The 280,616-nt window shown below is 50.7% G+C and overlaps 8 protein-coding genes, 1 long non-coding RNA gene and 1 pseudogene across 27 annotated transcripts in view; 4 read left to right on the forward strand and 6 right to left on the reverse strand.

Annotated features, from left to right (window-relative positions):
• Positions 1-51,081: 51,081 nt before the first annotated feature.
• On the forward strand, positions 51,082-64,320 carry C7H1orf174 (chromosome 7 C1orf174 homolog). Its single transcript, XM_020158368.2, has 4 exons — positions 51,082-51,216; positions 61,819-61,929; positions 62,803-63,294; positions 63,733-64,320. Exons 1-4 carry the CDS (start codon positions 51,202-51,204, stop codon positions 63,838-63,840), a joined length of 726 nt encoding a protein of 241 aa, XP_020013957.2. The 5' UTR covers positions 51,082-51,201; the 3' UTR covers positions 63,841-64,320.
• On the reverse strand, positions 63,288-82,063 carry Dffb (DNA fragmentation factor subunit beta). Of its 7 annotated transcripts, none has more exons than XM_074081526.1 (9): positions 81,184-81,438; positions 80,978-81,104; positions 78,826-79,014; positions 77,284-77,363; positions 76,078-76,248; positions 75,431-75,531; positions 68,543-68,773; positions 66,854-66,993; positions 63,288-63,760 (listed from the first exon to the last, which is right to left on the reverse strand). In XM_074081526.1, the coding sequence occupies exons 1-8, from the start codon at positions 81,430-81,432 to the stop codon at positions 66,861-66,863; spliced, it is 1,281 nt and encodes a 426-aa protein (XP_073937627.1). In that variant the 5' UTR covers positions 81,433-81,438; the 3' UTR covers positions 63,288-63,760; positions 66,854-66,860. The 7 variants fall into 7 exon arrangements, with proteins under 7 accessions (XP_073937627.1, XP_020013955.2, XP_073937628.1 ...); XM_020158366.2 differs by lacking the exons at positions 63,288-63,760; positions 81,184-81,438 and adding exons at positions 64,297-64,876; positions 81,703-82,063; XM_074081527.1 differs by lacking the exons at positions 63,288-63,760; positions 81,184-81,438 and adding exons at positions 64,297-64,876; positions 81,616-82,063.
• Positions 82,064-82,126: 63 nt separating this feature from the next.
• Positions 82,127-117,866, forward strand: Cep104 (centrosomal protein 104). 7 transcript variants are annotated; one of them, XM_020158373.2, is made up of 22 exons: positions 82,128-82,296; positions 85,837-85,963; positions 92,243-92,416; positions 93,310-93,448; positions 94,980-95,042; positions 95,326-95,402; positions 98,874-99,042; positions 99,502-99,660; positions 100,569-100,769; positions 102,683-102,877; positions 103,530-103,697; positions 104,378-104,551; positions 105,453-105,629; positions 108,044-108,250; positions 108,883-108,990; positions 109,764-109,800; positions 109,923-109,989; positions 110,572-110,680; positions 111,994-112,132; positions 112,308-112,375; positions 114,545-114,635; positions 115,585-117,866. In XM_020158373.2, the coding sequence occupies exons 2-22, from the start codon at positions 85,851-85,853 to the stop codon at positions 115,698-115,700; spliced, it is 2,751 nt and encodes a 916-aa protein (XP_020013962.1). In that variant the 5' UTR covers positions 82,128-82,296; positions 85,837-85,850; the 3' UTR covers positions 115,701-117,866. The 7 variants fall into 7 exon arrangements, with proteins under 7 accessions (XP_073937625.1, XP_020013963.1, XP_020013962.1 ...); XM_020158369.2 differs by having other exon boundaries at positions 82,130-82,296; positions 100,539-100,769; XM_020158371.2 differs by lacking the exon at positions 82,128-82,296 and adding an exon at positions 82,312-82,442 and having other exon boundaries at positions 100,539-100,769.
• LOC109682853 (uncharacterized) lies at positions 117,867-130,656 on the reverse strand. The gene is made up of 3 exons (XR_002212032.2): positions 130,272-130,656; positions 122,001-122,296; positions 117,867-121,852 (listed from the first exon to the last, which is right to left on the reverse strand). It is a non-coding gene; the product is annotated as an uncharacterized lncRNA (long non-coding RNA).
• Positions 130,657-130,794: 138 nt separating this feature from the next.
• Positions 130,795-141,367, forward strand: Lrrc47 (leucine rich repeat containing 47). Its single transcript, XM_020158375.2, has 7 exons — positions 130,795-131,435; positions 135,960-136,418; positions 137,475-137,591; positions 138,239-138,354; positions 138,844-138,946; positions 139,218-139,307; positions 139,426-141,367. Exons 1-7 carry the CDS (start codon positions 130,806-130,808, stop codon positions 139,672-139,674), a joined length of 1,764 nt encoding a protein of 587 aa, XP_020013964.2. The 5' UTR covers positions 130,795-130,805; the 3' UTR covers positions 139,675-141,367.
• Positions 141,368-143,787: 2,420 nt separating this feature from the next.
• Positions 143,788-146,896, reverse strand: Smim1 (small integral membrane protein 1 (Vel blood group)). 4 transcript variants are annotated; one of them, XM_020158357.2, is made up of 4 exons: positions 146,790-146,892; positions 146,416-146,536; positions 144,243-144,371; positions 143,788-143,931 (listed from the first exon to the last, which is right to left on the reverse strand). In XM_020158357.2, exons 3-4 carry the CDS (start codon positions 144,347-144,349, stop codon positions 143,805-143,807), a joined length of 234 nt encoding a protein of 77 aa, XP_020013946.1. In that variant the 5' UTR covers positions 144,350-144,371; positions 146,416-146,536; positions 146,790-146,892; the 3' UTR covers positions 143,788-143,804. The 4 variants fall into 4 exon arrangements, with proteins under 4 accessions (XP_020013946.1, XP_020013949.1, XP_020013948.1 ...); XM_020158360.2 differs by lacking the exon at positions 146,416-146,536 and having other exon boundaries at positions 146,790-146,896; XM_020158359.2 differs by lacking the exons at positions 146,416-146,536; positions 146,790-146,892 and adding an exon at positions 145,577-145,807.
• A 927-nt stretch (positions 146,897-147,823) lies between these two features.
• Positions 147,824-165,953, reverse strand: Ccdc27 (coiled-coil domain containing 27). Its single transcript, XM_074079676.1, has 13 exons — positions 165,712-165,953; positions 160,485-160,659; positions 159,714-159,825; positions 158,745-158,855; positions 157,487-157,653; positions 154,085-154,264; positions 153,023-153,115; positions 152,251-152,680; positions 151,907-152,037; positions 151,377-151,454; positions 150,903-151,115; positions 149,040-149,144; positions 147,824-147,946 (listed from the first exon to the last, which is right to left on the reverse strand). Exons 1-13 carry the CDS (start codon positions 165,951-165,953, stop codon positions 147,824-147,826), a joined length of 2,160 nt encoding a protein of 719 aa, XP_073935777.1.
• A 5,590-nt stretch (positions 165,954-171,543) lies between these two features.
• On the reverse strand, positions 171,544-171,624 carry LOC141425258 (U6 spliceosomal RNA; annotated as a pseudogene).
• Positions 171,625-193,941: 22,317 nt separating this feature from the next.
• On the reverse strand, positions 193,942-271,132 carry Tp73 (tumor protein p73). 2 transcript variants are annotated; one of them, XM_074081532.1, is made up of 14 exons: positions 271,045-271,132; positions 243,154-243,244; positions 242,628-242,748; positions 218,899-219,141; positions 204,874-205,060; positions 204,319-204,434; positions 202,403-202,512; positions 201,880-202,022; positions 201,403-201,491; positions 200,479-200,603; positions 199,778-199,926; positions 198,888-199,026; positions 198,370-198,463; positions 193,942-197,102 (listed from the first exon to the last, which is right to left on the reverse strand). In XM_074081532.1, the coding sequence occupies exons 2-14, from the start codon at positions 243,210-243,212 to the stop codon at positions 196,767-196,769; spliced, it is 1,911 nt and encodes a 636-aa protein (XP_073937633.1). In that variant the 5' UTR covers positions 243,213-243,244; positions 271,045-271,132; the 3' UTR covers positions 193,942-196,766. The 2 variants fall into 2 exon arrangements, with proteins under 2 accessions (XP_073937633.1, XP_073937634.1); XM_074081533.1 differs by lacking the exon at positions 198,370-198,463 and having other exon boundaries at positions 196,956-197,102.
• Positions 271,133-272,798: 1,666 nt separating this feature from the next.
• The window catches only part of Wrap73 (WD repeat containing, antisense to TP73), a 13,974-nt gene continuing 6,156 nt past the window's right edge, over positions 272,799-280,616 (forward strand). For all 3 annotated transcript variants that reach the window (XM_020158376.2, XM_020158379.2, XM_020158381.2), the window contains exons 1-4: positions 272,799-272,929; positions 275,758-275,910; positions 276,479-276,595; positions 280,429-280,501. In XM_020158376.2, the coding sequence (XP_020013965.2) occupies positions 272,861-272,929; positions 275,758-275,910; positions 276,479-276,595; positions 280,429-280,501 (412 nt within the window). In that variant the 5' untranslated portion in view covers positions 272,799-272,860. The remainder of the gene's footprint in view (positions 272,930-275,757; positions 275,911-276,478; positions 276,596-280,428; positions 280,502-280,616) is intronic.

Consider the following 280,616-nt stretch of genomic DNA (forward strand, 5'->3'; position numbering starts at 1 on the left):
GAGTTCAGGTGGAGCTGGGCAGCACAGAGGAGTGCATTATCTGAGTTCCTGGGTCTGACTGACCCAAGTCAGGGTGCCCTTGGCCCTCCATCTCTGCAGATGGCAGCCGTCCTTGCCAGGCCTGCATCACTCAGGGTTCTCAAGAATCTGCTAAGTGGTGGAACCAGACCCTGACCCTCGATGACTGGTGAGGATCCTCGTCCATGTCAGGGGACATCTGTTAACCCTGGCCTGGTGTCCAGCAAGGGCCGTGCAGTGGTTTGATTCTGTCCCCTAAAGATCAGGCCTTGGAAATTCAGTCCCCAAAGTCACATGTTTAGTGGTACTTGCAGGTGGGGCCTTCAGGAGGTGGTCAGGGTTAGATGAGGTCATGAGGTTGGGTGGGGCACAAATGGCTTTATAATAAGAAGGGATCGAGCTGGCACACATGTGCTCTCTCTTGCCATGTGATATATCTGAAGGTTATTCTGCAGCAGGAAGGGACTCACCAGGTGCTGGCACTGTGATCTCGGATGCCCAGCCTCCAGGACTGTAGACAAATAACCCTCCATCCTTTATAAATTACCTCTTCTGTTGTACTTAGTCACAGCAACAGAAACCATGACAGTTTATTTTGCCAGGACCCCCTACCCCAGTGTTTGTGCTTAGTTGTTTGGCTCTGGGGGCCTGTGCTGTGTTCAGAGTTGAGCCTATTCTGTGCTGATGTCTCTTTCCCCTATTGCAGCAGTCCTGAGCAAAGTCTGGTTTCACCTCTCTCACTTCTGTCTGGCTCTTGGTCTCCCTCACAGCCTCAACTCTCTCCCTCTACCCGGCAAAAGCACCAAGAGGGATGGTGCCACTGGACTGGGGTTGGGCTGTCTTGCTGAGGGAATTTGGCAGTTTTTAAATTGTGTTAAAATACACATAACACAAGCCTTACCACTGAAGGAGTTCAGGATGCACCCCCCAAAATCAGCTGCCAAGGCACATGGATTGTCTGTAGCTGAAGGCCATGGAGACCTAGCAGATGTGAGGGCTCTCTAGCCTCCTGCCCCCTACAAGCAAGTTGAGAAATTTCCCAAGAGAGAGGGTGCAGGCCCTTTCTGCAGGAGGAGAAAGACATTGATCGAAGCCCAGGGACGTACAGGCGCTGGGCAAGTTCTACCAGGCAGCCTCCTGAGGACCATCTCCGCCAGGAGCACGGATTTACCGCACTGGCTCAAATCTGTCATTACTCTACAAATGCCTTTCTCTAAAAGGTCACTACTGTCAGCTCTGAGCACTTCTTTGGGTCTTCCTTTTCCTGGAAAGATTCTTATGTGCATGTAAAATTCTAATACAAACTTGTGAGCATTTTCTGTTGATCTTCAATTTAATTCTCAGGTGCAGCCAGAGACCCTAAGAGGGAAGAGAAATTCCACCCACTCCCTACACCATCTTAACCACCTTTAAGTTGGCAGTTACATGGCAGTTATGTGATCATTGCCACCATCCATCTCCAGAACCTTTTCATGTTCCCAACTGCTACTCTGTCCTTCTGACACACTAAAACTCCTTCCCCATCCCCCAGCTCCTAATGAGCACCATTCTTCTTTCCGTCTCTGTGAATCTGACTCCTCACTTAAGTGGAGTCAGACAGGATTTGCCCTTTTGTGTCTGGCTTATTTACTTACCATCATGCCCCCCAAGGTTCATCCATGGTGTACCACAAGTTGGAATTCCCTTACTTTTTAAGGCTGCATAATATTCTGTTGCATGGATATATGATATTTTGCTTATCCACTCACCCATCAATGGACACTTGAGTTGCTTCTACCTTTTGGCTATTGTGATAATGCTGCTATGACAATGAATGTACAAGTATCTCTTTCTGTCAATTCTTTTAAGCGTAACCCACAGGAAGATGGACTGGATCATACGATGAGTCTATCTTTAAAGTGTCTCATATGGGTTTCATTTGCATACGATCAGTGACTTTGAGCATCCTTCCATGAGTTCATTGGTTATCCCCATTTGTTCTTGGGAGAAATGTCACTTGCTCATTTTTTTAACCAGGTGTGGCCGAGTTGTAGGAGTTCTTTAACTACTCTGGATACAACTCCTTTATCAGATACATGATTTGAAAATAGCTTCTCCCAGCCCATGTTTTGCCTACTCAGGGCCTCTACCACCTGAGCCCTGAAAGTTCCTAATTTTGATGTGATGCAGGGAAGTTGACTTTGAATTTTAGATGGTAGTTATGTCAACAAGGCTGTGTGCTAGAACCAGGGCACAAGAACGACAAGTGCTGCCTGGCATCTGCAGGGTGCACAGACTCACAAATAGACAACAGTACACAGTCAATCTGTTATAGCACCTGACACAAAGCTCTCTGGAAACACGTGTACATGCACACACATACATGTACAGGCACGTGTGTGCACACATAGACACAGAAACACCTAACAGAAACTGCACAGGGGATTGGGACAACTTTACCCCTAGAGGAAGAACAAGGGGTTCACAGGCAGATCAGGAAGGGGCACAGAAAAGACCTCCTAACCCTAAGACCAGAAGCTCTTCCCCTCCACCCTCCTTTCCACAGAGCACAGGAAGTCCAGGACAGCCTGGCTTTCCCAGCCAGGGACACAGAGTCAAAGCCAAGGCCCCACAGGGCTGAAGAGGCAAGAAGAGGAGGTAAATGGCTAAGAGACCCCATTTCTATCCTCAGGGCTATGACCCTCACAAGAGCCCAGTCTGTCTCAAGGCCCCTGGACCTGCCGGCAAGACCACAGTGGGGTAGAATCCAAGACTTGCTCACCTCCCACCTTCCCCATTTGCAGAAGGGATAATGATCCATTTGTTTTCATAAGACTATCATTCAGAAGATTAATTAAAAGGAAAGTATTTTTAACCATCCATACTAATTTAGGGGAAGAATTCAGAAATATAATTGTATTATCTGTAACCGAGGAATCCACAGATCCCTCGTGGAATCTAGGCATTAGTGTTTCTCCAAGAGATTGCACAACATGAACAAGTTGTTACTGCTGCTCCTCCTAAATTACATGAGGATAATTTAAAATGTTTGGCTTGTGGGGAAAATGACAGTCACACACCAGCAAAAAGAATGGCTTTCATCCCTAAGCCTGGGGAAAACATGGCTCCAACAGGCGGCCCCACCCAGGACGGGCTGCTGTTGCTGGGCTTCCAGCCAGAGGGGCCAGATGGGTGGATGGATGGATGCTCTGGCCATAAAGAACAGTGGGGAAATTAGGTCAGCTATGGTGTGGCAAGGAGGGATCAGAGGTGTGCAGCCCAGGGCCAGCATCCACCTGCTTCCACTTGAATGGCTGTCAGGAATTTCCAGCCCTCAATGCAACCAAACCAGTCTCTTGTTGAAAGACAAAATAAAAACAAATTTCAAGGAGGTGAAGGGGTCCTTTAGGCTGGGGTCTAGGCAGAGGAGGTCCTCAAAGACTGCAGGCATCCATGGCTTGGGGCTAGCAGGTAGCCAGCCTGTGGACACTGGCCACATCTCCTAGGAGGCAGGGGCTGGACACCAGGCCAGAACTCCACAGCAGTCCCAGCCACCAGAGGGTGAGGGGAGATGATTTTACACAAGCCAGCACCCAGGGCATTGCGAAAAGGGCCTCATGCTTAAGGAGAACGTCTTTCTCCCAAGCTCCTGCTCATAGAGGCCCTCAGGACTCAGGGGCATTCTTGGATTTCCTGACCTATGTTGGTGTGCATGCAGCCAGGTCAGTCGCTCAATGATTGGAGGATAGTGTGCTTAAGTGTGCATCCCCATACACACAGACATGCACACATACTCATGCATGTGCACACACTCAACCACAAGCTCACAGCAACTAAAGAGAGAGGGCTCAGCTCCTCCTGCTGGTACTGATTGGCCATGTGACTCTGGGCCAGTTAAAACCTTCTGGGCCTCTGACTCCTGGGCTGCACAATGTAGAAACCTACCTGCCCGGCACAGGGATGACGGGGTCTGGGCTCTCATGGATCACCCACTTTGAGCACAGACAGCATAGCTGGCAGGAAGGACACTGACCTGGGGCCCCTTCCTCTCTCCCTGTATCCCACTCCCCTGCACCCTCCTAGTACAGGGGTAAATGTCATTCCCTGCCACACCAAGGGCAACCACAGGTGTCCCCTGAAACAGAAGAGAGGTTAATGTCTGAGCATCCACTCCTTTCCCTAAAGGACCGGACTGAGGGAGGAGCTCTGGTGCAATAAAAGGCAGCCTGGACAGTGTCACCATCACCGGTGCCTGGGCAAGTCACCCAGGTGCAGCACATGAGTTGAGCGTCCTCCAAGATGCTCACACCCCCAGGTCACCTCACATCAGGAGAAATGAGAGAGAAGCCATACCTGCAACCTTCTGTAAGATCACTCAACCCAGGGTGAGGGAGGACCCGAATGTGCACGTTCTCCTGGCTCAGGCACCGAGAAATGGCCCTCCCAGACACTCCCTTTTAACAACAGCCCCACAGCATCTCCTCCTCATAGATTAAGCACCATCCTGCCTGGGTTTACCCCACATCTCTCTCTTGTAGCTCACAGAGTGAACAGATCAAGGAGAAATAACACACATGATGAACACTTACTGAATACACAGCCTTGTCCTGGGCTAATGGGGGGAAGCCTAGCTCCCAACCCAGCCTTGGCTTCCAGTAGGGACAGGTCAAGGAAAGAAAGGACATGAAAGGTTGAATATATATACCATGTTGCAAGCCAGAGTGTGGATGCCTCAGCTGTCAGAGATGGAACCAAGAAATTCCAGGCAGAGGAAGCAAGGATTCCAGGGTGATGCTGGACTACAAGGTTCCTAGATCCATTTGGAAGAAAATAAAGTGAGAAAGAGAATTTAGAACCTTGTAGAAACAGGCTAGCACAAAGAGTGTAGTGACCAAGGCCTCAGTTCCCAGACACGCAGAACCTAGCAGAAGTCAGGACAGTCACCCCTTTTTAATATAAAGCCATCCATTCCCAGGTGGGCAGGATGAGCAGGGAGGGAGAGACTCAAGGTTGTGAAGGTCATGTCTGTAAGTCCGCTCTCCCCCTTGTAAATTCTTCCTATTGTATGTGGGGAAGGGGATTCCCAGTTCACCACCCAGGTTGATCTTGCACTGGGAAGCCGTCCTCTGCCCACTAAGACCCTCTCTGGGATCTCAACAGGAGCCGTATGCAAGGCTCTTTGCCTGGTTCTGGAGATGCTTGCAGACCTCATGGCCTCAGCACTCCTCCCACTGCAATGGCCCTCCCCCACTGCAATCACACCCCCCCACTGCAATCACACCCCCCCACTGCAATGGCCCTCATCCACTCCAATCATGCCTTCCCCACTGCAATCACCCTCCTCCCTTACAGTGATCCTCTAGAGTTTGCCTCTCCCTGCTAAGTCCAGATTTGCTTCTCTGGTGGTGGCTGCAGTCCTGGGAGAAAGGGCCTGTGGGGAAAAACTGGCTGTGCAGAGATCTGAGAGAAGACTCCCAGGCAGATGGAGGGAGCGCTGGGTGTGAACAGAAGCAGGAGGAAGCCAATGGGATCGCAGGGATATGACAGGAGGTGGGAAGAGGCAGGTGTGAGGAAGCCAGGAGCCCTTGAGTACTAAGGTAGGGAGCATGGAGGACTTTAGCAAGTCAAGCATCTCCCCCCACCCCAGGCAGTGGGGTTGTTAAAACAGCTGTTAAAGAGCACGGGGACCAGGGAGTAACAGTCCTGTAATTCCTGAAGAAAACTTCAGGAATTACTTTAGAGATGGGAGGGGGAGGGAGAGAAGGATGAACAAACAACCATGTCTGAGATGACAAACTGAAAATGGAAAGACTAGCAGAGGAAGAGGTCACCCGATGTCTGCCACAGCCAGCATGTGTGAAGCTGTGTTGCTGTAACTAAATCAGAACAGAAGCCAAAATTCTGCTGCTTAATGTATGCCATCATTGCTCCAGAGACACTGTGCAGCAAAACCCTGCAGCTGGCTTAGGACAGTGAGCACAAAGTCTCCATCCCAGCCTCATCTGCGTGTTGTCTAGGTCTCCCGGTGGATTCCCGCACTCTCTTTGTAATGGCAGCCATCTGGGGATTGCGTGCCTTTGTCATGGCAGATCATAGGATAGCAGCTGCAGGCCAAAACTCAAGGCATATTTGAGGCCTCTGCTTTGCAAAGTCTGGTAAAGCAAGTCCCATGGCCGAGCCCAGAGTCAGTGGGATAGGAATGTATCCTGTGTGCATATATATGCAATATACGGAGGTGGCTGACAGAGGGACAGACTGGAACTGAGATGCTGAGCAGAGGAAACAGCACTGGGAAGGAGCAGTAGAGAGAAGAAAGCCATCAGGACAGGGGGTTCTGAGTACCCAGGGAAGGAAGGAGGGTAATGTGTGTGAAAAACTGTGGGCCAAGAGGACAAAGGGCTGACCCCCTGACATTGGGGACAAATGAACTTGATAAGAGCCAACATCATCAATGATGAGAAAGGAAGCCAGGCTGCTGTGAGCAAGGAGAGGCAGGATGTAGTGAGCTCCTCTGAGCCAGGAGATAGGTCAGAGGAGTGACGTCAGCAAGGGCGCAGATCAAGTGAGACTTTGCAAGGGTGGATATCTCAGGTATAGGATGGCCAACAAAAGCAGCCAGGGAGAGGTCAGTTGTCTGCACAAGCAAAGGCCTTCAGTGGGCAGCATCCAGGGCAGAGCCACGGGGTGCACTAAAAAGTTGGGTGGGCCCTGCCTTGAGCAGGAGGCCATTGGAACCAACTGTCCACTCCCACCACCCCCTCCCCACTTTACCACCCATATAGCCAGGAGCCCTTCCTGAATCAAGGCATGGAATGGCCCCCAGGAGTCAATGTCACCCAGGAAAACAAGCCACTTCCTGCCACCTTAAACCTCTGTGTGTAATAGAACCTCAAGAGGTCCAGGCTCTGCTTGGGGAGAGAACAGAAAGGACAGACACAGACTGGGTTGTCCAGTTGCCAGTCACCATCCGCCCAGACCTCCTTCCCTGGGTGACTCCAGGCTGTATCCTACTGAGAGGTGCCCCCGATACCCAGTACAGAGAGGGCTGCTGAGGACTTGGGGTGGGGGGACACTTCTCCTGGGAATCTCACTCCGTGCTGCTTGCTCAAGACCACCTGCTGGCTTCCCAGAATCTCCGCACTGCTGGGTTTCCTGAGATGGACCTTGATAGCCACTAGTGCCCTGATTTAAATAAATATCTATCACCGCCTCTGTCTCCGCCTCTGTTTCTCATTCCTCAACCTGCTTTCCTGCCCAAACCTGCACTGATAGGAGCCATGCTGGAGGAAGAAGAAAGGGGCAGTCAGGGACTGTCTGGAGAGAAACTGAGGTGCTGTGTCCTGTGGGGAGAACAGGGTCTGGGGTATGCAGAGGGAACAGGAGGAAGAACAGCAGACTCAGTGTCATTGGCCAAATGTCTGTGTTCCCCCCAAATCCTTGTGCTGTAATCCTAGAACCCAGGGTGATGGCCCCTCATGATGGAATTAACAGCCTTCTAAGAAAAGACCTGAGAGAACTTGCTCCGGTGTCTCCCCCTCACCCCATGTGAGAATACGAGGAGAAAGCAGCCATCTGTGAGCCAGGAAGACAGCCCTCGCCAGACACCAAATCTGTCAGCACCTTGACCTTGAGCATCCAGCCTCCAGAACACTGAAAAATAAATGTCTATGGTTTTATAAACCATACGGCCTTTTGCTATAGCGCTGGAAGCTGCTGAGGGAGTGAGTTCTCATCCCTGCAGTCCTAGCTCCTTTAGTGGGTCACCTGGCCAAGAAGCTGAAGACCTTCTGTTCAGCATTCCTTGCAACTTTTTGCAGTCATGTGACTGGATTCCAGACAACAGTATGAGCATGAGTGACACGAGCCACAGCCAGACATGCCCTCAAAGGAAAGATGCCAGCTCTCCTCGCCTTCCTTCCCCTTGCCATTGACTGGGGTGGAGCAACGATGGCAGGAGTTACAGTCACCATATTGAAGTCCAAGATGGAAGCCCTCTGCCGAGCATGGCAGAGCAGGGAGATAAAAGGAGAATGATCACTTGATCTTGGAGAGTTGCCATACAAGACCAGGGTTCCTTGTGCTTGGACGTGAGAGGAAACAACCCATGAGTTGTTTTAGTCACTGGGTTATTCCTCCTTTGCATGGTAGCGGGAGCTTGCATTTTTAACTCGGGTGGAGACTGCTGAGAAGTTCTTTCAGAGGCAGAAATGCCAGCCGCTCTGGCTCTGGGGATTTTTGGCACACCTTTACCCGTTTGTACTTCAGGAGGAAGAACAGCACACATCACCTCCACAGAATGAGGGTGTCTACTAGCATATTAATGAAGGAATGCCAACTGTTCAAATCGAACAAACCCAGAAATACATCATGCCTCCATCAAAGTCCAAATGGGTGCTCCTGATCCATCCGTGGAGAGGCTCTGCCAACTATGACTCCATGGTGCCATTTCCTGGAGTCTTCACTATGTCCCCTCTCTCCATTCACCGGATGTGCCTCAACTTACAATGGGCAAGGATCCCCATGCACCCAATGCCCCATCGTTATCTGAACGCTTCTAGTACAAGTTATATCGTAGGCTGGTCTCATCCACCCTGCACTTGCTCATGCCTGCCCTGGTCTTTGCCTCCTGTACAGGGAACACCCTGACCCACTCACGGAGGACCTCCCTCACTCTGCCATCTCTGTATTTTTACTGAAGAGACTGGCATAGCCTCTCAGGTGCTTTTTAAACAGAGCTTATTTTTAGAGCAGTTTTGGGTTTGCAGCAAAACTAAGCCAAAGATGCACAAAGTTCCCATCCAAGTGCTCTCCCCCTCCCATGCACAGCCCCCACTGTCAATGTCCCACTGGAGATGAGGACTGATACCCCAGATGAGCTGCACTGCACACCACTGTCTTGCAGTGACCAATGGCAGGGCTCTTCCCGACACTGCACATTCCATGTTGGAGGAACACGTATCCAGCACTACAGTGTCATACGGGAGAACTGCACTGCCCAGAAGTCCTCTCTGCCCCACCTTCATCCTGCCCCCTCCCCACCCCTGGCAAGCACTAACCTTTCTACCTTCTCCATTGTTTTGCCTTTTCCCCGCTGTCATAGAGCTGGAATCGCGCAGTTTGTGCTTTGCAGTCTGGCTTCTTTCACCTGGTGGCTTGAAGCTAGGGTTCCCCTATGTCCTTTGGGGCTTTGATAATCTCTCAGTAGCTCTGAGCAATTGCAGTGTCTGAATAGTCAACCCTCTCCTGCTGAAGGAAACCTTGGCTGTGTGTAAGCCACAGCGACAATGAACAGAGCAGCTGTCATACCCAGCTTCAGTCTACTTGGTGCTAAGCGTCCTTCTAATTCAGCTTCACGCAAAATCCAAAGACTGATGTGACAAAGACAAGACCCTAGAGTCTCCCTCAAGGGGACCCACCAAGACAAGCAAAGGCAGAATGGACAGGTAGACAAGGAGAAGGCTGGGAAGCCACACGTGTCAACACAACTTACCTGACACCCAGGCAGACATGCAGCTCATGGAAACGGGACTGTTCCAGGAACAGAGTCAAGATCCATCCACCAGGGGCCTGTGGGAAGGCACCGGCAGCCCCAGGTCGGAAGAGCCCCTGCATTGCTCTACACTGTGCAAACAGGCTCGCACTGTAGCCAGGGGCAGCTCTAGGCAGGGTGAACTCAGGGGAACAACAAGACAGAGACAAAGGAGCCCCAGTCTAGTGAGGGAGACAGACAGATAACCAACAGTCAGACAGATAGGCTCTGGCCATGATTGGCATAACAAAGGAGGAAAAATCAGGGTAGGGAGAGACCGGGCAGTGGCTGTGCCAAGGAAAACCTCACTTCAACCATGCCAGGAAACCTCTCGTACATCAGAGGCAAGGACCATGCAGGAGCAGGAAGGAGCCTGGGGGAGGAGCTGCGAGGCCAGGCAGGTCCCTGTGTCCTATGGTACCCAGAAATGCTGCGCTCAGGATGCACTGGGAAGTGTGGTCGCCTCTTCTCTTTTTGGAAGAATGTGTGAAGATGTGGTGTTAGTTCTTCTAATGCTTGTAGAATTCAGGAAAAGCCATCCGGGCATAAGCCTGGGAAGGTATGTGACATATTCCAAGCACAATAAGGAGGTCTGTGTCACTGAGGTCAGAGGAGGGTGGAGGCAGCTGCTTCGTGAAGGGGCCTGCAGCCGAGAGAATGTGAATGGAGGACATGATGCAAAGGCAGGAGCAGGATCCCCTGAGTGGTGGAGGAGCTGCTGTGTGCTGTGGACAAGAGCCAGTGTGAAGCCCTGGGTTCAGTCTCCAGTACCTCAAAAAAAAAAAGGAAGGAGGGATGGAGGGAGGGAAGGAAGGAAGACCTCAAAAAAATCAGGTGGTGTGGGTTTGTACTAGATAGTACCCGTGAGCTCGTCAGGGCAGGCTCAATGACCGAATCCTCTTGGTGGAGTCCAGGGTGAAGGCCTGAAATCAGCTTGAGGTCCCCTTGGATCAAGGCCATTTGTCCAGTGCCTCCTGTTCCTCCAGCTCCCGTGCCCACCTGCCTTCCAGGTGTGCTCAGCCCCTCCACGGCTTCAGCGGGGGTGTACGCTTCCTGCCGTATGGAAATCAAGCAAGCACACTCGCTGCAAACCACGACAGCCCCTTCAAGCCATCAGAGCCACTGCACATGGAGTGAAAGGGGGAGAAGACAATTTACAATTGCAAATTGGAACTCTTCTCTCCAAGCCGGCACTAATCCAGCTCAGGAGACAGATGGCGAGGACGTGTTCCAGGGATGTGTTAGGACACATCACCGAGCAGCAAAGAGGTGCAGCTCCAGCAAGGCGCTGCCTGTCCTTCCAACCTTGAGGAGCAACTGGAGGTGCTGGGATGCAGGGCTCCCTGATCACCTCCGGCCTCAACTCTCACTGCTGTGCAGGGATCAGACCTCAGATCCCCAGGGTCCAAAACCTGGAGTCACAGACTCCTAAACACCCAGTCCACACAACTGTTAGCAGTCTGGATGGGGACAGGCCAGACTCCCCCTCTCCACAATTTTTTAAATGAAGGACAAGCCAGAACTCACTCTAGTTTGAGTCATGGGAAAGAGTCCCCCCTCAGGGTAGAGGACATAGAGGGGAGGGGCACAGGGGGACACTCAGAGGGAGGAGGGAGGGAGGAGGAGGAGGTGTGCGGAAAGCTTGCTGTGTCTGTTATGCACTGTACAACCCTGGGATTGCCAAGGCTGTCAGCAAGGCCTCCCTGGCTCTCATGTGCTGCTCTTTCAGGAGAGCAAAAAAGGCACCACTCTGCAGATGGGTGAGGGCTGAGTGAACGGTATCGTTTCACATAACCATGTTGTCATTCCCAAAGCTCTTTCATTTCTGTGGCTATTTAAGGGCCTGCCACATGCAAAGACCAGTGGTCACAATGGAGTGATGGGCCCTCAGAGGTCACAGGTTGGGAACCAGGACCCCAGAAATGGGAAAGGTCAGAGCCTGACACCAGCACAACACAGCACTCCAGATCTGGGTCGGGGGCCAGGGTGGCCTGGTGAATAGAGAACAAGGACACAGCCCAGCAGGACCCCACAGCCTGGGTCACACTGGCCTCAAGGGAATGGGGATATGAAGGGAAAGTGTGATCCCAGCTAGTGGAGCTACCTGGGCAGGGCCACATAGGGGACAGCTCTGGGTACATAAAGGTTGTGACAGGACTGCAGGAGGCTCTGTGGCTAAGTCCTCGATACCTTCAGCATAAATCCAGTAAATTGCACAGAGTTTTGAGGGACCTTTTTTTAAATGCACCAGCTGTTTCTCCCTAAAGGGAATAAAGTGATTAACTGTTAAAAAATGGGATCTTAAAAATCCCCAAAGGAAGACTGGGAGTGTGGGTCAAGTGGGAAAATGCTTGCCTAGTAAATGTGAGGCCCTGGGTTCAAGCTCCAGTACCACAAAAAAGAGGAAGGGAGGAAGGAGGGAGGGAGGGAATGAGGGAAGACAGAAAGGAAGGAAGGAAGGAAGGAAGGGAGAGAGAGGGAGGAGAGAGAGAAAGAGAAAGAAAGAGAGAGCAAGAGACCTCAAAGAGACTATTCAAAGGCCGTGTGAAGAGCCAGCTGGGTTACACTTGAACATGAGTCAGGCCAGAGGCTGCTCTCCATGGGGAAGGCCTTGGAAAGGAAGAGTGAGACTCAGGACGCTTGACTGGCTACAGCCCCTGGGCAGTGTCCCCTGACCCTCGGTTTCCAGCAGAAAGTGCCCTTGAGCCCCGGGCTATGTAGGCAAGCAGCTGACCCTGGAGTCTGGAGCATGGGAGGCTCTAGCTCCATGGGCAGAGTGGTCCACACTGGCTTCTCCTCAGAGCCAGTTCCCTACATCAGGGCCCTTGAAGAGGCCACAAGGCAACAGGGACATGGCCCAGCATGGTCATCAAACATGCAGGACCAGTGCTGGGAGCAATACTGTGTTTGAGATGTCATCCTGAGCAAGTGAGACTCACCTCTCATTCATGCATTTATTCATTTGTGAATCGTGAAATTAATCTGGCAAATATTTACAGAGAGCTTTACAAAGCTCTTCCAAGGGAAAGAATGAAGACACAGGCGGAGTTCCTGTCTAAGCCTCCCTCTCCCTGCACCCTGGCTTTGTGGGAGATCTTGGGCCATTTGCGAAGCTAGCTCCTTACTCCTGTGCCAAACGCAGTCCACTGGATGCTCGTCCAGGGCAGCAAATCCCACTCTTCCATTGTAGAAGCTTGGCAAGCTGCTGCATTTCTGTGCTAGCTTCCTGGGAATGACGTTACAGGGCCGCAGACCGTGGCTTAAACAGAAACTTACTGTCTCACAGCCCTGGAGGTGGGTAGTCCAAGATCAAGGTGTCCATAGGGCTGGTTCCTCTCAAGGCCTCTCTCCTTGACTTATAGATAGACAACTGTCTTCTCCCATCTTCCTCCTGTGTGGTCTGTGTCCTAATTGCCTCTTTTCTTCCTTTTATTTGTTTATTTTCTTTCTTTGAGACAGGATCTTGAGGCTAGCCTCAAACTCATGATTCTCCTGCCTCAATCTCCCAAATGCTGGGATTACAGTCATGCACAATTCTTTTTCTTGTAAGGATACCAGTCACATGGAATTAGGGCCCACCCGGTGACCTTGTTTTAACTTGATGACCTTACTTATAAATAAGATCACATATACAGCTCCTGGGGTGAAGATTTCAGTGTATCAAGGGAGGTGCAGGGACACAATTCAGCCAGTAACATTCTCTAGCCTTTGATTTCCTCACGAAAAACCCCACATGGTAACACCTGCCTTACCATCTCATAGACTACCAGGGACTGGGAGGCACCATGACACTGAGCTGTAAAGGACTCAACTGACAGGGCACCCTCTGCCGTCCAGGCACAGAAAGCCAGAGGTGGGGCCTTGCTTGGCCCAGTGACCTCTGAACACTTTCTTGTCTCTGGACAAGAAAGGACATTAGCTCATCTACCAGCAGAGAAAATCCTTGCAGAAAAGTCAGGTTTCCTTAAAGGGATATGAGCATAAGGTCAGTGCTATCTTGCCAGACAACCCACCTCTCCCTTCTAGTCATGTGGCCTGCCTGATGGCGTTAGCTGCTAAGACCAGCTCTTCAGCAATTAAAAAAAAAAGAAAAGAAATAAGGCAGCCCTCGGTGGGAGGGCTTTGGCATTTCATCTGAATTCCATAATGAATAATTTATATAAAAGCTTTACTGGAGCCTGGCGTTCCACAATAAATGTTCCATGAGAACATACGCAAATATTTCAACATCAATATCTCTCTGGTGGATTCGGCTGATGGCCCAAACCAGATTTGAGTTGCTACATTGCTTATTTACAAAAAATATCATAATCTTGCTTTTATTTGCATTTTTCCAGGCATTGGTGCTTGATGGATTTGAGAGTCCAGGCGGCAAACACAGATGCTGCTGCTGCTGACTCTAGGCAGGAGCGAGCGTCTGGGTTTGGACCTGGGACAAAGATGACCCATCTGCACCTTTTACCTGCAAAACAGCAGGTAGGAGAGGTCCAGAGGGAGGGAACCTCTTGATTTCCGGGTATGGAAGCACTGTTTAGCCACATGTCCTGAGACAGGTTGAGAGAGCTGGGGAGGGGGCAGGGTCTCAGACTCTGCATGAGAGGCTTGCGACCCTGGTCACTCAGCTTTTGAGTGTGGGCATAGGAGCAGGAGACCCTGGTTCAAATCCTCCTCCTTGCTAGTTACCTCCTGTCTCTGGACTTTCACTGTCTTCATTTGTAAAATGTAAAAAAGAGAGCCTCCTTTGCTGGGGATCTTCCTGAGCAATTAACCAGCAAGGGCAGACAGCGAGGCTGTTGTGACATCGTTCACACCAACAGACACTCGTTGACACCCACATCCCAGAGCTGGGACAGGACATTTACCATCTCCGTGGTGCCAAGGAGCAGCACCCACCCTGAAGTTCTCGAGCCCTCAACTTTAATGTCTTCTTAATATTTCAACATTCTCCTACAGGAAGTCATCTCTCTTCACAATGAAGTCCTGAGTCCTTTGTTCTTGGGCATCTGAGGTTTGAGAACGCCAGGCCATATTCCATGTTTCCTGCCAGCTGAAGACACTCGTTCCGGGTGGGAGGGAAGAAGGAAGCTTGGGGCAGGAGCTCAGCAATGGTGCTGGGCAGAGGAAAGGCAGGAGGTGCCCTGGAGTCACAGAGGATGCCCCACCTTGAAAAGACCCTGGTGGTCACTAGAGACCAATGGCCTATCTGAGAATGTGGGCACAGCCCAGCCCCATTGCTGTTTGACTTTGGGCAAGTTTCTTAACTTCTCTGAACCTCTGTTTGCTCATCTCTAATGGAGTGATCACAGTCCCTCCCACAGGAAAATCTGGAGGCTCCCATGTGGGACATGCTGTGTAGCCTTGGCACAGAGTTGAGGTCACTCTACCACGCATTGAGAAAAGTTCCTTATCGCCTGCTCATTGTGCAGAGGAAGAAAGAGAGTCCAGGGGTGTGGAACTTTCCAATGTCCTGCAAGAGAGTCTCTCAGGAGGCCTGCATGCTCCTCCCACAGCCCTGTCCACTCCCTCCTTGTGCTCTGCTTGGCTCCTCCACCCCCCAGCGTGCCTCTCCCACCTCCTCCTTCCCAATGGTATCCAGCTTGGAGCTGCTGTCCATCCTTCCCTGCACTGCCCCTGGACTTTCGAAGTTGATCCATCTCATTCTGGATGAATCCCAACTGGCCAATCACAGTCATCTTCCTTTGTCAGTGATTATTTCAGCCAATCAACACATAGAATTCTCTGGTGATTATAATAGGTCCAGGAGTGGGCACATGGTCTAGGTTGGCAATCAGATAGTTGAGAAGGTCTTTGGCTCCCTCTATCCTTCTCCCATGGGATGTGAATGTGCCTGCAAGTTTAGCTCATTGTCCCTTTGTGGCAGGCAGTTTGCCATCATGCAGCCATGAAGGAGGCTTCCTGAGGACAAGGAGAGGCAGAGTCAGCTGGAGCTCTGACTGTGCAGGTGCCTGAAGCCCACCTTGCCTCAGACTCTATGCTTCCATGAGATGACAGATCTCTTTATGGCCAAGGCCCTCATTGGCAAAGTCTGAAATGCATTCATTCATTCATTCATTAAGCCCATCTTCACTGAGAGCTCATCATGATGGAGCACTCTCCTTAGGGAAAGAAATAAGGATCTAAATAACAAAAATGACTGGGCCCCATGTGCTCACAGTCCAGGGAGGGGGACAGGCAAATTGGCAGTCTCCACCACCCTGGTGAGCACAGAATGAGAGAGGTTCTGGTGGGCTCCTGACAAAGCCCAGCTGGAGAGGTTTGAGCTCAGTGAAAAAGATTCCAGGAGGTTCCAAGAGGAGGCAGATCTGGCTGTGGCTGGATCAGACACCTGGAGCATTGCACAGGGCAATGAGAAGGGTCTTGCCTCAGCCATTGGAATAATAATCCCTGGACCAAACACGATCTGATCTCACCAAAAAAATCTTAAAAGTAAAATCTGAAAACATCAGTGTTTCCAAGTAACTTAGTTGCATCCCAGAATGGAGCTCAAGAATAATTCAGAAACACACACACACACACACACACACACACACACACACACACACAAAATCCAGCAATCAAAAATATGAAACTCCAACATCTGACATCCGATCAAAAATTCCTACACACACAAAGAAGCATGAAATAGAACCCATAAGAAGAAGAAAAAATAACCAAAACTGGTTCAGAGAGTGGAGTATGACTCAAGTAGCAGAGCACTTGCCCAGCAAGTGAGAGACCATGAGTTTAATCAATGCCCAGCACCAAAAAATAACACCTGATTTCAGAACTGACATGGATGTCACAACCAAGAACATTCAAAAAGATATTACAACTGTTTTCTATGTGCTCAAAAAGAGACATGAAAAATATAAAAAGGCTAAAATCTAATTTCTAGGCTTAAAAACTACAATATCGGGTTGAAAACTACACTGACGGAACTGATAGCTTAGAAGCTGCAGAAGAAAAGACCAATTAACTTGAAGAGGTAGCAATGAGAGTGTTCAAAGCAAAATGGGAAGAGAAAAATATCTGTTTTAAGTCAGCATAGAATTATTAAGAATTATTATTGAGAATTATTTGAAAATAACTTCAAGCAACCTGATACATGTGTAATTAGAATCTCAAACTGTGGGTTCCCCTAACAGGAACCCACAAGAGCAGAACCTCTGGGGGAGGAGAACAGAAAATCCAATTTGAAGAAACAGAGGCTAAAAATATCCCAAATTTGATGAAAACCACAAATTCAATAAGCTCAGTGAACCAATCTCAAGCACAAGAAACATAAAGACACATTTTAATTAGCCAGTGATAAAAGTAGCCAGTTCGGGGAAAGTGTACAGAGAAACAAAGATTAAAGGTTTCTCCTTGGAAACAATGCAAGTGGATTGACCTTTAAAAGTACTTGAAGGAAAAACACACTCTCAGCCTACAATTGGTGTAGCAAAACTGGCTTTAAAAAAAAGAAAGGCAAGGATTCCATCTTCAGATAAAATGACCTGACTGTGACACTGAACGTAAGCCTGCGCTGGTTATTAGGGACCCTGAAAATTAACTTGCAACAGGCAGATTAAGAAAGGAAGTCAGATTTCAGAGCTGCGGCTAATCAGCAGTGAGTTACACTTTGTTGCTGTGTCACCTACCCTGACAGCTCAAAACCCAAAAGTGGGCATTGGCACAAAGAAAACTGGGGCAAGCCCTCTAATTCTGGATCAAGGAACAGAAAAGTGGTCTCCTAAGGCTGAGAGAAATGTTGAAAATCCCACATCTTTGCTCTTCTCTCTCACACCACAGCACCTAGGTAATCCTGTGGCATTTTTGACAGGGACCCCTAATAGGAACCCACAAGAGCTGAAGATCTGAGGCAGGGTAAATTCCTCTCCGATCCCAAGAGGACGGGGCAAACCCCACCGCTATGATCCTCTTTCTGCTCTCTGCCTTTTGTCACCAGTTGAGGGCACAGTCACAGAAGAACATGTCAGGGCAGGACAACTGCAACTTCTATATTTGGGGCCAAAGGATCAAAAAGTACTGGGAAGGTTGCAGAAGTGGAAAAGTCTCAGAAAGCAATCCCACTGTACTGAACCTGTCCCAGTTCAAAGGCCCACAGTGAGGCGGTCACACATGGGACTGAGGTGAAGGGCCCTGCAGGGGCTTTGAGAACTGAACCAACACTGGAACGACCCACAGAAGGTGGATTTGAACCCAACTAGGTTTTTTGCTTGTTAAAAGATCAACATTTTTTTCAAGATTAAACAAAGCAGGGAGCCTCATGACAGAATATTCAAAGTGTTGGGGACACAAGCCAAAATTATATGGCAGACAAAGAACTCAAAAAATCTCAATTTATATGGAAAAACACAATTAGTGTCAATGAAAAGATGACAAAGATGACGGGGGGCTCTGGCAAAGAATTTAAAGCAATGTACTCGTCCATTTTTCTTTATTATAGTGAAATTCCTGAGGTGGGTTGTTTTATAAAGAAAAGAGGTTTATTTGGCTCACAATTTTGGAGATTCAAACCCCCACATCTAGTGATGGCCTTCTTGCTAGCACAGTCCTGAGGAGACCCAGGGCAAGACATGGGGAGTATATATAAATGCCTTTTCTTTCCTCTCTCTTCCCGTAAAACCCCGATGACCTTATTTCATCCTTATCACCTTCCAAACTCCCACCTCTAAATCCAAGGTCAAATTAAGTTCCCACCCTTTCCGATCTCTCACAATAGGGATTAAATTCAACACATGAAGCCTTGGGGAGCCCACTGGAACTACAGCCAAACGATGGCAGGCAACTATTATAAAAATGCCCCCAACAAGCAATCATGAACACTCTTGAAACAAAAGGAAAAGAGAGTCTTGGAAAGGTAGAAAATACAAAAAAAAAAAAAAAAAAGGAATTGCAGAACTGAAAAACACAGTAACATTTTTTTTAACTTATTAGTGGACTCAGAACAGATCAGTAACAACAAAAGTTCATTGAACTGGAAGCCAGATCAATAGAAATTGTTAAATCGTAACAGAGAAAATAATTATTGAAAAATGGATTCAGGAACCTCTGAGAAACTTAAGAGAAAGTTAAAAGGCCTAATGTTCATGCCATTTGAGTTCCAGAAGTGACACTAGGTGTCAGAATCATGTCGCATGGGAACAGTAGAAATGAGACCAAGTCACAGCTTATGAGCAAGACAGGCAAGGCTCCTTCACTGGGAGCTAAGTTCAAGCCAGTCGGCTCCAGCAGAGGGGAGCTTAGCACTGGCCAGAAGTGACCAGGCTGCAAACTTAACAAAGGGAGCAGCATATGTTTATTGATTTATTGGGGTGGACAAACCTGGTAAGTTTCCACTAGTCACGAGTCTGGTTTCAAAAGGTATTCTCCTTCTTGTGCACAGATTCCTGGCTTTGTACCTGGTAGGGTAATGGATGGTCAACTCAGTTCAGAATGGCTAAGTTACAACTGACATCCATCATCATCTTACATGAACATCCTGACCTTAGGAGAGAACTAGATGAGCTCCAGTGCTTGAGTTGCTTGGGAGGCACAGGACAGGGTTGAAGAAACACCATCAACTCCAACAGGCGACAGGCCAAATTAGCCCTGTGTTACAGTCTTGGACAAAACCTCTCTCATCGGATCAAACATCTACATGTAGAGTTAAGTAGCGTCGGACTCAAAGGTTAAGGCCACAAAGGAGCCAGACATGATATGATAGGAAGAGGGGGATGCCAAACTTTTTATCCCATTTTAGTCACTCGCCAGATCTCTGTAGGCTCCAGTGAAGAGAAAGCACCCTAAAGTAATCTAGGCAACTGTTATAACCCACAGGGCAGAGGAGTTATCACAGCAAAAAGACAGACCGACAGACAGACACATACACACACACACACACACACACACACACACACTGGAGTAGATTCTTAGCACCCACTCCATAGCCTCAACTCACACAGGGAAATGCAGCCAGAGAAAGCTGCTACCTGTATGTGCAGAGCGATGCACTGCAGAGAGTAACTCCAAAATGAGGGGACCTGGAGCGTACACAGGGTGCCTGGCACACTTTCCCCTGTCCATCCCTTCCTGGTATACATTCTTTTTGCCTGAATATAAACAATCCTTGCTAGGCCTGGGAGAGGAAAGCATCTGGGTTGATCCATCTAGAATGTCACTCTGCCCCAGGAAGAGAGGAAGGTCTGCCTTCGCCAACTGCCAGTGCCCCGGCTCAGAGGCCCACCATGACTTGAGGAACTGGATGGGCTCAGAGGAATTATTTCCCCATAACTGGCTAATCCTCGGCAAAGTGGAAGGTGCATGGGTAGTGTCTTGCTCCTGTAGAAACTGAGGAAGGGGAGCTGTCCAGCAACTCCACGGGCAGACGGAGACTGCTGGGCCCCTCAGGCAAAATGGACCCAAGAGTAGACAGGACTTTGACCACCCCGGCCACTATCATCTTTCCTGTAATGAACTGCAGCCTGCATGGAGGTCCCCAGGTAGCCTCCCCTGGGGGCACAGGTGAGCAGTTTCCGTCCTCAAGGTTGCACTCAGTGCCATCCACACTGAACCGCTGTCTGAGTGAGTTGGGCCGCAGAGCCTGGAACCATCTGGGGCACTTGGTTGACCAATTACTTCTGTCCTGGGGACATTCTCCACTCCTGCCTTCAAAAGTGTGACCCCAGAACGGGGGCATGGCTCAAGCAGTGGAGCACTTGCCTGGCAAGCACAAGACTCTGAATTCAAGCCCCAGTACCACTAAAAAAAAAAGTGTGACCCCATTGGGGGACACTCTGGACTTAAATCCCAGCTGTGCCACCTGCCAGTGTGGGACCTCGGGCATGTTCTCAGGTGGGGAATGGCAGCACCTCCATTGCCAGGGTATCTGTACCAAGTTAGCACAGCCACTCAGACAGGCTCAGTACTGCTGGAACACTCAGCTCTTTGACCCCACGGGTGCTGCTTGAGCCCTAACAGCCCCACCCCCACCCCAGCACCACAACAGCCTCCCTGCCCCCTCCTCCTTCCAGAAGGAACAGAATTGGCTGTGTTAGTCAGCTCAGGCTTCCATGATAGCACCATGGACTGGGTGATTTAGCCATCTGAAACTTACATTCTCACAGTCCTAGGTCAGAAGTCCTAGGCTGGGCCCTTCTAGGGTGTGAAGAAGACTCTGCCCCAGGCCTCCTCCAGCTCCTCATGGTTGGTGCCTTCCTCCTGGGCTTGTAGTACATCACCCCAGCTTTGGCCTCGGTCTCCCCATGATGTTTTGTGTATATGTGTGTCTGTCTGTCTGTCTTCAAATTCCCCCCTTGTTATAAGGACCCCATCATAATGGACATGGGCCCACCTTAACGACCTCAACTTAACTAATCACATCTATAAGAATTTTATTTCCAAGTAAGGTCACATTCTGCAGTACTAGGGGACCTATGAATTTGGAAGACAGATGCACCCCGTAACCCAGCCCTTTGGGTTAATAGGTTTGAGTGCCTTTTTCTTCCTGGGAGCCTGTATTGAGGGCTTATGTCACAAAGCAGCAGAGACGGTGGAGTATTAGGTACAAAGCAGCCTCGTTTGGCCACAATTGGGCTGCTGAGGTCTTATGCCCTCTCGGTATTTGTGTGTATCTATTTTTGTCCCCTGTTGCAGAGAGACCTGTCCTTTGAAGCTTTTTTAGGACAGAGATTGTTTTTCATGGTTTCAGCTTTTGGGGGAGGAGGTGAAGCAGGGGCTAGGGAGATGGGGAGCCAGTGATGGGTGTTCAACAGTCCAGCACACCACCACGGCCAGCAGATTCAGACAGCACAAAGAGGGCTCAGGTGGTCCTCCACACTGACAGCTCCCCACCTGACAGCCATGGTGCCACCAGCTTCCACAATCTGCCAAGGGGGAGCAATGCAGAAATGAGCTCCTAAACTGTCATGGCTCTAATTTCCCTTGCCAAGAAAACCCAACCACAGGCAGCAGCTCCCCTGCTCTCTGCTCTCTGTAACTCTCTGTTCCCCACCCACTGTTCTGGTCACTGCACCAGAAGTGACTCAAGACTGGGCCCAAAGAACCTGAGGACCCAGCAGAAGCATCAGTGAGGCCAGGATGGGTCCCCCGAATCCCAGCTGAGACACATGGAGGCATTCAGAGAGGCCCTTGGCCAAACCACCAGACCTACTGTTGGTGGGAACTTAATAAACCACTGCGTGAAATATTTACCCACTTACACAAGCTTAAGTAATTTAAGTTTGCTGGAAATCAACATCATGTTTTCATTTTTAATGAGCCTCTGTGAGGCAGCCACTTCTGTCACAGGCAGGTGTTGGGGGCAGGAGCTTCCTCAGCCAGATGTAATTTTAATCTCCCCTGCAAAAGCACTGAATAATACCCCACATCATCAAAAGCCTTGCCCAGGGCTGCAGGGCTGGTGGGGCCATTTAGCCCCAACAAGCCCCACATTTGTTACTCCCAGCTCCCCTATTCCCTCTGAATATTGAAAGACAGTGGGCACTTCTTAAACAGCTCATGGGACTGTGGCCAGCCAAATGATGGTCTCCAAAGATGTCCACGTCCCAGTCACTGGAACCTGTGAATGTGTTAGCTGATATGGAAAAAGGAACTTTGCAGCTGTGACAAGGACCTTGCAATGGATGGTGAATTTTATGTGTCAATGCAGCTGTGACAAGGACCTTGCAATGGATGGTGAATTTTATGTGTCAACTTGACTGGGCCAAGGAATGCCCAGATAGCTGGTAAAACATTTCTGGACGTGTCTGTGAGGGTCTTTCCAGAAGAGATGAGCGTTTGAAATCAATTAACTGAGTAAAGACTCTCACCGTTCTGGATCCATCCAGAATGGACCATCCACATTGGACCATCCAACAGGGTCAGGACATCCTCCAACCAGTTGAGATCCCAGAACAAGAAGGGTAAATTTGGTCTCTCTGCTTTAAATGGGATATCCATCTTCTCCTGACCTTGGACATCAGAGCTCCTGGTTCTTGGGCCTTTGGACTCTGGGCTTCTACAGAGGCCTCTGTGGTTCTCAGCACTTCAGCCTTGGGCTGAATTATTCCCACCAGCCTTCCTAGGTCTCTAGCTTGCAGACAGAGATCATGGGATTTTGTGCCTCCATAATCATGGAAGCCAATTCCCATAAAAAATTCTCTTCTAGATAGATTGATTGACAGATAGATAGATGTGTGAGAGAGAGAAATATAGGTATTCAGTCAACACTTCGTATCCATGGGTTCCACATCCATGAATTCAACAAACCTCAGATAAAAAACATTCAGAAAAAAAAAAAGCTTGCATCTGCTTAAACTGTTGATTTCGTGGAAGTTGGGAGTAGAATAGCGGAAGAGAAGGGGGAGGAGAAGGAGAAGGAGGTCGGTGGGTACCATGTTGCTGTTTGACAGGAAGAATGAGTTCTGGTGTTGTACAGCACTGCAGGGTGAATGTAATTAATGAGAATGTGTTGGAAGAGATGAATTTGAATGTACTCCCCATAAAGAAATGATAAATGTTTAGGTGATATATATGCTAATTACCCAAGCGGATCACTACCCAGTGTAGACATGAGTCAAAACACCACATTGTACTCACAAATATGGACAAACATTCTGCATCAATCAAAAAATTTAGAAAAAGAAAAATCAAATATGTACTGATCATATACAGAATTTTTCTGTCATTATTCCCTAAACGATACAGTGTAACAACTACTTACACAGCACTACATTGGATTGAGTATTACAAGGAATGTAGCGATGGTTTAAAGTCTGTGGAGTCCTGGGGGTGTAGCTCGCTGGTACAGTGCTTGCCTAGCATGTCTGAGGCCCTGGGATCGCACCACACACACACAAACCTAAAGTCTGTGGGAGGGTGTTTTATGCAAATATTTCATCATTTCATATAAGGAATTTAAGCATCTGAGGATTTTGGTGTCCTCGGGGATCCTGAAACCAACCTCCATGGATAACAAGGGATGGCTACAGGTAGATAAACACATACATACACTCATATCCCGTAGGCTCTGTTTCTCTGGAAACCCTGACACAGGCAGATTATCCTGGATTATCTGAGGGAACCCGTGTGATCACAAAGTGTCCTTATAAGAGGGATGCAAGGGGCGGGGTCCACACAAAGAAGCCACACTGCTGACTTTGAAGATGGAGTGAGGGGCCACCAGCCAAGGTACATGGGCAGCCTCGGAAGCTGAGAAAAGCAAGAAATGGAGTTTCCCCTGGGGGGTATGGGAAAGAAAAAGAACCATCCTTGAGCACCATTTTAGACTTCTGAGCTCAGGCCATAAGACAGCAACTTTGTGGTGCCCTTACAAGGCTAGTGGCCACATGTCACAGCAGCAACAGGGAGCTAGGAAGATCTCTCTCTCAGCCTCTGCCAGACAGCTGGTCCACCCACCCAGCCATATAGGTTCCCTAAAAAGCCTGGCCTCAAAACCGTTCTCCCCACTTCCCAGCCCTGTGCCCTGGGTGCCTGAGTCTCCTCTGTAAATAAGAACACTCTCAGGTCCTGGGTACACTGGGTACTGTCTGATTTGTGCCACGGAGTTGCCCTGCCACCTTTCAGGGCTGTGTGAGGAGGATGCAGGTCACACGTCATACACAGAGGATGCTGACCCAGTGCCAGCAATTGAGAGGCTCACATTAGTTTCACCCTGTGTCTAAGGAAAGATGAAATAAAGAGGCAAAAGTAGCCCCAGCGGCCCAGCTGGGACCAGCTAAGTCTGAAAGTAAGGGTTGTGGCTCCGAGTCAAGGAAGATCTGTGCTGGCAAAGTCACATCAGTCTCGTGACTCGACAATGTCTATGCAGGGACAAGAACAAGGTGGGGCGGTCTCTCGTTCCTTCCCCACCCCAGCCCCCTCCTCAGCAAGAGAGAACTAAGCTCCCAGAATATTCTGATTCATACCTCTAGCGTTCAGTGTCTCAGCATAGCCTGGGTCCTGGCTGAGTACCAGAGAACATGAGGAATGAGCATCGCCTGGCCTGGGAAGGCCAAGGTCTGGATGGAGAAAAAGACCCCAGGAAAAGATCACAACAGGATCACTTGGGGACCCAACCGTCCTGGAGGCAGCCCAGACAGGATGGAGGATGCTCTGTGTACATTAAGCACCTGCTAGGTACACACACCTGTCACAAACTGTTGGGGCTTAGGAAAGTGATCCAGATGGTCCCAGCTGAGAAAGACAACTGTCACCTGGCTATTGAAGGTACATGTGCTAATCTCCAGGAGATTAGCAGACACTAAGGACCACCCTGGGCAGGGAGACTGGCGGAGGAGGGGACAGAGCCAGGGCTCTTAAACTGCCTGAGGGACCAGGAGGGAAAGGAAGTTGTGGTGGCTTTGCTGGCTGTGACCTGGGCAGCTGGGAGGACAGAGCACCATCAGTCAGTGGAGGGATTCAGTCAGATTGAAGGCCGGGGAATGAAGTCATGAACTTGGCTTGGGGCTGTGAACTTGGATGTCCAGTCTGAACCGCTGGGTGGCGGCAAGGCAGTGTGGGACCTGCTTGGGAGACAGCTAAAGCAACAACAAGCTAGCGTAGGTGCTGAGGCCCCTCTCTGAGTCCATGACCTCATTCCTCCCTCTGGCTCTGGGTTCTACCTGCCTATCCATTGTCCCTTATTCTTCTCCCAGGTGCTGTCAGCCTCCTTGCCCATACTGGCAAGGCAGCATCAGACATGGGGCACTGCTGAAGAAAGCAGTCACAGAATTTGTGGGGGTACCTCCCTGGCCGGGGTGGATAAGGCAAGTTAAGGCCATTAGTGGACTGGGAGGGCAGGGTCCCCAAGAAGGGTGAAAGGAGGCTGTCTGGTGAGTTCTGTGCGTGGCCTTCCTCTAGCCTGCCTCTGCACAGCTGCCCCGAGGTTGGTCTCTCCAGCAGAGCACTCAGGAGGACCCACTTCAAAGGGCCTCATCAGGAAGCCCTTCCATGGCTCAGCCCGCAGCTGTCAGAGTGTCTGTAATGACTTCAAACTTCCTTAATCCCTCTGATTCTGCAAGTGTCTTACATAAGCCAACCGTCCATCACCAGGAAAGCTTGGTATACAGAGAGCAGGACTGTCCCCAAGTGACCCCAAACCACATGCCAGCTGGGACAGGGGCTCCTCTTCTCCCAGTGAATAGGCTGCTCCCATCCCCTGCTTCCCAGAGACTCCACCCAGGCCAGGGGCCACATGTCAGAAAAATGGCACTTCTGGATGCTTCTGGTGCTGAAAAAACAGCCAAGATAGCGGGCGAGGTAGCTCATGTCTGTCATCCCAGTTACTTGGGAGACAGAGATTGGGAGGATTATTTTATAAGGCCAGCCTGGGCAGAAAGTTCATGAGACCCCATCTCAATCAATAAAAAAAGCTGAGTGTGGTGGTTCATGTCTGTCATCCAAGCTACTAGGGAAGTATAAATAGGAAGATCAAGATCCAGGCCAGTCAGGACATAAATGCCAAGTGCTATCTGAAAAGTACCTAAAACATAAAGGGATGGGGACATGGCTCAAGTAGTAGATTACCTGCCTAGCAAGTGAAAGGTCCTGAGTTCAAAACCCAGTGTAACAAAAAAAGAAGACCAAAATGGTTTTTCCCAAGGCCTCAGGAGTGGGCAACACCACCCTGATTTTATTGACAAGGGAACTGAGTCATGGCTCTTCCCAGCTCCCAGCTGGGAAGAGGCAGAAATGGGACTTAAAATGAAATACCTGGCTGCAGGTTACTCTGCACCGCCTCTCAGGACAGCAGTGGTGATTCCACAGGTCTAGGGTTAAATGGTAACCAGGGCTTGGCACTGGGGCTCTGCAGGGCAAGTTCCTGATGAAAGAGCTACTGCTGTGGGCAGAACAGAGGATGATGGGAGACATCTCTGGATATAATTATCCCATTTGATGTCTGGATAGAATTCTTGGGTAAGCCGGTGCCAGTGGCTCACACCTGTAATCCTAGCTACTCAGAAAGCAGAGATCAGGAGGATCACGGTTCAAAGCCAAGGCTTTAGTTCACGAGACCCTATCTCAAAAATATCTAATGCACAATAAAAAAGAATTCTTGGGTAGATAAAAATGAGGTGGTTGAATGAGGATGTCACCATCTGACAAAACCCAGTGAATGAATGGGTCTGGGCTGCCATAGTGGTTCTTGCTGCAACAAAGCCCCACAGACAGGTGGCTGAAAACATCTAAAACTTGGGCTAGAGGCATGGCTCAAGTGGCAGAGCGCCGGTCTAGAAAGAGCAAAGCCCTGAGTTCAATCGCCAGTACTGAAAAACAAACAAACAAACAAAACCTTATTTCCTCAGTGTTCTGGGGGCCAGAAGTGCAAATCCAAGTGTCAACAAGGTTGGTTCCTTCCAAAGGCTCGGAGGGGGTCTTCCCCAGGCCTCTCCCAGCTTCTGGTGGTTGCCAGAGATGCCTTGGCTTTGTCCATGCATCAGTCTCATTTCATCCTCCTTGTCCTTGAGATACTCCTCCTGGGTGTGTATGTCTTCACCTTCACAAGTTGTCCCTTCTGTGAGTGTCCAAATTTCCCTCTCTTGTAAGGACACACGGAATTGGGTCAGGGCCCACCTTATTCAAGTGTGTCTCCCTCTTAACTTGATTACACTCACAAACTCAAAATCCCTATTCCAAAATGCTATCATAGTCGCAAGGAGTTTGGTCTTCAACATACCTTTTGGGGGGACACACTTCTGTCTGTAAGAGCTGCTAGCCTCTGCAAAGAGTGGGACCAAAGGTTACATGTGCCTCCAGATGGAAGACCCAGCACCTCCCCTTGGCTTGTCAATGACTAAACTGGGATCTGATTGAGCCTTTGGCTTCAGCTACCCCTTGCCAGGAAGTACCAGGGACAGGGGAACGCCGTAAATGGCCCCTCCACAGTCAAATGAGCTGGGTCATTCACATAAACTGAAAGGAAGTGAAAGGGACAGATGGGCAATCTACCCATTAAAAGAGAAGTAAAAGCTGCATTAGGCTTGAGATAATGAGTAACACTACACAAAGTTTCATTTCTTTTCTTCTTAACTATTTTATCTGTTCATTTTCTTTTTTGCTGCTGAAATTTCTTTTTTATTAATGCCTATTAATTTTACAAAGCGATTTTAATATAGTATTTCACACATGCATATACTGCACACTGATCAGATTAATCTTCTCTATTGCCATCCCCCCACCCCCATTTTTCAACAGTTTGTTTCCTTATCCCATCTTCGTACATAGACCCAGTGTGTTATTATTCACCCCCATTATTCTTTCCCTCTCCTCTCTCTCTCATCCCTGCCAGCAGTCCCACGAGTGCAATCATCATGTATAGTGTGTGTGTATATAAATACACACATATGCATATAACATTTCAGGTCTAGATTCTGCATATGAGAGAGAACATGACACCTTTGACCTTCTGGTTTATTTCACTTAACATGATATTCTCCAGTTCCATCCATTTTCCTGCAAATGACACAATTTCATTCTTCCTTATTGCTGAGTAATACTGTATTTTTTACATATAGATCACATTTTCTTTCTCCATTCATCAGTTGAAGGGCACCTAGCTGATTCCATAGCTTGGCTACTGTGAACAGCGCTGCAATAAACATGGGTGTGCAGGTGTCTCAATTGCATTCTGACTTACATGCCTTTGGATATATGCCAGGAGTGGTATCATCAGACCATACGTTAGATCTATTTTGAGTTTTTTGAGAACCCTCCATACTGATTTCCATAGTGTCTGTACTAACTTACATTCCTACCAACAGTGTATAAGGATTCCTTTTTCCCTGCATCCTCACCAACAAAGTTCCACTTCTTAATGGTTATTTCAGGGGTGCCTATATTATTATGTTAGAATTAAACAGCCGTTTGGTATGGTTTTCAATATGTGTAATTTTTGTTACAATAAAGTTTTTTAAGTTAACAATTACTATTAAAATTATCATCCTGACTATGGCTTGAATGAGTCTCCAGAACTCGTGTGTTGGAAACTGAGTCCCCAAATTCAAATGGTGAAGTCCCCAAATTCAGAGGTGGAGCCTTTTCGAGGTTATTAGTGTGATCAGGTCATGAGGGCAGATGGAGCCCCTTGAAGACACAGTGGCTTTTTGAGAAGAGAAGATGTAGAGCTGGTACACTTTCTCTCTCCAGCCACATGATCCCCTCCACCATGTTAAGAGGCAGCAAAATGACCCTTGCCATGTAAGCCCCTCAGCCCTAGACTTCCCGGCCTCCAGGAAATACACTTATTTTCTTTATAAATTACCGGTCTATGGGATTGTGTTATAGCAGCACAAGTAAGACAATCATCTTCATCTTCCTCTGTCACCCCAGAAACATTTATAAAGGGTCCCGTGCATCCGGTACTGTGCTGTGTGTGGAGACTTCAATGATGAGAAAAACAGAATTGATCCCTGCCCTTGTGAAACTCACCTGGGACAGGTAAGCACTAGACAGGTAACAATCTGCCCACACGATAATCACATAAATGACTACACTATTCCAGCGTGTTAGGGCAAAAGAGGACTCTGAGGCTAGGGTGGCCCACGGAACCTTTTCAGATGATGGAGATTGAACCAACAGGATTCTCTAGTTCTGCCGGGGAGAGAATGGGTTTTGCCTCCATGGGAAGGATTTGGGTTAAACACTAGGAATATTAAAATGCAGTGACAACCCTGACTGTGAGCCTCTGCTGATCAATATCAGGTCGTGGGCCCTCTCCTAAGAGCTTAGATGGACATCTCATTAAATCTCAATGACAATCCCCACTTTACACATGAAAAAAAGAAAATGCCAGGAAGATTTGCTGTTGTCAAACTTTTTTAATTGATGTATAATTCATATACCAAAAAGTGCACACTTCTGAAGCACTCATTTCAGTGACTCTTGGCAGTTGTGTGCACCCACATAATCTTCACCCAAAAGAAGAGGCACAGCAGTGGTCCCGGTGAGTGATCCTGAAGACCCTGGTCAAGAAGATCTCAGGTCCTTGGTGTCCCAAACAAAGAACTGGGTGGAGACACACAGACTGCAAAACAGCAGCAGTTGTCTTGAAAATGAAAGCAGAAAGTACACTCTCGGGATGGGGGGCACCTACCACTCAAGAGCCCTGATGCCTTGGTTCAGATGAGAATATATATGCTATAAGGGGTGGGCAGGGAGGTGGGGTTTTGGTGATTGATTGACAGGGGTTCTGAACATGTGAACTTACTCTGTCTTCATTAGGCTATGAGAGGGGTCTGGGACAACAGGTAACTTTGGGGCCGGATTTTTCCTTGTGTGCGTGCCCATTTGGGTGAGTCCCCTGTAACCAATCATCCCGCTCACTCAGGATGCTGTGGTTATTGGTTACTGCAGCTTTTACCACAAAACAAGTGTTTGGGGGCAGTTGTGGGTGGGGCTAGACCACCTGTTTCCCATGACCTGGTTTGGGTATTTACCCTGAATCTCCTGCCTCAGCAGAATTTTTCCATCCCCAGAAAATTCCCCAGGGTTCCATTCCAGACCACTGCCTTTCAGCCACAAGCCATGGCTTCTCTGTTAAGGAATTTGACCAAGGCAGTTGTGAGAAAACTTTCCATCACAATTTGGCTGCAGCTTTCCATAAAGGAGGGGTAGGGCTTGAGTACCATCTCCAAAGTCCTTGTGGCATCCCTCAGTGCCAGACCCACACAACTGGGCAGGAGAAAATGCCATCCAGTGAGCACTTGAAGGGTAGGACACAGGTGGGCATGCCACAAAAATAGCTCTACCCTCAGATACGCAGAGTTCACCCAGACCAGGTACGTTTGGGGCAGGGCCCAGAAACCAAGGCAAACTTGGGCGCCAGCTGGGAAGATACCTACGGCACCATGCTGGAAAGGGAGGGGTGAGGGAGCTGTTTCCAAGGAATTAAAAGTGCCAGTGGACTGGTCAATGTCAAGTCTTTAACTCTTTCCCCAGGGCTCCACAGGGTTGGTGATAGACCATTTATAGTGCATGGAAGTCGGCTTACGTTGGGACCACTCCCTCTGCTGCTTCTGTCTGTTGGTCACTTTCTGTCCCTGGATCATGAGCAGGCACCCAGTCCACAGTGGTCCCTTACCTTCTGCTCCCTGGTGTCCAAGCCAGTCACCTTGCCAGCATTTGCCTCGGCCACCAGGTAAAGAACCCAAAGAGAACGTGGGAATCTCAAGATAAGCCCAGCCCCAGGCTCCCCACTCACAAAGCATGGTCTCCTCCTGGAGCGGGAAGAGCGTCACCACCGACTGCCACAGCTCCTGAGAAAGGGGAGTGGAGACGCAGATGCCTTTGAGCCCCTATTAGGAAAAGGAGAAAGACTGTCCCTGTAAAAGCACCTGGTGCTATGGGCCAGCACTAAATGGCAAGAAGAGCTGGCCTCCGCTGCTGTCCTCCCTGGCACACAAAGGCTCCCTCTTAACTGAGTAGGAGACCCACGTGAGCCTCAAAGCCACAAATAGCACTGAAGAGGGCGAGCCCTTTGTAGCTGGTGAATCACTGCATAGGGGTAGAAAGGAAGCAATCAGGGGCACCTTGCTGGGAGGGTAAGGAGCCCTCAGGCACTCTGCTCAGAACAACCCACTGCCTCCTCTTTGCTGAGCCCTGGGTGGCCTCTATTAGCAGCCTCTAGGGATGACTGTGCCTCTCATCTGTCTGGCAGGGGTTTGAGGATGGGAATTTGACCTGGAATTGGCTCCTGGGTTTCCTAGGAAATCTACAACAGACATCAGCAAGTGTCCAGAATGGGACATTGTTTTCATCCTCTATGAGTAGAAATGTGTGTGCTTGTCCTGGAAAAGGAGGCAAGAGGTTAGTGCAGACCCCCACCCCTGGCAAAGGCTGCTGTGATGAAATACACATTTATCCCTCTGTGCCCTTCACATGTGAAAAGGCTGCCCTGGAGGCAAATCAACCCAGCCTCTCTCTGCGAGACAGGCGGCTCCATCCCACTTGCCAGGAGGCCCCCTTCCAAATGCCATATACCCCTGCTCACCTTTGCAGCCTCCCACCTGCCTTGGTTAATCTCCAAAAGTGGCTGACCCTTGTTTTGTTTTGCTTTGTTTTATTATTGGTGTTGTGCTGGATGGGGGTACTTTAGAGTATTTGCAAAAGTTCTTACAATGGATCAAATACATCATATTTGAATTCACCAGTGCTCTCTTTCATTCTCCCTCCCCAATTACCAGAACAGTCTCAACAGGTATCATCTTTGCATTTATTTACATGTGTATACATTATTTGGGCCACCTCCCCCTCCCCCACCACCCCCCCACACACCCCGGGCAGAGCCTGTTCCTCCCTCTTGTTCTCCAATTTTGTAAGAGAAAAAAACATAAAAGATAATAAGAAAAACATGGCATTTTTGCTAGTTTGAGATAAAGACAGCTATACAGGGAGATTCCTTGTGTTGTTTCCATGCACGTGTGTATTACAACCCAAACTGGTTCATCTCAACCAGACCTCTTCACTCCTTCCTAGTCCCCTTCGCATAGTGGCCTCAGTCAGTTTAAGATTACTGTATTTGTTCCTATACAGTGATTACATCAATGACCTTCAAGTTTTTGGTTTCCTTCCCTTGCCCTATCCCTTCTGTGCAGTGTCCCCTTAGCATGACCCATGTCCAATAATATTGATGCATTTGTTTCAGGTCTATAATCTGCATGAGGGAGAACATGTGATTTTTGGCCTTCTGAGCCTGACTAACTTCCCTTAAGATAATGTTCTCCAGTTCCATCCATTTACTTGTAAATGACAAAATTTCATTCTTCTTCATGGCTGAATAAAATTCCATTGTGTATAGATACCACATTTTCTTGATCCATTCGTCAGTGGTGGGGCATCTTGGCTGTTTCCATAACTTGGCTATTGTGAATAGTGCCGCAATAAACATGGGTGTGCAGGTGCCTCTGGAGTAACCTGAGTTGCAGTCCTTTGGGTATATCCACAGGAGTGGAATTGCTGGGTCACATGGAAGATCTATGATTAATTTTTTAAGGAGCCTCCATATTGTCTTCTGTAGTGGTTGTACTAGCTTACATTCCCATCAGCAGGGTATGAGGGCTCTTTTCCCCTGTATCCTCACCAACATCGGTTGTTGCTGGTGTTCGTGATGATAGTTATTCCAACAGGAGTGAGGTGGAATCTTAGTGTGGTTTGGATTTGCATTTCCTTTATGGTCAGGGATGGTGGGCATTTTTTTCATGTGTTTTTTGACCATTTGGACTTCTTCCTTAGAAAAAACTCTGTTTGGTTCAGTTGCCCACTTCTTTATTGGTTCATTGGTTTTGGGGGAGTTTAATTTTTTGAGCTCCCTGTATATTCTGGTTATCAGTCCCTTGTCTGATGTATAGCCAACAAATATTTTCTCCCACTCTGTGGGTGGTCTCTTCAGTTTAGAGACCATTTCTTTTGCTGTGCAGAAGCTTTTTAATTTCATGTAGTCCCATTTGTCCATCCTTTCTCTTGGTTGCTGGGCTCCTGGAGTTCTACTGAGGAAGTCTTTGCCTATACCTATTGCTTCCAGAGTATTCCTTGCTCTTTCCTGTACTAACTTCGAAGTTTCAGGTCTCATATTAAGGTCCTTAATCCACTTTGAGTTGATACTAGTACAGGGTGACAGGCAGGGATCTAGTTTCAGTTTTCTGCAGGTAGATATCCAGTTTTCCCAGCAACATTTGTTGAAGAGGCTGCCTTTTCTCCATCATATAGTTTTTCACACCACTGTTGAAAATTAGGTGAACATAGGTGCATGGATTCATATCCTGGTCCTCTATTCTGCTCCTCTGGTCTTCAATTTTATTGATATGGTTCTTTAATACAGTTTGACATCGGGTATCGTGATACCTCCAGCATTGCTCTTTTTCTCAGAATTGCCTGGCTCTTTGCGGTCTTTTGTGTGTCCAAATGAACTTTAGGGTAGGTTTTTCAATTTCTGTGATGAATGTCATTGGGATTTTGATGGGAATTGCGATGAACACGTAAATTGCTTTTGGTAGTATAGCCACTTTTACTATGTTGATTCTGCCAATCCATGAGCATGGGAGATCTTTCTACCTTCTACAGTCTTCTTCAATCTCTTTCTCCAGTGGTTTGTAGTTCTTCTTGTAGAGGTCATTTACATCCTTTAAATTTATTCCTGTATATTTGATTTTTTTAGGCTATTGTAAATGAAATTGTTTTCATATATTCTTTCTCAATTTGTTCATTGTTGCTGTATAGAAAGGCCACTGATTTTTTTAAGTGGATTTTGTATCCTGCTACATTGCTGAAGCTATTTATGATGTCTAGGAGGTGTTAGGTAGAGTTTTTTGGGTCTTTAAGGTGTAAGATCATGTCATCTGCAACTAGGGGTAGTTTGACTACTTCTTTACCTATTTGTATTCCTTTTATTTCTTCTTCTTGCCTTATCACTCTGGCTAGGAATTCTAGAACTGTGTTGAATAGGAGTGGGGAGAGTGGGCACTCTTGTCTTGTTCCTGATTTTAGGGGAAATTGTTTCAGTTTTTCTCCCTTAAGTATGATGTTGGCTATAGGTTTGTCATATTTAGCCTTTATAATGTTGAGGAACATTCTTTATATTCCTAGTTTTCTTAGAGCCTTTATCATGAAGCGATGTTGAATCTTATCAAAGGCTTTTCTGCATCTGTTGAGATATCAAGTGGTTTTTGTCTTTGCTTCTATTAATGTGCTATATTACATTTATTGATTTGTATATATTGAACCATCCCTGCAACCCTGGGATGAAGCTGACTTGGTCGTGGTGAATGATCTTTTTGATGTATTGTTGAATTCAGTTTGCCATTATTTTGTTGAGGATTTTTGCATCAATGTTCATTAAGGAGATTGGCCTATAGTTCTCCTTTTTGGAAGTGTCCTTGTCCAGTTTGGGGATGAGTGTAATACTGGCTTCACAGAATGAGATTGGCAGTGTTCCTTCCCTTTCTATTTCATGGAACAGTTTAAGGGGTGTTGGTATCAGTTCTTCTCTAAAGGTCTGGTAGAATTCAGCAGAGAATCCATCAGGTTCTGGACTTTTCTTTTTTGGGAGATTATTGCTGCTTCAATTTCATTATGTTTTATAGATCTGTTTAGGTGGTTAATATCCTCTTGGTTCAGTTTTAGATGGTCATAAGAATCTAGAAATTTGTCTATTTCTTCAAGATTTTTGAATTTATTGGAATATAGGTTCTCAAAGTAGTCTCTGATGATTCCCTGGATTTCCTTGGTGTTTGTTATCTCCCCTTTTTCATTTCTGATTTTACTAATTGGGTTTTTTCTCTCCTGACTTTAGTTAGATTTGCCAGGGGCTTGTCAATCTTGTTTATTTTTTCAAAGAACCAGCTTTTTGTTTTTTCAATTCTTTGGAGGTTTTTTGTTGTTGTTGTTCTCTATTTCATTAATTTTAGCCCTTATTTTTACTATTTCTCTCCTTCTGCTTGTTTTGGGTTTAGCCTATTTTTGTTCTTCTACAGTTTGAGATGTAGCATTAGGTCATTTATTTGAGATCTTTCTGTGTTTTTGATATTTGCACTCATGACTATAAACTTTCCTCTTACGACTATCCCATAGGTTCTGATAAGTTGTGTTTTCATTTTCATTAAATTCCAAAAACTTTATTTCCTCCCTTATTTTTTCGAGACCCACTGATCATTGAGCAACCTCCAATTGTTTGAATATTTTCTGCTACTGCTTTTGTTATTGAGTTCTAGTTTTATTGCATTGTTATCTGATAGAATGCAGGGATTTATTTCTATTTTCTTGTATTTGCTGAGACTTGCTTTGTGCCCTAAGATATGATCTATTTTGGAGAAAGTTCCATGGGCTTCTAAGAATATATATTGTACTGTTTCAGGGTGAAATATTCTGTAGACATCAGTTATGTCCACTTATCTATGGTGTCATTTAATTCTAGGATTTGTCTGAATGACCTATCTATTGGTGACAGAGGGGTATTAAAGTCTTCCACTACCACTGTGTTGGGTCTACACGTGATTTTAAGTCCTTTAGTGTATGTTTAATGAAGTTGGATGCACTGACATTGGGTGCATATAGGTTGATAATTATTATTTCCTTTTGATATATTGTTCCTTTTATTAGTATGAAGTGACCTTCATTGTCTCATTTGACTAATGTAAGTTTGAAGTGTACTTTGTCTGATGTAAGTATTACTACTGTTTTCAGGGGCTATCAGCTTGGTAAATCTTCTTTGGTGGCTGACCCTTACTGGGAGAAAAGGAGGATCCAGTCTAAGCCCCTACTATAAGCTGAGCACAGCACACATCTTGTTTCCACATGGAAGCAAGAGCAGTGGGCTGTGATGCTTGGGCACCCCTGGGAACACCCACCTCCCCACTGGCAGTGGATATCACTAGGATAGAGCTGACTCTATCCCCAGCTCCCAGTCAGATCTGACCAATCAGCTCTAATGGTCCCCTTGTGCTGATGATTGGCTCATAGCAGGGCCCAGGACCCAATCAGAATGCATGGATCTCAGCTACTCTAAGGTGAATGGAATCCAGGATGTGGGTCCTGAGCTCCTACTGCATTCTGCCCCAACTGGAAGTCAAAACCAAAGCCCACTTCATGGCAGGAGGACTAGAGGCTGATGGGAGGCGCTGGGGTTTGCAGCAGCTGCAGCTACAGCCCTTTCTTTGACTTGAGCTAATCCAGGTTGTTTTCTCCTTTTCACCTTCAATCCAAAGAGCTGTGTGTCACACATTATTCCCAGTCACATAAGGAACCAGGCACTCAAAGGGATTAAGGAATGTGATCGAGTTCACACAGCTGTTTCAAGTTGCAGAGCTGAGCTTAAAATTTTAACTCAGATGTGTCTGAATCTGTCTGGAAAAAATTACGTATTTCATCCAATCTATTTGATGAAAATACTCTTATGTGGTGGGTCTCTAAGAAAGAATTTAAAATGCTGTCAATTAAACCATGACAGGATGCTTCCTTGTCACCTGCAATTCTATTTTAGAATGTTTGGGGGAAATTCTTAGATGTATTTGGAGTTTTTGTTTTGTATTTCCCTCCTATACATTCAGAAAAAAGGAAAACATGCAGGAAACAAATTAGTCCGTGCTCTCTATAAACTTCCTTGCCTTGAGAGCCCCGCTCTCCTGAGCCACCTTCTGACTCAGCGTGAATGTCTACCATTTCCCACACAGTGTCATCATTGGGTCATTGCCAGGAGTGACAAGAACAGGCATTTCTTCAAAGGGCCTGCTGTTGTCTGAGTCTTTTCCTCCAATGTTGCCCCTTCTGTATTTGGGTGCTGGTACTTTCTAAGAGTTAAAGGAAGGTTTTTTTGTCGAAAAAGGACTCCTGATCTTTGGTGGGTAGTTCAGTGGTTTATGGACTGGAATACAAGACTGCTGGTGTCCATGGGCACTTGCTGTCAGGAGCATGCAACTCAGAGGTGCTGGAGTGGGAGAGACATTCTTTGGTTGGATGGTAGGGATTAGCATGTACACAGGGCTCTGGAGTTTGCAGAGCACTTGTTCATCATTAAGTATCTCCTTGGGCTCTGAGAATGGCAATGAAAAGTATGTTTGTCCACATTTTACTACAGATTTGGAAGTTACCTTCCACAAAGCAGGCAGTGCCCAGATTCAAACTCGAGTTCAGTACTTCAAGAGCCAATGTTCTGTTTAAAACAAGGGAAATGCTGAGGTGGAGGAAACAACTCTGACCCTTTAAAATGCTGTTTTCAAAGCTTCTTTCTGACAAGATCTTTGAGGAGATCCAAATACTGTCACCCTTCTTCCCACCCAGGTCCTGCACCTAATAAAAAATAAGACAAGTGGGTGGAGAACCAAAAATCTCACTGCTTTATGGGGGAACTAAACAGGCTTCTAGCTCTATAGCAAACCTGGTGTGAAGCCCTCCTGTGGGGAGGTCCAGGTGATGAGAAGACACATGGGTTACCTGCTTTGCCCCAAAGGGAAGAAGAGAGAACCCAATCCCTTCAGCACACGTATTGTCATATTTTGTCTACATCCAATCAGTGAAGAGGACCAAAGGCTGTCACTCACCCACCAGGAGGTCCACTCCCCATGGCTGCTGCCATGGTGAGGGATGAGGGCCCAGAGTGAGAGGCCAGAGCGGTATGAAGGGCCATCTTTCACCTAAAAGGAAACGTCAGGAGAGGGCAGGAACACCCTCAACACCTTCCCTTGTCCTTTTCCTCCATGGGCGTCACAAAGTTTTGTCTGAGGAGAACTGCCCTTCTGTGTTGTGGCCCTAGGGAGCATTATGACAGCACAGGCAAGCAGTGAAGGCCCTGGGAGAGGTGACACAAAGGAGCTAAACTGCTCTTTGCAGACAGTGCAGTCTTCTTGGTAAGCAGCTGCGCCTGTGGACTGCTTAGCCCATACGTCAGAAAACAGTCTTTCCACAATTTCAGGAAAGGAGGTTCCATACAGGAATTGTGCTTTTTACAAATCTGGGGACAGTGGGCAGGAGTCACTAAGCCTACATCCTGACATTTAGGAGCAGGTGGGAAACCAGAGCTTTGTAGGAGTCCTAGGAGCCAAAGCCACATGTGTCCAGCCCCCCCGACCCCCGAATGGTACCACACTTGACAAGGGTACTAGAGAAGGCTGGATGAAGTCACGGAGTCTGGTACCATCACAGGCCTGCCAGGACCTCATGGTGTCTGCCTGCTGTCTGATGTAATAACAGCTGGCCACCAGACCTCCCAGGAGTCACAGTTCTGCCTCACTTCCACCCTGAACATCTTATATACATCAGTCTCACTGACAAACCCTAGCCTCCCACCCCCAGGGAGGTGCTCTGGGAAGTGTGGTCCCTAGCTAGGCTGGATGCTGTCAGCCAGTTGGCCAGAAACTCCCCAGGCCTCTGGATGCAATGAGAAAGGAAGGTCTAGATACTGGGGAGTAAAGGACCATCCAGCTATAGGAGTTGAGGACGGGGGGAGGTAAGCAGTGCTCATAATTATCACCGACTCTTGGGGCGACTGTGGGAGCCTGGTAAGCTACTCTAGTGGCCATTCAGGGCATGCTCTGGTCAGGATGGAAGAGAGCTCTGCTTTGGCCTGAGGAGATGAGGCTGCAGACAAGTGGCCTGGCTGAGGGGACCTCACATACCATCTGGGGCAATGGGCCTGTTAGTTAACCTAGACCCAGGCCTGGCTCAGGTACATCTGGAATCTGGGCTGTGCCTGTTCAGAGCCATGCCTGGCAACTTGAGGTAGCAGCCACTCTCTGGGCACAGGGAAACCATGCCCATGTCTGTGTTTACATTGGCAGCTGTGCCCCCAGCAGGCTACCCTGGCCCTGTGGCCCTCCGATGGCCCTGGGGAGAACAGGGCCAGAGATACTCTGCTCTGCTGTGGTTCTGCAGCAACCAGATTTACTACTCTCCTGCAACCCTCAGGGTGAAGCCTTCCCCTGGGGTCCCCATGTCATGGGCAGCAGCTCAGAACCACACTACACACACAAAGGTTCAGGTCTTGGGGGAAACTGGCTCTACTCCCACAGAAAGGTGCTAGTGGTGCCCCAGTACACCTGTGCTACGGGGAGGACCCAGCAGTCACTCTGCATATCTAATTCCATCTGTTCCTTTGTCCTGGTTAACGGAAGACTAAGGATGAAGGTGTCTCTCCACATCCCAGAGTGTTGGCTAGACACTCCACGCCAGTGTCACACAAGGATCTGCCCCTCACAAAAGCTCTGAGAGACATTTCCTAGGAAGCCCTGGGACCCACGAGCTCATCCTCAGCACCTCCAAACACATCATCATCTCAGTGGGGTCCAGGCTGGTGGAACTGGCAACTCCTGGTAGCCTGGAAACCTGGGTTCATACCCTGGCAGGAGCAACAGCGGCAAAGCAGAGAGGAAGAACATCAGAGACGGGAAAGGGAGAAGTGAAGAATAAGTAGTATTTGGAGTGGCAAACAGGCAGAGCACTGATGCCAGAGAACAGAGCAGCCTTCCCCACAAGGGAGACATTACACACACACACACACACACACACAACAGCAGCCTGGCAGCAGGCTCTAAGACTTGGACTTGGATCATCCTGGGCCTGTTTCCACATCTGGACCAGCAGACCCTTGAACTCCCTCCCATGATTAACTGGAGACATCAGGAGAGACTGGGTATTTTTCTAGAAAAAATCCACTGGATGGGGTCAGAAGGGGAAATTGACAGAAACTACTGAATCCTGAGTACTTGTTGGCTTCCTGGGAGTCAGTAGTAGAGGACCCCTGGAGCTGAGGACCTTGTGTGGTCAAAGGGAGGGCCACCTAAAGAACTCAGTGTAGGGCTGGGTTCCCAGAACAGCACAGGAGGGTCCTGCTGGGTAACAGAAAAGACCAGAGAGAAAGTAGAAGAGCTAGAGAGCCAAGGATGCTCCACTTAGGAGGAGAGCGAGCCAGGTACAGAGATGCTCCAACAGCAGCACCAGAATGCCTTGTAATCTCACCACATGCCCCAGTACAGCACCTGCGATGAACATGGTTCATCCCAGATGGCAGTGGACAGGCCCAGGCATCCCACCAACAGGCCCATCCTCACACCCTGAGCTCTGGGAGAAGCTTCCACTTGTCACTAACACATGTTTAACGCACTGCTTTCACTCTCTGGTGCTCTGCCAAGATGGTGGGAACCTGAGGAGGCAAAACTAATTTTCTACAGAAAATGTCTTTTCTCACTCCAATCCTGGCCTGCAGAGAAAATTCTGAAGGCCATTCAAAAAAAGAGCCACCCTCTCTGGCCCTCACCTGTCACCCATGCCCACCAGTCCTTCACTAGAGCATTCTGAGTTCCTGGATCCCAGATGGCCCCTGTCCTGGGCAAAGGCCCCCTGATATGCTGTCTGCCAGCACCAGCTGCCTGTTCTCCTGTCTCATGCTGCCCTCTGGTGTCAGGCACAGAGACATCCAGGTTCCATTGGGTCAAGACACCTGGGATAGCTTTTCTGTGTTGGCTCAGTGCCTGGCCTCTCCAGAAACCCTATTACCAGCTGTGCTTGTCAGAAGTGGGGTGGCTGAGCCTGCAAGGCTAGGATGCCATGCCACCTCCAAAGCCAGCATGTTCTTCTTTCCCTGTCATCTTCAGGAGACCCTGGGATCTAGCAGCTGGTCTCTGCTCAGCAGCTCCAGTCCCAGCCACAGGTGTGATGCTTTACTCAGATCCCGATCTGAAGTGGTCCTCGTTGTCAAGGTCGGGGCTGGGGCTTGGGAGGCAACCGGAAATTTCAGGTCCGGACCTCAGGGGCTCAGCAGTAGCCCTGCTATTTCAGGGCATCAGATGTCCCTGATGCTGAAGTCTTAGCTGCAAAGTTTTTTTTTTTAAGTCACTGCTAGAAAAATCCACCCAGGAAATGAAACGCAAATGGAAGATGTTACCCTTCAGCCGTGGTGTCCTGCCTGTGTGTACCAACGGCACATGGGCTGCTGTGTACAGAATACAACACTGGACCAAATGCAAAATTCCTGCCAATGATGATGTCAGTAACAACCCAGTGCGGTTAGGATAACGCACTTGCCATTAACCAGGGAAGATTGGCCTCAGGTTCAGAAGAGTGGCGCGAGTCACGCTGGAGCCAGGCAGAGAGAAGAGCCTGGTTTGGGATGCCACTGGCCACAGGGAGGGAGAAGGCTGGTCCTGGAGTCCTGGGGATTCCTTTTCATCTTCACCAGAAAAGCAGAGTCATTCAGCGAATCCCAACAGTGTGGCGCCCCCCTGGAGGTTGTGGGCTTGGCTCAGGAGGTGCGCAAATATTAAAATGATGGTATCTGTGTTCCTCTCTGTGGGAGGGTGCCTTGGCAATAGACCCCCTGGCAATAGAGTCAAAGGATTTTTAGTAAATTAAAAAATTATTCCGAAGAACATTTCTCTCTGACTGAGAAAAAGGCAGGGTGCCTCTGTTTTCCTTAGAGGAAAATGTTCTAGGAAACCTCTTTGTCACCAGGTACAGGCAATAGGCCTTCGTTCCCGGAAATTTCAACCGAAATCATGAAAAAAGAGAGAAGAAAGTGCTAAGCAGCCCACAAAAGTGGGGGACAAAAGACCCTCCAGGGCAGCATCTTATGTCATGTTCTCCCCATGTGCATATGTATGAGTGCCTGTGTGCACCCATGTGCACAAGAGTGCATAGTGATTGATTTAATCTTGCCCAAATGAAGGCCTAATGTTTGTTCTCATCTGCCAGGTGGGGGTGACCTGCCTGACTGGACTGCCACTGTTTGCCTGAGGACTTGCTCACCATGGATAGTCCAACAATGTGATTTAAGATAGGAACAACCATGCCTGATGGCCTAGAGTGTAGTTTGCCAGGGAAGGGTCTTGTGTCCATCAATATCAGTCAACCAAGAAACTGTTACTGATCACGCAGGTGATCAATCCGGCTTGCCTAAGGGACAGATGACTAACAAGAATGTGGATTAGGGAGGCTCAGAAGTGCTCCTGGTCAGGGAGACTTCATGCATGTTGTGACACCTCAGTGAGGGACAGCAGTCCCTAAAGAGGGCACAGAAGAACTCTGCTTAGGTGCTTTTCCTGGACCCAGCCACACATGTCCCTTCCTTTGGCTGGACTTACCCTGGGTTCTTTCTCCATAAGAAACCATCACTGTGAGGGTAATGGTTGTCAGAAAGCTCTGAGAGTCCCCCTAGGAATTACCAAACCTCAGGGTGGTTCTGGGCCTTGGGGTTGATTGGTTTCAGAAGTGCTATCATGTGTAGGCTGAGTCTTTTCACTTGGTGATGGCCAGAACGCACACATTCTCTCTCTCTCTTTCTCTCTCTCTCTCTCTCTCTCTCTCTCTCTCTCTGGGTGTGTGTGTGTGAGAGAGAGAGAGAGAGAGAAAGAGAGAGAGAGACAGACAGAATCTCCTTGTCCACCTTCTAAATCTGGCACAACTCCACCTTTTGGAATGGTAACAGTGTATGTCCTGGAACTGACACATTCAATGGAAAAAATTATCCCCACCTTTTCCCCTCTAAACTCAGAACAACTGAATTAGCCTGAGAATGTCCAAGAATTCCAGATGGTTGTCATAAAATCCTCAACAAGGCACAAAGCTTGTTAGCTGCAATTTGTGTGTGAGCCGAAACCCCACAAACCCAGAGATGCTTGTGTAAGACCAATAAGAAGGCAGGCCTTGCCTTCGCTCTGTGCCGGACTGTGAAAAGGAGGAAGCAAGATGGCAGGGAAGCTTACGCTCAAACAAGACAAGGTGAAACCATTTCATTACATGGCCGGGAGAGAACCAGGGAGTGAGCAGCCTTGGCAAAGCCAGACCCGAGAGGCAAGGTTATGTCTGTGACATTAGTTCACACCTGTTAGCTGCTGTGAACAGGTGCAGGTAGCCCTGGCTAGGCATACAGTGTCATTCATCCAGCACTTCGCTGCCTCCAAATGCACTGAACCTGGATCTGCTCTGGGTTCTTAGGGAACAGCAGGACAGGACCTCCCCACCTCACCCCACTCCCTGCCACAGGAACCTTAACAAAGGCCCTTCAAGGAATTGGGGATTCCTCCATGCAGACAAGCCAGGGTGGACAGAGACAGACTGACTGCCATTCTGCTCCTGGATCATCAAGGAAGGCAGACCCCCTACACTGACCAGCCTCCAGCAGGACTCAGATCTGCCTTTCTTTTTTTTTTTTTTAAACTTTCTCCAAAAATAATCTATTTTATTACTTCACATTTTGTCATAACTGAACATTTATACAGAAAACTCAAGTCCATATCAATGGCATTTGACCCTGTAAAACCAGTATGACCAAAATGTTTTATAAAATTCTGAGTTGGTATTACTTTCAACCATTTGATCTGGAAATTGCCCTCTGAATCCACCTGTGACGAGCTTCACAAATAAGCATTTCTTTTTCAGTCTTTGGACAGGGTCTTGCTATGTATCCTATACGTCACTCTATGGCCTGGTCAGCCTCCCTAGTGCTGAAATGGGAGGCTTGTAACACCATGCCCTGCTATTTTCTGTCTCCTTTATTCAACTTAATGTTTTTTTGGTTAACTAGTTAATAATGTTTGTTTCTTTCCTCTCAGTTGTTTGTGTATTCTTGTAGTGAAGATTATACTTTACACAGACTGGGATACTGCAGAATATTTTATCCAACTGAAGAGTACTCATCCTTCTTAAGATGACATGCAATACTCACCAACAAAGATCCAAGACTGTTCCTACCTAAAATACACACAATGACAGGAGCAGTCTGCCTTCCTTTTGACCTGTGCATTGGCTATGCTTTTGTGAATGAACCATCTTCCCCCTGGACACATTTGTCCTCTCTGAGGTCAGCCACATGGTATGGGGAAATGGACAGATTCCTCCCAATATCACCTTGTTCCTGAGGCCAACAATGCTGGTGCCAAACCTCTTTGGTCCCCTATCTCTGAAAGCAATACAATGTGTACTGATGGCTCATCCTGAGGGTGAAAGAAAGGCCTTCATGCTCTATCCACCCTCTGGGGCAGACACTTGCCTTCCTGTGCATCTGCTAGCTGCCTTTGTTGCCCCCTCAGAGGGCCTTCATCCCCTCTGGACAGCCGAAAAAGGGTGCTGGCACTTTATAATGATCTGTGGCCCAGAAGACACCCATCGATTTGAAATTTAGTTCTGAGAGGCCACATGTGAGAATGAAGCTTGAAGCTGAGTTAAGGTTAGGCATCCTCAGTCCTAACTGGACCCAATCCTGCCAAAATGTATCAGCCAACACAAGCAAAGGCCAGCTGTGTGCCTTCCCTGGGTACCTGTCTCTATGTCAGAGTTGGCAGGAGTGTGCAATGTCTGGATCTTCATGTGGGTGAAGCCTTGGACACAGATAGCTTCCTCAGAACTGATTCTTCCTGTGAACAGCCACGTGGCAGTACGCCCGACAGAAAGAGGACGGCCACAAGTTAATGATCACCACGTTCAGGGGGAAATTTGCTTCTTCAGCAGATGTCCCCAATGTGTCACTGACATTAAGCCCAATGAGCCAAAAGGGTGAGGGGTGCGGAAGCATCTGTGTGGGAGGCAGGCACAAGTCTACAGCAAGAGGCTAATTCACAAGTCCGGCTCTGCAGCCTGAGCCTTGCTTCATGCTTAATGTGATCACAGGCTGCTTTCCAGTGCCACCCGTGCCCCCCACTGCAAGGCAAGGGAGCTCTCAAAACAGAGCTTTTCATCTTTGTGTGTTTCTTCTTACCAGGTCCAAAGCTTCTCAGAAAATGGTATCTTTATTATGGAGCTGAAAATTTAGCCTTCTCTAGGCTCTGCAAATCCCAGGCTTTTTATTCAAAGGACCTTGCAACTGTGATCCTGCTGCAGAGCTGGTAGAGAGCTGATAATGAATGTGGCTTAGCTTTTGTGCCCGGGTGATGTCTGAGTTCACAATGTGTACATTCAGTTCAGATCTGCAGTTTCACTGATACCCAAGTGGAGAGGGTTCTTGGCATTGTCGGGGCAAGTAGAAACTGTCGCATTTCCCAATCACCCCTCACTGCCCTGGGGTGATCCTCTGCTGGCCTTCCGTGTGCATCTTGACTCTCTGAGTAGATCACAACTTGCCAGGAGCCCTACCTGCCCACCCACCAGCTCTCACCAGTGCCCTGTGGTGTTGTCTGCAGTATTTCTCGTCACCCTGAAACTCACATCTAGCACCAGATGAAAGTTTGGTGAACCTGACAAACAGATTCCAATAGAAGTTCCAGGATGTGGGAAGATAAGACTACTCCTGGTTGAGGCTGGTATACTTCCACACATCTGATGCTAGTGGAAAACAAGGATTTTCTTTGTATATCTGTCCATTCAGATGACTGATTCAAAATGATTTTGAGTTGCTCTCAATTACAGAAGCACAATTAGATTTTCTGAACACACAATTAATTGAAGATAAAAGATAGAAGCTAAGAATAAAAAGATAAGTGAACAAGAAAGAAAGCAGTGTAGAGAAACCTAAGGGAGCATTGCTCTGCATTTCCTGCCACCCAGAAAAACAGAAGAAGGGGAGGGGCTGTGAGCCTGGGGAGAGTATCATAATCCACAACTCAAGCCACTGATAACACCCTTCCTCAATCCCAAAGTCACTGCAACAAGAGGGGGTATAATCAACCCACAGCTGTATCCTGATCCCAGCAGGTTGTAGAATATCTGAAGCAGAAAATAGTTTATTGTGCTCAAACATTTTAATGTCACAGGCTATTGATTAGTCTACAAAGCATGCTGCAAAAATTCCATGAATGTTTAGCCCCTAGTGACAGACCCAAGAGGGCTTCCACCCAATGTCCATACCACAACCTCTCTCCCTGCCCCTCCTCTATCTCTGTGCACTGACATTTTCTACACACATAAAACCCAATTCCAGTGCCACTGACTCCTGAAAGCTTTTCCTCACCAACCTGACTCTACAGACTGTTTCCTGCTGGACACCCATGGCTGCTGCATGACTGCCAGGCTCCAGGCTCTAATCCCACTCATCCTTGGTCCACATCCTCTCACCTCTTAGGATCTTGGCAAACATGTGTGGGATCAACTCATGTGAGAAATGAAGGTATTTTCTAACAGCAGGTGGAAATCCTGCTGAAGGTCAATATTACCCAGCAAAGCTAGGAGTAAGGGGAGCTACCAAGAAAACTTTCATAGGGTCAAGTAAGAATATTTTAAAAGTAGGCTGCAGGCTATCGTGGCTGCTTGTTGCCTTCCCTCTCTATTACATCATTCTTTTAACTGTGAAAGGTCAGAGGATGGGAGGAATCCCTCATCAAAGAGGCCGAGTCTCTGGCAGAAATAAGACGTGCTCTGGCTGGGTTGCACAGTGAAGGAGGCTATTGACCACTAATCAGTCAAAAATGCTCTTCGACCTCTCATCAGCTGCTTGGTATTTGTCAAAGGCAAATACTGCACTGTGGACATAACCGGTGATTAAGCAGTGAATTTGTGGTATGGGCAACCATACAAATTCCTCGGAATCCGCAATCCTTGGTCTCGCTGAATGTTTTGTCAGCACCACCATCCATTCCACAAATGTTATTCAGACAGCACTCAGGAGCTAAGGCAGCAGGATGGCAAGTTCGAGGCCAGCATGGACCACTGAGCAAGATCCAATCTCAAATTTTTAAAAGGGAGAAAGGAGATAGGGGGGTGGCTCAGTGGTAGAGCACTTGCCTATGGGAATATGAGATCCTGAGTTCAATCCCAATACCAAAGGAAAAAAAAATGTTATTCATGGCACGACCAGCAAGTCCAGCCACTGTGCTGGACCCATGTCCTCCAGGCTTACAGTCTGTGTGGGAGACAACTGCACACAGCCACGTGTGGACCTCTCTCATGTTGGTGGTAAGATTACTGTGCTCTTCATCCTGGAAGAGCAGGGGGCACAGGTGATTGGAAATAAAGAAACAAAGTGGACATGAGGAACCCAGAGAGCCTTGCCAGGGAAGGCAGCTGCAGTTCTGTTTGGAACTCTTACAACCCAGCAACAAGGGAGGAGAGGAGAAGGAGGGAGGGTGAATTCCAGAAAGGCCTCTCCCCATCTTCAGTACCTTCCTGCCTCCTCAGAGGGTGACCTGTCCAGCCCAGAGGGCTTCTGGACCTCAGTTACTTCTGAAGAGTCCCTGCATGTTTTCTCCTGGTGGGCCCAGAAGGGTGGAGGAAGGAAAAGATGATCCCCAGTTACCAAGGGGCCTCCTCTGACCTCCCTGAATAGATCTGATGTCCTCCACTCCATGTAGCTTTTCCCATGTGACTCACTGAAAAGGTAAAGTTCTTTATGTGACTGTTGCAATAATATCCATACTCCCCCTGGTCCAAATCAATCCTCTAAAAAGGCAAACAGGGAGACTCAGGCCATCACTGTAACCCCAACTCCTGGCCCTGTCCTGGGTCCACAATGGGAGCTCAGTGAAGTTCACTGAATGAATGAATGAATGAATGAGCCTTGCTCTAAAATGGAAACAAGACAAAAGTGCTCAACCTACTACCATGTCCAGATAGAAAAGGAAGAAAAGCTAAAAAGCTGTAACATTAAATCTGGCAGAAGGGCATCTGGTCACACCTTCCTGAGAACACAACCGGCAAGTCCAAAGGGCCTCACACATAGTCAGTCAGCATACATTCAGCCAGTGCCTACTATGTATGGGTGCCAGGCTAAGTCTCATAGATCCCATTCAGACTGTCGGCCTTAATCCCTGAGCAGTGGGAAGCACAGAAGAGGTTTAGCAGGCTCCTCTACCATTGATTGGTGATTATCTCAGCTGCCAGGCACAGAGCAGAGCAGAGGAGGGGAAGGACCAGTCTAGAATTAACAGGAATTAATTGGGTGTGGACAAAGAGAGAGAAAGAGAGACAGAGAGAGAGATGGAGGGAGGAGAGAAGAAGAGAGGGAGGGAAAGGAATGTCAAGGGGCCCTGGGGTGGGGCCTGAGCTGCCTGCTCCAAAAACCATTCCCATCCCTGGCTGGGAATGAGTGAGCAATAGAGCACTCCTGCGAGGAAAACCTAGCATCTTTTAGGATGCTGACTTTGTTTACCAGAAAGTCAGCACACCTATCTACCTCAATCCTTGCATCTGGCGAGAGGAAGATTACAGGAAAACACAGTATAGTGAAAATGAGAGCAAAATTTACTAGGAGAGGAGTACATCTTCAATACACAGAAAGTGGGTTATCTCTAGAGTGAGAACACAGTATCAGTGTTTGAGGCTGGAATGTATATTGAGGAATTCTCAGCCCAGGTCCATCTGACCCCTAGGATGCAGCCTATGGACCTGAGTCTTTGTCTTGCTAAATTAAAGAGATTACATATGTGAAATTCCCAGCCCCAGGACCACCTGATGCCTAGGAAGGCTCCTGAGTTTATGCCTTTTTCTTGCTAAATTAAAGAGATAACCAGGAGGGGGATAAAGGAGAATGATGGACGGGGTGAATTCAACTATGATATATTATAAAAACTGTGTAAATGTCACAGTGTACCCCCCCCAGCACAATAATGAAAACAGATAGATTAAAAATTAAAGAGATTACCTGTGTGAAATTTCCAGCCCCAGGTTCATCTGATGCCTAGGGTGTGGTTTACTCCTGAGTAAAGAAAGGATTAAGCTCTTAGGTGAGTGGTGGACTTGAAGTGTAGGCCCCAAAAGTGACCACGCGGAGAGGAGTGATCTGGCCAAGAGATTCTTGGGAGAGGAAGAGAGCCAAGAGGGGGGGTGGGGGGGCAGGGGCTTAAATACCCCTCAGTGAGACTTGGCATGATCTGATTGGTTAGGATTTATGGTTCATGCTGATTGGAGATTGGGGCAGGAGAATTCAAGTTCAACTTGAGGCAGGACCGTGACCCTGGGAAACAGAAGCTTAAGGATGCAGTAAGAACCGAAACCTATTGGTGCCATTATTGCCAACATGAAGCATCCTGTGATAGCCCATGGCCTTGGTGGGCCACTTAGATCCTGAAAGGGACTGTGAACGTTAGAAAGTTTAATGGTAGTGTGTTTCTCTCGGAGACCTTGAAGAATTCTTCAAGTTCTTTTTCATCTCCCCATCACTGATGGCTAATTGCTACCTGACAACCTCCACCCTTCTGGGCCCACCAGGAGAAAACATGCAGGGACTCTTCAGAAGTAACTGAGGTCCAGAAGCCCTCTGGGCTGGACAGGTCACCCTCTGAGGAGGCAGGAAGGTACTGAAGATGGGGAGAGGCCTTTCTGGAATTCACCCTCCCTCCTTCTCCTCTCCTCCCTTGTTGCTGGGTTGTAAGAGTTCCAAACAGAACTGCAGCTGCCTTCCCTGGCAAGGCTCTCTGGGTTCCTCATGTCCACTTTGTTTCTTTATTTCCAATCACCTGTGCCCCTGCTCTTCCAGGATGAAGAGCACAGTAATCTTACCACCAACATGAGAGAGGTCCACACGTGGCTGTGTGCAGTTGTCTCCCACACAGACTGTAAGCCTGGAGGACATGGGTCCAGCACAGTGGCTGGACTTGCTGGTCGCGCCATGAATAACATTTTTTTTTCCTTTGGTATTGGGATTGAACTCAGGATCTCATATTCCCATAGGCAAGTGCTCTACCACTGAGCCACCCCCCTATCTCCTTTCTCCCTTTTAAAAATTTGAGATTGGATCTTGCTCAGTGGCCCATGCTGGCCTCGAACTTGCCATCCTGCTGCCTTAGCTCCTGAGTGCTGTCTGAATAACATTTGTGGAATGGATGGTGGTGCTGACAAAACATTCAGCGAGACCAAGGATTGCGGATTCCGAGGAATTTGTATGGTTGCCCATACCACAAATTCACTGCTTAATCACCCGTTATGTCCACAGTGCAGTATTTGCCTTTGACAAATACCAAGCAGCTGATGAGAGGTCGAAGAGCATTTTCGACTGATTAGCGGTCAGAACACCATCTGACACTAAGCGCAGACACAGGGAGAAGCAGAAAGTGGCTTCTGCAGTCGAGCCCTAGCTTACGGAAACTCTGAAGGACTCAGCGAACCACTGAGCCAAGCGTGTTACGAAACGGACCTCAGCGAGATGAGGTGTGGAATCCAGTACCTCGCTGGTTCTCAACAGCTGGCAGCGATTACGTTAATTTCCTTTCAAACAGATTTCCTGCCAGTCCCTCATCTGTCGGTTCCCTTCCACATACATCACGGGTACAACCCGGACAAGGGAGGGCACCGAGCGCGCACGAGAACTGCAAGTGTCTTAGCTGCCTGCAAAAGCCAGATTCTCCCTAGCAATTTCAGCGGCTCCATCTGGTTAACCTGATGGCGCGTTGGTAAAGAAGAGCTTAGGATCCTTGCCCCGCGCACTCTTTATGCAGTAAGAGGCAAAGGGCCGCGGGTCTCGGCGGGGAACGTTAGTGCTTTAGAGGACGGGCGACTGACACCTCTGCTAGCCAAGGCTGCGGGGGGCGGGGCAGAGGGCCCTGCAGCAATTCACTTTGCAACCTTGATGGCTGCACTGGAAACCCTAATACTTCTGACCAAACTGCCGGACTTGAACGCTCCCACCTGTAAAATGACAAAAAAGGGAAAATGTCTCATCCATTTCGGGCGCGCAGCTCGGGATGCTGAGTGCGGCGCCCGGAGCAGCGGCAGCTCGGAGACGAGGGGTGCGGTTGGAGATGGAGGCCAAGGCTGAGCTTCGTTTTAATTCAAAACGGCAGGAGGCCTCTGGCTCGGGAGGACCGGGAGGCGTGGCCGCCTGCGGGACCTGGACAAGGGTCGGGGTGCAGAGCAAACCTACTGAAGCTGCGCCCTCTTGGGGACCGACAAGAGCGGCCGCGTTCTCCGCCCACTCCGAGGTCGGCGCCCTCCTGGGGACGTCGTCCCATCCTCGTGCGAGGGCGGAAGAGACCCCTTCCCGGGCTTCGCAGACACTGCCGGGGCGAGTTAGCAGCTCCAGGACACGTCCATAAACGCGCACAGAAAACTGCCCCTCTCAAACATGGCGTCAATGGTGACGCCCTTTACGAACTTGACCCGCAGGCCGCCGGACTTCCGGTTCTGACGTCCTCTTCCCCCCGCCCCCCCACGCACTAAGTCCTCCCGGCTGCTCCCCGCCTACGTACGGAAAGAACTAATTTGTTGGGTCACGTGTCTCAGGACGCCGGGCGGTGATTGGCCACCCTGTAGTGACGTCAGGGGTCGTGGAGGCGCGCGCTGAGGGCCGCGGGGTTGGGGCGCTGCTGAGAAGCGTTAGGCCGGGGCGCGGGGCGGCGGCTCCGCTCACACTCATGAGGAGCAGGAAGGTGAGGGGCCAAGGCCGAGCGGAAGGGCGCCGGGCCTCCCGCTGTCCGGGGGAGCAGGGGGACCCGAATGCCTGCGCCGAGCGGCGGCCTATGCCTAGCCTCGCCCCCGGGAGTGGGGATTCCCGGCCGCGCCCCCCGGGAACGGGGGTTCCCAGGCCACGCCCAGGGAAAGGGCTCCACCCACACCCCCTGGCTGGTACTCGTGCTCTGCTCCCCGGGGAGGGGAGGCCGCTCGCAGATCTGTCCCTCAATTGCTGCCCCCCCATGGACGAGCTTCAGCACGTGACCTCAGCCAGGCCCACCATTGTGTCACCTGCCAAGTGCAGTGGGAAGGGAGCCACCCCAGGGCGTGGCGGCGGGCGTATGGCCAGCCAGCTGCGTAGGGGTTGCTCTTGGGGAGGGGGAAGTGGGGACCAAAGCACCAGCCCCCAAGGGGCCTTTGACCAGAATTGAAACACCTTTTGCTAGTGGCTTTTTTTTTTTTTTTTGAGATAAGCTCTGGCTGTGTAGCACAGGCTGGCCTCAAGCCTGCAGTCCTCTTGCCTTCTCCTCTGACTGCCCCGTCACCCAGCCTTACTTGTGACTTTTAGTCTACAATGTATCTTCTGCAGCCCCTGCACAGCTGGATCTCTTTACAATGCAGGCAGTCGTGGTTGAATCGTTTAAGCCGTTCACGTGTAGTGATGTTAACAGTTACACTGGCCATTTTTCAGCTCTCTTGGTATCCCGTTTTGTCGTCCTCCCCCCCCCCCCCCGTTGTTCCTTTGCATAAATCTTTTCTAATTAGCATTTTAGTTTAATATTTTCACAGTATTTTAACTGCATCAACTTCAGAGTTGTACTCTCCTAATTTCGGTGAGATGCAGAAGTGTTACTCATACAGCTCTTTTTTTCTTGACCTATTTTTTGTGATTTTTTTTTTTTTTTTTTTTTGGTGGGATCAGGGTCTTAACTCAGGGCTTCACACTTGCTAGGCAGGCACTCTACCACTTGAGCCAGTCATTTCGTTATACGTTATCTACTAATGCTACCAGCACTGCAATTACGACCTTACATCTGCAGTCACTTCCTTAGTCCCTTAGGGCTTTGCTCCTGCTCCCTTCCTTGTTCTGTGATTTGTAAGTGTCATGCGCTTCTGTTTGTATTATATGCACATTGTTGTGCATATAACAATGTGAGAGAAGAAGGGAAACACACTTGTGAAGTATCTGGCATAAGGACGTTATTACCGTGACCTGGACTCTTTCTTTGTGTGGGTTTAAATTAGTGTATGTGGTCACTGGCTTCACCCTGAAGAACTTCCTTAAGTATTTCTTGGAAAGTGAATCTGCAGGCAACAAACTCGGTCAGCCTTTGTTTATCTGGAAATTTATTTTGTCTGCATTTCTGAGGGATAGCTTTGCAGGATATTGGATTTTTGGTTAGAGGTTTTTCCTTTTCAGTGTTTGAACGATGAAGATGTCACTGTCGGCTTTTACTGTTTCTGCTGAAAAGTCAGTGGCTCATCTCTTGAGGTTCCCTCCCTGCGGAGTAAGGAGTTGGTTGCGTTTTACTGCTTCTGAGATTTTGTCAGCCTCTTCATTTTTCTTTACTATTTATTCTCTGTTCTTTGGTTCACATGTCCTCTCTATCTTCAACTTGGCTTATTCTTTCTTCTGTGATTCCTATCTATGGCTGATCCCTTCCTTGCACTTTTAAACTTCAGAATTTCCACATGACATATATTTTCTCTCTTACTGATAGTCTCTGTGTGATGTGACATTGCCCCTTGAACCTGTTTGTAATGGCTGCTTTGACGTCTCTTTATGGTAAATCCAATTCTTGGTCACTCTCCCAGCAGCTTCTGATGTCTGCTTTTACTCCTGCCTGACCTTTTTTTTTTTTTTTTTTTTTTTTTTTGCATGCTTCATAATTTTTGTGGGAAAGTGGGCATTTTATTTTATTTTTTTTATTCATATGTACATACAATGTTTGGGTCATTTCTCCCCCCTTTTCCCCCCGCACCCTCCCTTACCCCCCCCAACCCCTTGTTACCAGGCAGAAACTATTTTGCCCTTATCTCTAATTTTGTTGAAGAGAAAGTATAAGCAGTAATAGGAAGGAACAAGGGTTTTTGCTGGTTGAGATAAGGATAGCTATACAAGGAGTTGACTCACATTGTTTTCTTGTGCATGTGTGTTACCTTCTAAGTTAATTCTTCTCGAACTAACCTTTTCTCTAGTTCCTGGTCCCCTTCTCCTATTGGCCTCTGTCGCTTTAAAGTATCTGCATTAGTTTCTCTGCATTGAGGACAACAAATGCTATCTAGTTTTTTGGGTGTCTTACCTATCCTCACCCCTCCCTTGTGTGCTCTCGTTTTATCATGTGGTCAAAGTCCAATCCCCTTGTTACATTTGCCCTTGATCTAATGTCCACATATGAGGGAGAACATATGATTTTTGGTCTTTTGGGCCAGGCTAACCTCACTCAGAATAATGTTCTCCAGTTCCATCCATTTACCAGCTAATGATACCATTTCGTTCTTCTTCATGGCTGCATAAAATTCTTTTGTGTATAGATACCACATTTTCTTAATCCATTCGTCAGTAGTGGGGCATCTTGACTGTTTCCATAACTTGGCTATTGTGAATAGTGCTGCAGTAAACATGGGTGTGCAGGTGCATCTGGAATAACCTGTGTCACAGTCTTTTGGGTATATCCCCAAGAGTGGTATTGCTGGATCATATAATAGATCTATGTTTAGATTTTTAAAGAGCCTCCAAATTTTCTTCCAGAGTGGTTGTACTAGTTTACATTCCCACCAGCAGTGTAACAGGGTTCCTTTTTCCCCCGCATCCTCGCCAACACCTGTTGTTGGTGGTGTTGCTGATGATGGCTATTCTAACAGGGGTGAGGTGGAATCTTAGCGTGGTTTTAATTTGCGTTTCCTTTATTGCTAGGGATGGTGAGCATTTTTTCATGTGTTTTTTGGCCATTTGAATTTCTTCTTTTGAGAAAGTTCTGTTTAGTTCACTTGCCCATTTCTTTATTGGTTCATTAATTTTGGGAGAATTTAGTTTTTTGAGTTCCCTATATATTCTGGTTACAGTCCTTTGATGTGTAGCTGGCAAATATTTTCTCCCACCCTGTGGGTGATCTCTTCAGTTTAGAGACCATTTCTTTTGTTGAGCAGAATCTTTTTAGTTTTATGAAGTCCCATTTATCTATGCTATCTCTTAGTTGCTGAGCTGCTGGGGTTCCATTGAGAAAGTTCTTACCTATACCTACTAACTCCAGAGTATTTCCTACTCTTTCCTGTATCAACTTTGGAGTTTGGGGTCTGATATTAAGATCCTTGATCCATTTTGAGTAGATACTAGTACAGGGTGATAAACATAGATCTAATTTCAGTTTTTTGCAGACTGCTAACCAGTTTTCCCAACTATTTTTGTTGAAGAGGCTGTCTTTTCTCCATCGTATATTTTTAGCGCCTTTGTCAAAGACAAGTTGGTTATAGTTGTATGGCTTCATATCCGGGTCCTCTATTCTGTTTCACTGGTCTTCATGTCTGTTTTTGTGCCAGTACCATGCTGTTTTTATTGTTATTGCTTTGTAATATAGTTTGAAGTCAGGTATCGTGATATCTCCTGCATTGTTCTTTTGACTGAGTATTGCCTTGGCTATTCGTGGCCTCTTGTGTTTCCATATAAATTTAACAGTAGATTTTTCAATCTCTTTGATAAATGGCATTGGGATTTTGATGGGAATTGCATTAAACATGTAGAATACTTTTGGGAGTACAGACATTTTTTACTATGTTGATTCTACCAATCCATGAGCATGGGAGATCTCTCCACTTTCTATAGTCTTCCTCAGTCTCTTTCTTCAGAAGTTTATAGTTTTCCTTGTAGAGGTCATTCACATCTTTTGTTAAGTTTACACCTAGGTATTTGGGTTTTTTTGAGGCTATTGTAAATGGAATTGTTTTCATATATTCTTAATCAGTTCATTATTAGTGTATAGAAATGCTATTGATTTTTCTATGTTGATTTTATATCCTGCTACCTTGCTATAGCCATTGATGATGTCTAGAAGCTTCTGAGTAGAGTTTTTTGGGTCTTGAAGGTATAGGATCATATCATCTGCAAATAGGGATATTTTGACAGTTTCTTTACCTATTTGTATTCCTTTTATTCCTTCTTCTTGCCTAATTGCTCTGGCTAGGAATCCCAGTACTATGTTGAATAGGAGTGGAGATAGTGGGCATCCTTGTCTGGTTCCTGATTTTAGAGGGAATGGTTTCAGTTTTTCACCATTAAGTATAATGCTGGCTGTAGGTTTGTCATATATAGCTTTTATAATGTTGAGGTACTTTCCTTCTATTCCTGTTTTTTTAGAGCTTTTATCATAAAATGGTGTTGGATCTTATCAAAGGCTTTTTCTGCATCTATTGAGATGATTAAGTGGTTTTTGTCTTTGCTTCTGTTAATGTGGTTTATTACATTTAATGATTTTCGTATGTTGAACCACCCCTGCATTCCTGGGATTAAGCCTACTTGGTCGTGGTGAATGATATTTTTGATGTGTTGTTGAATTCGGTTTGCCATTATTTTATTGAGGATTTTTGCATCAATGTTCGTTAAGGAGATTGGCCTATAGTTATCCTTTTTGGAGGTGTCTTTGCCTGGTTTTGGGATAAGTGTAATACTGGCTTCATAAAATGTGTTAGGCAGTTTTCTTTCCCTTTCTATTTCATGGAACAGTTTAAGGAGGGTTGATATTAGTTCTTCTTTAAAGGTCTGATAGAATTCAGCAGAGAATCCATCAGGTCCTGGACTTTTCTTTTTGGGGAGAGTCTTGATTGCTGCTTCAATTTCATTTTGTGTTATAGATCTATTCAGGTGATTAATGTCCTCTTGGTTCAGTTTTGGATGATCATAAGTATCTAGAAATCTGTCCATTTCTTCAAGATTTTCAAATTTCTTTGAATGTAGGTTCTCAAAGTAGTCTCTGATGATTTCCTGGACTTCCATGGTGTTTATTATTGTCTCTCCTTTTACATTCCTGATTTTACTAATTTGGGTTTTTTCTCTCCTCATTTTGGTCAGGTTTGCCAGGGGTCTGTCCGTCTTGTTTATTTTTTCAAAGAACCAACTTTTTGTTTCATTAATTCTTTGTATTTTTTTTTTTTTTTTGGTTTCTATTTCATTGATTTCAGCTCTTATTTATTTCTCTCCTTCTGTTTGTTTTGGGATTTGCTTGTTCTTGTTTTTCTAGGAGTTTCAGATGTATCATTAGGTCATTGATTTGAGATCTTTCATTCTTTTTACTATATGCATTCATGGCTATAAACTTTCCTCTCAGGACTGCCTTTGCTGTGTCCCATAGGTTCCAGTAGGTTGTGTTTTCATTTTCATTGACTTCCAGGAACTTTTTAATTTTCTCTTTTATTGCATCAATGACCCATTGTTCATTAAGAAATGAGTTATTCAGTTTCCAGCTGTTTGCATGTTTTTTGTCATTATTTTTGTTGTTGAGTTCTAGTTTTATTGCATTGTGATCAGATAGAATGCATAGTATAATTTCCATTTTCTTATATTTGTTGAGGCTTGCTTTGTGCCCTAGGATATGATCTATTTTGGAGAAGGTTCTGTGGGCTGCTGAGAAGACTGTATATTGTGTAGAAGTTGGATGAAATGTTCTGTAGACATCAACTAGGTCCATTTGGTCTGTGGTATTTTTTAGATCTAGGATCTCTTTATTGATTTTTTGTTTGGATGACCTATCTATTGATGAAAATGGGATGTTAATATATGCTTTTAGGTCATTCAGGGTATGTTTGATGAAACTGGGTGCGTTGACATTGGGTGCATACAGGTTGATAATTATTATTTTCTTTTGGTCTATTTCCCCTTTTATTAGTATGGAATGTCCTTCTTTATCTCGTTTGATCAATGTAGGTTTGAAGTCTACTTTGTCAGAGATAAGTATTGCTACTCCTGCCTGTTTTCGGGGGCCATTGGCTTCTTCTTCCAGCCTTTCGTCCTAAGCCTATGCTTATTTCTGTCGGTGAGATGGGTCTCCTGTAAGCAACAAATTGTTGGATCTTCCTTTTTAATCCATTTCATCAAGCGGTGCCTTTTGATGGGTGAATTAAGTCCGATAACATTAAGCGTTAGTACTGATAGGTATGTGGTGATTCCTGTCATATATTTGTCTTAGTTGTTTGAAGGTTTGATTGTGTGTACCTAAGTTGAGGTTACTCTCTACTGTCTTGCTTTTTCTTTTCCTGTGGTTTGTTGCTGCCTGTCTTTTCATGGTTAAGTTGGGTTTCATTTTCCGTGTGCAGAATCCCTTGAAGAATCTTTTGTAGTGGTGGCTTTGTGGTCACATATTGTTTTAGTTTCTGCTTATCATGGAAGACTTTTATTGCTCCATCTATTTTGAATGATAGTTTTGCTGGGTAGAGTATCCTAGGGTTGAAGTTATTTTCATTCAGTGCACGGAAGATCTCTCCTCAAGCTCTTCTTGCTTTTAATGTTTCTGTTGAGAAGTCAGCTGTGATTTTGATGGGTTTACCTTTGTATGTTATTTGTTTTTTCTCTCTTACAGAGACTCAAGAAAGAATATTGAAGGCTGTACTTGTTGTTTTAATGATGATATGTCGTGGGGTAGTTCTATTTTGGTCAGGTCTGTTTGGTGTTCTGGAGGCGTCTTGTACCTGTATGGGCATTGATTTCTCTAGATTTGGGAAATTTTCCGTTAATATTTTGTTGAATATGTTACGCATTCCCTTCGCTTGCACCTCTTCTTCTTCGATGCCCATGAGTCTCAGGTTTGGTCTTTTGATGGAGTCAGTGAGTTCTTGCATTTTCTTTTCACAGGTCTTGAGTTGTTTAACTAATAGTTCTTCAATTTTTCCTTTAATTACCATTTCATCTTCGAGTTCTGAGATTCTGTCTTTTGTTTGTTCTGTTCTGCTGGATTGGCCTTCTGTTTTGTTTTGCAGTTCTGTTTTGTTCTTTTTTCTGAGGTTTTTCATATCCTGGGTGGTTTCCTCTTTAATGTTGTCTATTTTTGTTCTGAGTTCATTTGTCTGCTTATTAATTGTGTTCTCTGTTTCACTTTGGTGTTTATACAGTGCTTCTATAGCTTGTTTTATTTGTTCTTGTGCTTGCTTATATTCTCTATTTTTGTTGTCTAGGAATTTCTTGAATGTCTCCTGTACATTTTGGTTGACCCTATCCAGTATCATCTCTATAAAATTCTCATTGATTACTTGCAGGATTTCTTCTTTCAGGATGTTCTTGTGGGCTTCATTGGGTTCTTTGGCATAGTTTATCTTCGTTTTGTTGGAGTCAGGATCTGAGTATCTGTTTTCTTCATTCCCCTCTGGTTCCTGTACTAATTTTTTGCTGTGGGGAAACTGGTTTCCCTATTTTTCCATCTTCCGACCATTGCCCTTGCTATTGTTACTGTCCCTGTACTGTGTGCAATTAAGTATTTTCTAGCTTGTAATAATAACAATGGTGAGATCTAGAATGGAAGGGTGAGAGGAGAGGGAAAGCAAAGAAGGTAAAGAAAAATGGAAAAACAAACAATTTAAAAAAACAAACAACAGAAAACACCAGTGCCAAAGAAACAGGGAGAGATAGTGCACTAATCAACAGTAAGCTAAACAGGCATTAGAGAGACAGAGAGAGGATTAAAAAAAAATCCCTAAGTTCAAATGCGATAAAGTTTCAGTGTTAATAATTTTGGTGTTCATCCCTCAGCCTCCAATCCTGGAGATGGTGTCTCAAAAGTAGTTCTGTCGTTCTCATCAAAGAGGAAACAAAACAAAGAACAAAACAAAATATCCCAAGTTCAAATGCAATACAGTTTCAGTTAGTCCTTCAGCATGCAGTTGTAGTTCAGTTGTTGTCTCATCAAAGGAAGAGAAAAAAAAAAAAGAGTCTGGAGACAGTTCTGAGAATGGTATCTGAGGCTGTGGCTCACCTGCCCGCTGCTGTCAGCCTGCTGTTGCTGGAGGCTTTGTTTATGGAGATCTCAGGGGTGCGCTTAGCCCTCACCTGGCCCCCGAAGGCTTTGTTTACTCAGAGTTCTCCTGTGCAAGCCACTGTTACAAGCTTTCCCCTTTCCAAGCACACTGGGGGAGGTGACGCTACACCCGCCTTCTCCGGCCAGCGTGTTTATTTACAGGTCACCTGGGAAGTGTCCCTTCCCCCCTCTCCAGTGGAGCTTTCCTCACACACCCACTTTTACAAGCTTTCCCGCTCCTGGTTGCTGGGCGTGTGCCACTGCTCCTGCCTTCTCCAGCCGGCTTGTTTGTTTACAGTTCCGTGAGCCCCTCCCCCCTTCAGCACTCAGGGCGCCCCACCCTCTTTGCTACATGTCTTTTGTTGTTGTTGTTTATTATTCAGTTTGGTTTTTTCCTCTTTTTTCCCTGGGTAGGGGTCAGTCTGTCCAGGGGGCTATGCTGATCTGGCCCAGGGTTATTTGTGGGAGTACTGCATGCCGCTTAGCTCACCTGGTGGTCTGCTTCTCTCAAGCCAGTAGGAGCTGGTGTCTGGCAGCATGGGGGCCCTCCTGGTTTCTCCATTTAATGTGGAGTGGGGATGCTATGCGCAGGCTGGAGGTGTGGAGGAGTCAGAGTTTTGCCTCTTCTTGGTGGTTTTTCCTGCAAAGTGTTTCTCCAGCATCTCTCCAAGATTTTACTTTAGGAAGCACGCTTTCTGCTTCCTCCCTCTAGTCGCCATCTTGGAATCTCCCTCGGGCATTTTAGATAATAGAAATTGAGCATCCCTAACCTAAATATTTGAAATACAGACAACTACAAAATATGAAACTTTCTGAGACCCAACGTGATGATTAAAGTTTTGTATTCTGGGCCATTTCAGATTTTCAAATTAGAGCTGCTCAACTGGAAATCTCTGCACATATTCAAAAAATCTGCTTTCTGTCTGAATTTTTGAAACAGTGGTTCTGAAATTTTGGAGTGCAGTGAGCCCATTGGATAGGCTTGCTAAATCCAGCCTTTCAGACCCCTTCAGTAGAGGTGAACTTGGGTCTGAGCTGTCTTCCATTCAGGAAACATTTAGAAGGGGATGCAGAGCAGGAAGGAGAGGAAGGTTGGTGACTTTACTGGTATGAAGTGTTCTTTCCCTGCTGTGCAGGGATGGTACTGTAGGGGAGTCATTGACAAGACTGTGTGGTAGAGTTCTTCCTTTTGGGAAAAATGTTAAAGGCAGCTCAGCAAGTTATGTAACTTTGCAGGCTCGGTGCCCTTTGTGTAACTGTAACCATAAGGTCCACAGGCCCCTCCAGCAAAGCCCAGCCCCAGTGCACTCTCAGCAGCTCCTTAGTCTGGCCCACAGTGCGTTGTTTATCTTGCAGGTAGTGAGTGTGTCCTGTACCTCATTTCCTTTTTTTTTTTTTTTCTTTTTAAAATACAGTCCCCAGCTGTGGGAAGCCTGAAGCTGCCATCTCTGGGCCTTTGACAGCTCACTGGGCCACAGTGCCAAGGAGAATGGATGAGGCAGCCCAGCAGTTGCAAAACCTGCTTTCCTTTCCTCTACATCTACTATGGGAAGGAGTCCTCTTTTTCACTTGTCACTGCCAGGATTTCTAGTCCTACTTACACTTTCTCCCTTAGTCTCACTTCTGTTTATTGCTTCTCTTTATTACTCACTTTCATTTTCAAATTTTAATGTGAGCTTTAAGATGTATTATTTTCCAAGTGCAGTATGGTATCCTGGACTGGCTTCTGGAACAAAAAAAAATTTTCAAATCTGTAGTTTGGGAACATCATTGTACCAATCTAATCCCTTAGTGTTGCTCTGCACTATCTTTTCTATATTTCTGAAAACTTAAAATTGTTCTTAATAAGCTTATTTTAAATTGTATTATCAGAACTAGAAGACTCCTCTGCATTAAGGATAAGATAGAGGTGGACAGTTTTTTGATATTAAGATTGTGAAACAGGGAGGGCCATGGTTCCAGGTCAGCCCAGGCAAAAAGTTCACAAGACCATCCCCATCTCAGTAGAAAAAAGCTAGGCATAGTGGTGCAAGTTCAAACCCCAGTACCACTACTATCATCCCCCCAAAAAATTGTGGATGGGAGCTGGGCTGTAGCTCAGTGCAGTGCTTGCCTACCATGAGCAAGGCCCTGGGTTCTATCTCCAGCATGCACACACACACCAAAAAAAAAAAAAAAGTTGCTGGACAGAAGCTACCTGCTTTCAACTGTAGGACTGGGCTATAATTCAGGGAAAGGAAGTACAGAGGAAGTGGCTGGCTTCAGTTATTTATGTTATCTTTTGTCAGGGACTTTGACACCATATAAAACTGAGAGCTTCTAAGGAAAGGTGCATATGTACTGCTTGTTGTAGACACTTTGAGTTCATGTTCATTAAACTCACAAGTACTGGTTCCTGGAAGCATACCCCCTGTATCTAACCCCAGACAGAGTTAGGTCTGAATGTGCACATTCAGCCGCCTTTTCTGAAGGTGGTGTCAGTGTGGGGTGGGGGCAGTCTTCCGATTTTCTCAAGTTGGGAAACTGCAGGTGCCTGCATGTGGACTTTCACAGGAGCACTCTCTGAGCCTTGGTCTGGTCTAGCTCACAGGTGGAGTGCGATCTTCTGCGCGCCTGAGAGCCCGAAATTGCTCTGCAGCCAGCTTGGCCACTGCCCAGGACGCCACTAGTTCCACATCTGCCAAGACATGTCTGGTAAGCCATTACCAAGGGGAGTGCCAAGATCTTGACTTGTGGGTCCATTTTCACACATAGTTGTTACTATGAGAGTGCTATATAAAATACAAGACATCTGTGTTGCTTACATACCGGAGGGGATGTTTCAGAGGTAGTGTGACTATTGTCTCTGCCTTCACAAAGGATATGCTCTGCCGTCCAGGGGTTGGTTTCCTGGCATTTGCCCACTGGATATATGTGAGGGTCAGAGACTAGGTCTTTAAGACACACCTTGGCTACCTGTGCTATTTTGAAGGTGGCTGTCCAGCGATGTGGGTCCATTACCACAGCACTTCCCTCTAAAGGCTTTGAGAGGGAGGTCAGGGATGAGGAAGGGCCTCTTAGAGTCTGCTGTGCTGTGTAGTGCAGGTTTTGAGTCCAAGAGTTTCGTCCCTACACTCAGGGTAAACTGTATCTGCTTCCCTGAGCCACGGCCAAGGCTTGGTACAAAGCTGGCATAGCACTTCACTCGAGTCAAGCTGCTCGTTGATGTTTTGTCAAAGTCAGTTTAACAAATCCTTGCCTAGCACCGACAATGTGCCAGGCAGTGTTGGGTGTGACATCTTAGCAGGGAAGAATGGAAAGGACTCATTTGCTGTGACTTTAAAATAAGTAAGCACATGCTTCAGGAAGTAACACTACTGGGAAATCAGTGCCGAAGTGGTGCTGATGTGTGGCTGGTGCCATTCTCAGCCATTCCTGGCTGCTGGTTTGGACTCTGTCCTTGGTAGCAGAACGGAGAGGTGTAGCTTCAGCATGAACATGTCCCAGGTGTGAGAACAGGAGCCTCTGGGGTCAAGACCTTTGTTTTGCTAGGTGTCTGGTTTTCCCTTACATTTGCTCTCTTGACAGATCTCCTCATCACACAAGGCCCCAGACAGACGAACTTGCAAGAAGTTCAAGTGTGACAAAGGTCACCTTGTGAAGGCAGAGTTGCGGAAACTAGCCCCTAAAAATGATGGTGCTTTGCCCAAAGGGGCACCTGAGGCCCCTTGTGAAAATGAGTTTACAGAAGGTGACGTATTGCTCCCGGGCAGCAAGACTGGTGTCCCTACCCAACAGGAGACTGCAGCTCTTTCCCACAGCCACAGCCACAGCCACGTTGTGAGTGATGCTCGCTCAGCAAAGACTGAAGACGGCCCATCTGTGCCGGAGCCCAGCCCCAGTGCCAGTGCAGAGGCAGAGGAGTCCAATGGTAGTTCTGCTGGGCAGGCCGGGTTGGTGCCCGAAGCAGAGGAATCGCGGGCACCGCTGCTTCAGATGGACAACAGCATCTTTCTTGATGACGACAGCAATCAACCCATGCCAGTGAGCCGATTCTTCGGAAACGTTGAGCTCATGCAGGTAAGAGCACTGCCTCCTTCCCATGATGCCTGGGCAGCAGACCTTGCCTCAAGCTGTGCCCCTGGCTCATGGCACATGAGTAGCGCTTCCACATGAAGTTAAGTATAAATTCATTTCCTTTGACACAAAGGAGAAAATAAGATGCTTTTCTTAACTGGGACACTCCCCCAGCTCCTGGCCTCCCCCATCTGCAGCACTCAGGGTGTCTGGACACCACAGCAGGGTTAAGAAATCACCTGTGGTTTGGGGACATCCACCCACGTTCTGTCACTGTGTTTTACTCTAAGCCCAGTGTCTCTTGCCATGGGAGAAGTGCTTCAGTCTTCATGTCTAGAAGGCAGGAACTCTGCAAGACCCAGAGCAGGCCATGGTGGACGGCAGATTTGGGTGCTAGTCACACAGCATGTGTCTGAAGTCTGTGTTTTCTTCCCCTCCAAGGACCTGCCACCAGCCTCTTCATCTTGTCCTTCAATGAGCAGACGAGAATTCAGAAAAATGCATTTCAGAGCCAAAGATGATGAGGACGACGATGATGCAGAAATGTAGAACTCCTCTGCTTATTTAGTACAGTTAACAATTTGACGGTTTAGCAGTTTATATAAAAAACTTATCTGCAGGAGAATGTGTTCTTAATCGAACTTCAAAACTAACCCATAAAGTCAACAGCACAACCCACCAGGCAGCTGTGGAAGGCTTCCTCATGTGCTCGTGAGCTGCTGCTGTGCCTGCACTGATACCTTTTCTGACATTCATGCATAGGTGATGCTGGTGGGGTCAGCAAGGGGCTGGACAGTCTGTGAGAACAGTCTCTGCAGGGAAAGCTTTTCATTTAAGCCCATTAGCTTGACAGTATGCAAGTTTATTTTCCATTATCAAAGTCTGATCATTCTTAAGATTAACTCAAAGCCAGTTCTGAAAGGACTCTCCTCTACTTCTGAATGTGAAGTTAACATTTACCTTGAAATGTTTGCAAAATATATATATAGGAAGGAAATAAAATAATATTTTGAAAAATTTTTAAAGATATCTTACATTCCTCAAACTCAATTCTTTTCCGAAATGTTTGAGAGCCAAGGGAGGAAATGAATCCCATACTAGGCTGGGACCACCTTTTTGGGCCCATTAACCAGCAGGAGAGGTGAGGCCCTTGGGAGAGGCTCTGACCAGGTGATGTGGCCCTTCCCTTCTCTAGTGTGGTGGAGGATAGCTGTCCACCTGCAGGTGTTCACAGGCTGCCCCACGCAGGCCCCCACCTTGCATTAGACACTCCTTACATTGAAGAGGCCTTGTGACATGTTCTCAACAGGGAGGGGACAGTGGAGAGCAGCCACACTGGAGGGAGGGGTTGGCTTTTCTCCAGGCCTCTTACTGCCACCAGCTAGCTGTGTGCAGAGGCCCAGCAGAGCAATCACGAAGAGGGAGCCTGGATCTCCAAGTGGGTGAGTGAGCACCAAAAAGGAAAGCGGTCTGGCTGCCTGCGAGGGAGTCTTTGAGTGTTCTGTGGTGGCACCTCTCAGCTGTCCTGGGAGGTACAGGAAGTGGTTCACATCTAGATATACCAGGAGCAGGATGCAGAGGTGCCCTGTAAGAAGGTTTCCAGCTCTTACTGTTGAAAGCCTGCCCCCCCTACAGATAACTTCCCTGCAGTCATCCTCTGTTCCCGCTGTGATCATCTTCCCATTAGTGTGACCTTCACCTACTCTGAATAGATCTGTGACTCGTTGATTAACGAACTATAATTTGAAGTTGTTGCTTGTGAAAGCCCTTTTCTGATAGCCAGGGAAAACTGTTTACAACCTTAGTGTGCTGAGTGGATGAGGATTAATAACAGCACCCGTGAGAGGTGGCATCTCAGATTGGAGAACTTGTCCTTATAAACAGACTTGAGTGAGCAGCACTGTCCTAAATACAGTGTGTGCAGAAGAGATGTGCTCTTGCAGTCCAGCAAAAGGGGAGGTTGAACTGGGTCCTTTTGGGGCCACCAGTTCCACTGCAGTCCAGCCTGTGGGCACTGCTGGGTGGAAGCACTACCCGGGCATCCTGGACCTGCAACGGCAGCCCTGGGGAAATCCTAGTGGGCACCACTTTTCCTTTCCTAACTGGCCATGTGACAACATGGAGCTGGGCTCTCCTAAGGCAGTCAGCCTTAGGAAGTGAAGGTGTCATTTTGTATGGAAATTACAAAGAAATCTTGTGTTGAGATAGCAGACCTAAGCCTCTGCTTTCTATCCAATGAGGGTGAAGAACTCCTCTAAAAACACAGGTGTCCAGCATAAACAGCACAGGTAGGGTGAGGCAGGCCAGTGCAAAGGGACATGGGTGGCCACTGTGTCCTCACAGTTTCTAGTGTCTGCAGCACCTGCACAGCCTAAAGCATCAGTAGCTCCATACTGTAAATACTGCTCTTTCCTAGGCTGGAGTCAAGCAAAACTGACACAAACTAAACCATACTTCCTGTCTCTTGAGTCTGGGATGCCAGTGAGGGCCTTGCTGTTCACATTCCAACCTTACAGTGTGGACCCTGGGCCTTGGGGACGAAACCAACAGGGCAGGGAACCTGAGGGCTTGGGCTTCCCATGAACCAGACGTCCTGAAGACAGGCCCTTTCAGACTATCAGTGTTAAGTCAGGCCCCTCCCTAGATCCTTCAATGGCTCCCCCTCATCTGAGGAATTAAAACCCACCCTTTACTGCAGCATGGTCTGGCTTCTTAACCCTTTGTTCACTGCCTGACAGCCACATGACATTTTACCAAAATGCAACACATCTGGTCCCTACCTTGTGTGGCTGCCTCCAGTGTCAGCTCCTCCAAGAGCCCTCCTCTGGCCTCTGCCACCCTTTCAAGGGGCAGCTGCAGGAAGGCCAGGATCCAGAGGTTGGGCTCACTCACAGAGCCTGGCACAGGGCCACCCACTGGCTCATCCCTCTGAGCACATCACTGACACTGGGACCGGCCACAGCAGTGTCCCTCACCCCATCTTAGGTTCACACTCTCTGCTCCTTCCTCATAAGAATGACCATTCTGTAACTCAACTCAAGACAGCTCGTGTATAGGGGGCTACACACACACACACACACACACCTATGCTCCTCCCTTGCTTGCAGTCAAGAACAGCCACAGAATGTACTAGAAATTCAGCATCCTTTGGAAGGAGGAACTGACCAGAAGAGTTTAGGTGCTGTCAATTCTCTGAAAGCTGGATGGCCTTCAAAGCCTGGCCCAGTGAGTTCTATACCCCTGTAGAGAGCCTCTCGGGGTCCCTCAGCTTTGATGCAAGGGGACATGTGCAGTTGAGACTCCAACTGCCTCCAGGCAGCTTTCTCAAGCCATGGGGACCAGCATGAAGGGATCCTGGGCTGCTGTGGCCCCTTACTCCTCTGTAAGAAACCACTTCATGCAGTGTGTATGTGTGTGTGTGCTCGAGCACTGGCTCACAGGACTCAGGCTCAGGCAGGCTGTTAACAGCACAGTGAACGTGCAGCACACGTGGTTTGCTGGGGCTTGCTCCCTTATGTTATCCAGCCTAGACACATCCAATCTAGGGGTTTGGGTGACTCACCTTCTGACTAGTGACACGCATCCTGCCCAGCTGAGGGCATGGAAGCGAAAAGTGAAGTTCTAGCAGGACAGCCTGGCAGCTCTTGCCCAAGATGGCTCTGTGCACAGCTCCCTGGAGCCTGGACCTCTGTGTCACCCCTCCTGCAGAAATGAGCCTCAGGTCAGGAGGGGTAAGGGGATCCACACGAGGCATGGACAAAGGCAGCAAAGTCCTAACAGATGTAGAACCTCAGAGCCCAGTCCTGGACAACAAGCCATGGAGTGGAGGGGTAGTGGCCCTGTGTGTCCAGGGGTATTTGAGAGGGAAGGACAGCCTTAACGAAAGAAAGGTGGACGGTAGACTGTGCAAGTCCCTGACTGAATACTGGAGCTGCTGGGACTCCTAAGGCTCTGCCCAGCTGCTGCTTGGAGACCTCGCTGAGTTTCTGTGGAGGAGATGGACTTATTCAGGGCAGCTGCTGCACCACTGGCCTTCCCTTCGCCTTTATTTTCACCATTCTCAGTGAGTGTGAACTCATGTCTATTTTGCAAACTCTTTATTGATTTTTCTGATTACATCATGAATGTAAAAACCCAAATATTACAAAATGTATGACTTTAAAAACATTGTAAAATGTTATAAAATGCTCATTTCTCCAAAAAAACTCAAGTGTTATAAAACACATGATGTAGGAGAGCAGCAGTGTGGAATCCAATCCCACCCCGCTGGGGCCCCAGGATTCCTGACGCTCAGGTGGGTGTGCTCCTTCCAGACCAGCTCTGTGCACATGCTGACAGCTACAAAGCCAACAGGTCACACTGCATAGCAAGGTCCCTGGGGCATCACACAGTATCTCACTTAGCTCACCAGTGCTCAAAACTGCTACAGTTTTGCATGACAAAACTCATGCCAATGACAGGTTGGATCGTGAAATTAATCAACCATTTTTACCCATAAAAACAGCAATTTCACGTGACAACGTAATTTCACGATCAGCTATTCCCAACTGGGTGCCAGTGCTCACGCCTATAATCCTAACTACTCAGGAGGCAGAGATCAGGAAGATTGCGGTGCGAGGCCAGCCCAGGCAAACAGTTCTCGAGACCCTATCTCAAAAATATCCAACACAAAAAAAAGGGCTGGCAGAGTGGCTCAAGTGGTAGAGTGCCTGTCTAGCAGGCACGAGGCCCTGAGTTCAAACCCTGGTAGCAGAAAAAAAAAAATTAGCTATTTCCACAGATCAACATTTGGAATGTTTCCCACTTTTTTTGCCATCTTAAGCATACAAACATTTACCCCAGAAACATCACACCCCTCTCCGGGGTTTCTAGAAGAGTCTGAAGTCAGAGCTGCCATTTGCTGTGGGACGGGAGGGTGGCAGAGATTCAGTGCATAAACAGACACCGACCCTGACGCCAGAGCAGTAGGTTCAGCCCTGGTGCCGTGACAGCGCCAGCAGGAAGACCCCGGGCTCAAGCTGACTGCTCTACCCCCAGGAACCCACAAATGTCAGTAAGCACCACAAAGCTGTTGTCTGGGAACTGGGCTGTCAGAGGCATGGGAAACAGGTTCAGAACTGTACTGAAATCAGACTCACAGGAAAGATTTTTAAGGTTTTTTCCAGGAACTATCAAGGTGACCCCCTCCAAAAAAACAGCACCTGTTCCCATTACACAGGCTTTGTGCATGGCAGAGGGCATGCCGTGTCACCTGCGTCTCCGAGCAGGCCACCGCCTCTGGGGCCCCGACCTGGCTCTGTAGATCCTGCTGCGGTCACACTGGAGCTTGTGTGTTGTTTTCTTGTGGCAGGCGATGTGCACCAATTTTAGGTTCTCTGAGGTGAAGAGCAGGCTGTAGAAGTACTCCCAGTCCACCTCCCTTCCATCCTGCTCCTGGATTGCTTCGGCCAGGGCAGGCACGATGGTGCGTTTCTTCTCTATTCTGCAAAGTTAGGTTGGAGTCAGTCCCTCTGAGGTGGCTGTGCCACAGACCACCAGGTGCTGTGCACATTTCTTATCAGCTCAAAGACTCGTGGTATGGCTTCTGCTACAGACTACGTGTCACTGCTTAAGGGAGGCCCAGCGGGGAAGTTTTAAGATTTCCAAAGGAACCACAGCTGGAAATATCCCAGAAGGGACAGGTGGCAGTGAAATGGACTTGTTGAGCCCAGTGCACCATTCACTGACATGTGGTCAGCCTGCAGGCCAGGACTGTCCAGTAAAGCCACATCCAAGCAATGTTGCTTACCTTAGTTTTTAAAATGTGAGGGCCAAGATCGGTGGTGGACACCTGTAAGTCCCAGCTACCCAGCTACTTGGGAGTCAGAGATTAGGAAGACTGCAGTTTGAGGCCAGCCCAGGCAAAAAGTTAGCAAGACCCCATCTCAACAAATAAGTGTGACAGTTCCATGCCTGAAATCCCAGAGGCATAAGCAGGAGGATCAAGGCCCAAAACAACTGAAGCAAAAAGGATGGGGGTGTGGTTCAAGTGGTGGAGCGCCCGCCTAGCAAGTGCAACACACAGAGTTCAAATCCCAGTACCACCAAAAAATTAATTATATAAATGACTAGACAGATAAATAGAAAATGTATGAGCATTATTGAGAAGAATACAGAAAAAAAGTATAGATTCCAGTCTGCCACAACACTCCCATCACATTTGCCCCCCACCCACAATTGGGCTTCCCCACATCCATCCCATTTCATCTGTGCAAAAACTTTCCAAAACCTTACACACTGCAGGGCAGTTTTAGGAGCAAAACCTGACGAGCAAAGCTAAAAGCTAAAAGCCTGTTTCTCCCCACCGTAATCTCATCTCCCTCACCTCCCGGGGATCGTGACTAAGGCTCCACATTTATCTTCCCAGTCCCGAGCCTCCACTTTTACACGCACACATGTGAATCCCCTCAAAGAACGCAAGGTACTGCTTTGCTTAGGAGCAAACTGTTCCAAGGAGCATGAAGTAACACGTGTGAGAGCGAGCCACCAAGGAGCCCAGGGCAGGCCCCTCTCCTCCCCTCACCCCAGAAAAGCTGGAATAATGGAAAGCTCCTCTCCCCAGCTTGCAGAAACAAGGAGAACACAGAGGGCAAGCTGCACTCCAGGGCTCCCCAGAGACCAACAGGCACACAAGGTGCAGAGCGCAGACCCTGCTCTGGCTATTGTGGGGCCTGGAGGCCTTGAGCTGTGCCCAGGGTTTTGGATAGAAGGTGGTCAGCCATCGATGCTGTGTAACCAGCCAGCACACCATGTGCTCAGCTGCTGCACTTGTTGAGGCTTGACTGGGGCTGTGCCCTTCTCCCTCAAGGAGGTCGGGTCAAGCTCCCTCACATAGCGCTGACCACCGTCAAAGAGGACACGCTCCTGTGTGTAGCCATTTCTTAGCCCAACTGTGCGCCGTGTGCTGGTATCACACAGCCACATCTGAAGAGGGGCTGGGGCACATGAACGGGTCCTGGGAGTGGCCCGGGTGCCCACTGGAGGTTGAACCCAAGGCTCTACCCCTGAACTACATGCCTGGCCCTTTTCTAAACTTTCTCTTAAGACAGGGTCTTGCTAGGATGCCCAGGCTGACCTGGAACCGCAGTCCTCCTGCCTCAGTCTCTAGGGCTGGGATGACAGGCCTGTGCCACCACGCCAGTTCATGCACCCACTTTCCACAGGCACTCACAGACTCTCAGGCACAGGCACATGGTCCAAATGAATGCTACGTATATAGCACAGGAATGACCAGCAAGAACCCACTCTGTAGAGACACTGGGACATGACAGCCAAGGGACAGAACCAATTCCTGCTGACGATGAACTCCAAACGCCACCATATGGCACCAGGTCAAGCAGGAGGGGAGGCTCATGCTATCACCACATGAGCAATCTGAGCTAGAGTGGCCAGCACCAGAGAGGACCTCTCACATCCAATACCAATGACAGGATTCAGGGGTCCCTAAGACTTATCCTTAAGCTCAATTTTCTAAAAGGACTCCCAGCTGCCTGTGAAAGCTGTCACACTCACAGCCATGGATTTTTACAGCCGAGACTGCAGACAGAAATCAGCCAGGAGGGCACACAGTGCAGAGGACTTCCAGTCATGCAGCCTGCAGTCGGTCCCTTCCTGTGGAGTCACAGACAGCACTGACTCCTCCCAGCAATGACAGTGACACTGCACAGGCAGCACCACCAGGGAAGCCCCTAGAGGCTCAGTAACCACAGTCCTTACCGGGCCTTTCTTTCACACAGATAAGGCAGACCTCCAAAGATCAAGTTGGCACTACCTGACCCAAAGCCCCACCCTAAGTCACGCTGCCATGGTCCAGTGACTCACAGTCCAGGTGAACAAACACACTCTAACAGGCAGGACACTGCAAGGGCTTAGAGGACACCTCCCAGGGTCAAGATACATACCAGACCTCTTTTCCAGCCAGGGTACACTCTTCATACCACAAAGCAGAGAAGCTTAAAACGGGTTATTAATGAAAAAGGGGCAGAAATGATGAAAAGAAAGTCAGATTAGTGTAAGATAGGCTTATTCTTAAAAGAATCCAAAAACACTTCTCAAAAGGAGATATATGCCCTGTGGGGGGAGAGAGAACAGATTGAAGCAAGAGCAAAGCACACAGGCCACATGTGCATTGGGGGAGGGAGACAATCCCAGACATTTGTTTTTTCACAGTGCTGGAGTCTGGAAGTCTAGATCAGGGTGCAGCATGGTCAGACCGGGGCCCACTTCCTGGCTTGTGAACACCCAGTTTCTGGCTGTATCCTCCCCTGGCAATGGGACAGAGCAGGTGAGCTCCCTTCCTCTTGTAAGGACATCAGTCCTGCTGGATTAGCCCCCACCCTGGGACTGCATACCTTAATTATCTCCCAAGGGATCTCTCCAGATGCAGTCACCCTGGGGGACAGCTTCAATGTGAATCTTGGGGGCGCATGACTCCCCCCAGAAAATCACAGCAGCAAATCAGCCAGAACACAACAGCACAGAGTGGGACCGTGACAGCGCAGACAGCACAAGGAGGTGGACGGTCTGGCACACCCACAAGGGCCAGGGAGGCTGCAGGGACAGCAAGGAAGCTCTGCTTGGGGGGTTCTCCCACCCTGAAGAACACTGGTCATAGAGCAGAAAGCAGACATCCAGTCAGAGAGGAAAAGACAGACCTGTCAAAGGGAGAAAAATCTGAACCTACCATTGAAAAGCAGAAAACTAGGCAGCTATCACAAGTCTCAAGAGCAGATGCTGGGAGACAACGGTGTATTCTTCTGGTACTGGAGGAAAATGGAGACCTGTGAACCCAGAGCAGTCGCCTAAGAGCAGTCCCGGGAGCATTCAGCCCTCACACGCCCTCCTAGAAGAAGCCTGAGGGTCACACACCTGCCAGCGGGGAACAAAACCAGCAAGACACAGGAAGCACCAAACACCGAGGGCTGAAAAGGAAACTCAGGCAAATCAATAGAAAGAGCAGAGGAGATGCAACATGCACTGGGAGGTGCAGTGGACAGGACCCTCAGAGCAGAAGTGGAAAAGGAAGTGCAAGCCCATTTACTCACGCAACAAAATATTCCACAAATACCAAGTGAACGGCCACTGCAGCCAGACACCAGGACCGAGACCCACTGAGCTCGTGCTCCAGCGCGACAGCCTCAAGTTAGAGACAAAAGGCAGATATGTGGCCAAGAAGAGATAAGTGCAAACTTAATGGTGAGGAAGGGTGGGGATGCCCCCACACTAACCCAGGGAAAGTGGGCTGCTGACACCTGGGAAAGGGGGAACTCAGGGAGGAGGGCTGCCAGCTGTGCCGTGTGGACCATTTCAAGGAAACCGACCACAAGGAACAACCACCAAGAACAAAGCCAGATGTGAGGCAAGCATGAAACATCTATGGAGCCCAAAAGACTTCTAAATAACTCATGCATCAAAAATAAAACCACAGAGGAAATTATAAAAACCTTTACGATGACTACAAGACTTAGCAATGCAGCAGTACACAGAAGCGTGTAACCCTAAAGGGATATTACAATACAGAAGATGTGAGCTAATGAATGGGCAAGAAACCTAAAAACAGAAAGTAGGCATAAAACATAAAAGCAAAAACTCATGAAATTAAGTAAAAGGGTCAAGAGAGTCACAGATGAGGGTAAGAAAAATGGAGAAGAACGTGCATGCCGTCAACACCAGATGGCCTGCTGGAAGGATGTCTGAGGCCTCGGAAGGGGGTCCCACAGCAGCCCTTCCCAGGCCCACCCAGAAGCCCTAAGCTGCTTCCAGGACCTGCCCAGGCCTCTGTGGTCAGGCCCAATGTGGGGGAGGGTATGCAGGCCCTGGCGTGAGGTGATACAGGGTGGGAAGAGAAGGGGCAGGCTCCCACATTGCCACCCTGGGACCCTGAGACCTGTGAATTCTGTTCATATCTGCACTGGTCTTCCAGGCACAAGTGTGGACTAGTCCAAGGAGGAGGACAGCTCACGTTCTGTTCAGTTTGCTCGTTTTTAAACCCCGTCGGGCAGGACATGGCTATGGCTCAGAACAGACAGTCCAGTGTTTCTCTAGAAGCTTGATGACTAACAGGCATCTCTGCATTTTTAATTAAAACTCAGTATACATATCTGTATTTCAAGAGAGAGAAGACACAGCTAACTAAAGCAGGTACCTCATGAAACAACGCTGGCTCACGCCATGCCTTCTGCAGCTGCCTCTGTTCTAGACTGACCCGCTGCTTTTTTCCCCAGTGCTGGGGACTGAACCCAAGAGTCTCACACGTGAGGTAAGAGCTGCCGGGTGAGCCCCACCCCAACCCCACTTCATTTTTAATGACGTCCCCACTCCCACTGGCTCATGAAGACGTCAAGAGCACACAGCAGCCTGGAGGGCCCAAGAGTCCTCTGGACATGCTCAGTGCAGGTCAGAAGGGGCAAGAAAATCAGCAGAGGAGGGGAAAGTGCTCACGATGACGAACGGATGGATTTCTCAACAGAAAGAGGAAATCGTACATATGGGTATGTCAGCACTTAAACCTTGTCATGAGGTGGCGTGCAGTGGCCCACACCTATAATCTCAGCTGCTTGGTAGGTGGAGATCAGAGGATCACACAAAAAGTTAGTGAGACCCCATTTCAACCAATAAGCTGGGCATGGTGGAGCATGCCTGCTCTCCCAGCTATGTAGGAGGTATAAATAGGAGGATCTTGGATGAGACCCTATTCAAAAATAATTAAAAAGCCCAAAGAGTTGGCAGCGTGGCTCAAGTGCTAGAGTGCCTGCCTACCAAGAACAAGGCTCTGAGTTCAAACCCCAATGACCAACAACAAAAAATTCTAAGGGGGGAGGAGGAAAAAAACCTACAACTAAAGAAAACCAAAAACAATAAAGATGTGCAAAGGAAAGCAACCCGGAGGCATGACTGGCCAAATGGCCAAGAAGCACCCACAGAGATACTCAGCCCCCTGTTAATCGTAACTAAAGCAGGGGATCTGCTTCTCCCTACCTGGCTGGGAAAACACAGCACCACCGAGTGGCGGTTGGATGCGAAGCAACTGGCTCCCAAGAAGGAGCCGGTAATATTCCCAGACTCAGGTCAGGCCGGGCAGTCCTCCCCCTGCGGCACACCAGACCCCAGGCCCGCGTAGTGCCTCGATGAGCTGTGAGTCTGCAGTCCTCCCCAGCTCCGATACCGCAGCTGCCAGCCCGCACACCAGACGCTCAGCATGGAACCAGGGCCAAAGGGTTCGTCCCAGTGTTTTACAGTTTTACAGTGGTGAAAACAGGCCCACCGAACTGCCCAGCACCACAGAAGTCTCTGCAAGCAAGTGCAGTGTCCTGCACTGTCACAGTGAATGTGCGTGTCACCATGAGCAGGGTGTAGGGTGAACAGTACGCTGCAGAATGACAGCATGACACCAAGTGTGTGTGTGTGTGTGTGTGTGAAGCTCGTGCAGACTTGGTAAAGGTAGCAAAGAGGTGTCAGGAGCACAGGTGTCAGGTTTCCCCAGGGGGCAAGGAAGGGGGCTTCAACTGTGTCTCATATACTCCAAAGAAGCCTGATTGCAAGAGTGATGTTGAGGACATTTGAAACTCTTCCTCCTCGTGAAGCAAGGTTACACGCCAGGACAGTTACGACTCCATCCTGGTGCCACATGGGCAGTCACAAGCCAGCATAGCTGTGACACCATTCTGCAAACCCAGATCCCTCTACCACCGTAACCATCAGAGCTCCTGCCTTCTGGGCTCCTCCCATACAACACACAGCCCACAGCCTCTGACAGCCCAGCACTGGGCCACAAAGGGTCAGGCCCTGAGCTCTGGGCAAGGCGGGCTGCCCACCAGCTCCATCCACAGGTGAGGACCAGAGGGCAAGGAGGGACAGCTCAGTGCCAGGCACCTGATAGCAGGCAGCACAGTGTGCGTCTGTCCAGCCACTCCTTCCACACACGCATTGGGGGCCAGAACTGCACAGGCACAGCACACAACACACAAGGCAGCCACCAGCCACCAGTGAGCCACCCAGGCCAATGCCACAGGGACATGACCCCAAGGAGTTTCTCTTGCAGTCTGTGAACCTGAGTCCCAGTGACAGACATTCCAGGGAGTCCCTGCCAGTGTCTACTTACACGTGATCCAAGTTCCACGTGCTGAAGAGGACGCGGCTCTCCCTGCTGCCGTAGGGGTTGATGGAATGCTTAGACATGCAGCTGTCCAGGTCGAAGGGGCCCTGTGGCCAAAAGGACAGGGAAGCCAGGAGTAAGGCTCCTCTACTGCTCTCAGGGATGGGCTTAGTGGGTGGCATGCCCCGTGGGGCTTTTAGTGCCTAAAAAGTTGTTTGAGACAGGCATGGTGGTGCACACCTGTAATCCTAGCACTTGGGAAGCTGATGCAGGAGGACCGGGAGTTCAAGGCCAGCCTAGGCTACACAGTCAGACTCTTTCTCAAAAAAAAAAAATAGATGGGAGAGACCAAAGATTCTATCTTTGGAATTTGGAATTTCACCCCACTGCCCACCTCAGTACACTAACCTTACATTCTGAGCTTTGTTTTTGTCACTTACCAGAGATGGTGTCCTTTACTGGGTGCCTCCATGTTTCCACACTGGGACAGATGCCCTGTGATCACATGCCACCATCCCCACCTCCTCCTGCTTTGAAGGTCACAGCCCACACCTCCTCCTAGACCAACAGCTGAACGTCCTCCCTGCCTGGCCCAGAACGGCTGTACTTGCAGACCACCTAGGTGGCCGCAGGATAAAAAGCACCCAGCTCACCTGGCAAGAGAACCAGCCTTCTGGTGTACAGAGGCGGCCGCTGGCCTTGGCTCCTCGATCAAAGTAGCTGCCGTTGTACTGCATGGACTTGAGCTTCTGACTCATGGAGCTCAGGACCCGTGCGTATTCCTCTTGTGCCTCTGCACCTACCATCGAGGCACAAGCGCTCACCTGGAAGAGCGACCAGGCATCGCTGAGCCTGGGCAGGCCTGCACTGGACTTCCCTCCATGGCTCTCAGAGACCCTGCCCCTCCAACCTTGGGTCCCGACTCTGCCCTATGGTCAGAGGGCCTGACCACTGCTCACCCACCCCACCCTGGAAGACCACACTGAGCTCATGAAATGGAGTGAATGGATGGGTAGTGAATAACACTACCCATCAGGCTGGAAATAATTAAATAAGATCAGGCTGGGTGTGGTGGTGGACACCTGTAATCCCAGCACTCAGAAGGCAGAGACTGGAAGATGGAGAGCTCAAGGCCAGCCTGGCCTACATGGTGAGGCCCTGTCTCAGAAAAAAAGAACTACAGGGGATCACATAGCAAGGCAGCCACCTGCCTGTGGTCAGGCAAGCAGTGGTGACAGGAAGGCCTGCCTATCATGCTTAGAGGGAGAAGTGCCAGCACTAGACAAAGCAGCCACAGTGGGCTAGGCTAGGGAAGGTGTGGACGCAGACAGTCACCAAGACCTTGTGAGATGCAGACACACAGGAGACGGCAGAACACTGGCAATCATGACACCCGTGAGCCAAGGCACAGCAAGCCTGACCAGGTGGCGCAGCCTCAGGCGAGGATATAGCCCCTCGACTGCTAATGCAAGGAGGAAACCCACACACAGCCAGGCAGAGTGAGGGGCAGAGCTTAGCTCCACCTGTGGAGGGAGTAGAAGTGGCAGGTTCACAGACCAGGGATGGGAGACAGCAACTGGGCTCCTCTAAAACAGTAGGGGGAATTCCACACAAAGCAGAAGGGGGAACAAGATGCTTACGCTGGGGCCTTGAATCTCAATCAAAAGATCCTGCACCTGCCAGAGGAAGGAGGTCAGAGGCAAAGGCACTGCCTCTCACCTCACCAGGCACACAGCCGTATGAAGGCGTCTCTTGTCAGCAGCCAGACACATCCCAGCAGAGGCGTGGCAATCCACCAACTGCCAGCCCATCCTGGGCCCAGAGCCCATCTAGCACGCCTGGCCCTAACATGGGCTTACCTCTCTCAGGTACCCCCGGATTCGGCTCTCACAGCTGTATCTCAGGTAGCCAGACTTATTCCTGAATCGGGACTCCAAGCCTGCCAGGAAGAAGAACCCAGAGTCCAGGGCCTCTTGGTCTGTACCCTGCCCAGCCCAAGTGCCAAGCCAAGCATGGCAGAAGGTGGGAATCAGACTAGTTCATCTGAAGAGATGTCTGACAGTGCCATGCAGCCATGTCTGGTTTCTGCTGTTGTTTTTTCTTTCACTTTCCCTCCCTTCATTGGGTTTTCAGGCATCTAACACACCACCCAGGGGCTTCTCCCTGACTGCCCCCTGAGCCCTCCTTTTCTAAGAGGGCTGCCTCCATCTGGCCTCAGAGGCCAATCCAAAAGGTGCAAGCAATCCAAGAGTTCATCGGGGTCAATGGATAAACAAAATGGGCTCCATTCATGCAATGGAGAATCATGCTTAAAGAGGAAGGACATTCTGACACATGGCTGGAACTTGAAGACAGTGTGCGACATGGGACAAGCCACCACAAAAAGCCACCTACTGCATGACTGCACTTACACGAGGCGCCTACAGTTGTCACATACACAGAGTGGCAAGGTGGTGGGGGTGCTGGCTGGGGAGCCAGTGTTTAAGGGGTTCAGAGCCTCAGTTGTGCAAAATGAAAAGATCTGGAGATGCATGCAGAGACAGTGGCAGGAGGGATGCACATGCCGAGTGCCACCGAGCTCTGTACTGTCTGCTCTCTGTACCTGCGGATTCAGCCAACCACAGATCTTACCTATGCAGAATAAAATTACACCTGTACTAATCATATATGGCCTTTTTTCCTAATCATTACTCCCTAAACAAAACAGGATAACAACTATTTATACAGCATTCACACTGTATTAGATATAAATAAGTTCAGATGATTTAAAGTACAAAGGAGGTCAGACATCAATACTACAGCATTCTATAATGGACTTCCACATCCATGGTTTCTAGTGTTCTTGGGGATTCTGGAACCAAGCCCCCACAGACAGCAACCTTAAAAATGGTTAAGATGGTCAGGTGCCAGTAGCTCTCTCACCCCTGTAAGCCTAGCCACACGGGAGGCAGAGATCAGGAGGATTGGCCAGCCCAGAGAAATAGTTCTCGAGACCCTATCTTAAAAATACCCAACACAAAAAAAGGACTAGTGGAGTGGCTGAAGTGAAAGAGTGCCTGTGTAGCAGGCGGAGGGCCCTGAGTTCAAACTCCAGTATCGGGGGGTAAAAAAAAGAGGTTAAGATGGCAAATTTTACATTATGTGCACTTTACCACAATTTTTTAAAGACTAACAAAAATACAAATCCCAGTCTGAGGCACACTGGATGCTGTCCCCACTCATGAGTCCTTGCTAGGCACCTGCCCTATGGCCCCCAGGTCTCAATGAGCACTTTGTTCTGACTTCTCCGAGACGTCAGGTCAGGCCACCACCATGTAGGAGTCACTGAGACCTGAAACAAGACTCTGGTCCTCCTGGGCTCTGCTCCAAGGAGGCCCTCCCCTGCCCACCCAACCACACACCTTCAAACCAGGACGGGTCCTGTGCACGGGTCTCGGCAGCGATGTTCTGGCTGGCATTGTGCAGCAGGTCGGCCAGCAGCTTCTGCCGCAGCGGGGCCTGTTCATCTGACAGTAGCTGCCTTGCTGCCTGGATGACCTCCGCGTGTGGCTCATCAAACACACTGAGGAAGCGACCGATGTCACTCACATCTGCTTCCAGCAGGGGAACAAACAGAAAAGTACTCAGAAAAGGCTCCAATCACTCAGAGCCTGGGGACAGCCAGAGCTCAGCCTCCAGATGTCACCAGCCCTCAGCCCAGCCTGGCACCTCCAGCCAAAAGTGAGGTCACATGACCGTGCAGGAGGAAATCTTGGAAGATTTCTCACCAACCAGGGCTTGGTGAAAGGTTCTTAGACTTAACATAAAACAGGAGAACAGAAGAAATAACCCAATAAATTGGACTTCATTAAAATAAAAACCTTTTGCTTTGTAAAAAAATGCTCTTAAAGAGAATAAAAGGACAAGCTACAGAACAGATAGTTGCAAACCACAAATCTGACAATGAGCTCATATTCAGAATATACTAGAAAAAAAAAAAAAAAAAAAAACCTTCAAAACTCAACAGATCCAGCCCAGGCACCGTGGCTTATGACTGTAATCCTAGCTACTCAGGAGGCAGAGATCAGGAGGATGGCAGTTTGAAGTAAGCCTGGGCAAATAGTTTGCGGGATGCTATTCTAAAAATACCCAACACAAAAAATGGATGGCCTAGCAAGTGTGAGGCCCTAAATTCAAATCCCAATACTGCTAAAAATAAATTAAAAATTCCAATTAGAAAATGTACAAAAGATGAAGAAACTATTCACCAAGGAGATCTGCAGGTGGCAAACAAACTCAGAAAAAGATGTCTAACCCCCAAAGCCACCAGGGAAGTGCAGATTAAGGTCACAGTGAGCGATTACCACACATGCTCTTTATCCCTCAGTGGAGGGGAGTCAAGTGCCAGAGAGAGAAGACACAGAGGCAAAGACTGAGAGACATAGATGGAGAGATGGAGCAGCAGAGAAAAACCAGCCTCTCCAAATGATACCACAACCAAGGAAGGAAAGAAACATCCAGGGATTCTCAGTCCTCTGATGGCTCCTTCTGCCCAGTCCCCACCCCCACAATGAGACATCTCAGGTGCCTTCATGGTGACCATTTCCTGGAGGGAGAGTGGGTGCTTACAACCTCAGAGCACATAGGAGATGATCAGTCTCACGGCTGACAGCTCAGCACCTAACCTTGCCGCCAAAGGACACATCCAAGTGGACACTGAGCTTCAGTTTCTCTTTCTGCCCTTCAGCCAAAGAAGCAGGATTAGATCCAACCCTCAGAGCTTCCTGTCCTCCCTGGGGCACCAAAACCATCTCCTGAAAGCATCATCCCTCTCACAGAGCCTGATGACCCTCCTACAGGACTGGCAAAGAAGCACTCTGTCCTGGACCCTCACACAAGAGGCCCAGAACTCACTGTCTAGCTGGTTCTGGAAGGTAAGACTCTCACCCTGGGGCTTCAATAGACACCCTTGAAGAACCACCTATTACAGCAAGCACCTAGCCGAGCACCGGTGGCTCACTCCTGTAATCCTAGCTACTCAGGAGTCAGAGATCAGGAGGATTGCAGTTTGAAGCCAGCCCAGGCAAATAGTTTGCAAGACCCTATCTTGAAAAAACCCATCATAAAAAGGGCTGGTGGAATGGCTCAAGGTGTAGGCCCTGAGTTCAAGCCCCAGTACCACCAAAAAAAAAAAAAAAAAAAAGTGAGCACCCAATAGGACAGCTCCCAACATGAGCCCTAGCAACAGTGTCTCAGCAAACACCAGTGGAGAACAGCACTGACCACCAGTGACTCTGCCTTGCCCAGCACCGCTTGGCACAGTAACAACTCCTCAGTCTCCCCGAAACCCTCCTCTTTGCCTTTGGCAGTTAAAAAAGGAAATTTATATATAATGTAAAAGGCAACCAATTGAACTGGGCTCCTGAGCAAGGACTGACACCTTCCAGTCAAAGTCACCGAGCTGACCAGCTCTGACAGCAGAGGGCTTCATCTGTCCAGACTGGGCTGCCTTAAGCCCCCAGGGCCTCCAAAACAGTGTGGCTCCCGCCCATCTCCAAAGATCTTTGCACTTACAGCCCTGCCAGCTCTGGTCCGCGGTGAGCAGCAGGAGCTCGGCGTCGTTGGGGATGCCGGGAAAGTAGTCTTCGGTCACCTCCGTGCCGTCCTCATACAGGCACAGCCGGGAGCCAGACACCGGGAGCTGCGGGAGCAGAAAGGGCAGGAAGCTTACGGGCGGGGCCAGACAAGGCTGCTGTCTGCGGGACTCCCAGGACCCCTACCTTGGGCGCTTCCCGGATGCCCGCACACCCGGGACAGCGGCCCCACGAGGGAGCCTGAAATACGTGGAGTAGAGATTGTCTGCTGTGCAGATTCGCTTCTAAAACGAGCTCCTCGAGGGCACGTAACATGCCAGCCTGTTCGGAGCCGGACGCCTGAGTGCGTGGCCGGGCTAGGGACGGCTCTGCACCCCGGCACCCAAGCCCTGCACGGACGCTGGCGGTGTGGGCGCGTTTGTGGCTACTCCCCATCGTGCACACGCACCCCAGCGCGGGTCTAAGCCCATTCAAGGACACAGCATGAAGACAGTGACTGGGGTCCCCCGATGGCAATGGCCAGGCCTTCACTCCGCAGTAGGGGAAACTGAGGCAGGAAGGCGCCGCCTTGACCCAACAGCAGCTACCGGAGCAGGTGCGAGTCCTCGCCGGCCCCACCTTCGCCCCCAGGCCGCGCCTGGACCCCTTCCAGAGCTGCGGCTCCAACAATGGCAGCCTGGCTCTGCCGGGAGCCTTGGGGCGGACCTGGAAGCGGAGGCAACCCTTCCGCAGCAGTTCCTGGCAACTTCGCCCGGCCACACCGAACTTCTGTGCGCTGTGCAGAGCCCGCAGCCTGACGGTCTTGGGGTGGCGGAACACCGCGCACATCGCGGCGTGAGTTCTGCACCCAGCGCTGAGCAGACAAGGGTTCCAACCCCGCCCGGCCAGATCGCTTTCCTGGTGCGCATGCGCGGCGCGGAACGCCCTCCATTCCGAACTCCCCCCGCCCCCTCCCCTGGCCGGGAACGGAGGCTTTTACGTTTGCGCAGGCGCCAACGTGCGTGCGCGCAGGCGCAGAGGCTCCGGCCGGCCTGGTTGTCATGGGAGCGTGGCTGCCGCCCGGGGGGTGGTGGGGGGGGGCGGAGGCAGTCGGAGATGCTACTCCGCTGCCACCGCCGCGGCGGCCTCGGGGTGCCGGCGTTCCGGGGCGGCGGCGGAGGCTCTCCCTGAGCTCCGCATGAGCGAGCGGAAGCCATTGCAGAGGCGGAAGCCGAGGCCCCGACCTGGCGCCGCAGGCCCGCGTGCCGCGTTCCTTCCCGCGGCGCTCGGCGACAAAGCGGGATCGTCGGTGCTGGGCAGGTACTCGCCAGCTGCGGCGGATCGGCAGGCGGCTTGTGTGCGTGGGGCCGCGGTCTGGCTGGGGTCCGACGTCAGCCGCGCCCAGGCCGCGCCTGGGCCTGGTTCCGGTGTTTAGCTCGTGTCGGGTTTTGTCTTCTTCTGCACTGGTAACTGACAGCAAACGATGGAATGTTGCTCTGGCCCTCTATAGGCTAGACTTTGATTTTTTTTTTTTTTTTTTGTGTACTTATTAAGTTTCAAGTTTCTCTGAAGTCCTTTAAGCCCTTAAAATTACTTGCACAAAAAATCGTTATTTAATTGTGTAACATATTTTAGGTTTTCTTCAAAAGAAAGCTGGAAACAATTGTTTCCTAGTTTTGTAACAAAATATTTGGAAGTTGCTAACTTGAGTTTCAATTTAATTTGTAGCTATTTATTTCTGATGCTGGGCTAATTATGGTGAGGGAGCCGGAGAGTAACTGCACTTGGGGAGAAATGTCACCTGGCACTTGCCGGGTATGCAGCTGGGATCCCACCCAGCTCTGGTGACCCCATACTTCCAAAGTATCAGTGGTGATTTTTATAGAGCCTTAGAAGTATCTCATGTGACACTTGAAGGTTTATAAAAAGGGGACCCAAGGGTACAAGGTGGAAGGTCTTTGGAGGGCTGGTCTGAAAAGGAGTGCCTTTCAGATGTCCATACTGTAGTGGCCTCCACCACCCTGCCTGGGTCTTCAAGGCCAGTACTTTGTTTTGGATTTATTGGGACAACATAGTATAGCGGAGACACCTTTGTATTTGTACCTAAAATTCCTTTATGCCACCACAGAGTTTGTTGGTTAAGATCAGAGACATGGCACCAGCAACTCACACTGGCGAGACCCTATCTGGAAAAAACCTATCACAAGAAAAGGGCTAGTGGAGTGGCTCAAGGTGTAGATCAGAGACTTGGACCTAACGCTACTGTCAAGGTGGACAGGGAGTGACAGGCTCTGCTCTTAAAGATGTTCAAAGGGTTGTGGAACTTACAACAGAGGTTTGTACTGTGAGCTTTAGTTAAGTTTGGGTGAACATTAAAATTCAAGACAAGATGAGAAGTTTGAGAAAGCAAAATGGTCAGGACAGAGGTGGCACTTTAATCTGTAGAGGGACACCCACCAAGAAGAGTTCTTGAGTTAAGACATGGATGGAGGTTATTGGAGCCAGGCTTGAGCCATGTTTTCCCATGGGGCAGGAGCACAGAACAAGCAGGAGGGGGTGCTCCAGATGGGGAGCCAGACAGCTGCAGCTGTCTCTAATAAACAGTAAGGAAGGAAGGCTGTATTCAGTATGACACCATCAGGCCGTGAGTGGCCGCGGGAAGTTAGCTCAAGGCTCAGGGCCCCAGTGACCTGTGAGTGGAGTTCCTGCAATCAGGGGAGGAGCCACAGGCTATGCAGATCTGGCACAGAGGGCTTGGAAGGCAGGTGGGGCTTCTAGGCAAACACTGCATTAAATCACTCAGCTATGTCTTATAAACTGCTTTTCATTATTTTCTGGGTTAGTTTAACTTTGTTTCCCTCTGCTGTACTGTGACATCCTGCAGGAAACTTTGTGTAAAATACAACCAGGACCTTTTGGTTTTTCATTCCATTTTTAGTGCTTTTATTCATATAGTTCAAGAAACATTAGCAAGCATCAGCCAGTTATTGATTTATTGGAGTGACCCTCTCAAGTTCTCAGTGGAAGCAAAAGAAAGCTCTAGCTCATGCATGGAGCGTGTTAAAAATGAGCCAGGTTTCACACGGAGTATATCTATGTGATACCTCCTAGAGGTAACCATAGTGCATCTTATCCCAGAGAAATTGCTGATGGATCTTTCTTTATCCTCTTTGAGTGAATTGTTTTGGTTTTTTTCCCCCCACATGATTTAATCCAACTCCAGTGGTTTGCTTAGGAGGACTTTGATTGGCTTGGTAGCTAAAAAGTACCTGGGAGCCCGTGAGCAGTGTAGGCTTTCAATGTAGAACTCATAAGGTGATTGATTCTCCACCTGTCAGTGCTGCTGGCCAGGCTAGCACAGCTCACGTGGAGCTTGCCCCAAGGGCGCCAGGCATCATGGGAAGAAAGCTCCTTCCCCATAGTCCCAGCATACTCCTGGGATTGAGTCTCCTCACTCCACTTAGGGTCACAGACTCATGTTCCCGTCTGAGCCCCTCACTGAGGAAGGACGTGGAATAGTGCACTGACCAAGCCTGGGGAAGTACCTAGCACAGGTAGGGAACTGAGGGTATCAGTGGGCTGGAAGAGCAGCCCACCAAAGCAGGGCCAGAGGGAAGGGCAGAGTCACCCCAGGAAAAATGATCTGCGGTGCTGGTTTTCAGCAAGAAGAGCATGGGTGCCAAGCAGCAGAAATAGACATTGCTGCACCCACCCAGATGGGTGATCAAAAGTCAGTTGTGTGACACTAAAACAGAGTAACATTGGAAAACTTGTTCTATTTTTTGTTTGTTTGTTGGGTGGCACTGGGGTTTGAACTCAGGGACTCAGGATTGGTAGGCAGGCGCTCTACTACTTGAGCCATTTCACCAGTCCCTCTGATATTTTGAAATGCCTTTTGAGTCACTAAGTCAGACTCTGTGTTCACTTTTGCACTTAATGTACTGTAATTCTGCTTTCCTTCTGGTCAAACATCATCACATAGCAATTATTGTTATGCTAGTGATTAAATGGTGTCTTCCCCTTGCTGTTGATAACTAGTTAACACACTGGTTGTTTTACTTTCCTTAACTCATACAGAGAAACTTTGTTCTTGCCTTGACAAAGTATCACAAAGTGGATGGCCGAGACCACAGAAATTTATTCTGGAGCTAGAAGGCTGAAATCAAGGTGCCAACAGGGCTGTGCCCTCTCTGCAGGCTCTAGGAGAGGAGCCTATGGCCTCTTCTAGCTTCTGGTGGTTTATAGCAGTTCCTGGCATTCCTCAAATAGTTCCAGTTTTTGCCTCCAGCTTCCCATGGGGTTCTCTGCATGTGTGTGTCTGTGTCTCTTCTCCCCTTCTTTTATGTGTGTATATTTTGTTTATTGGTTGGGGTTTTGTTTGTTTTGTTTTGTTGCAGTTATTGAGATTAAACTCAGGGTCCCACACATGCTAGGCAAATACTCTCCCATTGAGCTACACTCCCAGCCCCTTCTCTCCTTCTTAAAAGGCCACCTCTCACATTAGATGGGCCTACCCTTAGGACTCATGTTAACTAGATTATATCTGCAAACCTCAGATCATATTTGAAACCCTGTTTTCAAATGAGGTCACATTCACAGGTTTCAAAGGTAGGAATTGAACACTGTGGGGAGATGTAATTCAGTCCTCAACATAGGTCACACTTTCAAACAAATATTTGGAGTGAGTCAAGATAAATGGTACTTTAAGTAGAACTGGAAATTTCTATAAAAAGTGACAAAAACTAGACTCTTTCAAAGCAGTGGAAAATTCTGAATGCTTTATGAATTACCTTGTACATTAGCAATCCATGTTACATTAGTGAATTCCTTTAAAGAAATTTTCCCTACTCTTATAACCAGCCCAAGCTTGCAGAATGCCCCACAAGATTGGATTTGTAGTGGTCAGCTCTTCTGGACACGAAGACGGCTTCAGTGCCCGCGAACTGATGATCCACGCACCAACTGTCAGTGGGTGGAGGTCACCAAGGTAAGGCTGGACTCAGAGGAGAGATGGACTGGGAGACAGTGTCAGGGTCCTGAAGAGCATGTGGGTGGCTTTCATTTGGAGCTCTCATTTGTTAAGTGGACATCATGAACCACAGGATTGTCAAATTGTGCTTCAGTGTCTTACACCTTATTCTGTGATGTTTTCTTTTTTTATTTTTCTTTATGTTTTTAAAGGAAATTTGCTGAACGCTTTTCCCTTATGACATTAGTCCACACTCACAAAAATGTGCAAGAGCAGACATAGTGCTTCACATCTATAATCCAGCACCCCAGGAGGCAGGAGGATTGTGAGTTTGAGGCTAGCCTGAGCTGCATAGCAAGACCCTGTCTCAAAAGACAAAGGCTGGGGATGTAGTCCATTGGTAGAGCACTTGCCTAGCATGTGCAGGGTCCTGGGTTCAAACCTAAGCATAGGAAGGAAGGGAGGGAGGGAAAGAAAGAGACAATGTGTAAATACAGAAGAGAGAACCCCCCCCTCCACCACCATTGTCTATCCTATCCCTTGTCATGTGTGTGTGCATTGATTTTCTGTGCAAAGTGGGTTTTTCTGGTTTGGTTTTGTTTGGTTTTATGGTTGGGCACTTTATATATATATATTTATGTATTTACTTGGTTTTTTTTTGGTGGTCCTGGGGTTTGAACTCAGGGCCTCGAGCTTGCTAGGCAGGCGCTGTACCACTTGAGCCATGCTGCTGTCCTGGTTGGGCACTTGTATAAGAGTTGGCATCTGCTTTTACATGATAACAAGCTTCAGCAAAAAGTCTCTACCAAATTTCTCTTGAACATTTGTTCATGTGTAGAAAAACTTTCATTATTTTGAGAATTCATTTTATTCTCTGCAACATTTGCATGTTTTAAGAGGTCCTCAGCTAGGTGTGGTGGTATACACCTGTAATTCCAACTACTTGAAAGGTGGAAACAAGAGGATTGCAGTTTTGAGGCCAGCCCAGGTACAGTTAGTGAGACCCTATCTAAAAAGCAAGATGGACATGGTAGTGCACATCTGTGGTCTCAGCTACTCAAGAGAAGGAGGTAGGAGACTCTCAGTCCAAGGTCAGCCCTGGCAAAAGGTAGCAGGTGACCCCATCTGAAAAACTGTGGGGGTGTGGCTCAAGTGGCGAGGCCTTGGTTCCAATACCCAGTGGAGTGAGGTATGTGTCTTCAACTAACATAAGATCTGGCTTGTTGCTGAGTAGCCTGAGCAGGCCTCATGCACCTGCTGTTGCTTGCCCCATCCCAACTTCTGCCAAGGATTCTGGCTCCTTGAGACTTCTCCTCATCTGAGTGGACTGTTATTACTTTCTAGCTGTGAACCTGGAATTATGTAGAACATTTTCAATTCAGGCATAAAGTTGTGTCTTACTGGAAACTGTATGTAAATCACACTTAAAATTAGCATATGTTTTCCTTTTGGAGTCTTGGAGGAAATCCCACAAACAGGACTCCCTTTCCCTGCCTGAGCTGTGAGTGGAGAGATGGACATGAGGAAGTATATGAGGTGGAGCGGCCCCTGTTGCTGATGGTGCTAGTACTGCAGATGGTGAGCCTCTTGGCACTGCCCCAGACACCCCTCACCTGCCAGTCCCAAAGTGTTAGCCAGGCAGCCCTTCCCAGGGCACAAGGGGGAGCATCCATGCCCCAGCCATGCCCACTCTCCTTCTGGTTCCCACCCAGTGGGACCAGGCTCCCCTATTCCCCAAGCAGGGAAACATGGTGCTTTCACTCCCACCCTGGGCGCTTCTCTTCAATAGAAGTCAGTAACGTAGCTACATCAATTTGGGGATTATGTGCAGCCTACAAGTTGTTGAATAGAAGACAGGGCCCCCTTTTTGGTAGTGTTTATGAAAATAACACTGCTGTGGCACTGCTGTACATTGACATAGCATTTTTTTTAAGATTTTAATTTCTGAATATCTGTACATGTACATCAGTATTTTCAGGCTGTGAAATTCAAAAATGGCAATCATCTGAATACACTTAACACTAAAGGTTAGGCAGTTCTAACAAGTGTGAAAAACAACATATTTGTAATAGAATTTGGACATTTAAAACAAACTTCTTAAAATTTCTGGAAAGAAATTATTCCAAGCATTCCACATTATAAAATACATACTTGAAATATAGTGAATCTACAAATTTTTAGCCACTACTTTAGATTTTTGTAGTCTTCATAGCCAAAAAATAATCTATAAAAATAAGTGCACAGCCAAAGGGGTATTATAAACAGAAATGCACTAGAAAATAAATACAAACACATATGATCTTGTAAATTCAATAGTGGTTTTTCACACAAGTAATAAAAATGTGAGGAAAAAAGACCCACAGAATTGTACTGTTATAGATGTTCTCTTAATTGCTTTCGAGCTTATTACCTGTCCTTTTCTATTGATTTGACTTTTACTATGATTCAGCTGGACTGCATTTATTCCTCCTAACCTAGTAAGTAATGAAAGGTGGCCATGATTTCTGAAAGAGTAAAGTGAACTGAATGAAGGTCCCATGGGGACCTGTCAGCAGCAGTAAGATGACTTTTCTTGGCTCCCTTATTCAGCAGTTGGGATTTTGGACTAGATGACTGTAAGGTTTCCACTTGGGCCATGCTGCTCCAGCTTCTGCAGTACACTAGTGATTGGCTTTTTGCATTTCTTGTCCATTTGTCCCTTGGGAAAGCTTATGGCAGATGTTTCAGAGATCATTCAGAGAAGGACCAGTACAGCACTTAACTGTTCTAGAGCACTTAACCCTCTTTTCTTACACATCATCATTGGATGGACCAGAGCTGCCTTCAGCGCAGGGCTCAGTCTTACACGTCATCATTGGATGGACCAGAGCTGCCTTCAGCGCAGGGCTCAGTCTTACACGTCATCATTGGATGGACCAGAGCTGCCTTCAGCGCAGGGCTCAGTCTAGGTAGCAAAGGCATAGCTTTTTCAGGAGCTCCTTTGACCATCAGTAACTCTAATACCCTTCTTTGACATAAAGTTATATGGATGTCTCTCTCAGATCCTCAGCTGAAGTAGTAAGAAGAGAATCAAATGGAAGAGTTTCAGAAGAGCATCCCCAGTGTAATCTGTGTTTTCAGAGCCTGTACCACTCTGCAGGAATACCTTTAGAATAAATAACTGCGAATGCAGAAGGGGCTCGTGACTTCTGCAAAAGGGTTCATTGCTTTAGGGTTAAGTTTGTCACTTGGTTAAGGATGAAGTTTTTGTGCAGACTCTGTAGAACTGGTAAACAAGGAAGATTTAGTTTTGTGTGTGCACTCAAGGATGTCCTTCAATCCAAGTTGTCTGTTACTCTGTTTCTCAGCTGCACACTTCCAAGGATTGCTTCCCTTTTACTCCCTGCCTCTCTCGCACGGAGATCTGCACTCCACTGACCCAAGTGGGACATCTGCCCAGCTCTCTGCCAGTGCCACAGGGGGAAGGAGATTCCTCCCAGCTTACACACTCAGCACTGCACCAACACAGTATTTCTTTAAGGGCTTAACCATACTCCTTTTAGTAACATGCTCCCAGAGGATTTACCAAAGGAAAGGATGTGTGGTGACCACACAGACTTACACTGGGTTTGCCTCAGTGGCCTCCTGACTTCCTTGAGGTCAAGCACATAAAGAGAAGACAAAGGAAAATACCCTCAAAGCAAGTGTGGTAAGGATGAGGCAAGGTGCTCTGTCACCATGGGTTACAGAAAGTGTGCTGGGGCAGGATGCAGATAGATCAAGAGGTGGTTCTGAAGGGAGTAAGGAAGTTCCTGCTGTGCTGTCCTTAGGACTTGTATTCAGAGAGCCCAAAGTCTCCAGAGCAAGGTGCTTCTCCCAGAGAGCAGGGGGAAGACCAACAGCTCACACCCTGCACTAGCCTCTTTGTTTCCAATTGGCTTTTATTCAAGAGACCTCTCTCTGTCCATTTGATACATGCTGCTCTTTTTAATATTCAGCCTGCAGGGTGTTTTTGACTCATCTGTGATCTGTTTACCAGATATCCTTGATGATGTGATTTTGCTAAGTTCTAGGCCTTTTGGTTTTTTGATGGATTTTTAGAAGTAGCACTTAATAGTTTTGTTTTTGTTTTTGTTTTGTTTTTAATGTTTGCAGTGCTGGGGATGGAACCCAGGGCCTTGCACATGCTAGTCAGGTATACCACTGAGCTACAGCTCAGCCCCATTTCATCACAAATTTTTTAAAGTATACAGCTTCAAAGTTTTGTCAGTTGTCTTAGCTTTGTTAAGCATTTGGCAGGTTTTTTATGATACAGGTTTCTAAACAAGAGATCACTGTAATAGATCACTGATGGTCCTTGTTCTTAGAATGATCTTGCCTCAAACATCAGAAGTGCCTTTGTTAAAATCAGTGAAGATCTTCCACGTCTCAAGCAGCCCAAGAGTCCACTTCAAAAACCAAGTTGTTTGCTCTTCTGCCCTCAAATGCATCTCCATATAGCCTTGGCATCTTTGAAAATGTGTTCGGAAAAACTAGTGGGTATGGTCCCCAAACCACACAGCACAGAGCCCTTGGTTCTGAGCCGCTATGCTCTCCCAGTCACCGTCTCACATGGCGTCCTTCTAAGTTCAGTTTCTGTGCAGAGACAGAGGTAAAGATTTCCACAGCCCCATTTAGTCTGGTGGTCCCTTCCTCTGTTCTTCCTGCCAACAGGCACAGGCATGGCTGCAGCTAACTGCATCTGAGCAGTGATCATATAGTAACACATGCAGAGCGCAGACCGAGGTGGCTTTACCTGTTGTCTTGTGGGACACTTACGGATGTGATCTGAATCTCTGACTGGCTTGGGCCATGGGGTGGGTGACAAGCTGGGACCAACAGTCCTGTTTTGTCTGTCAGGCTTGGTGCCTTTCAGATATCTTTGGAAATGCCAAGTCCCCCCTAGACTAGAGGCAGCAAGCTGGGGCACTGCCTAGGTGGAGCTGCTTGACAAGCAGGGGTTTTCAAAGCTGTGGGACTAAAAAGAGAAGGGAGCCTGAGGCCCAGTCCTGGGGCACATTCAAGACTAGGCAGAGGGAAGGGGAGTATGAGGGAGGAGGAGGACCAAGGAAGAGAGGCATCATGGACACCTGGGCAAGCAAAGTGTTTGGGCAGTGTGGGCAGTTATGTGGACTGAGCAAGGTCACGACCAAGGAAACACGGTACTGGCATCATTGAAGCCCACGGTAGCCTTCACAAGGGCCACCCATGGGCAGCTGGAACTGGGCTCTGTTGCAGGGTAATGGGGGGGATAAGGAAGATAACAAAGTTGCCATGGTGACATTTGCTGAAGGGGCCACCTGGAGAGGGGTATGGAGTCATCGAATGGGATCCACAGTATGTTCGTGTACAGCGGAGATGCCCACAGAGGCCCTATCCTCACAGTGGCCACAGGTGGGTCCGTGTGCACAGGTAGGGCTCTGTCCAATGGCAAGAGGCATGGCAGCAGGGAGCACTCCAGGCAGAAGAGCCTAGAGGAGTCTCACCTGATCTTGAGTTTTCTGGATGGAGTGTGAGGCAGTCATTCAGGCTTCTGGGAAGAGAGGTGTGGCCAGTAGGTGGCCACATGTACCCAAGAGTCACCGAGCTAGCACAGTGGTGGTGGGAGAGGCCTTTCCTGACTGCCCATCCTGCAGAGCTTCCTCTGCTACATGTGCCCATGATGCTCCATGTTCTACTCCAGGGCCTGTTAGCTAATGCAGGCAGCACTGTCCTTCAAGGATCATGCTGCGCTGCCTTGGTCATGAGTGTCCAGTGCGGCATGAGGCCCTTGCTGACCACTGAGGTGCTCCAAGCAGTTGTTATATTTTAGTGCTTAATGTGGTTTGTTACTTCTGAGCAGAATTAGAAGCTCCACTTGTGCTCTAAGGCAGGCTTCTCCTCTGGAATAGACCTGGCAGGACCCCCAAAAGCAAGTGCTGTCCTTGAGTACAGCACTGCACTGTGGGAAAGCCCAGGACTTTGCCCCACTGTACAGCCCCTTAAGAGTAATTGGTTTGTTTGTGTCCTGGGAAATTTCAGGTTCCACCTCAACCATTAGTCTAGCTGCCAAAAGTAGGGTTTGCTCTGGGGAGCCGACAGATCCAGTCAACCCAAGTCCAGACCCCAGCTCCACCACTGAAAAGCACAAGAAAATGTCACAGCCACCTTCTCAGGAACTCATGGCCACCCTGCATGCACACCCCACACACTGTGTTGTTCACGTGCTCCTGCCTGAAGCATAACATCTGAGAACTCTGTAGGCATTGCTCAGAAAAACAAGGATGTACTTGCTTTCAGGTTCTGCCAGTTTCCACAAGAAATTGTTCTTCAGATGGTGGAGAGATGTCGAATTAGAAAACTCCAATTACTCGCTCACCAATACATGATTTCAAGTAAGATTGAGTTCTACATTAGTGAGAGCTTGCCGGAATATTTTGTACCTTACCAAGCAGAGCGGTTTCGCAGACTTGGGTAAGAATGAAATTAAAATTTGTAGTGTTGACTTTTAGCCTAGCCATTGCTACCTCAAAACTCTTAAGAATTAGTGGGTTACCCCTTTTGGTCCTGTGTGACATTCTTAACACCCACCTCATATTTAATGTGTTTAGTAAGAGTGCTTTGTTTATTAGTTCCAGCATCCAACTCTCCTTCACAGGTAGAGAGCTTTTCTCAAGAATACAAACTAGAGGGCTGGGTGTAGTAATGCAAGCCTATAATCTCAGCTACTAGGGAGACAGACAGGAAGATCAAGGTTCAAGTCCAGCCTGGGAAAAAGGACAAGACCCATCCTGAATAACAAACAAAACAAAGGGTGCTGGAGTTGTAACTCACGTGATAGAGTGCTTACTAGGCAAGCATGAGGTCAAGTTCAAAACCCCAGTACTGGCAAAAAAAAAAGATTAGAATTTGACTTTGGAGCTGGGCACAATGGCCTCCATCTATGTGGGAGGCAGAGATCAGGAGGATTAAAGTTTGAAGAAAGCCCGGGCCAAAAGTTAGCAAGATGCCATCTCAGCCAATAGCTGAGCATGGAGGTGCACACCTGTCATCCCAGCTGCACAAGAAGTGTAAATAGGAGGATCGAGGTCCAGACCAGCCCAGGCATAAATAGGAGGCCCTGTCCCAAATATAACTAAGAGCAAAAAGGGCTGGGGGGCATGGCTGAAATGGTGGAGCACCTGCCTAGCAGACGAGAGTCCCTGAATTCAATCCCCAGTACTGTAGGAAGGAAGGGTGGTGGGTTGGCATTTGACTTCCAAGGTCTGTCACTCTAGGCTTGGCTCTTAAACCTGTTGAGTTCAGTAGGAGTAAGGGGCAGTTTTATCATCAAATCAACATATTTTTCATCATGCTTTTCCTTTCAGCTACGTCTCTCTCTGTGACAACGAAAAGACAGGTTGCAAAGCTCGGGAGCTAAAGTCAGTTTACGTGGATGCAGTTGGGCAATTTCTTAAGCTGATTTTTCATCAAAACCATGTCAACAAATACAACATATATAATCAGGTATGACTGACTCTGTGTCCTGACTCTGCTCCCACCTCACTGGGGTCTGCATGCTCAGTGTTTTCTTACACGCACATTCAAGACTTTCTTGCAAGAAGGCTCTTCTATGTGTGACCGTTGCTCTCTGAAGCCATGTGTTCCCTACAGCAGTGCCAGGGATGCAGCTGTGGCACTCAAGAATTGCTGTGGGCATTAGCAGGACACAGGACTTCAAACACTTAGGAAGAGAAGACTGTGAAATAGTCCATCGAAGTTTTCATGTCAGTTACATGTGATAACATAATATTTTGGTAAAACCAGTTCCACCTGTTTCTTTGTAATTTTTGTAATGTGCCTGCCAGAAAAGAAGACGTCGTGGCTGGCAGTTTGCCATTCTGAACAGCACCATTCTAGCTGAGCTGTTATGAGAGGGTCCCCAGGGGGAAACCAGGACATGTGTAGGTATGAGCAATCCAGCAACTTTCCAGCTCCAGCACTGGTTCTTAATCTCTCTTTACTGCCCACCCATCCTTTCTTCTGATTGGTCGGTTAGAAATCAATTGTCCAAAACAATCTTGTTAGCACAAATTTTTGCACAATTTCTGGCCCCTCCAACAGGAATAGAAGCGTGCCAACAAATGTCATTTTTGTACTGACTGAGCAAATGATGGAAAGACAGCCCTACACCTCAGCTATGTTGCCTGGTCTGTTGCAGTATTGGTTAGCAGAAAGTTGCAGGAATGATTGGTGACCTTTTTTGCTTCCTGCACCCCATCTGTATGTGTCAGCCAGTGACAACTGGTTGAGCACTTCAGCTGTAGTTCTCTGTGGGTGGGGAAGTGACTCCTTCCCTGATGCCTGGAGTAAGCTGAGCTATGCTCACTTGGGTTTGCATCTCATTGTCTAATTTACCAAGACTATGTGGAATGGTCCCTGTACTCAGTATGGCCTTGAACAGATGGTTCTTATGAGACTATGTTAAACCTTTAGGGGCTTTTAGCCATTATTGTTCTAACATTCTTGAAGTGGTTAAAATAGCCACTTGGTTTAGCATTGGAATACTAGCTACTAGCTTACATAATTTATTTTTAAGTTAATAACACATCTAAGCTGGATGTTGGTGGCTCATGCCTGTCATCCCAAGCACGTGGGAGGCTGAGATGGTGAGGATCATGATTGAGGTCAGCCCCAGTGGAAAAAAAAAGTTCTGAAGACCCCATCTCAACAGAAAAAGGCTGGGTGTGGTAGCACCCACCTAGCATCCCAGCTATGACCAGAAGCAAGAGCCTGTCTCCAAAATAACCAGAGTAAAAAGGGCTGGATGCATGGCTCAAGTGATTGAGCACCTACCTAGCAAGTGCGAATTCCTGAGTTCAAACCCCAATACCACCAAAAAAGAAAAAGTAATAGTTCTGTACATTAGTGTAATACTTCACAATTAATGCACTTTGATACCCTGTTGATAACCCTTAGGTCAGTTTGTTGTAAAGGGTTTAAGGCTTCTCAAACGAACATTTTACACTTAACTCGTGTTGACTTAACTCTTTCTTAGGTTGCTTTGGTTGCAATAAATATCATTGGAGACCCTGCAGATTTCGGTGATAAGAGCAATATTGTAAGTTTGGGATATCTAATTCCTAAGGAAGACAGTGTACTTCTATTTGGGGGGAATCATTTATTTTCATCACAAAAAAGTGTCATTTTGAAAATCTTTATAGAACTAACTAGTGAATGTATTTAGCAGCTATAACTTTTCTTTTGATCAGGAACTTTAGCTATCCCTCCAAAAGATTAAGATCACCAAATTTTGCTGCAACTTTCTAGCAAATAATTGTAAATTAAGAGTTTGTTTTGTCTGTTGTTTGCTGAGATTCTAAGCAGATGTTTTGCTCCCACAGACCTCTAGAGAGAAGCTGATTGACCATTATCTTGGGCACAACCCTGAGGACCCAGCCCTGGAAGGAACTTATGTTGGGTAAGAGCCCTCCCCACCCCACAAGAAACTAGCAAAACTACCAAAGTGTCAGCCATATCCAAAGCTTCTAGACTTGGGGCCTCTGAACTCAGTGTACAGCTGGATAACCACTGACTGGATTGTCTTACGTACACATGAAGCTTAAGGCCACCATGGTGTTTCACACACAGCACTGCTGCCCTTCAGAGACCACATCAGTCCTGGCGTTAGGCATTAGCCCAGGTCTCACACAGTCAGATGAAGCCCTTTCAGCCACCCTTTAACATTTCATCAACATAGGCAGATGCATAAGTAAAATTCAAAGGTAGTCATTGGCCCAAATTGTCACTCATTCAAGACACCATTTTATAGCTAATTTTAAAAGTAAATGAATATCATATAAGTTTTTAAAAAGCACAACTTTTACCAATCTCTCTTCCTAATAAATCATGTTAACAATTGAATGTACTTCTTTTGCTGCCTCTTTTTTTATCTTATTTTTTGCAATGTTGAGGACCCTTGGTGGGTCAAGAATTGGAGGAGCTAAAGAGCCCAATAGCACCATCCTCTATCACCTTCTCTGCCCTGGGTGCATCAGGGCAGGAGGGCCTGAGTTCAAACCCAGTACCATAAAGAAAGAGAGAGAGAAGGGACCTGCTGTTCATTACAGCACAGGCCCCATTCCAAAAGTGCCCTGGTCTAAAGACAAGAGGAATTTAGAACAATACTTAGCCCAGTGTAGGGGTATACACCTGTAATCCCAGCCCTCAGAGGCTAAGGCAGGATGACCAAGTTTGAGAGCAGCCTGGGCTACAAAGCATTACAAAGCGTTGTCTCAAACAAACGAAAAAACAATACCTAGTTCCTCCTCTTGACAGCAGCTTTCCAATAAACAAATTAAACTTTAACAGAAGCTTCAAGTTTGCCCACCATATTTGGTGATCAGAGCGTGGACAGGAAGTAATTAGTATTTGAGCCATTTGTAAGAAACATCAGGTAGCATCTCCCTGCGGCTGCTCAGGAGCCATTTGCTGTTTGCCAGCTCTGCCCGTCAGTGGGCATTGAGTCACCTTCTCACAGAGCCTTCCCAATCTTCAAAGGCCTCAGCCTGAGACAGCTGGTGGAGGACGAGGAGAAGGGCAGGACTGTCTGAGGCGCTGTGAGTATGGAACGCTTAGGATGTGCATAGAAACAATGATGAGTACGAGAAGCCCCCATTCTCATACTCTCACTCAGGGTCCTCTAGGCCTCCTGGAGGAGCAAGGGCCCCTCTTACCTCTTGCAATGGCCATCCAAAGCCCTTGGGGACCGAGCAGCTCACTCTCCACTGAGCACTACCACGATGGCCACACTTGGCTCCTGCCTTCCTTGAAGCCTGATCCATAGAAAAGCAGCAGCCAAACCAAGGATGCTGTTAGCTCAAGATTGCCAATAGAACTTCTTTCCTGTCCCATCAGCTGGGTGGGCACAGAATGTAGCTTCCCTGTCCTGCCTTGCTCCACTTCCCACACCCCCAGGTCTAGGAAGACTGATGAGAGGTTTGTGAGAAGCCACCCTTGTGCCTAGTACTGGACTTCACTGGTCATGAGAACCCATCTGCTGCTACTGGGGTTCTTCTGCCTGAGAGCAAGTGGGCAGCACCCTAGCTGCTGTGACTTCCCAGGGGTGCTGACTGCAGAATCATGTCACAGTCAAATGAAGTCTTCCTGTTCATCTCTAGGACTTCATGGCAAAGTAACTCAGACTCAGGAGTTTACTATGTGATCTGCTAAAAATAGTCAGTGTGCTAGATTCACAAGTGTGCATCACCATTCAGTCAGCCCTGACACTAACTGACCCTATCCAAAGCCATTGCAGCCAGCCTACTGGGCTTCTTGGGTTGCTTTGTTGTGAGTGCTAGGATTGCAGGGGTGCACCACCCTGCCTACCTCAGGACATGGGAATTTTGCAGGTACTGTATTCCTGAGTCCCACTTGAGTTTATTATTATACAGGATTACCAACTCAACTTTTCATGACAATATTTTAATTAAAATTTACCTATCTGTAAAGACCCCAGTTCACAGCCAATCACTGGCACACCATGTAGTTGACACAGTGTTGGGAGACTCTGAAATTGGTCCCCTGTTGAGTTTCTGTTGAGTGCTTGGGCATGCACTGTTGCTTCAAGAGGTAGCTTCTGAAGAACGTTGATTGTTGCCCTACTGTACAATTTGCAAAAAGAGGCACTAGTTACTCAGAAAGAGGGTATTCTGGTAAATAAAAAGACCTTCTTTGGTCTTCTGTAGAATTTGTGATTGATATCATTCACTTTGACTCTGAGTGTCACTCTCAGTGGCAGCGATTGTGAACCTTTTGTGTTCATCAGAATTACCATAATATTATCACGACATGGACGCCTGGGCTCCACTGCTGCTCCAAATCACACTCTTTGGAGGTGGGGCCTAGTTGCGGGCTCTGTTCTTTTCTTTCCCCATCAGCATCTGATTCAGGCACTGTGCTGCCCCCTGTGCCTCCACCTCGCCTGGCCCAGATCTGCTCTCAGAGCACTTGCTAAGTGAACAAGTGAGTGAGTGAGTGAGTGAGTGAATGAATGAGTGAGTGAGTGAGTGAGTGAGTGAATGAGTGAGTGAGTGAGTGAGTGAATGAATGAGTGAATGAGTGAGTGAGTAAATGAGTGAGTGAGTGAGTGAATGAGTGAGTGAATGAGTGAGTGAGTGAGTGAGTGAATGAGTGAGTGAGTGAATGAGTGAGTGAGTGAGTGAATGAATGAGTGAATGAGTGAGTGAGTGAGTGAATGAGTGAGTGAGTGAGTGAGTGAATGAGTGAGTGAGTGAATGAGTGAGTGAGTGAGTGAATGAGTGAGTGAATGAATGAGTGAGTGAATGAGTGAATGAACGAGTGAGTGAGTGAGTGAATGAATGAGTGAACAAGTGAGTGAATGAGTGAATGAGTGAGTGAGTGAGTGAATGAGTGAGTGAGTGAATGAGTGAATGAGTGAATGAGTGAACGAGTGAGTGAGTGAATGAGTGAATGAGTGAGTGAGTGAATGAACGAGTGAGTGAATGAGTGAACGAGTGAGTGAACGAGTGAGTGAGTGAATGAGTGAACGAGTGAGTGAGCGAGTGAACGAGTGAGTGAGCGAGTGAACGAGGGAGTGAGCGAGTGAACGAGGGAGTGAGCGAGTGAACGAGTGAACGAGCGAGTGAACGAGGGAGTGAGTGAATGAGTGAGTGAGTGAGTGAGTGAGTGAGTGAATGGGCTCCCACAGCTCGCAGCCTGCTGTGCAGTTCCACTAAGAGTCAGGAAGGAGCCCCGGAGCGGAAAGGCTGCTCTCGCTTGAGCACCCATGACCCTGAAGGCTGCCTGGCTTCTCTGAGCCTCACGCAGCCCTGCAGGAGGCATCCTAAATGCATGTGGCCTTCCCCCAGCTGTCTGTTCGGGGAAGCTCTCAGGGACTTGCCTGCTCTGAAGTGATCCCTTCTCTCCTCAGGAGACCTGACCACATTTCCCCCCTCGATGACTTGGCTTTCGACATGTACCAGGATCCTGACGTCGCCCAGATCATACGCAAGCTGGACGAGAGGAAACGGGAAGCTGTCCAGAAGGAGCGTTATGACCATGCCAAGAAACTGAAGCAGGCGATCGCTGACTTACAAAAGGTGCTACTCTGAGAAGCCTTCCTCCCTGCCTTCCCCGTGGTGATGGGTCTTCTGTTACTGCCACAACTACAGAGGAGCAGGGTCCTGAATGCCCCCAAGTCAGTGTGGGAACAAAAGTCTCAGCCACGCAGAGTTGAGGACATGTTAGCATCTTGAAGGTGTCTGTGGCACAAGCTCTCCACTGCCACCTCAGGAAGCCGGGATCCTTACATGTGCTGCAGGAGACTGTGGGAGAAATGCCATCTCAGAGCCTATGTGGAGTTCCTGGCTTTACCACCTGCAGCAAGCATTCGGACCCTTGGGAGGCACATGGCCCTGCCTACAGAGCTCCGTGCTCCGCCCTACTCCATGCAGGATTCAGGCAGTCACTGCCCTGCCATTGGAGTGCCACTCCAGCCTTCTTTGCACTTGCGAGATTGATCTACATGTTGAACAAAAGACCTCTGTTCTGTGCCACAGGTTGGGGAGCGCCTGGGGAGGTATGAGGTGGAGAAGCGCTGTGCCGTGGAGAAGGAAGACTATGACCTGGCCAAGGAGAAGAAGCAGCAGATGGCACGCTACCGTGCCCAGGTGTATGAACAGCTGGAGCTGCATGGCCTCCTACAGGGCGAGCCAGAGGTCAGGGTGGGCTGTGGGGGGTGGGGGATGATTGTTCAGAATGTTGAGTGCGGCTTCCTGTGCGCAGCAGGCGGGATTCTACAGTGATGTGATCTCTGAGGATTCACAGTAGAGGAGGAAGGGAACAAGCCCCAGGTCAGATAGGACAAGACGTTGCCACTTGTCAGTGAGCTCCTCTTCCCCCTAGCTCTGGTACCTCTATGAGGTATAAGGAGAAAATGCAAAATGCATCTGAACAGCCTCAGGAAGTGGGGGCAGGTTTCAGACCCATCATTCTGCCCATCAGCTCATACAGATGGTAGTCACTCACGTGGCAGGTGAGGAAGCTGAGGCCCTGAGACACCCAGGACAAGTGGAGAGTGCAGGGTGCCAGCCCCCCCATTTCTGGTTGCTGATCTCAGGCTAGTGCTGTTGGGCTGTGGGCCTCCACCTTCCCAGTCAGAGCCCCTGAAGCCCTCAGTGCCACAACAGGTGCGTGACTACCAAGTCAGTTCTGCTCATCGGCATTGTGAGGAATCGTTTGACCTGCTCGTGAAGAGCAGTGCCCAGGTCTGGTCGCAGGTACCTCCTGCCCACCGTCCTGCTTCTCCCCAGACGCATGCTGTGTGTGCTGTGCGCAAACTCCCATGTGTGCCCTGGGGTTTGGGTGTGAGTGGCGGTTCTGCAGCCCACCGTAACACAGAGACAGCTGAGGGGATGTCACATGACAGGATGTGGGAGTAGGACATCTGCTCTCAGGAGCTTTACTCCTTTCGAGACCTCGGCACGCTGTGGATTCTGTCTCAGCACCGCCTTCCTCCAGTCACTCATCTGGGGACAAGACATGTGGCCGGGGTGGTCACGGCCTTTTAAGTGCAATGTCCCTTCCTCTCCTCCAGATGCGAAGGTCTTTCACTTTGCCCCTCCAGCCCCTCATGGATCCCAGCAGTCCTCGCTGCCAGAAGCCAGTGGCCTCGCCACCACGGCCAGGAGAGATGGTAACAGAAAACCCACGTGCAGCCCCTTTCCTCCAGGAGAAGCCCTCGTCACATGCTCTGACTCCTCCTCAGCTCTCTGCCATGGACCTGGATGAGTCACCGCCCACTGCAGGGCCCCTACCACGGAGCAATGTAGGTAAATCCACCCAGCCTGGTACACGGTCTACTCATCAGTGGTTTATGTGAGGCCCACGTTGTGCTGATCCAGCGCATGGGATGCAGGAGGCCCCATGTGGCCAGGCCCACTTCCCCTGCAACCTAGAAGGGAGACAGGAACACTGTGACCAGAGTAGAACAGAAGCAAGAGCCAACTGGCAGGGCTGGCGGTGTGGCTTAAGTGGTAGAAGGCTTGCCTCGCAAGCGTGAGGCTCTCAGTTCCACATATAGGTATGCATGTATATAGTTCTATGTTACCTATATAAGCCAGTTGGCCACAGCCCGTGAGAGGCACTGTCTTCTGTCCATGTCTGCCTCTGTCACCTGTGGTCTCACATGTCCTTCTGCCTTCTGAGTCTCTGCTTTTCTCTGTAGGAATGTACATCTGCTTAAAACATTTTTGCAAGGATAAAAGAGGGTATTTGTAAAGTGCCTACATGTGAACTAATCACCCAGCATAGTCAGCCAGCGGTTACTGTGACTGTCAGAGCTTTGTTGTAACAGAAAACCTGACTCAAACCAGGAGTTTGACTGGTTGTTGTAACTGGGAATGTAAGAGATGGTGTGGGTTTTAGGGTCACCCTGAGGTTGATTGCTGTTACAGCAGCACCTCATGCATCTGAGGGATAGTGTACATCCCAGTCTAAGCAGGAGTCCTCACCCTGTTAGATCAGCCTCAGTCTTACTCCCCAGCTGGATCAGAGGAGGAACACATGGTGATTGGCCCCTGAGGGACTTCTGGGTATTATGTAGGGAAAGAGGAAGGGCCACTTGTGCCTCAAAACATGTCTGCTGCAGCTGCAGAACAGAAGGGGCCTCATGCCCATGTGTCTGACTTACAGAGGTAACATCCCAGGGAGGCACACCTGTCACCTCCTCGGTAGCATAATCTTTGTTATGCCAACATCTACCCTGGTTTGCCTGCTCCATGTTTATAAGTGAGTTCATTCTGGAACAGGAGAAACAGTCTCACACATGCTGTATACTCACCCACTATCCCAGTCAGTATTGAGGATGCAGATGATGGCTGCTACTTCAGTGTCTTTGTGTCACCGCCTCAGGAAGTGAGTCAGGTTGCTCCCACTTTCCGTTCTCACTTATTTACCTGAAATTCTGCTCCATCCTCGCTTTTTTAATTGTACACCTTAGTGTCCCCATGAGACCAAGCCCGTGAGGACGGGAAACCCATTTTCTTCTCTGCTCTGTGCAGTCACCAGGAACAGTACCTGTCTCAAGTTAGGTGTGGTAAGGCTTGCTGGAGTAAGGGGCAAATAGAACGGGCAGCGGCCTGGCCAGGGTGCTGGTCTGAATGCAGAGAAAGCATTGACTTTGGCCAGCAAATAAGGAGCATGCTCATTAAAATCAGGTTTGGTGGTTTATTCTAAGCGACAAACTAAGAAAATATTAACAATCCTGTCAAAAAAAAGAATGGAATGGGCTTCACCTTGATACTTCCTGTGCCAGTTGAGCTGTAGTCACGACCTTTCAGTGGAACTTATTTTAGCATAGTCAGGTTTTCTCTATCAGGGAAGCAGTATCTCTAATACGCATCTATTCTACAGAGGGCAATTAGTGCACACAGTGTACGTGCACACACACGTGCACACACACAGGGAAGGAAGGAAGGATGGTAAATAGTTAAGGCCAAATCTACATGGCTGTTTTATTATTATTATTACATTTAGAAAGGAATAGGAGGCCTTGCCTAATTTTCCTAGTCCGGTCTGAATTGTCGCATAAATTCTTTTAGTGTGATGATACAGAGATCTAGGAAACCACACCTTTCAGACCTCCCCTTCCCCCAGGAAGAGCAGAGCTGCTGTGGGAGCCACCACTCGGGCGAGCACCACCGACCGTGGCTTCACAGCTTCCTCTCCTCTCCCACACAGGTGGAGACTCTGCCCTATGATGAGCGACCTCTTCCAGCCACTCGCAAGCCGCAGGGGGAGTTGGGGGAGGCTGAAATGAGTGAGGCCGAGATCAGCAGTGCCCGGAGGGGCGGCATCACAGGAGAGCCGGAGGCCTTGACGGAGAAGGCCTTGAGAGAAGCCAGCTCTGCCATTGATGTGCTGGGCGAGAACTTGGTAAAAAGGAAAACCGAGCTGCCCACAGTGTATACGCGCATACATGCTCACCTGCACAGGAGGAAAAAGGAGGGAAGCGGCTCCCATCTTTGTTTTGGGGTTTTTTTATTCTTTTTTTGGCGATGCTGAGTTTGAACTCAGGACCTCTTGCTTGCTAGGCAGGTGCTCTACCACTTGAGCCATGCTGCCAGCCTGAGGCTGTCTTATAGAATGCCACTGATTTCCCTTTGGAAAGCCCCGTGTTATTAGTTATAGGAACTGCAGAAACATGGGCTGAAATCTCAAGTTTTGTAAATGAGCATGCATTTAAGATTGGGCACTTCTCTCTGGTACTCACTGAGCTCATGGTGAATGACAGCTCCCACCATGAGCACCAACTAATTCCAGTGAAAGTGTCTCTTTAAAGCAGCAAGCCAGGCTCTCCCCTGGGCCTCAGCTTTAAACACCTCTCTTGGTGGGCTTGCTACATTTTCAGTCAGGAAGTCTCCCTATTAGCGAAACTGTCTCTAATATACATATTCACCCTTCAGAGGGCCTATTGCTAGAAAAGTTTCTTCTTAGTTTTAAAATACAAACCTGCCTCTGGGGGAAGTTTTGTGAGGTAAAGACACACCGCCTCCTGAAGTAATGCCAGACCCCTGTTTGGTGGCAGGTGGCTGGGGCCTATTCCAAGACGTGGTCCTGCAGGGAAGATGCGCTGCTTGCTTTGTATAAGAAGTTGCTGGAGATGCCCATTGGGACCCCAAAGGAAGATTTAAAGAGCACTCTGAGAGCAGCCATCTTTCTCACCAGGAGAGCCATAAAGGACATTGTAACCTCGGTGAGTCCCCTCAGCCCAGAAGCCCCAAGTCATGCTATTCCACGGTAGCCCAGAGCAGCTGAGGGACAGCCTGGCCCCGAAGGAATCCATCTTTACTCCTAGTGCAGCTAGGAAGGAGGGTTCTCTGGCAGGAGACGCATCCCACAGCCAGGGTTAGCTTTCCTCCCTCAGGCGCTCCTCAGCCTCGCAGTGTTTGCTTTTCCACAGTCCTCAAAACATACATGTGCAGAGGCCCAAGTCTCCACACCCAAGAGCTGCCATTCTTTTTGTAGCTCTGCATAGGTCTTAGAATGAACATTTAAAAAAGAAAAGAAAAAGCCCAGATGTTAGGCTGGGGCTGGGGTGCACACTTGCCTAGCAGGTGTGACACCCAGGGTTTGTCCCCAGCAATGCCCAAGAACAATAGCAACAAACAGCAAAGAAGGAGCCTCCTCAGCCTCTCTCTGCCTGTGGGGTGAGGGGCCTGCAGAGGGGGCTGACATTGACTGGCCCTGTCAGGAGATAAGAGCAAGTGCGAGGTTCTGTATTTGGAAAGCAGTTTTCAGTTCACCCCTTTCAACCCTTCAGACAAGATGTCATTTTCAAAGTAGTGTTCACATTTATCACCAGCAGCAGATCTCTTGTGTGCTCTTGAGGAAATCCAACCATTGTAGCTCACTGTTTACTCCCCTTTTCCTTAGGTCTTTCAGGCTTCTTTGAAATTGTTGAAGATGATAATTACACAATATATTCCCAAACATAGGCTGAGTAAACTTGAGACGACTCACTGTGTGGAAAGAACCGTGCCTGTTCTGCTCTCCAGAACTGGGGATTCCTCCTCCCGCCTTCGCATCATGGCTTCAAATTTTATTCAGGTCTGAACTTCGCCACAAACATTCCTGCAGGTGTCTGACTCTACTCCAGGGCTGGATAACCAATCCTTTGACATCCGCCATCATGTTCTCCCTGTGCCGAAAAAGATTGATTGTGTCTTAGATGTAAACTTTGATTAAAATGTGCAGCTTGAGCTGGGTGCGATGGCTCAGACCTGTAATCCTAGCTACTTGGGAGGCAGGTATCAGGAGGACTGCAGTTCAAAGCCAGGCTAGGGAAATAGTTCACGAGACCCTACCTCTAAAAAAACCCATCACAAAAAAGGGCTGGCGGAATGTCTCAGGTGGTAGAGCATCTGCCCTCAGTTCAAACTCCAAGTACCACCAAAAATAAAAAATAAAAGAAATATGTAATGTGGTTTCTACAGCATTTCTCACAGTACCACCAAAGGGGGTTGGGGGAGTATTAGTGGCTACATAGAGAGATCCTGGCTCAAAAAAAAAAAAAAAAAAATGACGCTAATGTTTTTTACCTTAACCCACTAGAGAATCAGACATTGTTATGCTCTTGGTCAACATTAAGTGCAAGAGTAATGGTTCCAGCTGCAAAACTTCTTTTAGAATTTTAGAAACAGAAAACCTTTTTCAGGAGCTGGAGAACACTGAGAACAGAAACCCTCACCTTTTCCAAGGTTTTCTGTAACGCTGTCATCACTGCAAATGATCACGGTTTCATTTCTTATGCCCCAGAGTTTTGGTTTTAATTGTTTTGTTTTAAATGTAAATAGGAGCTTATACATTGACAACTTTACTGCACTTTATTACTTTCCTGTTATCTCCCTATTTTTCCCTTCAGTGTTGAGTTTGAAGGTCATGGTAAGCTGTCCTAAGTTACCGCCGGTGTTTTCCAGTGGGAGTGAACCTCTCCTGTGGCTTTTTGTAGGAGATGGCCTTGTTCAAGGAGGTGCGGCCTCTCCAGATCATTCCATCGTACTTGGTGCAGCCACTGAAAGCAAACACCTCCACTCATCTGGCCATGAGTCAGCTGGACCTCTTGGCCCGGCTGCTGAGAGATCTGGGCACTGGGAGCTCAGGCTTCACTGTGGACAATGTGATGAAGGTAAGCTGGCCTCATATAATGTGCCACTGTGGTGACACATCATTGTGACCCCACCGCAAAAACAGTGCCTGAGCTTGTTTGATGAGTGAATGAATGAACAACTCTAGAAAAATGAGCAGTTTCTCCCAATACTTGAGAGCACATGGAGTCTTCCTGCTGCTTATCATTCCTTTGTTGTATGTGCTGTGTATGGATCGTCATCCTGGGTGGGAAACAAGTCCTAAAAACACTCCTCGTAAGGCATAATAACTGCAGTAGGGATGTCCAGCATAGCTACCGTCACCCCAGGGACCAGAGGCCAGAGACCTCCAGGGGCCCCCCACCCCCATGACACTGTCACCCCAGGGACCAGAGGCCAGAGACCTCCAGGGCCCTCCTACCCCCATGCCAGCCTGCTGGCCCCTCCTAATGCTAAGAGGCAATCCTGCTTTGTTTTGTCTTGTTTTTGAGATAGGGTCTGTCCATGTGGCCCAAGCTGGCCTTGAACTTGAGATACTCCTGCCTCAGCCTCCCAAGTGCTGAGATTAGCTGGTGGAGTGGCTCAAGTACTAGAGCACCTGCCTAGCAAGTGTGAGGCCCTGAGTTCAAAACCCAGAACTGCAAAACAAAAAAACACCAAGTGCTGGGATCACACTTGTATGTCACCATGCCTAGCTTGATGTCAACATATTTCCTGCTTTAAGTTCAGGCTTCATGCCCCTCCAGAGCCAGGAAACCTGCTCCCCATACTCAGACGGCTGTGGCAGTGCCCGCTTCAAAACCAGTCCACCTTGGTTATGTCCTGAGGCAGTGACCAATGCTGAAATCTCATTGGGGTGGGTCCCTCCCACCATGTTCTCATTGTTGGCAGGGATGAGCAGTGTGACAGCTGTGCATGAGGAGGAAAGAATCTGCTTTGAACATGTGGCTGTGATCTAGTCCCTCCATATGTGGGTAGGGATGATCCAGATGGAGGGGAAAAGGAGAAATGGGTAATCAGGAGATGGGGTTGGGAACAGCAGAGCCAAATGGTGAGTGGCCAGGCATTGACTCAGACAGGAGCAGGGCCTTCTCTCAGGAGGTCAGCTGTAGCATAAAGTGCTCACTTCAAAGTCTGCATGGACTGATAGGGACCTGCCCAGTGTGCCCCTGACATGTGTGGTCCAAATCTGAAGTGAAAACAACCAGTGGGATCCTGGTGTCTGTGTCACATTCAGCTCAACCTGGTAGGAAGAAAGGGTCCAGGGGCAAGAGTGTTCATGAGTGCAGCAGTGGCTTCAGTGGCTGTCTATACTGAGGGCAGTAAGGCTCAAGGGATAGACAGGGCTGATGAATGACTAGGGAAGGAGTACAAAACACCTGGCCTGGAAGTCAGAGCATGGGGCCCTCAGCCAGTATGTCTAGAGGTGATGGTGACCAGAAATGACAAAGCCTGAGATAGAACCCAAGAGGTGGGTTCTTCTAACAGGGTGAGCCTGTTAGAAGTGCTGAAGCCCAAGAACCAGGAGGCCAACGCCCAATGGACCGTTTTTTTTCTAAGCATGATGGTGCCAGGCTAGGATGTATAAACACATTGCGATAAGTTTATAGGTCAGAGCACCACAGAGGAGTTGAGATGGAGGAAATAGAAGGGGATGAGTGATGTGTGAGCTCTCAAATGATGATAATGAGTAGGAAAGAGTTTGGGTTGGTAAGTATAGTACATGGTCTGTGATGTACAGACAAAAGTCTGCTGATGCATGTGTGTACATGTGCCCCACACACATGCCGTGTGCTGCACAATCAATGAACCAGCAGTGAGTAGACACCTCCAAAATGAATATGGTAGACCCAGGGAGACTTACAAAGGGGTCACATGATAGCAGGAGTGTTTTGTAATGACAAAGAGGTCCAGGTTCACAAATTGGGAGGACTGTAGTTGAAGACCCCATCTCAACCAACAATCTGCGCATGGTGGCATGTGCCTGTGATACCAGCCATACAGGAGACATGGAGGATTGTGGCCCAGGTTGGCCAAGGCAGAAAGACTTGAGAGTAGAGAGCCTTCCTAGCAAGTGCAAAGCCCTGAGTTCAAACTCCAGGACCACACACAAAAAAAGGTTGAAATCAGGCTCAGTCATGACATTGGTTAAATCTTGCTGGCAGGCCCATCGGCTGTATGTTTTCTCCTCTCCACAGTGTGGAGTGCTTTATGGCACTTGGTGTGATGTCTGTGGAGGGCCAAGCGCTTGGTAAGGCATGAGCTGAGGGGGACATGAGCTCCGTGTGTGCGAGATGAGCTGTGCCGAGCTCTTGATGTGTGGGCCCTGTGTCTGCTGCTGAATTTTATCCGTTATTTTTCACATCTTTGCAATGCTCCTGTACGTCTTTACAAAGCTAACTTCATTTTTCTGAGAATCAGTGGTAGCCAGAACAGCCTGCAGCTTTGTTTTCAGTTTGCAGTGAGCTCCCTGGAGCATAGGGTGTACGAGGTTCGAGAAATGGCGGTCAGAGTCATCCTGGACCTGTACAGGCAGCACCAAGCCCTTGTCCTAGAGCACCTGCCTCCGGACGACAGCAGCACACGCAAGAACCTTCTCTACAAGACGATTTTTGAGGGATTTGCTAAAATAGATGGCAGGCCAACAGATGCTGAAATTAGGGTGAGTCAGCCTTTATGGAAGTGTGACCTAAGCCTGTGTTTAAGAAGTTATGGGGAGCCAGGCATCCAGGGCGCATGCCTGTAATCCTAGCTACTCAGGAGACAGAGATCAGGAGCATCATGGTTCACAGCCAGCCCCTGGCAAATAGTTCGTGAGACCTTATCTTGAAAATACCCATCACAAAACAGGACTGGCAGAATGGCTCAAGGGGTGGAGCACCTAGCTAGCAACCACGAAGCCCTGAGTTCAAACTCTAGTACCACCAAAAAAGAAGAAGAAGAAGAAGAAGTTGTTTCTAGGGACATGAATAAATAGCAGATTATTTAAGAAACCATGTGTACAGGAAGCACAAGCTGTGGCTAAGAACACTGGTTCCCTGAGTTCGGATCCTGGCTCCACTTCCTGCTGTGAGACTACACTCCCCATTTCGGGAAAAGCAGTCCGTGACTGGCAGTTTCAATAAGCCTTTGAGTTAACCTGAAGACTTACTTTTAATCCTGATTGCATTCGTATCAAGTGTGTCCTGTAACATGTGAGAAACAGCTCACATGCCACCTGCCACAATTTGTCGCCCAGTGTCAAAACTGCCCCACAAATCTCTTCTAATGGGAAAAATAATTTTTTTTAATCAGGCACAGAAAAGAGCAGCTACAGAGGAAGCAGAAAAGCACAAGAGAGAAGAAATCAAAGCCCTGCAAGGGCAACTGGCAGCACTGAAGGAGCCTCAGGCTGGAATCCAGGTAGAGGTGCTGCCATTGGGACTCTCTCTCTTACCCAGAAGATACTTGATTGACTTTCACGGGGTTATGCAGGTGATATCTTCATTGTCTTTTAATTAGTTTAGGTGTAAATAAAAGAAGTCCTCCTCTGGGTAGTTGGAATCAGAGGTCAATAAACTAACCTCTTCTGCTATGGGACTTGCAGGGAGCTTCTGTGAGTGGAGAGAGAGGAGCCAGGGTGGGCCAGGGAAAGTGGAAGGGACAAGGGATGGAGTTTCTCTCATCCCTACCCCCATCCTCAAAGGCTAAGAAAGAAAGTCCACCTGAATCCGAAGATCTGACTCCACACCTTCGTGAAGGAAGTCTGATAAATACTCTGGCCTACCCTGCCACTACTGGGCTGCCTGTGCCCCGTGCCTGCCTGTGCTAGGGGGCCAGGTTACCTGGGGTGGACGAGAACCATTGCCATGGAGTTGGGAGGCTAAGAGCCTGAGGGGAGGTGTCCAAGAGAGCAGGAGGAATAGAGATAACTTTCAAAGAGTTTTGTTCAACTGGATGCCCACACCTGTAATCTCAGCACTGAGGAGGCTGAGGCAGGAGGATTGCGAGTTTGAGGCCAGCCTGGGCTACTTAGTGAAACCCTGCCTTTAAAACAAATGGGGTTTTGTTATTTGTTGATAGAAATTCTAAAACAAAATCTAGAAGCATACTTTCAGGATCACCATATCCAGGGTGGACTGTGGCTCATGCTGACTGCAGCATTTGAACCTGACTTGTCTGTTTTCGTGTCTCAGGAAAAGGAGAGTGGTGCTGCAGTGCCCAGGAGTCAGGGTAGGTAAATTCAACCATGGAAACTGCCTCCCTTCACTACTCTGCAACAGTAGGACAGATTGTTACTAAAACTAAACGTTTATACAAGAAGGTCTTAAACTGTTTTCTTTCAATGTTGGCAGACACTCAAGGAAGGAAAGCAACCCCACCTGGTGCCCCAGATATTCCTGAGGACCACTGTTTGGATAAGTGAGTCTTTAGCCTTGGTGTGGTGGCTCCCTGGTTCACCGTTATTACTCAGTTAGTGGGCTCTCTTCTGTGATTTTAAAGTGTGGGAAAACTGCCCTAAGCCAACAAGCACTTAGTCTGAGTCAGACAAGACCACTATCCCTGTCTTCACCCCAACAGAAGTCTCCCCCAATCTGTCAGAAACCCTGTGACAGCAAAATGCTTTTCACCATTCAGAGGCCAAGAGAAACCCACAAAGAGCTTAAGGAAAATGTCTTCTGTTTCCTTGTGACTTAAAGTATTCTGTGTGTTGATTCTGCTGACAAGGTTCAAACTTGGAGGAGTCTTAAGCTAATTTGTCTCAGCCACCTGCTTGACCAGGACTCTTTCTTTGGGCTGTCTGACAGAAACCCCTCAGTCCTACTGCCCTCTCCCTGTGAGGTTCAGCCGGCCCTCAGAGCAAGCCCAAGCAGTTCAGGACAGGAGGAAAGCCTGAGAGTTGCTGTGCCTGGGACATTAGGAATGTCCTCCTGGGCTGGGAGCAGAGTGACCAGTGCTGAACAAGAGCCTGGCCTTCACTGTGACTTCTCTGTTTTGTTGTAGTCTGTGCATTTTTTGTGGGGAGAGGAGCGAGTCCTTCACAGAAGAGGGCCTGGACCTGCACTATTGGAAGCACTGCCTCATGCTGATGCGATGCGGCCACTGCCGGCAGGTCAGGCCCCGGGCCAGCACTGTGGCCAGAGTGCTGGCTTCCACAAAGAAGCCGGAGCACACACACCCGGCTCTTTGCAGTTCCAGAGGAGCTTGAGAAAAATCAGTTGAGGTCACTGCTGTAGCTCAGTGGACTGTCCCCAAATCAGCCCACTATGTCCCCCACCTGACAGTCCCACAAAGTTGCCTCTGCCTGATGTCTGACATCACAGTTGGTGTGTGTTGCGTGAGGAGTTTGAAGTGGAAGGGTGCTGTGTAAGCACCTTGTGTCCTCTCTGCGTATGGCACCCATGGTTTCAGCGTATCCATGCCTGCCACATGGGGTCAGGTTGTCATCAGCTTGGGGCTGCCGCAGACACCAGTGCCACCCACCATCCGAGCTGCATGATTGCCGGGCATGCTGGTGCCTGGCACTGAGTTGCACGCTGATGATCTGGGCACGTGGGGTTGCGTGTGTGGCCATGGGATTGCTGGGCAAGGAGTGCGCAGGGTCCTGTGGCAGCTTGACGCCCACGGCGGTACAAGAGGACACCCACATTCTGGCCATGCTTCCTGCTGACTGTGAACCTTCAGTTTCCATCCTCTGCTGACCACTAGGAGAGCACCCGTCCCTTTGTCCGCTGTCCTCTTTGGTGAAGCGCCTTTTTAGTCAGTGAGATTCTGCGTGCCTGTCGCTCCCATCAGCGCCTCGCCTACCTTGTCTCCTTCTCTTGGGGTGAACAGAGCCTTTCATTTCTGCATTACTCCTCACTGGTCTTTGTTGTGGTTCATGCTTTTTTTGTCCTATTTAAGAACCCAACCGGGCACCCCTGGCTTACACCTGTAATCCTAGCTACTTGGGAGGCTGAGATAGGACCATGATTTGAGGCCAGCCCAAGCAAATGGTTAAGAGACCGCATCTCCAAAATAACCAGAGCAAAAATGGACTGGAGGTGTGGCTCAAGCAGTAGAGTGCCAAGGACGTCAGAGTGACAAGAAAATCCTATTTCTATGCACAGTCTTAGAAATACTGGGGTGTAAGAATTTGAACTCAAAGCTGCCAGTTGCTATTCTCCTAGCAGACATGCCACACTTACATCAACTGCACCCCACCCCCCCTTAGCATGGCCTTTCCATAGCACTAGGGTAATGGGAGGAAAAAGACAGGGTCTTTACAAAATAGGAAGTGCCTGCAGCTCTCTGTGGGATAAGGAGAGAGGGTTCAAGAGATTATAGGCTTGTCTTCACATGCAAATGACCCAAGAAAACTGTCCTGCTCCCGGGCACAGGGCAGGCTCTGTGCTCAGCAGGTGCTCCATCCTGTCTTGGTTACAGGTGGTAGAGATATCCAGCCTGACAGAGCACCTGCTGACAGAATGTGACAAAAGGGACGAGTTTGGAAAGTGCCACCGCTGCAGCGAAGCTGTTCCTATGGAAGAGCTGCCTAGACACATAAAAGCCAGGGAGTGCAACCGTGAGTGCTCTGTGGCCATGGCATCTCCCTGGTGCCAGGCAGCCACTGAGGGGTGGCGGCACGGGTTTTGTGTGAGTTCAGTGTCTGTCAGGCAGGCCATCCGTGTGTCCTGTCTCTCTCCCTCACTCAAGTTTCAGACAAGCAACTAAATCTTTTTTTATTGAAATCATTTCAGCTGCCAAACCAGAGAAGCTGGCAAACCGGTGCCCTCTGTGTCATGAGAATTTCACACCTGGTGAGGAGGTGAGGGGCTGAACCCTGAACGTGAGCAGTGTGGAAGTGATATTAGTGCTGACCACAGCCAGTGTCCAGGGAGCAGCCTGTGCACCCAGCCCTGTCTGGACAGAACAGTTAGGCTGCTTTCCTGCCCTCCCACACTGTTTCCAGCAGAGTCTCCACTCAGCAGGGATCAGCATGGGATGGGTCTTTACCAGTCATTGAACTCATGTACGGATCATGGCCTCCCTGCTGTCTTGGCAGATCATGTAGTCTGCTGGCCCCTTTGGATTCATGCAGCTTGGCCCCATGCAGTGTGACAGTTCTGCTTCCTGCCTGACACCGTACTCTCCTGCCTAACCTGGAGCCAGCTGCACATCAGCAGTGCCCTCCACATGCCTCTGTGAACCTAAACACATTTAGCTTCATTTTTTATTCAAGTTTTGGGTGACTTTTTAAATTAAATCCTGTAGATCTGTGTTCCCCAGTCTGTTAAGTAGGGCATATTCCAAATCAGACAGAGCCAGAGGCTGCTGTTCCTGTGCTCGCCACACAATCCTCTTTGAGGATGAATTCATTTTTAATGTAGGCGAGCCTCAGGTGCACAGAGATGTCCTCTCACTTCTCTGTTGGAGCGAGCTTTTTCTTGCTCCTGGTTATTGCTGAACCTTTCTGGGGCCTAACTGGGCCACGATGGGAGATGCAGAAAGGACACAGGATAGACAGACACAGAAAGTTGGGGCCAGGTGTGTTGGGCGCTCAGGTGGAGACGCACAACCCTCATTGCTTCTTTTCTGTATCTTTATTCTTTAAGGCCTTACTCCTTTACAGTTCTTTAAAACCTTGCTTCACTATTCTTTAAAACCTCTTTCCTTAGACTCGCTCTGTCCCATGTTTTCTCTTAGCTTTTCTTTAGCATAATCTCTCTTAAAGTTTTTGCCCCCAGACTTGCACTGCTTAGCTTTTCTAAAGTCTATGTATAAAGTTCTCGGTGCAGACTTTCTATCAATCCCTCTTTGGCAATTCCCCTTTAGCAATTCCCCTTTAGCAATTCTTTTCCCTTCAGCAATTCTCCCTCAGCCATCCATTTTCCCCCTTTCAGCAATCTTCCCTTCCAAAAGCCTCCCACATCCAAAAAGCCTCCTTTCACCCAAAAAGCCAAAGCCAAAAGCCCAAAAGCCAAAAGCCAAAGACCTCCCAGCCAAAAACCCTCTGACTTGCACTATAGAATCCTCAGTGCAGGAGGCTGGGAGACACACACCAGCCATAAGCAACATCAGCATTCCACTTGCATCCTCCTTCAGGGAGTCTTTTATATGCAGTGGTAAAGGAGGAGGAGGAGCAACAGCTCTGGGGAGAGGGGTGACATTGTAGCAATAGAAATCTGCAATTTACCTCTGTGAAGATAAACAACTTAGGAAAAGCAGCTGTTTTGCATTTTCCTCTTCTGTGGCCGGGGCTGTGCCGAACTCAGCCTGCAGAACATTGGGTACAGCTGTGCTAATATCTCATAGGCTTCTCATAATCCACTCTCCACACTCCATTCACTTTTAGAGTGTAGGAGCTTTGTGTGTTCACTCCAATTGTGCCTTTACTAGTTCCTGTGATACCCATAGTCCCTCTGTTTTGGCTGCTGTTTGCTGGTTTCCCACTGAGCAGTGCTGACATCAGCTGATGGCCTCCTTTCCCCTCCCCTCTCTGCACCCAGCATCTGCCATGAACTGAGCCCTCTTGCTCATCATTAGCCACTGTGAGGCAGTCCACAGGCTGTATTCCCGTCACCTGCTTTCCCCATGGTTTAAAAGCTAAATCTGCTACAGAACAAACACCACACGCTTGGCAGCATTTTATCACATGGTTTCCCTGCATAGCGTCTGGACACACTGGGTTCTCTTGGGGTCTCACCTGGGGAAAGACCCTCTTCCCAGTACACCCAGCAGCTATCAGAAAATGTCCTGTGGCTATAGGACTAAGATCCCAGATTTCCAGATCAGGATGTGAGATGCAGGCTCACCTGGTTATAGGACTCAGGTGCCTGTTGAGGGTGGACCCCTTACAGCCCACAAAGGGGTCCGCCTAGGAGTCATGTCCCCATGCCCCTTCCATGTGTCGCCACCTTCATCTTAAAGTCTCTTAGCATCCCAGGTCTCTCTCAGTTGCCAGACCAACAAACTGCTGCCACCTCTTCCTTTGCAGGCCTGGAAGGCCCACCTGATGGGCCCTGCTGGCTGCACGATGAACTTGCGCAAGACCCACGTTCTGCACAAAGCCCAGGCACCACAGCAGGGTGAGCTTTGAGCACGTGAGAGAATCCTGTACACGGTTTCCACTTAAAACCATCTCCACGTTTCATGTTCTGGTTCCTTAGAGAGCTGCAGACCAATCTCATAATCCAAGCTGTATTGCACATGCACCAGGCTATGGCTGCCTCCCAAAGGCCTCCTGGACACGTGAACCCAGGAGTGACAAGGCAGACCAGCCAGCTGCTTGTGAGAGAGACTGCTGGTCAGCTCTTCCTACATAGCTGACTCTGAAGGACTGACAAACATGAAGTTAAAAAGACCCATGACAAAGCCATTGCCTTAATTATAAGTCACCATTTTCGATGTTTTATTTCAGACTTAGGATACCTTAAAAGGATATGCATCTGTCATTAGAAAACTTCTCCAGGCCAAAAGACCTTGGGCATGCTTTATTTTAGGAGCAACACATGGCTAAAACTTGGACACGTGTTGCTGCTCGGGCTGCACCAGGCCCTGTTCCAAGGGCTCAAGCGGCAGGATGTCATCTTTGTCCAGCCTCTTAGAAATGAGGCAATAGAGGTCCACAGGTCCTTGGCCAGGAATTCCTCATAGCCATACAGCTGTTGTGCTACTGTGTTACAGGAGCTGGGCCTTTGAGCTGATGGTTGTGTAAATGGCTCTGTCTGCCTTCTGTCCCCATGGCAGGTCTCTCCCTCTGAGCCTTTGTCCTTTCTTCTCTTGCCACCATGTGAGCATCTCCATCTGTGGCCAGCTCCTCTCATTGGCTTCCTATGAACTGAGTGACCACTCTCCACCATGCTAACCCCATCTGCCCAAGAGATAGCCATTGTCCTATTCCCCTTTGGCTCTGCTGCTCAAGATTGGCTCCTCCCAGCCATTCACACTGTCCCAATGAGGTCTGTGCTCTGCCTGTCCCCATGAGTCCCCAGTCTAACACAGTGCCTGTGTCTTGTGTGTCTGTTTCTACTGTAGGTAAAAGCCCCACAGTGGCCAAGTCAGGTACCACAGGGCCCAAGGCTGGAAGCAAGATCCCCACCCCCAAGGGAGGCCTGAGTAAGAGTTCTCACAGGACGCACACACAGCGGTGACAGACATTGGTCTTCTTCATCTCCGTCAGGGACTGTGCAAGTTTCCTGAATCTGAACCACGTCTCCTAAAAATTCCTGCAGACGTGGGATCTCTGTGCTTTGTCCCTGCTGTCCCTCAGCTCTTGGCCTCTCACGCGTCACACTCAGTCTGCATTCATGTAAACACAGCGTGTGGATCTGACCAAAGAGCCCTGCCTGGCAGGACCTCCACGCTGCGGCTGATGTCCGGGTTCTGACCTCCGCAGGCCTTTAGAGCAGAGGTTCCGGAGAGAGCCAGACACGGCAGCTAGCAGCATCGCTTTCCTTGCTGCTAGGAAAACTCACACTCAGCCTTGGGCACAGTCTGTCCCACATGGTTGACTGTGGGCTCAGCTGTGGTGGCCCTTGGGGGCAATGGTGGCCTGCATCTGCTGTGCCTTGTCCCATTCAGACCTGTCTGCTAGGCCTCCACCCAGTGCACTTCGTTGCAGGGAAGCAGGGGTCATGTCTGCAGGACTTGTGTTTCCATGGAAACAAGAAATAAAGGCAAAAAGGAAGCTAGAAGACAGCTGTCCTGCCCAGCACACGCCTTGCTCCATACTCATTGAGTGCTGTCCCTGTGACACCAGCCATGTGGCCACCTGGAACCAAGCCCCAGGCCCTAGCAGTCCGTCACACTTTTGCTCAGGGCGTTTGCATTCTCCAGAGTCCTGGAGCGTGGACTGCGGCTGCCTTTCCCTGATGACTCTGTGCTCGCTTGACGCGGGCCTCACACCTGAGCTTTGATTCTGACATGGAGCACCTGCCACCCTACAGACCTACAGACGAGTCCCACCCTCCTCACAGGTCCAGACACTCCACCCAGGCCTCTCGTCCCATCCCTCCACCATGCTGTGACTGGGTCCGCTTTCCCAAGCAGTTCATAGCATGTCAGAAATCCAAGTGCTGTGTGAAGCAGCCCCTCAGCAGCTCTGACAACCCCGTCCCGGGAAGGAGGTCGTTCTCTCCTAGGAACTTCGGTTAGACCGGGTTTCAGCTTCTTACCCACTCAGCTGTGGGAGAGAAGGAACCATGTGAAACACCTGGAAACACCCTAGCACGGCCCTGTGTTCCTGTTACTGCTCCCCCCAGTGCCCAGTCCAGCCAGTACTGAAGGACGGGCCTCCCGTGCCCACCCCAGGGCAGGGGCCAGAGTTCTGCTTGCTTCCTGAGGTTGCAGAAGCAGGCAAAACGCCACTTTGAACTGTTTGAGGGAATTCGTGATGAGGGTGTGAGTGTATAATTAGTGTATAAATATTTGTTAATCCCCAACCATGTGAAACTATAAAACATTTTAAAAAACTAATAGCTGTGTGACCAGTGAACTCCCCGAATTTGCATTGATTGACCTGTTTCTGGCAAACACGTACCTCCTGGTGTGGCTGACTCAGTACTGAGTGAGAGCAGGAGCTACCAAGAGGGCAAGCTTTGGAAAGCTTCGGGGTAGGGGAAAACACAACACTTGAGCAGACAAGCCAGGCACAGATGCCTCAGTGTTTACACATGGCCCTATATGCTTCCGAGCTGCTGGCCACTATTTTCTAATCCAGTTTTAGTAAAATACTTTAAATAAAATACAATGAAAAAAGCTAACCAAGGAATTATTCTTTTCTGTGATCAAAACTTAAGAGGGAAATATGTAATGTTTTCTATCTGTTGTAACTTAAAGATATTTAAAAATGAAAAATACTTCATTTTTACTTCCTGTCTGACTGTTACAAAAGAATCGTGTCGAACAGATGTCAGTGAAAGCGCTCCTCGCTCATGCACGGTCAGGGCCATGAACAAAGGACTGAAGATCTAAAAGGAACTAAGATCCTTTGGCCATTCACAAGTAAATATCTGAATTTAGAACACTGATTGATAATTGAATCTTCACTTATGAATATGTGTGGATATTTAATATTTATTGCTGTTGTTTTCATATTTTAAGATATTAAATAATTTAAAAGAACTGTAGCTACAAACTTGACATTAGAATACAAATGTAAATACTTTTAATGAAAATTTGCAAGTTTTTAATGTTTTAACATAGTTCTCTATTTGTCTTTATTTCAGGTACCAGAATTATAAAATAAGTAATATATTTTTCTTGTTTTAAGACTTGTGTTAACTCACCTTGAGAATGTTAATAAAAAGGTCATTAAATGTTTTGTCACTTTTATTTCAAGATTATAATGAAACAGAGACTTGTAAATTTTTTGACATTAGTAGACACACAAGTGTAGCCTGGGATGGAGGTGGCTGTGGAGAGGCTGTCAGTATCAAGCTGCTGTGAGAGAGTTGGGTCCCTGAAATAAATTGCCAAAGTGAGTTTGCTGCTGAAGACACTAAAAGACTTTAAGGTGTGCCAGGTGCTGGTAGCTCACACCTGTAATCCTAGCTCCTCAGTAGGCAGAGATCAGGCGGATCGCGGTTTGAAGCCAACCCCAGGCAAATAGTTCCTCAGACTCTATCTCGAAAAAACCCATCACGAAAAGGGCCGGTGGAGTGGCTTAAGTAGTAGAGCACCTGAGCATGAGGCCCTGAGTTCACACCCCAGTAACACCAAGAAAAAGAAGAGAATTTGAGCGTTAAGCATCCTTTTAATGTTTACCTTTCCTTTCTTTTAAATAAATCGTTAGGGGCCAGGCCAGTTAGACTCTGACTGTGGTCACACCCTCCCCGTGTATCCAGCTGCTTTGGGCAGAGAGCTGTATCATGGCAGCCCGGCTGCTCTGACCACTCCACAAATGCCTGGAGGAAACCACACTCGCGCTGCAGGGACTACAACTGAAGCCACGTCTATTCAGGAAGGCCTGCTCCAGCCATGGCTGCTTCAGGGGACCTGCACTGGCCCAGCCATCACAAGCTACAGTGCACTCTGGATGACCTTGCCCACCCTGAGAGACTCTAGCTCAGCAAAGAGCGTCTGACGTGCAGTGGAGGCTTGTGACTAATTCTTGGTCAGAAGGCTGTGAAGGGTAAGGATGAGAGAATGTGGGCCCTGGGTGCTGGAAGGGTTCCAGGAAGCTGCCAAGGCCTAAGGACCAAGGATGCCCATACCCAACACCCAAGAGTCAACACAAGCCACTGTGAGAACCAAGGGCTCCCACACCCGAGGCTGCTGAGAGCTGAGGATTACACTAGCTGCTGAGGACCTGGGCCACGGGCGGATGAAAGCCCCAGAGCAATAAGCCTCCAACCTGAGCAGCAGACTACCTGGAGCCTAGAGATAAGCCTCTGGCCTCTACAGGCTGGCCATGGCCTCTAATCCTCAGAACTTGGAGCTGTGAGCCCGTCAGCCCAGCTGACTCAAGGTACTCGAGGGCCCAAGACTGCCAACGTTGGAAGAATTCCTCCTCCCCTACTTCTGACTGCTACCTCAGCACAGCAAAAATGACCCCAGCCAGCTAATGGATGGAGGGGAAGAAGGGAGGGAGGGAGGCAACTATGAAAGATGGATAATTTGATTCTTTTAAAGTTAAGAACTTCTGAGCATCAAGAGACCTTAAAGAAATGGAAAACTGGGAGACATGTTTACCACATATAAACAACAAAGAATTAGTATCTAAAAGATAAAGAACTCCTCCTACACATGAATAAAGGAATAAGCATTTCCTTAACCAATTCCCAAAAGTATGACTAAAAGTAGGAAAATAATTTTATCATTTGGCACAGCCGTTTCCAAACGCTGCTGTGACCGATCACTGGAAGGCAGGTGGCTTAAAGCAACACCAATTCATTAGCTTACAGTGCGGCCAAGCTGACGTCTAGCATGGGCTCGCTGGTCTCGGAGCGCGGGTCTTTTCTTTCTTAGGAAGAACCAATTCCCTTGCTTCTTCCAGTGTCGAGATGTCTGCTACCCTTGGCTTGTGGCCTCTTCGTCTACCTTCAAGTCTTCACTTTGTCACCTGTCCAGTTCCTTCTTTCCTGCCTCTTCCACTTCTAAGGACCCTGGGAAGTACACTGGACCTCCACACCTGTATGGATTCAGCTTGACGCGAGCACAGCCATCCTGAATCATATCAGCCGTGACTGCCTGAGTGATCCTGGCTGGTTTTGCCTGTAGTTTCCCAGAAAGCTACACAGACACAGCTCCTGGATGCCGGGATGCACCTGACTGGCAGCAGCTGAAGACACACCAGGTGCATTCCAGCAGGACAAAGTCACTCTCGTTCTAACCCAAATTACGCATTCACCTGGTCTTGCTGCCACCCGCCCACATTTCTGTTAGACCCCCAATAAGTGCCCTCTGTATGGTTCTGAACCTGTCTGGTCTCACACACTGGGGCCAGGTTGTTCCACAGCACCAATAATTCAGACCATCTCCCACTTCAATACCTGTGGCTTGAACCACCACACCTGGCTTATGTGTTTTTAAGTATGAGCTCAAAAAATCAGTGTACTAACAGGTCATTTCTAAGTCACTGCAAAAATTGCACTAGCTGCCAAAAATGCTTTTTAAACTAGTAGTGGTGATGATTCAGAGATGTGTTGGCAATGTTTGGGATTTGAGGATGGATTCCCAATGCTCCAACCCATGACGTGTGGTTTCTGGGTCAAAGGAAGCATTCCCAGGGATCCATTCTTCGCCTATCTTTGCCCTTGGAGATTCCATTTCAGTTAGCGCACCACATTCAAACCATGATGTTAGTTTTCTTTTGGTCAAAAAGACACTGACCTAGGGCTGCAGGGCAGCTCAGTGGTGAGCACTTGCCCAGCAAGCATGAGGCTCTGGGTTCCAACCCTAGCCCTGGGGGAAGAAATATCCTAGAATTAGGGTGGTTCTTGCAACAGACACCGCTTTATTGGCACATTGTTTGTTCCCTTGAGCTTTAGGCAGTTACACAAGAATATTTTCTTCTTTTTTTTTTTCTGATAGCACTGAGATTTGAACCTAGGGCCTCACCCTTGCTAGGCAGGCACTCTACCACTTGAGCTGCTCCACCAGCCCTTTTGTGAAGGGTTTTTTTGAGATAGGGTCTGGTGAGCTATTTGCCTGGGCTGGCTTTGAACCACAATCCTCCTGATCTCTGCCTCCGAGGAGCTAGGATTACAAACACACAAGAACATTTTCTGAACAAGTGCATGTCATCTTAGTATCACAACCCATTTTCAGAATTTTAAAAGGGATTGGGGTGTGGCTCAAGTGGTAGAGCGCCTGCCTAAGCAAGTACAAAACCCTGAGATCAAACCCCAGTACTACCAGAAAAAAAAAAAGCCATATTCTAAATTTATTTTTTTGGGGGGGGTGACACTGGGGTTTGAACTTTTTAACTCAAGACCCTTGTGCTTGCAAAGCAGGTGCTCTACCACTTGAGCCACACTTCCAGTCCATTTTGCTGTGGTTATTTTGGAGATAGGGTCTCAAAAGCTATTTGCAGCTCCCAAGTAGCTAGGATTACAGGCATAAGCCACAGGTGCCTCGCTCATTTTCAGAACCTTTAAAATACCACAATAATATAAACCCACTGGAAATGATTAAAGATCCTTCCATATACTTTCTGCTTTCTCTCACTGTTGGGGATGTCATGGTCACAAAAAGGGTACCGTAGCACCAATTCTTACATTCTAGTGTGTTTAACCAAAATAACAGCATGTAGAATATAAAAGACCTTCTCAGGAAGGAAGATTTCCTAGGAGCCCCAGCAGACAGATGGCCCCTTAACTGACTGACTAGGCCAGAGTCACAGACTATCCTTACAGCAGTCCTTGGGTAGTACAGGCCTGAGCCCCTCAGGCAAATGATATTTAAAGCCTCTGGGAGCGAGAAGGAAGCAATGGCTGTGGTTTCGGCAGCCAACACCGTCTGGTCGGGCTGCCATGTGGCAGAGGGCACAGATGGCACCTAGGTAACGGGTTTGAGCTTATGCCACTGGCCTGCTCACAGAGGTGGTATGGGAGGCGGTGACTGCTGATGGCAGAGCCGAATGCAATGAAGCAGAGAGCCCGCTGCCCGGGGCTTGTTTGGCCAGTACCCAGGAGCAGACGTGCGATCCACCAGCAAGCCTTGCCGTTCAGAAATAGTGCACCACATTTGGTTGTCCCAGGATTCGAGTCTGACATCCTTGCGCTCACTTCAATGTGGCAATGCACTGTAATTTATCCGTTCTCCCACTGGCAGTGTCACGGCCCATCGGAGGGCTCTTGCCCTGGAGTCATAGACAAGAAGGAAGCTTTATTGATAGGAAGACTGAGCGGGGAGACGCACAGCGGGATCGGGAAACAGGGTGACCCCTGGGCTCTGGAGTATTGCATTATTTATAGATAGGGCTTCCGCCTTAACACAAAAAACAGTACCTGGTGGGATCCTATAGTCCGTTCTTGGCAACTGTGGGCTTCTCCTACTTCCTGGTTCCTGACTGAGCTGCTTCCTCCCGCATTCATGAGGTCACTACAAATTCCCCCTATGGATTGGAGCCCCTAACTACTGTTAGGGAGATAGGACAAGGGGATCAAGTTATTAGGTACTTCCTGCTGAGAAGGGTCGAAGAGGGGCCCTGTGGGAGTCAGGGGTCCAGGCCGAGGGGTGTCCAGGGGCCCACAGTAGTACTGGTGAGGTTGTAGGACCATCTGGAGCTGGAGCTTGACAGATTCTAAACAAGAGGAGACAAAATGAACCAAGCAGTTAAGTGTGCACGGGCCAAAGCACAGGGCTAGGCCCAGAAGTATGAGGTCCCAGGAAAGGGAGTATCCACAGCCAGACAGAGTGGCCTAGTGAGGAAAACAAAGCGCCTAACCAAGATGATTGAGTACTTTGTGTTTTGAGGGTATCTATTATTTTGATGTTTTCTTTTAAAATTTTTTAGATTTTCCTCTACCTTACCCAAGGTGTTAACGTAGAGGCAGCCTGTCTCATTAAGAATGACACAGGTGCCACCTTGCACGGCCATTAAAAGGCCAAATGCCCTATGGTTTTGAAGGACCACAGCTGCCAGGGAATCAGTGGATTTATGTTAGTTTTCTATGGCTGCCACAGTGGCCTTCCAAGACTCATGGACCATGACAGTGAGATTAAGGATCGAATTTTCAAGTAAAGGGAGGTCAACAGACCAAAAGAACTCCCAGAGTGCAGCCATTCTCTTACTGGGATTTTTCAAGTATATAGCCAGTCCACTCAACTGCTTCTGCGAGAATGGGAGGGAGGTGGGGCATAAGAGAGATCTCAAGAAAGGATCCCAGGTTAGGACTATACCCCGAGGAAGTCGTATCTGTTGTGCGATGTATGAGGACATTGGGTAAGGTGGCCACAACCACACATTGGCCCTACCACTCAGTCAGATTTACAGAGGAAAGTGAATCCTGTGAGGTGGAGGTTTACCTTGGTAGAGTATACTTGGGCCATGACAGTTGTGCCATCCTTTGCCAGGGGGAGGGTGGAGCCTGTGAGTGAGACTAAGGCGGCCATAATACCACTCACCATTGCACCTGCTCCTCCCCCCTTGCCCCTGAGAGAGTGAGGTTGGGTTGAATTGGGTGTTGTTATAAATGGGAGAGGAGTGGTTTGTGGCACATATGCTGTTGCAAAGGATGGAAGAGGAAGGAGGTGCAATTTTGTGTCATGTTGGTGAGGGTCCCGGAGGTAAGGTTGAGATTAGCCACCTGGGTTCCATTGAAGGAGTAGAGGGTGAAGTTGCCTTCCCAGGAATTGGTGTGATTGATCCTGAGGGTGGCATTACACAAGGAAGAGTTGAGGGCACCCAAAACACCACTGACACCCACCCTCTCAAAACAGACGGCGTGGGGACGCAAAATGGAGGAAGCTCATCCAAACATCAAGGGAGGGGAAGGTTGTGCCACCTCCATGAGAGGGTATAGGTACACCTGGAGGTAATGTTGTAGAGTAAGGTTTCTATGGCCAGGGGAAGTGCCTTGTAGGTAAGGTCATCAGGTGCCCAGAGATCTTTGGGACAAACCCTGCAATTGGTGAGATTAGTAATCTTGGCCAAGTAGTTGATGGTGGGGGTCCATGGATGATGGTGAAGCACCTGTCCCATAAGAGCGTGGAGGAAAAGAAGTATAAGATTCATGGGAGAGAACACAGAAAAAGGAAACAGAATTAGAGCCCTACGTTGTAGATAGGGCCACTCCCAGGGAGATGTCACCCACAGACCGATGCTCAAGACTATGGTCAGAGAGAGGTAGAGTGTGAGGAAGAGGTGGGGGGAGACATTTGGCATGAGTTACTTTCCTGATGGAGTCTTTTTAAAGAGAAATTTAAGGTCCAAGATGGGCTCACAAGAAAGGTTAATCTCCCCAGTAGCAAATTTAGTGGCAGCAGTGGCAGCAGGGGGAATCCAGCACTTGACTCTGGAGATGTGGACCCAAGATTCCAATCCAGTCACTTGGACTCCTGTTGGGGTGGAAAGGAGTACAGGTAGGGGTTCTGAAGGTCCCCTAGATGGGTTTGACAACTTGACTTTTGCCCCAAGTCACTGGGGCAAAAGGGTGGAGGAGAGGCGGGGAAGTATGAGAGATACCTTGGTATAATTTGGTTAGGACTTGTTGAAACTTGGCTAATGATATGAGAGGTGAGTCTGGCTGTTTCATCATTGAAAATGAGGGCATTAGTAAGGAATGGTCAGCCATGAAGAGCCTCTAAGTGGGTGATGCCCAATTTGCCTGGTGTGTTTCAGAGGCAGGTGAGGGCCAGGGGTTACAGCTTAGGCCAGGGAAGATGGGTCTCCTGGACTAGTTTAGCTAGGTGGCATTTAAGTAGCCCATTGGCCTGCTCCACCTTTCCCGAGGATTGGAGTCTCCAGGCACAGTGGAAGTGGTATTTTATACCTAGAGCCTAGGGTATTCCCTGAGTAACTTCAGCTCAGAATGCTGGGCCGTTGTCACTTTGAAGGCTGTTAAGGGAGACTGAATTGAGGGATGATTTCTTGGATTAAGGCCTTGACTACTTCCTGAGCCTTTTCTGTGGAGCAAGGAAAGGCTTCAGCCCATCCCATGAAGGTATCAACGTACAGGTCCAAGCGAGAGTAGGGGCCACCTGGCATATGGGTGAAATAATTTTGCCAGTCCTCTCTGGGGTAGGAACCTCATCCTTGAGTTCTCAGAGGGGAGAGAGGTTGGTTGCGAGGGTTGTTGCATTGGTAAATTTCACACCTCTTAATATGTCTTGAAGGGTCTCCTGGCTAAGGACCTCTGGCTAAAGACAGGGTGTTTTCTATTCCCAGATGATAGGACTGATATAAAGTCTTGAGGATTTTCCACTGTATGCTTTGGGTTAAGAGGAGTCTGTCCTCGGGAGAGACCCACTATCCTCTGTGGTCCAAATGGTAGCCCTGTGTTGAAGTCATCTGGATTTTGGAGGAAAGATATTGAGGTCTTTCAGGAGGGAGAAGGGACTCTTCCCATAAAAGGGGACCCTGATGGAAGGCCATGGAGCTGCATCTGCTTTTCTATTGCCCAGGGCTATAGGATCGCTACTTTTTTGATGTCCTGGGCAATGCAACTTGTTGAGGCATTGAGCAGTATCTGAGAGCTTTAGGGTCATTTGAGAGTGTTTAATGGGGGACCCAGAGGCCATGAGCATCCCCCATTCCCTCCAGATGGCCGCGTGGGCGTGCAGGATGAGAAAGGCATATTTAGAGTCAGTATAGATATTGACTCTCATGCCCTGGGAAAGTTATAAGGCTTTGGTGAGAGCAGTAAGTTCAGCCAATTGGGCGCTAGTGTTTGGGGGCAAGGGTTCTGCCCACAAGATTTGAGTGGATGTGTGACTACTGCCACCCCAGCCTGGTTTCTCCATTATTAATCAAGGAGCTTCTGTCAGTGAAGAGTAAAAGGTCTGTCTCTGAAAGAGGTTTATCGAGGAGGTCAGGCCTGAGTGTAATTTTTGGCCAGGATCTCTTCACAGGAGTGACTAGGGGCATCACTTCCTGTGGGAAGGAAGGAGGCAGGGTTGAGGTTGGGGCAGGTTTTGAGGTTCACTTCTGGACAATCTAAGAGTTGGGCCTGGTATTTGAGTAGTTAGTTGTCAGATAGCCATAACCCTCCCTTAGAGCTCAAGATGCCTCCCTGGTCATGGAGAGTGTAGACAGTAAGAGGTTTTCCTAAGATAAGCTTTTGGGCTTCCAACTGCAGCGATGGCCCTCAAGCTGCCCGGCCATCCCTTAGCCACACTGTCTAGTTCCTTACTTAGATACCCCACAGGTTGAGGAGTGTTTCCTTGGATGGGTTATGACCCCAAGAGCCAGTCCCCCCTACTCATAGATACATAGTTGGAAAGTGTCCTGAGAGGGTAGGCTCAAGGCTGGGGCCAGGCTAAGGGACTGTTTGAGCTTGAGAAAGGCATCCTGGCTCTCTTTGTCCCACTCAAGGAGGGGTTGAGAATGTTGTTAGCTTTTCTTTGGAGCCAGTATCAGGGGTGAGCAAGCTCAGCATAGCCAGAGATCCAGATTCGACAGAATCCAGTGACTCCCCAAAAGCCTCTTAGTTGTTGGAGGATTTGAGGGAGAGGATACTGTAGATTAGGACAGAGTCACTCTGGACGCAGGGACCTAGTTTGTTTTCACGAACCAATCCAAGATAATTGACCTTAGGGCTATATAGCTGAGCTTTTTCTCTAGAGATCTTAAAGTCACAACTGGTCAAAAAGTTTAATAAGGACTCTGTGGCCCTGGAGATAGTGGGTTCAGCTGGACCACAGAGAAGATCATCCACAGATTGGAGTAAGGTGGCCCCCTGGAATTGCCAGTCAATTAGATCTCATGCCAGTATTTGACCAAAGATGTGAGGGCTATCTCAAAACCCCTGGGGCAGGACCATCCACGTCAGCTGCCCCAAGATTTTGGTGGGGTCCTCAAAGGCAAAAAGTGGTTGGCTATCAGAGTGGAGAGGTATATAGAAAAAGGTGTCCATTAGGTCTATAATTGAGCAGTGTTGTGCATTAGGGGGAATCTGAGCCAGGAGAGTATAAGGACTAGGAACCACTGTGTTCTCACCAACTCACTGATGAGTTAGAGGTCTTGAACTAGTCTCCACTTATTGGAACCCTTTTGTACTGCCAGGATGGAGGTGTTGTAGGAGCTAGAGCATGCAATCAGGAGGCCCTGTTGGGCCTCTGGCTTCAAGGGACATTGTTTTTAGTGAGGGAACCAGAGGGGATATTTTAGGCAGATCCAGACAGGAGCGGCTGTCTTTGCCCTCCCAATGGTGGAGCCATTGGTCCAGATGGGTGGGTCCACTTGTTCTTCAATTAGGGGCATGAAAAATACTCTCCAGGAGGGAGTAGTATTTGGACCTTGAGTTTTGACAAAAGATCCCTTCCCAGCAAGGGGATGGGAGTCTTGGGGACCATTAGAAATGAGTGACAGAAGTGGAAGTCCCCCCAAGAGCAAGCCGAAGGCTGGGTGAAATATCGTTCTAGGGGCTGGCCCGATATGGCCCAAACACTGACTTTGTTGTTAGACCTGGGACCTGGAGGGAAAGAAGTGACAAAGAAGCGGTTTCTTCTGTCCAAAAGGAAGACGACCTGTGCTTCTCAACCATCATGACTACCCAGAGCTCCTCGGTCTGGATGTTGAGAACCAGAGCCTGGACAGGAGGCCCTGGGACCCGTCACTCAAGGGAGTCATCTGGCTCCTTCTCCGAGTGGACGCAGGGACAGTGTGACTTCCAGTGATTACCCTTACAAAGAGGGCAGGTCCTGGAGGGGGATGGGGCTGTCTCCTGTGCTGCCCCTGTCATAGGCACTCTGTTTTGAAGTGTCCCTCCTGTCCACAGTGGTAGCAAGTCCTGACATTTGGTCGCCATCAGGAAGGGGATTCTCTAAGAGCTGCCACTAGGTTGTAGTGTCTTTTGTCCTTTTCTTTTCTTAGTAAGGTCCTGATTATAGTATATAGATTGTAGCCATCTGTACCAATTGCTCTAGTGTTTTACTGCCTTCAGCCACCAGCTTTTGTAGCTTTCCACAGATATCTTGGGCCAATTTGGTAAGGAACTTATCTCTCAGGAGGACCTCCCCAACCTGTGACTTGGAGTCCACTGTGGTGTGTTTTGTAATGGCCTCCTTTAGGCACTGTAGGAAGTCTGTGGGGGATTCATCAGGTCCTTGTTGGACAGCAGTTACCTGGGAGTAATTAAGAGGCTTAACTCTGGCCCTTTTTAAACCCTTAATGGTGAGGTGAATGAAGTGGTGTCTAGCCCATTCATTGGCCTAATTTTGGGGATCCCATCTGGTGTCTGTCCTGGGAACCGCTTGGGCTCCAGTTGGGACCCCAGGATCCTCAGTTTCCCCTTCTGTAGAGGTGGGCTTAATAGAGGACTTATGTAGATGATAGTCACTGCCTGCCTGAATAGCTTGGTCAAGGACTCTCTTGACCAAGAGTTTGGTCTAAGAGTAACATGATATTCCTCCAGGTTAGCTCAAAGGTTTGGATAACAACAATGAAGGCTTGAATGTATCGGTCTGGGTCATCAGTAAAGCCATCTAAGTCCCACTTCATTTCCTTAAGGCCATTTAATGTGAAGGGGACATGAATTCTCTCCGGGTGGCTCCCCTCCGTCCAGGTACTGGCTGGAGGGGGTAGCAGCCCACAGCCTCTGAATAAGGGGGTAGGGGATTATAGGAGTTGGGCAGTCATTTTCCTTAGATGGAGGGGAGGAAACTGTCCTCTTGGGGGTAGTGGGGGATGGGTTAGAGGCATCCCTTTTCTTTGGTGTGCCCTTACAAACCATAGCCAGAGTCTGAGCATCTATTTTACATTGTCCCACCCATTCAGGATGTTCCCCAAGGAGGAAGAACAGTTGTACATAGGGGATCTCCATCCATTTGCCCTCCCCTTTGCAGCAGAGATCAAGCTGGAGGATGGTATTGTGGTTGAGAGTCTCACCCTCAGGCCATTTTTCCTGGTCCCCAAGGGGATATTGGGGCCAGACCTAAGTGCAAAAGAGAATTAGAGCCTTCTTGTGGAGGCTGTCAGGGTCTATGTCTCTCCAATGTTTCAGCAAGCAGGCAAGAGGAGACCTCTCCAAACTCGGGAGGAAGAAATGCCCATCTGGAAAAGGAACATGTGGTCTACAACAGAGGAAATATTCCACATTATGGCCATTCCGATAAGGAACTGCCTCCCAGGGAAGAGTGTCCTCTCCCCTCTGATTGATCCCTTCTGTTGTCTGTGACCAAGACTGAGGGAAAAGCTGAAAGGGGCTTCCAGGTTACAGTCACCCTACTGGCGTGGCCCTGACCACAAGTTGCCCTGCCAGCCTTAAAGCCCAAATGCTTACAATACCTCCAGTTAGTAAAGGCATCTAGCTCAAAGAGAACTCGCGGAGGAAGGGCTCAATAGAGCCAGCGGAGGTCAGCCAGGTTTCCTGGAGGAAGTTACCGGAAAGAGTGTTTCCTTAGAAAATGTGATCCTCTGTGCACTTTGGGAGCAGACGTGACGTGGGAGAAAACCCAAGGGGCCTGTGCCGTGACAACGGTGTAAATGCACTCCCAGGGAAGGGCTGGGGGTGGAGGTGGGTGTAAGGGCGAACAACGTTTGGTGAGATGCTGTGAAAATCCCCCAAAATTGACAGTTGGGGGGCATATGTCATCCAAGGAAAGTAGGGGAGCAACAAGGGGCAGGGAAACTCCTGGGGGCAAAGACACTTTATCACGTCCCTACTAGATGAGGGCATAGTCCCCTCCCATATGGCCCTGAAGAAAGTCACCCAGTGGGGTGGGAGAAAAGGGTCTTAGGGTCATAGTGTGGAAATGAGAGGAAGAGAAAGGGCTTGGAAACATGAGGGATTCAGACTCGCCCACGTGGCAACAGGCAGTCCCGTATAAACCCCGGGACAGGCTCAGCATTTGCACTGGATTCTGCTAGAAGTCTTAGTGGGCTTGAGAAATTCTCCTTCGCTCTCAGGAGAAACCTCCCTAGAGACAGAGAAAAGAGGCAGCCAGAGAGTTCTGCTTTTGGCCATTCTGCAGCAGGGGGGCTCTCCCAAAGACAGCGTCCACAGGAGTGCTGGACGATCACAGTCACTTCCCTGGCAGACTGTCCCTGGTTAGGCTTCGTCCTAGGGAGAAGAGGGTCCTTTCATGGTCACCAAAATATCACTGGCGCATTGGAAGGTTCTTGTTCTCAGAACACTCCTACGCATAAGAGGCTGGATCACTGGAGTTATAGACAAGAAGGAAGCTTTACTGATAGCAGGAATTTCAGGTGCTCAGGGTTCTTGAGCCTGCTCTGAGAATGAAAGCACAGACAGACTCCAACAGCAGAGGTCAGAAAGATTTTAATTTGTAGAGAATTTAGTTGGAGAAAAGAGAAGAGAAAGACTGCATATTGGAGAACGCAGGGGGACCCGGAAACCGGTGATCCCCGTGGGCCAGGGTGGGGAGTGGGGTTTTATAGCCTATTTGCATGGCCTGATGGCAGGAGATGCCTTTCAGATGCAAACAGGCGTTTCCTAGGAAGGAGAAGTGTCTCCTTGACCTCCTGAGGTCTGTCCTTCAATAGGAAAGGCTAAGCGGGGAGATGCACAGCGGGATCGGGAAACCGGGTGACCCCTGGACTCTGGAGTATTGGATTATTTATAGATAGGGCTTCCGCCTTACACAAAAAACAGTACCTGGTGGAATCCTATAGTCCGTTCTTGGCGCCTGTGGGCTTCTCCTACTTCCTGGTTCCTGACTGAGCTGCTTCCTCCGCCTCATTTGTGGGGTCGCTACAGCGGGCACTGAGGGGCTGCCTGTGTTCCTACAGCCCACGAGAGGACGTGCAGGAGCCGCTGGACTCTGCCCCAAAACCTACTCCGCAGAGCCCACCAGCGAAGAAACACAGGTCCGGGCCGAAGGCCACGGTTTCACATCACTGATGTGCGTACAGGGCGGGGCGCACGGCGAGCTACCTCCCCTAGGCGGAAGAGACCGCGACAGTTACAAAGCTCCTGGGTACTGCGCTCGGGGAATGGAGGCCTGCATTCGGTCCTCCCCTGGCCCACAGTGCTCCGCGCGCGACGCTCGCAGCAACCTCCCAGTCCCTCTTCTCTATGGCACGCGTCGCGGCTCTCTAGCAGTCGAGCGAGCTCTCTATGGCTCTTTCCGGTGCAGGCCGGAAGTGACGCAACGCGCCCCGGAAGCCCGGTGCAGGAGGCTGCGGCGTGATGGCGGCGGCGGCGGCGGCGGCGGCGCCTGTGTCCGAGGCCTGGCCCGAGTTGGAGCTGGCGGAGCGCGAACGGCGGCGCGAGCTCCTGCTGACCGGGCCTGGGCTGGAAGAGCGGGTGCGGGCGGCGGGCGGGCGGCTACCGCCGCGGCTTTTTACGCTGCCGCTGCTGCACTACCTGGAGGTGAGCGGCTGCGGCAGCTTGCGCGCGCCGGGGCCGGGCTTGGCGCAGGGCCTGCCTCAGCTGCACAGCCTCGTGCTGCGGCGCAACGCGTTAGGACCTGGCCTGAGCCCCGAGTTGGGGCCGCTTCCCGCGCTGCGCGTCCTCGATCTCTCGGGAAATGCGCTGGAGGCGCTGCCTCCGGGAGAGGGCCTGGGCCCCGCCGACCCGCCTGGCTTCCCGCAGCTACAAAGCCTCAATCTCAGTGGCAACCGGCTACGAGAGCTGCCCGCCAACCTGGCGCGCTGCGCCCCGCGCCTGCAGAGCCTCAACCTCACCGGCAACTGCCTGGACGCCTTCCCCGTCGAGCTCTTCCAGCCCGGCGCGTTGCCTCTGCTCAGCGAGCTGGCGGCCGCCGACAACTGCCTGCGGGAGCTTAGCCCCGACATCGCTCACCTGGCCTCGCTTAAGGTCAGCGGGGACCCGGAGCGGGGAGAGAGTCCCTCTGTCCTTCACTGACAAGGGGCTGGGGCACTCCTTCTGGGCTGCTGTGACCGCCTCTGAAGTCGGCCCATCCCTCGTCCCCTCCCCAAGCAGACTAGCGCTCTCAGGCTGGAAACGGGTCAGGAGCAAGAATCCAGCTTTAGTTTTTTCTTTTTCTTTTTTGTATATAACCGTGTAGTGAGTGGGCCTTGAAGTGGCAGGGCACAAAAATATGAGAGAACTGGAATTTACATCACGTTCAGTAGTGAGATTTTCTACGTGATGATTCTCTTGAGTCTAAGAACAGCTTTCAGAAGTCGGGGTAGTGGTTCCTGTTTCTTAGAAAGCCAAGGCGCCTGCACAGAGCAAGCAGCAAACACTGCTGGATAGGGATCAGATTCTTGTTCATCCTGGATCCCTAGGTTCCAACATGCTTGGATTCCCGAGTGGAGCCCATTCATTAGATCTGTTGAGTGAGGGGCTGGAGGAAGCAAGGCTGACAACCTGCCACCATTCTGATGTTCTATGTATCTTCCTTCTTAGTTGCACTTAGCAGGGCAGGCCTGCATCTCTTCCTTCTGCTTCTCATCCTTAGGCTTATGTGGGGGAAACTTCTTGTGTAGGTGGCTTAGCAGCTGGATTTGTAGTAAAAGTTACTTTTGAAATATAAGCAGCTTGTTTTGCAAATTTACCTTTATCAGTATAGATGTGTATTTGTTTCTGTGTGTAACAGTCTGTGTGAGTATTTGTGGTTAGAAATGGATCAGGCACTCTGCAGAATGACTAGCACCTGCTGGCATTTCCTGGAAGAGGCAGTGGGGCAGTATTCCCTGAGAGTACTGAGGTCTCCGAACTGTAGCTGACCCTTTGCAGCTCAGTCGTGAACCCTGAGGTACAACATTGTCTGCCTTACCTGCCCATGTGGTGGATGTTTGGTTTCCTAGGAGGCTCACAGGGCAGGTGAGGTGAGTGTCCTGACAGGGTGCCCACAGTCACGTGTGCTGTCCTGGCTTAGCTGACTGGTTCTGCTGCTCTTCCACTGGTTACTTGGTTGGCTGTGGGCTGAGCTGGACTGGCTGGCCACTCTGCTGGCATCTTGTTACTGCTCCCCCCCTCATCACATGGTACCTCAGGGCTCCTCGGCACAAATGCGTGAATTGCTAGGCCTCGAGGTTCAGAACTGGAACTAGCATCCTTCACTTCCCGCACGGTAAATAAGCACTTCCCGTGGGCATTGCTTCATGTCCACCCTCACAACCCTTTCCCAGGAGCGTGTCTGCACAGTCAGTATCCCCAGCCAGTAGAGGAGCATGTGGTGATGCTGTCTGTGGCCACTGTGTCCGGTAAGAAGAGTGCTCAGCTCATCCAGACAGAGGTAGGGAGACCTGAGCACAGCACACAGCTTCTCCTGGGCGGTGGGAAGTGCAGTGTGAGACTGCTGTTGGTGCCCTCCATCTGGAGTAGGTCCAGGGACTTCTGCTTCCCTTCAGTGCTTGCCCTTCATCAGAAAAACCCAGACTTTATTTCTACCACCCAGGGCTGAGCTGAGCATGCTTGAGAGGAGGGTCCTCCTTAACAGTGCCACCACATTTCTAATACTGCTTTTGCACCACTGGACCCTGCTCTATCTGCCCTCCACCTCGCTCTCTCCCTCCTTTTTTCCTGCTCTGTGTTCCCTTAGGGCCTCCAGACAGATCCTGGGCTATCATTGGGGCCATTGCATCCTACTCTGACATACTTTTTATTTGATGGTGGCTGTCCCTGAAAGATGCCCCACCCAACACACAAATGCCATTGTCCTTTGTGGGGGATCCTCAGCGGGCTGCTGGTTTGAAGCTTGTCTGTTAGATGCTTCTGACACTGTAGCCTGCCCACAGCATGTCTCAGTCCTGTTGCCATCACCCTTTCCTGTTTGCCTTGCATTTCTTGTCTGCTGCTTTTTCCAGATCTTAAACAACTTGCTTCTGCTCCCATTCAGCCAAGTTTGTGTGGAACAATGAGTTTTTTACCCCAGTGACATTCTCAAGCATTTTCTCCAAAGCCCCTTTGGGCATCACAGCCCCCATGTCTAGTGTGTGCCCACAAGGCTGCATACAGACTGCTGCAAACTGACCCTCAAACACAGCCCAGCACCCAGGCCCACAGGCCTCTGGGTAGGTCTGTTCCTGTGGGCTGGTAACCAGTGGACTGCAGCAGCTGGTCCCGGCTCACTCTAATGCTGAAGCCAGGGTTACGGAAGGGGGTTGTGCACACTCTAGAAACCTGGCTCAGAACCAGTGTGGTTCCTGTGCTGCCAGCTAGTGGTGCCATTAGTGATGCTTGGGAGGTCACCCCAGATTCCAGGATAGGCTCTGTCAACATCAGGAGGGGCTGGCGGGCACATGCAGGGCAGGCTGCAGGGCCACCAACCCAGTCAGTCCATCCCACCCAGGCCTGCTTGCCAAGTAGACAATGGCCTGGAGATGCACAAAATACAGGTTGAGTATCCCTAGTTCTAAAATCCAAAATCTGAAACTTTTTGAGCACTGACAAGTGGAAAATTCCATAAATGAGTTCATGTAGCAGGTCACAGTCAGATGTCAGACACAGTAAAGTCATTGTGTAGGCTTGACCTACCTTTGGGCTATGTGTAGATTTATAGAAAACTAATTACACTTGGGTTCCATTATGCATGGATATTTCATCGTGCATCTGTAGATGTTCCAAAATCTGAACAAATTCCAAATCTGAAACACTTGTTTTAGAAGTGTTAACCTGCAGTGACAGTTGTTAGATGGACTGTCCCACCTAGGTCATGCCCCACCGTCACTGGTGCTAAGTGGCAGACTCCCTCCGGGGCACGTGTGGGCCAAGACCAGCCTTGCAATCTTACCCAGCAGGCCTGGTTCTGCTTGGCCTGGCCCTTCCTCTTCCAAGGGCTTGTATTCCTTCTTTTATGTTCTTCCTGTTGGCCTTTTACAGTTATCTCCTGTTTCCTTAGTTTTTACTGTACATTTGGAGGTATGTTCATAGCTTCTTCCCTGTGCTGAGCTGTGTCACCACCCCCAAGCAGTCTGATGGCTTGAGCCAGACAGATTCCACTCAGCTTCCATCATATCTTGGAGTTGAGAAATTCCACTGATGTTGCCCTGTATACCAGCTAAAGTAGATGATGTCTCTGACTAGCAGGCCCACCCCCTCTTTGCTGTGCAAGTGAGATCTTCCACCTGTCTCGCACCTCCATGCCCACAGTGTGACTGGGACTCAGTCACACGCAGAGCACTCATGATCACTTGCTGCAAGGCACCCGCGTGTCACCTCATCTCAGTGCAGAGGCAAGGTGTTGTGCCCATGTAGCCACAGACCTCCCTCAGGACTCTCCCAGAGCCCCAGAGGGTCCAGTCCTGGCATCAGCAAGCAAAGACCAAGGCCAGCTAGAGCACTCCACTGACTCTGGAAGAAAATGAGAAAGAAGCATTTACTCAGGGTTCCCAAAGCTGCCGCCAGCCAGTCACACTGGGCCAGGATACCTGTCAGGAAAGAGAGGTGCAGAGTATGCATTAGCCTCTTTACCACCACCCAGCAGAGGGGAGGAGTGAGACCCTGCACCCCCACACTCAAGCTCCAAGAAGGGAGAAGTGTAAAGGCAAAGGGGCCACTGCCCCTCCAAGGTGTTGGCAAGACAGTAGTTTGTCTGTCCCATAGTGATAGCTATGAGAGGTTCTTCTCCTTGGACTCCGGGGCTTCACAAGTGTCTGTGGCACCACCCACTGGCCCAACACCTTTCCTTAATGAAGGGCTGAGAGCCCTTCATTCTCTGTTGTTTTCCTTCCCACATGAAATGGGGCAGTGCCACTGGCAACTTCATTATTTCAACATACAAAAAGGAAAGCTATTTGCTATTTGGAAGAAAAAATATTCTTTCTTTTTTGTTCATTGAATTAAAAAAAAAAACCTCAGTACCATTTTGGGAACCTGTTATGGTGGGAAGAAGTGCTGGTTCGTAAGTGTGTTCTCGTTCTACACCTAGACACCCTTCTTACCTTCTCCACTCAAGTGGCTGATCCTTGAGCTGACTATAGTTGCCACCACAGATAATCAAGCAAGAGTAAGATGTTGAGTGAGAGGTTACTGGCACCATAGCTGACACCTTTCTATTGGAGAAGCGCCTTGATTGGTGACTTCTTGCAGGATAGAGGTGGGGCGATTAACTGGGCATGTTGGGGTATGCTTGTAATCCTTCATACTCTGGAGGTGAAGGCAGGAAGATTGCAAGTTCCAAGCCAGCCCAAGCAAAAAAAGGTAGCAAGATCCTGTCTCTAAAAATAAAAAGGAGGGGACTGAGATTATAGCTCACAGTGGTAGAGTGTTTGCCTAGCATGCATGAGGCCCTGTAGGGAAGTTACTGCCAAGGTCAGTGACTGCAGGGAATGTGATTTTTCTGTAGCCATGGCTCCCCAGGGATGTGTCACAGTAGAGGGGCTCGTGGTCTCAAAGTCTAGATGTTGTGACTATTACTGCTTTCTCTTCAAGGTGTTGGACCTCTCTAATAATCAGTTGAGTGAGATTCCTGCTGAGCTGGCAGACTGCCCCAAGCTCAAGGAGATCAATTTCCGAGGGAACAAGCTTCGAGACAAGCGCCTGGAGAAGATGGTCAGCAGCTGCCAGACCAGGTCCATCCTGGAGTACCTGCGTGTTGGGGGCCGGGGATGCTGCCGAGGCAAGGGCAGGGCAGAAGGCTCTGAGAAAGAAGACAGCCGGAAGAAGAGGAGGGAGCGGAAGCAGAGGCGGGAGAGCGGCGAGGGGGAGGAGGAGGTGGCAGATGTGGCCAGGCTGCTGCTCAGGGTCCTGCACGTCTCTGAGAACTCTGCACCTCTGACAGTCAGAGTGAGCCCTGAGGTCAGGGATGTGCGGCCGTACATCGTGGGCGCTGTCGTGAGAGGCATGGACCTGTATCCTGGAAACGCACTCAAGCGTTTCCTCACCTCCCAGGTGTGGAACGGGCTGTGAGACAGTGAGGGTGAGGGGCACCAAATGCATACTGGAGATGAGTTCTGGGGCCGACAGGAGAGGCAGGGCAGTAGGCTAAGCTGGGTGGTTGGCATGCCTCAGTTTCTTCCCCTCAATAACGGAAGCAGAACAGACCCTGCATAGTGTGGGTGAGGTAGGTCTGGCCTGCTGTGCCCTGGGGGTGCTCATCACCTCTCCCCAGTGCATACTGGAATCTGTTGAGAGCTTGGTGTCCAGAGCACCCTCTTCTCAAGTGTCTGTGGCCTGTCCCTGGTCTTTGCCTTGACTTTTCCACATGCGGCCTTTACAGTTTACCTTATTCTGTGAAGATGGCTTTATTGGCATAAAAAATGGCTGCTCCTTGAGTTTCTTGTATTTTGGTAGATGTTCCGATTTTTGTAATAAATTGCACTTTGAGTTTTACATAAGATGCTGTTAGTGTCATTACTACTTAGAAGCATGTCCTTAATGTGAGTAGTTTAGGTTTTGGCTAGACCAACTTCCTGATAATCTGTTCTGTGACATCTGCCCCACTTTTAAAATAGAAAGCACATCTTTGTGCATGTGCCCAGCAGCAGCAGATGCCACTCTGTGAGAGGCAGACCTATGTTGCCCCCCTCGAACCCCATTCCTTCCCTCTGCAGCTCAGGGAGGAAGCCAGCAGGTGCTCGCTGAACCTGCCAAGATGCGGAACTCAGACCAGTCTGTGGGAGAGACCTGCTGGGATGAGTTTTCTTCCGAAGTCCCACTCTTCTTTCTGTGTTCATAAGTTTTAACTCGGGGTGGGTTCTTTAAAATCTCAAATACTGTGCTCTAGAATTAAAGTGCAGTGCTGCTGTTGAATAGTTCAGAGAGTTTTGCGGGTGATGACTCCACAAAACAAATACTTGTCTGGGAAGGCAGAGAAAGGCATCAGGGGAAGCCCTGTTCTATGAAGGGAGGAGGGGGCAGAGGGTCCTGCAGGCTGCCAGATGTGGCTACCTCACTGCTCTTGGGATCCCTCACCCTGAAGCCTGCTTGTTTATTCTCATGTTGTAGACTAAGCTCCATGAGGACCTCTGTGAGAAGAGGACGGCAGCCACCATTGCGACCCATGACCTCTGTGCTGTACGAGGGCCCCTACTGTACACAGCCCGGCCACCCCAGGACTTCAAGGTGCTGCCTGTCCTACCCTGCTCTGCCTGCACCTTAAGGTTTTCCTTAGGGTTTTTCCAAGATGTACAGGTTGATGGTTGAGCCCGAGCATCCTAAAGTAATCTGGCTCCCAGCAAGGCCATGGCTGAAGTGAGGAGCCAGGCCCTATCTGGATTATGTCCCACTTGCAAAACATCTGTCTTGGGTTGATTGTGTAAACTGTGGCTGCACAGTGTTGCTCTTGGCTGTTGCTTTCCATGCTCAGATTGTGCCCTGAGGCTGGGGGCCCTCAGGTTCCAGCTGCCCATCTGACCTGGCCAGCTCTGACTGTCAAGCCCTGTCTCATGAATCTTCTGAGCACTTGTAGACTCTTAACAAACACAGTTGTCCTTTAGCTGGGTTTAAGGTGAAGCTCAACTTTGGAAGTATTTGAGTGTTGGAGGACTCCAGTCCCCAGTACAGCTTGTCTAGTGGTGATCACATGGGACATGCTGGCATGTTCTGTCCTGGGTCTCCTGGTTTCTGCTCTGGAGATTTGCCAGCTCCCTCGGTCTGGAGACTAGAGTTGGGAGAGGTGTGGGCTGCTGTTAATGCACAAAGGCAAGATCCGCAGGACAGTGAGCTTGGGTTGGGAGGCTAGCGCATATCTTGGATTTCTGCCCGGACAGATCGTCCCCTTGGGGCGGAAAGAAGTCAAAGCCAAGGAGCTGGTACGGCAGCTGCAGCTGGAGGCCGAGGAACAGAGGAAGCAGAAGAAAAGGCAGAGTGTCTCGGGGCTGCACAGGTGGGTCAGCTAGTGCTACAGCATTGGGATGGCAGCATACCACTTTCCATTGAGTCGTCTCCTGCTTCTCAGCAAGTTCCCAAAGTTGCCAGAGGCTGAAAACTTCTTAAAAGTGCAGGAGGGAGGAAAGAAACCTCCTCACACTTCCTGCTCTTCAAGGAACCCATGCTCAGTGTCCAGGAGTAGAGAGCCTGCTCCAGGGAGCCTGTGGGTGCTGAGGTGGAGATTTCACCCCTTTTTCACAGAAGCAGGGTGGCCCTTGGGACAGGATGGAAACTAGCCAGACTTACCTGGCTCCTGCACCATTGGGCACATCAGCAAGGACGAGTGCAGAGATCGACTGTGCGTGCTGCTTGGAAGCAGGTTGAGCTCGTGCCTTGATGTGGCACTAATTATGTCCATGGAGCTGTTTGCTCCTCTTATTTGCTTGGTTTTGCCCATAGATGTGTTCTAACAGCCTGCCTACAATCTGTGTTTCTTCCCACACAGATACCTGCACTTGCTGGATGGGAAGGAAAATTACCCTTGTCTTGTGGATGCAGATGGAGATGTGATTTCTTTCCCGCCAATAACAAACAGTGAGAAGACAAAGGTAGGGCAGTGTCCAAAAAGTGGATGTGTCTTTCAGGCTTAGAGTCCCCTCTTGTGGTGATAGAAATGCAAGTAGAGTGGCTGAGGTGGAGACCTGCTCACACCTGGTACTACCCCATTGCCATGAGTTACAGGCTCCAGTCTGCAGCCCTCATTAGAATGTCACAGTCTTTGCTTTTTGTACTTTTGTAGATTTTTCTATAGAATCTGTGTTGTAGTTGCTGGTGTCCACTTCTGATAACTTTTCTTTTCTGAAATCTAACTTTTTTAAGATTAAGAAAAAAACATGTGACTTGTTCTTGGAAGTAACAAGTGCCACCAGCCTGCAGATCTGCAGAGACATCATGGACGCCCTCGTACTGGTGAGTAAACTTCTCCCAGCAGGGCAACATGGCCACCTCAGGCTTCACGGGGTACAGAAGCCTGTCTTTCCTGGGTCGCCTCTCAGCTCTCAGTTAAAAAGAGAATTTTTCTTTGCAGAAAATGGCAGAACTGAACAAATACACTGTAGAAAACAAAGAGGAAGGGTCACTCTCAGATACGGAAGCTGATGCACTTTCTGGACAACCTTCAGATCCCCAAAGGAACCCAAGCCCTAGGAAGGATGGACTATGCCCCCTGGTGGTGGAGCAGGTTCGTGTGGTGGACCTGGAGGGGAGCCTGAAGGTGGTGTACCCATCCAAGGTGGACCTGGCTTCTGTTCCTCCCCATGTGGCTGTGGTTCGCTGACAAGCCTGGCTACACATCAGTGCCAGAAGGCTGTGTCACACGTGCCATTGATGGTTTTGCAGAGCTCATGGGTGGTGATGCTGAGTTATCCAGTACCTTTCAGCTCGGTGTTTTTAAGATGTCTGTGCTCTTTGTTCTGCCTTTCTAGGTTGTTGTTGTTAGGTGATGCTGTGTTGTCATTACAACACTACCCTGATCTCACTGGTTTTCATGGAATTACTCAACTACTGGAAATAACTGTTCAAAATGTTCTGAATCATGTAGACACATAGCAAATAATCAACAGGAAAGAAAGACACTAGATGTGCTTTGAACGTGCAGGTGTAAATCGGGATGGGAAAGGATGTGCATTTTATTGAACCGCGGTGATTCTTCTATGACATGGCATCTTTTTACGTCATTTGTGCCAATAGTGGAAGAACATCATGTTCCCAACTTGCATTGATTTTAACCTTTTTATTTAAAAAAGTTTTTAACGTGACCTTAGAGTTGGCAGAGTTACTTTCTTGGGATGTGGCTGTTGGGAGTGATTGAGGGGTGGGAACTGTGCGGGGCCTTCCAGGTGAGCAGCCCCAGGTCTGCGGGCAGCACCAGGACCTGCCTCACATGGCTAGGCCAGGTGTAGAAATGGTGGCTGGTCATCCCTGGTACATCAGCCCCACAGCCACCACAGGTGTCTCTACCCAGCTCTGCATAGATGTGCGGGTTCCTGGGAGTGGACAGGAAGGCTCCACCTGTAGACTGTCAGCTGTTGTCAGTGACTGGGGAAGGCATCAGGCTTTTTAACCAAAACTCATCAAGTATGCGTGCCAAATGAGTGGCTCTCCAGCCTCTTATGTTTTACATGTATCCCATTCTGAACCATGTCTGTGCATGTGTTTGTGTGCGGTCAGCTGCAAACGGAAGCTGCCTTCCTGACCCCATGCCTTACCATCTGGCTGCAGGAAGAAAGACTCACTAGCCTTTGAATTGGTGACACTGTCTTCTGTTTGATGGTCTTTAACCTAAATGGACAGTTTCTGTGCTCTGCAAAGACTGATAATCGTCTCAAGCTTTTGCAAGAGCTCCACTAGCTTCAACCTCAGAGCCAGAGCAGCTGGGGCAGAAGGTCCTTGCAAAGCTGGGTGGCTTTCCAGAGCTTCTGTAGACACACGATGCTTTGCACTCCAGGCCTCCACATCAGTCCCTCTGGAGGATGAGGGTGATAAGGATGAGCTTTCTTGGTGGCCTGGCTGGGCTGCCAGGCCCAGCTGTGCCTGGTGACAGCTTTTCCTCTGGTTAGCCAAACTTACCAAATGTCTGTGTAGGTGGGTGGCCTTGGCTTGTCTCATGACTCACTGTTGGGCTGTCAAGCTGCTGATGTGTATCTCTGTGAGGCCCAGGATACCCTCCCTAGACAGGCACCTCGGCAGTTACTCAGGTTCCTTTGGGTAGCTGCAGCAGAGGGTTACCCACTGTGTGACTCAGCCCAGACAAGAGAGCCAGTCTGTCCTGTGGGCTCCCCAGGACTGGGGCTCAATTGTTGTCATCGTTGTCACCACACTAATGTGAACAAAGCCACCAGCTCCTGCCGATCTCTTTTCTGATGCAGCCTGATAGTGTGTGAGATTTTGGAAATATTTGAATTCACATCAGAAAGCCTCTTTGTTCTTTTTGCCATTCAACTCTCTAATAAAAAACATTTGATAGGAAACATCTCTGCTCCTACCCAGTAATCCTTTCCTACTGGCGTCTTCAGAGGCCATGGGGACCTAGGGCTTGTGCAGTCAATGTGTGATGCTCCTACACTCCCTGCCCAAATCTGGACCCCCATCAGGGTCTCCCTCTGTCTAGTTACTAGGGTGGGCCCAGCATTCTATCCTTCTCCTTCTCTGGGAGGGGAGCTGAATGGCCCCTGGCAGGGTCCCATCCATTCTCTTCCTGTAGCTTTTAGGGCCTGAGCCCAGGGACCTGGCCTTGGAGGTTGGAGTGGGGCTGAGGCCTGAGTGGAGATCACTGAGGTAGCTGAGTGGATGCTGTAGGCATTTGGAGTGCTGGCCCATCTAGTGCCTCTGAACTTGTGTTGCAGCCCTGCAGGGGTAATGCAAGAGCCCCAGGCCAAAAATGGTGCTAACTGCCAGGGGTAAGCTGGCGGTGCCTATCTGGCTTCAGGGCACAGGGTATGGCTGGCTTGGTGGGGCAGACCCCAGCGTCACCAGGGAGCACTAGACCTTCTGGAGGAGCTCCTGGTCCTTCCTCCTTTTCACTCCCAGCTGTTGCCTCTAGTGTGTGGAAAGCCCCTGTACATTGTCCCTCCCATCTCACCTCTCCACTGCTCTGGTCCAGCTGGCTCAGGCACATTGGGCCTGTCTACCCACACCCCTACTCCTAGGGCTCCTCCGTAGGAGCAGCCTCCCTCTGCCCTGTGCCCTGCCTGCCCCTGACCAGGGCCACACCAGGCCTTGGGGACCTCAGGACATTTGGGCAGTGTTGAGCTTGGGGGGCTCCCCAGAGGCTGGGTAGCCACAAAATGCTCTCCCCTTGACTCCCAGTCTGGGGGCCCAGCAGCCTGTATCTCCCCACAGCCCCCACTTGGTGCCCATCCTGCAGAGGCTGCAGAACTCCAGCTGGCTGCTTCTCCCCAGGGGTGGCTACACCAGGGTCGGGGGTCTCTTGGAGCTAAGGGGCAGGCTTCCACCGAAGGGCTGCTGCCTAGAGACCATGGCCCAGGACAGTCCCCACCACTCTTCAGAGTCCCAGCCAGTGGCCTCTTTGGAGTGGGGAAGTGCCAGTGGGGAATGTCTCTGCCCTCCCTGCCCAGCTTGGCCAAGCCTTTCTGGCTGTTTGTGACTGTGGCAAGGGACACTGGGGAGGGGCTCCAGCCTGGGGCCAAGCACAGCCTCTGCTTTCTGGCACCTGGATTGTCTCTCGGCCTCCCTTACCCATGGCCCTGAGGATGGAAACATCAGCCCTGGGTGAGGACCACTTTACTGAAGGCCTGCTGGCCTGAGACACTTTGCAGTAGATAAGGACTGGGACCGACAGCCAGGGAGATGGGACCAAAGTCCCTGAGACAGCTCGCTTCAGCAGCTCCAAAGTGGCAACAGCCTTGTCCACCTGTGGTTGGGTGGGGAAGGTCAGGTCCAGCAAACTCTGACCCCTCAGGCCTGTGCATGTCCTGGGGAGAGGGCCCAGCCAGGAGGGGGCACATTCCAAGGCTGAGAGCCAAACGAGGAGCTGTGGGGAGGAGCAGGTAGGTCTTGCTGAGAGTCATGCCTGGCTGGGCATCCAGGGCAGTCCCAGAGGAGCTGGCATCACGTTCCTTCCAACAGTGAACCTTTCATGCATGTAGGCTGTGCCACAAAAACCTTTAAGGAGTCAGGCCCTGCCTGGGGAGGGAGGATTCCAGCCCTCTCCCCACCCTTACCCCAGGTGCACCCAGTTACCATCCTCCTATAAGGCCACCCCTGTGTGGTGGGTGGCCTGGAAATGTCCACGCTCCCTTTGTTGGGGAAAGCGTGGTGGGCTTGGGACCAGGAGGCTGCTCCCATGAACTGTCTGGGGCTGGGACTCATCCCCCAGGGAAGGGTGGTCAGGGGACATAGCCTGTGTCACAGCCCTGAGCCTATATCACTGCCCTCCCTGTATAACTAGGAGTCAAAAAAAAAAAAAAAAAACGCCCAGAGAGGGTAGGGGTCCTGTCCAGGGCCACAGGCTCTGCACGATGCCCTCAGGGAGAGGTCCACCTGGGACTGCCAGGGAGGGTAGGCTTGGTTTGTACGCAGAAAACACCATCCCAGCCTTGACTATGAAAGGGCCTAGGCCCTGGGCTGGAAAGAACCATTGCCCAGGTTGGCCAGGGGACTCTGGGGGGGCCTGGGTTGCAAGGTCCAGATTGGGGGTGTCCAGCTCTGCTAGGACAGGGCCTAGGTCTCCAGCTATATGTGTCCCTGGGTGACTGCCTGTGCTGGAGCATTTGTCTGAGGTGCCAGTACCTGTGCCCTGTGTGCTGTCTGCCCCTGGGGTCTGTGTGTATCGACTGTATACATACAGTCTATGTATAAGGAGGAGATCTGCGCATGCAAGGTGTCCCTCCATGCCTGTGCCCTGAGTGCATGTGGTTAGTCACAAATGTGTGAGTCGGGCAGCGTTTATTTGCACTTGTGCACGTAGTAGCCGGTGACATAGCCCAGAATGAAGATGGCCCAGAAGAGGGCCACTCCACCCAGCACCTTCATGGCGATGCCCAGCTTGCCCGTGCACAGTTTTCTGCAGATCCTACGGTGAGAAACAGCAGAGGGTAAGCCCACGTTAAAACACGGGGGCGCCTCTTGAGTGGCCCATGGGGTGAGGCTGGGACAGCAAGGGGAAGGCCCAGGGCAGGTGGCCCTGAGGGAGGCAACCAGGCTGGTCAGGAGGAGGTTTATATGCCCTGCTGGAGTTGGGAGGCACACGTCCACCCAGAGCCAAGCCAAAGGAAGGCCGAGGGCTGAGGTTGTCTGAGAACTCTGGGTTGAGGGCACACAGCCAGGCTGGCACGGGAGGGTAACAAAGCCTATGTCTGCTGACCAACTTGTGGGGAGCTTCACCTCCTCCAGGAAGTCTCCTCAATGCTGGACGCCGCTGTCATGCTGACTTCATCCCTGCTGCCATCATCCCACCTACTGTAGTGGACGCTGCTTTCCTGGGGTTGCATGCTGCCAGGGCTGTGGCTGTCACTGGGGGGAGACCGAGGCAAGCATCAGTACAGCTCATGAAGGACAGTCTGGGGCTGCTGTTAGGATAGGGTCTGCCTGGAAGGAAGGGAGGGAGGGGGCAATGGTGGACTTGGCTCACCTGACTTACCAAGGTGTTTAAGTAACTATCCCAGGTCACATGGGACTTAGAGGTCCAGCAGCTAAGAGGCCCAGCCCTGACCTCAGGAATGTGGGCAGCCCTCTGGGCCTCCTCGAGGTGCACTTATCGGGAGGCCTGCACAGCTCCAAAACCAAGACCCTGTGGCCAGGCCCAGCTGCTACAGCCGATAACTCTTTCTCTCTAGCCCTGCAGATAAGGCCGGGTGCTGCCCTCCCGAGAGTCTGGCAAGGAAAGGGATGAGCAGCAGGCGGTGGCTGGTACAGCCAGTGCAGCCAACTGGGGAGGAGGTCTGACCACCCTGGGCAGTGGCAGCAGCTGTCCTCGGCCCTCCCCCACACTCTCTGAAAGGGGTCGTGCAGAAATAGATAGGAGAATAATGGGACCACGTGGTGCCCAGAGCAGAAAGTGCCCCACATGTAGACCAGTTCTGCTGGACTTTGACTCCCCTTGCAGCCCAGCATATACATGATGCTGGGCACCTCAAGAAAAGAGGGTGGGACTGAAAGGGGAATCACAGAGTTGTAAGGTAGCCACATAACACTACTCCTGCCTCTTGCCCAGAGAACTGCACTGGTTGTTTTTTTTGTTTGTTTGTTTGTTTGTGGTGCTGGTGTTTGAACTCAGGACCTATACCTTGAGCCACTCCACCAGTCCTTTCTTGTGATGGGTTTTTTCAAGATCGGGTCTCATGAACTATGCCTAGGGCAGGCTTCAAACCTCAATCCTCCTGATTTCTGCCTCCTGAGTAGCTAGAATTACAGGCCTGGCACCCAGCTGCACTGGGTTCTTGACTAAGTGTCTAACCTCTGTTACAAACTCCAGTTTACCCAAGGGAGGACGGGCACTAGACGTCCAGGGCTCACCCAGGCTGTGGGGCAGGGCAGTTCTGTCTGCTGGGTACCCGACATTCCCCTGTGGTATCCAGCCCCAGCTGGGGGTATCCAGGCAGCAGTGGTAGGCCCCTTGCTCCTGGAGGCTGAGCTGCTGGGCCCTGCACAGCGGGATGCTCCCTGTTCTCCCAGAAAATCCTGCACATAGCAGACTAAAGGCACAGCAGGCCACTGACCTGTAAGAAGCCAACTCTGAAACTCAAGACAGCCAGCTGTTAATTCCCTGCCATGCTTCTGGATCTGCCAGGCCAGCAGGAGAGGAGGGGGCAAGGCGGGGACTAAACCAAAGCCATCTTCAGGTGGCCCTTGGCTGGCATTCAGACCCAGGGAGGTCAAGTGTTACCAGAGTGTAGGCTCTGCCTTCTGAGAGTGCCAGGCAGGTGGGCTGTTGGCCAACTGTCAGCTGCCGGCCCAGGGCTCACCCCTCCCTCCTGGAGAGCAGAATCTCAATCCTGTTTCTGGCAGCAATGCGTCGGCCCCAGACGACAGCCACTGCTAGGCTAAGATAAGCATGATGCCCTTGATCCCTTCTTTCCCGAGTCACCAGCTGTGGGCAAAGTGCTGGGGCAGCAGGTGGAATGGTGGAGCTTCCATGAAATTAACAGTAGCCACCTTCCTTGGTGTGCTGACTGGAGCTGTGGCAGCCTCTTTGAAGCCCAGGTAGCCATGCAACATTAGCCCTTAGCACTGTCTCCACATCCACACCAGAAACTGCCTACCTATAGGTTTTTGGGTTGAGGAATTTGTCCAAGACTTGGAGAACACGTGGCTCCCAGGGCGTGCTAGCCGGGCAAGATGCCAGTGAGGTGCCTCGGACAGGACTCTGCAAGGCTTCCTTCCCTTCCGTCCAACAGCTACAGGTACTGCCAGGGCCCCCTCCCCCCACCCAAGCCTCTGGAGCCTCAGGGCCGGCTACCACGCGCTCCTCGGAGAAGGCCTTCACAGGAGTCCTCCACGCAGCGGCTCCCAGTTAGACCCACTGGCCCCAAAGCGCCTCGGGAGACCCCGCACTTACACAGGCGAGTCTGGGGGTGCTGAAGCTTGGGGCCCAGGAGGAAGGTCAGGGCCTGGCCAGTGGATCCCACCACCGCAGAGCTAGGCGGGCCAGGGTTTGCGGTGCAGGTGGATGCCTCAAGCTTTAAATAAACAAAACAAAGGTGAAGAGAGGAGTGGCTGGCTAGGGGCGGGAAGGGAAACTTGCCCCGAGGGTGTCCCCAGACTCCTCGAGGAGCTGGGCGGGCAGTTCCGGGCATGGCAGCCCCACAGCGGTTAGGCCTGGTCGGACCGGCCAGCCCTCCCCAGCCCCGCAATCCTCGGAGGGCCCCGGGCACGCAGCCAGGCCCACCTCCTCCCGCGGCCGCCCCAAGAAGCTGCAGCTCCGCGTCTCACCTGCGCCCCCCGCCGGGCAGCGGCGCTAGCGGCGGACGCGTCCCCAGGGTCTGGAGTGAATGGGGCGGGGCCTTGAGTGGGGTCTGAGGCGGGCGGGGGCGGGGCCTCGGGAGGGGGCGGGGTTAAGATGGGGAGGGGCCTGGGATAGCCCAGACCCAGGCTGGAGCGGGGCTGCGGTGGGCGGGGCCATGCCGGGAAAGGTGGAGCCGGGAGGAGCGCGCCCGGTCCTTAAGGGGAGGCGGAGGGCTGGACACGAAGTCCAGGCCCCAGGCCGCTGGACGCCGCCGCCGAGAGGTGCAGGCTGCGAGAGGAGCCTGCAGAGGGCACCCGGTCCTCCCCTAGCCGTGCCGAGCGCGCAGACGAGGCTCCAAGAGGCCCTGGGCGCAGCTGGGTACCACCGGAAGCCAGGAGCCTCATCTCGGCCCCAGGTCTTATGTTCGGATCCCGGTGGCCCGGCTGCCTCCCAGAGGCCAAGGACCGGGCCACGGGGACCGTCTTCGTCCCGGGCTGGAGAGCCCGAGATCGGGCGCGCATCTTTACGTGGCTCGCCCTGAGTGCATGTTGCTGCCGGATTGAAAGCATGTGTGCGCAGGTGTGGGTGGAGAGCGTCGAGGACGTGAGGGTGATGGATGCCTTCCTCGGCACATACTCTTCCACCCAGAGTCCACGATGCCTGAATGTCCTGACCACGGAGGTCCAGGAGCAAAGGCATGGGAAGAGTTCCCACCCCTGACCCACCCTCTTCCAAAGGGGTCCACCAGCAAGAGAGTGGCCCAGCTAGGTAAGTTCCCCTGGCAGGAGGTCACAGGTCCCTGCGTGTGCAGCAGGTGAGGTCTAGGGAGCTTTGGAAAGGGGCGTGTGTGTAGCTCAAGTCATAAGAAGAGAATACATCCCTGGTGGGTACAAGGGAAGATGACACCATAGCCAACACTGGTGTTTAATTCTGTATGAGATAGGGGGACACCCAGGGTGGCTCCCCCAGTAGGGTCCTGGCCTCAGCTGCACCAACCATGTCCTGGGGTCCAGAGCTGAGCCTACTTGGTGGTGATCTTCTTGGACTTGCTGGGCAGCACAGTGTCGGACTGCTGCAGGGGGGGCACTTTGACCCCTTTCTGCTTCAGCTGGTTATAGTAGTCACCTCTCTCTGAGATGATCCTCTAGACAAGAAATGCAGCCGTTGGTGGCCTTCTCAGTCTCTCTCCCTTGAGTTTGAAGCCAGTCCGCCCCCTTTACTCCCTGGGAAGGGCTCTGCAGCAGTGCTGTACAAGTACTTATTTACAACAAAACTCTCCCTGTGTCATCTGCTGGTTCCTGAGGTGCAAACACTCCAGGCTGATCTTCAACCTGGGGTTTGGGGTGAAGTCACAGGAAGCGGGGGTGGGAGGAGACCCACACCATGGCTCCTGGGTCAGCTCACCCCGGAAGCCTGCACTGAATCCACCACTTCCATCTTCTCAGGATTGTGAGGCCGGGCGGTCACCCCTTCCATCCTGTGCAGAGGGAGTCTCCTCCTTCTCACCAGCCCCTGCTCTCACCTTTGCTGTTGGCGTCAGGCAGAAGCACAGGAGTGCAGGCATCTCCCTGGCTGCTGCGCCCTGCTCTGCTGGGAGACATCCACCAGGCCTATCCCCCTCGGGTCTCAGGGAAAGAGTGAGTGCGGCCACACAGGGCAGTGCCAGGAGGAGAGGTGTGGGCCTCGAGAACAGAAGCCGCGGCTAGTAAGAAGTGACAGCCCCACCCAGAGCAGTGTCACTGGCCTCCAGAGCTCTGAGTCCCCTATACCTCTAAGGTAGGCATGCCCTGACCCCATTTAAGGTAGAGGGTCCTATAGCTGAGAGAGGTGAAGGAGTGGTCCACGGAGGGTGGCACCAGGGCCTACAGGTCAGGGAGGAGCTGGCAAGGCTGAGGCTGGGAGGGAAGGGCGTTGCCAAGGTCCTGGCCCAGGGAGGGGGGCTCTTCCACTAACGGCCCGAGCAGGGCAGAGAACCCCCACAACGCAGGCAGTTTGTCGTCTTTCCCTTTGTGGGGACCAGTGGCTGCAGTTGCTGGACATCACTGACTACCCTTCCCCTTTACACTGAGTGCAGTCCAGACTCCCCAGCTCTGTGCCGTGACCCCTAGGGATGGTCAGGTTCCCTCTTCCTGAGCAGAGAAAAAGGATGATCCCAGCATCACAGTGCACAGGTGACACGACTGGTGTGAGAACAGGGCCCCCTGAATCCCACCAAGGCCTGAGCACTAAAGGCACACCTGCAAGGCATCCAGGATGCAGTTGTCGGAGATTTCTGTGGCCATGGCCTTGAATCCGGTGACACTGAAGGCAGCCTGGATGACTTTATTCCTCAGTCTCTCGAGCTGCAAGCACAGAGGGGCCACCGTTGCTCGACACTGCCAGAAAGACTTGGTGCGTTGGCTGTGCCATGCCCTCGGAGCAGTGAAGGAAGGTACATTTTTCTCTGTCTTATAATTCTAGGAGCTGGTAATGGGGGTAGGAGAGGTCACATGGTCTGCCTGGGAGCTTGATGATGCTGGATCAGAATCCAGACCCTGGGTGACCTAGTGTCAAAGCCCAAAAGCTTTACCATGCCAACTTTTTGTCTGTTTTTAAATTGGAAAAGTAAAATCTGCACATGATTGTTTTTTTGGTTTTGGTTTTTGTTTTTAGTGAAGGGCTGAGGATGTACCTCAGTGGTAGCATGCTTGCCTAGCATGTGTTAGGACCCGAGTTCTATTTACAGTACGGCAAAAATAGTAAGTAATTAAAATATAAATAGTACAAAGCTGCACACAACCCCTAGGGCATCCTGCTCTCTCCCCCGTAGTGGACACTCTCCAGGAAGCTAATAGGACAGTTCTGAGCATGCTATTGGCTCCTGGGCTGTGGCCTTTAGCAATCATATGGTGATCTCTCTATCGGCACACACGCTGCTGTGTTCCAGTGTTTGCTGCCATAAACACCCCTGTGCGTGGATGGGGCCCCACCTGCCCCCAGGAGTAAACCAGTTATGCTTCCTAGGAAACCACAGAGAAAATCTTCCCGTCTGCATCCCAGGAGTCCTCAGCCAAGGCCCCGGAGTCAGGGCTACAAGATCAGCACCAGCTCCTTGCCCTCGATATCCAGGGGTGACAATTCAGAAATGCCCAGTGAGAACCACAGAGAAGTGACATTGCCTGGGGGCTGTGCACAGGTCTGTTTTGCCTGTGGGGCAGGTTTAGGCAACAGTGGGGGGACATCAGTTTTCCTGGACCTTGAGGAGGGAAGGTTCTCTCTTCCTTTTCAGTATTTATTAGGTGCTCACCCCATGCAAGCACCATGCTAGGGCTAGAGTTGCCAAGGGTATGAAGGGCTCTGTCTTTGTTCCAGGGATGGCAGTCACCTGGGGTGCCCAGTCTCAGTTCCCCACACCTGTGTGAGCTTCATCCATTGGCCACGGGACTATGACTTGTGGACCCCAGTCTCAAACTCAAAATTCTTCTCTCAACACAGCATCCCAGGCTCTACTAAGTCCGTGTGCACTGGTAAACAATGAAATAGATACCTTCCCCCACCTAGAAGTTTCCTTGGGATTACTGCTGTATTAGAAAGTTTTAAGGGCCAGACACAGCATCCACAGCCCTTTCCCTTTGCTTCATTCTGGATCCTAAACCAAGATCACCCTGAATTGACTTCCTGTTTGGGCCCAGGTCGCTCACATCAGGTGTACGCTTCCCCGTGTGTGGGTGAAACTGCTGGGTTCCGGCCCCAGCACCTTCTGCAAGTGGTCATCCATCCTCGCTGCTTCTTATTCTTCATCCCTCCACCTGGAGTCCTTCTCCTTCTGGGCCAGCAATCCAAGTCCTTTTGCACCTTCGTAGCCCAACCCAAGGCCCACTTCCTCTGTAAGCAAGGCCGGCCCCTGCCCACTGTGCTCCCTCTTGCTGACATCACCCACTGAAGTTTTCATAATTCTCCACACACCCTCGCTCTGTCTTCCCATTTCTTGAGGGTCAACCCTGTCTGGTTGCTGAGATCAAGGCAGGTCTGCCCCAGTGGGCAGTGGGCAAGGGAACTAGACTAGGGCTGTTGCCTGCCAGTCACAGGCCAAGGCCTGCAGAGGGCAGGGCTGGACCTACCCTGGACTGGGCGCTCTCCAGGGCCACTCGGGCCTGCTGCTCTGCTTGCTGGATCATCTCGTTCCTGCTATGCAGGTCTTCCTGCAGCTGCTTCCACCGCTGCAAGTGGTTCTGGCACTGGTCCAGCTGTGCCTGCAGCTTGCCAACAGTGGTGTTCAGTTGGGTGATGGTAAGGTTGCATTCAGCGAGCTCTGTCTCCAAGTCTGACACTCTCTAGGGAGAGCCAGGAGGGCAGAAGAGGAGTCCATCTGGTGCAAATCATTCCTCTGCTTTTCCCCTGGGTTCCTCCAGCCCAGCTGGGATCCAACCATTCAAGGGGCCCCTCGTGTGGTTCTGTGACCTTGATGTATTTACTGCCTGAAGAGGCACTAGCTCAGCTGTGAAGATGCCCTGGCCTCATCTTGCCTGAGACTGTATCCCAACTCACAGCAAGGATGGTCCCCTGGCCAAATCCACCACCACCCAGGCTGTCACCTGTCGGAGGATGAGGTTTTCCTTCTCGATGAGCCCCATCATCTCCTGGTGCTTCTTATCCTCCCGGAGGTTGGAGAACTGGAAGGCAGAAGAGTCAACCTGGGTCCCAGGACCAGAGGACAGACAGAGCGGGATGCCTTCCCTCCAGCCCTCAGCCTCCTGAAGTGAAAGCATGGGATTTCTGTGGAGGAGATGGACAGGGGGAGACAGAGCCCCAGAAACACTGGAAGGTGAAGGGCAGAGTGCAGAGTGGTATCTGATGTTGCAGATCCAAGGAGTCAGATCCAGGGATTCACACTCCAAGCCAGAGGGCAGCAGGGCTATGGCTGGACACATGGGTGTCCCAAGACCCAAGTGGGAAGCCCAGTTCTGCCTCCATCAGACCCTGGGCCAACTGCACAGATCCCTGAACTCCAAGTTTCCGTCAGTAAGATGGGACAGGCTGGGTCTCCCTGAGCTGCTGGGGGCTAGTGGAGCCTGTGACCATTCTCACTGGCCGAGGCCCATGGCGTCACAGAGCACATGGCCACCTTGTCAGACATGGCCTGGATCTGCTGCTTTCGCTCCCGGAGCTCCTTCTGCAGCATCTCATTTTCTGTGTTGACCTTTCGCTGCTGGGATTCTTGGAAATCCACTTGTCGCTGTAAGGACGTGATGGCTCCTGCCATGAGCAAGGGGAAGACAGGCAGAGTAAGAGGACAATGAACGGGAAGATAGGGAAGATGGAGCTGGGTGTCTGTGGCATCTGAGATATGTGCGTGCCCCTGCCTGGACACCTTCCCTTGCACTGCTCCTGGCCAAGAGGGACAGGCATCTTCTGTCCCTCCAACCCACTGAGCAGAGCAGGCAGGGCTGGGTGTCTGCACCCTCCTACCTGTGGCAAGGGAGTGTCTGGTCCTGGTGATCTCCAGTTCGCTCTGGAAGTCCATCAGCATGTGCTCATACTCCTCCAGCTGGGCCAGCAGCTCCTCCTCAAAGGACTCAGTCAGAGAGTACACCCTCCTCCTGGGTTGCTCATCTTCCTCTGGCAGCTCCCACAGGTCCTCCTCCTCCTCCACCTCCTCTTTCTGTGGCTCCTCCTCCTCCTCCTCCCCCTCTTCCTCCTCTTCAGCCCTTTCTGCTTCCTCTTGCTTCTCCTGAGTGCCCTCCTCGTGTGCAGACTCTGTCCTGCCCATGCTGTGCCTTGCTATGGCCTTTGTGGCCCCCTCAGACTCTTCTTCAGGACCCTTTTCCTCCTCCATACCACTCAGCTCCAGCTGTGGCTCCTTGCCTTGCTCTGTCATGTCACACTCCTCCTCTTGTGTCTGCAGGAGGAGGAAGAAGGGGGCTGAGCAAGGGAATGGGTGCTCCCAGGGCAGGAGAGGAGGCCACCAACCCCAGCCCAGGCATCCCAGGTTTCAGTCTCACCCTTCTGTGGTCAACACACTACAACTGACCACTCCAGAGGAGGGGAGGATATGAGCCAACCCACCACCCTCACCTGCACTTGGGAAGGGCAACCCTGGGTCAGGGCTGCAGGCAGAGATGCCAGCCTAGGCTGCCTTAGCACCTGGCACCCCCTGGGTCAGCCCTGGAGTAGCTGAGGCCATGCAGCCTGGGGACTCCTGGAACCAAAGCGTGCATGCACTGTGTAGCCAGCTCCACACCTGAACCCACGGCTGCAGCTCCTCCTTATCTCTGTAGATGCCCTTCAGGATTCTCAGCTTCCCCAGCTCCAGCGGAGCCTCTGAGGGCCACTCCTGTAGGATACTGCTGTGAGCCACAATGGGAAAATGCCCCATCCCAGCTGTCCTCCTGGAAGGGGACAGCAGACTCTCCAAGTCGGGTGGGGGTGGTGACTGTGGAAGAGGATGGGGAACTGGGTACCGGGCCAGTAGAGGAGGGCAGTGATCTGCAGATGGGCAGCCCCAGGTAGTGGAAGGCTGTGGGCCCCCACCAGAACAGCCCCAAGTAAGTGACCTTGAGGTAACGGGTGTGCTCATCTTGAGGAGTTGAGGGGCAGCCTTAACGAGCACATGTGGGATGTTACTGTCCAGGTGCCCTGTCCACTTCTACCCACTCAATGACCCTGACCGCCTATGTCTAGGCAGTTTTTCTTTGAGGGTCCAGGGCCTTTGTCCATGGTCTTGAGCCTCAAGCCTGCCCCCCACTTCATGTCTGCACTGGTGTAAGCTCAGGAATCAAGGAAGTCAAGCCTTGGAAACACTGTGGTTCAGGGACCCCATTAAATCTAGTCCTCCATCCAGACCTGGAGGAGGGGCAGCATCCCCACTGCCAACCCCAAGCACAAGGACACCGACGCTGAGAGTGCGTGCCAGGCCAATCCATGCTGCTTGCCACAGCGTGCTGGGAGACCAGGGTGGCCTTCATTCCCCAGATCTCAGAGGTAAGTTCAACCCTCACGTTGTGGGTGGAGAAATGCCCAGAATTTGCCATGACTTGACCCAGGGAGAGCACAGCACCGGGATCTCGATGCCCAGCTCTCAGCTCTAATTTTCATTTCCTGCTCCTGCCTATCTCCTCTGGATTCTGGCTTATAAATCAGAATCCCAAGGCCTAGTCTGTGCTCCAATGAGGACCTGAAAACAGGTCTCTGGGATTTGCCGGGGGCCTGTGGGTACCAGCAGGGTGGACACTTGGGAAACAACCCCACTGCTCATGGGGACGTCTTAGTGCTCCCACACTCCACTCATCAGGAGCTGGCTTACCTTCCTGGGGAAAGCAGTGGATGCCTCTTGGCTTCTGCTTCTGAAGAGGGTTTTCAGCTGCTTCTTCAGGGCCTCTCTCTCCTTTTGGAGCGCCGAGATCTCCTGGTCTTTCTTCTGAACCAGTGTCTTCAGCTTCGAAAGGCGCTGGATCTCCTCTCCCAGAATGAGCAGGGAGTGATCCTAGGCAAGAAAGCAACAGCAACCGCTGGGTCACTTGGCCAGGCAGAGTCTTCCCCCCACCCTGCTCCAGACCACTGGAGAGTGGCAGCTCCCGGCCCAGGAGAAGTAGCTCTGCTGTCCTGAGATTCCCAAATCCCAAGACCTAGATATGTAGCCCCTGTGGCCCTCTCCTGAGAGCAGGTCCCAAATCCTGTCCAAGGGCATTTGGGGTAGCTTTTCCTCCAAGGCTAAATCATGGTCACCACCCCCCCAACTGTGATCCCACACTTAGGCAGCAACACCCTCCAAGAGCCACTTTCTAGGGGCTTGTATGGGAGCCCCTCAACCTTCCATTCTCAAAGTCCCAACTCTATCAGCTCTTCAAACTGAAGGCAAAAAATAAAGATGTCTTCAGGAAAGCAGAAACAAAATTTCTCACCAGCAGATTGGCACTTAGAGAAATGCTAAAGGGAATATCTCTAGACAGAAGGAAAATAATCCCAGGCAGAACATTGTGGAAGGAGAGATAACTACAAATTCGTCACGTTTGGCAATAAAGTGGGATGGGCTTCTATACAGCCCGCAGGTCAAAGAAGAAATCACACAGGAAGTTAGGAAACATTTGGATGTATCAGAGCTTGTGGAATGCAGCTAAAGCTGTGATGAAAACCAAATTCACAGCCTTAAGAGGCGTCTGTTAGGGGAGAGTGGAAAATCAATGATCTAAACCATCACAAGAATTCAGAAAAGGAACTGCAAATTAAAGGAAGTGGAAGGAAGGGAATAATGAGGCTAGAATTAACGATACAGGGAGGGGGAAGAAGGGGAGCGAGAGAAGGATAAGGCACACATGGCAACATTTTAACATTTGATAAACCTAAAGGGTGTGTGGGAATTATTTGTATTGTTAAACCCCTTCTGTGTGTCTGAAATTAAAAGTTCAATAAGGAACAATCATGCAGATATCACATTGTATCATTCTGGCCCTGGTGGTTTTGGATACAGTTCCCTATCCCAGATATCCCCAATGATTACTGAAAAGTACACACTGGCTTCCTGCTGGGGCTGAGTTTGCTCCATGCCATCTTGAACATGCAGGTGGCTCCCTTGCCACCACACACGAAGAGTTTCATGACAGCTCAGAAGAGAGAAAGAAAACCCTAGTGATTGCATTTGAGCTCCTGGAGGCAGCCAAGCCTGCAGCCCCTCCTTGAATGGTCCACATACATGAAAAGTAAGTCACCACCTGTGCTGCTGTCTGGATTAAAAATGCAGTCACACTATTGTGATTAATCACACATTAGCGTGATCACGATGCAATGAATATCCTGCATGTCTCTGTGGGGCTCGGTGTAATTATATCCAAAGGCTGTTTCTCAGAAGTGGAACTGCTTGGTCAAGAGGAAACACGTTGTAAGCTCTGAATTGTGTCCTGATGTAGTTTCAGAAGCATGGTGGACCGCACTTTCGGGGGCTTGTGCTTCTATCAACCGTTCTACACTTTACTACTCACGTCAATCATTTGCTTTAAAGATTCAACAGTTTTAAAAGATTCGGAAAATAGGGCTGGTGGACCGGCTCCAACAGTAAGAGTGCCTGCCTAGCAAGCATGAGGCCCGGAGTTCCAGCTCCAGTGCTGCTACAAAATCAAAACAAACAAAAAACTCACACCCATTTTAGCCAGGTGCCAGTGGCTCACACCTGTAATCCTAGCTATTCAGGAAGCAGAGAGCAAGAGGATGGCGGTTCAAGGTCAACCCTGGGTAAATAGTTCTCCAGACCCTATCTCAAAAAAAAAAAAATCCATCACACACAAAAAGGGACTGGTGGAGTAGCGCAAGTGGTAGAGCACCTGCCTAGCAAGCATGAAGCTCTAAGTTCAAACACCAGTGCCGCCAAAAAAAAAAAAATTCACAAAATAAACACACTCTAGGGAAAGTCAACAAAACCCAGAGCTGATAGTAGAAGATAAACCTGGAGCAAGACTGAGGAGAGAAGAGAGAGAAGGCGAAAGTGGGCAGGACCAGGAATGAAAGCAGTTACCCCTGCAGCGCTCATAGACAGGAAAGGTAATGCTTACCCTTCATTCCCCACAGTGTTAGACTATGAAAGCTGGACATTTATGTGAAATAGGTGCATTCCTAAAAAGTACAGAATAACAAACTGAAAAAGAGGAACTTTCTTTGAGTCTGGTGTGGTAGTACATACCTATAATCCCAGCACTCAGGAGGTGGAAGCAGGAGGGTCACAAGTTCAAAGTCAGCCTGGACTGTATAGTAAGACCCTGTCTAAAGAACAAGAACAACTCCTCTGTAAGAAATCCCCAGGCACAGATGGCTTTGGTGGTGAATTCTTGGGCAAAGCTTGTATAACATCTTCCAGAGATTAGGGGGAAGAAAAGTCAAGGAGGGATATTTGTGAACACAAATGCTTATCAATTTCTTTTTTTTAATGAGGCCAGAAAAACTTGAAACAAAAATTTGACAGCAGAATAAGACGATAAATGATAGGTCACCAATCTCTCTCATCAACATAGAATTTTAAATACGGAAATTTTTTGGTGGTATTGGCTTTTGCACTTGGAGCTCTGGGCTTGCTAGGCTGGTACTCTACCATTTGAGCCAAACCCCCATTCCTTTCTCTCATAAACAGATTTTTTTTTAAAAAAAGGAAAGGATAAAATCGGGTGTGCCTGTGGCTTTTGCCTGTAATCCCAGCTACACAGGAGGCAGAGATCAGGAGGATCAAGGTTTGAAGCCAACCGGGGCAAACAGTTTGAGAGACCCTATCTCTAAAAAACCTATCACAAAAAAGGGCTGGTGGAGTGGCTCAAGGCATAGGCCCTGAGTTCAAACCCTAGGACAACAAAAAAAGAAAAAGAAAAGAAGAAGAAGAAAGGATAAGATCAGGGTGTACTAACTTGTACATAAATCTTTGCATATCAAACTGGTCATTATTCTCATTATTTAGAATGTGTGCTCTACAGTACAATTTCTGCGTCAAAATGCAACAGACGCCTAGAGGTCGTACATGCTTGCAAATTCCAGCTGAAACAGCCAACCTCTGGGACAAGGGCTAACAGGGACCAGGGGACCAGGAGATTTGCGGAAGGTCTGGTTCCTTCCACAAAGAACCTTAGGGTTCTCCAGACCCTAAGTAGGGTCTGGAGGTCACCGTACGCCACTTCTGGGCCTGGCTGTTTCAGCTAACCAGATACGGGAGCCAGCGCCTCCTGGCCAATACCTTCTCCTGGAGGACCGAGATGTACCAGGGCACCCTCCTTCCCTGTTGGCTCTGGAGCACCATGGGGCTGCTGGTGACAGGACTCAGGGGACTCAGGGTTGGGGGCTGCCTCCCCTTCCGCAGGTAGCTCAGCTCACAGGCACTCTTACTGAGCGGAAGGAGGCGCCCTGTGGAGGAAGCAGAGGTGGTGGGCAGTCAGGTCTCCTGTGACAATGGACTTCCTCAGTGGCCCGTGCCACCATCTAAAGGTTCTGCCAGAGCATGCTTAATGTCCATCTACCCCCACCCTCAACCGGAAGCCCACATGGAGAGCATAGTGAGGCCACCCTTTGACCCACCCACACCTGGCCTAAGGTACGATCAGGAAGTGACCAAGTGCTGCAGTGCACGTCCAGGTCCCCGAGTAGAAGAACCAGAGCCTGGGAGTCAGGATGAGAGGGCCCTCTGGTGTTGCCACCATGCACCCTGAGGCCTTGGGCCCTCCTTGGGCCTTGGTGTCCTGTCTTGAGACTAGGGGTGGGGTAGACTCTCCACCTCTCTGAGTCCCAGGGGAGCTGGTCACTACAGGCCTTGGGCTACCTCAAGTTAAGGCAGAGAGGGAGACATTTGTGGGCACCAACTTCTGGCAAACAGAAGCCCATGAAGTTATAGAAGTGTGTTTCGTGGTACACTGAGGGAGGGTGCACCCCACGCACCCCTCAGTGAGGGACATAGAGCCAGGTGGGGGACAAAATCTTCAACTGCAGTTTTGTTTTGTTTTGTTGGTGGGACCGCAGTTTGAACTCAAAGCTTTGTGCTTGTTTTGTTGTTTGCTTGTGGTACTGGGGTTTGATCTCAGGGCCTACACCTTGAGCCACTCCACCAGCTCCTTTCTCTGATGGGTTTTTCCTGAGCCACACCCTCCAGTCCCATTTTGCTCTGGTTATTTTGGAGATGGGTGTCCAACTATTTGCCCTGGCTGGCTTCGAACCTCAATTCTCCTGATCTCAGCCTCCCAAATACCTGGTATTATAGGCGCGAACCACCAGCACCCAGCTAAAACTGCAGTTTTGCCAAAATGAGAAGCAATGGCGTGGCCACTGTCAGTGAAGGCAGAGCCGTGCTGTGTAGCTGGACCTGGAGCCCCATCTCCAAGAGCCCTTAAGAGGCATGGGGTCTTGGGAAGGAGTTCCAGGGGCAAGAACAGGGGTCCCTGGTGGAGCAGGCCTCGTGCCCAGGTCCTGGCAGGTACAGGTAGAAGACCTTGGGTTCCCCTCACCTTTCTCGCTTGTGTCTGAGCTCTGCCTGTCCAAGAGTGGGTCCTCAGTCACCCTCCAGTTCCCAGAGCTGATGCACACGTCCCTGGGTAGATCGACCATGGTGGCTGAACCTGCAAAGGGCAAGATGCCAGGTGGTGACTGAGAAGGTCTGACCTCCCCAGTACCTCCAAGGTAGAGATTATTATGTCATTTATCTTTAAACACCAGGCAGAACTAGGCTCAGTAGTGCATGCCTGAAATCCCACCTAATTGGGAGGTGGAGATCTTGGAGAATTGTAGTCTGAGGCTAGCCTGGGCAAAAAGTTAGTGAAACCTCATCTCAACCAACAAGCTGGTCGTGGTGTTGTGTATCTGTAATCCAAGCTATGTGGGAGACCTAGGTAGGATCTAGGATCACAGTTCAAGAATGGTCCCAAGCAGAAACTCAAGACCTGATTTGAAAAATAAAGGAAAAAAGGGTTGAGGGTGTTGTTCAAGGTGTGCTCCAGCTTAACAAGCACAAGGCCCTCGGTTCAAACCCCAGTACAGGCAAGAAAAAAAAAAGACTGGGCAAGGGCCAGGTGACCTTCCCACTGGAGGTATGGGATTGAGCAAAGGGACTGAAGCATGGGTTCTAACCTCCTGCCACCATGATGTGTCACCCAAACAGACCGATGGCAGTGCCCCGTAAGCAAAGTGTAGCACCCTCTCCTGGTCCCCCGCCCTCAGCCTTTCAGACTCTTTGGAGGGAGACAATAGATGACAAACAGAAACAGGCGTCATGTGTGGGAGCAGGTGGTCTCTTGTGTCCCTCCTTTCTGGCCGCCTGCCCGCTCTGCCTGCTGCAGCTCCTGCTTGAACTCCTAGTGCCCAGAGTTCCTGCTAGTTTGGATTTCCAAAGCAGCAGCCATTGCCCCCCAAAAGGCTGACGGTGCTGGGATGCAGGAGGAGGGTTCCTCCAGCCAGCAGCCCTAAGCAGTGACTCTTACCTACGTGGGACACAGATGTGGCCCTGGTGATGAATTGGGGGCAGCCAGGTCGCATGAAGAACACCCTTCTCAGCTCTTCCATTTTGGACACGAAGCCATTTTCAGGTTCGTTCTGGCAGAGAGAAACATGAGACAGTCGCCCAGTGACAAGATGGAGGCCGCTCTCCATCTCTGGTTGAGGGGTTCTGACCCAGGTGCCCATTGCAATGCTCTATGCCCATTCCCCCACCCTGCAACCTGGGACGCTCAGCAAAAGCCACGCAGATCCCATGTCAGAGTCCACCCCTGTCTAGGCCATGGGACATCCATCTAGGAGGCTGTCACGTCTGCAGTCATCGTCTTAGGCCCCCAGCAAATGGCAGGTGCAGGTGACCCGTGCAGCTGGCCTTCCCTTCCTTGTGTCTTCCTTTCCCCCTTCACCTTCCTTTCCTAAAGGAGTCTCAGGACAGCCTGCATTTTCTCCCCCAGTCTCGGGGGACTTCCTCCTCTGGACTTAGAGGAAGTAGGAGTCAAGGTCAGCAGAGGGAGGCCAGTTGGATCCCGCTACCTCCCAGGCCCTTCAGGAAGGATGAGGACAATGACAGCAAAGGCTTTCCCTATAAGTAGCTGCAACCTTTGGCTACTTGGGTTCTGCATATGGCAACCCACTACTAAGTGTCCATGGAGCTCTGTCAGCAGACAACCCCTGAGGTCTCTTGGCCAGTGGGGGGTTAGGAGGGCACAGGTTCAAGGTGTCCGTGTTCAGTGACAGTGCTGCTCCCAGACTGATACCGTCTTAAAGTCGCAGTGGCCTGTGGACTGAGCAGACTGGCTGGGGCTGTGGTGGCTTTCAAACAGCTTCTCCTTCCTATGTTGGGGGTCCCGGTTGGTCACACTCTGGAGGATCATCAGGCCCTTGGCGACCGGGTGGGGTATCAGGTTGTGCCTCTCAGGCGTGCTGGCGATCCTAGGGAACATCGGGAAGGTGCAACTGAAAGACGGAGCTTGGGCAGCTGAGGGACAGTGGCACATTTCTCAGTCTGGCTCAGGCTATCAAGGAGAAGTGGACCTTGACTGTGGACTAGCGACAGGTCTAGGCCAGGGAAGACCAGCTTCCAAAGCTGCAGTCCTACAGGATCCTGGGAGCAGTGTGTGGCATCACAGATGTCTCCATAGAAACAGGGCATGTCATATTTGCCTCAATTTTCTGCAATTAGGAAAAGGAACTGGCAAGGGGACCCAATAGTCGTTCCCACCAAGTCTCAGGATGTCACAAGCATAGAAGTGACAGAAGCTAGCAGCCCAGCCTCCTCTCTTCTGTTTTATCTTCATCTTATTTAAAATCTGACACTTTGTTATGAAAATGTTAGTATCCTTGGTTAAAATCTACTCTTTAGAGGTATTTCCTCACTCCTGAACTTGTAACTCTTTTGAAAAAGTGGAGTTGGGGTGAAGGGAGAGAACCTTTCCAAAGAAGGAATTTTTATTTGTTGTGTTTTGTGGTAAAATACACACAATATAAATTTATGGTCTTAATAATTTTTGGGTAGAGTTCAGTGAACATTGAGTGTCACTGCACGACCATCACCACCCTCCGTACCCCACAGGGAAGTACATCCTATGGGAGCGAGGTGTTATCTCATGGTGGTTTGAACTTGACCTTCCCTCATGATGAGTGGGATGGGTGTCTTCACGGACATTTGAACATCTGTGAAGAACGGTCTGTTTGAATTCTTTGCCCATTTTTTTTTAAATTGAGGAGTGGAGATTTTTGTTGAGTTAATAGGAGTTTTTAAAAAATATATTCTGAATACTAATCCTTTATTAAGTATGATTTGCAAATATTTTCTCTCTTTCTGTGGGTTTCCTTTCTACTCTGTTAACAGCATCCTGTGGTGGATGAAAGCTTAATTTCAATGACATTTTGTAACTTGTCAGACCTAAGGCCGTGAAGATTTTACTCTAGCTTTCTCCTAAGAGTTGCGTTGTTTGAGTTTCGAGCTCAGTTCTTTGGTGCATTTCAAGTGAACGTCTGTGTATGGTGTGAGGTTGGCTGCAGCTTCCTTCTTCTGCATTTCCCAACACTTTTTGTTGGAAAGACCGCCCTTTTCCCTCACTGATTTTTTTTTTTTGGAGGGGGCATTGCTGGGGTTTGAACTCAGGGCCCTGTCTTTGCTGACAACCACTCTACCTCTTGAACTGTGCCCCCAACCTTTTTTTTTTTAAATTGTTTTCCTTCAACTTCTCACTACTCTTGGATTTGTATTCTCCATAGCTGTAAGAAAATTAATTTCTGTTGTCTAAACAAAAAAAAATCGTTTTTGAGGAGGTGTCACTAGTTATGACTAGACTGGACCTTGACATGCTCCTGTTTCTGCCTCCTGAGTAGCTGGGGTTACAGATTGTTCACCACCACAGCCAACTCGTATGTTTTCATATGTACCAGAAAAAACGTGGTATTTGTTGTTCTGAGTCTGGCTTATTTAGTTTAACATAATGATATCCAGTTCCATCCATTTTCCTGCAAATGAGATAATTTTCTTCTTTATGCCTCAATAAACCACTAAAATGTTGATTTTTTTTTTTGGTAGTACTAGACTTTGAACTCAGGGCCTCATGCTTGCTAGGCAGGCACCACTTGAACCATTCCCCAGCCCTTTTTGGTTTTTGGGGTGTGTTGGATATTTTTGAGATAGGGTCTTGTGAGCTATTTGCTGGGTTGGCTTTGAACTGCAATCCTCCTGAGCTCTGTCTCCCAAGTAACTGGGATTATAGGTGCGAGCCACTGCCCCCTGGCTTAAAAATGGTGATTTTTTTTTTTTTTAATCTCAAGCAAAAAAAAAAAAAAAAGAAAGAAGTCAACAGACCTGTATTTGAGCTCACAGTCTCTTTGCCCACCCTCCACAGAGCATGGAACAAGCTGAACTCCGAATGCAGGGAATAGAAGTGGCCCCAGCTTCCTTTTGAAAGGCATCCAGTTGCCTCATCAGCTTCACCCAGCTGGTCCTCCCAGCGCCTTGTCCTGCTGGCTGCTCTCTCTCACCACCAGGAGCTGATCTGGGCCAGCTCAGAGCTTCAAGAAAATGGGAGTTTTGCTTTGATTTGAGTCTGCCCATCACAGTGAGACAGGTCACTGCTTTTTCTGGGCTCCAGCTGGGGACATTTCCAGTGCTGGAGTTCTCCACATTCTCCCACACTTTATAGAAGGTCAAATCCAAAATTCCTGTTCCTATTCTCACTCTGAACTTTGAGATCTGAAGAAAAGGGTCCGTCTTGAAATTGGGGACTTCAAGAGCTGGATGGGGTGTGAGCTGTCCTGGAGGGTTGGGGAGAAGGGTGAAGGGCCAGCATCCAGGTGCCCACACCAATCCTGGAGGTTTGGCTTTGGATGAGGCAAGTGGCCTCTTGCCCACACAAGACGAAGATGAATGAGTGATGAGTGAGTAATGGCCTTTCCTTAGGTGGGTGATAAAAGTCCCATCCTGAGGACTGCCTAAGAGGATTAAATTTTACACAGAACCTGTATGAGTTTCCTGTGGCTACTGTAACAAAACATGACACTCTAGGTGCTTAAAACATAAGAAACATTCTCTCACAGTTCTGGAGGCAGAAGTCTAAAATCCAGGTGTGGGCAGGGCCGAGGTCCATCTGAGGCCCCAGGGCTGGATCCTCTTCCAGCTTCTGGAGGCTGCAGGTATTTCAAGGTTGTAGCCATGTCCCTTGTCCCTTGTCTCTGCCTCCGTATTTCTTCTCTTCTGTCTGGTCCCCCTCCTCTTGGTTTTCCTCTGTATTTCTCTCACTGATACTCCTGCCAGACGGAGGGCCCATCTTTATCACAATACCCTCAATTCGATTCTATCTGCAAAATCCCTTTTCTCAAACAAGGTCACATTCAGAGGTTCCAGGGATGGTGACATGCACGTATCTTCTGGGAGTCACAACTCAGCACACAGGCACTTAGCTCAGTGCCTGGTACAATGTAAGAATTCATGCAGCATGTTAGCAAACATTAGCATGCAGAGAACCTCCTGACCGCTGCCTCTCGGGAAGCTTTCTAACAAGTACAGTCTTGGACCAGTTACTTGTAGGACACCGTATTTCTTTCCCAGCATTGTTATGAAACTGTGAAGTTGTGTGTAACCTCTACGTACCAGGTGATAGTTACTGTCATCACGCAGCCCCTTAAAACAGAGGCCCAGGGAGGGGCAGGCCCTTTCACCCAGATCTCATGGCTCATGGAGGGAGAGCTGGGAGCTTTACACAGCCTCCTGGGCTCAGCATGAAGTCTTGTCCACCCTTCCTTGCAGGGCCCCTGAGGCTTCCCAAATCAGTCTTTATAAAACTGAGCAGCAGGGCTGTGTTTCCTCCTGCGTTCTGAGAAGGAAGTGTAGAACAAGCAGTTGGATGAAATTCTCAGGTTTGGATTCTAGACTAGAGGGAAGGAGGATTTGTCCTTCTTTGAGTTTCATTAACTTCTTGAATCTGTAAATTTATGTCTCCCACCAAATTCAGAAGTTTTTCAGCCATCATTTCTTCAAATGACATTTTCTGATCTTGTAAAAGAAGTCCCTGGGCTTCCAGAAGGCTAAGCAAGCCGGAAGTACTGGCTCAGGTTCTAACTTCCACCTTCCCCAGTTGTAAAGCAATGTCCAGAGTCCCAAACCACGAGGTGCCCTTAAGAGTAAGAGTCATTTGGCAAAGAAAGACAGAATAGAGAGAAACCTGCTCCCTGCCAAGAAGCTCTCAGCCACTGAAACTTCTCTAGGGACACCTGGTAATAAGGCAAAGACAACTCTCCCCCTCACAAAAAGCCAGAACAAAAACCCTGATTACATCAGCCTTTTGGGGAAGAGGGGTGGCTTCCTTCCTTACTGGGTAAAGGATATTTGATCCCATCCCTTCCAAAATAACTTTATAGGAAGATGAATTACCCAAAAATGCTTTCCAAAAAAATTGCAGCATGATATAAAATTAACAAAGAAGCCTATTCTATATTGAACTTTCAGCATATTTTAACAAGAAATGGAGCTGTTTTACCACCCTCCAACTCTGAGGAGTAATTCTCACCCTGCTGATTTCTCTCTTGGTAGTTATTTTGTGATCTTTCACGCGTAATTTCCAAGTGTTCGGGAGGTGAGCACATGCTATGGAAGCATATTGTCCTTCCTTTGGTTTTTACACTGGTCCTTTAAATTTAGTTGAACAGGATGGATCCAAATGTCACTTTAGGAGACAATGGTGCATTTTCCCCAAATTTGGAGTGGGCCTAAATTGAGGCAGGTGGCACCCAAAAACGCACCTGGTAACCGAGAGACCCTGGATGTCAGGCCATGGGGTGGACAGGGGCTGTGCTGGCTTCCTAGACGCAGCCACCTATGTCTGTTTGCTGCACCCAGGTCCCGGCCACACTGCAGTCCTTGCAGCCGGAGGTTTCAAGACCTGTATTGATAAACACCCGATTGGAAAGTCAGATTACTAAAAACCTATTTATTTTTAGTTGCAATGCCAATGTTTTCAAAGATAGCAATTAGCAAGAAAAGCCCTCTTGTGAATCAGGAAAGTCCTGTGGAAGAGGCTCCACCAGCCGGGAGGTAACAGGCTCAGAGAAACCGCTCCAAGGTAGGGACAGCGGCAGGTGTAAGCGGAGCAGGCCAGAACTTGCCTCTACTGCAACCCCGGCGCCCCACAACCAGGACCCGGCCAGGGCCACGCCCTCGATCGGAGCCCCGCCCAACACCAGGCTCCGCCCACTATCAGGGCCCGCCCCCGGCCAGAGCCCCACCCACAACCAGGGACCCGCCCCGAGCCCCGCCCACAGCGAGGGCACACCCCCCCACACCAGGGCCCCTCCCACTGTCAGGGCCCCGTCCTCGACCAGAGCCCCTCCCCATGATCAGACCCCCCGCCCTCCAGCCCAGCCACCGACCAGTGCCCCGCCCTATGGGTAGGGTCCCGCCCTGCGCCCTGCGCCCTGCTCTTGTCCCCATCTTTGGTGATGGGGATGGTCCTGGGATCGCACCAGGTGTATGCCTTCCCTTGTGAGCCCGGGATGGGCCTGTTGTCCGTGGGGGCCTGCGCAGACCACCCCACCTCCTCCTGCAATGGCGCGGTCCTCTCCGGAGATCGTGCTGCAGAAGAGCCGCTTGAGAAAAGGGTCTCCACCTGACGGCCCCCCAGAGTGGCCTCTGACGCTTCCTTCTGGTACCCATTGTTAGTGGTCCAGACTGTTGATCCGCTAACTGGTACGGCGAGTCTCGCCATACTTTGTTAAAACGTTTTGTCTTCTTGAAACTGGAGTTTTGGACCCAAGGATTCCATATGCCAGGCCGGGCCAGTAGCCCCTAAACGCTAAATAGAGGCCTGGCAAAGGCAGAGAAAGGAGGTTTATTACAGGGCATAAACCAGGACACGCCGTGGGAAGAGGCAGAGTGAGCACTCAGCTCATCTTCAGCCATCTTCTGGGAAGAGACATGAGTTACCAATTTAAGTAGAAAAAAGAACTGGGGGCAGGGCACAAATGTATGCATAGTTAAGCAGTCCCAGTCACAGGTGTGTTCTGGCTGACCATTATCTCAGTCCCAGGGCTCTGAGAAGGGGTCTGGAGAAGTTCTTACCGCTGTCATCACTTGAGGGGAGCAATCTGGTTCCCATGAGATGATTACTCCTGCTCCAGGGTGCAGCTCCATCACTACAGGTAATTGTCCTCATTTGGAGGGGTGGTCTGTCCTGCAAGTCTCTGCTGTTACTTACAGAAAGTTTCAGTCCTTTGTCATAAAGGTGTTAGCAGTTCTGTCCTTTCTAGAATCCAAGGTGATTGGAAAGTGACTGCAAAGAGAACGGCTTAGAGCAAAGACAAATACAAAATGGAGGCAGGGATGCCAAGCTTCTCCTGTGTTTAGTCAATCCGTGGACCCAAGTAAGGAGTCAGTGTTTTTCAGCAAAACAGTTTGAGCACCTCTTACATTCTGTCCAGTTTCACGCCATGGGCCTTTGCAGAGGGCCACCCTGTGCGCTGGAGTCATCCAGCTTTGCCTACTTGGTCTCCATTCATTCTCCTGGCATGGTGCCCCTCCTCCTGAGGGCCACACATCACTACTCTTTGCCCCTCCCAGTGCCACCAGCTGCCCCACAGTGCAAAGTTTTTCCACACTAGCCACCTCTGCATTCTTGCTCTCTGAAAAGAAGGCCACTGATGTCCTCAAAGCAGGCCAACCTAAGATGCCTTTCAGAAGCCATGGAGGTGGAACGAGATGGTTTGATGATGTGGGAGCTGCTGGTGGATGTCGGGTAGATGTGATTGACAGGTGAGAATAGTGGCTGTTCCCTTTGCATGTTGACATCAGCCATGCGACACGGGCGAGGCTCAGAGCTGAGTATTTGGCTGACATAAGGGTGGCTGGAGGGCAGGGTGCAGACATTGTTGTCAATGGCCAGCACTACAGTTTCGGTTGTCCATAAGGGTTTACTCAACAGCCAAGTGCTGGGGGTGGAGACAGGACCTGAGGGCAGAAAAGTCCCCATCCTTGTGCACCCGATTTTGGTGGAGAGACAGATGAACACATCCCTGTACCATGTCTGTAACAAAAAGCTCGTGCTAAGGCAGGTGGGGAGAGGCTGTTTTAACTGAGATGGCCAGGAGGTCTCTGAGTAGGGTACATTGGAGCAGGGACCTGAGAGGACTGGCTGCGCAGGTTTCTAGGGGAAGAGCACTGTGAACAGAGAGGACATAGAGTCCTTTCAAGACCCTGATGTTTGTAGGTGTGTGCCTGGCTCACTCAGGAATGACAGCCTGGGCCTGCTGGCAGGAATGCAGTGAACATGGTCCCAGTGTTGCAGGAAATTATGAGCTGAAATAGAGGACACCGAGGCAGTTTAACAGGAAACAACGTTTTATTGGGCTGGCACAGACCCAGCGGACTTGTGTCCAAAGGCTGAGCTCCGAGAACAAAGGGGTCTCACCTCATATACCCTTGCAAGCAGGTTACAGAAGCAAAAAGCAAAGCTCAACCCACGTATGGCTGTATGTGACTTCATTGGCTATTTCATTTCCCCAGTGCTATGTGACCTTCATGTTTCAATTCTTTTAAGTTTTATCTCTCTGCTTTGCCATCTACTCCCCCCGTCTCGCTGTCAGAACACTAGCCTGTTTCTTTTCTGGTCTCCCCTTTCTTGCTACATTACTCCCCCCTTTGATGCTCGGACCCACCCAGGGTCAAAGAGCGTCAGATCCTGATCTAGAGGTCTGTATTTCCATAGCATCATTTCATGTGCGGCCAGTTTCCTTTCTATAATGGTCTCCGCAACAGTCTTGTTAGACTGTAGCACCAGGGGAACCAGACAGAGCGATATTAAGCATGTCTCTAGGATTAGGACTAGTGCCCTTAGCAGGGTTTTGAGTCCACCTAAGGCAGAAAACCATCCTCCAAACTGGTCATTGGGATCCGACCTTCCCCAAGTCTGGACGGGGACATGGACACACTTTTTCATGTTATCTGTGATTTTTTTATGACTTTTTTTTCATCATCCATCTGTAAGCAGCAGTTGCTCAGGTTAAACTTTCCACAAACTCCTCCCTCAGAAGCCAGCAAATAGTCTAAGGCCAAGCGGTTCTGATAGATGGCGTTGCACATCTTAGTGCTTTGTTTTGACAGCAAATCGAGAGCTCTTGCAATTTCATTAGTTATACTTTCAACAATAGCCTGCAGTCTGATGATGCGGTTGAGCAAATATATAGGGGTGCGATAGCCCCAGGACCCGTCTTCTGCCCAGGTGGCAGGACCATAGCACTGGATGATTCACTTAGGAGGCCATTGGTTATCTTTCCAATTTCCAATTTGTAAAGCACCCTTTTTTGTCTATTTAATCTTTCTTCATATATGGGGACTTCCAGTTTTTCAACTTGTCTGAGGGGAAGCAAGAAGAGAGATGGTCTTGCACCAAGATCTTGTGGCCTAGCACACAAGATCCAAACCGGCTGGTAGGTAGCACCGTATAAGCTCGCTTCCCACAGATCCAATACAGCGCCCTGGGCACCTGCCAATCTGTGTTTGTGGTAAGATTGTTCCATGCTCTCTGGAGATTGTAAAAGTTGGCCAGTGGGTGGGGCTGGGGTTCTGTGTGGTTTGGAGCTCCCCACCATTGGGTCTCTTGGACAGTGTCATTGTAAAACTTCTGTGACAACATTTCCTGGCCGAGTAGGTCACAGGAGGAGGGCTCTGAGGCCATAAAGGGAAAACCACATCAGTAACAATAAGCAGTGATTATGCATCCTTCCCAAAAGAGATAGAAGAGAGCAAATAAAAACCTTTCACCAGGACTCCAATCAGCAGGGGCGGTTTCTGCCAGACCTATGGCAGAGATTATGGTGAGAATTACAGCAACAGATCCAAGGGGTGACAATGCATCACAGTGAGATAACTGGTGTAAAAACAGTCTGGTTGTCCTGTTGGAGAATCGATTCCTCAAGCTTCTGTTGTGCATAGACTAGTCAGCTTCCAAGGTGTGACTAGAGCAGGGCTGTCATCCACCGTTCTTGGTCCCCTGTTGTTTCCTGGGAAGCACAGGAGGAGTCCTGCTGGGGGAGGGCACTCAGGTTCTGAGGGGATCCTACATGGTGAAGCCGGATCAGGGATGCACTCCCACTCGAGAGAAGCTGGTTTGACACGGCTGTGGTGGATCCGAGGAGCGATCTCTGCTACTTTAACTGTGACAAGAGTGGACAAAATAACAACAAAAGAGCATCTTCAATGGGGTTTTAATGGGTGGACATTTTATATATTTTTTTTATCTGGACAATGTCTTTTTTGTTTTAACAGAGTAGAATTACCATGGCAACAATATATTATCAGTATATACGTCCAAGAAAACGCATTGTTTTAAAAAAGTTAAAACCACCATTTTTAAGTATCAAAGGACATGTTTAGAGCCAGTAAAAATAGTTATTTTGTCTCTATTTAAGTAGAAGACCCTGTCTAAAACATATGAGTTTGTGTCTGGAAGGGCTTTAATGCCAGATGGCCACACATGCATAAGAACCATTGTTTAACCCTCTCGGCCTTAGTTATTTTTGAGAAGTCTGGCACGAGTGACTCCATTGGAACTTTGATGGCATTCCCCCCTTGTCTCCAAACTGCTTGTCTCTGAGCAGTCTCCTCTGAAGATCTGTCTTCCATCCAAGTACTAACCAGGCCCGACCCTGCTTAGCTTCTGAGACCAGAAGAGATTGGGCGTGTTCAGGGTGGTAGGTCTGTAGACTGAAGATCTTTCTTGATTGGTTGTTCTTTCCTGGATTTTGTTTGTTCAGTTGGTTTTAGTACCACTTTAGGGGGGAAACAACGAACAGATCAGGTGGGAGTCAGTGCCAACTAGACCCTTTTGGCCAAATTTAAGCAATAAAGAGGCTTAGAAGGAGTGGCTCTTAGGCAGTGGGCTTTTAGACAAGGACAATACAAAACAAAATCTAACAAAAGCAGATGTCTAAAAAGCTAACCTGGTTGACACATAAGCACTTATTAGAGTCATTTTTTATGGACTGATTGTAAATATCCTAGAAGGATCAGAACTGTAATGGCAAAAACTTAAAAGAGCCATTGTTAAAATTCTGATGGACAATTTAGCAACTAACAGAACAGTATATCAGTACCATTAACTTTTTGTTACCATGTTTATCTAAATTTTGTATTTTAGAAGGCTTGATATACTTGAAAAACATAAATATAGGAACCAGCAACAGCATCACAACTTTATAGAGGTTATATATACATATTAGTTTAGTTGTTCTTAAAATAAAACCTTAGATTTTTATCAGTTGGGGAGGAGAACAGGGTCAGTGACCCCAAACAGCCCAGTCACAGACACATATAGGATACCGACTGCATTAAAATCACCCAAGACAACAGCTGTTTAACCATGAGGTCATCTAGAAAATTTTATAAAAACTGTTTAAAATAAGAGGCATGGAAGAGGCAGAGAGATGGCTCAAACACCAGTACAGGGTTTATTGTTTAGGGAGGAGCCCTGGGGAGGGACTCCAGCAAGAGAGCTAGAGCCCATTGCCATACACAGGCTTGGGCTAGATATAGGGGGCTAGTGGAAAAGTACCAGGAAGGTCACTAAGGGATATTGTTGCTGGGCAACCAAGAAAAATAAGTTGTAGTTAGGTAACTGTCTGCCCAACTGTCCTTGGCATCTATCCAGGGAGATGAAGGTAAGCCATCTGCAAGGGGAGGGGTCTGGTCCTAACATGGCTGTCCTCATTGTTAACCCCAACATAAACCAACTCCTAAATGAACATAACTCAGTTACCTTAGTAGTTAAACCCCAACAAAAATCACCAGAGAACACAGGTGAATATTTATGGGGACTAAGTGTGGAGTCAGGAAACCTAGTGGCCAAGAATCATGGCTCAGATGTCGATAAGGGACCACATCCCAGATTATTGACATTAACACATTGTTCATGACATACAGCAAAATCCCATCAATCTGTAGTCAATGGAGCCCCCCTAAAATAACAGGGCCAATCTGGTCATCCCAGGACAAAAATCCCCTCCATCCAACATGCAGAAGGAGTAGGACTAACACCTCCACTCTGTTGAGTCCAATAAAAACTGGAGGTCTTGACTTTCAGTGTAGTGTTCCTTTTTGAGTTATTTATTCATTTATTTATTTTTATCCTATCTGGAGGGTGTACTTTGGCTTTGTTTTATATAAGTAAATCTGTCTCAATCTTTATATCACTCCCTGTGCTCAGCTGCCTCTTGTCTTTTGTGTGTTTTAATAAACTCTTGTCCTGACAAATTTGTGGATTAACCTGTAGCACCAAAAATTTTTGACAGTTATCGTGACAAAACAAAAATTATTATTATTTTTTTTTCATGCTAATCTTCTCTGTATCGTTCCAATTTTAGTATATGTGCTGCCGAAGCGAGCACCAAAAATTATTTTTGAGACAATTTTTTGTAAATGTTATTAAGAACAATACAATATTTTAAAGATAGCCTTGTTGTTATGAGCTTAGAGAATTAAGTTTTAGTTTAACATCAGTACATTAAATTTTGACCTTATAAAACCTTTAATGTAACTTTTAGGTTTTAGTTAACTTAATCACTTACATAAGCATCTATATCTTTGTGACAACTTAATATGTACCCTCTGGGGAACTTGTCATTATCTCTTTTTTTTAAATCTAAAAGTATTATTATTATTATTTACCTTTTATTTTTTTAAAAACCATATCCTTGATACCTTTTATACATTTTTGTTATTTGTTGAAAATAATCATAAAACCTTTTAACTTAGAGCCTTACATTTGCATGAAAAACAAGAAAGCAACCTTGAAATTATTTTTGTATAAAAGCAATTTATAGAAAGCTCATTTGTTAATAGACCCATGTATTATCAGAGAGAATTTAATTTCAGATTGTACTTATGGCAGAATGAAACATGAGAAGGTCATTTCTTTAACTACCCAAATTTCAAGATTTTTGTTGCAGGCTGTGCTTCGCCCCCGCCCCCCCCCCCCCCCGCCTTTTTTTCTCTCTTTTTTGGTCTGAGTGGGAGTGTTAACCCCTGAAGGCCTGCATCGTAGTGAGACCTGATTGAAATAAGTTTAATAACCTGTTTCTTAAAAGTAGCAATAGAACAGAGTAATAATTTTTACACTGACTGTATAAGAACTGTTTTTAAGATGTTTGTATGCATGCACACACTGTGAGCACACCATTAGATGGATAATAATCTGACCAGTCACTAGCAAGGGAGCATAAGCATCTCATGACTGTCCTGCCCTTCCTTCTCCCCTCCCTCACTCTTTCTTTCTCTCCCCTCCCTTCCTCCCTCCTTTCCTCCTTCCCTCCTTTCTTTCCTTCTTCCCCTCACACAGCCACATGCAACACAGCCCACTCAGCTGACCGTGACCCTGGGAGTAGTGTTTTAGAACTACAGTCAGTGCCATCTGGTACCGTGGCAGCAGGACGGGCTTGCCCAGCAAGGGGTCAGCTGTGGGGTCAGGGGTGTTTCCTATGGCAGAACTGGCCTGGTGTGTTAGTCAGCTTTTTCATGACTGTGACAAAATGACCCAACAAATTAAGGGAGGAAGGATTTATGAGGGGTTCAGGGTTTCAGTCAATGTTCAGTTGGCTCCATTGCTGGGCCTATGTCAAGGCAGAGCAAAAGGGTACCACAGCCAGAAAGGGGAAAGAGGGAGGGGATGGAGAGAGAGAGAGAGAGAGAGAGAGAGGGAGAGAGCCACTTCCAGTGAGTGGCCTACCCTATAACACTTACTTCCAACCCAGCTCCATTAAATGAAGTTGGCACCCTCATAACCCAGTCACCTGAATAGCACCACCACCAGCTGGGACCAGGAGTTCAACACATGACCCTTTGGGAGGGATACTTCATATCCAAACCCTAACACCTGGCCCACCTGTGGTCTCCCTCCGTGCTTGCTTGGAGTTCACGCTCTTCCACCTCATCCCTGACCCTCCCAAGTTCTTAACGACTCTTAATATTAAGTATTCCTTTAAAAACATTCAGGACAACTGTGGGGAGTGGATTATGAGAAGCCTATGAGGACACTGGCACAGCTGTACCCAATGTTCTGTAGGTTGAGTTTGGCACAGCCCCGGCTATGGGAAGCAGATTAAAGCCTATGAGAACTGGACTCAAGCAAGGTGAGATGCAGTTAATTGCTTTTACCTGTAGGCCGAGATAGGCACAGCCCTAGCCATGAAACAGGGAAAGGCAGAACAGCTGCATCTCCTAAGCTGTGTTCAGAGAAGCAGGAATGCAGGTTTCTCCTGTTACAATGTCACACCCCTCCCCATAGCTCCACCCTGCTTGCTGCTATAAAAGACCCCTGAAGGAGGAAGAGGGGCTTTTGCCTTTTGCTTTTTGGGGCCTTACTTTGGGCTTTTTGGTGTGGGAAGCTTTTGGAAGGGAAAAGAGTTATTGAAGGGAAAAATTGCTGAAGGGACAAGAACTGTTGAAGGGAAAATGCTAAAAAGGGGTTGATAGAAAGTCTGCACCAAGAACTTTAACACAGGCTTCACAAAGCAAATCTGAGAAAGAACTGCATACACAGCCTTAGGAAAGCTAAAGCTAAAGAAACGCCAAAGAGAACACAGGACAGTGCACAGTGTGAGTCTAAGGACTGAGACCTTAAGAGTTACGCATATGCAGGTTGTAAGTGTGGCTGTTTGCAAGTTTGAGCACCAAGGCTTTGAGAAGACTAAAGAGAGATGAGACAGTGCAAGCCTGGGGGCAAAAAGACCTTAAGAGCAATTAAACTAAAGGTAAACTAAGGCAAATATGGGACAGTGTGAGCCTAAGGAAAGAGGCTTTAAGCAAGATTTTAAAGAACTGCAAAGAGCAAGGCCTGAAAGAATAAAGATAGGGGAAAGAAGCAATGAGGGTTGTGTCTCCAGCCGAGCATACAACACACCTGACCACAAATATCTTTCAGTCTGTCTGTCTATCCTATATCTTCTCTAAAATCTCCAGTCACCCCCAGTTAATCCCAGTTAGGTCTGGTAATAACCAAGGAGCGAGAGAGAAAACCTCGCTCCAGCAAGGGAGGGAGCATGAGAAACAGCCCCCCTTTCACCCGGCCACGGAATAAGGCAAGAATAAGATGCAGAGCAGCTGCTTTTCCTAAGATGTTTCTGCAGGCTGAGTTCAGCACAGCCCCAGCCACAGAAGAGGAAAATGCAGAGCAGCTGCTTTTCCTAAGTTGTTTATCTTCACAGAGGTAAATTGCAGATTTCTATTGCTACAATGTCACCCCTCTCCCCAGAGTTGTTGCTCCTCCTCCTCCTTTACCACTGGACATAAAAGACTTACTGAAGGACAAAGTGAGGCTTTTGGCTTTTGGCTTTTTTGATGTGGGAGGCTTTGGGAGGGAAAAGGATTTCTAAAGGGAAAAGAATTGCTGAAGGGAAGAGGATTGCTAAGGGGGAATTGCCAAAGAGGGGTTGATAGAAAGTCTGCACTGAGAACTTTTTACATAGACTTTAGAAAAGCTAAGCTAAAGAAAAGCTACAGAGAACATGGGACAGTGCAAGTCTGGGGGCAAAAACTTTAAGAGAGATTATGATAAAGAAAAGCTAAGAGCAAACATGGGACAGAGCGAGTCTAAGGAAAGAGGTTTTAAGCAAGGTTTTAAAGAAGACTTTAGAAGCAAGATTTTAAAGAACTGTAAAGGAATAAGGCCTTAAAGAATAAAGATAGAGAAAAGAAGCAATGAGGGTTGTGCATCTCCACCTGCGCGCCCAACACACCTGTCTCTCTGTCTGTCCTGTGTCCTTTATGTATCTCCTGTCACCACCGAGTTAGCTCCAGTTAGATTCAGTAGAAACAAGGAAGCGCGAGACAAAGCTTGCTCCAGACAACATCTGAGCCCAGGTTGTCAGTGTGCATGTGACATTTCAGGAACGCTCCACTGCAGGGTGTCGGATGACAGCAGAGCCTCTTTGTGACCACTGGAGCAAGTTCATGAACGTTTAAAGGTTGGAAGATTTTTTTTTTTTTGCAGTACTGGGGTTTGAACTCAGGGCCTACATCTTGAGCCACTCCACCAGCCCTGTTTTGTATTTTTTTTTTGGAGATAGGGTCTCATGGAACTATTTGCCTGGGCTGGCTTTGAACCATGATCCTTCTGATCTCTGCCTCCTGAGTAGCTAGGATTACAGGCGTGAGCCACCAGCCTGGCTAAGGTTGGAAGATTTTTGAAAGTTGGCATACTTCAGTTTTCAATTCCATGTGTCATTAACTTCCCTACGCCTCCATTCTTGACTTTGGACAGGCGTCACGCTTTCGGCTGAAGTCTCAGTCACTGAATGCATGCATTTGTATGCAATGTGCATCCCCTGAATAGAGCAAAGTGCCCACGTCAGGGCGTTTCTGCAAACCCAGCAAACGTGTGGCCAGCCCCAGAATAGTGTCACCACCTCAAAGTCCCTGAGCTCCTTCTGGTCCACAGGGAGGACCTCTGCTGGCCAAGGGGGCATTTCAAGTGACCGTGGGCCATCCTTCTGAAGTCCTAACAGTGTTTGGGGATCCATGACGCACTTACACCACTGGGACAGCACCTTCCTCGGAGGGCCAGTTCAGTCCAGAAGTGAGCCCCACTCACTCTGACCCTGAGCGACCCCCACCTGTCTGAGATGGCGCGAACGGTGGCGTAGCAGCGTGAACGCTGGACATTTTAGCACTCAGGCTGAAACACTGCCTTTTATTCCCACGGCATCTGTGGAGGCTGCGGCTGGAGGCGAGGTGGATGCGGTCTGAGTAGGCAAGGCTGGGCTCATTCTGTCTACCACATGGTCAGTCACTTGGGTCATCGGGACAGTGCCTGTCCGCTAAACGGGACAGTGTCTAGTGGTGTCCATGACAATGAAACCCCACTTGAAGGTCTGGGAGGGTTCTGAGGTCTGGAGAGGTTTGGAACAGCACCTGGTGCCGTGGCAGGGAGGCCTGCTTTCCTCTTCCCACATCTGGGGAGAAACAGATGGCTGACGAGCAGGAACTCCATCCTCACGCCAGTGTGTCCTAGAGCTCCACCTCCCAGTCGTCTCATGAGGTGTGTACATTTTCTTTTCTTCCTGAAGGAGCATCTTGCTGTGTAGCTTAGGCTGGCCTGGAAACCCCTAGGTAACCCAGGTTGGCTTCAAACTCATGGTCTTACTGCTTCAGCCTCCCAAGAGCTGGGATTTCAGGAGTGTAACACCACTCCTCCCTATTTTGTTTTATTTGTGATAAAACACACAAAATACATGATTTACCATTTTAAGATACAGTTCAGCAGCATTACGCTCATTCCCGGTGTTGAACGGTCATCGCCACTCTCCAACTTCCCAAGCTGAAACTCTGTCCCCACTAAACGCTAGCTCTCTGTTCCCTCTTCCGGGGTTGCCACCATTCTACTTCCTGCCTCTGTGAGTGTGATGAGTCTGGGTGCCCCGTATGAGTGAAATTATGAGTGTCCTTGTGTGACTGACTTCTTTACTTAGCATCCCGCCCTCTGGGGGCGTTCCACATTGTGGCATGTATCAGAATGCCCTTTTTCAAGGCTGGGTAATCGTCCACTCTATGGTTGAGCCCTGTTGTGTTTATACATTCAGCTGTGGATGGGCACTTGGTTCACTGCCAGCTTTTTGGTACACTTGTTTGTCTTTCAGATTCTTCGTGACATTTGACCTGAGTGTGGAGCTGCTGGGGTGCTTTAAGCCTCAGGAATCCCAGTTCAGGGCAAGGGGGCTGAAGGTATCTGGTCTCATCCAGGAAGGCAGACCAGGAGGCTGCGCCTGGCATAGTTGGGGTTGAGAGCCACCCACAGCCTGCAGTCAGGACAAGACAGACACCTGGGATGCTTCTGGGGACGACTTTGTCTGCAGAGTTACTACCACACTGCTGTTAGAAAGAGGTCCCCTGGCCAGGTGTCTGATCTTTTGTCCAGAACTGTCTGGTCTCATCCTGGCCACCATCCTGTGAGTCCTTCACAGGGGCTGCTGAGTCCTCCGGCATGTTTGTGTCCTGCACTGTTCGGGCTCTTTCACGTCCATTGCCTGTCCCTGTGACCTGTGCAGTCGCCTGTGGGTTTGTCCAGCAACATCCTGTCTGGGCTCCAAAAGGCGATGCCTGGTGTCTGCAGCCCCCAGGAGAGGCCACAGCCTTGTGGGGGGTCCGTGGCCAGTCTCTGCATGGACTGAGGGCCTTTAGCTTTTTCAGTGTTCCAGTGTCCACATCTTGTATGTGTTTTGTTGCTGCTTTTGTAAATGAAACTTTCTTCTATTTTTGACTGTTCATTGCTACTATATAAAAATATGATTGACTTTTTTGTGTATTGACCTTGAATTCTGTGACCTCACTGAACAGCTCTGCAGCTTTGTTGTAACCTTTGTGGTTTTCCATGCTGAGAGTCACTTTGTCTGTGAATGGAGACACTTTTTCTTTCTTTCTCTCTCTCTTCTTTCCCTTTCCCTTCCCCTCCCCTCCCCATTCCCTCCCTCTTCCCTTCCCCTTCCCTCCTCTCCCTTCCCCTCCCTCCCTTCCACTCCTCTCTTCCTGTGTGCCTTTCTTTCCATGGCTAGGACCTGCTGCATGATGGTGAAGAGGAGGTTGAGAGCCTTGCCTTGCTGCAGTCCTAATGGAGGCACTCAGTTTGTTAGCATGAGTTCTGTTAATCGGAGAGACTTGCTTCTGTTCCTGGTTTGCTGATGGCTTTGACTTTCTCACCTGCATTGCCCTAGCTCTTGAGAGCTAATGACTCATCTCTAGACCTGTACTGCTGGCGTGAGCTCACTTGATCACGACGAGTTGTCCTTTTCATTAAGAATTTTTCAGTCTGTTCATAAGAGATATTGGTGTGTAGTTTTCTTTTTTAAATGGCTTTGGGTTTGGTTTTGAGGCAGGCCTGGCTTCATAGGCTGAGCCGGGGAATATCCCCTGTTCAGAAGCACTCCTCATTCCCAAGGTGTACAGAGCCCATGGCTCTGTGCCAACCTCAGTTAGTGTCCTGAGGTGAGGCTGAGGCCACTGTGACTCACTTTTGTCCTATGCAGAAGGCTTCAGCTGGCCCAAAGGCCCACGAGAGCACTCAAGCCATCAGGGTCAGGAGCTGTGGGCTGACCTCGCCGTGGGGAAGAATCCAGGCAATGCTGTTCCCAAGGCACAGGCAGGTCTGCACTACAGGAGTGTCACAACCCCTTGACGTCCCTTCTCCCAGAAGTGCTGCCTGCTAACCATCTCCCGGCTGTCCAGGCAAGTTCTCACGTGGCATCAGCTGCCTGCAGGATGCTGAGGGAGCGCTTTGGGAGGCTGTGCCCACAGCTGGCAGTCATAATTTGGCCTGTACCTTTTGGTGATCTAAAAAACAATTAGGCCTGTCTTCTGGTCATTTGTATGGGGCTCTCTGGACCAGAGCCACTTTGCTTGGGTCCAGCCCTGGCTTGGCCACCTGAACTAAGTGACGTGGGGCACACTGCTCTCTCATGCCTGTGCCTGTTATGGAAGAGGAGGCTGGTAACCTGTCATATGTGCTCAGCAGTGGACATTGGTCAACTTGTCACATTGCCATGTGCACGGCTGTTTTCCAGTCAGTAGTCTATGTAGTGTCAGTGACCAAAGTAGTGGTGTCAGTCGCATGTTGGTGTAGGCAAGAGACTTTGATTGTCCTGGGATTTTAAACCCAGAAAGTCTGCCTCAATCTGAAGACAGAAGAGGATGATCAGGGTCCTCTGTGGGGCCACTGTCATGAAAACACATCACATTAAACCCTACACAGAGGCCATCACCATGGTGGCCAGTTAGTGGCAGCAAAGTTCACCTGCAGATCAAATGCAGGCTTATTTTGATTTAGTTGGCTTTGCAAGTTTGTGTTTGATTTATGAATTAGTTTTGGTTTATAGTTATACACCAGGGAGGAGGGCCAGAAAAGAAGCAAGCAAGTCTGTGTTCTGATAAAGTAGCAGGGGGAAGGGAAGATAAAACTTAAAGAATCTAAACGTGAAGAAGATCACATAGCACCAGGGGTGGGGGGGTGGAGGGGTGAAGTAGCCAATACAGTTGCATACAACCATATTTGGGTTAAATCTTGCTTTTTGCTTCTGTAACCTGCTTGCAAGGGTAGATAAGGTGAGACCCCTTTGTTCTTGGGGTTCAGCCTTTGGACACTAGTCCACTGACCTTGTGCTGGCACAATAAACATTGCTTCCTGCTAAACTGCCTCAGCATCCCATTTCCTTGTCCTTGAGTATCCTGAAACATTTCTAGGGACTCATCCAGGATCCGGAGATGGTATCTTTCACCTCCCTTGTTGCTGGGGTGCATCCCCCAACCACCAGGAGAAGTGATCCTGCCAGGCACCAATGGACGGTTTGATCCAGAGGGACTTGTTCTCCCGGTGAGTCAGGGTGAGGGCCTCAGACGCACAATGGAACCCAGTGAGGCACAGGAACCAGCAAGGTGAGCACTGCCCATCAGACGGGTAAGAACCAGGGCTCAAATATTAGGCCTGTCCCTAAGTGGCAGAAGGGGAGCTTGATCACCTCCTGAAGTCACCTGAATAACTTTGAGCAAAAGTGAAACTGTGACTCCTAGGCTCTGGGAGAGAGACGGAAACATTGGATGCCTGCATGTGCATGTGTGTTAATGAGATGTAGTTTGTCTACAAAGTGAGTGACAAGTCCCAATCTGTGGGTCTATGATGAACTCATGGTCTAGAGTGAGCCTTAATAGGGCCTCCAGTCTGGGGTTTATATGGACTCACTATGGCTAAGAGGTGCCATAGTGAGATACTGTGAGGGACACAGCTGGATACAGACAAAGTGAGTGACGTATTGCTCTCCCCTTTGTGTCAGAGAGGAGGACCCCTTACCTCTCCTCCAAAACCTCTACCCCTTTGTGTCTGTCTTGATGTATGGTAACAGGAGGAAATGGGTGGAAATCAGAGTGAAAACACTCCCTTGGTGTGTATAGTTAAACACTTTAAAAAGAGATTTAATGGAGACTGTGGAGTTAAGTTAATCCCTAACAGGCTTAAGGCCCTTTTTGAAGTAGATTGGCCTGCTTTTGGTGTAAGGTGACCCCCAGAAGAGTCACTAGACAAAAGTGTGGTTAGTGAGGTTTACAGGGTAATTGTAGGGAATCCTGGGCACCCAGATCAGTTTCCCTACATTGATTGCTGGCAGGATGCTGTCTTCAGCCAACCCACATGGCTAAGGCCCTGTCTGGAAGAGGCCTGTAGGAGTATGGTAGCTAGGGTGGCCACAGCTTCCAAGTATAGGGAGAAAACACTGGCCGAGGCTCATGAGGAAATGCCACTGCTCCATGTGCCACTTTATCCACTTCTGCCACCTGTGCCTGGTTCTGCGCCCCCACCTCTGACACTGGATGGGGACTCTTGAGGGGCAGTCACACCTGTAAAATCTGGTTTGGAAGCCTCTAGGGCCTCAACCCCCCTGACCTCCTTGAGTCCTATGGACCCCATGCCCACTCCAAGTCCACCAGTTCTCACCCCACATTTCCCATTCAATCAGTGGCATCTGACCAGTCCCTGCAAGGACCCCTCCCCTCCTCAGACTCCCACCACCCTGAAGATGCCCCTGAGGGAGGCCCGAGGCCCAGTGTATTATGACCAGCATGGTCAAATACAAGGAGGAGGATGGACATTCATCTACCAGCCTTCACCACCACAGACCTCCTCAACTGAAAGCATCACACCCCGTCCTTCATGGAAAAACCTCAGGCTCTGATTGATTTAATGCAGTCCATCATCCAAACTCACAAACCCATCTGGGCAGACTATTGACAGTTTCTTCTGACTCTCTTCAGTTCTGAAGAGCAACTCTGCATGACGTTGGTGGCTCTAAGGCGATTGGAGGATAATGTCCTGAGGACACTCTAAATGCCCAAGCATATCCCCAGGCTGAGTTCCCTGAGGAGGACCCCCACTGGGACTCTTGTGATGACCGAGGCTACCAGGACCTTGAATGATTTCAGGAGGCACTATTGAAGGAGGAGGGAAAAAGGTCATAAAAATGAGCAAAACATCAGAAGTCCTCCAAGGACCAGATGAGAGTCCCAGCCAGTTTTATGAGCATTTGTGTGAGGCCTTCCACTTGGACACCCCTTTTGACCCAGAAACCATTGAAAACCAGCGGATGATTAACAACAAAAGTGATGCCACTTTTGTTCACTAGGTCTGGCCCGAAATGTGCCCCTAGTAGTGATGGAACTAAAGCTGGGAGTCACCCCCATCAGCCAGAAACAGTACTTCATTCCCCACCAGGCCCAGGTTGGAATTCAAAAACACTTTGACAGACTCTTAAAATATGGGATCCTCCAACCTTGTCAGTCATCATGGAACACCCCCTTATTACCAGTCCAGAAACCGGGGACTGAATATTTCAGGCCAGTTCAGGACCTTTGGGCAGTAAATTCATCAACTGTGACTTTGTACCCCATAGTCCCCAATCCTTACATGCTCATAGGCCTTGTCCCAGCTGAGGCAAAATTTTTTACCTGCCTAGATCTTAAGGATGCATTTTTCTGCATCTGCCTAGCCACAGAGAACCAGACTATTTTTTCTTTCCAATGGGAAAATCCCAATACTGGAGAAAAGGGGCAACTAACCTGGACTCGATTGCCACAAGTTTTCAAAATCTCCCCCACTATCTTCAGAACTGCCTTGGCATCTGACTCAAAGCTTTTTCAGCGGACCAGCATGGCTGTGTACTCCTCCAGTATGTAGATGACCTCCTGCTGGCTGGACTAACTCAGGAGGATTGTATGGAGGGGACTTGCCTCCTTCTCTTATGGGAAGCAGGACACAATGTCTCTAGGAAAAAGGCCCAAATTTGCCAAAACACTGCCAAATACCCTTGCTTTCACCTGTCCCAGGGACAATGCGGCTCATCCCTGAGAGGAAATAGACCGTCTGTTCTACTCCAACCCCCAAGACCTGCTGGCAAATAAGAGTTTCTGGAAGCTGCAAGTTTCTGCTGAATATGGATTCCTAACTACTCTCTCTTGGCTGAGCCCCTCTATAAAGCCACAAAGGGGGGAGAACGGGAATATTTAGTATGGGAAGAAAAACAAGAAAAAGCCTTTAGAGAAACCAAGAGGGCACTCACAAATGCCGCCGCTCTAGGCCTGCTGGATGTGATAAAGCCCTTTTCCCTGTATGTCCATGAGCAAAAGTGGACAGCTATTGGGGTCCTGACTCAGCTACTGGGCCCCTGACACCACCCAGTGGCTTACTTGTCAAAACAACTTGATGCTGTTTTCCGAGGCTGGCTGCCTTGCCTGTGTGCCCTAGCAGCCACCGCTGCCCTGGTGACAGAGGCAGACAAGCTCAGCCTAGGGCAAGAACTCACTGTCTGGGTTCCCCACTCCGTCCTGACTCTCATGGAGTATAAGGGAAATTACTGACTGACTAACTCTCGGATGGTCAAATACCGGAGTATGCTATGTGAAAACCCACACATCCAGCTGGAGGTCGTTAAGACTCAACCCAGTCACCCTATTGTTGAATGACTCAGGACCCCAGAAGCAGGACTGCTTAGAGGTTTTCTCGAGCTGACCAGATCTAACTGATCAGCCTATCAGCAATCCAGATGTTGAATATTTCACAGATGACAGCAGCTTTGTCTGGGACAGCACGTGCTTTGCCAGGCATGCAGTGGTGACTCTGGACTCAGTCATTGAGGCCTGTCTGCTGCCAGTTGGGACTTCTGCACAAAAGGCTGAACTTGTCACCCTCACACTCCAGCTCACTGTAGGAGTACGGGTAAACATCTACACTGACTCTAAATATGCCTTCACAACCATTCCTGTCCATGGGGCCTTATAGAGAGAGAGGAGACTCATTAACTCGGGAGAAAAAACTTTCAAGAATGTGCAAGAGCGCCTCAAGCTGATAGATGCTGTGTGGACCCCTAAACGGGTGGCAATTATTCACTGCCGAGGGCAACAAAAGGGAGATGCAATAATTGCTAGAGGAAACCAGAAAGCCAACAGAGAAGCCAAACAGGCAGCCCTCATGAGGGGACTGGCCCCAACTGCCATGACAGCTGCCTTGTTCCCATGCCCCTTTGCTGAATAGGACCATGGTACACACCACGAGAACAGGACTGATTCAAGCCTACGGAGGGAAGCTTTCTACAGGATGGATGGTGGAAGTTTGCTAATGGCCACACAGGAACTCATTCAGGGTGAACAGCCCTTGAGACCACCCTGGCTCAGCATTTTTATGTCCCCAAGCTCTCCAGCATAAGTAAAGCAGTATGTGAGAGACGTAGCCTATGTGTCAAAAATAACCCCAGATAAGGGCCAAGGGCACCTCCCCAGGTTCAGAGCATTGGTGGAACTCCTCTTAAAAACTTGATCGTGGACTTCACTGAAATGCCACGAGTTTGAGGATGCAAATATCTGTTGGTGTTTATCTACAACTTCTCAGGATGGGTGAAAGCCTTCCCCACGTGGACCAAAAAAGCCCAAGACGTGGTCGATGTCTACTAAAGAAAATCATCCCTTAGTTTGGAGTACCTGTGTCTATTGGTTGGATAATGGACCAACATTTGTGGCCAAGGTCATACATCTCATAGCTAAGGGCTTAGGAATCACCTGAAAGTTACATACAGCCTACTGCCCGCAAAGTTCAGAAAAAGTGGAACCTATGAATAGGATCCTAAAATTACAGCTGGAAAAACTATGTCAAGAGGCCCATTTGCAATGGGATCAATTACTACCCATAGCATTACTGAAGATTAGGTCTAGCCCCGTGAAGTGGACCGGACTTTCACCCCTTGAAGTTCCTCATGGATACCCACCCCCTTTAACCAAGGGCATATGGGGAGACCTCAAAGAAACAGGTACCTCACCGTGAGACAACAGATGTAGACCCTCAGGTTGACACTCTCAGAAACCAATGACTGGGTCCGGGAGAGACTTCCCATCAGCCTGACAACTCCCAAGCACTCTTACAGGCCAGGGGATGCCATCTGAGTAAAAGAATGGACTGTCCAACTGCTAAAAGCTCATTGGAGAGTCCCTTTTGTAGTTATTTTGTCTACTCCCACAGTAGTTAAAGTCGCAGAGATTGCTTCTTGGATCCACCACAGCTGAGTAAAGCCAGCCTCTCTCGAATGGGAATTCCTGACCCAGCCTCACCGTGCAAAATCACCTTCCAGGATGCCCGTGCCCTTCCCTGGTAGGAGTCTACCTCTAGAAGACAACAGGAGACCAGAAACAACAGGACTACAGCACTGCTTTAGTCACTCCGGAGGCTGACTAATGGACACAAGGCAGAAGCTTGAGGAATTGACTGTCCAATGGGATAAATGGACTGCTTTCTGTGCCAGTTATTTTACTGTAATGGATTGTCACTCCTTGTCTGTATCGGTTGCTGTGGTTCTCACCCTAATCTTCACCATAGGTTTGGCAGAAATTGACCCCATGGACCCACGGTGAAAAGTTTTTATTAGCTCTCTTCTACCTCTCTTGGGCAGAATGCATAACTACTGTTTATTGTTACTGATTTGTCCCCTTTCATGGTCTTGTGACCACGGCCTGGGGCCCTCATCCTGTGACCAGTGTATTTGTATAACTGGGTCGGATCAGGGAGTTACTTGGACCCTGCTTTACCGCACTCATTTCTCTTGCCAGAGAAAAATCTCAGAAACTTACACACATAATAAAGACTACCTATTCTATCTGTCCACAATACTCCCCAACTGAGGAATGGCTAGAGGTCCAGAGCTACCCACACAGGGAGACTATTTGGAAAAGGGTCAATTAATTTACAAAGCTCAGCTCACTAATCTAAAATGGCCAGTGTCAGTATTTTTTGATGCATGTGAGGCCATAGACTATAGTTGGTAGGCCTATGTTTTACCATGGGGAAGTCTAGGCTGGGAGCATGCGTATAGGCTCACTGATAAATACATGTGTAAACAGCCCTCGACCCAGGCTAGGCCCCTAATACTTGGTCTTACTGTCTCTACTGGAGCTGTGTTTCATTGGCCACCTGGGAGAGTAAAGACAAGACAGCCTTCCTTCAAAGGGGAGTTGCCATACAAAGCTGTCAATTGGGAGCCTGTAATCCCATAAATTTCACCATCCTTAACCCAGAGGATCTTAAATGGAAAAATGGCTACAAAACTGGTAAATGTATATATATGATGACCCAGGAACTATTACACTTCAAAAGGGTCACGACTCCACTTCAGTTGTCCTCCCACCAAGCCTTCCATTCCTTTTATGAAGAGATGAAGACTGAATTCCCCATTTCCACCACAACCAACAACCTGTTTCTGGCCATGACTATAGCCCAGTCTCTAAAGGTCTCTTCTTGCTATGTATGTAGGGGATTGCCCTGGGAGGCTAGAGAGCTAGAACCCCACAAGCTCTATAATGAGAAAAGGTACCCCCAGCCAGCCACCAGGGGTTGGCTTCTCAGAACCTCAGTTTTTGAAAAAAACTGTCTTGCCCAATAAGAGGGATGATTTAACACTTCTGTCGAAAGCCTGACATGCCTGGGCCAAAGATTCTATAGTGTAACTACCTGGAAAACCCGTGGTGGTGCAGCTCCCCAAACCATTCTAAACCGGATCCTCACCCCTTATCCAACTTCTCTCATTTCCAGCAGGCCTGGAATGGTGTCAATGCAGACATCGAATGGTGGGCCCCAGGTGGACTATACTGGATAAGCAGGAGGACAGCCTATACTGTACTTCCCCAAAACTGGTCAGGATCTTGTGTGTTGGAGTCTATCCGTCCGTCCTTCTTCCTGTTCCCACTTGCCAGGGCGAAACTTTTGGGGGCACAGGTATATGAAGATTAAAAAACCCAGAGAAAATGGTGCGCCTTGCAAATTGGCAACTGGAAGGACGATGAATGGCCTCTTAAACAAATCATTCAATTACATGGACCTGCCACTTGGGCAAAAGATGGATCCTGGGCTACTGCATCCAGATCTATGTGCTCAACAGAATTATTTGGCTACAAGCTGTTGTTCACATTCTATGAATGAAACCACAAAAGCCCTTAATATACTAGCCAAACAGCAGACCAGAATGCACAATGCTATCTATTAGAACCGCTTGGCCTTAGACTAGCTTAATTCTCAGGGAGGAATTTGTAAAAAATGTAGCTTAAATGACTGCTGTTTACAGATAAATGATGAGAAAAAGGTCATAGGAGAAACCACCGACCAAATGAGAAAAAATCGCCCCCGTCCCAGTCCAGACCTGGAAAGGCTAAAACCCTGAGGAATTCTTTGGGGGATGTTTTTCAACTTTTGGGGGATTCACAGCCCTCATAAGTATTATCCTTTTGATTTTAGGGGCTTGCCTGGTTCTGCCTTGCCTGACTCCCCTGGTTGTAAGGTCTGTCTTCAGCCTCATTGAGGCTATGGTCAAAAGAAAAATGGCCACCCATATAATGATGCTATGGAAATACAAACCCCTAAATCAGGATGATTCTCTTTGACCCTAGGGGGCCAGAAAAGAAGCAGGCAAGTCTGTGTTCTGATAATGTAACAGGGGGAGGGGATGGCATAGCAGGGAGATGAAACTTAAGAAGGCCACATAGCATTGAGGGGTGAAGTAGCCAACAGACTCACATGCAACCATATGTGGGTTAAACATTGCTTCTTGCTTCTGTAACCTGCTTGCAAGGGTAGATAAGGTGAGACCCCTCTGTTCTCGAGGCTCAGCCTCGACAGGAGTCTGCTGAGTCTGTGCTGGACAATAAAACATTGCTTTCTGCTAATCTGCTTTGGTGTCCTGTTTCCCTGTCATTGAGTATCCTGCAACAGTTACATTTGGTAAATAACTGGCGTGCTGGTCATGTATTTTCCTGTGTCCTGGTAGTAAAATAGTTGAAGTCAACACTGGAGTTTCATGAGAATTTTTTTTCCCTGTAGAAGGCATGTGCATATTATTTAAGTCTGAGAAGTACACCTGGAGATTATGTCTACAAATAGATCTTTTGAGATGGACTCGTTTTCCTGCCTCGTCTGTCCTGGGAGAGCAGTTTGTCCTCCTTCCTTTGCTGGCCTGGGCAGCAGCTGAGGAGCTGAGGGGCGGCCTGTGGTTGTAAGAAAAGCAAGGTTGGGATGTGCAGTCTGTGACGTGCTGCTCTCCAAGCACTGGCTTCTTCTCACAGTCAGAGGCTGTCCAGTGTGAGCTGGCTGCTTTGCTGAAGGAGGCCAGCGTGGAAAAGCTTTTAGTCTGGAGTTTATGTTCATTTTAAAATAAGATTATGCAAAATACTCAGGGTTTTCTTTGACGGGATTGGGGTTTGAAGTCAAGGCGTCCTGCTTGCTAGGCAGTACTCTACTGCTTGAGCCACACCTCCAGCTCTTTGTGCTCTGGTTATTTTGGAGATAGGATCTCGCTTTGTGCCCATGCTAGCCTGGACCAGATCCTTCTCTTTTATGCTTCCTGCCATCACTGGGATGACAGGCACACACTTCCAGGCTCAGCTTTTTTTGCATTGAGATGGAGTCTCACAAACTTTTTCGCCTGGGCAGCCCTGGAACCATGAGCCTCCTGAGCTCCTGTTTAGCTGGGATGACAGACAAGTGCATGCCCCACTGTTGGTTGACAGAGGGTTTTGCAAACTTTTTTTTTTTTTTTTTTTTTACCTAGGCTGGCCTTGAACCATGATCCTCCTAATCTCAGCCTCCCAAGTAGCTAAGATTACAGGTTTGAGTTTCCACCACACAGGATGCGTGTGTTCTCTCGCTCTCTCTTAAAGAAAGTTTCAGTCTTTATTTTTACTTTGTGGTAGGTGGGGTTTGAACTCAGGGATTTGTGCTTGTGAGGTAGGCACTCTACCACTTGAGCCACGCCTCCAGCAGCAGGGTGCCCTTTTTAAAGTTTACCTGTCCCCTTTAAATGTGGACCTCGTTTCCAGAGGTGAGCAGTGGCCACTATCACAGGCCTTCTTATGGCCCGGTTCTGATCCAAAGAGTCCAAGGAGCAGCACAGGTGGGCAGGAGGATGTGGAAACAGAGGTGGTCTGCTGAAGGTCTTGGTTAAGCTATACCAATGGCTAGCTTGGAAGGTGGGCCTGGTAGATACCTCCCTGAGGCAACTACAGGTTACATGAATCCACCATTGGTTACTAAACAGTGTATGCCAGGAAGTGCCAGCACCTGTGCACACTGAGAAGCCAGCAGGCTGGCCTTTGCCTTGTGAACTGTACCACCTGAGGTCCAGTCAGTGACACACACCTTGTGACAGTATTGGATGGTCTCATGGCATTCTGATGGTACTGCATGCAGCTTGCTTCCTCACCGGGGCCAGTGGGCACCTGTGAGGAGCTCAGAATGTATGTGCTTTCCTGGAGGGATGCAGTCCAGAAGAGATCTGGAGTTGAACTTGGCTTCAGGAACTGAGCAGGCTGTAGGACACATGGCCTGGCCTGTGCTTTTCTCGAGATGGAGATGACACTTGCTGCCTCATGTCCTGTCTTCTCTTCCAGCTTTGACTGGCTTTCCAGTTCCTACATCAGCACCTCTGCAATGCCTGAGCCCTGGGGACCCGCTGGTCAACAGCAATCCTTGGGTCCTGAGGACAAGCGGGGACATAGTGTCTGTCTGTGTGACCGCAGAGCCCTAAGGGGTGCTCCCAGAGAGTTGCTCCCCTCTGTGTCCAGGTGGGATTCCTATGCTGCTACACAGGATGTCACTGGGGAACCCACTCAGGACATTGTGTCTTCTCTGGGCGCTCCTTTTACCTGGGCGCTCCTTCCTGAGGCTCCTGTGATCACTAAGACTGACTGAAAACAGCATGGGCTGGGATCCCTTCAGGCAGGACTCGTCCCCACTCCCAGCTTGGAGGAGTTGATAAGCAGTCAGGTTCCAAACATTCCCCAGAGGCAGAAGTTTGGTGAGCCTGGAGAGACACTGCTGCACGTGCTTCTCCAGCACAGGCAATATGACAGACCCTCCACAGGTTCTGAGGTTGAAAAGATGAGCAGGCTGCCCATCTGGAAGGTAATGACAGCCAGGTTGAGGAAGCTCATAGGTTAACACCCAGGTGCAGGCAGGACAAAGGGGCTCAGCTCCTGGGCTCTAGCCCGGCTGGGGTGGCTGTGGGCTGGTGAAGTGGCTGCTGTCTGTCTCTGCAGCACCTTACCCACGTAACAGCTTGGAACACCAGCCACGCACTTTGTGATTTTGCTGGTCTTCTGCGTGGTCATTATGTGACTGCAGCCTGCTGGTGGGTGGCCTGCCTGGGACAATTCAACCAGGGTCATGGGCCAAGTGTTGCTGTCCTCTGGGCTCTTTTCACTGTGGTCTTAGGCCTCTCCTGGCCATGAGGCCCCCTCATTCAGCAGGAGTGAGAAGGCTGGGCCTCCAAGACCCTCAGTGGAAAAGGACTTAGCGGGTGCAGTCCCGAGAGAGTATTGGGAACTAGGTGGACAGGACACCCAGTTTCCTGGCCTGGCAGAGCCTATGCGTCCTAATGGTTGGAAGGGAGCTGCCTGTGTCTCCTGCTTTGTGGAACCAGCCTGAGCAGCATGGTGAGGGCCGACAGGTGAGTCTGGGGGGTACCCAGGGACTCATGCTGATGTTTTCTCACCTTGAGACACTCCCATCTCCACACCTGGCCCTGGTTGCCCACACCTGGCTGCGTTTTCCTCACTCTCAGGGCAGAACTGCTCTGTCTCTGGGCTTCCAGTCTCTTAATGTCTTCCCCCAAGCTTCTGCTCGCCTGTCCCCAAAGACCACTGGCAGACAGAGCACGGCTGGATTTCTCCTCACTGAAGAGATGAAGGTGGCTTCAGCAGCTGGGGAAGTGCAGTTGCAGAGTTTGCACGGGGCTCTGGTATGGAAAAGCTGCTGCTGCTTTGGGAAGACTTGGAACTGCTTGTCCAAAGAACAAGTTCTCCAGAACTTGGGGCCATTTACTCAGGTGCCACCTGTCCGGGAAAGCTGTCAGCCTGCTTCCCAAGGCCACAGCTGCTTCCAGGCTTTGTGTTGCAAGCTTGCAAATCCAACATTCCCTGCCATGTTTATCATCAGGTTGTGTTCAGACTGCTTCTGGAATGCAGTTTCAGGAAACGTGTCTCCACCACCCTCGGGTTTGCACCTCCTTGGGAGACCTTTTGCATTGTTCCTTACGGCATAGCCTCCCTGGGGCAGGAGTGCGTCTGCCAGCCATGCAGCCTGCCCAGATGTGTGGCCTATCCAGATGTGCAACCTCCCACAGATCTCTGGCCTCCGCAGATACGCTGAGGGCCTTAGAGTTGACCTCATCAGCAGGGCCTCACTGTTTTCTGTTTTGTTGTTTGCTGTATGGTCTATGTACCATGGTTTTGCATGCTCTGTTGGTGTACCAGAAGTTTACACTTTGCCTAAATAAGTTTTTTATTAATCATCTACAATTTCCTCCGGTCTAGATGTGGCCTCTGATAAAATGCAGAAACTCACTGTTGTGATCGGCTCGAAAGCTCCTCCAGAGCCATTGTTGGCAGGATAGGGCCAGCACTATACAAGCGGCTGGAATATTAGTTGGGTTCGTCCTGCCCCCAGCCAGCTTCATCAGGAAAGGAATTTAATTATCACAGGTTGGGTGGAAGCTATAATCTGCCATAGTCAGTGTCTGTTCAGTCACACTTCTAGAATGTCCCTTGTGCAGAGCAGGGGTCACATAAGTATTTTTCCTAATTTAAAATGACATTTCAAGCTGAGAGCCAGAGGCTCACACCTGTAATCCTAGCTACTTAAGAGGCTGAAATCGGGAGGATCGTATTTCAAGGCTCCAGTCTAGGCAAATAGTTCTCAAGACCCCGTCTCTAAAAATAACCAGAACAAAATGGACTGGAGCTGTGGCTCAAGCAGCAAAGTGCTGCTTTGCAAGTGAAAAGCCTGGAGTTCAAACCCTAGACCCACCAAAAAAAAAAAAAAAAAAGAAAGAAAGAAATTTCAACTTTGCAGGTAAGAGCTGCATGTTCCACGTTTTGATGGGACTCGGTTCTTTGGCCTCACTGCCTTAAGCATCTGTTTCATGAGGACGAGGTTCTTCACGTGGACGCTGTTTCAGAGACGCTTACGGTCCTCTGTGGTTATGTATGGAGCTTGATTTGCATCGTGTGCGCTGAAGCACAGAGTTGAAACAGCCCAGGAAAACAGGTGGCATGTCCCCCTCACCACCCCCCCGCACCCTAAGATGCCGTCTGTGATTTTGAGTAACTGGCACATTCACATGTGTGACTCTAGTCTCATGGGCACAACCCAAGTGCATGACTCACAAGGCATCACCGAACAGGGCCCTTCCCTGCCCCTCTGCTCTCAGACCAGTGGCTATAGGGACTTGTCCTGGGAGCGCCTCAGACATTCGTCCCAACTCTGGGAGGAGGGTGAGTTCTCGGAAGAACTCTGGCATGCCTGCTGACTTCCCACCAATTCTCCTCTCCTGTGCAGGGGAAAGTTGCATTCCAGGTTCCAGGTACCAACTTCAGCCTCAGTGTCACTTGTGGGTGACCATCTGCACTGTGCACGTTTCAGACAGCATCTGACATCATGCTGCCCGGTGAGATGTGTTCTTGGGCTGTGGGTGGACAAATGACGGCCTCTTCCAGATCTATGTGGCCAGCCGAGCCAATCTATGTGGCTGGCTAAGGGCAGGGAGCAGGCCACAGAGTCATCAGACTCTTTTAGCAGTTACAGCCGTAAACAATTTTCTGGAAGAATCTGTGGTTTTCTTCATTGTAATGTGTGATACCATTCCTAAGAAATATGAACCATCCATATATCTTAAAAGTTATTCATCATTTATTATTTTTGCTGAGAACAGGCTTTCTCTTTCGATGTCATACAGGAGTGAGCTGATGCTGTTTTCTACCAACTGCTCCTGGGAAGCACAGAAGCAACCCTTCTCTTTTCCTCTTAGTTACATAGCTGGCATGTTCCCACAAAGGACGGTGCCTTGCAAGGGGGAAGGTCTGGTTTGAACCCAGATTATCTTTTTGAAATTGCATGGCAGACCTACTGGAGATGTTTTTTTTTTTTCTATGCCTCCTTTTTTGCGGGGGTGGAGGGACTAGGATTTGAACTCAGGGCTTTGTGCTTGCAAAGCAGGAGCTCTACCGCTTGAGCCATACCTCCAGTCCAAGGAGATGTTTTTTTCTAACAAGTATTTTTTCAATATGATAAGCAGTTGGGTGTAACAAATGTTCAAACTTGTGCTGACAGACTGGTGTCTGTTTGTTCCCAGGAGGGTATTCTTGTCGGGGATTTTGGTGCTGAACTGGCAAAAGGTTTTACCAAGACAAGCAAGTAGGAGAAGCAAGGGGTTTATTGGGACCCAGAGAAGCAGCGGGCAGCAGAAAACAGGGATTGCTGCTCCCATGAGAGGGATGGGACAGGTTTATTAACGCAGAGCAAAGCGAAAGCAAAGCGAAGGTGCACCCTCAACAGGAGGGTGGACGAACTAAGAAGGAGTGCTGCTGCACTGGGGTTCCAAGACCTCAAGCTTTTATTGGGGTCTGCAGAGATGGGGGTGGTCAGTCCTGGGAAACTGAGTTACGCGTCATTAACTCTCGGAGACTGGGCTACGTGTCTACGCCCCCAGGTCATCCGGGGGACAGTGGCCAACTGCAGCTGCTGTATTTTTTGTGGGCTCCAGGGGCTACAGGTCAGCAAGACCCTGCTGTGTGTCACACACCATTCCATTACAGTCAACAGTGTGGGGATGACTCCTTACCAGCATCCAGGCCGTGTTCTCAGCCAAGTGTCCTACCTTCCTGCAAGGTCCCATCAATTCTGCAACTGATTCCTGTTCCTGCGTCCCCTGGGGTCTTGTCTGCCGTTTCTTCCTGAGGGAGGACTGCTGCCGGAACCCAGCACCCTATCATGGGGGCACCCCACAGTGGACCCGTTATCTGTCTAGGGCAGCGATGAGCAGGTCATTGGTGCAAACACTGAGAGGTGCCACCAGAAAGGCATTGTTGGGGCCAGGGTTAGAGCATCACGCCTCACCTGGTCATACCTTCACCTGCGTCTCACCTCTGGGCTCACCTGTGCATAGAGGCCAGGGCAGAGGGAGAAGCAATGGTGCTTCATGTGGGCAGTGGGCAACCTCAGCAGGCACGGAGGAGTGTAGGTATCTCTGCATCTTACCTCAGTCCTTCTGTTTTGCTTCTGTCCAATTTCTAAAAGACACGCCTCTCTTCAGGCTGGGCAGATTTCTAGAGCCTTATTTTTGTCATGACAGGTCCCCAGTCACTTGTTCATGCCTCTGAAATTGAGAAACCTAAAACCAGGACCAGGGAAAGAGGCCCATTTGTCCATGAAGCCTGTGTGGAGCTGACCTGAGACTCTGTGCCCATCTTTCTCTTAGGTCCTGCTGGGAAGCGAGAGCATGCTGGCTTCGGGGACGTCTGTGACATCCCTGGCAGTAGAGCAGCTAAAGGCAGGGCCCTGGCTTCATGGGCCACGGATGGGGGCATAGGACTGTCTTAGGAGGCCTGAGGTGGCTGGGCTGAGGCGTGGTCAGCCCTGGGAGGTTCCTGCTTTTCTCACGGGTCCTTCTTCCAGGCACCAGATGGAAGATAACCGCTCCCCTCCTCCTCACCAGAACCAACACTGTTGAGAGACTCAATAGTGCTACCAGTGCCAGGGTGGGGGCTGCCCGCTTCCTGCTGGCACAGAAGCGCCTGTTTGTGTCTGTCCTTGCCTCTGAGCACCTCCAAGTCTCCATTGGAGCCCGGGATAGTGAAGTCATCAGACCCAGACATTGGAATATGGGCTTTATTATGTTACAAAAACAAAAATTCCCACCAAAACACTGCTAAAAAAATAACACGCTTTTCTAAGATTACATTACCAAAAAGTTAATAATATCATTGGGATATATCCATTAATACTGCTTCAAGAAGCATTATATTACATTAAAAACATGGATGGTATTTTTTTTAAGCCCTAAAGCATTAAAGTGCTTTCACTGGCTGAAACACTGGCACATTCTAAGTGACAAGGTTTACTCTATGCCAGATTCCTGCACATTGGGACTTGGTGCTGGCGGTGCGAGCTGAGTGCAGTGACGGCTCGAGGCAGCCCAGGTTTGGGGTCAAACATCTGGAGATGGCCAAAGGCAGTGTCAGGCTGTTGAGTGGATATACCAGGACTTCTCAAGGCAGGCTGAAGTGCATGCCAGGCCTTCCTGTGCAGTCATCGCTCAACAAGCAACTTCCAGGCCACCTTCTCAGTGCTGGGAGACCTGACATCTGAAAGATTTAATTTTTCTTGATTTTTGAGTTTTCTAGAACAAAGAGCTCAAACTGGTAAGATGCTCGTTCCTGGTGATTTGCATGTCCTCGGCTGTGGGGAGGTCTCTGTGGTTAACCCACTGACTTCTCTCCTGAGGGTCCCCCACCCCATCTCGTCAGATGGCTTTGGGGTTTAGCCAGGGTCTGCGGAAACACACAACCTGGAGCCCCCACTGAAGATTAGGCTTCCTTCCTCAAAGGTCTGGCTGGGGTCCTGGTGACAGCCACCCACTCCCAACTCTTCCCAAGGACACCAGGTAGGGCCCTTGGGACAGCCCCTTCTGGATCAGGGCTGGAACAGGGAAAGTGCTTGAGAACACATCATGTGTGAGCCTGGGACCCAAGTGTGTCTCAGCCAGAATCAGGGGGGCCTGGGTGGCTCCCGAGCTGGAATAGGCAGAACTGGGGCTGCAGGGTGTGATCTCAGAAGTAAGCCTGAAGCCTCCAGTCCAGTTTCCCGATGGACTGATGCCTGAAGCCTACAGTGCAGCCCACCTATCCTCCATTTCCTCATCTGTACAAGGACAAGAGCATACTTGTCCCTGGGAAGCTAACATGAGGCCAGGGTTGCCACACCTACGCCCAGAAAGCTGGGAGCCCGTGGCTACAGCTGATCACCTGGGCACAGGTGTGTGTTTCCAGGGAGATCCCTAGTGGTCAGGCAGTTAAAGCCACCCCTCCTCGGTTGGAAGGGCCCAAGTGAGCAGCCTGACTCCATTTGGAGCCTCCAGCGGCAGCCTGGCCACTCTGCATGCACCCAGGCACCTGTGTTCTCAGGCCCAGGGAAGGGTGGGTGGTGGGGAGGCTACTCTGGGTCAGAACAACCTGCTGAGACTGGGGATGGCACACTGGTCGTCTTCCTTCCTGGCCCCAGTCTGGAGCCCATCCTGTTGGGGTGTCTACACCACGTCCTCTGACTGGGGGCTTCACTGCCTCCGTTGGGTGACATTGGTGAGAGAAGAGCCAGGCTGAAGGAGCAAATGCCACCACACGTACCCTGACAGAGGCCAGCAGCCTGTCCTGCCTATACACAGAGTAACCAGCTTCTTTTCATATAGCAGGCTTCCTGCCCTGGACTACAGGTGCTGCAACTGCCACGGCTCAGAGGGGGCCTCCCGTCGGGTGGTTGCATGCAAAAGCTGTCTCCCTTGAGCACACTAACCCCTTAGGGCTCTCCAGCTGCCCTGCACCTGCTCCAGTGACATGCTGTCTCCGAGGATGGGAGAGCATCCCAGCACAGGCCTGGCCTCTGAGCCCTGAGTGTGGACATTTTGGACCACTATCTCCACGCTGTCCCCATCTCTCACAGAAGTGGCTGCAGGGAGCAGAGCAGCCAGGCCACCACACTGGCTCCAGCTCAGGTTTGCCCTGCCCTTCCGCAGCCACCTTATCTGGGTTTCGTCCCTCATCCGGCCATCCTGGGAACAAGTGACGTCTCTGCTTGTTTTGTCACTTGGTTTTCTTAGCCTGGCTTGTTGACACAGTGTGGAAAAGCCAGGAATGTGCTCAGGTCGATCTGAGAAGGGAATGTGGAGAATGGAAAAAAAAAAAAAAAAAAAGCTGACCCACTGTACAGAATGAGTGTCACTTTATCAAATGGCATCAATTTCCAGTAGCTTGAGTAACATGCCATCCCTCTGTCTGCTAAGAGGTCAACGCCGGAAGCTTCCTCACATCTAGGGAGGGGCTGCACCCGCCACCACAGTCTTCTTCAAGTCCTGGAAACTGACTTTGTTCTGGGCAGGAGACACAGAAAGCATGCGCTAGGGACAGCGCTGTCCTCACGGTCTACAGAGGAGTCTCCAGCCCTGCCTTGGACAAAGATACAGTTTGGAATTAGCCTGCAGATAAGCATGGTGTAGACCAGTCCCCTGGCTGCTCATTGCTACCTAGAACCAGAAGACTCAGAAAATACTTCTTGGCAGTCCACCAGCAAAGAGAAGCATTTCTCTCAGTTGGGAGATGGCAGAGTCCCCAAGGAAAAATGGTGTGTACAGAACAGATGCTGGCATCACCACCCACACAGAGATAGCCCCTGCCTTGGTGTCTGGCCGGCACAGGCCCACACAGCTCCAAAAGTTTCCTTTGGGCAGTTCAGGCTGTCCGCAGGCAGCCTCAGTGACTGGGCCGGTCAGGGGGCCAGTGAAGGGTCGCAACGTCCCCTTGGAAGTGGTGCCTGGCAGAAGGTCCTTGCCTCTTCCATGGGCACAGCCCACAGGTCCTGCCAAGGAGGCCATTTCTGACAGAGGAGGACAAAGTGAGGCCATCACAGGCTCTTGGGAGGCCAGGCCCCTCAGTGGCTTTCACTCTCTGTGAACTCCTCTTTGATGGACTGCTTGTGGGACTTGCAGTCGGGCAGGTCGAAGCCAAAGTCCGCCCACTCGTCGGGGCCGGCCACTGTGCCCGGGCCACTGCGGTTGGGGATAGTGATGGTGTGACGTACGCGGAAATGCACGGCCTCCATGACCCGCTGTCGCTGAAGCTCGCCTGAGCCCCCGATGGAAATGGTGGCAGCATTGCTGCTGGAACGCAGCAGCTGCTGGCCACAGTCATGACTCTGCTTCAGGTCCTGAAGGCCCCTCCAGATGGTCATGCGGTACTGGTCAGGGATCTTCAGGGCCCCAAGGTCCTGCAAGAGGATGACAGCCTTAGGGGGAAAGGGGGGCAGCACAGGGCCGTGTCCCATGTCCTCCTCCCACCAGGGATGTCTCACCTTTGAGGAAGCCCCTACCTCAGAGGACCACTGTGGTCCTGGAACATGGACAGCACAAGGGACAGAGTGGCTGGGAGAGACCACCTGCATAAAGTACCTGGCCACACCTCCTCTTTGCAGGGGAGCTGACAATCAACGTGCAAGGGGAGCTGGACAGGAGAGTGTACAGAGGCCTCTCCTGGGGCTATGTGACCACAGTCAGAGCAGAGATGGAGCCCTGGAGGACTACCTGCCGTCCAGCCTCCCCGTTAGCCCACCCTGGTTCATCCCAGAGCCTCAAGCACCATGCCAAGCACACAGATCGCATTGGTGAGGCAAGGGTTAACACAGGGCCTTAAAGCTGTAACATGGGGCGCTGGGAAGAAGGCAGGGGAGGGAAGTTAGCAGACACACGGCCACCTCTGAGTGGGTTGTGAGGTGCTGGTTCTAAGATTGCACTGTGGCTTGAACCTTGGGCTGGGTACGTACCCAGGCCACGCCAGATGGCTGGGAAGCAGGAGTTGCCCAGGGCTCCGCGGTGCAGAGCTAAGGCCCCAGGACCACAAGACTGACCGCTGGGTTCTGTGGACGTCTCAGGGCAATACTAGGCTACAAGCAAATCTCCAGGGGCTGGTCACAAGTGTTCTTATTGAACCCAAAGATAAGCCATGGCTGTGTAGTCATGACACCTGTGGTCCTTCCAGCCTACACACTCAACCCACAACATTTGGTGTCATATGTGTAGGATGAGCTGTGTGGTTTTGGACCGATCACTTGCCTTCTCTGGGTCTCAGTTTCTCCCTGCATATATAGCTCAGAACTGCGTCAAATCCCTCTGGCTCCTGCATTCCTCAATTTTGTGTGTGTGTGTGTGTGTGCCTTGGAAAAAGCCCAACCCCAGAATCCAAAGGCTGCCTGCTTGGCTGGGGCACAGAAGATTCTGACAAAAGAGAAAACCCTCAGGTCTAGTTCCCAGAGGCCTTGGCTGTGTCCACCTGGTCTCCTACACTGTCAGCCGGGTGTTCCTATGGCTTCAGAATGGAAGTCAGATGTTGAGGACAGTGCACCTGCTCTGTTTGCCTGTGGGAAAGGTTTTGCAAATCCCCCAGTCACCCAAAGAGAGCAAACGGCTGTCCCAGCGAGAGAGCACTGCCTGCCTTTGGGCCAGGGCCCCGGCCTCCGAGGGAGGGCTGTGGGCATTTACCTCTATCGTTAGGTTCTGCAGGTGGTAAATGTTCTGTAACCCTTGGGAGGTGAAATACTCGATGCAGTTGGGGCACCCCAATCCTGTCAAAAAACTGCAGAGAGAATTTAAGAAACAAAGCGCCGTTAACTCCAAGCACCTGTGCAGGACCTCGCACCTCGTGAGGAGCAGCCTGCGTGGGGTGGTGCAGCCCCCTAAAGGGCAGCTCCTGGCCACCCACTGCCCACAGGCAGCAACGGCAGCAGGCAAAACTTCGGCTCCCTTGGGATTCGGGTGTGTCCGCCCTGTGGCGCCTTGGTCCAGGAGCCCTGGCTGTCTGTGCCCTCCTTTCTAAGCGACCGTTCACTGAGTCTGTTGATAAACCTGATGTGACACCTCCTGCCCGTCTGTCCTCAAGACAGTCAAGCGGTTAAAACAGGACAGGGTGGGGCTGGGCAGCATGCGAGCGAGACTGCTCCCTGCAGCAGGAGCCATGCACAGTTAATGGAAGGGATGCAGGTCAGCGGCAGCCCACTCACCTGACGAGGCTAGGGTCGGCGTGGTAGGGGGGTGGAGGGGTGCAGTGGGACCCCGAGACCATGGACTGGGAGCTATGGCCGCCGTTCATCTCACCGTTGGCTGGCAAGGCGTGGCTGTGACTGTTAAGCATCCCAGGGCCTGGGCAAGAGGGTAGGGTGGACTGTCAGAGTGAGCCGGGTCTAGCATCTAGGACAGGCCTTGCCCAGGCTCTGGACACCATGGGAGGCTCCCAAGGCTAGAGTCCAGCCTAGAAGTGTGACACTCAGCATTGCAATGGCCAGCCCAAGTCTGAACAACAGGCCCTGTCTCCTCTCCCCACGCGGTAGGAATGGAGGGTGGCTGGGTACAGAGCACTCAGTTCATGACAGTAGCGTGATCCACTTGAGTGCCTTCTGGTCCCAGGGGCTCTTATGCTAGGTCCTCAGGACAAAACTGGGGGTGCTCACAGCATCAGGAATGTGTCCAGCTGTGTCCACGTAAGGACCTTGCAGAGGAGGCCAAACTCCACCTGTCCAGCTCCCCACATGCCCTGGCCCCGACAAAGACTTGCATCATTTAATCCTCAGAAAAAGGGAAACTGGTACTTCTGTTGCCATTTTGCTGATGGGGAAATTGAGGCTCTGTGAGGCTAGGAACCTTCTCCAAGCTCCCTTGGTTGTCAGGAGGCACATGAGGCATGCCTCATCCACACCACTTCTGTCTCCTATCAGACACAGACCCTCCTTCCTGGGATCAGGAGTGGACAGAGCAAACCACCTGTGGCCATCGCCCTGCCTGTAGGCTGGAGCCCCTGGGGGAGGCAGCTACTGAAATGCCCAAGTGTCATCAGCCAGGCCTTCCCTTGGGTCTCCCCAACCTTCCCAGGGCCTTGCCTGCCCAAGGGACTTACCCATGGGCCCCAGGTTGGGCCCAGCTGCTGAGCTATGTGGGGGAGGCTGACCCACCAGCTGGTTGACAGAGGGCAGCTTGTTGACACCACCATGCACCTTATTCATCGGGGAGAGGACGGGCCCGTAGGACGGAGGCTGCAGGTGGCTCCTGCTCGGAAAGCAACAGAGCTCATTTGTAGGAGGCAAAGGCAGCTCCTCCCTGACCCAGCACCTCCATAGCAGCCCCTGTGTGCTGGTGGATGGGGATCCCCCACCCTCACAGAACCATCAGAGTGGCTTCATTCTCACCAGCCTCCCGCCACCCCAGGCTGGTCACGAGCCTCTCTGCCCCTCTGCTTTCCAGCAAGGTGCTGGGGGCCTCCATGTGTGGGGCTGACTGTGTGCATGACCGCACCACTGGGACCCACCTCCGACTGTCCCCTCCCTGCCTTCCCATTCTCTCAGCAGACATTTATGTGGCCCCTGGAAGGAAGAAGTGTAGTGAAAGCTGTGACCCAGGGTCCCAGGGCAGCCCACAGTTGCAAAGAGTTCCCTGGAGGAGAGGATGCTGGGTGGAACCCTGAGGTACCCTAGCCCTGCTATCTGTCTCAGTGGTCTACAGCTTCAGGGCCCTGCTTTCTCCCTGCTGGGCTGACCTGTCCTGTACCCCTTCCCTACCCAGATGGTGGAGCCCAGGGTGGGCCAGCTGGGGCTTACTCACGGCCTCTGCAGGAGCTGCTGCTGCTGCTGCCGGTAGGAGTCCACGAGCGGCTGTGGCACCAGCTCCATCAGCTCCAGGCTCTCCTTGACCTTCATCAGGATCTCGAAGTTCTCCCTGCCCCGCACCTGAGCACAGAGAGGCCGACCCCCTGCTGGGGTGCATGCTGGACTCAACTGCCCCCTAGTGGGAGGGAGCAGCCGCAGCCCTGGGAGGATCCTGGGCTTGCGGCAAAGAATTGCTCTTTTCTTGGGGTTACCTGACACCCCAGAGGCTCGGGGTTCACCAGCCTTCTTTCCTCTTCCCAGAAGCAGGTCTGGCTTGAGACCCTGACCTGGTGTGTGGGCCCCTGTCTAGTGGAACCATGTCCACTCCTTCCTGTCCCAGGTTTCTGGTCCTCTTCCTCCACCCAGCACACAGACCAGGGACTCATTCTTGAAGAATTGGAAACATTCAATGTTCCCATCATGGAACAGGGTCCTTTCAGAGCACACGGCGACTTAATTCACCAGCCAAGTGGTCACTGACAGTTTTAGAAACACAGTTGGGACAGGCTGCCTGCCACACTTTAGGATTATGGATTCCTGCAGAATTTCCACTCAGGTGGATCCACATCACACCCAGTGCATTGCACGAAGCCTGTGTTGTAATGGGCACTCATGCATTAGCCTGTCAGAAGAGCCAATTGAGCCAGCTCCTTCTGCCTTCGCTGCAGTCCAGCCCTATCGAGCATGGCTCTGTGAACTGGTTCTCCTTTTGGTCCCACCTCCTTCAGGGCTCTGGTCTCAGCTCTCAGGATGAGCCAGACTGTCCCTGCCCACCCCTGTTGTCCTCTTGGACACTGTAGCCTGGGCTTGGTGGATGACAGGACCAGGCAGATATCATCACCCTTCCATGTCTGTCCTGCCAACCCTAGTGCTCACTCACATGCATGTAGAAAATGTCCTCATCCCCGTGCCGTCTCTTCTTCACGTTGGCACCCAGGGCAGGAATGGCAGGGGGACTCTGCTTGAAGGCTGGAGGGCAGGGCAGGAAAGGCTGGATGAGCCAAGCCACATGCAGAGGGCAAGGACCAGGGCCCAGGAGGTAGACACCTTCCATGTGAGCTGACCCACCTGTGGGTGCAGCACAGGCACAGGGCAAACCAGGGTACCTGCCATGCCAGATGGAGATGGACCCAGGGTACCACATGGGTCCATGTACTCTGAGGTCCAGGGACAAGTGACTTGTCGGGGCTGCACTTGGGTCTGGCTCAGCCAGGGAGGCTTCTTAGCCCCGAGGGGGTGGGTCCCTGCCTGGCTGGCATGGTGCCCTGCCAGTGGGTCATCCCGGCCCCCATCCAAGCATGGCCAGCTCAATCTTGTAGTGTGACTCACCCATGACCCAGCCTGGAGCCCCACTCACCACGCTTGCTGGCAGCTCCATTCTTTGTGGCGCTTTCATTCAGGGCCTGCTGCTCGCGGTAGTGGTCCTCATCAGCTTTGCGGTCACGGCCAGGACAGGCACAAATGCGGCCCTCAAAGGACCGGCGGCCCAGCACCTGTCCACTGTTGGGTGGGTACAGCAGAAATGTGAGTTCCAGGGACCCACCCAGCCCTGCACACCCTCCCCATCCACTGCAGAACCCGTAGCACAGGCCAAGGGCAGCAACAGCTTTCTGGCCAGAAGGAGCCACAGGGTCAAAGCTTCAAGGCTGCTCTGAGACATCGACCTGGGACTCCCCGACCTCTCTCCCAAGGCCCAGATCTGTGCAAGCAGTGCCCGCAGACCAGGCCTGCAGCGCCCCTTCCCCCAACTTGCTTCCAGCACTCAGCACCAGTCATTGGCCTTGGCTTCCTTGCCTCTATGACAAGACCCTACCCCCACCCACACAGTGCTGGCCCAAGTCCTGGCCCCACCTCTACCGTCCTGTCACCAGCAGACTCACTCCCTGGTCTCCAGGGTGATGATGATGAGGATGGGCCGTCGGTTCATGCCTCCCACACAGCTGCTGTTACACATGAAGTTGTACAGGATGGTGGTGAATTCTGTCCCCACCTAAAACAGGGGAGGCAGGGCAAGGGCTCCCTGTCAGTGTGCAGGGCCCATCCACAGGAGTAGAAGCCCCTAACACCACACCAGGGGAAGATCTGTGGTTGTGTCAGCCATTTATCTATCCACTCACCCATCCATCCATCCATCCATCCATCCACCCATCCATCCATCCATCCATCCAGCACACTAAGTAAGCACTAAGCTGACTGGGTTCTAAGAAAGCCCAGACCTGGTCTCTGCTCTCAGAGAAGCAGAGTCTGTGATTCAGTTGCTTCACCTCTCCTGATGTGGGTTGAAGTCAAGCTCCAGGGCTCTGTGTGAGCACATGTGCAGAGAGAGGCCTTTGTGGCACATGTACATGCTTTGTATGCCGTGGGTTTTTGTCTAGGCAGAAGGGTGCAAGGTAGGGAACCTCCAGCACACCCCCACTGTCCAGAGATTTCTGAGGCAGAGCCAAGATGTTTGTATCTCTTGACCACTGGGCATCCTGGGAGCACAACAAAACAGGGGGTTTCTGGGTCAGGACAAAACCCATCCTTGGTTTGGGAAGATTTTAGCCTTCACAGAACTGCTGCCAACCCCTGGTGGCCACCAGGGGGCAAGAGTGCCCTGCTTCTTTCGTATTCCTGGGCAGGTTGTGGTCAGGAGCGGAGGTTGCAGGGTGGTCACACACACATACCCCCCGCCCTGTCTTCCTGACAGAATCAAGGGGTGGGACCAGGGGAACTGGTTTCAGACTAGGCACAGGGATGGTGCCGCACTGTCACCAGACCTCCCTGGGAGGCCTCCTGGCCTGACACCCCATTCCACCATCACCCTTTAGTGCTACTCAACTCTGACGTCCTCCACCCCAGGTTTGTACCCCCAGGACTTTCTGCTCTTGGGTCAAAGGTTAGATTCCCATTCTGGCCTGCCCTCATCTAGCCACCTTTCATACCTGCACCTCCAGCCTGTGCCTCCACCTCCAGCTTGCACCCATGCCTCCAACCTGTACCCCTACCTTCAGCCTGGGCCTCCGCCTCCAGCCTACACCCATACCTCCAACCTGTACCCTATCTCAAGTACCCCACACATGTCCCTGCCATGTTCTCTCCTTCCCACAGTCCTACTCCCTCCCCCCGTGCACACCTGGCAGGCCTGGGAAGGTAAAGGGACTGGTCTTAGTACAGCACAGGGCCTCAGCACAAGGACCTCAACCCACCATTCATTCATTGGTCCATCCATCCATCCACCCATCCAGTCAGCCAGCTATCTGTCGTACAATAACTACACTGAGCGCCAAGCTGGCTCTGAGTCCGAAGAAGGCTTGGACCTGGTGTCTACTTCTTTCAGAGAGTCCCGGCCTCATCCCGTCATCCCTGTGCCAGACTCCTACAGTCACCTTCCTGGGTTCCCCAGAAAGGCCTAGAGGGCCTCTACCACAACTCTAGCTCCCAGTGAAAAGTTTGCCATTCTCCCATGCCTGGGCTCTGTCTCAGCTAGTCAGAGTCAAAGATGACATGGACCTCCTGTCTTTCCCATCCTGTGACCAGAGGCCCTAGACTGAGACTAGTGCTCAGAAGCCAGCAGGAAGAGGACCCTCTCCAGAGAGGGCATGGCGCTCCCACTATAGAGCCGGGGACACTGAGATAGAGAGCCTGAATTGGGACTCTGGTTCCAGCTGCAGTGCACACAGTAGGTGGTCACCAGGGAGTACCAGATGCCCGGGGAAGGGCCTGTGTGAGTGAGAAAGAGCCCCATGCTGGCTGACCGAGTGAGAATGGGATCTCTGCCCCAAGGGCCCCGCATCCCAGCCTGGCCCGGGCTTACCTGTGGGGGCTCGTATGGCACCACGACACTCTGTCTCCCGGTGACGGGGTCATCTACGTACTGACAGAGGTTGTTGCCTTCCACACGGATGAGGTGGCTGGCTGGGGCAGACTGTCCTGCCAGGAGGGGACACTGCTTCAGGGAGAGGCCCAGCCCTTATCCTGCTATCCCTGTACCAGGTGCATTGCAGCAGAACTGAGACCACACGGGCTGGCCCCATGGGTATGCTGAGTGGGGTTCAGGCCTGCTGCAGTCCTCGTTCTAGAGTCCTTAAGCCCTGCCAGTTGCTGTCTTCCCCTGTTGACCCCTGAGGGCATAGGATTCACCACACACCCCGAGGAGCCCCTCAATTTCTTCCAGACCACCTGCTCTGCTGGAGCATCACCCCCATGGCCTGCACGCTCCCGGTAAGGGAGTGGTTAAACTCCCACTATCAGCCCCCACTCACTGGCCTGAGTCACTCAGCTGGGTAGCCCTGGCCAGCCCTCCCCTTCAGCTAGGCACCAGTCTGCTGGACCTGGTACTACAAAGTCCGGGGAGCTGGCAGGGCCTCACCTTCATTGAAGTCTCTGCCCAGCTCGTGGTTAGGACAACGCTTCACAATGTCAGTCACGTGCTCTGCCTTCTTGTAAACGGGCATGGCCCGAATGGCGGTGCCAGGGGGTGGCGGTGTGGACACCTTGATCTGGATGGGGCACGTCTTGGCGATTTGGCAGTATAGCTTCTTCAGTAGTGGGGAGTACTGGAGGGAGAGAAGGGCCAGGCTAAGACCACAGACTTGGCTCCATACTCTTGCCCAGGCTGTGCCTCCTGCTCAGGACCCCTTTCTGAGGCTCTCTGATGAGTGCCTGTGTGACTCCCCCTGCTGAAGTCCTCCAGGCTTCCTTCCTTCAAAGTATGAAGCAGAACACAAACGACCAGGCACGGTCTCAGCACCTCTCTGGTTATTCATACCTGTATCCCACAGGCTGCAGCGGTACTTCCCTACTTCCCTATGTCCATTTTGTGGTGAGCATAGTAAAATCCAGGAAGGCAGGTAAAACTGGAGGCATGGATGACAACTGGGAGCCAGGCAATCTGAGTCAGGCATTGCTTCTCCAGCCTGAACCTCAGTCCCGACTGCAGAGGTGGGTTTGCAGCCTCTAGCCTGTGTTTAAAAGCCCCAGGGTTCGGCTTTTCTGGCAACTTGCAAAGGGAACAAAATCCTCAGACAGAATGAGGCTCCTTATGCGTTCACACTTTGATGAAGAACTCCCTGGACAAGTGAGGCCCCTCATGATGGCCAGTGACCCCAACACCCTCTCTCCAGCTGAGCCACTAAGACCGAGCTCTGAAGCTTGGTCTGGGTCACTGTGAGGCCCCTAAGATCACAAAGCCTCAGTTTCCCCTGCCTGGGATAAGAAGTCCATCCAGGACCAGCCGCAGGGACAATGGGATGCTGCCCTTCCTAACCAAGCCATCTGTGCGGACCTTCAGGGTCCATGCCCTATGGCCCAGGCTGCCCATTTGAGGCCCTGAGCCAGCCCCACTGAGGCCGCCTCAACAGCGTTCACTGATTTCCATGCTGGCTAATCTCCCACTTCTGGATCCTGGAACCACTCAAGACTCCTCATGCCCTCCTCCCCCATGGACAACAGGGATGTTCCCCGGCCTCAGATTTGGAAGACAATTTCTATGCCACTTGCACCCTCTGTGCACCCCCTGACTCAGAATCATGAGTCACATCAGCCACAATGCTCTGGGAAATGCCAGTCACACTCTGTTGTGGTACGGTTGAGAAAATGGAGGCCAGAGACAAGAAGCTGCTGGCAGAGCTGGAAGGAGCAGGTGGAACCCACACATCTATATCCTTTGCTTTGCCAGGACTGGTGGGGACTCCTGACACCCCAACTCCTGCAGACATAAGGCCCCCCCACAGTGGGCTTGCAGGAACCAATGTACCCCCAGCAAGTACAAGAGCTCACAAAGCAAGGAACTGAAAGGAGGGAGAGAGGACACTGTCCACAGGGTCCACCTCCAACACCGCACTGCAGGTGGAAGGAAGCATGCACCCTCAGTTCCATTTAAAACCCAGCTAAGACTTGCCATGCCCTGCCCTGCAAGAGGGCTGAGGCACTGTTTGGAAAAGCAGAGAGCACAATGGCAAGGTGAGCCCCCCAACCACGTCCACGTGCCAGCCCTCACTCTCAGAGGACGCCTCAGGGCCAAGCAGTCTCCTTGTGTTTGCTGGCGGCCTTGTTTCCCAGAGGGTGATCACTGACGTACAAGATCCCCATCATTGTAAATGCTGCCCCTTCACTTCCCAAAGCATCACTTTTGGAAAACTGTCGCCTTGCCCCCAGGGCTCTCCATAGCTCGATCCTCTCAGACTTGGATGCAGGGAGACTCCTCGGTGGGGACTTACTTGGCCTTTGAGTTCCTGTTTCTGGCCTCTGCTTTCCTGCAAAAGCCCTCCCTGCCCAGACTGATACACTGCAATATGGTCTCCACCTGTGCAGGTTGGAGACAAAGGGGCAGGGTGGGTGCTGGCAGGCTCCTCTCTGTGCCAGGGCCCTCCCTGGGCAGGTAAGAGGGACACAGGATGGCAGATGGAGAAGAGGTTACTGGGGTCCTTGAGGCCTGGGGAAGTTTATATGGTGAGCTACCCATTGCCGAGCACTTGTGGAGCTCCTCTTGTGTGCAGTGCACATCCCCTGGAATGCAGGCTCTGGAGGAAAGCAGATACCTCTGATTCCTCATTCAGCAACATGGAGCAGACAGAGGTGTGCAGCTGGTACTCAGTGAGTGCACAACAACTCCTGTGGTGTCTCCCTGGGACAGACAAGTGGAGTGTAATGATGCTCACAGAGCACTGAGGATCCCCAGAACTAAGGAAACCCAACCCAGCCCAAAGCTAACACTAGGTGCCAGTGTAGTCCTGGTCCTCCTGCCTACTCTTGGGGAGCTTCAGAACAAGCCCTAGGCTCATGCAGGGGCAACCTGAGGAGTACCACGGAGCTGCTCTGAGAGGCTCAGACCAAGAGAGGCCAATTGAGGGGGTTGAGGAGAGGCTCTCCCTCCCCTGGGAACGGTGCAGAGACCTGACACGGTGCATGGGGCTAACCCAGGATCTGGAGAGTTATCTTTCAAGCAAGCATTTGCAGAATGTCTATTGTTGGCCAGGCCTAGGCTCGTCTAAGGAAAACAGGCTGAGGTGTGGGGGTGGCAGACACTCTGGGAAACGAGCCTGGCCTGGGCTGGGGGCTCGGGTCAAAGTTAGCGGGAGCAGCAAAATGAGAAGAACCTACATGTAAGACCCCTAGAAGCTGGCGTGTAGTGGAGTGCCAATATCCGTCAGTGCCTATGGCTGCTCTCATTACTAAATGAGATGCTTACTGTACCCCATTGTGGGCAGGGGTGGCTGATGGAGGTGATAGGGGAGTTGGGGAAGGTGCTGGGACCAATGGGCTCCCAGGGAGTGCAGGCCTGGACTCCCTGAAGTCACCTCTCAGGACTGACACCCAGAGGCTCCATTTTTCCTAGTTGCCCCAGCCATGACCTGAGATGGGGTCATTAGGCCCATCGAGGCTGGGGCCAAGATGGGCTGGGAGTGCAGGTGGGCCAGGCGTGACAGGGCCCTGTGGCCGCATTCCTGGGCAGCCCCAACACGCCTGGAGGGAGAGAGACACCTGGGCTCCTCAGCTGTGTTCCAACAGGGATAGAGTTGGGTCCAGAAGGAGGCACAGGCAGTCCCCATGGCTCTGAGCAGCACGTGGCTTTAAAGCCCTGCCTGAACCGCCACCCTTTCCCTGGGGTCCTGCCTCCTTCCACACACTGGCCGCTGCCCTTCTCTGGGGAGCCTTGGCTCTCACTTGCTCTTGCCTGAGCTCCACCCACAGCCGCACACTCCAGTCGCCAGCCAGTGTGTAGTTGCTTAGAAATTGCTGAGGCTGAGGCCTGCCCTGTGGAAGGCTGTCCCTGGGAGCCCACTCTGGGAGCTGTGGGGAGGGGCGTCCTGGCCAGGGTGCTGGAGGCTGTACTGCCCCTGAGGTCCCTAGGTGGGGACCCAGGAGATCTCAGGAAACTGAGGGACACATGGCCCCTTTGGCAGGGCTGGGCAGGGGCCGGCAGTGTATACCCCGCCCCAGGGAGGAGCTCAGGCCGCGCTGGGAGCTGTCCTTGGTACCAGCATGGCGACAAGCCAGACCATCCCCTCCTGGAGCACTGAGCAGCCTCCAGTGGGCAGGTCCCTGACCCTGGCTAGCACGGAGGGAGGCCTGGGTCCAAGGGTGGAAAGTGAGGGGCCTATTGTTCTAGTACAAGTCAAGCCCCCCCTCCTCCTCTCTGCACCCTGGGCAAGGTCACCTTTGCCTGGCCCCACTCCACACAGAGATATCCCTAACAGTGCTCGAGTGGCCTTTGGGGCAAACACACCTACCAGCCCCCCTCAATGATGAGTTAGGCCCATGAACACACAACCTATCCTGAGTCCAGGCGTCTTCCCTGAGGCCGCCACATACCTGGGAGCCACCATCTGGTGGCACAGGAGGACACAGGAAAGTACACATACTCCTCCAGCTCCTTTCCTACTGGAGCTTGTGGGGCCAGCCCTCAGGGTTGGAGTCTGAGGACAGGGGCAAGAGAGAACCCCTGGGTGGACGTCTTATTTCTAGAAGGTCACCCATGCCCCCCTCTGTCTTCTTCCCTAGAACCGCTAGATGGATGTGTTTCAACAGACTCTGAGCCGATAAAATCTTATTTATCTTCGGCTGTTGACACAGAGCAGTCTGGACTTGCCTGCTCGGATGCGTGTGTTCTGTAGTGCTTGCAGGAAATGGTTTGCCCAAACACTGGTGCAGCCCGTCCCTACTGCATGGCTCTTCTCCCCTCCCCCCTCCTCCCCCTCCTCCCCCACCTGAGTCCAAGATGGGCCTGGCCTGGCTGGGAGCCCTGGACCTGGCAGGGCTGGTGCAGGGGCGGCGGGTGAGAGGACGGGCAGGGGGCGGGCACGGCACAGGGCTGTTAATTTCCTCGCACCCGCTCCCGGCAGCTGGGTGCCCAGCACAGGCAGGTTTGGGCAGGAGGACAGGGGAGAGGTGATAATAACTTGTCTGTCATTTTCCCGGGACATGTAGCATCTTGCAAACCGCAAATACCGTTAACCAGCTTGGATGAATCTGTTACAACAGATTCTGGAAGGCGGCCTGCAGTGGGGGCTTTTAGTTTTTAAAATGACTTTTTTTTTTTTTTAATAGATCACTCTCTTCCAGTTTCTGTGCATGTGTGCGTGTGTACACGTGTGTGTGTGTGCATTTAGTGCCAAATTTCTCTCCTTTCTGGGGTTACAGACCCCTTTGAGGATCACGCCCCAGAGCCACAGGCCTTCTGTCTCCCTAGAACAGCTCCCAGAACCAAGCCATAGAACAAAGCATGAAATATTCTGGGTTCAAACTGATTCCCCAAATTCAGAGGAACTCCGGTTTATAGCCCCTGAACATGGCTTCCCTGGGTTCCTTTCTTCTGGGTGGCCAGCCCAGGGCCAGTTCTGTATCAGCTCCTTCGTGGGTTTGTCTCAGCCCTTGCTGGCACAACTTCAAGGCCATGCTCGCTGGCTTCTATGTCCAGCAAAGAGCAGCTGGGAGCACTGGGTGGGCTCCTACACAGCTCTGGCAGGAGAGCAGGAGGGCTGGTCCCTGCCCTAGGGAAGCCATCAGCCTGGAGAGGGATGGAGTGCAAATGCAAGTCTCCTCAGCTTGCTTCAGAGAACACTGGTGTCAGGTCAATGGAAGGTAGTGAGGGTCCGCACGGAACCCAGGTGGTTGGAGTCTCCAGAGAGCAGCAAAGCCACAGCTGCGTGCTAAAGAAAGAGTTGTGATTTCTCAAGAGCCGCTGGTAAAGTGCCAGAGACTGCCCTTTGGGGAAGGCACCCCTCAGGAGACTGCCAATCATGACCGCTAGCCAGGTCCCAAACAGGCAAGCAGGAGCCATGTGGGGGCCTCTCACAGCCTGGGAGATGGTGAGCGCACCTACTTCAGCCTCGGTTGGGGAAGCCAATGGGTCCTCAGGTCACAGGGCTCTAGCTTGCTGAGCATCTGTGTGAGCTCCAGAGGCAGAACCGCCAGTGGCTTGGTTCTAGGCTAGGATCAGGGTCCTGGACAGAAGCAGATTTGGCAGGTTTGGCTCCTTTGCAGTGAGGGCCTGGTGGGCACCAGCTCAGGAGCTGAGGCAGATGCTAGAGGACCATCCCAGAGGGGAGACCTGGTAATCAATGCACAGTAGTGGGTCGGCATAGAGGCTTGGGGAGACCGTGGTCCCCTTCCATGAACCAGGAACAATTATGCTGCTTTCTCAATAGGGTTCCTCCATTCACCTCTACCCTTCCCCCTCCTCCAGACTGTTTCAGCAACCAGAACTTTGCTTTCAAAAACTGCCAGTTGAGCCAGGGTGGATCAGCACCTAGACCAAGGCTGTTTGCCCTTGAAATATTGTGAAATATACATTTGGTCTACTTTCTCTGGTACCTGGTGATAGTGTCTTTTTGTATGCTAATGAGTTGACTGACAGCTGGCAGTGCATCAGGAAAGACCAGGACAGGATTGAAGGGCCAGGACTTGCAACCTCTAGGGAAGGAAAGGGGATGGAAGGTGCATTGATCACCAATGGCCAATGGTTAATCAACCGTGCCTACACAAAGAAGCCTTCACAAAACCTCCAAAGGACAGGATTTGGAGCACTTCTGGACGGGGGCGGTAGTACCCAGGGAGGACAGGGAAATTCACACCCCTTCTCCACACCTCGCCCTATGCCTCTCTTCATCTGCATCCTTTGTGATTTGTCAGTGTGCTCGGAGTCCCATGAGCCTCTGGAGCAAACTAATGGAACCATAACACAAGGGTGACAGCTGGTTGTCCTCTGGTAAAATCTGGGGCTGTATCTGGAATCTGAATGGGGGCAGTCTTGGAGACCAGGCCCTCACCTGTGGGATCTCCACCCAGGTAGACAGCATCAGAACTGCATGGGGCATGATACCCACTGGTGCCTGCGGCTGTAGCATTGCTAGACTGCTACTGGTGAGGCATCTCCCACCTTTTGGGGCCACAGAAATCTCAGAAGCTGAGTTTGAATTTGGTTCTTTCTTTTACTTAAAGATTGCCAAGTGCCACCTCCCAGCCTCCATACTGCCAGGCTTCATGGGTCCTGGGACCTGAGATTGGGGTCCAGACAGACTGATTTATGCATCTCAGGGTTCTGTGTATCATGGACAGTCAGGTGGACAAAGGTCAGGAAGACCACACAGCTCTGGGCTGGGCTCACATTCCTGGCAGACTGAGGGCACTCAGGGGGCCTAATGCACCATGGTCCTGCTGGGCAGTGTCTCCCTGACATCAGAGGCTGAGAACAACATGGGGCATCTGTGGTGAAGGCTCCCAGGTGGCTGATAGACAGAGGGCAGCTGGCCGATTTTATAAAGATATTGTGTTACGCCCCCCAACCCCCTGCTACAGATGGGGGATTCTCTGAGACCGCCTAACAAGGTACCAGCAGGTACCATCACCACTCTCTGCCTCCAGCCTTGGCAGGGTGGGGACTCCATCTGGTCTTATTCTGTGACCCAGGACCCCATCTGGAGACCTCAGGGACAGAAGGACATCAAGGCAGTGTTCTGAGGACATAAACAGCAGCAGTGTCCAACACTCACTCAGTCTCTGCCTCCTAAACATAAATCCCTTTGCCACCAACTTGGTTTCTGACTTGACCAGCTGGAGAGCCCTGGCTGCCTGGAGAAAGCAGCCTGCAGTGGGCAGCCCCTGGTCAACCTCTCCTCGGGGCACTGGCCTAACAGAGAAAATGCTCTGAGCCAGGCCACAGCACTGACAGCATGGGACCAGCAGCGAGGCAGCAACCTGCCTACTCTGTGCAGTGCAGGGAGGACCCCGGGCTGCCAGGGGGTAAAGTCCTCACTGCCCCCACCTCCACCTTGACCTGTGGCCACCACAAGACAGAATCAACTGTAGCACTTTGAGCTGTCAGCCAGAAGGATTGGAAGGGTGCCCTGGGATCACAGGACAGTCTGTGATCTGTCTGTGACCCTCTCTGGCTATGACCCTCTGGACATTGACCTTGGCCTGGTATGGGTGGGCATTGATGAGGCAGCTCCTTCCCTCATGGTCCTGAAGCTTCCTGAGACAGCCCAGGGGCTGGTGGTGGCCAGAGGTTAGTGGGTACCAGGAGGGCTGGGAGCAAGCTGGAGCTTCAGGGTCATTTTTTAGCTTTTAGGGCAATACTTGGCTGGAAGCTACATCTCACTATACTTTGTAAGTATCAGGGGCTACTGGGACAAGGGAGCCTTGGGGTCCAAGTCTTGGGTCCCACAGAGTGTAATGCTGCTCGTAGTCAGATCCTAGCGCAAGCCTGACCTCAGCATGGGCCTTGCCCTGCCTCATCCTCCCCAAGGCCCAGGAGACTCCCACTGTACCACCCTACACAAGAGGACCTTGGCAAGCAGATGAGGCAGGGCTGTGGGTAGCTGCTGGGGGAGGGGTCCAGTCTGCAGTGTAGCTGCTCTGGGATGATCGTGGGCTTTGGGCCTAGGGCCTGACTTTTGCCTTCCCTCCCAAGCTGGTAACTTTTCTCTCCTCAAATGCACTGCACCGCCCACAGCTTCCACAGCCCTGCCATAACCCCGTCTCAGCCTCACACTGCCCAGCAGTACTGGTATGAGGCCCTTTGAGCTCTGACATCCTAGAACCACCTCCAACACCACCACTCCTCCAATTCCACTCCAGAATTCCTGGATGTGGCTAAGACTTCTTCATGTAAGCACGGGCTGGGCCTCCAGGGTGTGGCCAGTGGTTCTGGGGCCCCCCATCCATGTGCCTTGACTTCCAAGGGAGATCTGAGAAATCCCAAAGGGATTTCCCCATCACTGAACTCTGGCCTGGGGTGATGGGGGAGACATGGGGAAGCAAACTCCAGCTCACTGCTCATCTGTGGTCCTCAACTTGCCTGAGCCCTGCCTAGACCAAGGCCCAGGTGACCCAGGGCCCTGTCCTAGGTTCAGCACCAGCTCCAGAAAAAGCCCATGCTGGGCCCTCCCCTGCAGGCCTCTCTTCAACCTGAAAATTGAGTTAGTGGAAGTGGGGTGCAGTGGGCAGGCAGCAGGAAGAACATATCACGGGATAGCATCAAGAGAGGAGAGGAAGGGCCATCATCCATAGGCCCCACCTGCCTGACCCTTCACCATGAAGGCTCATCTGCCCTGAAGCAACCAAATTTTAAAGCATTAGTGGGAATTTCCCTTTGTCAATAAAAACTGCTTCGAAGGCAGACAGTCAGTCTCTCTACCACCACAGACAGTAACAGAAGCTTGCTGTGGGCCAAGGTACAGTCTGAACTCCCCTACCCCAACACTTTGTCCCCCAGAGGCAAGCAGGTGGATCTCTGAGTGTCCATGCCTCCTTACTGTTGGTCATAGGGACCCTTCGGTTCCAGACCTATCTCCACGGAGCTGGGAGCTGTGGGTGAGGCAGTGGGAGAGCGCTGCTCTTGGGGACATGCCAGGGAGGGGTCAGGCTGCTGGTGTTGGGGTCCCATCTCTACCTCTTGCTAGTCTGTGAAATGGGGGAGGTGGATCTGCCTACCACAGGCCTTGGGGCCCGGGGCACTGCAAAGTCACTGTGAAAGCAGCCTGTATTCACAGAACCTTGGAAATGGGGACCCTTCTCTTACATGCTTACATCTTGCTTTCAGCTGCCCTCCAAGAGCCTATGGAGCAGTCATGAAAGGGACATTTCCAGTGTCCCACCAGCTAGCATGCATAGAAAGAACACTGCAAAGAGTCAACTACGAGCCAGACTCCAGATCCACACAGTTATCTCTGTTTTGCAGCTATGTCTTTGGCAGTACTGGGGTTTGAACTCAGGGCCCTGTACTTGCTAGGCAGGTCATCTACCACTTGAGCCACACTGCCAGCCCTTGCAAACACATTTTTGAAAATGGATAATTCTTCCTAACATGTAAATTGGAACCGACTCCTTCACAGTCCCAAACTCATGGTTGTAATCCTGTCCCCAAGGGCAAGCTATAGTTAGAGCCCTGATGGTGTGAGGTGCAGCCACCCAGCTGGGGAGCACCTTTAGCTACAGGGACCAACCTGCAGCATCCAGCCTGCAGCTAGGACCAGGGACTCCCTTAGTGTCTCCAGCCAAGTTCGGTGCCCTGCAGGGGCCAAACTTTCTCAGGCTGCTGGGAGGATGAAGAGAGAAGAGAGGATCCAACTCAGGCCAGGAGCACGGGGATCCTGACCCCAGTCAGAGCCAGACTGCTGGGAGTTCATCTCCCTCTGCAGAGCTGTGCACAATACGAGCAATTGCTGTAATTTCCCCCTAAGTGCTCTTGTTTCCCCTAATAACCCACATTTCATCGCCACAATAAACATTGTTAGAACTCTCCCCTCGGCTTCAAATACACATAATTGCTCCTGGTGCCAGTAAAAGGTATTAATTCCATTTATGCATTCCATAAACTTTTAGGATAACGCAATTGATACCACAATCGTGTTGGGACACCTCCTCTATTCTCCTGCTTGCAAACCTCCGAGGGGCTGGAAAGTTTGCTCTGAATCCATTAGTTGACTCAGCCTTGTTCTCCCCAGGAATCCCTTGCTGAGCCTTGTACTGCCTCCCCACCTTTGTGCAGGACACAAACGTGCACCGAGTCTGAAGGCAGCTAGGGGTTACTCAGGCCATCTGTCTATCTGGAGTGCTCCCACCTGTGCACGCTCTCACCATTGGCCTCCCGATAGCTGCCTCTCTAGCTGTTGGCTGTGCACAAGGCTTACTCTGAGGTGCTCACAGATTCTGGGCCTGGGCCTGAGCTACCAACCAAACAGGCCTTCTTGCCTAACCACAGACCCCCATCTCTAAAACTCCCAAACACCAAGGACAGCCACCTTCGGAGCCGGTAAGGCGGAGCTGGTCAGGAAGAGGCTGAGCTGGGGCTGGACAGCGTTCAGGCATCATTAATAGAACACTGCTCCCATTCTTCCTTCACTCAGACAGTCTTCTGGGACCAGCTGTCCACATACTGCCAACCATTGGGATTGAGGGGTAGAATAGGCATGGCTACTAGCGTCCAGGGGCCAGACAGAGAGCACTGCCTCTACCCTGACCCCACAATGTCCCAGGGAGGTCATAAAACTAAAAGGAACTTGTGTCCTTATCCTTGACTCAGCCCCACCCATCCACCGAGCATCACTGCCCCCTGGGCACCAGGCCCTTGCTCACAACTGTGACCTTCTCTCCCCAAACCCAAAGTGCATCATGGAGTGGGGCAAGCATGGGCCAAGAAGACCCACAAACAGTGAATATTTGTGGGGTGCTGTCCGGGTGCCATGAACAGGTCACCAGTCCCCTTGACAGCAGAGGACACTGACAGGAGGAGCAGCAGTTCACTTACAGGCAGATTTTGGATAGGGGATATGGCGGGCAGCTCTGCTCCACCCCATCCCACCTGCAGCATCCCACTCACCTGTCACTGGACCCTGATTTATAATTTAGTAGCCAAACACAAAGCCCCCCTTAGGTAGATCCATCTGCTTTGTGGCTGTCAGAACCCTGGGTAGCAACCAGGGAGACCTGCGTGTATACTCACACATGTATGCATGTGCTCATGGATGTGTGTGTGCATGTGCTTGCATGGCTGTTGCTTGGATGTGTACATGTGCACAGCATGAACATGTGCACCTGTATGCCCATGCATGTGGGGGTCTGTGTTCTGCACACATGTGTGCATGTGTGTGCCCAGACACACAGCCCTTGAGCTGATCTCCTGGTACACAAATAGATCTGAGGAGTAAGGGAAGCTGGTCAGGGTAGGTGGACCCCTAGTGCTGGTGGGGGGACATACAAGGGGGCCTCAGCAGTGTAGAGGCCAAAGACCCCATTAACAGCTGTGCTCACTTGGGAGCTGGTGAGGGTGTTTTGGCTGATCTAGGAGAGGAACGAAGGCAGCAGTCAATGTGGACTTGTACTTGAGAAAAATATGAATTATCTATCAGTTACCAGTCAGTAGTGTGGTGGGAGCCAAGCATAGCACAGTGCAGAGGCCTGAGCGGCAAGTCTGGGCAGCGTCCACACAGTTGGACCCCTACAGTGGAGAGCAGCTGCTGCCTGCCCCTCCCTGGGCAAGGAGAAAAGCCCTTGGGGGTCTGCTCCCAGAGAGTTGAGGTGCAAAAATCTCATTATCAATGTTGGTCCCACCTCTGCCTCTGTATGACTGGGGGCGGGGGGGGATAGGCACCAGCCACAGGGTCCTCCCACCTGGTTCAGCTCTGCTGCTTGGACACCAGGCAGGGTTTAGCTCGGAGGCCCCAGCTTTCCCTGCCCACTGGTGTGGTTGGCCAGTCTGGCTGCCTCAGTCCTGAGCTGACCACCCCATGGGGCCACTTAGGTGGGTTGTTGGGACCAAACCGTGCACAGTCCTGATGTCACATACCTGGCAGGGAGTGGCAGAGGACCCAGTGGAATGGGGGGTAGGTTACTGTCCTTCTCTATGACAGCTCAGATCATCCAGGGTGCTCCAAGCCTGCTAGGCACAGCCAAGACCCCACTATACCCCCTAACAACAGGAGTAAGGGAGACAGAGCTTCAAGAGCTGCTCACCTGGCTTCCAGGGGACCTTTCTCTACACCCACCAGCAGCTCAGCCCCTGACGGCAGAATGTGCACAGGTGGCACTGAGACACTCCTTCACCCACAGGGAGGGATGAAGGACTTAGGGAACCAATGCAGCCTGGCATGAAAGAGGAATGGGAGTGAGTCTACTGTCACCAGAGGAATGCAGGTGCCTCCAAGACTTCCTGACTGCCCCAAGTCACCCAACTGGACCTCAAAGCTGGGGTGGAGGGAGGGTCTGGCTCCTCCCACTGCAGACAGTAGGGAAGGGAGAGGCCTTGGGCAGGTGCAGCTCCTGTGGAACAGCCTCCTTCAGGAGAACCAGGATCCCCCAGGACGCCTTCCTGGCCCAGGAGTAAAGACTGGAGCTTCAGGCTCCATGCTGCTAAGCTCCATCCTGTCCACTGTACAGGTGTGATCTCCTTCAGCCCTCATCACTGTCCTGCAGGCAGCATGGAGCAATCATTTACAGGTAGGGAGAACAGGGCACAAGGTTGGAGACCACTGTAAGCCAAGGGCTGGGGTGGGGAGTCCTGGATGAAGACGCACCACAGTCATTTAGCCACTCCCCCCACACCACCACCATTAGAGACCTGGGAGTAGGGTGCGGCCTTTGTGTAGTGATGAGCCAGCAGCTGGAGCCCATGACAGCAGCAGCCAGAAACAGCTGTAGGAGCTATGGTTTGGAACCCAGACCCAGACCAGCAGTCTCTGGCCATCTGCAGAGGCTGACCGGCTACCTCAGGCTCCACTCTGCCCTCCGCCCCCTATCCCCCCTACCAAGAGCGTGGGAAAACCGCATATATTGCCAGCAGAGCAGTGAAAACAGCTGTGGAGCCCTGGTTTTAAAGCAGGAGAGCCTGGGGTGGGAACACGGCTACCCTGCTTTGCACTACAGAATGTCTCCACTCCAGGGTCCCATGTAGAGGGGGAGGGAGGTGGCTAGAGGACGGCCCCAGCTATTTGCTGGAGGAGGTGGAGGCTTGAGGGAGAGGGAATGCTGCTCGTGGACTGGACCTCTGTGGGTCCCTGTGATGTGTACCTCCTAAGGTCCTGCAGGGCTCTCTCTCTCTCTCTCCCTCCTCACCTCTCCTCAGCTGGACACAGAGATCCAGAGAGCCCTGGGGGCTGCTCTTCCAATCCAATGTCCCATGTGCCCCACAATCCTGGGCTGGGGGCTCAGTGGTTAGGAACACTGACCGCGGTCACTGGGTTCCCACCTGGGTGCCCCCCTTATGCTCGGCATAGCTCTGAGCAAGTCTCAGCCTCCCTGGCTGTAAAATGGGAACCACAATAAAATCAACCTGTGGGTCCTTAAGTGGTTTCAAGAGTTAACTGAACTCCAAGCACTTAGCATGGCAAGCAGCCCACAGTGAGTGTGCAGGTGGGATGTTATCAACATTGGCAAATTCCAGACTGTTCTCAAGGACACAGGAGTGAGGACCTGAGTCTTCAGCACTGTGGTTGCACCACTTGCTTCCCTGTCCCATACCAGTGCTTGGAGACGACACCCAGCCCAAATCCACAACCGGCAGGTGGCCACACTGTCTGGAGGAGGCAGGGTCCGCTGACCCCGGCTGGCCTCAGATGACTCACAGAGCCCCACACCTCTGCTCAGGACAAATTTCAAGCCAGCGCCCCCACCTGAGCACAGGGAAGCTGGCCAGTCTTGGCGGGAAGGGTCTGCCTCTGCCTTGCTGGCAGCAACACATCCAACCCCCGTGGGGCCCTGCAGTAGTCTGGCTGGCTCTGGCCACACATCAGAGGGGTGGGCACACCCAGACTGCCCAGCCCTGAGACCCGCCTCCTGCCCAGCGCTCCTCCCGTGTGGACACTGAATGTGCTCAGCCATCCCAAGTGCCACCGACGCTGCCACCCTATCCCCAGCTGCAGCCCTGCAGAAGCCAGCTCAGAGCAGGGGCACTTACCGTCCAGGTGGCCGACTTGGCCGTGCTTGACTGCTGGAAGGTGACCTCGAAGTGGTGGGGGCCGGGGTAGTCGGTATTGGAGGGGATGACAGGTGCCGGCGACATGGTGTCGAATGTGGAGCTGGGCTGTGCGTAGGGCGAGTGAGTGGGCACGCTGGTGGCGTGCTCTGGGGTGTAGGGGCTGGCTGGGGCCGCACGGCTGCTCATCTGTTCCATGGTGCTGCTGAGCAAATTGAACTGGGCCTGGCAGGGAAGGGGGAGGAGGGAGCGGAGAAACACACCATGGGCTGAGGGTGGAAACCCCAGCCCCAGCTCCTGTCCCATCCAGGAGGTGTCTTGTTACGGGAGCCTTAAAGGGCCAGCCGGCTCCAAGTCATCCCAAATATTTCCTCAGGCCCCCACCCCACTCCAACAGGCCACTACTTGTGTTGGGATAAACTAACACACTCACCTTGCCCGCCCCTCTCTGTCTGCCTCCTTGGGTGCCAGGGTTTCTGGGGATCCACCCAGCCGCCAGCAAGGTGGAATCGGGGCTTTGCACACCTGGAGGGAAGCTGCCCAGGACAGCTCCCAGTCCTTGATGACACACCAGGGGCCTCTGTCTTGGATGTGCTTACATCTTTGCCCCCAATTACAGTTCAAAGTCACAATTTCCTTCCTTCCTTCGTTTCTTCCTTCTTTCCTTCCTTCCTTCCTTTCCTCCTCCATTTCCTTCCCTCCTTCCCTCCTCCATTCCCTTCCTTTCTTCCTTCTTTCCTTCCTTCCTTTCTTCCTTCTTTCCTTCCTTCCTTCCCTCCATTCCCTCCTTCTTTCCTTCCTTCCTTCTTTCTTTCCTCCCTTCCTTCCTTCCTTTCCTCCTCCATTTCCTTCCTTCCTTCCCTCCTCCATTCCCTTCCTTTCTTTCTTCTTTCCTTCCTTTCTTCCTTCTTTCCTTCTTTCCTTCCTTCCTTCCTTCTTTCCTCCCTTCCTTCCTTTCCTCTCCATTTCTTTCCTTCCCTCCTCCATTCCCTTCCTTCCTTCCTTCTTTCCCTCCATTCCCTCCTTCTTTCCTTCCTTCCTTCCTTCTTTCCCTCCATTCCCTTCCTTCCTTCCTTTCCTCTGTGAGCCAGGCCTTGGGGCTTGAGATTGCAGCCACTTGCTCTGGTGCACAGGGTGCAAGAGGTCCCGAGGGGCCGGTGTGGCCCTTTAGGTCCAGCCCTCTAAATTTTAGGACAGAGGCAGGTGCTGCACATCAGCTCCCAGAGGCTCAAGCTCCCACTCCATCAGAATGGCCCTTCCTCTCCCTGCCCTACCCAGACCCTTGCTGGCCAGTTCTCTTGCTCCCCCTGGCAGCCCAGCCCCTCCCTGGGACCACACACATGAGGAGCTTGAGCCCAGAAAGTGCATCCCTAGTCATCCTCCCTGGGTCCCCAGGACCCTAGGAAAGATCAGCCCGCACCAGGAGCTTCAGGGAGGCCGCAGCCCACCAGCCAGTCCTGAGTGTCATGGGCTGAGGGCAGAGCAGATCTCTCCTGGAGGCTGCCAATCCAAACCCCAAGGCTTCAAGCAGGAGGGTTTAAAGGATAATACTAGGAGGCTGGCCAGTGTGGGTCTATAATCATAGGTGCATAACTTCTCTTTCTTTGTGCTGGGAAACTTCCTGCAGATCCATCCGCAGGTCCAGAGCCTAGGAGGGGAAGTGACAGCAGCCCACCAGTGACAAGTGGTGAAACCCAAGAAGCCAGGAATGTGGAGATGGTGAAGTAAGGTCACAGTGGGGGTCCCCTCTACCCTCTACCCTCTTCAGAGAGGACCTGGAACCCTAGAGCCCACAGGCCTCTCAGCTGGGCCCAGGGCCATGGGGACCCTGTCCTAGGCTCTCGCTGCACCTCAGTCCTCTGACTTAATGACCCTGTGCTGCCAGTGCCCCTGCTGGTCCACCTGTGTGCATGCAAGTGCCCCTCCCGATCCCAGGGTGGGTACAGACTTCAGAATGTAGGGCTGGCTGTGCATTCAGCAGGAATAGACACAGGCAGGCCAGAGGAAGAGTTCTCTACTGATGGCTGCCCAGGGGACAATGGAGGGGCGGGGGGACAGGTGACAGGCTCTGCTCTTGCTAACACTATTGCCACTAGTGTTAATTCTGGGCCTCTGTGGCCAGACAGGACATTCCTCAGAGGCTCCAGCTGTGGGATAGCCACTGCTCCTCCCCAGAACAGACCTCGGGCTACACCAAGTCCAATCCATCCCTCTTCTGGGGACAGCTACTCTGGGCTTGACTGGATTTGGACAGAGCTTCCACCATATGGAAGCACACAGCAGGCCTCAGGCCAGACAAGTGGGAACGATCCATCATTGGGGCCAGGTCTCTGAAGAACAGGCTCTGCCCACCTGGCCAGCCTTGCTGAGGTCTCCCTGCCCAGTTTCTGGACAGGTTCTCACAACCTGTGCCACAGGGCCCCCACAGCACTCCTGTGTCCATAACAGGTGAGTGGACAAGCTGGAATATCCTTGGCTACAAGAAGGAATGAAGCCCTGACATAGGCTACAACGTGGCTGAACTTGGAACACTGTGCTTACTGAGAGAACCAGACACAAGGCCACACACTGTGTGGTTCCTTTACAGGAATGTCCACCACAGGCAAAGCCAGAGAGACAGAAGGCAGATCAGTGATTGCTGGGGCTGGAGTAGGGTAATTGGAGGAGGGACACCTAAAGGGGACAGGGTTTCTTTCTGGGGGATAAAAATGTTCTAATGGTTGCATGTATCTGTTCGTAGACGAAAGAACTTTAAATGTATGAACTGACTGGTGTGTGAATTATACCTTACTAAAGCTGTTTTAAAACACAGGGAGAAGTTGGGTGTGGTGGAGCACGTCTATAATCCCAGCACTTGGGAGGCTGAGGCAGAAAGGATCATGAGTTTGAGACCAGCCTGGGCTATATAGAAAGAACCTGTCTCAAAACACAACAAAATAATAACAACAACAAAAATCCACAGGGAAGGACCTGATCTAGCTCCTAGTCTGTTGTGAGGAGGCCACAGGGATGTGAGAATGAGTCTCCCTCCCTGTGAGAGGGCTGGTCTGGGGAGATGCCGCCCCCCACCCCCTCACTCATGCCCCCAAGATGCTGGAGCTCCCTCCTGCAGGGAAGACACAGTCCCACTTCTGCTGCCCATGCGGGAGGTTGGGTGACACAGCGGATGGGCTGAGCTCTGATTGGCCAAGCATGGGTCCTGCCCAAGACCCAGAATTCCAAGCTCCCAGACTCCTCGCCATGGCCCAGGAGGCCTCCATGGGCTCTTGACCTTCAGACCCAGCCTCCTCTAACTTATGAAGAAGCTTCACCCTGGTCCGGTCACACCTCCCCAGCTCAGAGGCCACAGCTCTGAGGGGCCGGGCCTGGCTACACTAGCGGGAGCACCTCCAAACTCGGATCTCTCACACCTTAATGCTCTTCTCTAGAAGGTGTTACTCATGTTACTACTGGATTATGAGCCCACAAGGTCCCATGCTGTCCGGAGGGTCTGTCCAATGGCAGCCACTAGCCACATTGGACGTACAGGAGCACAGGGCAGGTGAAATGTGCCAGCGTGAATGGAGGTGTATAGTCTGAATCCAAGGAAAGAAGGTCAAACACCTATTCACAATTCCATATTTATACATTGAGACAATCCTAGTTTGGGATAAATAAATTATTAAATGACATCTACTAGTTCCTTTTCACCTTTTTGCTTTGTTTTGTTTTGTTTTGCAGTACAAGGGATAGAACCGAGGGCCTCGCACACGCTATGGTAGTGCTGTCCCACTAAGTCCCATCCCCAGTCCTCTTCACTGTTGGAATGTGGCTCTCATTCCACAGTGGTCCTTCAGTGTCCATGGAGATGGGTCTAGGACACTCACGGATACCAAAAGTCTCATATAAACTGGCGTGGTTTTGCACAGACCTTACAAACTACTCCCATACACTATAAATCATTTTTTAGATAATTTATAATACTTTTTTTTCAGATACAGTCTGTCTATGTACACCAGGCTGTCCTTAGGCTCTCTCCACCTCCTGAGTGCTGGGATTATGGACCATACAGCCACCTAGTGACTGTAATACTTAACGCGATGTAAGTGCTACTTACCTAGTGTTACTACATTGTCTAGGTAATAAAGAAAAAAAGTACAGATACAATATTTTTCCAAATATTTTCAATCAGTGGTTAGTAAAATCTGAGAATGCAGAACCCATGGACACAGAAGAACCCAAAACACAAGTATGCATCTCTACTGTATGGCCTTGGAGTGGATCCTCTATATTCTCATTGCAAGGTAGTTGTTTAAGAAGTTTGCTGACTGAACCAACTAGCAGATGAATGGGTGAATGAATTACAAAGGTGATACAAATGTTCTAAACTTCATGGTGGCTGCAGGTACCAACGTGATGGATGGCAGGACTGCTCTCCCTGGCACAACTGTCCAGGAATGAGGATAGGACATGAGCTGGGCACTCTCACCCTGGGTCTCCTCTTTTTTGGGGGAGGAGCCCTGGCCCTTGGTGAAGGTCTTCTCTGTGGTGCTTGAGATCCTGGATGGGCAAGGGCTGTGGACTTCCTTCCTTCTGTGTTCATGTGAGCTCCCAGAGCAAAGATAGCCCAGTCCTGGGCTCAAAGTCTGCCCAGCAAAGGGCTCCCAGGTCAAGACAGCAGTTGAAGGCAGGGTCTCCCAAGCCTCCGTCCTGACAACAGATGTCCCAGGCCTGGGCCAGGAGCCCAGCCTCCCTTGCTCAGGAGAAGCAGGGTCAGGCCCATGACAGCGGGGTTCGTATTTTAACTTGTCCACATTCTTTAATGATCAGAGGACAGTGCCAAGGACTTAGTCATCAAATCAACAGGAGTACTGATAGCATCTCCAGGGAGCAGCCTTATAGAAGGGAACCCGAAGCCTTTCCACCCAGCAGGCCGGCCAGAGCGGGAGTTCTAGGAGAGGTGGAGAAATGTCCGTGGTTGGCACAAGCAGCGAACCTGAAGCCCTCTCACCCTCTCAGCTTCGTGCTGGCTGGAGCCCCAGTCGGGCTCCCTCAGCCGACTGCCCAGCATCTAGCTCAGTCCCTCTTCCTCTGGCCTTCCATGATTAGCAGACTCCATGACATTTCCTGATCAGGGGCCTCTGAAGACCCCTCCTCTCAGAGGAACTGGGCTAGACCAGTTCCCATGTCTGATGGACACTGTCCCTGCAACCCCCGGGACACCTCCCACATGCTCCTTGTGTGGACACAGTACCTGTCATGCCACCAGAAGACGGCAGGGACCCTTGTGATTAGGATGATTTGCGTGGTCCACCTCCCCCAAGAAAACTCTCTCCATGTCCCCCTGCCCAAGTTATGGGGCTTAGCCTGGGGCCCCACTCCACCTCCAGTCAAGCTGCGGAAACATGGAAGCCAGGCAGGGGAGGCTTAACTAGGCCCATGCAACTAGTCCCAGGGGTTCCCTAGAACAAGAGGCCCCTGGAAGCTAAGGCAAGACCCTCTTGGCAGCAGTGAGGGACCTGGGCAAAACCAGGACTTTTTTGGTTTGTTTTGCTTTCAATGAGAACTCTCAAGCTAGTGGGCTGATTAGGACATGCCCAGCCAGCGGCAGCACACATGTGCCTACATGTGCACACAGGGCTCCTGGGCGCGACCCAAGGAGGCCGGGAGGAACAGGGGAGTCAGGGAGCCAGCGGTGGCCTTCCCTGCAGGCCACTGATGCACCAGGCCCTGTGGAGACCCCAACACCTGGGGTGGGGTCAAGAGCTCTGTGGGGGAACTAGGGCTTGGGGACAGTGCCATCCCGCCCTGATTTGTGTCTTACAGCAGACCAAGTCCAGAGAGGACAGGACCATCCCTGGTAGACCAGGAAGTCCCCAGGATGCCTCCCACCCTTTGCACCTCAAACACACACTCAGAAGCTCTCTCCTCAGCAGGACTTAGGGTGGGCCAAGCAGCAGACCTGTCCTCAGGGCACAGGCAATCTGGGGGGACCCTATGAGCCCGACCCTCCAAAGAGCATTCCTGCAAATTCCCTAGACTCCAGTCTCAGGGGCCTCTCTCATGTCGTCATAGATCTGCTGGGGGTTCCCAGGTGCACTGGACTGAAGACCACTCTCCTCGGCCAGCCTCAGGTTTCAGCTCTGTGGGACCATGTCCCACAGAGGACAGACAAGGGGCACAGGCTACATGGAACTGGTCCCCAGATCCCTACGTCCCTCTAGGAGGGCAGCAAAGTCCCATCTGACCCTGGTCTGGCTGCCCAGGAGCAGAGAGAGGAGTGAGGGGAAACAGGAGCTCAGCCTGACCTGCAGCCTGGTTTTTCTGGCTGAACTCCCATCTAATCCCTCAGTGCCCTCTGTTGGCTAAGTTGGTGGCAGTGGTGGGAGGGGTCCCCACAAGATGAGCTGGAAGTGGCCCACTTGTCATATACAGGACCTGCTGTCTAGATCCAGGCTGGATCTAGACGATGCCCATATTGGCAGTACCCTGGGAGGCAGGCACAGAGGAGAGTCAGGAGAGACCTCCCAGGGGCCAGCAGAGCCAAACAGGGCTCCGCATCACTTGCAAAGTGAATGAAATCAACATGTGCTATGTATGGTTGTGAAGTCAAGGGGTCCAGAAATGCTGGAACCCACGGCTGTTCATCAGGAGGACCGACCCAGCCACCAGGAAACTAGCATTCGGGGAGCCCCCCTCACAATGTAGCACCAACATCACTGGTGCAAAAGTCCAGCAAGGAAGGAACCAAGGCTGGCCACCACACCACTTAACCAAGGCTGGGACCAGGACCCACCTGGTCAGAAGACAGCTGCCATGCATGGGCACAGGACTCCACAGGGGAGCAGACCCCTTACCCCTGGGCAGTGGCTCACTGGGCAGGGGCTGGGGTCTCCCATTTCCTATGCATCCTGGCATTGCTGGCGCCTGCTATGGAACAGATGGTTAGAACTCTTAAATGACACAGACCTTGAAACTCCCAAGCAGACCCTGAAACTGCGACAGGCTCTTCTAGCCCCTGCCCTTCAGGCCTCTCTGCTGGAAGAGGACACAATGTGTGACTGATGTCCCTACTGGCCACAGCCCTAAGCCCAGGTGCTGCAAGCAAGGTGATGGGTTCCGCCCCCTCTCCCTCCCTTCCTGCCTCCCTGGGAATCACCTGTCCTGAAGGCAGCAAGCTCAGCTATAGACACACTGGCCTTGCCTTCCTGCCTGAGGGCTCCAACCCTCTCACGTGAACTTGGATTCTGTGGTTTTATTTTATAGATTCACATTTCATATGTCAACTGTTTCAATTTTGCAAACCATCTCAAATGATTTGTTTTTAGATGTAGATGGAAAATGAATTACTTTTTCAAGGTTGTGACGTACCCTCTTATAACCTGCTTCCTCCTTGCTTGCCAGCATCCATGGCCACCTTTATCAGAGTCCAGGATGCTAAGATGGATGACGGAGCGAGTAAAGACAGGCTACATGTGTGCTCAGGTGACAAAGGACAGACATGTGTCTCTGTATAACACACAGTATTCTCCACAATGGGGATTATTTTTCTAATAAAAATGGTAACAGAGAAATCTGCCTCTGGTCATTGTCCATAGCTGACTCCACTGCCCCACTCATCTCTAGCTCAACCTCCAAGGCTCACCCGCTGCAGGAAGCACCCCAGCACTCTCCAGCTGTCCCAGTGTTGTGGGGCTTCCTCTCCCACTGCTCTGGATAACGTGCACCCATGTGGGGTCCTGTCCTGTCTCCTCCACCTACTGACAAAGGACCCTGGTGTCTTCACTGACAGCTCTGCCTCATCAATGGCTGTGAAGGGTTTCTATGAGGCTCGTGTGAGTCAATATACAGAGAACTACGAGCAAAGTGTAACATGGGACCTCAGAGGGTCCTCTGCTGCTGACCAGGCTTCCTCCCCTCCCGTCTGCCCACCCCGTCCCAAATGGGCTCCCTGCAGAAGCACTAGGTCTCCATGGACAGAAGGAGCTAAAGCCGACTATAACTGGATGGCACTCCTTAATTCAAAGCTTCCAGCCCTTGGGCTCTGGTGGCTCATGCCTGGAAACCTAACTACTTGAGAGGTTGAAATCAGGAGGATCGCAGTTGGAGGCCAGCCTGAGAGGGGAGCAGGGGTTGAGGAGAGTGCCACTCTTTCCGTGATCCACACCAGACCCAAAGAGGACAGGACCATCCCTAGTGGACAAGCAAGTCCCCAGGATGCCTCCCACCCTTTGCACCTCAAACACACACTCAGAAGCTCTTTCCTCAGCAGGATACAGGGAGCAAAATGGACTGAAGGTGCAGCTCAAGTGGTAGAGCACCTGATTTGCAAGTGTGAAACTCTGAGTTCAAGCCCCTGTCCCACAAAAAAATAAAGCCTCCAGCGGAGCACTCTCGCCCACCTGGCTGGCTGGTGTGTCCACTGTCTCACACCCTGAACTCAGGGATTTTTGTTTGGAAAGTAGGCCATATCAGCTTTGCCATGCTGAGCTCAGCACTGCCCTCTGACAGGCACCTGGTCACACAACGACAACAGTGAATCCCAGACATCATAAAAATTCACGGATGACCTCAGTAGGTGATAAGACCTGTCCAGGCTTTCATTTCCTCTTCCTCCCTTTATTCTTTCCTTCCCTCTTCCCTTCCTTCCTCCCTTTTCCCTTCCTTCATTCTTTCCTTTCTCCTCCTCTCCTTTTTCCCTCCCTCCCTCCTTCCTGCAAATCTCACTGAGCCCCCCAGATGCAGCCCACACTGGCCTCATGCAGGGTCCCACTCTGCTCCCTTCTCATCACCTCTGTGTTTTCCCTTGCAAGCTGCCCTGGCCTCCCAACTCATAGCACAGTCACCCACCCCCACTGCCCCTTCTTCGCTCTTAACAGCTCCATCCTGCACCCCCTGTGCAGTTCCTGCACCGCTCCAGGTCCTGCTCAGAGCCCCTTATTGCCTCCCCTGGGAAGCTTGGCCTGGCTGGCCCTTCCTGGCAGGTAACTGGGAGTTGAGACCAGATAAGGAGGTCCACATATCTGCCTTTCCGGCCTCTGCAAGCAACACATTCCCTCTGGCTAGCAAGCTTTCCAGGTGGGGACCTGTCTTGGCTCTAGCTTTGGCGAGGGATCAGGATATTTGAATCTGAGCCCCAGCTCCACTGCAGCTTGGCTGTTTAGCCACATCTTTGTGGAAAACAGGACGATCAAGGTCCACCCTGGCTTCCTGCACAGTTAAGATGGGAATTGGAGTTGAGAGAGGGGCTGCTGGTCCCTCCAGGTTTTCCTGGGCTGGCTCCCTCCCCGGATTTCAACACCACCTCCTCAGCACAAGGTCCCAGCCAGCCCCCACACAGTCCACTCCTCAGTGGGCATTTGCCCTGCTCGTCCTCTGACTGACTTGGCTCCCTGACTGGGGTAGCTGAGATGGATTGCAGCTGAGATATATGTTTGTTTATCCTCCACCAGTGTGCGACTGGGCAGCGCTGACCATATTTGCAGAGCAACATGTTTGAGGACGGGTCTGGTCTCAGGGGTCTACTGGAACCTGTCCCTTCCCCTGAGGCCCTCTCCCTGTGCCCTGAGGTGGGTGTCACACCCACTCTGCTCTGACCCCAGCACCTAAAAGATGGAGAGTTGGCCTCTCCCTGCTCCCAGAACACCAGGCCAGACTGTGGTGGATTCTTTTAAGAGGAAGAAAGTCTTCAGATCCCTGCATTTCTCTGGTGGGCATGTCTGAGCCTGGACCCAGCCTCACCCCGGGGTTAGTGACTGACACTAGCCTGGCCCTGCAGGAGACAAGCCATCCTGCTCGTTCAGAGAGACCTCCATCCCGCCGGTGTTTCCCACAGACTTCCCGAGCCTGTGATTAAACGGATGGAAATGCCAGCAAGACGTGACTTGTGCGTGGCGGGGAAAGGCTGCCTCCCTGAAGGTATGCGCAGCACCCTCCTCTCACCCGCCGAGGCAAGGCCTTGCCCAGCTCCATGCCAGGGCCATGTGGAACTTTCCACACCTCACGCCCGGGAAGCTGCCCCCCAGAAGCCCTGCTCTGCTGCCAGGAATGTGTCTGCAGGACCTACCTTGGTGCCTGCCCTGCCTCCACCCAAACATGGCCTGGACCCCAGCACATCACAGAGGGCCCCTGGAGGCCTCTGTCCCCACATGGGTCTTTGGCGTGGCCCATGAGGCTCTCTTTAACTACCTGAACACGGGCCCTGAGAGCCAGAGTGGTGGTGGGCTCCTGGGCACTGCCCCAAGCCTGTGCCCTGCCCCCTCACCCTGGAACTTGAAATCATGTGTCCATGCACACCCCCTGCCCTGCTCGTCAGCCATTAGTCCTTTCTGCACATGCTCATGGAGCCCCGCCTGCACCAGTTGAAGACTGGGGGTCAGTTGGTGAGTCTCCCAGGTCCCTGAGTGACTGCACTGAGAAACTGGATCGTGACAGGTATGATGCAGGGCACAGCAAGGGTGAGGCAGGCACAAAAGTGCCATCCGTGATGACCTACAGTAAGAACGTGACATGTGGGCTAATGATGGATGGGGACGCAGGGCAGGATGAGCTGGCAAAAAGGTCGTTAGGGCCGAGGACAGAGGCCCTGAGCCCAAGACACAGCCACCTACCTCCTTGGGTGTCTCCAAGGAGTGCCACTTTCACTCACAACTTTCCCCATTAGAAAGCCCCTGTGTCCCGAGCCAGCCTCCTCCCAGGTTAGGTGGTTCATGTCTTCAACTTGCATTTCCTGGGCCCTCCCAGGGGCAGGGAGCAGTGACAGCCACAACCCCTGTCCTCTAGGTGGATGGCAGTGAACAAGGCAGCAAGCCAGTATATGGGTGCAGGAGCCCAGGGGCTCAAGGAGGTAAGGAAAATGCTGCCAGCAAGGGGTAGGAGACAGCGTCCAGGCAGGGCAGAGCTCTGGGAAAGGCAAAGACTGAAGTGGAGACCAAGTTGCAGGAAGCAATCCACACTTGGCTCCGGGTAGGGCTGGCAGGGTAAAGGGCTGTGGCCAGGGGAAGAGTCAGGGGCAATGAGGTGGGAGATGGACACAGCAAGAGAGGTGGTCGAGAGGCAGAGCCCTCTGGAGTAGAGGACAGAGGCACCGCCCAGGATTCCAAGGGCCTCTCTGGCTTCAGAGTTGAGAACAGCTGGAAGAAGGAGCAAGGGCAGTGGTTCCAGTCCAGTCTGAGTGGTGGGTGGGCAGTGCTGGGTCCTGTGCAAATACAGAGGCTCATGCACAGTTTGTTGAGGGGCTGGCAGAGTGGCTTAAGCAGTAAGAGTGCCTGCCTAGCAAGAGTGAGGTCCTGAATTTAAACCCCAGGGCTGCCAAAAAAGAATTCCCAGGGGGGATGCTGGGGGTCAAGAACATCTGGGTTTTGGCCTGAGCAGGTGGAGGAGGGGACCTCTTGCTAGCTGAAATGAGGTGATGTTTCCCAAGTGGAAGGTGCGGAGCTGTGTGGCCGAGTGCCAAATAGGGAACAGAAATCAGACGTGGCCAACATCCTGGATTATGGCGTGTGCCCAGCAAATGGTGTGACTTCAACCTGGACCAGGCTCTGGACTGCATTGCCCTCAGTCCAACACTGTCCTCCTCTCTAAATCTTGCCTCTCAGCAGGGTTCCCAGCTGCCCCTGTGTGGTCGACTCCCTGTGTCCCACCTCTCACCATGTCCTCTTAAGGACCCCTTGTCCCAGGTTTCCATGACATCCTCTCCTGGCCCCCAGACTTCTCCTTCACTTCTCCTCCTCCCAGAGTTCAGCTCACTCCTGCTTCCTCCTCTCCTCCACTTATACCCAGGACTGTCATCCCCAAGCCTCCTGCCCACCTGCCCACATTTAAGAGCAGGCTTGAGTGTTCAAGTGGCTGCTCCAGTTATTCTGGTCCCAGGAGATGCCCACCTCCCATTGTGACCTCTGCGACCTTCTCGGTCACCACAATGGGCTCCAAACACAACCTCAGCCTTTCGCCCAGTCTCTCCTACCCTTCCACTGAAGGTGCCTGTAAGCCTGTCCCACAGCTGGCCACCTCCCACCACCTCCATACACACCACTATTTGAGTCCCCCCAGGCAATTGCTTCTCTGGGCCCCACACAACCTAACAAGGCTTTGGGAACTTACACTACTTCTCCCACTACTACCTATTTGCCACCCTCTCACCTGTGTGAGGGCCAATGGATGTCACAAACACAACACAGCATAATGGAATTCTCAGTGCCGACCCCCTGCAGGGGATTTATCATCTCAGGCCAAAATCCTCAGGTCACCTGTATACTCCCTTTTCCTTCACAGGAAAATCCTGCCCAGGATCGCCAGCTCTCCACCTCCCCACCCCACCTGGACTAGGTGCCAGTATCCCTCACCTGGCCCATTCCAGTGGCCGCCCCGGTTCCCAGCCTCCACCCTGCCCTCCTGTGGTCTGTTCCTAGCACTGCGCTGGATCTTTATGGAGCCTAGATCAGCTGGTTCCTCTGCTCCCTACCCAGACCCTTGTACACAGTAGGCACCTAGTAACTACTTCCTGCTGTGCTGATTGGCTTTTTCCCACCTGGGACCCATCCTGGACGCTGTTTTCTCAGGAGCCCAGGGAGACTGCTCCTGGCACACAGCACATCCCAAGCACAAAGGCATCTGGTGCTCACACCGCACCGTTTACTGGCATGGGCTGTGCTGGAGGGATGGTGGAGCAGCTAGGCTGACCACTCGCCACAACAGCTCTGCAGCAGAGACACTCAGTACCACTCCACATAAGGCACAGAAGACCCAGGGGTGCCAAATGTCACCTTTGTCTGTCTCTTGGGACTCTGAAGCTCTGAACAACAGCAGCTCGGGGAGGGGTAAGACTAGCATGGGGGGAGGGTTGTTGTGCTAGGAACTGGAAATCAGGGAAGAAGCAGAAAGTCCCTTGAGTCAGGGGACAAGACCAGCTACTATGCTCAACTTGTTTCATATAAAAGGCCCCAGTAATGGCCCTTGGCTCCTTCCTGCACTGTGATCGGGGCTGTCACCCACACCACATAAGAAGAACAAGCCCCCTCCCAGTGGCACCCTTGACACAGGCACTAAACGAGCCAAGTCCAGCAGAAGGACTTGGGATGTAGCATACCTTGGCTAAAACCAGTCCTCTCAGTGAGGAGGGAGGGTGGGAAACAGCAAGAGAGCAGAGGAGACGGCAGGAGGAAGAGCAAACGTCCAGCTCTTGGGTTCCAGCTCCTTTTCACCTCCACTGACAGATGCCCAAGGCTGTCAGAGCTGGTGGCAAGTGGCCACCATTGAGACCACCAGCTCAGCACTGCTGGCTGAGTAGCATAAGTGTTAGTGTCATCTAGTTTACAGAGACGGAAACTGAGGCTCAGCAAGAGGCATTACTTCCCAAGACACAGCTAGCAGGTGCCAGAGACAGACAGAGCCCGCACTTGGAACCCTGAACCACACAGGAGTGCATTCAGCAGAAAATCCAGCCAGGGCTCAGACCTTTCTTCCCAAGGCTAGGTTTGCCCAGGGGCTCCCCTGTGGCAAGAGATGGAGACAACAAAGGTGGATGGGATAAAGTCATCCATGCCCACCAGTCCTATTTGTTCATTTGGGGTTAGCAACACACTTTGAGTTGCATTCTGCTTCCTCCTGTGCAATACTTTTATCCAGAGGGACAAGATCACAAATACTCTCTCTGACACAGAAATGGGGAAACTGAGATTAGGACAACCCAACTCAGCCCAGCTCCTCCCATGGGGAAGAGGCTGTGGAGCCCTGGCAGGGTATGGGCTCTGCTGCTACCTGCCCTTGGCAGTTAGCCCAATGCTTAAGATGTTCAGTGGATGCTTGCTGATGGGATGAATGAATGAATGAATGAGCAACCACAGCTGTCTGTGGTCGAAAGGGAAGCAGAGCAATGACCTGGGAGGCCCTGGCTGATCCAGTAGGTCCTGGGGGGCTCCAGAAGGGCAGGCCTCTACCTCCCTCCTGTCCCCAGTCCTGCTGCAGCAGGACTCAACCCTGTCTCAGTCCTCCCCACTGGATGATACACGCTCCATTAGAGGAAAATGGTAGCACCTGAGTCCCCACTGTCCTCAGGCTTCTCAGCTGGCCAGGCAAGGGGCTCCCAGCTCCACTTTGGCTTCCAAGCATGACAGCCAGATGCCCTGGAGGCCAGGAGGCCTTGCTGTCTGTGGATCAAGTACACAGGTTATGAGGCTGCCCCTCGGGTGAGCCCAGGCTTTTGGTAACATGTTGGTGGATAAAAGGACCAATGAGCAAGCAAGTGACAGCAAAGAAGGGAGGGATATCCTTTCCCACTGGGTTTCAGGTACAAAGGTGAGGCAGGACATGCAGAGGTCTGGCATTTCCAGAACCAAGTGCATGGAGCCAGTGCTTGGATCAGGCTGTGTAGACGGGTCACTCACCCTCAGCACCATGCTGGGTCACACACACTGCCACTCCTCTCTTAGTTCTGCTGGTGACACACACCACAGACACAAGCACACACATACCCACCTCAACGTACACATACACTTATTTCAGTTGCTAAACACATGTGCATACACACACCCATATTGCACAAGCACCTCTGCACAATACACCCACACCACCCTGTGCACACACGTGCACACAGCTACAACACACATGCACCCACACCTCCACGACAAACATGCTTACACACATCCTCACCTGCGTGTGCACACACATCCATGCTCAGATACGCACTCACACAAACACACTTGTGTGCACACTCTGGCATGTGCACACACAAAAACACACGTCTGTTACACACGTGTACATGCTCTGGCCACACTACCTGGAGCCACAGCTCTCCAAAGACCTCTAGTCCCTACACCTTTGGGATTCTGCACTCATGGCTCCTGTCCTGGGTCTGAAGAACTCATGGAAACCCAGACCCTGTCCAACTGCCCACTGTTCCTTACCCAGTGCTGGGTCCCTTGCATGATACAGGTACCAACGGCCCCCACTCTTCTGCTTCCCTCAAAGTGGCCCTTTGTGAAGCAGCTATGTCCAACTCTCCACCTGTTCAATTAGCAGCCTGGTGCCTGCCTGACCCAGGGGACATGACAAGTCTGGAAATGAGCCCAGGTCCCTGGGGTTCAAGACAAGCCCAGGATGCAGCCCCTCTGCCTGGCTAGCTGCCCCTATCTGAGAGAGGCCACAGGAGGCCCTGGGGCCAGCCTGCTGTACATCCTTGATCCGGCACTCACACCCAAACCTAGCGGAGCCCACCAGAAAAAACCTGCTGAAACTCCCCAGCTGCTGTCAAATGAACAAATTCCCAGGTGAGGATGCTCTTAGCAGGGAGGGGCAGCTTCACACCCAAGCCTGGGAGCAAAGATGACCTCCAGATACACTGAGCTCCTAGCAGTTGGGGTGGGCAGAGCAGAGCAGCCCAGGGACCCTGAGCCTGGGCAGAGCCACTGGCCTCAAAGCTGAGGAGCACCAGAAACTCCCATTTCACAGGGCAGGGGCAGTGGCTGACCCAACTGGGATCAGATTCAAGCCCAGCCTTCTGGTCTCTGCCCAACCAGTGGCTGCTGGTCCTCAGAGCTACTCCAGAATGGACAGGTGTCTCCAGAATCCCCTGAACGCCTCCCTTCCTGCCTCTGGTCACCCCAATTGGCAGCAGACACCCAAGCAAGACGAACGGGAAGAGAATGTCCCTCTGAATTGCCCGTCACCACGGCAAATCACTTCCAAAGCCCCCCGAGAAGGATGGAGCCAGGTCTCTGAGGAGACCCTGCACAGGGCGCATCACACCTACCGTGGCGAGGTGCCGCATGGGGTCACCGACGTACAACATGGTAGGAGCTCGAGGGTCTGCACACGCCGGGGAGCCGGTGTGCTGTGGGACGAGGCATGGGTCTGAGTGGCTGGGGAGGAAAGGAGCAGAGTAGTGGCTGCCTGGCGAGGTGGACGGAGAGGGTGAGGTTCCGTGGCTAGGAAGGCAGGAGCCAAGGATGCTCCAGTACATGTGGACTATTTGTTGGCATTTTCGCTTTTCCTATCTCCCTCAGTTCTGTCAACTGACTGCATCTAACAACAAAAACCGCGGCCCACCCCTTTATTCCTCATGACTATTCATCAACATTGGGGCAGGTCTCAGCTTGCCCAGTGATGTGTTGGACCGCACCAAGAAGGCTGCGCGGGGGGAGCGGGAGGGAGCTCAGGGTCATTGGCCGGCTCTGTGATTACCCTTCACCCTGCTCCTCTGAGCCACCACCCAGGGCCATAGCAAGCAGCCTCCCCCACTGAGAATCAGGGGTAGGCCCTGGCCCTTGAGACCTATGTGGCGAGGGCTGGGCCACCCCAAGGAGAGAGATGGTGCCGTCAGCCTCAGAGACCCAGGTGACCCAGGCACAGTGAATCTCCCTCCTGCCCAGGGAACTGGGGGCCCACAGGGAGCACCCCAAGGACTGAACGGAGAAGAGGCACATGGGGAGACTTGTATCTCTGGACCCTTTGGGAGCTGGGGGACAAGAACCAGCACCCTTGTGTGGAGTGGTGGGTACAGTCAGAGAACCCAGAGCCCTGCCTGACAAACGCTCGTGCCCTTTCCATTCTCCAGGAGCACCAAGGAGCAGCCAAGGGACCACTGGGGCCCTGCAATCACAGCCACAGTGACCTCACACAGCCTGGGGGCTCCACAGTCAGCAGCTCCCTTTCTTGAGGGAGGGGTGGATTTCTTCTCTATTTTAACCATCTTTGGCACAAAGTCACCCTTGGCAGAGGTACCTGACCCCCTCCCTGCAAATAGGCTGTGTGTTCATGGCACAAATAAGTCCTGTACAAATGGACACTGGGACTTTGCGTTTCTAAACCCCCAGAGCAAAGCAGCTTGAGTCCCATGCAAGAACTTGACAATCTGCAAGGAGCCAAGAGAAGAGTGGGGGAAACCATTTTCTTCTCAAATTCTAAACCACCTTCAGCATCCCCAGAGAGTTGGCAGCAGCCAGGCTCAGGCAGAGGGAAGTTGTGCCTGCAGTCACCCCAGGAGCCCAGAGGACTCACCCAGCCTCACTAGTGCACCAGGGTGAACAGTACCCAGGGTCTGAGGCTGGAGACCCCTGCACAGAGGGGGCAGAGAGAGGTTCAGCCTGCATGCTGGGCCCCAGGCCTGCTTGGACCCCATCACTTCATGTGGCCTGGGCCGTGAGCTCCTGGCTGGCAGGTCTGCATTGCTTATAAGGAGAGGACTGAGAAAAATAAAGGTTCATTTACTAGTCAAATTTTGGGGGAAGGAGGTCTCTGGGCAAACATCCTATATAGAGAGCCTGTGGTGAGGCCCAGTAGGAAGTTTTGGTAAAAGCTAGCAGCCTTCTTCTGAGGGGAATGGGAGACAGGCCACCCCAGGGAGGGACTGACCTTCCGTGAGGCTTCTGTGGCAGAGAACCCTGGCATGAGAGTGCTTTCAGCTTCCAGAATCCTAGACCTCAGACTGAGGAAGCAGGAGGGGTGCTGGTTCAAATCCCCTCCCCAAAGGGCGTTGTGTGACATTGGGCAAATTCCCCAACCTCTCCACCTCAAAGCTCAGTGTCCTCACCTGTCGAAGGGGACATGTCAGGCCCTGTGTAGGCAGAGGGACCATCTTCCTGCCATGTTGACACCCCAAAATGGAGAGCAAATGGAAGAATTTGGGATGGGAAGGATGCAAGAATGTCTTCAGCAAGAGTTCTGCCTGAACACAGGGCAGAGAAGGGCAGCGAAGGGCAGCCTGGCCTGAGATCCTGCCCACCCCCACATGGTCTGGCCAGGCTGGAGGTTCCAGTGACACTGAGCTGCACATTGCCAACTCTACAGCACTGAATTCCGCAGGCCTCTGCCCCAGAGCAGAACCTGCTTCCTCCCAACATGGCCTGGCTGCCTCCTCCAGGTGCCTACTTCAGGTGGCTCCCAGAAGGTCCTGAGGAGCCCTCGGCACCTGCTCTTCTGTGTCTGACTCACGAGGGGTTTCACCCAATTGATCACTTCCACAGCTGGGAGGGAAGTGATTAAATCTTCCACCGCCCACCCATCGTCATGCCCCCCGCAACATACATGCACACAGGTACACACGCATGCACTCACACATGCAGGGCCATTTGCCCGAAGGGACAGGTACCTGTGTGTGACATGTCAGTTTTGGATCAAGCACACTGTACCTCCCTGCGAGGCAGGTGGCTTTGTGTCTCTCCACCCTGCACCAGGGAAGAGGCCATGGAGGCTTAATGAAACTGACAGCTGGGGTGGCTAGAGTTCAGTTCTGTGTTTTCAAGACCCTTTGCCACTGAAGTCATGGAGGGACGAGCTGGTCATGGTTCACTGGGGGGGTGGGTAGGCTGTGGTGCCTCATCCCTATCCCCGAGTTCAAGCCCGCACTTGCTTTGCTGCAGTCCCTCCCTGGAAGGAAGGGACATCTTTCCCTGCCCATCTGCCCCTTCCTGGGGTTGGCTCCAGGAGTGTGCACACAGGACCACGCTCATCCTTCTCCTGGGCCTGGGGAAATACACCCCCTCCCCAAAGCAGGAAGGTCTCTGGGGTGCCCCTAGGGATCTCAGGGTGTTTACCTCCTGTTAACCCCTGTAGCCCTGGGTCAGATCACTGCTGCACTTTGTGCCCTGGTCTGTTACAGCCCCAGCCCCACCCTATGGCCCACCTGCCCACAACAGCTGTCACCAGAGAAAGGTGCCAAAAGAGGCGGGAAGGGAAGGGGCACCAATAGGGGAGGGGACAGGCGGAGTCTCAAGGCCAGAAGGAGGTTCTGGGAAGGGGGAAGTGAGGGAGGGCAGAGACCCCTGTGGCCATGGCGCTGGGCACCTGCTCTTCCTGCCCTTTCTGTTGCACCTGGCATACTTTCCTGCATCTTATGAGCTGGAGGGAGCTCAGGCTCTCAGTTCTGGGGACTCAGAGACCCACAGGGAGGACGGGTTCCCCCAAAGCCCAGGCCGAGGGGTGAAAATTAAGATTCCTGCCTCTGAAGGTTGCACCCCCGTGGACCTCTTGGCACACAGCTGGTACTCACAAGGAGGGTTTTGTCCTTCTACACTCCTCCCAGAGAGTGTCCTGGGGGCTCCAGACCAGGGAGATCCCTGCCTCTGACAGCGTCCTTATGTCTTCTCCCTTGCAGGGCACCCATGGAGACCCAGGAGAGCAAGGACTGGGCCAGTCTTGGTCACCTCCCATCCCCAGCCGTTAGCCTGAGCTCCTCAGCCTACCCTCCTCAGCAGTAGGAGGCTTCCCTGAACCCTCCTCTTACAGGACAGTGTTCTATTTTATTTCATTTATTCATTTCTTTCAGACAGGGTCTCACTATGTAGCCCAGGCTGGACTGGAAGTCTCTATCCTCCCGCCTCACTCAGCCTCTGAAGTGCTGGGATCACAGGTGTGCACCACCACCATGTCTGCTACAGGAGCATATTTTAGCAAGGTCTGCAGGGACAACCAGAACTGATGGCTACCATATGCAGGAGCCAAGGGGCCTCTGAAGAAACAGCTCTGTAAACACAGGGCTTCCTCCCTTTCATCACCATCACATCTGATATATGTCACACACTCCCTGCGAGTCAGACATCACCTGTTGTCCTCACAACCCTGGAGGACTTAGAAACTTTTAGTTTCCCATTTTTATAGCTGGAGACACTGAGGCACAGAAGGGTTAAAGGATCCCAAGAGCTGCCCAGATTGGGAGGCTGGGGAGGGTTCTGAACCCAAGAAATATGTTCACAGAGTGCCCCATTCCTATTCACACCCACCCCAGCCTCCTGGACTCTGCCAACCTGCCTTGTGCTGAGGCCACATAGGGTTCACAGTCTCCCCTAAGAAGTCTGGGCTCCACCAAGGCCCACAGGGGAGAGAGGTGCAGCTGCTCCCATTTACCCCATTCTCTTTAACCGCCTAATTCAGCTTCCTCAGCTGGGCTACTGTGGCAGGAGATGGCCAGACGCTGACAAGCCAGCCCTCCCCAGTCCTCTCTGAAGTCCTCTCTGCTCTGGCCTCTACCTCCCCATCACCCCAACTTCACAAGGATGTGCAGGTTCAGAGATGTGTGGGACTTGAATCCACCCACTCTACAGACTCTGCCAGCCCTACAGCAATGGTGAAGGGTGTCATGAGGCCCCCAGGGTTGGCTTCTGCCTGCAGATGGCAGAGACCCTGCTTAGAACCTTTCATCCAGTGGGAAGCAATGTGTCCACTCCAGGTCCCACAGGTGTGGAACGTACCACCACGGAAGACAGATGTCCCAACTGCCTAAGAACCATGCCCCTAAGTCACTCCCCCTTCACTGGACGATTTCCCAGCACAAGGGACCACCAGACGCCCATCAGGGAAGGATGACCACAACGAGCCTCTGTGGGGCAGCTGGGGCACTCACAAGTGGAGCTCCCGAGCACTGAGGAAGTAGTGCTGCCAGGAACCCTGGGCACTTCAAATGCCAGAACTGTCCATTGGCCCGAGGCCAGGCCTGGGTGGTGCCTCTCATCCAGAGTGGTCAGCTAGGGATGGGATTAAAACCTTGAGCCTAAGGCAATGCTAAGATTCCAGGGTGGGGAAAGCACTCAGGAGCTCCTTTACCCCCACTCTGCACCAAACAGGCCCGGGTGTCCCAGGCCTCAGACCTTAGCAGTGCTGCTTCTCCTCCACTCCTTGCTGGACTTTAAAACCATGCCCTGTCATGTGGCTCTGAAATGTCCCAATACTTCTGAAGCTGGTTGCTCAATACTTCAGTTTGGCGCTTGGGCTTTGCTCTGTGCTGATGTTCTGCTCGAGAGTGACATCACATCATATCTGATCTGTATGCATTAGTGCCCTCCTCCCTGTGCAAGTGCGAGTGACCCCCCTCAGAGCCTTCTTAGATGAGTCACTGGCCTCAACCATCGGACACCAAAGCTACTAGACAAATAAGCTCACCAGTTCAGCTAAGGCTGAGAGCTCAGGCCTTAGCAGGCTACCCCCTGCTCAGCTTCTCCTCAGACGGGAGCACGTTCTGGACAGGCACTTCCACAGGGCAGGACTCAGAGCATGCCCTCAGCCTGGAGGGGACTCTCCTGTCCCTGAAGCACTCCTGCAAAGAGGCACCTCTCTAGCCTGCTTTCCGTGGCTAGCTGCATCCCAACTAAGAGCTGTATTACTCCAGCTGCCTCACCTTATCTCCCAGGTGAGACGTGAGATGTGTGCTCATGACATCCTCCCCCGTCTAAGCATCACAAGCCTGAGAAGCTTTAATCAACCACGTCATTCATGAAATCAAACTTTGATCATCTTATTCCACCAAACAGTGTCTGGGGCCCACTGCTGCCCCAGGCCCCAAGGCAGGAAGGCCATCCTCCAACCTGTGAACTCTGATGCCCTGCAACCAAATGGCCTGAGTGGGTCAGTGGTCATTGCTTGTCTCTGAGACTCCATCTCTGTTCCTGGGGCTGCCAGGAGGGCTGGCGTGCGGCAAGCTGTCAGGCCAGTGGTTGCACGAGGGGACCAGGCATGGGATTGGGGTGAGGCCTGTGGCGGGGAGGCCAGGCTGGGCCTGGTTCCAGGGAATCCCCACCTCTGGAACTGAGCTGTGCACCCAGGAATTTCATACATGGCCTCACTATGAGGCGTGTCACTACCTGACAGAGTGGGTGCCTTGTTTTCAGAGGTCTGGGCCCCACCCTGTTATCCCTGCTGGGAGCAGCGTGCCCCAGCAGGTAAAGGCTTGTAAGCACCCTAGCCGACACACTCAGCACCAGGCATCCTCAGGGCTGGGGGCAGGTAGCACAGCCCATCTGCCAGGGTCTAAAACTGCCCTTCTCATCCCCAGTCCAGAAAACCCTGTAGGGCAGGTCTATGGGGTCTCAGGGGTGGGCTGAATGTCTGGGGATGGGAGGGGAGGTAGCTTCCAGACCTCCTGAGACAAATGTCTTTGGAGACTTTGCTCAGGGTCCTCTCTCTCTGGAGCCTGGCAGCCAGCTCCTGTCCCTGAAGACAATGTCCAGAAGGAGGACTTAGACAGGGAAGGGTCAGGACTCTGGTCTCCCAGGAGCAACCAGCAGCACAGGGCAGGTTCCAAAAGGAGAGGGAGAGAACAGAGCTTCACTGTCTTGATCTGGTCCAGGACAACACTGCCCATTCAAATCCTAAGTCCACTGTTTCCCAACATCTATCCTGATTTCTCCTCCATGGAAAAGGAATCTCAGATGCTAAGGGCTGGCACACTGTTTGCACAGGGCTGGCAGGGGCAGCAGAGGCAGGAGGCTAGGGCCAGGAAGGCAGATCCCCCCTCAGAGGAAGGAGTACCACGGGAGTATGGTCTGCCAATCCCTCCCCACAGGGCTGCCACTACCCAGGGAGAAGCCTTGTAGCCCCGCCCAGGCCAGCAGGCCCTGTGCCAGCCCTGTGCCCTCCACAGACAGAACCGGGGATGCAGCACCTCCATCCCTACTGCACTCTGCAGTTTCATGGATGGAGCCCCATGGCCCCCTATTCACCAGATGCCCAAAGTGGCCCAGCCATGCAGCTGCCTGCCTTGCATGGATGTGTTGGGATGAGTAAGGGGCTTCAACTCCTGAATGGGGAGCTTTACAAAGGAGTAGGGCAGGCCTCAAACCCTCCTGACCTTTAAAGTGCCCAGCACCACCCCCTCCTGTGCACAAGCCCCTGTCAGGTGCTGGTGTGAGGAAGGCAAAGCTCTGCCCTGGTACACTCAGCGCCGCAGGCCTCTGCCTCCGACATGTGCCAGCTCAGTTTGGGCTCTGCTCTCCCTCACACACTCAGCAGAGTACCTCCGACAAGTCCCCACCTGAGGCATCCCAGCCCTCCAGCATTGTGGGAACCCAGCACCCTGGTGGTCTGGTGGGGGAGGGTGCTGAGGACAGCAGGCCTCATGGGCTTCCTCAAGGCCAGGGGACCTTGTACCTCCTTCTTGTGTGTGCCACCCACCTGCAATCCACCTCCTGTAGCACTAGAGCTTGACAATGCGGCCAGAGAGAGAGAGGCAGGGACAGACTCCCACCAGCAACCATGGCCTGCCTTCTTGCCAAAAGGAGCCCCAGGTGGGGGTCTGAGGCATGCAGGCTGCAGACCTGATTCTTGTCTCCTCCCACACACCAGGAGAAAGGGAGAGCCCAAAGATGGAAAGTGAAGCTACTGCCCCTGCCTGCTACTTCTGGCTCCCTTCTTGTGGAAATAGCGTCTTATTCTTCCTTGAAGTCTTCCTCTGTGGGGAGCCTGCCCAATCCTCTCCAATCCTCTCCATCCTGACCTGGCCCAGGGACACATCCCATGGACTGATCAGAGGCACAGAGATGGCTCAGAGAGAGAGGCAACGACTACACCAACAAGAGACAACAGGCCTGCTGGGCTATGAGAAAAGAGGGGTTCTCTCTCTAAGGGAGAGGGGATGCTGGAGGAGCTTGGTGCTGTCACTGTGAGAGGAGAGGCCACCTAAGAACAAAGCTGCCCTGGGAAAAAATGACAGAGGAAGAGAGGGGGAGGGAGAGAGAGAGAGAGAGAGCAAGAGAGGGAGAGAGAGAGAAAGCCTTTCCTACCACAGACCCAGCCACCTGGCCATATTAGAAGGCCTTCCTACCTCCTGATCCAGCCACACTTGATAAGCTGGACTGACAGACACATGAGCTGAGGTATTTCCTACATTGTAATGTGAACTGTCTTGATACACCAACAGGCTATGCCACCCAAGACCTGCTTCCTGACCCTACCTGGCTCCCAAGACATGCCAGGCCATATTCACTGCCCCCTTAAACAGTTCTCTGCAGAGGACATCCCCCACTCACCATGACGGATGTGTTCATGCCCGGCAGGTGGAAGACATCCGGGCTGGCTTCGGTGCTGCCTACTACCTCAGTGCTCCCCCGGCTGGACTGGGGAAGGTCGAAGTAGGTGCTGTCTGGCTCCCTGGCAAGCAAGAAGAAAATAGGCATCAACACTCAGGCTGGGCATCACCCCCAGGCTTCTTGGGCCCAGGGCACAAGGCTAGCCCATGGCTCCTAGTGAGGCCTGTATCTTCTGCCCCCAGGAGTCCTTGGGTCCTGTCTCCTCAAAGCCTTTCTGCCAACTCTGTACTTCTCAGAGTGAGTGAGTGCCAGGGAGCCCAGATGTGACTCCATCCCCTGGACCTCTCCTGCCCACCATTCCACTAGAGAGCTGCCCAAAGAAGAGAACCCAGACACTAAACCCTGTAATGTGCCCAAGAAAAGGCCCAAGGCAGCAGCGCCCTGACCAACTCCTGCCCCAAGCCAGTTGCCACGAGGCTGAGGCAAGCCCAAGAACAGCATGGGTGGCCAATGCTGCCATACTCACAAAGAACTCCAGAGGTGCTCGAAGGTGGCTCCTTCATCTGGGGAGGTGGACTGGGCCATCTCCTCACGCTGGCCACTGAGGGCCACTTACTCTGGAGGGAGGAAAGAGGACATGTGAGCATGGTCAAGTCCCATCCTCTGCCTCTCTGTCATGCAGGGAGGCAGGTGTATGGGGACTAGCTGCGCCAGAGACCACTGGTCAGCATCCCCACCCTGCACTCAGCATCCCATGTGCCTCTCCCCCCACCACTCATCTTCTGGCCCATTCCCCAGCACAGGAAACTGAGGCCAAGTTGGGCAGTGGTAGCTCAGCTTCCTCTTCCTCAGAGCTACCACACAGGAAATGCGGTGACAATGGCACCCCTGTGGGGCTGCTGTGGGGCCCTGTGGGAAGGCAAATTTAGTCTTCCAGGTTCCTGGGTATGTGGGGGGGGGGGCGAGGCGGGGCGGGGGGGTCAAACCAAGACTGGAGGCTCCATGATGTCTAGGGCCTGAGCACAACTCAGACCCCACTGCCCCTCTTGCTAAGAGCATTTTGGGGTGCCCCATGCCCGAAGCCCAGTCTGGTGTGCATCACTGAGCCTGGGTTGCTGTGGGACTCAGGCATCTCCCCACTTTAGAGCCAGAGGCGAAGGCTTTGAGCCTGCCCATCTCTGGAGCTGGCTCCATGTGGTGTTCTCTTCCTCAAACAGGGTGTGACACTGACCCCCATCCTGGATCCTCTGGCTTTATTTCTTCTGTTGGCTCTCTGACAGTCTCATGCCCACCTCCCCACACCCACAGGCCACCAGGAGAAGGCAGAAGGGCCCAGGCCAGGCACAGTGGGGGAGGGGTGGAAGGAGGGAGTGTGTGTCCCACAGCGGGAGGGAGGGGCAGAGAACCCCAAGCCCATCTATCTACTGCCCCTTACTCAGGCTGAGGTGGGCACCTTCCCTGGGCCCTTGGGAATCAGCCTGGCTATGCCCTGCTGTGCCAAGCCGACAGGCCTGGACCTGCCATGACTGGCAGGGGGGAAGGCATGGCCCGCAATCTGTCACTTTGTCCGTCCCTAGGCAGGCAGGCCCTCATAAAGGCCCATGGCACGCTTCTGGGATTGACACGTACCAGGCCACCGGTCCCCAGAGCAGTGGCACGAGCAAGGAGGGTCACTGCAAGGGACCTGGGCAAAGGGAGGCCAATTAGCAAGGATGGCACAAGATAAGCAGCTTAGAGAGCACTGGCCACAGGCCAACCATCCCTCACACTCAGGGCTGCCTACCATGTGACCACTTCACTCACTCATTATTGAGGAGGCCAAGGCTCAAAGAAGTGAAGTGACATGGCTGAGATCACGCAACTGTAAGTTTGCACACAAGTGACCAAATGGTCTTTCTCAGAGTCCAAAACTAACTTAACCCCAACCCGGCCTCCACCTCCCCATGTGGTGACATGATCATGAGGGTTTCAACAAGTGGCTACTTGTTAAAGTAGCCAACCAGCATGGAGGGAGGACAAAAACCCACCCTTACTCTCTCCATGTGAGCAGCCATCAGTCAGGGAACTTCTCATGCAGGCAGACTGGGCCCACAGGCTTGTGAAGGGAGACGGGACTTCTGGGAGGGGCCAGGATGAGCTGAGCCAATTCTCTCAGATGCAAAAGGCTGGGAAGTCCTGCCCAGGGCCCCTTGGATCTGCCCAAGTGGCAGATGGACCATCCCAATCTGAGATTAAACAACTTGGCCATATCACAGGGTACATGGAGGGTAGTGCCCAGGGTCCCTCACAGTGCCGTATTCACTGTGGCCAATAGGCCAGAGAGCAGGGCTCCCTCCACACCGTGGGATATGACTGGACTGGACTGTGAAAAGGAACATATCCTGATTTATGCCACAATGTGGATGAACCTTGAAAACAGTGCTGAGTGCAAGAGGCCAGTGACAAAAGGCCACAGAGCTTGGATTCCATTGCTGCGACTTGTTCAGAACAGGCAAATCCACAGAGACAGAGGCAGATGGGTGGTTGCAGGACTGGGGAGGAGGTGACAGGAGTGGCTGCTAATGGTGCCAGAGGTTTCTTCTGCGGGGTGAAGATGTCCTGGGACTAGGCAGAGGTGGCAGCTGCAAAGCACGGTGATAGGATGTTGTCGGATTGTGAGCTTTGAAGCATTAATTGTATATTAGGTGAATTTTGCCTCAGTGCAAACTTTTTTTAATTAAAAAAAATTAGAACCCAGGACAGTGTCTAGGAGGAAGAACACTGCAGGCAGGTTCTGAACGCACTGGCTGGGACACATCTGCCTAAGTCCTCTTACCACCAACTGGCATCCAACACTTGGGGATAAAAATTAGCACTGGAAATCTCCCCAGGGACCTCCAGTGCCCTCTGCTCCTGGCTCTTCTCACATGTTGCCTCCCATGGAGTGGGCTGGGAAAGAGGAAGCAAGGGCCCTAGATTGGATGGAGGTCCACGTGGTCCTACTCTGGGGTCCAATGGCACCTCTACCTTCCATGCCCCATCCCACCTGCTTCAACCCAAGCTCCCTGGCCTCCCATCCAGGGACAAACCTGCAGGTCACCAGCTTTCCCTTGGAAAGCAAAGGGAGGGCAGGGGTCCCATCCCCATCCTGGAGCTGACAGAGATGGCTTGACCCTCCACAGAAGACAACAGGTACCCAGTGCACAGAAGCTTCCTGAGACCAAAGAGGAGGCAAGGGAGGGGGCCTCAGAAGGTCATAGAACCTGCAGCTCCTGCAGATCTGTCCCACAGGTTTGTATCCCCAAACCCAAGATCCTCACCGTGTGTACTACTTCCCACATCTTCAGCTGGCCAGGCACTCCCTGAATCCATAGTTACATTTAGGAAGAGAGAGCAGACCAAAGTCTGCCATTAAAACCCCTGTTGCTTAACATCAAACCCTGAGCCCCTCACCATGGCCGTGAGGCCCCTGCCCACACCTCCTACCTTGGCCCCACTGGCTCCTCCACGCTGGTGGGGAGCTTGCACCAACTGCCCACCAGTCCTTGTACTCTGTACTGCTGTCCCTGCTCGGCCGGGACATGCTCTCTTGCCCAGGTCCGCACTCTATATCCAGATCTGAGCTCAGAGGCCACCACTGTCCCAGGGGAAGCCATTCCTAGTGTTCAGCCTGGTCACCCTGCCCTATTTTTTTCCTAATTCCTACTGCTACCCAGCATCACCTTGGTCCTTATCTGTCTACCCTGTGAACAGTCTCCCCCAGACTCTGAGGTAAGAGAGAGATGGAGAGACAGGGAGAGAGAGACAGAGATAGGGGAGAGATGGAGAGACAGCAAGACAGAGAGAGACAGAGCTGTGTTTTCACATTGGTGTCATTTTGGTTTACATCATGTTGTAGGTCACACCCATCCTACCTACTGAACCTAATCCTGTTGAGTACCCTTGTCTGACTTGGCTGGGTTTCCACGCCCTGTAGCCAGTGAAATCCCTCACTCAGTCAGCTGCAGAACGCAGGTTTGCTTTCCCTTCCCTGCCTGGTCCCAGGTCCCAGCCACCACCCTACAGCCTGCAGCACAGGCCTCTGCTGCCACCTCCAGGAATATCTACCACTGGCAAACCGGGAGCCAAGCTGAAGGAAGGCCCCCCTGTGGGGCCTGGGTCAGGGCCCAGGAGTCTGCATCTCAGTCTCTCCAAGGCCCACCCCCACCACGTAGGGTCCTCCTCTGTCCACCTGCAGATGACCACCAGCCTTCACTGGGAAAAATACACTCAGGGTCTTCGACAGCAAAGGGGGATTCAAGAACCTCACCCAGATTTGAGGAACTTGAGCTAAGAAGCCACAAAACGTCTAATTCCCACCTGCCCTGGAAACTCCCAAGAGACAGGTATAGACCCAGGTCCCCACGAGGACTCCACTGACCAAGGCTCACCTGTGCCAGATTTGCTTCAGTAAAGCCTGTGCCCTACCAATGGTGGCTCTGCCAGCCACGACCCCAGCCCCTGGAGCGACAGCACGCTCCCCTACTCAGTATTACACAGGTGAAAAAAAAAGTCCGTAAAACAACGTCCTCTAGATTAAATCCGATTATTTCCCCAATGGCCTGCCTTTTGATATGGAGATGTGTTCACAAAAGGAATAAGGCTTCAGACAAAACGAAAAGTGATTTTGCAAATGGGATAGACCATTTTAAAGATCACATTTTATGGGGAAAGAGACCAATTTCTGATAAAACATTTGTAGGAGGTTAGAAGGAAGTTGTAAAACACAAATCCATCATTGGAAGTATAGGATTTTTTGATGAAGATTGAATTTTCTAGAGAGAAAATGTGTCCTATGATGTAACCAGGAGGGTACAGTATGGCCATCCAGAGCCCATGGAGGAAGACTTCTGGCTTTGAGAAAGGTGTGGCGATAGTGTTTGTGGCCACAAACACCACCTAAGAAGTGTTGACACTTCCTTCGGTGCCCTGATCTCTGGGTCCATCATATCAGGGGCAGGAACTGAGAAGGGCTCTGTGTGGCTCTGTAGGCCAGGCTGGTTCACAGGTGGCTGCAGGCTCAGGAAGTGGGGTGCCTTTGACATACCACAGCCCTCAAGAGTCCCCTCACCTTGCTGGGCTGGACAGGTGACCTGTTCCAGGTCTGTCACCGTCTGAACCAGGGAACCAGGACCAGTACAAGCTATGGAAGACTCTTCATGCCAAACCCAGGCCTCAGCCCTAACAGATCCTCTGCTTCCAGGCTGCTAAGCCTGCTGCACCCTAAAGAATGCCAGTAAGCACCTGTAACTCAGGGGCACAGTACCCCAAGACACAAGGCTAGGGAAGGACGGTGCAGCCCCATGAGAGGATGGTGCAGTCCCCAAGCTCTTTGGGCTGAGGAACAAGCCCCCAACTGCCTTCTCGGTTTGACTCACTGAACTCTCTGTGGCAGCTCTCAGTTGCATTCTGGGAAGTCTTCTTACAACAAGGTAAGAAAGTTCAGCCTCAACATTCCACATTACCTCCAAGTGCTCTGCTGGCCTCCAGGCTCTCTACCAGCCCTGCTGAGTCCCCTGGTCCAGTTCAGGGATGAGAAAGCCATCACCTGGAGGCCCAAGGGGCTCAGGGTCCTGGCTGAACCTCCACCTGCACCAGGTCTGCTGAAGACCTCACTCACCACTGACAGAGTCTCTGGCTCTTCCGTTGCCTCACCCTGCCCATCCTATGTAGCCTTGTTCTCCATGGCCTCCCAGCAACAGCCAGCATCTCTCATGTCCCTTCACCAGACTCCTGTCCTATCCCCAGGCATCCCTTCCCTATTCTCTGCCCCATGTCCCCTGGCCTCCTATCCCTCCTTGCCATCCCAGATCAGGACATGCAAGGCCCCCTGGGAAGCTGCCTCCTTTGTCAACTCTGAGTTTCAAACCCCCATCACCTGACAGGAGGGGGGATACAACTGCCATTCAGTCATATGATCCACACGGAAGCCCTCCTGCCCTTGCTCCCTATCCCTCTGACTCCTGCCCAGACCAGGGACAAACAGGGTTCAGTAACCACCTCGCACAAACCAGGACCTCCCCTACAGCCACCCCTAAGCCCCCGCTGGAAAAGACATCCCATCCATGGGGGCTTTCCTTCTCACCTGTTAGGGCACTGGTTGCAGGGGTCCTAGTGCCCACTCTCCTTGGTAGAACTTGGAGGCGGGGCTGTCCATATTTAGGGGGAGGACAGGAGAGACAGGGCCTGATCTTCCTCCTCTGGTGCCTAGCAATCTGAAGCTCCCGTTTTTTTCAGGGTGGGGTGGGTGGCCAGGGTTCAAGTCAGCAGGGAAAAGCCCCAAAGAACTACATCTGGTCTGGGCCATCCCAGAAGCATATCTTTAATATGCTTCTTAGCTAAGGGATGGTTGTTCAGGTGACTCCCTTCCCACCGAGTGCCCGGCCTTTCATTTCAGTGATTAAAATCAAAATGCTGAACGTATGTGAGGCACCTGAGGCAGAGGGGCAGGTGGTGGGCATAGGGGACGAGGCCAGGCAGCAGCCCTCCCAGGAAATGGCGGTGCTCTTGGACAGGGGCACAGCAGAATATGGAGGGAATGTTGCAGCCCAATCCACGAGGCCTTGGTGCTGGGAGCCCAGCCCCCTCCAACCACCCGTAGAAGACGGGCTGCTCTCACCTGGTAGGCTGGATCGGGCCAGGGTCCCTCCTGGGACAAGGGCCAAGAGTGCCTCCCTCCTCAGGGTCAGGACAGCAGCCACCTTTGCCTGTCCCTCCTGTCCTAGCTAGAAGCCGCAAGGCAGCCCCTGTTCCTGCTTACTGGGCGGAGGGGAGCAGGTCCTTCAGTCTGGGCTGCTAGTTCTGCTGCCCCAGATAAGTGAGGCCCCATGATGTCCAGGTGGCTGCCTCTGCCCTCGTCTCCTGGCTCAGGGCAGCGGAGTACTGGGTATGGGAGACAAATTTAGCCACCCCACTCCGTGACGGGGTGCGCTATGTGAAATATGAAACAGCTGGAGCGCCCGGTTAAGCTGCCCTCTCTGCCTGGGCCGTGGCCATCAGAAGGGGGATGGGAACAGAGACCAGAGAAGCCCCGGCCCTCATCCCTCATCCATGACCTGGACACCGCGGTCAGTGCCACTTCTGCTTGACCCTAGCTTAGTATAGCAGGGGGCAGGGAGATGGGTAGTAACCCTCCAGCCACCATGGCTTCTGCACTTCTGGAAGGAACACTCCATGGGAGGGGTTATCATAGACCAGTTATCTGGTAGAGGAGCTCAGATGTGACCAAACTGAATAAACACTACACTGTCACTAATGCCATAGATGGCGACCCCACAATGTGCTAGAACAAGACTGTTTCCTGTGACTCATTTTACCAGCCAGGAAACAGGCACAGGCACAGATAGGCTGGTCACCTACCTGAGGACAGGTCAGGGCTGGTCAGGGCCAAGTCAAACCTGGAAGCCTGGCTCTTGAGCCCTGCACTTTACGCTGGATTGTCTCCCTGGAGATGAACAAAGGAGGGTTGGACCCCAATCTGCATTTCCACCTGCACCCCCACCATGTGCTCTGCCTAGAGAGCTCTGCCCCATCCTTTGTATCCATCCGCACTTCAAGACCCACATCCAGACTTCCAAGGGCCTCCCCTGCCCTCTGCTGACTTGCCCAGGCCTTCTGGTTCCCTGCCCTCATGGTGAGGTCATGCTAGGACACATGGCACCCACCCTACCATTTCCTATCCTGCAGCTCAACACTGCCTAGCACCTGAGACAGGTCCTTCTCCCTCCGTCCACAGAGCCCACTCCTGCCCCTCTCCGGCTGTGTGACCTTGGACAGGTGACAGAACCATTCTGTGTCTGTGTCCTCGTCTGGAAAATGGGCTAATTATGGTACCTGCCTCGTAGGAATGCTGTGTGGGATGAAGTAAGGCAATGCCTAGAAAAAGATCACTGGCAGGTGCTGGTCAGGGTACTGGCAGGTGCTGGTCAGGGTACTGGCAGGTGCTGAATACACAGTATCGAGTGATACACATATCACTCAATGGTTACTTAGTATCAGGGGCTAAGGGGAGGAGGGAGAATAACCAGGTCCCATGGAAAGGGGCCTGCAGGGCAGATAGTTCATCTGTCTGGCTGCTGCCCTGTTGCAGTCAGCACCTTGGGTCTTACCCTCTGTTTGAAAGTGGCCTCAAGCCACCTTGTTGCGGAGCACATGACCTTTCTAGGAACAAGGCATCTTCAGGTGAGTTGGGATCCCAGGGCTGGTAGAGGTGGGTAATGGAAAACACTGGCCAGTTGGACGTGAAACCATTTATACCTGAGAAGGCAGTGTCATAGGTTGGGTCCTAGGGAGAAGTGCCATGGAAGGGAAGTCTCGACTCTCCAACCCTGTGTCTCGGGATGACAGTGCCTGGAGTAGAGGGGACAAGTGAGTTTGGAGGGTGGGAGGTCAGAGGCACGAGGGGCCTGATGGGATGAGCTTCCTCTAAGAAAGGAGGATGAATGATGACTGGGCAAGCCCAAGTCAAGGGCAGCTTGGAGCTGTGCCTGCCATGCATCCCCTATGCAGCTGAGCCAAGCTTCCTGTCAGTGCCCAGTCACACCTGTTAAAGGAGAAGGTTGGTTTGGGGGCGGGGGAGTTGGAGCAGAAGTGGATGGTGAAGTTGGCTCAGGCCAGGCCAGCATGGTTGTGTGTGGACTAGGGGGCGGGGGGACCAGGCTAAGGGCAGAGAGGAAGAGAAGCTTGTCGTTAAAGTATGTTTAGGCGGACACCTGTGTGTGCAGGTGACCAAGAAAGGCCTCAGCAGGGCAGGACACTGATGAGGGCTGACAGCCACCTTTGAGGGAGTTGCCCAGTGTAACCTCACCTCATTCATACACAGCCCTCCCATCCACCAGCCTGCTAGGTCCTTTCCATATGCCCCCTTCAATCCTGCCCAGCCCCATTTCTGCCCCAGCGGCTTGCAGTGGGAGAATAACCTCCCATATGCCTGTGCAATCCTCTGGGATCTAATTTTCTCCAGACAAGCACTTCCCCACTCCTTCAGTTATGTTCCCACTCTGACACCCATCTCTGGTCACCTCCACATTCCTGTCAGGGAACACACTGTGCCCTGAAGGGTCCCCACAGCTGGTGACTCTCCTGCCCCATGGTCCGAGTGGCCACACCCTTCCATACACCTGTTTAATCTGGACTTGCCAGGAACCCCACACACAACCCCCTCATTATCATGCCCATGTTCCCATCCCATGGATCGTCCCTTCCTGCCGAGTCATCTACTGGTCTGATGTGACCTTGGTCCCTCCCTCCAGAAACATCCCAGAGCAGCCCTGCCCCGGATCAGCCCTCCTTGGCTCTGATAAAGACCTCTTGCCTGCTGGGCACTCAACAGTGTCAGCCTGGCCCAGAGCATTGCGTGTCACTCCTGCTGTAAGTAACCAGGAAGTAACCTGTGCTTGGGAGCATAGGGAGGGAGCACCCTGCCCAGGGCCACAGGGCTCAGGAATGACAAGGCTGGGGCCAGTCTAGTTCTAGGAAGGGCCAGCTCACTGACAGCCCCACAGACATCCCTGCCCTCTCAGAGGCTCCCTTGACTTAGAGACGGACAAGCACCCAGTCTTTGCCCCCAGTGTGAAGGGTAAAGATGGGCCAGGTTACCCCAAGAATGCCCAAGTGAGGTTATGATTTTGTGGGACTTAAAAACTGGCAGAAGGAGTAGGGACTCAATCAAAAGGGACTGGTAGGGTGGGGGTTCACCAAGGGATAGCCTTGGTGGGGGGTGCTCAGGTCAGTAAAAGGCAGGAATGGTGGGGAGGGGCTGGAGAGGGCAGAAGCCCCACATAGAGGTCTTGCTGGCCCCAGGCAGGGCTCTGGGCTTGTGTCTGTGGATGCCAGAGAGCAAGGTGGGGATTTTAGTTCTTGAGAAACAGTAGGATTTGGTTGGGGAAGGTCACCTGGTGGGCACATCTTGGGCCTGGTGAGCCCAGAGGCCCCTGGGGGTCTGTGAAGCTAGCCTTGGGGGGGACAGGTGAGAGCAGTGATGGGGACACAGGTGGAAACAGGGAGCCATCATGGTGTGAACTGCCCCTGGGCCCCTCTAATTGGTATCAACAAGCCCTGGACTCAGAGGCCTTCAGGGCTGAGTGAGTGACTATGTGTGGCTTTTGCCTCCTGGTCCCTAAAATGACTAATCTATGCCCAGCTTTCTTGAGATTCTTGATCCTGGTTGTTATTGGGTACAAGGTGACTCTGATATCTGCTGCCTGAGATTTATTCCCCCCATCCCCACCTCAATTACATTGCCTAGCCTCCATTCTCCTTCAGGTGTCTTCACACACCCACCTTCTCCAAGGGCCTTGCCTATTCCTGGTCCCTCTAAAGCAAATTCTAGTTGGCCCTTAACCTCATGGAACCTGGACAGGTGCCAAACCCATCTGAACCCCCACCAGCCCCAAGGCCGAGTTCTGCAGTAAGGATGGGGTTTGTGCTGCTCACTTGGTCCAGTGGGACCAGGGATGGTTACAGAGCTCCCCCAGTCCTCCTGGTCTCATGGCACCTGGGCCTGGGTAGACCCCGACATGCAGTCACATATAATGCAGATAATCAGGCCCTGTCTGCATTGCTCAGTGCTGCCTCAGCCTCTAAGGGAGTGCTTAGCACACATCAACACATCAGCACCTAATGAGGACACATGGGTGCCGGCGAGGGGCACTGCAAGTCAAGGGAGAAGGAAGTGGTCCCTGGAGACCAGCCATTTAGGGTTAGATCTCTCCACTTCTGCCCAGGTCTAAAGGGCTCCTGTGCTCCCTCATTTGGGCTTCCTTTGGTTGAGAGTTCAGAGCGTGGGACCCAAGGAGATGGGACAGGCTGTGCCATAGCACGTTCCTGTGTCTTCTGGCTGGCCCCCTTAGCATCCCTGCTTTAGGGAGGAGACTCTCAGAGCAGTTGTGAACTGTACCCAAAGTATCAGAGCAAGTCAGAAAGACCCCAAGGCCCCACCCATCCAGCCATATTCTACTCTACAGGTTGCCAAGGCCAGGGCAGATGAGACACTGAAGGCCTGACACATTCCTCCCACACCTCAGGGAGCAGCTATCAATTTCCCCACCCACCCTCTCACCATCAGCAACGTGTGTACACCTAACCACGTGTGCACATGTGTGTACTTACACACTTACACAAGCACAGCACAACAAGCCTGCATCCCCCTCCCCTTCCTCCTCACAGCACTCCCCCAGCAGAGTCCCCCCCATATCAGGTTGTGGAACCTTGGACAATTCCCTGACCTGGGGCATCCAGTTCTCCTATCCACAACACAGCAGTTCAGGTGGACCCAGACAGAGGGAGCAGGGCTTCCTGGACCTTCCACCTGCTGTCCCCACTTGGGCCAGCCTGGAAATTAGGGAGGCCAGGGCAGGCTGAGTGGTGCTAGGGGAGGCTCTGGGGCCAGATGACGGAGAGGGAGCTGGGAAAGCTGTTGGGTTCTGGGTTAACCACCTACGGCTGGGCCATGGTGGCCCCCAGCAGGTATGCCCCTGACACTCGGTGCCCCCTGGCAGGAAAAGAGTTCCTGGTGGTTCCAAGGAGTGGAGGTGGGAGTGCCAGAACAATCTGTCCCTCACCTGGTCTGCACCCAGTTCAGAGCTGTGGGAGGAAGCCTGCATCCCATGCAGAGCAGATGGCTTTCTGAGGTGCCACTTGGCAGTGGCTTGTCCCATCAAGGGAACCACAGGCAGGGCCTCCCCAGATTAGCCTGGCCACCAGCTGACTACCAGGCACCCCTGCTTCCTTGATCCTGGGCCACCAGATGGGAGGCAGTGGGGAGGGAGCTCTGTACCCCAGGGCAGCCCCAAAGAGCCACTGCCCTGGGAGCAGCAAGAGGAACCTTGAACTTGAGCCTGAGAGGAAGCCAGCAGAGCCCATGCCTACCTTGGCTGAGCCTGGGCCCTGTGAGGGTCGGTGGGGCCAGGCAGAGGTGACCGGGAGGCCTGGGGCTTGCAGGCGGGCAGTGGCAGCAGCGTCCCTGTCGCCTAGGTGATGACATTGGATTCGCGGAAGCTGGGCGGCAGCGTGGCCAGCTTGGAGCCACAGGGCAGCTAGGGGGAGGAGCATGGCTGGGAGCCCTGGGGCTGGGGACCTGCCACTGGGTGTGAGTGAGCTGTTCTGTGCCTCCCACCTCCACTCTCCTCACAGCGACTTGGGACAGGCTCTCACCACACAGCTAGAAGACAGCATGAGGAACCCAAGAATATCTGCATACCTCAGTGTCTGTCTGTCTGTCTGCAGCTTTTCTTCCTTTCCTGGAGCACTTCAGAGCAAATTCTCCACACCCCATCATCATCTCACCTGCTATATGCCAGGATAAGCTTCTAGCAGATAAATAAGTGCCCAGCTATTTTTTGGATATGCAATTTATTTTTTTTTGGAAGTAGCAAAATTGTTTGGATTGATTGATTGATTGATCAACACATAATAACTGTACATACTTATGAAGTATGATATGAGGTGGATTACAGAAAGATCCAGCTTTTTACATGTCAGGTCAAACCATGAAATTGCTGAAAATACTATTTTTACCCTGCACACCCTCACAGCAAGCTCAGATAATTAAACTAACATGCAGCCACAACACTGAATTCTGAATTTCCAAGACTACATTTTTACCCACTAGTCAGAGGATTTTGAGAGGTGCCCCTACACCAGTTTGGGGGCACTCACCTCTGTCATTACCAACTGTCCCACCTTCCTGCTCCCATCACTGGCTTCGGGAAGCACAGTCCAGGTCTGTCAGGACATGGTCACCAGGGACTTTGTAAGTGACAAGAAGTTAGGGTTGGGGGAGAAATGAACCAAGCCTTGTATGCACATATGAATAATAAAAGAAAAATGAAAGAAAAAAAAAAAGAAGTTAGGGTCTCCAGACGGGAACATCTGGTGATCCAGATGGGCCCATGGAACCATGAGGGTCCTCACGAGAGGAGGGCCAGAGGTGAGGGACAAGAGAGATACTACCTGCTGGTTTTGAAGATGAAGGTGAGGTCACAAGCCAGGAATGGGACAACCTCTAGTACTGAAAAAAGTCAGGGAGCAGATTCTCCCCCCGTGTCTCCCAAAGGAACCGTCTCTGCCAGCTGGTCATCACAGCGATAGTACTCCACATATCAGACACCCACAGGGTAAGAGAGCACATTTACGTCCTTAAGCTATGGAATTGCATAGTCATCTGCTTCAGCAGCCATAGGAAACTAACAAAGTCCCACAAAATGTGAGTTTGGGAAATGTCACTTGGTGGCCCTGCTCCTGGGCCTGGTACAGTCAACCTTCGAAGAAGATGCCCTGGAGGTACTAAAGGCTCTGCTGGAGAACAGGTTCTGACAGCCAGATGCAGAGAGGGAAGGAGGTTGCTGAGGATGCCCCATCACCAAGCAAATGCGCCCCCCATGTGCCTTGCAGTCACCTCGACCCAGGGACCCAAGGGCCCAGGGACTGAGGTGTGTCACACACTTCTGTGGGATACTGGTGGGATGTCTGGTGCTTTTCTGAATTCCCTAGGGGCAGCAGGAGAAACCAGCTGCCTTGCCAAGCATGAGGCACGGACACATGTGGCCAGTCACCCTTAAAAGTGGCGTCAGTAGCCCCATTCCTGCTGAAGACACAAGACACACCTCTCTGACGTCAGCAGTTCCAGACTGTTCCTCAATCTAAAGAGCAAGTGACACAGGTGACATCAGCCACCAGCTGTGAGTGGGGGCATTCACCAAGGAATTCAACATGTATCTCTGCACTCCTCTCTGATACGAGACATGGGTTAAAAAGCTGGTCCAGCCCCAGGCCAGGACCCCATAAAATCTAGGTGGTGTACGTGTGAACCAAGGGGAGAGAAACCTAGTTTATTCCCTAGGGCAAGAGCTAGAATGGACTGTGCTGATATGAGCCTGGTCTCAGTGTCCTGTGGTTGTGGTGACAAAGTTAGTGGCTTAAAATAATGCTCATTTATAAATATCAGGCATGGTGGCTCTCACCTATAATCCCAGCTACTTGGGAGGCTGAGATTGGGTGGATCATGATTTGAGGCCAGTCCAGGCAAATACTTCTTGAGACCCCATCTTCAAAATAACCAGAGCAAAATGGACTAGAGGTATGGCTCAAGCTGTTTTTCAAGCATGAAACTCTTTGTTCAAATCCCAGTCCAAAAAAACCCTAAGGGTTAGATAGTGACGAGACAAAATACCAGTGATTTCTGTGCACCCTTCACACAAGGCTGTCTTGGTTCAAATGGATTTTGCCTAAGTGGTCATTTCACTGTCAAGTGCAGACCCTCTCTGTGGTTCTAGTACTTTCAAAAATCACATCAACCAAGCGAAGACAAGGCAGTGCTCATGAAATTGCATTGACCTCAATCTTTCAATGGTCTACCTTGTTATTTAGATCAGGATTCATCATTTTCACATTAATCCAATTAGCGTCCTGTTCACCCATGCCTCGTTTTTTAATTTGCAGTTTCATCGTGAACGCTCAGGGACGCTTTCACAACCTGGTCTCTCCTCCCTCATTACTGCCAAATAATTAGTCAAGGAGCTATCTCTGATCAAAAATTAAGGACCCAGGAGCAAGCTGGAGCATGCCTTACTCCAAACGAAAGAAGTAACAGGAGGCCCTTCTAATTACGAGGGTTTGTTGACAGTCATTGACTGTGGGAGGCAAAGGATGTGACAGTGGAAGGAGAGACCAGCGTCTGCCTAACCCGAGTCTTGCAGATGGCAGATGGCCCTGGGGTCCACATATCTGATTCCTAAGATGATGTCTAGCACAGCCCTTCTTCTGTACAGGAAAGTTTCTCTTGGTCTTCCTGCATTGTACCGAAGAGATGGGGACCAGTGGGTCTGCTTATTGAGCCATGCCCTGGTCTGGGCTCTATGTAACAGGAAGTGCTCAATTTCAGACAGGGAACTCACCTTCCCTTTCTGGCCCCACAGCATCTAGTGAAGACTGCTGGGCTTTCTGCAGAAGTGAGGCCCTTCGCTCTGCTCCTGGCCAAAGCTCCCTGTGGACTCTATAAGCCCTCTTCTTATCTCACAGGTGAGCAGGACCTACACTGGGACCTGGGCTGCTCTCCCTGACCACCCCCCGCCATGGCCAGGCCCCCTCCACAATGACCTGAGCTGAGAAGTGCCAGGTATGTGTCTAGGCAGAGTGGCATCCTCCACCTGGTAGGTGGACACTGCCCAGGTGACCCTGGAGGCTGCAAAAGTGAAGCCCCTAGGTCTTGCTAAGCCCAGGTGTGGAAACATCCAGGAAGTCCAGGAAATCATGCAGGAGGGGCAAGAAGAGCTTTTTCACCCCCAGGAGGAACCACCTGCCCAATTAGCAGGGCTACTCCAGGTGCCCCCACAGACCTGCCACCCTGGAGCAGCAGATGAGCAATTAGAGCCCTGCTGGTCCCCACGGGAGCAATCTGCCAGCTGCCACTGGGCAGAGACACAGGGAAGATGGCAGGTCTTTCCCAGTACAGCACACCTCAGCAGAATGACAGCCCACCTTTATGACAGCCCCTGCCCAGGTCCTTCCCACTCCAGGTTCTGCCCCTAGCTGGTGAGAGGGTGGGATGGGCGATGCCAGGTGCCTGTGCCTAGGCTGGTTGGGGAGGAGGGACTGGGCTAGCTTTCCTGGGTATCTTGTGTCCCTGCACTGTCCTCAGGGCTCTCAGGTGTGATCCATGGAGGCTCACAGCCATGGCCTCTCCAGGGAGTCCAGCATGAAGGCAGGTGGGTGTGTCCACAACTCCCAGGATATGGATGGGGCTTAGCACGATGGCATTTGAGAAGCTAGCAAAAGCAGAAAAGTCATTGTCACCATCCTGTCCCTCCTACCCTGAGGCAGGCCATGAAAGAGTGCTCGGGCTATCTCTGGGTAGTGTGAGATCCTACTGTGTCCTATATCCAGAGGAAAGGATCCCTACGACCACAAAGCAGAGTCTTATCCCATCCAACCCAACCAGACCTTAACTAGACCTCAGTCCTCCAAGATCATGGCTGGCCACTCTGCATCGACCTTGGACAAAGACACACAGGTTTCCCTGTGTCTTCTGAAGGCCAGGGCCAGGAAAAGCCCGTGTCACATCAGCTCGTGTGCTTGCCTCCTGCTGATCTGGACCTTGAATGGGCCAGAAGCCTGGCTGTCCTACAGGACAGAGGCAGCTGGACACTGGCCTCTGGTCTCACTCATGGAGTTGATCTTCTGGGTTTCTGTCCCCATATCTGCAAATGAGGGAAGTGAATACAAATCTACAACAAGTGAGCAAATTGCACACTTAGATTGGAGGAAGCGATGTAAGAAGGTTCCCGTAATGTTGTCACTCATCCTTGTACCCAAATACAGATGGGAAAACGGAGATAAATTTCCCTACAAAAGAGGGTTTGTTTGTTTGTTTTTCTGAGAATACCCAGCTATCTTCATCTCAGGGCCTGTCTTCCCATCCAGCCCACCCAGGTCTGCCCTGGGCCAGCACTGGCCACCTGGCTCTTTGGGGGAAACTGAGTCCACCTCCAAGACCTATAGAGCGTCTCTCTGGCATCCCTCACAGCCCTGAGGCTGGAGTTCAGGACATACAGCACAGGAGGCTGGAGTGGGCCACCCTGAAACATGCCTGTTGGATACATTGAGTTTCTCCAGGTGTTATTTTGAGAGACTATAGACACACGCACAGTAGCCCTGGAAAGCTGCCTGTCCACAGGAGCAAGTGGCATCTATGAAGGACGTGTTACAGGGGTCTGTGCCACTTCCATCACCCAAGAGAGATGCACTTGCCCAGCAAGCCGCCTACTATTCATCATTCACTCCCCACTTGCCTCCCACGTTTGACTCTCCCATCCCAGAAGCCCCAAGCTCCTATTCCTCTCTAGCTCAGGATCGGACAAGTCACCTTCATCCGATTCTCACACTGATACAGGACTCCCGTGAGGGCAGACAGGATCAAAACTGCTTTTCTCCTCTTCCTTTGTCTCGTGTCATTTTTCCTCCCCTACAATCTGTGGCCATGATGGGACGTCAGTGGCTTGGGCAGGCTTATTCCAGGGCGATCAAAGCTGCAGGGCCACGGGACCCCCCGGCAGCAAGCTGCTGAGGATAAGAATTCTGAGCACACAGGTCCAGGGTCCTGCCTGTGGGCAGGTTGGAAGAGTGGGAGGGTCTTTGTGCCTTTGCAAATTTAGCTCAGCAGGGGCAATGTGCAAAGTGTTCTTGTGTAGTGACCTGGCGGGCTGTGCACGCGTGTGTATGTGTGCGCGCATGGGGGGGCTGGGGAGGGGTGTGAGTGTGTGTGCGTGCATGTGGAGGGGTGCGGGGTGCGGGTGGGTGTGTAGGGTGCTGGAGATGGAGCCGGGGCCTCCTGCACACACACCTGTTACGGCTCCACCACTGAACCACATTCTCCATCCCCGTGAGCTTTGCTTGGTATGAGAACTGGTGTTTTCTGATCCCTTCCCTTTCCCTCCATCTTGTGTCACTTGTCGGGAAGAGAGTCATAGGGCAGGACATTCACACAGTCCCTGTAAGGCTGTGGTTCCTGCCGGTCTCACAGAGTTTAGGGTTCTCACCTGACTGACATCTATGGAAATGAACTTTGCTGCAGGTCCTGAGACAAAACCCGGATGTGGTCCTACTTTTGCCTTGCGTTCTATCTTGAGCACTTAGCTCTGTGACCAGTAGGAACGCTGTGTGGTCTCTGCCAGCCGGGGGCCCAGTACTGACCTGCGTCACTAAGAGTTGAGGAGTTTTTGCACTGCGTCAGTTATGCAGGGAGTTTGCTTAAACAAGAGAGCCTGGTCCATAAGGAGCCCAGCCCTCTCTGCCCTCTTGACCTGCTTGGGCTGGCAAGGTGCCTGCCCCACAGCACCTGCCCTATGTCCACCACAGACCAGCAGGCTTGTGACCCACCTCGCACCCCCAGGAGACCATAGACAGTACACACACACACACCCATCTACCTGTGGCAGTGAGGCTGTCTTTCTCAGGGTTGGCAATAATGGCGCCGAAGGTTTCGGTTCTTACTGCACCCTTAAGCTCCTGTTTTCCAGGGTCACAGTCCTGCTTCCCGGGGTCGCAGTCCTGCCTCAAGTCTAGCTTGAACCCTCCTTCTGCCCCAACCTCCAATCAGCATGAACCATAAGATCCTAACCAACCAGATCATGCTGAGTCCCACTGAGGGGTATTTAAATCCCTGCCCCTCTCTCCCTCTCTCTCTTGGCTCTCTGCTCTCTCCCTCTCCCACCCGGCAATAAGGACTCTCTTGGCCAGATCACTCCTCTCCACGTGGTCACTTTGGGACCTATATTTCCTTACACTCAGCACATCTCTGGGAGGAAACCTTTGGAATCATGGGGACTGAGGATTTTTTTTTTTGCACCCTCACTAGAGGATATCTCTTCCTCCATGGTTGTCACAAAAGTGTTTATAGGTAGTTTGATAGAGACAAGGAGTCCGATCTATGTTTTTCTACCTGCAGAGAGTGTTGACAAAATTAATTTGAGGGAGCGCTCTATTTAATTGTTTACAGGAAAATGAGCACTTACAGAAATTAAGTATTCCTAAAACTAAACTCTCAGTTCACATGAGCTGGTAGACTCTTTGGTAACTAAAGGCGAGCTTAAGTTCGTTGGTTTAATTTGAACAAGTATGTCTTCCCAGTCGTCAACATCAAATACAATGTAGACCCACAACTTCTATTCTGCCTGAATTTACTGGTCAAATAAGCTTGCTATCTCTGCTAGTGCTCAGCCCAGGGACAAATGGGCACATGGCAATGTCCTGTCTGTCACCTCACATACATCAGCACAACAGTAAAATAAACAGAGAATAAGTGCATAACTGTCAAGTCTTTGCTTTCCTATTTGTAAAAAAATTAAGCTGGGTGCAGTTGCTCATGCCTTTAATCCCAGGCACTCTGGAGTAGGAAATCAGGATGATTTCCATTCCAGGCCAGCCCAGACAAACAATTAGTGAGACCCCCATCTCAACCAACCAAAAGCTGGGTGTGGTGGCCACGCCTGTCATCTCAGCTACTTGGGAAGCATAAATAGCAGTCCAGGATGGCAGGGTTATAAATGAGAGACCCTATTCAAAAAATAACCAAAGCAAAAAGGGCTGGGGGCGTGGCTCGAGTGGTGCAGCACCTGCCTAGCAAGCCTGAGCTCAAATCCCAGTACTGAATAAAAAAGTAAAGGAAAATAACTTCACACGATAACTGGCTTTGTTTAAAACATGCAATTTGGGGGCTGGGATGTAGCTCAGTGGTGGAGTATTTGCCTAGCATGTTCAAGGTCTTGGGTTTGATCCCAGCACCAAAAAAAGAAAAGAAAAGAAGGAAAAACAAAAATTTCATAAAATTTCCCAGGAAATTCTCGTAAGTAATTCAAGCATAAATGTTAAAAAACAAAAAAAATTAAGTAGGGGTCAGTTTATAAACAAAAAACTTTAAAAGAAATTTTATAAACAAACTTTTCAACAACAGTTACATTTTATGATATGCCTGCTTCAAAGAGTTTCCCAAGTCTCTTGGGTAACTCACTCCCTTAAGGCTGCACTAAATTAAATTAAGAATGATGGATTCCATTGCATAGCTAGACTGTCTCCAGACGAAAGAAAATATTCAGGCATGGATGGAGCATAAGTCAAAGCCGTCTCCTTCTGGTTTCTTTTCTTTTGCTGGCGGTGCTGCTTCCTAACTGAGGCACTGTTCTCTCCAACGTCATGGTCTCACCTGTCTTTTCGGGCGGGAGCTGTGCACACCAGACAAGCTCTCTGCCACTGAGCTCTGTCCGCAGCCCTACTTCTCGCTTCTTCTTACTAACGCGCAGAAGACATTTGGGTCCCCATGTTCTGTGCCACGTTAACAGCTGTACTCCAGGGAGCAGAGTGTTTGTAGAGATTGTGGCATGATGTTCACAGGTCTGCCTGGTTCAGCTAGGACACTGGTGACTACTTCCTAGTTTCTCTCTGGAAATTAGTGTTACTAAGAGTTAAAAGATAATTCATATCTGTAATTAAAACCACTGGAAGTAACAAGGGAAAATACTCAGTATACAAGAAAAGGCAGACATGTTTTTGGTAAGAAAAACCATAGGACATTATTCTTTTTTGTTGGGAAAAAAAACGCATCTGGTGTGCAGGCTATTTCGAAGTTGCTTTGGAAAAGAAGGAAGGAAGGACAATGAAAACTAAATGGGTATAAAAAGCTGGGAAGAGAAAGGGGAGAGAGAAAACCTTATGTGGTTTTTACCTAAAATTGAATTAACGTCAAAAGCAAACCGATGTGGGCTGAGCTGTACTCAGTGACATGGTCCTGGCACAGGGCTGTGGGCGCCATTCACAGCTCTGCAAAAAAGAGAAGAAGTGAGCTGATACAAATCTAGAATTTCACCTTCTCTTTTAAACAGCAAGATTTTCCTGAAGAATTGGTTTGCTGTTGATAAGAGACTGAAATCTGTCAAGAAAACAAGGTTTTGTGTTTTATCAAAATAATTTCCTGTACTTCATGTTGTCTTGACTTGGTCTTTGATTACTCAAGAAAACTGACCTTTCTCTATTAAAAACACTAACGTAAGTACTGTTTCATAATGGTCTGTGGTTCTATTTAACCAACCGTTTTAACCTCTTGCTATTTCGATAACTTTCCAAAATTAAATTCTAAATTAAATCTTTTTACCTCTAATTAATGCTGGCATTTTCTAGATGGACCCCTGGAATATCTCAAAAAAGTTTGTTCATTTTCCTTCTAGTGAGACATTAAACTAATTATGTTACGTTTGCATGGGAAGCTTTGTCAAATAAATGACGCTTAGCCTTCTTCAAGTTGTGTTTGCGTGGATGTGTTATTTATGTGTTCCAAGAATCATATGAAGCTCTGAGAAATTTGGTGTGCTCCATGTTAGTTGTATTGATACTGACTTTCTTGATATGTGACAAAATAAAATTTCCTTGTCAATTGTAGTCCAGTGAGCTCTCGAATCTTTTGTCATTCACACTTTAATTGGTGCATTCTGAGGCTTCCTAAAAAGTTTTTTTGCAGGCAGCTATCATCCTGAAGTGTCTATTTTCAAAGAGATTTGTGACCAGGACTCCACCTAGCAGAGGTTTCCGATACTGTTAAGAAGTCATACTATGAGATTGGGTAAGAATATCCAGAATTCTAAAGAATTCTGTGTATGGCTTCCAGCAATCTGGTAAGTTACTTGTACAAAATTGAAACCACTTGACCCTCCAGAATGGGGAAACTGCTAATATTCTTACTTTTGCAGCAATAGGGTCATTTACATAAATTTAAAATAACCTGGCTTGCTATCTGGTGTACAGGGGTTCTGAGGCTGCGTGAGGACTAGCATATTCTAATACTCAGGAAACTTACAAATATTTGGGGGGGGGCCTTTGGTCATCCAAAAATATGTATTGATATTGCAGGTGGATGTTGATGGCAAGTCCTTGGCTTGGCTTCCTAACCTTTAGAGACTTTTAAAATCTAGTCTAAGATTCCTTGTGAACAGTGCCAGAAAAGCAGACTTAACGAGAGCCACGCACCACTCTTGCTGCACATATGCAAATCATCAGCGTAAGTTTGGTTTTTTCTTCTCCTTGCTGGGGATGGAACACCCCAGCGAGCCTGCTCCTCACACGAGCTCTGGGCTCTTAATCCGACCAAGTTCAATAAAATTAGACTTTTTTTTGCAAACAAATTAGTCTATTGTGATTATCTTTGGTAGAAATGGGGGTGACTGTAGGGAAAAATTTTGTTTCCCTAAAAAACTATAATGCACCTGTTATCAGAGAGACTCCACTTAATTGTCTTTGGGCTTTGTCACCTATCTATAGAACGGACTGGATTCTGGCTCTTCTAGCTGCCTCTACTATCTGGTTATAACTTTCCAGAAACTTAGTATTTCTACTCTCCTCCCACACTTCAGATTTGGAGTCCTGAAGGACAAAACCCACCTAAAGGTAAAGCCAAAGAGGGACAAAGCTAGAAGGCTTAATCCTCAGCAGCTGATGGATGGCGGTCCCCAGGCTTCTGCTGGACTGCTCGGACATCCCTGCAGACAGACCTGCAGAGGACCCTTCCAGCACCGCATCTAGAACTCTCCACTGATTGCTCTACAGAGCAAAAACCAGCTTTTAGTCTGCTCCAGCTACGAAACTTGTGTTTTCCGTTGGTTTCCGTGGGCTGTGGGACAATGCACCAACTCGGTTTCTGTGCTGTGAACCTTCTCGGGGAAGTTTCAAAGTGTAGAATGGCGGTGCTCAGGACTCAGAATAGGACTGTAGGACACCACCTATTTCACATCGAGACATTGATTACTTTGAGCTAAGAAATGGAGGACTAGCCAACACAGGCAAATTGCCTAAAATAAAGTGTAAATGCCCCTTTGTGAAGGACATTGATAGCACCAACCAAGGACACGCACATCAGGAAAGGGGACTGCACCAGAAGAGACAACTTCTGTCACGAAAGGGACACGCCCATCTGCGCAGCAAGGCACCTGTTACTCACCACTCACCCCCACCCTCCTTAATTTGTGTCACACCCACAAACCTCAGGCACCTGTCTCTTATAAACTCTGTCATCTTGTCACTGCTTTGAGTCTCATATTTTTGTCATTAAAATTACTTTTCTTCCCTGGTGCTTGTGGCTCATGCCTGTAATCCTAGCCACTTGGTAGGCTGAGATTAGGAGGAACATGATTCAAGACCAGCCTAGACAAATAGTTTGTGAGACGCCCCCCTCCACACCCCACTATCTCCAAAATAACCCAAGAAATATGGACTCAATGGACTCAGGTGTTTCTCAAGTAACAGAGTGCCTACTTTGCAAGTGCAAAGCCCTGAGTTTAAACCTCAGTCCCACCAAAAAAAAGGTTACTTCTCTCTCTCACTCAGGCTGGCCTCAAACTCATGATTCTCCTGCCTCACTGAGTGCTGGAATTACAGATATAAACCATATCACCCTGCTCTAAAACTGTTTCTTAGAACCCTGTCCATCTCTGTTATGTCAATTTATGTCATAGACCAGCCAAAGAACCCAGAGAAGGAAGCAGGTTTTTCTCTCTTACAGCTCATTCTTTGGGGAGCCTGACTCCAACACCTGGAGTGTCCCAAACACTGGCTTTCTGGTGTCCTATGTCCCCTCTACCACCTTAACTGACCCTTGCCTTTGGAATCTTGCTCCATCTTCAGCAGGACTCACCCTGCAGCCTGTCCTCTCCAGGTCTCAGTGGAGCTGTGGGAAGCAAGCCTTCCCTTCTCTGTCCCACTCCCTCTGGGCACCTCTCCTGCCTCCTCCACCCAGTCTCCTCTAGCACCGATAGCCAGGTCAGGCCTCGGCCATGTGTCTCTCCCTTCTAGGGATGTGTCTTGCTTAGTGTGACCAACTTGTGTCCCTAATTCTTGAGGTTGCAGGACCTTTGTTGAAGGAAATTTATAAACTCATAAGGTAAAATACATATAACAAATTATTGAACTACAATTATTCTAAGGTACTGAATGGCATCACCCAAAAAGATACATTCACCAGACAAAGAATGAGATCTTATTTGGGATTAGTCTCTGCAGACGTGATTAAGGTCAAGATCTCATGATGTGATTATCTGAGATTATCCAAATGGGCCTCAAGTCTGATGACAAGTACCCACAAAAGAGACATAGAGGAGAGGCACAGGAGAGAAGTCTCATATGACAGAGGTGGAAATTGTAGACACATCAACCAGCCAAGGAGCTACAAAGATTTCTGGCCACCTCCGCATCTAGGAGAGAACCCAGTTTGTGCTGTTTTGCCATAGCAGCTTGCAAATAGTAATAAAGTTATAATATTTAAAAGGAAAGTTTGTGAGGTAATCGTGGATGATCTTCTTTATCAATGCATAAAATGGTCAGTCTGGAAAGCAGGTATAATCACTCAGAATTTCGACTAAGCAATGGTACAAACAAGGTTGCGAGTTTTCTGTAGCAACTGTCATGAAAAAGGAAGATACCAGTTATTTCAATTGGTGAGAGTCACCCAGACTTGGGGTTTGTTGCTGCATCCATAACTGGAGGAGAAGCTGAATTTGACTTTGACATTATTGCAAGTAACGATGCCAAGACATGGTTTTCAGCATCTAAATTCATATTGCCTCTGAATGCTATGCCCTGGTTCAATGGTCTCAAAGGGCCCATCTACCACCAGCGTCCTGTGCAGAATACCAGGGTCTGGTGACCATGCCATGTATCTACTGGGATCCTGGGCCAAAGCCAGGCTCAGGGGGGAGGACCTTTCAGCAACTCTTGTCCTAACTTGGTTGTCAGAGCTGGGGTCTCCAATATGCAGCCACATAACCTTGAGCAAGTTGAATAACCTGTTAAAGCTTCAGTTTCCTCACCTGTAAGTGAGCATCATTGGAGTATATAAGTGAGCTATTGGAGGACTTCAGAAAAAAAAAAAAAAAAACGCCTAAGGTCACAGCCTCACAAACCAAATGCCAACTGTTATAAGTGCTTCACAACAATGGTTTTGCTGGACAATTTTTTTCTTCTTTGGACCTTGGTGGTGGAGCAGGAGATACAGGAAGAGAAAGTGCTTTTGAAGAAAAGAGTTTTTCGCCAGCAAAGGCATACTGGTCACAGAGCAGGCAGAAAGCTTGTCAGCACTTGCATACATCAGCTCTGTCCCAGCTGTCCATGACCTGAGGTAAGTGACATGCTATTTATAATCAATCAGTTACACTTCTTTCACCAGAAACAAAGTCAGGGTGAACCTAGAAATCACCGTCATGTCATTACTCGTGGAAGTTTCTTCTTTCTTTTTCATTGCTGAAGCAAAGTCATGGACCAATAATGACAATTCATTTAAAACATTGGCTTAGCCTTCGCCAAATTGGAAACGAAAAGCCCACCATAAACAAGTGGCTTGTTAGACGTGGTACACACTAAAAGGATGTTTTGAAGGATTTTTCTGATTTTTTGCAAACCCAAGGTGCACCATGTACACATTGTTATTTGAATAAGCTTCTAGATGATAAATCATCCTTGACTTTGGTGATGGAAAACCATCCCCCACTGAGAACAACACGCAACTTTCTTTTATGCATCAGCAAAAACTATTTCACTTTTAGATGCTGGGGATGTTAGGGTTAGTGTGACTCTGGACCAGTCCAAGCTCTGGAGCCTGTCTCTCCTCTCAGCCCTTAGTCTCCCCTTTCCATTTCAGCTTTCGCTGTGCTCCTTCACTTGTTGTCAGCATTGTAAATCCATTCCTGGGCCTGGGTGGGGCCTGCCCTATAAATAAACACGAAAGCAAGGCATCTTTGCCATAGGACATACCCCTGACAGATGGCACCAGCCTCCGCCCAGCCCATGGGAAGATTCTTGCCTCACTGCCACCACCCTACCCCCAGATTCACAGGCTCTCCCACCAGGATTCTTGGCCCTCCCAGCCCTGGAGCAACACCTAGGATCCTAAGCCATTACGTTTGGGGGCACTGAGTAGGTGTCAGTCATTCTTCAAGCCCTTTGAATATAGCAAAGTTCTCTTAACCTTTTGAGGGTGGTTCTGTTATGCCCCTGAGTAAATTGAGGCTGGGGGAGGGGTGCTGTTAAGTAACTTGCCCAAGGACCAAGGACAGGAAGAGGGGTTTAAACTCCATTCTAACTTCCATTCCAGATTGGTTTTTCCTAAGGGCTGCATATCAGAATTCACACTGTTCTCCACTAGAAAGACTACAGGACAGGTGCAGTGTCCTGTGAACATTTCACAAGTACCTGCCAGAGGTAGGCAAGCCCCCCTCCCAGGCCCACCTGCAGCTTACCTCAGGCAGTCCCAACTGACAGGTGAGCAACACCTTTGAAGATTTTAGTAACGTTTTATCTTATTTTTTAAGTACACGTATAATCCACAAATTCATGTATGGCAAAATTTCAAACACTTCCCTTTTGTTCTCAAAGCAGTGTTTTTCAGTGTCTTACCAAATAAGTCAAAGGACAAGTGGCTCAATTTACATCAATTTTGGGATAATGCATTTTGTCTATATTTACTTTGTTTCCTCCAAAGCTAATTATCAAGGCAATACAAATAAATACTAAACATGGCAACCAAAAAAAAAAAAATCCCAAAACACAAGCAACAAACTAAATACTGTGTTAGTGAGACCCAGGTCCCAAATGTCCACGTGGTTAATAAACAGACCACAGCACACAGGGAACCGAGTGACCTCGGTTCACAAGTCAGCGGTACACTATTTTCCTGGTCCTTGCTGGCAAGAGCTGGTCCACCTGCCACCCCGCTATTTTACGCGCATAGGTGCCACCATCAGAATAAGAAGGTAGTAAGCGCTGTCTCAGTCCAGAGGAACTGGCTACGGAGGGGTAAGAGCGCCAGGAGAGAAGAGGCCGAGAGCCTCCCGGCCTGATTTCGCTGCCTGGGTCCTCTACCTGGAACAGAGGCAGGCCAGGTACCTCGGCAAACTCAGAGCACCAGGAACCGCGGCAACCCACTTAATAACCCAGCCACCGGGCGGGTTTAGCGGTCAAGGCTCCTGCTAGGTTCCTTGTCCTCGTCCAAGGCAGGACCTGGGTCGCTCTCAGCCTTGCGGGGGCTCGGGGCGGGCGGGGGAGAGCCAACTCCACGGGATTGGCACATTCCTCGCCTGTGCGGAGCGAGTGGGAGCCCACAGGGAGGAGCTTGCGGGCTACCCGCACATCTCCCAACCTCCACCCGCACCCGACCCCAGCACCTAGCCTTTCCCCAGGATGACACCTCGAGCCGCCTCTCGCCCCCTGCGTGGACAGGGGTGAGCAGGAGGAAGTCCTTCCAGGAACCTGGCGGGGCTGCTCTGCGCGCTAGAGGCTGCGGGCTGGCAGGACCCAGATCTTCTCGCCGCTCCCGAAGCCAGGTCCCGGGGACGGATCGAACTCCCATCGCCAGCTCGAACGCGGGCTGCTCCTCACCTCCAACTCCCACCTGCGATCCGCGGGGCCGAAGGGGCCCCGGAACCTCACAAGGGTTCCCCACTGCCTACCTGGTGCTGCCGGGGACCCCTGGCATCGGCATCCGAGCGGGCTTGGCGCTGGCCCCAGCTTTGCAGCTACTCCCTCGGTGGGCGCACGCGGGCGCGGGCCGGGAGAGAGGGAGACAGGGCGGGCGGCCCGGCCCCGCGCCGGGTTATATGGGCGCGGAGAGGGGAGGCGCCGCGGGGAGGGGGGCGGCCGCAGGCGTTAGCGCCTTTCGCAGCCGGGAGGCGGGAAGGCAGCGCGGGCACTCAGCCGTGGCGGGCGGCGGGGCCCGGCCGGGGCTCTGGTCTCCTACCGGCGCTCCGCCTCCCCAGCTGGCCCTGTCCGGGTCGGGGTCCCCGGGCCCGCTCCGCCCCGCCTCCTTCCCGCCGCTGTTTGGCGCGCGCCGCCCCGGCTGAGCCCCGGCTGGGTCGCGGGTGCGGCGCCGGACGCGGGTCGGGGGCCAGGGCCCTCCGGAGGGCGGGACGGGACTGCGCCCTTCGGCAGGACTGAGGGCGGCAGCAAGGGCGCGCGGGATCCCAGGGGCGGGCACTGGTACAGACTCCGCGCCCCGATGCCCTGGAGTCCATCCCAGACTCAGCTCCCCAGTCTCCCCATCTTCCCAACCCCCCCGCCCCCGCCCACCGAGTCCCCCACTGCAATGCGCTTGGGATCCAGGGGCAGAAGTGCCTGGAGCAGGGTATACCGGCGCCTGCCCCCGAGTCCACACTGGCTGTGGCAGACGGACCTGGAATGAACCCCAGGCCCAGGGCAGGGGAGGAGGAGGTGGTTTTCGTAGAAGCCACATCAGGAACCTTCTCCGCTGAGGGCTCCTGGCCCACTCTGCTCGCCTACTTGAGGCCACCGCACTGCTCCGACCCCAGCGGAACGGTGCGCCTCCAGGCCGGGGCCGGGGGGCCGGTGGGGGATAGGGACTCCCGCCTGCGGACCTTCCAGGGCCGAGGCCCGCATCCTGCTCCCCTCTCAGGAGACATTGCTGCCTCCTGGCCCGGGGCGCCTGATTCTGTTATTATTATTTTGTTGTCTTTTTTTGGGGGTGGGGGGAGCGGTACTGGAGTTTGAACTCAGGGCCTTGCTCCTGCCAGATAAGCGCTCTACCACTTGAGCCAGCCCGATTCTGTTCCTGTTTGCGGAAGATGCGCGCGGTGTACCCATGTGCTTCGAGCACGGAGCAAATTTGGGTTAGGCCGGGGAGGAAGGGGGGTCCCTTCTGACGGAGACATCGCTGCTCTACAGGCCGCTCCCGTGCTGATTAAGTGGGGCTCTCATCCCGGTAAGCAGGGCCTCCGCTGGAGGACCAGACATACACAGGGTGAGTGCCAAGCGACACTCCCTCATTGGCACCTGCCTGAGCTGCCCCTCCCCCCCATGCTGTGGAGACCCATTGTCTGGCTCTGCAACGATGCCCCTTACCCAAGGTTACCCTACATACCCTCGAAGAGAAGTTGAATACAACCGTGGGGATCTTTCCAGGGGCTAGGCGCTGGAAGGTGAAAGCAAGACCCAAACCGGAACTCGCCTTTCAGAACGCATGGGCGGGTAGGTGTGTCAGGGGCTGCGCTATTGGGCAAGCTTCAGAGGCGCTAGCGGGCACTTCAGACAACTAATGGCTTGTGTGAGCAAGGGAGTGAGTGACGTTCTGTCCTGGGAAGACGCCCTGGGATCTCTTAGGCTACCGAGTACAAGCGCGGTAGGAGAGCCCAGCGAAGGTGGTTGGTCCCAGGGTGGCCCGTTAGCAGTCCTCCTTCCAGTGCATCCCAGCCCAAGAAATGCAAAGAATGAACAGGCAGGTGCAGGGGTGCGCTTGCTCTGCCTGGTATCCAGGACTAAGCAGGAGTTGGGACACCTGATGGCTGAGAACATGGCTTGGATGTTGATAAAGGAATCACATCCTAGATTGCAGAGTTAACAAATGGCTTGTGACATACAGGAGGGTCTTCCTGACCCCAGAAAATAACAGTTCAGTCTCTGAGAGTTAATGACACATAACTCAGTTTCCCAGGACTGACCACCCCCATCTCTGCAGACCCCAATAAAAGCTTGAGGTCTTGGAACCCCAGTGCAGCAGCACTCCTTCTTAGTTCGTCCACCCTCCTGTTGAGGGTGCACCTTCGCTTTGCTTTCGCTTTGCTCTGCGTTAATAAACCTGCCCCATCCCTCTCATGGGAGCAGCAATCCCTGTTTTCTGCTGCCCGCTGCTTCTCTGGGTCCTAATAAACCTCTTGCTTCTCCTACTTGTCTTGGTAAATTCTTTTACCAACCCTCTGCATTAAAAATCCCCGACAAGGGTCAAATTCGTTCTGTACAGCTCTGAGAAGCACCGGAGCCTGAGGTGAGGGTCCCGATGCAGGTCTTTGCTCTACTTAGCAAAAAGAAACAAAGGGCAATTCGCCTGTAATCCTAGCTATTTGGAAGACTGAGATTAGAAGGGTCCATCCGGATTTGAAGTCAGCCCAGCCAAATAGTTTTGGAGACCCCACCTCCAAAATAATCAGAACAAAATATACTAGAAGTGTGACTCAAGTAGAGCAGAGCGCCTGCTTTACAAGTGTGAAGCCAAATCCGGTTCTACCAAAAAAAAGAAGAAAGAAAGAAAGAAAGAAAGAAAGAAAGAAAGAAAGAAAGAAAGAAAGAAAGAAGGAAGGAAGAAAGGAAAGAAAGAAAGAAAGAAAAAACGAAAACCCAAGCAAAGCAAATATTTACTTAGATGTTATGTATAAAATGTGACATATATTATAGGGATTATATTAAATATTTAAAATATACCTTCTAACACAAGCATAAATATACATGTATATACAAATATGTATTTACATATAAATACATGTATGTGTACACCCGCACAGGTCGCCCAGTTAAATTTGAATATCAGATAAGGGAGCAATATTTTATAGTCTAAGTATGTCCCAGCCAACATTTTGGAACATATTTATACTAAAAATGATTCGTTATTTATCTGAACTTCAAATTTAGCTATGCGTCCTGCCTCTTGTCTGCAGCCCCATCTGGCGAGGACTCCGGACCGCCTATTCTTGGCCTGAGGGGTTCTGGAACAACTCCTCAAAGAGGGGCTGGCAGCGCTTTTAAGGAGCCAGGCGCGGACTCCCGGCCCCACAATGCAGCGCGGCCGCTCTCAGCGCCCATAGGCTGCGGCTTGTTCCCGCCCCCTCACTTCCGGCCCGCTGCCTCCGCCTCTCTTCCGGAGTCCGCTGCCTGCGGCGGGTCGGAGCCCGCGGCTGGCTGCGGCCATGAACTTCTCGGAGGTGTTCAAGCTTTCCAACCTGCTCTGCAGGTTCTCCCCGGACGGCAAGTACCTGGTGAGCGGCGCGCGGCGTATGTGCCCACGACAAGACCCGCGGGACGGGTGCATCCCGGCGTGGGGAGCGGGGCGGACCCCTGAATCGCGAGCACTGGGCAGCCGCGTCCTCAGGGTGCAGGCAGCTCGGAGGCCCGGCAGGAGCTCCGGGCAGAAGAGGGGGCCTGAGCAGGTGATCTGGGCAGGAGAGGGACCCGGACAGGTGCCTCGGGCAGGTGCGGGACCTGGGCAGGTGATCTGGGCAGGAGAGGGACCCGGACAGGTGATCTGGGCAGAAGAGGGGGCCTGGGCAGGTGATCTGGGCAGATGTGGGACCTGGGCAGGTGATCTGGGCAGGAGAGGGACTCGGGCAGGTGATCTGGGCAGATGCGGGACCTGGGCAGGTGATCTGGGCAGGAGAGAGACCCGGGCAGGTGATCTGGGCAGAAGAGGGGGCCTGGGTAGGTGATCTGGGCAGGAGAGGGACCCGGGCAGGTGATCTGGGCAGGTGCTGGACCCGGGCAAGTAACCTGGGCAGGTGCAGGATCCGGTCGGGGGCGGAACAGGAGGGGTCCCGGACAGGTGCGGGCTTCCCTACAAGGGTTTCAGTCTGTCAAAGTCGGATAAGGCGGTGCTGCTTCCATTTGAAAGCTGTGCTACAATGAATTCCTTATGACCTGGAGTGTTTTTCCCAACACATGGAATTATATGCAAGATACTAAAACCAGAAACACTGCTCTATCCCGTAACTGAGGGTACAGAAGATGTCCATCCATTGTTATTTTGTCACCAATGGCAAATTTCTCTTGCCTGTAAACTGGTAAGTGGTGTTCCTACTTTGTTACCCTGTCTACCTTGCCTCATGAGAATAAAGTGGTCTAAAACTTGCATTCTGGCCTGAGACAAAGAAAAGTGTCCCCAGGCTGGGTTTTGAGTTGCTCCTTTCCTGGGTGACAGATGGTGTTTAAGTCACTGAGCTGTAACTTAAAGTTTTGAAATGTACCAGTATGACCAGTGTATATCCCCAGAATGGAGGGGGAAGACAGGTAATAAACATTGGAAAGCCATTAAAGAAAAAAAAAAATCTTGCCTTATAAAAACCTTGCACTCATGCCTATAATCCTAGCTATTTGGGAGGCTGAGATCTGGAGGATCACAATTAGAGGCCAGCCTGGACAAATAGTTCTCAGACCCCATCTCCAAAGTAACAGCAGCAAAATGGACTGGAGGCATGGTTGAAGTGGTACAGTGCCTGCTTTGCAAGTGCAAAGCCCTGAGTTCAAACCCCAGTCCTCCCACCCTCCCAACGCACAAAAAGCGTGCTTCATTTTATTTATCTACCACCCTCTGTTAACTTACTGATATTTCACGATTCTTTTTCCAGTTGAGCCTTTCTCATCACTCCTGCTGCCTTTTCCAGGCCTTTGAGATGATAACTCTCAAGTTACATGTTTATGGAGGTAGTATTTTAAATCACATAGAATCACAGTCAGCTACAAAGCAGAAAATGTTACCCGAAAAACCTTGGTGTATTTTTCCAAGTTCCCCCTCTGTAATTTAGAGGTTTGTTTTTACTGCTTATGAAAGTTTCAGTGGCTTGAGAAAGAAAAAGATTATATTTGCTTGCCTCGTTTTGGTGCTTTTTGGTTGTACACGTGTCAAATTATTGTAGAACACTTGATAATCTTTTTATTAGAATCCTGTTCTTGAAAGCCCTGGCCTAAATTCTGGGTAGAGCAGTGTTTCTGGTTTTAGTATCTTGCATATACTTTGCATGGTTCTTCCAAGTGTTGGTAACAACACTCCACCTCATGAGGGATTCAATAATCACAGTTTTCAAAGTAAATAAGGCGGTAGACACTTGTTCCAACTGGCAATCACTCTCCCTCTCTCTTTTTTCTATGGAAAGCTAATGTGTTGTTTTTTTTTAATGGAAGTTAATAAAACAAACTAATAAACAAGTTTGGCCTTGATAAATACAAAAATGAAACAAAATTTAACAATCACAATGGTAGGTGTGTATCCAGGAAATACTTGCTTAGATATGGAAATGAAGAAGCTGTCTTTAAGAAAATACATTAAAACACAAACTTTCACATTTATTAATAGGAACGAGATAGTGTAGCTAAGACTGTACTTGGGAAATTCTATAATTGCATAATTTAAGCTCTTCTGTTGGTTCTGTTCTGCATTGACCTCTGTTGACTTACCCTGAGTAGGTGATGTGGGAGGGTAGTCATTTGTAGTCATTCTCACCCACAACTGTGAGCCCTTAACTCTTGTTTTCGAGACAGTGTCTTCCTGTGTAGCACAGGCTGGCCTTGAACTCTTCATCCTCCTGCCTCAGTCTCCTGAGTGCTAGGATTATTGGTGTGTACCACCACGACTAGCTGATTCTTAACTCTTTACAAATTTGAGGAAACTGTCTGAAACTGGCCGAACTAGGAGAGAATCTGGTTTTCAGTCACAGAAGAGTTTTTTTTTCCCAGTGCCGTTCCCTACCTAACTGTAGTTTTTAACATACAGTTAAAAATGCTTTAGAGAGTTTTTAAATATCCATACTAGAGGAATTTTGTTTTATTTGAAAATATTTTAATTTTAAAAATTTATGGCGTACTGTGATAATTTGGTACACAAATGCAGCTTAATGATCAAATCAGGGTTGAAGAATTTAAAAACCTACCTCATGTGTTTCAACTTCTGTTTGCATTAACTCACCTTATTCTGGAATGGGCTGTGTAGCTACGAATCTTCTGGGACAGCAGGGAAGGCGATGTCACAGAGCTGGCATTCTGAAGGCTCCTTCCTTGTAGAGTATAAGATGTCCAGTACTTTCTTGTGTTTTCCTAGGCTTCCTGTGTCCAGTACCGCTTAGTAATTCGGGATGCGAACACCCTTCAGATCCTTCAGCTGCACACGTGCCTAGACCAGATCCAGCACATAGAGTGGTCAGCAGACTCCCTCTTCGTCCTATGTGCCATGTACAAGCGGGGTCTCGTGCAGGTTTGTGCTACAGGCAGGGGCTTGTGCAGGTGTGCGTTGGGGTTAGAATTAGGAAACCTCCCCGGAAATGTCACAAGGAATGATTTTGTTCTGTACCCTACTAGTTTGGAGAAAAGGCAATGGGGCTTAAAGTCAGTTTGCTTTTAAAATTACAATGTTCAATAATGCTTGAATCCAAATACCTTTAAAGCGAGAAAACACTAAAATATTCTTAGTCTCTGATTCAGAAACAGGAAGTATTTATCAGCAGCAGTCGCAACTTGGACCTGTGTGCTTTAGGAAGTACTAAAAAGGCCATGTTTTATTATATACCCAATGCCTAACTCCATAAGGCCCTGGGAATGGCAGCATGAACTTACTGTGCTCCACTGCCACAGAAGGAATTGCTGAGAAGTGTGACATGTGTCATGAGGGATCTAGTGCCAGTTTTCATGCTGGAAGACTGAAGCTGTCCTCCCTCTCACCCAGTGCAGTAGATACGTGGCTTTTTCAAGCCCCTCTGTGCCCTCAGGGCTTGCTGGGTGTGCTGGGTAGTTTGTAATCTTGCATTTCTCTCATATGAATCGAGGTGTGGTCTCTGGAGCAGCCAGAATGGCACTGCAAAATCGACGAGGGCTCTGCAGGGCTGGTTGCCTCGTGCTGGAGCCCGGATGGACGTCACATCCTCAATACCACTGAATTCCACGTAAGTGTGGGCCTCCGCATGCCCATCTGCCGACTGATCTGTCCTCTGCTCCTGAAATAGCCTGGCAGAGTTAAGTCTACCATAAGTCAGAGCAGTATAAGCTGGAAGCATTGTTTATAAGCTTTTTGTCCAGTTTTAAAGAAATAGAAAACCTTAGGAAGTTTCGATGTACATTTTTAAGGACTGAAAGTCTCAGCAATAGGAAATGAACTTTAATAGGAGCGAAGGCTGAGTATCTTTCCTGGAGACCTTGGTCTCCACGTGGCTGATTGGTAAACTGGCAAGCACTCCTTCAGGTGCTGCAAGTGTACCGTGTGTGCCGAGTGTGCCAGGTGCAGTGCCAGAGCAACGCCAAGGTGCGTGCTGGAGCTCTGACAGCACATCAGTGGGAAGTTGGGCGGTGTGAGTGTATCTCGTGAAGCTGGAATCAGGACTGATAGGGTGTTGAACTAACACAGTTCTTTGACTGATATGCTTTTTGATGGGACACTCAGCAGCGGTGGTCCTCAGTCCATTGAGTGTTTTTAGCCATCTGGGCTGATGATTGAATTGTGGCAACCTCTTCCCTTGCTCCAGTGGGGCTGCACACGCTGTGTGGTAGCACACATGGCAAATGTTTATTTCAGCCATAAGAATGCAGGGTGGGTTGTGGGATTTCATTGAGCCTTTTTCAAGTTGGCATCAACTGGGTACAGTTTCTATCCAACTGTCAGGGGCTGCTACATTGACTGCTTCAGACAGCTGCGGGCTTCACCTATTTTCGGTTTAAAATTTTTTTTTGAGACTGGGTCCTGCTAGGCTGGCTTTGAATTTGCTGTCCTTCTGCTCTGCCTCTAAATAGCTGGGATTACAGGTGTGTGACACTAAGCCCATCTTCAGTTTCAATTTTCAAAAATACTTTAATGCCTACTATTATAGACAGAGACAGGAAGCCAGATGTGGTGGCACAGGTCTGTAACCCCAACTACTTGAGAGGTGGCGTTTGGAGCCAACCCAGCCAGACCCTGTCTCTAAAACAAATATGGGGCTAGGGGCATGGCTCAAGTGGTAAAGCACTTGTCTGGTATGCAGGAGGCACTGTATTCAATCGCCAGTACCACAAAACAAAGCAAAACAAAACAGAACACCCCGAGGGCTAACTTCTCTGCCTGAGGTACATTGACATTTTAGGGTGCCTACAGCCTGAGATTTCATGTAACCTTGTCCAGCAGTCAATCCTGCCTCCAGATGGGCTCGTGTCATAGAGTCAGCCTCATACTCTTACTTGATGGCCCAGAAGGAAAACTTGCCATCTACAAATTTATAGAACATACTTAAAAAGGGTAACTTGTTTTATTGAGCATCCCATATTTCATATGTATTAATATTTCTGCATACGTCCATACAGAATAAACTGCGGAGAGTGCCTTTATGTGGCATTGTGTACCTAAGACAAGGGTCACAGCCACTTGGCTGGTGGCATTAGAGCAAATGCTAAGATTAGAAGCCCTGTAGACAGGGCTCAGCAAGTCACAGAAGATGGGCACCAGTGGCGCTCCTTCAGCCTGCGTGTTGCCTTCATCATTTCCTTGCTTTTCCAGAGGGTCTTCTGCTGTGAACACTGTGGTTTGCAAGATTAGTTTATTTCAACAGACTCACTTCATGAGTGCTGGGGTGTTTCTAGATTGTTTTTACTTTTTAGTTTAATTTATTTATTATTTTTTTGCAGTGCTGGGGTTTGATCTCAGGGCCTACACCTTGAGCCACTCCACCAGCCCTTTCTGTGTGGTGGGTTTTTTCGAGATGGGGTCTTGTGAACTGTTTGCCCAGCCTGGCTTTGAACCGCAATCCTCCTCCTGATCTCTGCCTCCTGAGTAGCTAGGATGACAGGTGTGAGCCACTGATGCCTGGTTCTAGATTGTTTTTAGATTGGTCCATTTTGGTAAGTGTATGTAGCTGGTTCTCTTCTTCCTTGTAAGAAAAAGTGTACTACATTTTATTTAGCCATGCTGCTAAGCAAAATAATTGAGTTGTGAGGAGTCAAGTAGCTGTGATGTGTCATCTGTGTCTCCTAGTGACACACCCAGAATTCCTTCCTAAGAGGGTCTTGCTTGGCGAGTACAAATGGATATGTTGAGCTTTCCAAAATTTTGCATCGGGATTTTAAATGATGGCCAATCCAGCAGAACTAAAGTGGCACTGCATTTTGGTTTGACTTTTCATGTCTCTCAGTCTTGGGAGGTTGAGCGCTTTCCAGTCTTGTTTACACGCACATATTCGCATACGCTCTACAAAAGTGCGGCATGCCTGATGGCGTGTGTGGGGGGTGGGGGGGGCGTGTGGACCTGCCTTACCTTTCCCCAGCAGCGTTTTATTGAGAAGTCCTTCTTGACCAGTTGCGTCAAGCTCTAAGTCCTTTGTGTCTACGGGGTCATTGCTGATTTTCCATCTGGCTTCATTTTTGGTCCATTATGTGCCAGTTCCACACGGCTTAAATTTCTGGCGTCGTGTAGTGTATTTTAATATTCAGTGGGACTAATCCCTCCTGTTGCCTGGTATTCTGTCAGATTTATAAGTGTATTTTTAAGGTCAGGTTGTTACCTGCGTAAAGCTGTAGAACTGTTTCTACACCATCTTCCTAGTAGAACAGAGTCCCTTCTTTTAGTGGTAAATTGAACCTTTTATTATGAATAATTCATCTTGATATCTTTTAGAGCCTTTTTATTTTAAAGCCTGTTTTATGAAATACTAATATACCAGCACTGTCCTTCTTTGGTGAGGGTTTTCTTTTTGTTTGTTTGTATATTTATTGTGATGCTGGTGACTGAACCTAGGGCCTTCTTTGTACATGCTAGGCAAGCACTTTAACACTGAGCCACAGCCCCAGCCCTCTTTTTTTGTGGTACTTGGTTAGGGTTTTCATGGCATATCTTTTCCTTTCTGTGTTCTTAAATTTTAGTGTACGTTGTAAACAGACTATAGTTAGCTTAAAAAAGTAAATACAGGGCTGGGGATGTAGCTCAGTGATAGAGTGCTTGCCAAGCGTGCACGAGGGCCCAAGGTTTTTCCCCGCACTGGGGAAAAAAAAAGGATGAGCCAGTGGTTCATGTCTATAATCCCAGCTACTCAGGAGGATAGGATGGTGGTTTGAAGCCAGCCTGGGCAAATAGTTTGCAAGACCCTATCTTGAAAATACCCAACACAAAACAGGGCTGGCGGAATGGCTCAAGTGGTGGAGTGCTTGCCTAGTAAGCGTGAGGCCCTAAGTTCAAACCCCCACATAGCCAAAAAAAAAAAACAATTTGTAAGCAATAAAATTTGCCCACTTTGCATGTGCTGCTCAGTGGCTGTTTCCCACTTAATCCCTCCATGATCAGGCCTGATCGTGCCATACCACGGTGAGGGCACCTCGTGCCTGGAAGTCATGCCTGTCCCCACTTCCCACCCCAGGCCACCCCCAGCCAGCTTTCTGTCTACAGTTTCACCCTCTGGGGTCCTGTGTCTGTGAAGCCATCGATGTGTGGGGCTTTGTGTTTGTGAGTCTGTACCTCACGGCCTTTGAAATCGGCCCAGGTAATAGTGTATTGGTAGCCCACTCCTTCTGCACTCAATAGTGTCCGAGCTCCTCCTGTCTGGCCCTGTGCCCTTTGTGAGCTGTTCTCTGATGGAGAATGTCCAAGGGGAGCCCTGCCATCAGGAAGCTCATCCTTCCAGTGGTCAGTGGAAGCTAAGAGAGGTGACAGATGTGTGTATGTAACTACTCTTTTTATTGAATTCTGGGTGTTTTGTGGTGCTGGTGTCTAAAAAAAAAGTGCTAAATGCATGCTGATTGCTTTTTCTCCCTCCCCCAACAGCTGCGGATAACTGTCTGGTCCCTGTGCACAAAGTCCGTGTCTTACATCAAGTATCCCAAAGCTTGTCAGCAGGGTGAGTCTGCCAGAGCCCTGCACACTCACTGCTTTGTAACTGGACTTTCTGTCACAGAGGACTCTGAACAGACAGAAGTAGCTCCAACAGCCTTCATCCTCTACCTGCCCGGCCC

The sequence above is a fragment of the Castor canadensis genome, chromosome 7, assembly GCF_047511655.1.
Source record: "Castor canadensis chromosome 7, mCasCan1.hap1v2, whole genome shotgun sequence".
In the NCBI taxonomy this organism is placed as follows: domain Eukaryota; kingdom Metazoa; phylum Chordata; class Mammalia; order Rodentia; family Castoridae; genus Castor; species Castor canadensis.

Bases quoted from the DNA above. Each gene is read 5' to 3' on its own strand.
- Dffb (XM_074081526.1), bottom strand. From the start codon at position 81,432: ATGGGGAGTAGCCACAAACGCGCCCACACCGCCAGCGTCCGTGCAGGG. The intron at 81,105-81,183 runs GTAGGGGTCCTG...CTGCTCCCGCAG, and splicing joins GCATCCGGGAAGCGCCCAAG to CTCCCGGTGTCTGGCTCCCG. The intron at 79,015-80,977 runs GTAAGTGCAAAG...TGCTGGAAGCAG, and splicing joins GGACCAGAGCTGGCAGGGCT to ATGTGAGTGACATCGGTCGC.
- C7H1orf174 (XM_020158368.2), top strand. The intron at 61,930-62,802 runs GTAAGCCATTAC...CTCTCTTGACAG, and splicing joins CATCTGCCAAGACATGTCTG to ATCTCCTCATCACACAAGGC. The intron at 63,295-63,732 runs GTAAGAGCACTG...TTCCCCTCCAAG, and splicing joins GAAACGTTGAGCTCATGCAG to GACCTGCCACCAGCCTCTTC.
- Cep104 (XM_020158369.2), top strand. From the start codon at position 85,851: ATGCCCCACAAGATTGGATTTGTAGTGGTCAGCTCTTCTGGACACGAA. The intron at 100,770-102,682 runs GTAGGTAAATCC...TCTCCCACACAG, and splicing joins GGCCCCTACCACGGAGCAAT to GTGGAGACTCTGCCCTATGA. The intron at 103,698-104,377 runs GTGAGTCCCCTC...CCTTTTCCTTAG, and splicing joins TAAAGGACATTGTAACCTCG to GTCTTTCAGGCTTCTTTGAA.
- Ccdc27 (XM_074079676.1), bottom strand. From the start codon at position 165,953: ATGGCGAGACTCGCCGTACCAGTTAGCGGATCAACAGTCTGGACCACT. The intron at 159,826-160,484 runs GTATCAGTCTGG...TCTCTCTGCCAG, and splicing joins GCCACTGCGACTTTAAGACG to AACGAACCTGAAAATGGCTT. The intron at 151,116-151,376 runs GTGACAGCCTGG...GGCTCTCCCTAG, and splicing joins AAAACCTCATCCTCCGACAG to AGAGTGTCAGACTTGGAGAC.
- Lrrc47 (XM_020158375.2), top strand. From the start codon at position 130,806: ATGGCGGCGGCGGCGGCGGCGGCGGCGCCTGTGTCCGAGGCCTGGCCC. The intron at 138,355-138,843 runs GTGGGTCAGCTA...CTTCCCACACAG, and splicing joins AGTGTCTCGGGGCTGCACAG to ATACCTGCACTTGCTGGATG. The intron at 138,947-139,217 runs GTAGGGCAGTGT...AACTTTTTTAAG, and splicing joins CAAACAGTGAGAAGACAAAG to ATTAAGAAAAAAACATGTGA.
- Smim1 (XM_020158360.2), bottom strand. From the start codon at position 144,349: ATGCAACCCCAGGAAAGCAGCGTCCACTACAGTAGGTGGGATGATGGC. The intron at 143,932-144,242 runs GTGAAGCTCCCC...TTCTCACCGTAG, and splicing joins GAGGAGACTTCCTGGAGGAG to GATCTGCAGAAAACTGTGCA.
- Tp73 (XM_074081532.1), bottom strand. From the start codon at position 243,212: ATGGCCCAGTCCACCTCCCCAGATGAAGGAGCCACCTTCGAGCACCTC. The intron at 202,513-204,318 runs GTAAGCCCGGGC...CCCCTGTTTTAG, and splicing joins TGCCATACGAGCCCCCACAG to GTGGGGACAGAATTCACCAC. The intron at 201,492-201,879 runs GTGAGTGGGGCT...CCTGCCCTCCAG, and splicing joins TGGAGCTGCCAGCAAGCGTG to CCTTCAAGCAGAGTCCCCCT.